The following is a 288358-nucleotide window of genomic DNA, read 5'->3' on the forward strand; positions in this document are numbered from 1 at the left end:
GGATCAATTAATATGGGGCCTGGGGCAGAGGAGCAACGCCCCCACGCTCCAATGAAGAAACCGCCGCTGGTCATTGGTTTACCTTTATTTTGAAGAAGGTGGCCGCCTCAGTGTTTAGAAGCTTTCTCCGGGTCCTGGTGAGGGGCAACAGCAAAATAAGCAAGACCAGCAACTTTTCATTTAAAAAAAAAAAAAAAAAAAGATTATTCTGCTGTTATTAGGTGTCCCGTTTTCTTTGTAACCATTGGCTCTGTTAAACTCTCTGGTTTAAAATTAAAACCAGGGATTATTTGGCCTGACAGGTGCCATACTGAAACATGAAGGTGGGCGCATGCAGAAAAAGAAAGCATGGCACCAGTGTAAATAAAAGTTAGGCGCGCGGCCGCCATGGTGAAGCCTGAAGTGTGGCGGCCAAGAAGGGGTGCCGTGCTGAAAATAAAACATGTGCAGTACTAGGAACAGAACACAAGTAAAGGAGGCAACAAGCAACAGAGCAGGAGGTGTAGGAAGGATGTCAACAACAACAGGGGAAGAAGAGGGTGGAAGCGAAGGTGCAATAAAATGTGGGCCTCGAAGCTGAAAATTCACCCACAGTGTAACACGAGCAGGACATTTTTTTTTTAAAACTTTAATTCAGGACCTTTCTCTACAACTGTTTATGTGCCATTTTTCGCCTCTATTGCCAATTTAAATGCTTTCAGATTCAGTGTGGAGGTCCACAGGGGTCATTTCTGTTCCTCATGCTGTTGATTATGAATGAAAAACCTTTAGCACAGTGTTGAAATCAAAGATAATACTCAGCAGGCACTTAGGTTTTATCATGAAGTTTATTTGAAGAATAAAGTCTTAGTTACAGGTTACAAGGGTCATCCCAATTCTATATAAATGCCCCACAAGACGCAGTGTTATATTTCTTGGCATTATTAACAAGTAATCTTGTGAGGAAAATCGGCGTCAGAAGAGCGTTAAAATAAACACACCACACGCATTGTTATTCGGTGCCTAACTCCCGTTCTAGCGCGAGCACTAGAATCTTTATTACTGGCTCCCTGACGTCATAAAAACAAACAATCGAAACTGAACATTGAGAGGGGTTTCTACGCGACCGCATACCAGCGGCTCGTGTAGATTACCCCTCCCGAAATAAACTATCGGTAGTAAACATAACATTCCTCCTTCACTCAAAATAAAATAACAATTTAACAAAACAAAAAAAAAAGAAAAACACTGCAATGCATTTCAAAAATTCCTGAATACTCTAATCGCACACATAGTCTTTCATTTTAACAGGAGCTGATATTCGGGAACGCAAAGTATATCTATCCCTGCCTCTTCTCGGCACAGTGCCAATCGGGGAAGAACTGTCCAAAGACTTGCTCGTAGGCTTCTCTGTAACAACAACATCATCAGATGATTCAGTCTCATCCAGGGGCAAACACAGATCCGCAGCAGGGAGCCTGTCTTGTGCTGGAGAACCCAGAGTCATACATTCCTTCGGCAGGACAACAGGTGTACTCAAAACTGGCTCCCGAGAATCATGTATGGGCAAATAATAGGGTTTAAAGAAAGATATATTCCTAGTCACTATCTCCTTGTCTCGTTGGGCAGTGACCATTGTGCCTTTCACATTCACAACTGTCCAAGGGCTAGCTTCAAATGGGAGCTTGAACTTGCCTCCTACATGTCTATTTTTTTACTAACACCCAGTCTCCCACTCTCAAACGTCGCACCCAGGCTCTCCTCTTCTTAGACATCCGATCATTCAGCACCTGACGACTTCGCAAACGACTGGAAACTTGATCATGAAAACCACTCGAAGCATTCACTTGGGGCAACGTATCTCTCATACCCTGTACACGACACACTTCACTGGGAATAGCACCAGTGGTGCCATGGGGAGTCAGGCCTTACTCCCTTAGAAACTCAAACAGAGCACATTCTACATCCTTTTCCTGAGACACTGCAATTCTTAGCACCTTATTTAAAGTTCTCATAAATCGTTCAACTTCCCCATTAGCTTGAGGCCAGCGAGGGGTGATTTTTCGATGATGAATATCATGTGACACTAAATATTCTGAAAACTCATGGCTCGAAAACGGGGGTCCATTATCTGTTCTCAGCTCTTTGAATATGCCATGGGTGGCCATGATTTTTTCTAAACATGGCACAACTCGATCGGTAGTAGTAGAGGTCAAGACCTCCACCTCTGGGTATTTGGAGAAATCATCTATGGCAACTAGCATATGGCGCCCATCGGGAAGACTGCCTAAATCCACACTCACTCGATGCCATGGAGTGGGGGGAATTGGTTCTGTTATGATCGGAGCAGGCAAATCAGCAGGTCTGAGGATTTGACAGGTGAGGCAATGTTGGATCGTCTGTTCTACCCTAGCGTCCATGCCAGTAAACCATACTTTACTTCTCAGTCTTGCTTTGGTCTTTACAATCCCCTGATGGGAGATGTGAGCTAAATCAATCGTTCGTTACTGCAATGCTTCAGGAATCACCAAACGATGACCTCGCAGTAAGCACTCTTCCGGTGTCACCACCAACTCTTGGCGAATATTATGCAGGGAAGACAAAGTTACTTTGGCTTGTGTCGTTCTACGACCCATGTCTTGTTTTAGTAAATGCCACTTTCCATCACGAACACACGATATGGCCAACTGTAGCACTTCATCTACTCGGGTGGCCTCTTGAATTTCCTGGATTGAAATGGGACGTGGTCTTGACCGTTCCACCACCAATCTTACTTATTCTTCCACCTCCTCCGATTCCTTTTCCTCCTGAGTAGTGAGGGGTCTGGTGTGTCTAGACAGATAATCTGCCGGGTTTTGGGCTCCTGGTCGATACAGCACCACAAATTGATATTCCTGGAGCTGGAGGATCCATTTTTCTATCCTGGGTGGGGGTTGGGATGTTGACTTATTGAACAGGGGTATCAAAGGCTTGTGATCAGTATTTACTGTGAACGGATGGCCATAGATATACAAATGAAAATGACGACATCCCCAATGAACCGCCAACGCTTCTTTTTCTATGTGAGAGTAGCGTTGTTCCGTGGTCGTCAAAGCTCTACTCGCATAGGCTACCGGGGCCCATTCACCATCTGTTCCTTTTTGAGATAAAACTGCTCCCAATCCTACGGGACTGGCATCCACAGATATCTCGGTGTCTTTAGAAGAGTCAAAATACACCAACGTGGTGTCTGCCGACAACGCCCGTTTAGTCGCTTGAAAAGCATCGTCCTGGCGAGCCGTCCACTCCCACGGAGTGTGAGTTTTCGTGAGTTCTCTTAACGGCGCCGTGAGAGACGTCAGATTAGGAATAAATCTTCCGCAGTAGGTCACCATTCCTAGAAAACTGCGAACACCTGTGACGGAGGTAGGAGGACGTGCCACCTGTATGTCAGCCACTTTTCCTGGATCAGGCCTGACCCCTTGTGTCGAGAAATGATAGCCAAAGAATGCGATATCTTGTTTCAAAAATTCGCATTTCTCCCTGTGTAGTGTCAGTCCATTTTGTCTAAGTCTGTGGAAAGTAGCACGGAGTCTTTTGAGATGCCCTTCCACAGTAGGGGCATTCACAAGAATATCATCACTCACATTGATGACCCCTTCAAGCCCAGCTAACACACCACGAATCGTGTCCTGAAACACTTCTGCGGCACTAGCAATGCCAAAACTGAGACGCTTGTACCGCCTCAGCCCCACATGAGTTGAAAATGTTGTTATGGCCCTTGATTCAGGAGAAAGCAACAGTTGGTGATATCCGGCCCGAAGGTCCATTTTAGAGAACCACCGTGACCCACTTACCTCTGCCACAATGTCATCCACCGTTGGTTTGAGGTGCCGCTCTCTCCGAATGGCCACATTCGGCAACCTCATATCCACGCATATGCGCACCTCACCTGGTTGTTTTGGCTTTCGAGTGACAACTATGGGTGACACCCATGGTGTCGGCCCTTCAACTTTTTCAATAATGCCAGCTTTTTCCAATTTGGCCAATTCCTCTTCCACCTTTGGCCTCAGGTGAAATGCTATGCGTCGATGTTTCAGGCCTACAGGTTCAATCGTTTTGTCGATGTGCAGTTTCACTTGTCGCTCCTTCAAACAACCAATGCCTTGGAAGATATCTGCATATTCTTCTTCCAGACTTTCTACGGCACCCACATGAACACTGAAAGCAAAAGTGACTAGTTCCAGTTCCTCAGCCGTGCGACAGCTCAGTAACATCCCTGTTCCAGTTTTTGTGACATACACCTTTGCTCTGGTAGCAGTGTCCTCATGTACGATGTCTGTCGTGAACACACCTGCCAAAGGAATTGGGGTTGCCGACCCAAATGCATATACCTGCACAGTGGTGGGCCGAAGTTGGGGACGATTTGGAAGCTGCCGGAATACCGACTGTGCCAGTATATTTATCGAGGCCCCAGTGTCAATGAGAGCAGGCACTTGATGACTATCAATTTTCACTGTGCACCTTGGAATTCTCTTCGCCCTACCATTGCCTGGTTGTGTGGTGTGAATAATATACACTGTGCCTTCCGGTTCGTCATCATCATCCATGTCTAGAACCTCATTCTGTTGTTGGATGGTTTGAGCTTCATGTATCATTTTCCGTCCCCCTGGCTTAGGCTTCTTAGCTGACCTGCATACTTTCGCAAAATGGTTGAGACGTTGACAATTTGTACATTGCTTCCCCATTGCTGGACATTTTCCTTGGTGCGGATACACTCCTCCACACATGTAGCAGGTGCGACCCCCTCCCTCAGATTTATTCTTTTCTTTTTTCTTTATAGGTGTCGCCGCCACCACTGTGTTCACAGGTTCTGTCTTTATAGGTTTTACAAGTGCTGACTCCATATGGGCCGCCCTCACACGTGACAATTCCTTGGAGCGCCCCATTGTAAGTATGTCCACCATTGACATGCCTGGGACTTGTAAGATATGTTCCCTGAGCTTGGTAGAGTGACAGCCTTGAATAAACTGCGCACGAATCTCGTCAGCTGTATCAGGTAACGTACATGTGCTCGCTAACTCCCTGAGTCGAGCATAGAAGACATCTACAGACTCTTCCGGAAGTTGCCTGGCTTGCCTGAGAAGGAAACGCTCATAGTCTGGATTCGCCAATGGCTCGAAATATGCTGTAATTGCACGTTTCATAGTTTGATATGTGAATGGGGGACCATCTTCTACCACCGATTTGAAGATCTTGTGAATCGCAGGCCCTCCCAAATGTAAAAGCATCGGCCTTCTTCTTTCAGGGTGTATTGCTGCTGCCTCAAAATAGTTCTCCAAACGCTCCACCCATGTTCTCCATTTGGCAGTATGTGCTGATGGAGGACCATCAATTAGGAATGGTTCCAACGCCGGGAACGAATTCATGTTGCTGACAGTGTGTACTTGCCAAATAGGGACCACTTGCAACTGACGTTGACGTCCACTCAGTAATCTAAAGTGTCCCAAATACTCTGTGTTGTGTTCACAGGCACCTAGTTATTTTATTATTTATTTATTTATTTTTTTACCCATCAAATGTGCAGTCCTACTGCCACGCCATGAAAGCCTTGAATATAGGTTTATTTTTCCATTTCCTCACCTGCACTGCTTCAATGTTGTGTCTTCTCCCTGCTCCTGTCACTCATCAAGAGTCCAGTGGCTGCAGCCTCTGTCTGAATTTCTTGAATAGCGCTCCCCCACGTACTTTCCTCTAATCTCCTGATGGGGGCGTGGTTGTTTTCTTCTTCCTTTCTCTTTTCCTTTTTTTTTTTTTTTTTTTTTAACAACAATTCTCCTGATGAGTTGAACTCACGTCAGCTCCTTCTGCCACTGAGCGATTTAGAAACACGGCCGACTGCCCATGCTTCTACAGAGTCTACCACTTGAGAGACTCACCTCCTGAGTTTCTGCTCACCGAACACCTCAAAACGATGTCACATCAGCCACGCACCCGCCTGTTACACCAACACCACAGGCCACTTGAGGTGAGAAAACAAATCTAAACTGGCATTGATTGGGGTGCGAGGGTCGTATCCCGTCCTTTGTCGCCAATTTTGTTATATTTCTTGGCATTATTAACAAGTAATCTTGTGAGGAAAATCGGCGTCAGAAGAGCGTTAAAATAAACACACCACACGCATTGTTATTCGGTGCCTAACTCCCGTTCTAGCGCGAGCACTAGAATCTTTATTACTGGCTCCCTGACGTCATAAAAACAAACAATCGAAACTGAACATTGAGAGGGGTTTCTACGCGACCGCATACCAGCGGCTCGTGTAGATTACCCCTCCCGAAATAAACTATCGGTAGTAAACATAACAACGCAGCATCCTGCTGCTCAGCCCACTCTCCAACTGATCTCTACAGGCATACATAAACATTCTATGACATCACACACAACTGACTAAGCAGGAGGTATCATGGAAACTAGGGAGAATGAATACATTATGCCTAAATCAGAATGTACCACACAGTTTATAAGATTATTTGGCTGTCATCAAGTAACTTATACAGATGATGCTTAACTTGATTGTGTGCCTTGGCCATCTTCCCCCAAGTTTGACTTCAAGTCTGAGAGATCACCCCAGAGGCATTCAGAAAATGGACTAGTGGCATAGTTTTAAAGTTAAATAGCAACAAAGCAGAGCTTGTGCTGGTCAGTGGCCAAAAAGCACCATTGGAATGAGTCTCGCTGGCGCTCGGTAACTAAGGTGAAGCCCCTCGGAGTCAACTTGGATTTCAAAGCTCAAATTGAATCCGTTTCCTATTCCTACTTCTAAGCTCGGAAGGTTCTGGGCAGGATACTTTTTTGTATGTATGTATTATGTGATATTTGTGTGGCCCAAACCTTGGTACTTGGTGGTTATGTTATCTCCCAAATTGCAATAGTCTTTATTTGGGCCTTCCATTTGTAACACTTTATAACATGCAAAGGGTCTAGGCTGTGCAGTCCTGAAAAAATTTGATCATGTTACAGGACAGCATCCAGCATTTCACTGGTTGCCAGTGTACTGAAGGATTCTATTTAAGATTCTCTCCCTGATGCACAAAATATTCTATTGCTTTGATCACATCTATGCCTACAGAACAACTAGATTTCTGCACTCTGAACCCCTTTTCCTATTACAAATTCAGTGCTACCATCCAAACAGCCATTTCCTAACACCTACATTGTGGAATGCCCGTCGAGGGATGTCCATTCTCTTCATAATCATATACGTTTTAGGATATCATTGAAAATCTTGATTTGCTGATTTTATTTGCTGCTTCTTTTGATCTCTGGGTTTTGGTCGCTGCTTTGTATTTTCACTGTGTCTTGCTAGTCCAGAGAGCCCATTATGGTGAATATGCACCATATAAATACATTAATTCAATTTCATACTCCAAAGAAGTTCAGAAGCTATGTGTTTGAGCTGTATTGACAACTTGAGCTCATGCCAACCAAAAACATTTTAAAGCTCTATTGGAGTAGAATGACATACAGTGCTTCTGAATGGTTACTAGATAGTGGAGAACAGTTTAGAAAGTATTGTATCCATGGACAGTGATATTCAGTCTTGCTGCATAAATGTACCTGTGGTACATTAAAGTGGCCCATTGAAAGCCTCTGCTCATATTTCTCGAAGTCTTCCAAAATTTAGGAAATCTAAAAGAGTGCAAACAGGTATCATGACAGCATATAGTTGTGCGTATTCATTGCTGCTGAAAAGGGGTCCAGGCTGGCCTTCGACACTAACTTAAGCAACTGGTATTCTTCTTCAAGTGCACTTTATCCTAAAACACAAAAACTTAAACATGGCCATTAGTGGAGATGCCTGGCCTAATTTTCTAAGAGTACAACAAATACTGTTTCGTAAATGGGGTTTCTTGTAAATTATTACTGTAGAAATTACCATTATTGCAGTTTTGTTTTACCATTTTTAATTTTGCAACAAACATACGAGGGGGATGTTTCAATACAAGCCAGCAGCCCAAGAGGCGGGATGGATATTTTTTCGTTTGTGCTCATCACTTCAGCTATTCACAGAGTAAGCGTTCAATGAGAGATCACTTTAACCGATCAGCTAATTCTGACAAAGAACATCACAACAATAAATGTCAGAGTGTCCATCAAATGTGCTTCAAACAGTGTTCTATGTGTAGCTGAAACATACAAAATACAACTTATGTGTAATGCGTTTGTTCTTGTGCTACACATATGTGCCCAGGCATCGTCATACTTTGGCACATTTTGCACAGACCATACCTAATTGTCAAGTCGAGCAGATTTCCAAATACTTTTATCTCAGAAATACCACGCAATGAACATTTTTACAGTATATCAAGGCACATTTACACGATGCAGTCACTAATTTTAAGAATTCTAGTGCAAATTCTAGTTGACCTGCTACAAACGGTGTTTACTAAATCTAGTAGCAGCCTTTGTTTGCAAACTCTTCCTAATGCACAGCGTGCTAGTTTCTCGCTTTGAATAAAGCTTTATTCTCTGGACGTCCTAGTAGAAGCATGGTTTCGGTTATCTCATCGTGTTGCTAGGAAAACACTATAAAACCACAATATTTCAGATACTACTATACATGCCCAAATAAAAGGAAATGCCAAATAAATATACCAACTGATACAAAGTTGCAGAATTAGGCCTGAGGAAGCAGTAACAATATACAAATGGAATCAATGGGTAATTTCGCTGTAGTGACTCAGAAGATCTCCAAAAACTCGTATGTCACCAACTAGATCAAGTTCCTAGAGGAAATTGCACTAAAGGGTCAAATCAAATTGATCCACTGTGGGTTTATTCCTGAAAACCGGCCACTTCCGCTGGGGATGAAGAAGCCTGCTAAAATTCCATAAATGACCGGAAATATCCCTGTCAGGTGCCATTACGAGGGCGTCCTGTGTTGATCATGGCTAGGAAATGTTACAGGGTGCAATAGGCTAGGAGCATTGAAGAACACTGAATAACAGGTGTTACGCTATCTGCAACATAGACTCTTTGGAAAGTTTATCCTTGTACATACAAAGAAGTTGCAGACGTGCCTGCTGTTAAAGCAACTGGTTACTTATTCTGACAATGTTTCATTACGAAGAGGCAAAAACGACATTACTTGAAGTTTAGGAAGACGTAATTCACAATACTACCACACATGATTCTATGTCAGGACCGGAGGTGAGGATTATGCTTTACTTTCTTTCCTTTAATGAACAACAGCAGGAGTTAGAAGCAAACCACATTTCCCAGAAAAACCCTGGGATGAACAACAAAATGTCATCAGCCAATCAACAACAAGGCAGTCCATATCCTGGTGCCCCTCCTCAAGCACTCCCTCTTTCTTTCCTGCTAACGATTGAAGATAAGTGCCTTTCATGTTTTCTCCTATGGTTCTGTTCATTTGCTAAGTGTATTGCGCGCGTAGGCTACAGATTTATTGTTAACGTGGCAGCGCGTTTATTTTGTTTATATTTTCTCTTAACAGGGAGACGTGGGGGCGCTCATCGCTTCCCCAATCGCGGCTTGGTAGCCTGTGAGGCACTATGGTGTCCTAGCGCGCCTGAGAAGGGCATAGCAGTGCTTTTTTCCGACGCGCGTCTCACTGGTTCCCGCTGGGACCCGCTCTTAGCGAGCCTGCGGAATCGCATTTTGGAAGCCCCAATGCCCTTGCGGGTCTGTACTTAAAGTGCGCAACGCTGTTTTTCTCTTTTACTTCGGCAGCTTTGACGCTCAGAAGTCGGGATCGGTATCGCCTCTGGTTCTTATCTGAGTAGCGCTTTTAGTCATGCGCTTTCTACTTTCTGCTGCTGTGGGGCCGGGCCCGGATGTTTTTTTCTTGCTCCCATAGATCTAAGGGAGGTTGGCCTCAGGGTATTACCCCGAACAGCCTTTGTCAAGGCCTTTTAAAGTTTTCTGTAAGGGTTTTTGATTGTTTTTCCTTGCGAGCTGCAAGCTGTGCATATTATCTTTGGACTTGGTCCTATTTATATTCTTTGCTGCACGCTGTGCTTGACATTGCTGGGCTCTGTTCCCCGTTGTAATTTCCAGACCCTGTGGTGCCAAGGCCATTCTGGTCAATATGCAAGGAGAGGGTTATGTGGAGGAAGAGGCCTTATCGGTTCTTCCCACTGATGAGTTTGTGACGCAGTGAATGCGTCCATTCAGCAGGCGGTGATTGCCCCCTTTGAGCCGCTGGAGAGGAGGCGATTCCAACTGGCTCATTCTTTTCTGTCCTCGTTTAATATGTCTACTCAGGGTCTGTCAGACTGGGGCCGATCGGCACAACGACCCCATAAGTGCAATATGGACGGCAGCCTGGATATGGCACCCTTTGAAAAGGTGAAACAAGATTTTGCAGTGCCCTCCCCTCAGGATGACGATTCTCTCTCCCTGTTGCCATCGGCAGACCCGGAGGAGGAGGATGATTCGCACGACTCTACTAATGAGGCGGGCCGCTCTAGGCCTTGGCGGCCGGCTCAAACTCCCTCGGAGCTTCAGTTGCCTACGGGGTCGTCGGACATGTTGGACCCTGAAGACTTGGTCCAACCCCGCTCCTCCGAGTGGGTCCCCTCCAAAAAGATCACATCATATGCTGCTGCCAGGTTGCGCAAGCCTTTGGACAAGGAGGTTCAGGTGCGCTTGAGGGCGGAATGTCCTCGCCCTTCCCTTTCGGGTCAGGTTTCTTGCATGCTGGACATAAATCCCAGAATGGCCACCTTTTTGCAGAAATGTATTAAGGATCCCAAGAAAGGGATCAACAGGTCATGGAGGGCCTGTCAGGACAAACTACTTGATACTTCTGGCCCTCTTACAAAAATTTTGAAGTTAGCGGAGCAAGCCAAAGTGTCGGATATTCCTTTGTTCCCTGAGGTAATCTCTGGTTGGGCCCAGAGGGCTATAATATTTCTTGGGAACGCCAATTGTGGCCTCTCCGCGGAAAGGCGTAGGTCACTCCTGATTAAGGTGGATCTGAAGTTGGGGGACCTGGCTTCCGTGGAGACGGGGCCTGTGGCTCAGGGAAATCTCTTCAGAGACCCCTTCATTAAAGAGTTGTCCAAGTTTGTTGCTACATTTATATCGTTTGACAAGGCACAATCATCTGTAAAGAAGATTTTTCAACTGCACCTTTTTCTCTCGGCTGGTCGTGCTAGAGGGCGCTCGGCCGTCCGTTTCTACTTTCAAGGTCCCGCTAGAGGCCAAGCCCCACACAGAGCGGCCGAGCAGCCGATGTATGGTGAGTTCTTCCCCACTATGAGGGGGCAGCACAGCAGAGGAACCAAAGGACCCTTACGGGGGCAGTTGCAACATGCCAAATCCGGTAAGTGTTATGTAGGGGGTATTCCTTCCAAATGGGGGGAGGCTGGCTCTTTTGGCACAAGAATGGAAGTCCCTTACATTGGACCCTTGGGTTTGCCAGACAATCAGAGAGTTTCAACTGGAATTTTTCTGTTATCTGGTTCAGGTCTCCCGCCAGCGGCCCTTAGTGTTCACCCGTCGTCAGCAGCGCTTGGTGGACCGAGAGGTGAGAGTTGCGCCGGAAAACAGCTATAATTGCAACTTCCCTTCATCATCGGGGTTTCCTCAGCAACATCTTTTTGGTGGACAAGCGGGACAGGGGCCAGCGGCCCATAATCAACCTGAGGGAGCTCAACGGTTGGCTTCTGTACCGACACTTCAAGATGGAGGGCATCCATCTGTTGCTTGACCTTTTACGCCCTGACGATTGGATGGTACGCCTGGATCTACAGGACGTGTACCTTGCAGTGCCAATTTTTTCCCCCATCATCGTTTTCTTCAATTTCAATGGCAGGGGCAGATCTACGAGTTCATGACTTTACCGTTCGGTCTATCTTTGGCCCCCTGGTGCTTCACCAAGGTTCTGAGGCCGGTGATGGAACATCTCCGGGTGAGGGGAATGCATCACGATCATTTATTTAGACGATCTTTTGCTGATGAATCAGTGTCCCCGCACGTTGCGGGAGCAACTGCAGTACGCCATCTCTCTCTTCGAAGGTTTAGGTTTCTTGATAAATGCCAAGAAGTCAGCTCTGGTTCCCTCAAGGCAGACCACCTTTCTGGGGTTTGTCATTTACTCAGTGGACAAAAACCCTCAGCCTACCGTCTCGCAAAATCATGATGATCCGTTGGGAGTTAAGGAAGACAATCTTACGGCCCTCAACATCCCTGCGCCAGATTGCACGGATAGTGGGTCTTTTATCATCGTCCATATAAGCGATTTTTCCAGGACCCCTGCATTACATGGCACTGCAATGACTGAAGGCCTCTTACTTGCGGGAGGGCCTCTCTTACTCTGTTAAGGTGACTCGGACGGAAGGGGCAAGGTACGAGATGAGATGGTGGCTTTCAGAGGCCTGGAATAGCCAAGCGTATTTCGGTTTGGTTCCAGACATTGTTATAGAATCCGACGCCAGTGGCTCGGGTTGAGGAGCTCACTGCAGGGATTCTGTCACTGGGGAAGGTGGTCGTCCACCGAGCGAACTCTTCACATCAATTGCCTGGAGCGTCTCGCAGGTTCTTTTGCTATTCAATGCTGGACCAAGGACAAAGCAAACTGTGCAGTCTTGCTCAAAACGGACAGTCGTCCAGCTGTCCGCTATATCTACCACTGAGGTGGCCCCAGATCCAAAACTCTGGCAGACCTGGCCAAGGATCTTTGGGCGTATTGTCTCACATACAATATCTCAGTCACTGCGGAATATCTTCCAGGGTCCTTGAATCAGATAGCAGAGGGTGTTCAAGGGAGTGGCCAGAGGAGTTTGTGGCATTTAGATCCTGGGGTTTTTGCGAGCCTCAGTGCACGGTGGGGTCCATTCTCGATAGACCTCTTTACGTCCCCTGTTTTGTCAGCTGGAAACCGGATCCGTTGGCAGTGGCGAAGGATGCGTTTCTTCATGACTGGTCAAAGGAGAAGGGTTACGCCTTTCCCCCTTTTGCCATGATAACGTGCCTGGCTGCGCACGTACGCCGACAGGAACGCAGGTAGTGGTGATTACTCCGCTTTGGAGATTTTTCTGGTTCTTCTGGAACTTCCTTGGGATTTTACAATCCTTCTCCCCTAGGATCCGGATATTCTGAAGGATCCCCTGGGCCAGAGCCACTTATTGGTTCTCCAAGGCTGTCTTCCTCTCATGGCTTGGAGGATTTCAGGGAAAGATGGAGAGTTCCAGGCCTTTCATCGGAAGCTGAAAAATTGCTGGCCACAGCCTGGGCAGACAGCACTTCTAAGCGATACAAATCTGCATGGACAAAGTGGGTACGTTGGTGTCTTCAACGCGAAGAGGATTCCATGGGGTGCAACATTGTTCCAGTCTTGAATTTCTTGGCTTCCAGGGGCATGGCCTATCGTACTGTTAATGCGTATTGCTCTGCTATTTCGGCTGGTCATCTTCCGGTGCAGAGTTTACCTATAGCGGAACACCCTATGGTGTGTAAGCTGTTACGAGGCATTTGCTTAGCCCTCCCTCCTCAACCTAGATACTCGAGTTTACAGGATGTCAATTTGGTTCTTAATCTTTTCTAATCCTGGCAAGCGAATGAGTACCTTTCCAGGAAAGAAATATCGGCCAAGCTTGCAATGCTTTTGTGCCTCGTTTCCCGCAGAAGGGTCTCAGATGTCAGGACCCTGGATATTTCCAGTAAGGTTTTTACGCCTCAAGGAGTTACCTTTTATGTGTCCAGGAGGACTAAGACAGACACTAGACTGATTTCGTACCCTGCTTTTGATACGTCTCCTAAGTTGTGTGTGGTGCAGTGCCTCAAGGACTAGGAGATCGTGACTGAAGACATTCGTCCCCCAGGGGAAAGACAATTGCTTATTTCCATTCGAAAACCCTTTAAAAACTGTCCCTTCTCCAACCATAGCCAGATGGATAAAGTGGGTTATGCAGGAGGTAGGCATTAATGTGGCGAGTTTTGGGGGTGCATTCTATCAGGGGTGCCATGGCATCCACAGCGTTTTTTCTGGATGCTAGACTGGAGGATATTATCAATGCAGCAGACTGGTCATCTGATTCCATGTTCAAGAGGTTCTACTTCAAGCCGGTTGTTCGCCTCCGGTCCTGACATAGAATGAAAAATGTCCTAGATATCGCAGCGTAAAGTTTCAATTCTTTTAAGGACACGGAGGCGAGGATTATTCCCACCCGGATACGGATAGTCTACCCCCTCTGTGGGATGTGACCTTGTATGGAATACTCTCTTTAGAAGTAAGTTTCTTACGGACTACCTTATATGGTAACAGATGTTAAAGAAATGTAATGATGGGATGTTGTTTGTTTGATTCTCTTGCAGCTGATGTTAGAATAGTTGTACTCTGGTTTCTACTAAGACATGGTGGTTTTGCTTTCTCGTAGGTGGTGAGGCCAACAAAGGAGAGTGATTCTTCCGTCATCATCATCTTCTCGCATCAAAAAAAGAGGAAGTGCTTGACAGGGGCACCAGGATATGGACTGCCTTGTTGTGGATTGGCTGATGAAATTTTGTAGTTCATCCCAGGGTTTTTCCGGGAAGTGTGGTTTGCTTCTAACTTCTGCTGTTTTCATTAAAGGAAAGAAAGTAAAGCATACTCCTTGCCTCTGTGTCCTTAATAGAATTTAAACTTTCCGTTACGATAGCTAGGAAATTTTTCATTCTAATAAAGAAATCAGAGCGACATTTTAAGATATGTCAGTAAACATCTTGCACATTTTATGGCTTATTTAATACAGTATATATGATGGTTCTTTTTAAAAAAGAGTTTCTAATCAAATAGATTGCTAGTCTTAATTCCATCAAATTAAGGATACAAAGCTAGCCTATAAATATATCCTCTCTTGTATTCCAACAAATAAAATTCATTACACCCAGGACATCATTATATACAAGGACGTTATTATAAAATAAAGATCTCTGTTGATAAATAGTTCAAATGGTGAAAGTTGTAAGAATATTCATTAAAAAAATATGAGAATGTTGTTACTTCACAAAACACGCAATACGGGTGCCACTTGGCAGCTGATGGAACTTGATGTAAAGTACCACCCAATTCTGAAAGGGAGAAGCTGAGTGCTAGAAAAAGTTCCTGAGATTAAGTCTGAGTTTTGGATCTACTAAGCTTCAGCATTTATCCAGTTTCATCTTCACTATTCACTCTGATTGCAACTTTATACCTGAACCCTGGAGGTGGTTGCACATATTTCCCAAACTTCTTTCAATATAAACAGTGCTAGCTTCCTGCTGCGGACTGCCTGGTAGAAGCAGTTGCAAAGCTTGGAAAAACAGAGTAAACCATAATATTTCTCAGCTTGTATTCCATTCAACGTATGGTATTTCTGTTTACAGAGTCAATATCCCTATAAACATGATCATTATTGCTGCTTTGGATAAATACGGACCTTGAACACAAAATGTACCATTGTGGCTAGGCTACCAAAGTTGCCTTTAGATTGCAACCCCTTCAAACAAAATTGAACAGGTCTCGATCATACATTACACATTTTAAGATCTTATTAACAATCTGGCAAATTTGTCAAAGCTGCAAAAACAATAATTCCAAAAACATTTGCAAAGTAGTTGGTGTCTTCAAAGAATAATTCAGGATCTGATGAATAGAATTCTCTCATCTGGTCTGCATCCAATAGTGTAATCCTGTGGTATTTTGCCAATGTCATATTTAAGTGACAAATATTCTCAAAAGTGTGCGAATGACACACTTACATTTCTAGTGTTCAATTTTTCAGAGGCGATTTCCTGGTTTCCGCATTCTCAGTCCTTAAAAACTTCCTTAGTTCCTTTAGTTCTTGAGGTTGTAAACTCTGGTCCACTCCAGGGACTAGCTGATAATTTAGCGGAGATACAATGTAGCCATTTTTGTAGAGACAGACACGCTTACAAAATTCAAATGTGCTGAACATTAGAACGAAATAGGGAATAATCTGCAACAGAACAAATTATGAATATATTATATGAGTACACAACACATTGTATAACTATTGCTAATAAACAGCTGAAAGCTACATCGATGCACATATTGCATTCATTATCTAAAAGCGTGATACATTGATCTGGCTGTGTAATTTAGAAATATTACATTTAATTTTGTGAACTGGAAAGTTTGTTCTTTGGCTTCTAGGAGAGGAGTGCATATACTTTTATGAATAGGTACTGGAAATAAGGGTGCAGGGGTGCTGCAGCACCCACAAAATAACCAGACTGGAGTTTAGAAGGTGAATGAGCGATAAAGATGCGTTTGAATTTTGTCACATTTACTGAGAGTTGAAATACAGAGTTCAAATATCAGACTATGGCTCTCATTATGACCCTGGCGGTGGCAGTGGCAGTTAGACCGCCACATTATGACCGCTGCAGTATCGCAGCGGTCAGACCGCTAGCACCGCCACAAGACGGACTGACTGTCCTAATTCGTCAGGATTACGACTCCCCTCTCCACCAGCGGTCTCATGACGGTAGCACTGCCATGAAACGTCTGGCAGAGACGGGATGCAGGGGCCCCCTGCACTGCCCATGCACTTGGCATGGGCAGTATATGGGCCTCCCTGGCAAGCCCAGTCGCAGACAGTGAACTTTGCGACAGGTGCTGGTGCACCCTCCGCACTACAGCATTGCCGCTAGTGACAATGCTGTAGGCCTTTTCCCGCTGGACCAATGGGCGGAAACTCTGCTTCCGCCCACTGACCCTGCGGGAAACTCTGAATGGGTCCGACGGGGAGGCGGCCACACTGATGGCAACCTACCCGTCGGGACTTCGGCCAACTGTCTTTTCCGTCCGCCAAAGTCATAATCAACCCCTATGTCTCATGACAAATTGCTGCTTATTCTTTTAACAAGGAGATTAGTGTTTACTTTTTTAACTCTGACTGCAATGTTAGAGGATTTTGAAAAGTATCCAAAACTCTTGTTGGGGCACAGGCAGTGTGGAAGGAAAGACTGTTGTATGTCATTTTTTCCCCAAACACACAACATTTAAATACCTATAAATAACTTTACAAATATTTCAAAACATTCAGCAGTTGCGAAAGCACAAATGAGGCCAATTTTTTTGTAACTCTGAGGTGTGAGGAAAACTAAGATTTTATCAGGAACAAAGCAAATCAAGGCACTTTAATTGATGTCCAAATGAAAAACAATTCCTGAAAACTGATTTACAAACATCATTTGGGCACTATATAGATTTATCAATAAAAGTGCATGCCAGTACAAATTTTGATGCCATTTCAATGGAAATTGTGCTGTCTGCAAATAACAGTGTACTACCACACTAATGGTTTAGTAATATATTTGCAATAGTGAGCTCCAAGATGCACCACTGGCTACATACCACTCTCATGCTGGACTGGCGTGTCTCATTTGCTATACTTCTTTGCATGCTTGGATTTTTCACAGTTTATATGATTTCATCGACTTAACATCGAAGGCACCGCCACCACTCTGGAAATTGTTCCAGCACCACTGCTTTTATGTGAGAGCGGTAGGTGAAAATTTGGGGATTATGAACTTTAATGCACTCTATGGGGACTCTTTGATGTTAGTAAATGCTGTAACATACTTGTGCGAGAGAAAAAGGATGTGAGGCATAATTATATGTGTGTGTTTTAATGATTTTAGGTTGGGTATTATCATGTATACTGATTTTTTGTAGGCACTGCTCTTGTGTTTATTTGTGTGTGCTCGATGGAAGTACAAATCCAAATAAACACATTTGACTTCTAAAATAAGGAATGCCACTAACTAAATGAGTCTCTGCAGCCAACCAAGTTTTATTATGCGAATTGGCAATACAAGTTTACTCTTTAGACAATGTTGCAAACAGAAGGCATAGTAATATAGCGATTGAATTATCCTGTGCAAATAAACATTTGGGTCTTTAACTACAAATGTGAGATTGGGTCCTGTTAAACAATCTCTTAGATTCTCAGAATTGTCGCTGGATTATTTTGCTCTTTTCTCAGATATTATTGTTCATTTTTCCACACTGCTACCATTTGGATTTTGCTGTCAGCTGATTACAGTCAGGAAAGTAATGATAGTGGGTATACTTTGGGTATACTTTTGCTGAGCAGCAACATAAAGTCTCAACCAGTGGCTTTTGACTCCGAGAACTGCCAGGTGATGCTTGCGATTCCGCACTCAAGACCTCCAGGTACTGTACAAGGAACGCCTTGCCATCAACCATAATGTCAGGTCCAATAATCATGTAACCAAGTGGCCAACTGAAATGCCACCTGTTGTCCACCTTGCAACACAACTAACCCACAGTGTAATACTAAACGAAGCTGAAGGATAATACCAGCTAAAGCTGGTCAGGAGGGTACGCTGACTCCGTATTTTAAGAAAAGGAGTCTGCAAAACTGAAACATCAGCCATATGAAATATGCTTCCTAACAAACCATTCGTGGGCGGGGGTATTAAAAACACCGGTTACAAAGATCAGTGTTCTGCTGCTGAAACGTGAATTTATTATATTACCACAACAACACACCACACAAAAATATACTAAGAAAGCATAATCAGCAAACAGAGAGGGGCTGAGATCAGGACACGTGCTCGGATGTTTTGGGACCAGGGAAGAAAAGGAATGTGCAAGGCCTCTGTAATCTGCATACAAATTCAGAGCTGTTTGCATCTCAGCAGATGCCTCTGCTCCTGCTCTGTGCAGACCCCTCCTGGTTGCAGACCCTCTCTCTCAACCACCTAGAAGCACCTGTTAACTGTTCATAAAGGGCTGAAGGTGTTGCTTATCACAAGAGATGGTTAATACTGCCATGGAGCTAAACAGCAGGACAACAGTCATCCCAGGTACTTCTGTGTTGGGGTGTAGCGGATGCCTCGTATAACAGCAAGGGGAGGGGTCCCCACCCATGGGCCCAATTGCAAGATGCACTTTTCATGCTGTGCGATGGCTGTGTCGCACTGATGTGGGGCCCCCAGTTAGTGGGCTGAATGTGGGGCCCTGGGCAGTTGCTGCCCACATTGCCCATGTCCATAGCGCCGGCCCTGGCTGAGATGTCTGCAGACGAACAATAGAAGACCAAAGACCCAGAATCCTAACATTTAGAAACCAGGTTACTGGAGAAACAAAAACTTGGACAATAGGTATCGTTCCCACAACTCCCAAGGCAACAGCAAGAGAGTCGGGATTAAAAATGTAATGTAATAAGCATTGGAATTTCTTACTGACAACAGTGTCTGTCCCCAGCTTTCCCAGAGTATGTGTAAAACAGCACTCCCTACTGAGCTTCTGAAACAAAAATATAAAGTGTAAACAGTGAAAAACCTCCTTAGCGATGGTGCTATATCCCAAGGTGAAAGGTGTTCTTTTGTGAGTGTGAACTGAGACAACCCTTATCGAAGCTGCGTGTCACTTGGCCTCACCTTTTGGAGGGCAGCTGTAGTGATGACCAAAGGCAGGATAAGTGAGGCAGTGCGGAGAGCACATGTTAGCACCTTAGGCCTCAGGCAACGTGGGTTTGTGAGAAGGAGGCGTGTTGGCCATAGTCGCGGCTCGCAGCCATTACAGAGGGCGGGGCAGTGCTCGGTGGGGGCATGGGAATATTAATAAAATAAATGTTTAATTTTTTTTTTTTTTTTAAACCTGCACGCTTCTCCACCGCTCCTCCGTCTCCTCAGCAGCAGGCAGGCACCAGCTCCCTGCCTGCCCTGCAGCCAATCCAGACGCTGCTCTGAGCAATGTTAGGATTGGCCAGGAGCGCCCAGCCAGTGTGCTCCCAGGCAGACTGGGAGCTTGTGCTTGCCCTCTCCAGCCCGGTAACACAGTGCCAGGCTGGAGAAAGCACAGTGTGTATGTGTGTTTGGCCGGCCCAAGTTGGCCGGGCACACACACATGCGCACTGAGGGGAGTGCACAGTGCACTCCCCTCAATGCCCCACCCCTTTAACAACGAAAGGATAATAAACCTTGTTTATTATCCTTTCGTTGTTAAAGTATTTGTAGCGGTTGCTTCTGGCGGAGGCAACGCTCCTCCGCCATAGTGGAGGAGTCGCCACTGGTTGGCCACCTCTTGAGTACCGAGAACATAATATTTTAGAAGAACCATTAAATAAGTTGAAAATAAAATGAAACAACCATATTGATAAAACAACATCATGTCATGATCTCCTACGAGAGATTCTCAAAAACGTTTCTGAATATTAACTGAAGCAATCCCTTATTAACATATACACCGCCCTCCCTGATTGCACTCCCACCTCCCCATAATTTTCTTCTTAGACTTCACTTAGTATTTTATCAAACGCCACAATCGAGTTATCTATTTGCCTATTTATTATCTGTTAAGCAGGCCACGGGGTATCTGTTTCACCCTTAAGTCTGCAGGGAGTTTCCCTTCTCAGACAACTCTGTCCTCTGGAGCCAATCCAGGTGACTCATTATGGGTGGACGCTCTTCTTCACACAAATCCAAGTAGGGGGCTTGATTCCTTACCTCCCCTGGAGTTCTTCGCCTCTGTCTTCCAGAACAGACAGGTACTGAAATACTTCACATGGAGGCTCTTCTCTCATGATGCTGAGGATCAGTCTCTGTAATTTTGTTGTATATTGGCCTGTATCGAAAGGCTTCAACCAGAGCCTCGGAGAGTAATGTTGATGCCTTGGCCATGCCCCGAACAGCATTGCTTCAAATACCATTTAAATTGTTAACATTCTGCACAATGTTAACGTTTGCAAGGATTCTAGGTCTGGGCTGCCCGGAGGACACATAGTATGTGCAGCCATGTGCTGGCTGGCCTTGGCCTTGGGATCCCATTGTGAATTCCTGAATGAAGGTAGGCAGAGAATAGTGGGTTCAGAAGGCAGCAGGTGGGGTGACAGGAGAAATACTAATCCACCAACAGAAGTGATGACTACGCTGGGGAGTCAAAACGGGTCTGGTAAGTGCTCCACCAACAGACCACCTGGTGTGTGGAAATGCTGACTTTTATGTGGGGTGATTGTGCAACATCACTTGGTGCAAATGGCTCAATTCCATAACCGGTCCACTCAGGTTCATTTGTAAAACCTTAGCTCAGTCCTGGGTAGCTGTGGCTCAGAGCAGTCAGCCTTTGTCCAATGGGCAAGTGCAAAGCATATAATTACCAAAACAGTTGAATAAGAAAGACAAAACAATAAAAATTCAACACCAACTTATAAAAAAAATAGGTTGTATTTTTATTTTTCAAAGGACACCTCCATGACAAAAATCCATCAGAGGGTTTCAGAGATATGAATTTTAAAAGAGATAATAAATCACTGCTTTTCACTTAATGCAATACTTTTTTTAAAACCGCAATGATGGCTTAAATTTAACCAAAACAAGCAAGTTGAAAAACGCCGTATGGGGACTCATGATGGGGTGGCAACTCTGATAGGGAGACAGTCCCAGGGACCAGCGGGTCCGGGGGACTATTACTTTTTGGTCTTAGCAGTCTCCAGTCCAGGTCTGAATCCTATGGGTGAACCACCATTGAAGTCAATGCAGTGGTCAAGATGCCAGGGATACAGGATGCTGAAGATGCTAAAACATAAAAAGCTGAGGATGCAGAGCTGGTGTTGGGGGGTCTTCCTGTGGCCATGCCTTGGTGCTAGAGCTTGTAGGGAAGGGGAGGAAGGGTGCAGGCAACAGTGGCCGTAGGGTCAATCTCACTTGGGGTCTGGTTGAAGTCCAGCTCAAGATCCAGTTGCCACTGGTTTACGGTTACAACAAAACCAGTGTCTTCCTTTAGTTGGAGATGGTTTCTTTGTCGGATGACCAAACATCACTCTGATGTCTATCCCGGGTCTAGCAGACTTTGGGCAATCAGGCCTCTTGGTGCTGGGCAGGCTTCTCAGCTTTTATGGCCATGTGGATGTAACACAGTCGGCCTTCTGATTTTTCAAGACACCTTCTCTGTCTGAGGCTCGTTAGCAACTTTTCCAAAAGTGGGGCATCACAGGTACAGTCCTTTTTTTTTTTGCTAGTTCACAGGTGCAGGAGGTTCAGTCCAGACTTTGGTGCAGCCTCTTTTTGCTGGGTCCAGGGAGCAGCAGGACAGTCCTCCTTCAATTATCTACATATGTGATCTGAGGCCTGGGTGCCAGGGATGCCACTTTAATGCCCATTACAAGCCAAAGGGGATATGGCGACTAGCTAGCCAATGGGCTACCAGGTTCCCTCCCACCAGATGCCGACTTCCTGTGAACTGTGGCATCTAACTGGCCCAGAATGCACTCTTCTGCCTACTCCCAACATAGCAGCACCCTTCTCTCAGTGTGTGGAGCTCCCTTGCCCAACTCAGAGATGTAGCTACCGGGGGGCTACACTCCCCTTGAAAAAGCAGTTTGACAATGGCTTCTCCCTCTTTGCCCGAGATGCCAGCCTATCTGCCTAAACAAAACAGCAGCCCCTTCCTAGTGTGACTATCATTTGCCCTTCATAGATTGCTTCCTATTTGTAGCTCCTCGTTTTGGCCCATACCCACTCTGGCCATCCTGCCAGGAGAAAGGCACACGTTTCTCCTCAGTAGGTCCTTTCTTCTTTTTCCCAAGGGTCATTCTCATCTCTCAGGAGGACAGCAAGCCATCTCAAGGATAGCTGCTGTGTGAAACCGTAAACGGCTTACTGGAAACTTGGGGCAACAACGTGGCAACTTTCTAAAGTTACCATTTGTGAAATAGTTACATTAAATTCGACTTGAGTAACAAGTTGGGTAGGAAATTTCCCATTTCAGGCATGCCACCCCCACTTTTTGTCTGGTAATTGTTGTAGTTTTGACTGAACATGTACTGGGTTCCTGTTAACCAGGTCCCCAGTGCCAGATCTCTTTCCCTAAAACTGTACAATTGTACCCCATTGGCAAAGAGGGTCTCCAAGGACTGCAGCACGTATTGTGCCACCCTCAGGGACCCCTCACCTAGCACATGCAGACTGCCATTGCAGGCTGCATGTCTTGGTGCAGCTAAAAGTGAAAACACGACATAGAACTCCACCTGTGTGCAGTGGCGTAGCGTGGGTTGTCAGCACCCGGGGCAAGGCAAGTAATTTGCGCCCCCTAAGAGCTGCGAGCGCGCCCCCCCACCCCCAGATGTTGCGCCCGGTGCGGCCGCCCCCCCCTGCACCCCCTACGCTACGCCACTGCCTGTGTGCATATCTCCTAACACTGCGTCGAATATATGTAATTCACCCCTACAGTAAGCGTTACAGCCATAAGGCAGGGTGCATAATATTACGTGTGTGGGCATATCTGCATGAGCAGATCTGCCCCTATTATGTCTTTGTCGATTCAGAGATATAGTGAGTGAACAGGGAAGCTATATTAAGTGCATATGCTGGACACTGGTCACTACGAGTTTCCCAGTTACATGATGGCTTGACTGAAAATAGGGTTGTTTATTATCAAATATCTTGTATTAATAAATCCTCACTGATGCACCTTAGAGGTGCCCCCTGAAAACTTACCAACCTACGCGTGTGCCGACTGACCAGTTTAGCCAGCCTGCTGCCACCAGACACAAGTCTGACCTCCTAGGGTGAGAGCCTTTTCTCTTGGGTGATGAATCACAAAGCCTGTTCTGGGAGAGGTGTTGGCACAACCCACCCAACAGACTGACCTATGAATCTGAATTCCAAAGCAGGGGGGGCTTCGAAGAACCTCACCGCTGTTGGTATGCAGATCTGGCTTCACTCAAAGGAGGGAAGCTGACCCCTCGCCCCAGGGCCCATTTATCATCTAGACAGATGGGAAATTTAGCATTCAGGGAGGTGTGTCCACCCCTCAAGTCAGTCCCACCCCTTTAGTGATCTGCCTGATGTGGACACAACCTTTAGAAGTCTGCCATATTGGTGTTGGCAGATTTAGGAACTCTGGGAAAGGATTATGCTCACTTCGCACAGGAAGTAGTCATATAGGGGGTGTAGTGACCCCAGAGGTAAGTAGCCCTTTGGCTACTAACCTATGTTCCCCAAAACACCCCTAAATTCAATATTTAGGGGAGCCCCTGGCACCAGGAAATCAGATTCCTGCTGACCTACAAAGAAGGACATTCAAGAGCAAAGCCAGAAGAAGAAGCAGCACCTGACTTTGCCCTATACCTGCCGGCCTGTCTGCTGTTCCTGCCAATTTGCGCCAAAATTGAATCGTCCTGCAAGGTGGTATCTCTCCAAAAGCCTGGGAGGATTGTCTGCCTTCAACAAAGACCCAGGAACTCCCATGGAACAGCAGAACTGCTTCCCTGAATCTTGCAGGCACCTGAAGAGACCTGAGAGGACTCCAAACCTCAAAAACCTGACACCGAAAAGCCCCACTGCAACTGTGCTGCCTAGCTTGAGCTGAAGTGAGCCAACTGTGCCAACGTGGTTCCCCCAACCTCCAGAGACAGAGCCCACCTTGGACTTGCCCACTGTGGACTCCCCAACACCACTTGCAGCCTCTGCCCACAGGCCCCCTCAACTGCGAGTGCTCCAGTGGAAAAAAAAAAACAATGCCTCATGACACCTCTGCACCAGTCAATCCTACCCCGTGGAGAAGAGGACTGAAGGTGCCCTCACATCTTCAGACATCTCAAGATTGGAAGCCACTTGTTGGTTCCTCTCGACTGGATCCCCGTCCTCACCTGCAGCATCTTTCCCACCGGAATGATCCCCATTGACTAACATTGGGCACCCGATGCCACACACCACCTTGCACCCAGCCGCCCCAGTGCCGCCAGGTGTAACCTGTTGGTGTGGTACTGACCCTTGCCCAATACTTACCTTAAGTCCAAGAGATTGGTCCCGTAAGTTGCTGTACTGTACCTGAATGGAGTACTTGTTGCATAACACTGCAGCTTTTCAGAAATTACACTGTTGACTTTTCAAAACTGTAAAAAAAATTCTTGCACAACGAACTTACTTGATTGTATTGATTCTGATGCCAAAACATATAAAAAATTGTTATTTTTGTAAATTGGTGTGGATCTCCTTCTTGAGTCGTGTGTTTCATTTATTAACTGAGTGTGTATTTCCAGATGTCTAACACTCTTTTCTGATAAGCCTAAGGCTGCTTGATCACACTATCCCTTATAAGAGCACCATGAGACTGCTACAGCAAGCCCCTGCCCACTAGTAAGGAAACCCCTGGACTCTTTGCATGATATACCTCATTTTAATATATCATATAAAGATTCAGCTTCCTACAAGTTGGGTTTAATGCAACAATTGGTTTCATACTGTGAAGTACCATATTTGGTAGTCAAACATTTAAGTTAGCACTGCTGAGTTGTCGCTGTGTAACCCCAAACTCGGTACTGGGGCTACCAGACTTACTACAGTAAAAATGAAAACACGGGGTGACTTATAAACATTAATAAGGAAGGTCTCGCCTTTGCCATTGGTTTAAACGGCAGTCGAGTTAGCAGTTTAAAAACTGCCCTCCAGCCTGCGATGGTGGACTGGGAGTCATGCGTTGCTTTGTCACACTCGTGGTGGCACAGTAAATGCTGCAGTCCACATGGAACACTTAAGGTGCAGGCCGTAGGTATCCCTGGCACCATATGCTAGGGACTTATAAGTAAGTTAGCTTATGCAACCAGTGGATAAACCAATTAGGCATACACATTTTAAGGGTCATAGCACTTGCACTAAGGCCCAACTGGCAGGAATCAGAGCACTTTCAGAGTCGAAAAACCAAAAGCAGCACTCTAAAGGCTTAGGGGCGATGCAACAAGGAGCATTCCCTTACTCCAGATATATTGAAGAAACGCTGGAATGCAGAAGGCCACTATAACGTAGAGGTCGCACAATATAACAGCAGGGGAAATGGGGGCAGCAACTAGGCATTAAACAAAGCTGCAGACATTATCACAGACAGGGTGGGATAATGGGGAAGGTATGAATTTAGCTGTAGACATTAAATTGGATTTTGGGAAGGGGTCCAAACCCTGGAAGTAGATGTTGGTGGAATTACTGTAGCTCATACTGCTGAGACAGAGACCATAAAATGGTATAATCGGTCATTCCAGCCATTATGTGGTGTTTTTTTTATTTTTATTACAGGTGTGGCTTATTTTTGGGCAGAGTAAGCCGGTGAGATGGTGGAGAAGACTGCTGAGTGGGGCTAGAAACTTTCCAGGAGCCCAACACTAAATGGGCAGTGAAGCAGTCAGGCTTACTTGGTGCACAGTATTATGGAGGGAAAAAATATAATTGGTGGTTAAGCTACAGAAGTATTTTAAGGATTGCAGCAAATTGATAGAATAGCAATTTGGTTGAGTGATGGGTGAAGCCTTAATGAAGTGATGTTTGGGAGTCGCAAGCAAAGTAAATCATCTATGAGCTGAGCTACAATACACATGCAGCACTAGAATAGCCCGATGTTCCTTTTGGGAGCAATCCCTTAACAAGAGGGACATACACCGACCAAAAAAACAGGAGCTGCACAGGAGAAAGATCTGTGCTGGCAATTCAATGCATGACATTGTAGAATTGGGACAGACTGCACGTGGTAGCATTTGTGCAGCAGATGTGAAGGGCTGCGCTTGAGTAGTACATGCAAAAAGCATTTGTAGTTTGCAGGGGGATCTTAGTTTTGGGAGGCTGGAGATGAAGCAAAGATTGCCTTCAATATGGAATTGTTAATCCCACAGCCAGCAAAGATGGCTACAATTGAAGGGCAGAAAAGGAACAAAGTAGGAAGACATTTCGAATCCTATCAAGTTTGGGGGGCTAAACAAGCTCTGACTGAATTATAGGAAATGGAGGCGGCAAAGTTCTTGATTGGTGGTTTTGAAGGTTTCCTAGACTAGCATGAGTATTAAGAGCAGCCTATTGTATTGTTGCACAATATTGAGAATGAGAGACATTTGGAAGTAATTGCTGGTGATTCATGAACGTTAGCGTGTCTTCTTGGGTTGGTCTGGTCCCTAAGAAAGTGCAAGGTCAATCTCTCTATACATCATCTTTTGCATCGTCGGTGAAGTCGGCAAACCATCACCTGGAAAGGATGGACTGCTCTCTGGAGAACAAATCTTTCAAGGAAGTAAAAAAGATGATGTAAACAGAAGTGTTGCCAAAGAAGAACATTAATTCGGCCTACTCCAATCCTGCACTTGCAATCTGACAGCTATCATCTGTTTTGTAGATGAGATAAAGTTCTAATGCAATAAATGACTGCACATGGAGTGTACATTATCTTAGTCAATCTTTTCGCACTTCAGTACAGTTAGAAAGAAGGTATAGTACATCAAATGGATAATTCTTTATTTGTGGGAGCACATGGAAAGGAGGGTTGTGTTACAGCAATCATATGGATTAAGGGGGTGGCAGGCAGGGTGGGGCCGCTGTAGCTCCTGAAAAGTGCAAAGACGCCAAAACTTTCTAGGCACCAGAACTGACACAGTGCAGCAGGCATCAACGTATCCAACAGGCAAGATAGTGGCGTCCAGAGCTGCTGCCACTTGTTTGCTGGCCAAGCAGGCGACATTAATGCATCTACACTGCCTTCAGGTCAGCTAAACCTGTCACAAACGTGATATTGCTCACGGTGCCCTACTCTTGTATTTGTATTGAGTATTTATAAAGCGCCTTCCGGCCCAAGGGCATCGAAGCGCTAACTGGGTGAGGCGGGGGAACTAGACCGGAGAACTCCCGAACTTATTGGGGAAACAGCCAGGTCTTGACCAGTTTCCTAAATGTTAAATAATTATGTTCTTGCCTTATGTTCAGTGGCAGGGAGTTCCAGATTTTAGCAGCTGCAATAGTAAATGCTCTGTCTCCCCATTTTACTTTCTTAGTGCGGGCTGTTTGAATTTGGTAGGCACTAGTAGAGCGCAACAGCCGATTAGGTCTATGCCATTGCAACTTGGTGGTAAGTATTGCAGGCCCAATCCCATGGACAGCCTTGTGAGTGATGCAAAGAGCCTTAAACGAGAGCCGATGAATAACCGGAAGCCAGTGTAGGTCTTTAAGGCACCTCTTAATAGAGGCCCCACGAGGCAATTTTAGTAGCAGCCTGGCAGCAGAATTCTGCATCAACTGGAGTCTGCGCAAAGATTCTTTGTCCAAATTGAGTAAGAGCGCATTTCCATAATCCAATCTGGAAATGACTAGAGCCAAGATGACGGTAGCTCTGCAGGACTGTGGAATAAAAGGAAATATTTTTTTAAATTTCTTCATGGTCCACAAACAGGACTTGATTATCAAATTGACCTGAGGTTTGAAGGATAATTGCTCATCAAATACTACTCACAGATTTCTTGAGGTGGACCGTGGAACAGGAAGTGACCTAGTACACTAGTACTCTAGGTATTTAGCCACTGTAACATCACGACTGAAGTCACAAACACTCTCCGGCTACGGTATGAATTCATTAGATACTTCAATTGGATTTTAGTGTGAAGGATTAAAAGGAGGAGTTAACAGTGAGATGGAATTGCACATGGTTGCAAAAAGAAGCACGGGTATTGGAACTTTCTTGCAGAGGAGATGGCACACAATGAGAGTGGGCAGAGGGGTGAGAGGACAGCAAATTGAGCATCTGGTAACATTAACTTTCTAAAACTCTTCCCAATTCTAGCACCTCTGGAAATGTGAGGTTACTTCTTGGCAAATCAAGGCATTGTCTTTGATTGGGCAATTAAGTGCACAATAACTGTTAGCACATTCTGAGATTACAATGACATTACTGGCTAAGTGCCTAAATCTGAGCATAGCATTCAATGCTAAATTTGTGCAAGGCTGTAGAAAGAAACTGACTGATGTATTTTCTTGTGTTTGGTTCACTCTTTCAGAATGATGATACCAGAGGAACACGCAAGGATGTCCCGGTTCCTGCAAGACTTGGAATCTTTGGCTCCCTGATTGAATGAATTGGATATTGAATTCTTTTAACACCCAGTCCCTCAGTAAGTATGAAGTGGGCACAGAAAAGAAAACTGCTTGGTATGCTACGGAGAAGAGGAACAACCATTGGCCATACAAAGAGGCTGAGGAAAATTTCATAACACTGACTTTTCATGCTAACAAATACAGATCTTGCGCTGAAATCAGGCTAACAGCACCAGCTAAAAGCAGAAGAAAGGGTGAGATCATGATGGGCATCTGTTGTCAAGAAAATGTTGTTGAGCTGGGAAAGAGCCAGGGTGGTGTCACCAGACACAAGGGAGGGGATCTTGTTACCCATGCGAGAAAGCAGGAGGAATGCTCGTCTAGCTATGAGCAGAGGCTTTTATTTTGGGCAGCGTCCTTGGGTTTTTATGGAGCCTCAAGGGTGAGAGGGCCTGTAGCATCTAGGATGGGCAGTAACACCAGAAGAGTAATTGCCCAATAAAGGACAAGAGGAGGCAAAAAAAGGAAGCACATAATCCAATGGAGGATGGTGAAAGGAGGCCAAGAAGGGTTGTGGACTAATTGTGCTCATGGCTATGCCAGACACAGTGCTGGGGCTCCTTGAGAGGTGGATGCTTTTGGCACGGAAGGCTGGATGCTTTTTATACATGGATTTTCGAACTTCTGGGGTTTTGCCACATTTTTCTGAGCGCCTACTGTGGGCACACATCTATGGGATGTCAGAAGTTGGCACACATGGGGGTCCGACCGGAGTAGGAACACATGGAACAAAATGTTAGGACTTATATGGGCCTGTCATGGACGAATCATAAAAGGGTCGCCAACCTGGTAGGGCCAGTCACTGTTATTGGGTGCCAAGGAAATGTTACCCTTGTCTTTTTTCAAAGGCTTTCTTCGGGAAGGAAGAAGTACTGGCACGTTTGTTGGTATCAAAAGCTAGTTGTTACTGGTCTTTAGAAAACACGTTCCATATGGTTTTAAATTCTTGGGATTAAATCAATATGATAATTCTGTTCACGGTCGGGTGCCAATAAGTGAGCTTTATTGGAATCAAATATAGCAGTTCATTTAAAGTAAACGCAGGTAAACCTGAAACTGTGGAGTTATTTTTGTTGGAGTCCTCACAGACTGTTGGACGACACTGTAGGTTTGGAAAAGTAGCTATGGTAGTGAAATTAAATGACATGCTGTGCATCATTCGGCATGGAATGTTAGCATTGCACTTTATCAACTGACCAAGGAGGTGTGTTCACAAGGCCACGGCAGCATTGCATGAACTGATAGAGCATCTAGGACATCAAAGCCAACATACTCATGACAGCGATCTTCCAAGGATAGTCAGAGTCCTTGGGTATAGTGACACATGGGACTCAAAGTCAATTCTGAACCATACAGAGAATAGTTCTGTTCTGGGCTCTGTTGCTTAATTAGGTGACTACAACGCTGTTGGTTTCAACAGGTATCCACAAAATGTCCTGTTGTCCCACAGCTGAACAATGACTTGGCTTTTACAGGCTGTACTTAGGAATCAGTGGTATACGAAGTGACATCTGGGGTTCTTCCCTGAGAGGCAACGGAAAGTACCCACTTACCTGGTTCATTTATCCATATTTTTTAAACAAGGGGAAACAGTCTGATCTTTATTAATAATGCTGTCTTATGCACAGTTCGTGTTCCAGTTACAAAAATTTTTTATAAGGTATGTAATGTTTTCAGTGGATATTACCTAATTATTGATATGTTATTGATATAAACTAGATGTTTAAATGAATGAAAGTACACATCCATCATAAATTAATTCCATGTTGTTGGACTTGGCCCTTTCTGCAGGGAAGTTCTGAAACTTTTTGCCTCCTCTCCTCCTATTCTGGCTGAAAATGTTGCAGACTTCACAACTTCTATCCATTGCTAAAGTGCTTGTGCTCTCTCCTTAAAACATGACAGACTTGACTTATGTCCAATTGCAATATCCTAGTAAAGTGCCACTACCTGTGGCCAGGGTCTGTAAATTAAATGATACTAGTAGGCCTGCAGCACTAATTGTGCCACCCACGTAAGTAGTACTTTAAACTGCCATTGCAGTCTGTGTGTTTAGTTTTAAACTGCCATTTCGCTCTGGCACAATAAACCTTTTGCTAGGCCCAAACCTTCCTCTTTAATACATATAAATCATCCCTTGGCTAGGCCCCAGACAATCCAGAGGGCAAGGTGTAATGTATTGAAAAAGTTGGGCACAGATCTTTCAGGTTACATGACCTTGTAGTGAAAAACTCTTAAATTCGTTTTTTTCCCTACTTCAAGGCCTACCTCTCCCATAGGACAACACTGGAGTTACCTTATTACAAATAATAAGCCATAATTTCTAAATGGGCACAGGTACTCAGTTCCTGGTAGTGTCTTTAGAATTGTAATGAAAAATCCTAACCTATGGTAAAGTCAGATTTTAAATTACAATTTTGAAAATGCCACTTTTAGAAAGTTGACATTTTCCTGCATTAGCCCTTTGGTGCCTGCAGCCTGTCTCTGGATCACACGACTTGGTGTAATTGACAGTTGGGCTTTGTTTATTCCTCCTAGACAGCCACACATGATATGGAGCTTAGGTGTGCCAGGATGGGCCATCACTGGCAGGATGGGAGGGATGATCTGGACCTAGCCCAACACTTGAATAGATTGTGTCCTGCTTCCACGCAAATGGCTTCATACCCCCTGCGGTTTGGCTGGAGCCAGGAAGGCAGGGTGCCTGTGCACCTCAAATGTATGTCTATAGAAGCTTCTCCCCACTTCAAAGGCACAACTGGGTATAAGTGCATAAATATTGGACGTGAGATATCAGCTTTTCTGGACCTGTGGATACTCTGTCAAGGAGGATTCCTGTGGAGTTCAAAGACTGCCACTCTGCTGGTCTGCTGCTCTGAAGGACTGCTGACCTTGTGCCTGGGGAAGAAGGACTGAACCTGCATCTCTTCAACCCAGACAACCACCCAGAGTGACTCCAAGGACTAGCTGGTTGGTCTCCAGATCTGAAGCCTCGGAAAATTACTTCAGAAAATCTTCAAATGGCTCCCCATCAACACCTGTTGCACTGTCACTGAGGCCCTGGTCACCAGCTGTCTGGACTCCGGCAACGCACTCTACGCAGGAATCACATCTCACCTCCTGAAGAGATTCCAAACCATACAGGACTCTGTAGCCAGACTCATTGTTGACCTCCCCAAATGGACACACATCTCCCGTCATCTTAGTAAACTTCACTGATTCCCCCACACAAAAGGTACGTCAATTAAAGTAGCTGATCTACACCTAAAAGGCCGTGCACAACCAAGGACAAGCGTACATCTACCACCGCCTGAACTTCCACCAGCCCTCCAGACACCTGTGCTCTGCTTCCCTCTCCCTTGTTTACACCCCCCACATATGCTGAAGCAACAGTGGAGGACGTTCCTTCTCCTACCTCACAGCTAAATCCTGGAAGGAACTCCAGCTGCACCTCCCCCTCTCTTCTAAAGTTCCGGAAGGCACTCAAGACCTGGCTGTTCAACTGAACTCTCCTGAAGCTGCAAGACCATTAGTGCCTGGATAACCTCACGTGTAATTAGCCATGCTTTATAAATCCCGATTGGACTGGATATGAAGCCTCAGGGACAGCACAGGCTTCCAAGAACCCTGCACCTGGGCTGTGCCATCTTTGAGTAAACCCTGTAAAGTGGTGCCACCCCAGTCCTGGACCCTTGGCAGAGGGCCTAAGGTGCTTGCTAGCCTCTGGGGATCCAGCTGAACCAATGCAGCTCCTCAGCTGCGCAGCACAACCCTGAGTAGAACTGATGCATCGCAGATGCTGTGTGGATTGGACTCATTGCAAAGACCCACTGGCACTGCGCAATGCATCCTCAGCGCAGGGCCCTGCATCCTTCAGTGACAGCAACTTAGATGATGAGAACCGACTCTGCACCACAACTCCTTGGAAGCGATGCATAGCCTGACTGCACAATGAATCTTCAATGCCAGACTTCACATACCAAGCCCTTATCAATGGGCTCCTCAATGATGACGCAGGACCTCACACTGCAGCCTCCCCATCTCGGAATCGATGCATTGGTTTGGCTGTGTGATGCATCTTCCATGAGCATCCTCACAACACTCCGCAAACCAGGATTTAAGGTACTCTGTTCAGCAGGCCTAACTGGGTCTTGGTAGCCAGCCAGTGTGACCAGATATCCACAATTGGTGCTTTGTACCTTTTGCCACTATTTTCGCTGAAACTTTTAAAATTAAAAATCTCTGGTTCTACTGACTGGATTTTTGTAGTTTTGGTCTTGTTTTATTTATTAAAGAAACCTCTATTTTCCTAACCTGGTTGGCGAACCTTTTTGTAATGGTGTTTTTACTTGATTACTGTTCAAAGTGTTGCACAAATACTTTACACATTGCCTCTAAGTTAAGTCTGACTGCTCTGTGCCAAGCTACCAGAGAGTTGAGCACAGGTTAATTTAGGTTTGGCTGTGCCTCACCCCGACAAGGATTGTGGTTGCTGCTCAACCAGTGCTGATGTTACCATTTGTTACTGATGGCTACAAGTAACAAGGGCTGACCACTGATTTAAATTTAGTCATAAATGTATCATACTAACCCAGTAAGCTTGCCTTGTCTCAATCGATGGAGCTTGCCAGGTAAGGAGTTTGTCCACAAATTAATTACAAGTAAAGAAAACGTAGCTTATTTAAAAGGTAAAATGGATCGGAAGACCTGGGGACACTTCATAAAATGTATTACTAAATGGGTAAATTCATTAGGACGTTCCAGATATTTTGTAGGGAAGGGAGCAGAAGGTACTTGCATGCCTCCACTGGGACAAGAAGGTTTGGTTTATTAACACTCTGCCTTCGTGAGCTGCGGTTCTATATATCCTTTTCTTTTAAAAGAAATACCTTTCAATTCAAAAGGGTGTTTTCTAGACGAGATGCTGCCAAATCCACTTCTATGGCTTGGATTACTCTGGAGTCATTCCTTCTATGGCAGTGTGCATGCTTGCTCCAAAAGAAGGTGAGGTCTTAGCAAACTGTTGAACTGGGAGGCTGCTGAAACAGGTACTCTCAGGAACTGATAAACAGAATGAGCTCTATACCTCCCTGGGGGGCACTTTAGGTGCTCTCGCATGTACACTAAGGTCAAGCAGCCCTGGGCACACATAGTGCAGATCTCCTACAGGGGTAAGGTACCAGTGTAGTGTTGCCTTAATATCTTCTGCAAAAAGATTTTGTCCTATACATAATTTAAGAAATATCGCGCCACTGGCGCTCATAATAAAAAAATGCACTCTTAGTGGAGGGATAGTATTGTAAATGATGGTAAACAGTATTTATGCCATACAATGCTTTTGTTAAAGATATTTGACATACAGCACCTGTATGGGCAGATAAACAAAGACCACAGCAGGACAGGGAGCTAAAGCCAGATCAATGAACCGCCTATTTTGGAATTAAAAACGTGATACATGACAAAAAGGGAGTGATGTACACAGTGCAACAACAGTGGTGCCGGAACCCCTAATGGAAGCCATGAGTGTTGGCCCCTCTTCCCTCTGTGGGTGAAAAAAATACTTCACTGATGTGCAAGGGCCCCTATTACTCCGCTCGGCTATAGGGGAGAAATGGCTGATTTCTGTAACCCGAAAAGACTTAGATTCTCACATTCAGGGAAACTACTTGTGGTTGGGGAATGGCAGCTTGGAGGTCAACCTCTCACAAATTTGTAAACACAGCAGCTTGCAGCCTTAATATCTAATTGTAGCTTCTTTGGGCTCAGATTATATTTTATATACAAGCTTCTGCGTTTGCCGGACTGTGACACCTGTGTATTTCATGCCAAGCGGAACAATGCCGATAAATGACATGCTTCACCTCGGCCTCAACCCCCATCCACCCTTTAGGGAGGCCATGATAGACGCTGGTTACTGTTTTAAGGTGAAAGTTGGAAAACACTATGTTTAAACCAAAACTGAGAAAGCAACCTTGAGTAGTATGATAACGTTAATTTTCACAGGCCGTCTTAAAGCACCAGTGCAGTGGGTGTGTAAGCAAGCACACAGAAGATACAATACAGTCAACACAGCAAGCCACAGCAGACATCTCTGCGTACACGGAATACTTGAGGTGGGCACAAAGAAAGGAGAAGACAGAGAAAGACAGAGACAGGTCTGCATTGTCTTCAGTAATCACCTTGAGTAGGTTGGCTGTTAATCCACTCCACAGTCCTTGTACCCCTTGTGTCTTCACAATTTGCTTGAAGCAGTCAATCACCCCGGTGAAGTGGACATCTACCCCTCCACAATGGGGCAGGATGGGGCTCTGGGCCTGGGAAGAGATCACACAAGTTAGTACAGCCTGGCACCATAGGGGGCTTGGGAGAGACTGCAAACTGCACAGTGGGTATGTTTTTTTCTTTCTTATTCAATGCAAGGTGCTGGCATAGACATATCAATAACAGAGCAGACTGCAAAGGGTGGTGGAACCTACAGGTGCTGTCACCTGTAATGCCCGTGAGACAGACTTATGTACTCCACCTTGAACCTGTTCTTCTTGTTTGAAGGTAGCCTGGAGGATTAAAGCAAGCTTGGGTACAGACACATATTAATCAGCTTTCATCTTACATTAAAGACATACTAACAAGCAGTCAACGCAAGGTCTACATTGTGCGATATCAAAGGACGTTCAACTTTCCAACAATTACAAGAATCTGATCACTTTGCCCTGACTCGCTTTGTTGCACTTGCTGCTGGTTTGTGACATCTCAGGGTTGGGCTAACCAACCGAGCAACAGACTGCTGTGTGCAGGCACCTGACACCCTAATATCTGACGCTCCTTGTAAACCAGCACGCCTAGTTTGTAAACAAATCAAACTAGATGACACGAACATCGGACATTTTCGCATCTGAAGGGTGATTTATTTCAGCAAATCGGACTCAGTCGACGTGTTTACATTATCTATAGACTTAGTGTGATTTAAATCAAATCAATTATATTAGGGTCTGAAGGGCCACTTGTATTTTTTGAGAGAAAAGATAATAGTTTCAGTGTTTTCGTGAAAAACAGGCAAAAAGAAACAATATTCCTGGGTTCTGCAACGGGGGCTTATTTTCGGAAAGTTAATGTATCGCATAGTTTGGAATACGCTTTATTCCAGATGACTTATTCCACCCCACCCACAAGACAGAAAGCTAACAATCCTGTCCCCCTCCACGTTTGAGGGCTCAGTGCACCAAAAATTGCCATTTGGAGTTGGTGGTAGTGGAATAAAACCCGGTGCATCTGTTTTAGCACTGGCTCTTGTTTTTCAGCGAGCACTAGGTGTTCTCACCCGTGCTCCGTGATCACACTTACCAGCAACTTTCAGCTAGTGGTAGGTCGAAGCCCACATGGATGAAAATGAAGAAATAAAACATACAAATAGTACCTGGACCTGGTGTAGATGGAAAAACTCAACTGAACTTCACATACTTAATTTGGGCTGCTGGACTGTTGCACCTGACTTTGCGTACAAAATATAAGTGACCCCCACGCCCTACAAACGCCTGCGGTAGCGCACACCGTGCCAACTGTACGTCCTATGTGGCAACAGACCCACAGTCACGTGATTTTATAGCACTGGAAGCTTGAGTGGCACCCTTATTAATGCCCACTGGCTGGCGGTGTAAGTGCATTAAAAAACAAGCATTTGCAATGCAACGGGTCTCGCGTTTGCTCATGTTAGAGCTGATCGCGTTGTAAACTCCTAACCCCACTTTTCACCTATCGGCAAAAGTGCATTTATGTACGTAACCGAAAAAGTGCAATTAACTGTGTAAAGCGCTCGACTTCTGCCAAGCGAATTCGCGCTAGGAAAATAGAGAAAAAAAGTAGTCCACGAGCCGGACAGAAAACAGCGAGCCTCGCATGTTTTCTGTACTTGGTCGATGCCCTCGAGGAGGGCTAGCCACCGGAAAAGGCATGACGTATGCATGCCTTCGACTAATGAAAGCAAGCAGATTTTAATAGGCAAGCCCACGAACCAATGAAAAACACTGACGTGACACCGACAGGGCTCTGAGCCCTTTTCCAATACCTAAAGCGTCTCGCTGCGATATGCATGCACTAGCGCATGCAATGCAGGCTCAACCCTAAAAAGTATGGGACCGTGATGTTGCGCGCAATGGGACGGGTTAAGTGAGTGTGGGGGCGGGGCAGAGGCATGGCTACAAAAAAAAAAACTAAAATATTCTGTAACTTCTTAGGTCTTTTAACTTCAGGTAACTACAGATTAAATAATATGCAGCTTAAATTAAAAAAAAAATGAATGCAAGTTAAGTTAATCGGTGGGAAAAGAATCCTGTTTGGTGCAGGTTAGAACAGTGACTTGTGTATGTTTAGTGCTACGAGGTCACAGTCTGTGACAGAAAGCAATGAATATGTAAGTCATTATTTTAGGGTGACCAGATTTTCAGAATGAGAAAACTGAAACAGCCATAGAAAAAGACATAGGTCTATGTTTCAGTCAGTGCTGGATCACCATGGTCAAAATAATATGTATAGTATGTATGTGTGTATATATATATTATATAAACGTATATATATATATATATATATATATATATATATATATATATATATACACTGAAAAAAACAAAGGTTAAAGGGACGTTATAGTTAGGTTCTGAATTTACTCACACAAAACCACAGCAATTCAGCAGTTATAGTTATTTCAAGTAACTGTAACTCGTGCCCTTAGGTAATTAGAATTCGCGCCCCTGCCATGCACAGTTTTTTCTTCAATAATTTGACGGCTAATTTTTCATTTATATTTTTAATGATGCTATAGTGCTGTAATATCTGTGGTAATTAGCAGAGCATGGCGAAGGCGCGTGTTATAGTTACTTGAAATGTCTCTAAGTAGAATGCAGAATTTCTATGGCTTGGTACGAGTAAATTCAGAACCTGCCCACAACAACCCTGTAACTTTTGTTTTTTTCTAGTGAATTTCTATGTTTTTTTTAAACGTAAAGTAATTTTAATTACTGTATGTTAATACAACCTCTGTTATGCACAGCCTTTGGCCGTACACGATGGGGGTTGGCCACCCCCCATAACCACCTAACTGCGCACCATGCACAGCTGAATGATCTGTCTCCCTTAGTGTGAGAATAGGTGGGAGATAGTGTCTCTGGGTGTGAAAGTGTCGGTCTGGGTGTGAGAGTGGGTGTGTGAAGGTCTTAGTGGTTCTGTGAGTGGATGTGCGATGTTCTAAGTGGGTCTGTGAGTGGGTGTGTCAGTGTCTCAGTGGGTCTGTGAGTGGATGCATGACTGATTGGGTCTTTGAGTGGGTGTGTGAGTGTCCGACTAGGTTGGTGAATGAGTGCATGAGTGTGTGGGTGAGTCTCTGAGTGGGTGCATGAGTGTCTGAGTGGGTCTGTGAGTGGGCTTGTGACTGACTGATTGGGTCTGTTAGTGACTGCATGAGTGGGTCTTTGAGTAGGTGTACCCGTGTCTGTGTGGGTTTGTGAGTGGGTATGTGACTGAGTGGGGTATGTGAGTGGGTGCATGAGTGTGTCAGTGTGTGTGTGAAAGCATATATTATTTTATTTCTTTATCAGCAGGTTTCGCAACTCTGTTGCAATGTGACACAGGGGGCTTGGTGCGCTGAGCACCGCGATGGAGTCATAACTCCATGTCTGTGGCCAGAAAAAAGCATTTTTATCTTTTTTTAAGTAATAAGGGATCCCTCGGGCACCCATTAATAATGTCCATTGGGGTCAGAGTACCTCTACCCTGACCCTTTTTATTGTTTTCAGCCCCTATATTCATCCCCTGGGACTGTGCACCAGTTCATAAAATGGCAGCCGCAACATTCTGCACAGGTTGGGGCCAGCCAATCACAGTACTGCTTCTGTAGCATGAAGCCGCAGCAATCTGCTCAGGAGTCGCAACTGAACAGCGTCTCTACATATACAAATTTGTTTTCCACTTAATTGTAAGAAAACCACTGATTGGATTTACACCATGTTGGAACTGGCCCTTTTTGCAGGGTTATCACAAATGTTTTGCCTTCTTCCTCCTATTTTTTCTGACATGTTTTTGTTGGCTTTAGGACTCTGGGCATTTTACCACTGTAAAACAGTGCTAAAGTGTATGTGCTCTCTGTCTAAATTGTAATGGTGACTGGTTTATCCATGACTGGCATATTTGATTTACTGGTAAGACCCTAGTACAGTGCACAGGGTGTGTCCAGGGCCTGTGAATTAAATGCTACAAGTAGGCCTGTGGCACTGACTATGCCACCCACATGAGTGGTCTTATAAACATGTCTCAGACCTGTCATTGCAGTGTATGTGTGGGCAGTTTTAACTGCCAGTTCAACCTGGCAAGTGCCCCACTTGCCAGGACCAAACCACCCCTTTTACTACATGTAAGTCACTTCTAAGGTAGGCCCAATGCAGCCCCTGGGCAGGGTGCAGTGTATTTAGAAGGTAGGACATATACTGGTGTTTTACATGTTCTGATAGTGAAATACTGTTACATCTGGTTTTCACTATTGCAAGGCCTATCTCTCCCATAGGTTAACATGGGGATTGCCTGGAAATATCTTTTAAGTGAAATTTCCCATTGGGAGCAGATTGAGATTTGTAGTTTGGGGTCTCTGATCTCACAATTTAAAAATATATCTTTTGGTGAAGTTGTTTTTTAGATTGTAAGTTTTAAAATGCTACTTTCAGAAAGTGGGCGTTTTCTTGCTTAGCCATTCTGTGCCTCTGCCTGCCTGTAGAATACATGTCTGGGTCGGGATGATAGTTGGGCTGTTTGTGAAATAATTCTAGACAGTCACACAAAGGAAGCGGATGTGTGCCCTGCATATCCTGATGGGGCTTCCTGGGCTAGAGTTGTGGGAGGAGCTGACACCTGAATAGGGCTATGCCTATCCTCACACAAAGCGGTCTCCAACGCCCTGGAGGTGCAGTGGCACTTTACTAACTTCACATTTCTGTACTCTATGACAATACCATATTAAGTAAGGTACAAATTGTGAGTTTGGAACTCTGGGATATTAATTCAACATACATCACAACATAAACAACTATTGACGTTTACCAAATTTAAAACAAACATTATTATAACTTTTTTCTAATATTTATAATCCAGTTAGTAAGATAGAATGCAAAAGAAAAAAAAGGTGAAACCTATTGGCTTTGCCAATGCTTGTTATTGTTCATTTCCCTGATATTAAAACCAACATTGCCAGGAGCAACCTCAAACCCCTGCAGTCTTACATAAGTTACAAGTTCAAGGCTGGCCCAGTTTGTGAGCAAGTGCCATTTTATGAGCTTTCCGCATTTGGGGACCCCTCTATTTATGGATCACCCTGAAACTTTCCATACAGCAGCTGACATGAGCGTCATATTTTTGGGGGAAAATTTTGTGAAGATAAATCAAATGGCGCCAAAGTCATCAGCAAAACTAAAAATGCTTTTTCTATAGAAACTAGGTCCTAATTATAACTACCTAATGGCGACCGCTAATATATATATATATATATATATATATATATATATATATATATATATATATATATATATATATTCATTTATTTATTTTCTTTCACTGAAAAACCCAACGGTTACATGGACGTTATAGTTAAGGTCATGTTTTACCCATACAAAACCATAGAAATTCAGCAGTTATAGTTATGATATAAAACTATAACTCGTGGCCTAAAGTTACTTAACGGCACAAGTTATAGTTTCTTGAGATAGGTATAACTATAAGTATATCTATAACTGCTGAATTTCTATGTTTTTGTGTAGGTAAAAAGTGAACCTAACTATAAAGTCCCTGTAATATTAGTTTTTTGTGTGAATTTCTATGATTTTTTTTAATAACAAAGTCATTTATAGTTATTGTATATTAATACAACCATGGGCACGCATGGCCTTAGGCCGGGAGCGGTGGGGTTGGGTGTGTGAGTGCTTGTTTATTTTGTTTTCATTGTGCTCAGATCTGCAGATCCATCGCGAAATTATATTGGGGGCTGCACTGAGCCATGCGGTGGTTCCGCGGATGGACCCCTCAAAAAAATATATGGACAATTTCTGCCAATGTGAGGTCCCTTAGATACCCTTCCATATGGCCTATGGGATCAGGATACTTCTATCCTGACCCCTTATGTCATTTTTCATTTTAGTCCCCACACCCCCGCTCCCTAATATATATATTTATATATCCTTTCCTCCCCATGTGTGATGAGACCCAGGAGAAGGCTGCTAATGATCCTGGCTTGGGGTGTTCGGACACAGATTCTCTTCTCATTAAATTCTGCTGTATCAATCAGGACTGTCCCAAATTTAGGAAAGAGTTGAAGATGCACCTCTTGAAAGAGCACAGCATCACAATCCATAAAAGGGCCGTAGACCAGCTACCTCTGCTGTCACTCGTTGACTGCATGCTTGTCTTTGACCCTGTACAGCGCTTTAATGCCTGTTGGTTAGGTCTGCACTACAGAAACACCAATACACACTACGTACATACATTCAATGGACTCTGTGTTCAGTTTCCAGCATTGCCCACAGCGATATTGCATCACCATGCTGCATAGTCACAGTTCTACATAATGCAGCACAACAGCATGCAAATAGGTAGTATAACCATAAAATTACTGAAACAAACTCTCAGCCCTACAAATAATACCACTGTATAGTGCGTCATGGAAATTTACACTATTAACATGTGACGGACACCCATGGTGTTAGGCCTAAATCATAGCAATCCTGCACTATTATGTGCTAAAACTGGCCATATCACAACCATATCTACTGGGTGCCAGAATACCAATTAATTATCTTAGGGCTACTGTAATATACCGAGACAAACGCCGAGCATCAACAAATGGAAAATGCATTATTGTGTCCAAGCCACAGCTTACCACAACAGTGATGCACCACTACGTGCAAAATCCCAGTACTATTCTGGGCGTACCGCTTTCTTCTGCACCCAACCTAGACATGCAAATATTTTCCGGCATCGCCTGACTCCAACCTGGTCTAGATAATACATTCCATTCAGACAGAAGACAATAGCCACAAATTGTTTCCCCGAGTGGTCAGCTAACCCATAATATAATCAACGTCCTGATCATACTGGATAAACATCACGTTTGCAATGAGGGCCTCGGGCATGCCCAGCCTAAAGCACCGAGCGATCTGGTAAAACTAAAATAAAATTAAAAATTGAGAGATAAATATCACACAATGTTTGGCTACCTCTAAATGTTAAAAGTCAATGGCAAGCACAGACTCACAAATCAAACCTGTAAGTACTATTTGTTTCACCCTCGCGGCCCCAATCAGGCAAACACAATATAACCCCTAGTTTGTATCGGACAAGCCCTCCCTGATACTGCACTACGAAAATACTAACGTTTGACGCGCTACTGTTGCACATTCCGAAATGGACCCTATTAGAGGGGAAGATGCACCCAGAAAATGACCAGCCTGGCCTTTAGCTCAAAATGGCAGGAAAACTGTCGAGGGATGGGGCAAGAAGGGAATAATGAATATTCACCTCGAGTGATAATGATGCAGCAAAAACAACACGATGCTTGTAAATCAGGAATTGGATTAAAGAAAATGAGGACATCGCCTGCAAGCTTTAAAACCCATGAACTGTGATAACAGTTTCTGGAGTTCAAAACATTTATATTACCTGCCCGAGGCCATCTCCTTTAAGGGAGCCTTATAGGATAAAATTCGATTTTCAAGGCATGCAACATGTTGACAGTAACTAATGTATTTCCCCATAATATTATTTTCACTGGACAATGTATTATTGCAACTCCTGTCCTGAAATATTTGAGTATAAATGCTTGTTGTGACTTTTACGCAAGATAAGTGGGCATTCTTTGCGCATGCTCACAGCGGAAGCCAAAAGTGACTTAAACTGGTGACACACTGGTGTTTAAAGCCACTGTCAACCCAGACGAAGCAGAGGGCCGACGCAGCACCGGAAGTGCTCTAGTGTGAGCGTTACTTCTGCGTGGCAGTCGCCCACCGTGCCTGGGTTCAACATGCTGCTCTCAGGACAGATGTGTGCCTACAATTCCTTCAAAGCTCCTCTTCAACAACCAGAGAAGACAGCCCTACAAATGAGGCTTACTAGGACCTTCACTGCTAAACAGTTATCATTCCAAGTACTTTTGAAAACAACAGGCCGAGTATTTATTTATTCACAGTTCAACGCGCTGTAACTATTTGTTCCCTTCTTCAATGCTGTTTTTTTTAAGTATTATTTTTTTATTTACAAATTACTATTTTGGACTCGTTTGTTTTTACTCCATTTATTTATCTACTGATACTTGACTGTCTAAAGAGATACCGTATCGCTGAGCCCTGCACGTCTGACCCTAATCTTTGCATAGGTTCGTGGCTTGTTGAACTGTCATTAAGGGCCACTCACTTCTAAGCCCAATGTCTGTGGACAAGTAGAAAGCTCCACATCCCCGTTCCTCACAGCAAAGCGCTTCCTCCTGAAGTGGCACAGGATGGCCGATTGCACTGTGGTGTATGAGTTTTGTTACCGTGTGTGGGTGCTCACAGAGTAGATGATACAGGGTTTACGATGTGGATGCAAGGCATGTACTGGTGTGAGTAGCAAGGGGAATACATATGTATATTTTTAGCTTGGAGCTTTTGCTACAAGACAGATTTAGTTGCTCTGCAGTAAAGTGCCTGCGAGTCACTTTAGTTGGCTAGGAGAAAGGGACAGAGATTCACTTCTTAAAGGCTCTTTAAAGAGTCATTTAAGGACGAGCAAAGTTCCTTAGTCATGTCAATAATGAGAAAAAAAGTTTATCTTGTCATCCCTATCTTATAAATTAATGAACATACCCTTAAAACTGCCACGGTTTACAGAAATATATCAAACCACACTTCCTATGGGATGAAAAACCTGACAGAATACGAGAAAGGAGGAATGTGGAGATTTAAAACAACATTTTATGTTGGTACAGATACACCAATGTTTTCCACTTAAACTGAAATATAAAATGAGTAATGCTGGATATCCTTGGATGGTGGCAATATAACAAAATAATATGAGAAATGCTCAACTTGCTCCTGGTTCTAGACACCTTAACATACCTTCTCCTGTCATGGACTTTCCTTTTACAAGTGGTCGTATTTCTGTGACTGTCCTATGCTTTGAACTATAGTAAAACAGAACTACATAACCCAGAATGCACGGATGTGCAAAACATAACATGCTGGGCCTAAGTCCACTTACAATCTTGCTCTGATTCCCGTACAACATACCTCTTAATATGATTTATTGCTCAAATTAAACAAATATTCAATCCTGACGGGTTCCTCAGGCCCTTGTCTGATGTGCTGGTCCAGTCCAAGGTTTTTCTTTGAATATTGGGACTCACATCATAAACCAGTACTACAGGTCACAGAATTCAAAGAAAACAAGCATTTGCAATGCAGTAGCTCTTGCATTTGCTTGAGTTACAGCTGTTGGCACTGTAAATTCATAACTGGACTTTTCTTGCCACATAAATTGGTCAACCCGCCTCATAATTTTTTTTTCCTGCCATATAATTCCAGTACCCCTGCATCCAACTAAAGCACTTCCATTTACCTACTTCTTCTATCTGCAGCAAAAAAAATAAAATGTTGCCATTTAGCATCCTAATTGAAATCTGCCATGCTAATTTGATTAGAATACCACTTTCACCACTCCACCATCATAGTTGCTGGCTGGCTAAAACAATTCCCCCCACAAAGACAAAAGACAGTCACAGAGGAGAAATAAACTAGAAGGGCACCCAAACAGATCAGGTGTTCAAAAAGTCATTGTGTAATAAGGATGTTAAGTTGGCCTGAATCATGGCTATAATTGTAATAAGGCAAGATTATTAAAACATATAGAATCATCATATAAACCTTTATCAGAAATAAAGTTTTGGCATTAAACTGTAATGCTAAAAACAGCCCCCAGAGGGCACCATATCAAAAATATCATTTGTAAAAAACACATGTTCATATAACTGTATTGTTTGCTCTCCCTAGAGGGCATAACCCCATGAAAAAACAGGAGAAAGTAATGCAGTGTAACCACATACTTAGCTCCTAGATGGCACTTTTAGGGCTAGCAGGCCTACTGCAATTATATTACTAACAAGGCCTTTAAACAAAACTTCTCCCATCGGTAAAACAAAAGTTCTAGCCATGAGAATGCTTAAAAGACACTAAATGGTGGGAGAGGTTATTAATCTGGGGTCCCCACTAACCTAGTGTGAGGACCAAGAGATGATGTAGACAGAAAGAGCGTTTTGAAGGTGGTCTCAATGGTACTAGGACCACCACAGGCTGAGTTGTGAAAAAAAATGTTTTGTAAAAGTAAAGCCCTGCAAAGCATTATGTGGTGAAATTTTGTGCTGTGAATACTATAGTATGCTGACTGCAAAGCTCAGAACACCCCAGAGAGGACACCACAATAAAAATAGCATTTGGAAGAAACATGGTCATGTAACCATACAGTCAGCCCATAGAGAGCATAACCACATAAAAAAAAGAATGGGAGAAAGTAACGCAGTGTAACCATATATTTAGCCCCTAGAGGATGTAGTGCATGACACATTTTCAAGGGTAGCAGGCCCACTGTAATGATATGACAAACAGGGCCCACAAAACATAATTTCTCCCAATTGTAAAACAAAAGTTCCAGCCATGTGAGAGCTTAAAAAGCTAATGAATGGTGGTAGAGGTTATTATTTTGGAGTCCCTGCTGACATTATGTGGGGACCTAGATATGATGTAGACAAGAAGAGCACATTGTGGTCAAAGTTCTGAAGGTGGTCACATTGACATAGGATGACCAGAGGCTGAGTTATGAGCAAAAATGCTTTGTAAAAGTAATGCCCTGGAAAGCATTATGGGACAAGTTTCCATGCCACAAACATTGTAGTATGTTGATATGACTGTAATGCTTAGAACAGCCCTAAGAGGACACCACAATGAAAACAGCATTTGTAAGAAACATGGTCATGTAACTATATAGTTAGCCCGTAGAGGGCATAACCGAACAAACTGCATTAAATAATGCAATGTAACCATATATTTAACCCATAAAGGACATATTGCATTACAAATTTTCAGGGGTAGCAGGTCTATATCAAAGATATTACAAACAAGGCCTTTAAAATATAAGCTATTCCCAGCTGTAAAACAAAAGTTCTAACCGTGAAAGTGCTTTAAGAGACACTGACTGGTGGGAGGGGTTATTATTTTGGAGTCCCCAATAACCTAGTGTGGGTACCCAGAGATGATCAAGACAGAAATGGCGCATCGTGCTGAATGTTTTGGTGGTGGTCCCATTGACACAGGATCACCACAGCATCAGTTATGAGCAAAAATGTTTTGTGAAAGTAATGCCCTGCAAAGCATTATGGGGCAAGTTTCCAGAATGCAATGAATATTGTAGTATCGGCTCACCCGCTGTGCCGGGAGTGCCCCTTTCGCTTTAGAGGATTTCTGTTTTACTTAAAGCATTTACCGATTGTAAGTGTTTAAGGGGAGAGCCACAAGAAATGCCTCAGATTAGGTAACTAGGAACAATGTGACCAGCGCTCCAATACTGCTGATCGAGTTCATGCAGTTGTGCCTGTTCGCGTTATGGCCGCCATGCAGCATGCAGGGGAGAGACAAAAGAAAAAATAAATAGTTCCCCATGCTGAAGTATATCGGCAATTGTGAAATAATCCATGTAACAGGGACAGTCTGCAAAAACAGCCTTAAGGCGGGACAAACGTAAAGCATTTACCAATGACATCAAGTGATTTTTAAAAGGCAAGCCCAGCAATGAATGAAAGTGATGGGCATGAGATGTAGGTGTTTGAAAGCAATGGGTGTGGGCGCTGGACCTAAAAAACTGGATTGGAGCAGCACATCATCCATGGACCTGGGAAACATGGCAACTATTCGTATTCTGTCCGTACCAACTACACCCATTGAATATAAAACATACAGGACTTGCTTCCAACCAAAACGACCGCCATTTTGGCCTGTCGCACTCATGGACATTGTTTAGGGGTTGCAGCTGCGACCCCCTGGATTGCCCTCTGCTACACCTGGCACTGCCTTTGCGACCCCTGGCCTTAGAGGTGGCAAACTCAATGCCAGGAACACACTGGCAGCTCATCCTTATGGACATCAATCAGGGCTCCACTCTCTTGGTTTTCTATTTTTTGGCACACTAGTAGTGAATAATCGTTTATTATTCATTATTAGTGTAATAAAAATGAAGTACAGTTAGCTGGAATATGCCCTTCCACTGAAGCGGAGATAAGTAAACATGCTTTTAAATGTATGTTGTTTGCATGCTTGTGGGAGAGAGTGTGTTTCTTGGGTGTATGCTTAAGTATGTGTGTATGAGTTAAAGTGGAGGTCAACGGGTGTGATGTCACTTCCGCTACTCCTGGCATTTTGGTGACTACCTCTATAACATGACAGATTTTGTTGCTCTCTTCTCAGAGAGTATATTCAGACACTCAAACAATCGTTGTCCCGTCGGTCAAAAATATTTGTACACCCACCAGATTTTTTTTTCTTCACTCTGTAAAGGCTGACTCCTCAGTTTCAAGACGGGCGGGACGCCAAACGCCCTTTAGGAATGCTGCTGCTCAGGGCAAAAACTACATTCGTGCCAGACATCAACCGATGTGAGAAATCCGACCAAGTCCCGTGTATGTGATATGCGATACTACTTTTCAGCACACTATGTCAAAGCGTGGACTCGGGGGTGGCTACGCACAGCCATGAACAGGTAGCTCTTGATTTCCGCCATAGCAAATCTCTGCAGCCCACTGCAGCAAAGAATAACTGTGGCGTGAAAAATGTGTTTTTATGAAGCACTTTCGACCAGTCTTGCAGTTCAATCGATTTATTTATCCGACTATCTATATGGTTATTTTTTTAAAACAACGTATCTTCCACCGCACCCCCTCCCACCCCCCCCGAAAACATCTCCTGCCGCAGAAGAGAAACGACACTCAAAAGCAAGAACATTATTTTAAAATTAGGCAAGTCTTCACATTTCTTCTGTAGTGGATGAGTTTGAGGTATCTAACAGAAATGAGTTACAAAAACTGGCCCCTTAATAGTTTAGTGCACATCACTTTGGAAACTTTCAAAAGAAGATTAGCGTTAGCACAGAGAGCGAGGAGGAAGATATCAAACTTTGATTCAAGAAGTTTCTTGAATGGTAACACATGTAACTGTTTGATTAAACATGGTTAACTTTACTTAGACTAAAGATGATTTTGTTGTAATAGTGTGACTATATTGCACTTTGCACGCTTGTAGAGACAATGCACATCCAGAGGAAATGCAACAATAAAGAGCAGAAGACATTTGTTGGGGAGCAGGAGAGATTTGGAGTCACGGAGCTCATTTCCAGGGTTCAGTTGCATGATCCCCTCGTCTAAATCAGGCCCTTTTAAAGAGTAGGCGAGCTGGCTGAAGAGTTTATCAAGTCTGATTACTTTATCAAATTCCAACCCTTTGCCACCTCCTGGGAGAAGCTTTGAGTGATCGATTTATAACGGACTAACTCGAAAGACAAGTTTACAAAATGAATAGCTGTCATGAAAATGGAATAAGAGTCTTAAGAACTGGACGGCAATGGTGAACTAGAGTATCCACAGGGGTTACTCTCGGGTGCCACCTACTGCCTGACGACTTCATGGCCAGGTCTCAGTGTGTACTTCTGCCTTTTTCCCACCATATGTAAATATTGGTGGAAGAAGGCTTAGAAATGGGCACAAAACAAAAGCAAATGCTTTAGAAACTCCTTGGCAGGACCCCTACAACATGGGTGTTTCATTGGGGTCGGCAGACACAACCAGCAGACTTTATATCTAATCCTGGCTTTACCATTTTACCTAAATATGCTGGAAATAACAAATGAATTATAAACCTAGACAGGGCTAACAATACAGAGACATTTCCCTAAGAAAGTACCAGTCATTTCCACCAGACTCCTGGTCAGCTCAGTTGTAGTCTAGTTAGAAAATGTGGAACCAGGAGACAAGTTTTTTTATTCTGCTTCATCATTTAGGTAAATTGTGTGCTGTTGTGCAATCATCTTTTGAACTTATTCCCCTGTTCACATTTTCTGTCCAAGAATTATAGTATTTTGAATAAACCTAAGAGTTGTTAATTTTGTGGTTCACAAAACTGGACTGGATATTACATTGAGAGAGGGTGGCTAGAGAGTGTCCATATAGAGTGCCCATAGACAGTCCTTGCTCCCAATGTCTATTCACCAAAATGTAATGTGGTGATCAAGTAGCTGACTTTGGAACAAACAGTACTGCATTGCAATCTCGGGTTTCCAACTTTACTAAAGTGTTTGATATTAGGCACATCATACTCTTACTTTGCCTCTGTCCCCTGATCTGACAATGTGTGTGTGTACCTTGACTGAGGTTCAATAGAAGCAAAGAGCAAAGGCAGGTTCCCAGCATAGGCCCTCAGCACGGTTTTCATTCACACATTTCAAGGTTGTTGAAATCCAGATCTCCACATTCTTAGCTGGACTTTCTAATGGTAACAATATCCCTGAAGCTGCCATGTATGGGTCCCCTCCTGTGCTGCGGCTCCTCTATCCCAGCCACAGGCAGTGGCCTAACGAAACCCGAGGGGGCCCGCCTCTGGACTCACTCAGGTGCTCTCAAGCCAGGGTGCTTTGTTCAGGGGGGGCCCTGGAGCTCGGGGGCCTTTGTTACACCACTGGCATCTCTTTCTCAGCTCGTGTAGGGCTGAAATAGTGAGATGTGGATACTCTTCAGGCTGGTGGAAGAATCCTACCAGGTAGCTATGTGTAAGTAGCAAAAAGCGGGACACTTGGTGTCACACCAGCTGAGTGCGGGCAATGAGGCAGACAACCAAAACACAGGACATACCTGCAAAAAAGCAGGAAGGTTAGCCACTTTAAGAGGCACAAAAAAATCAACTGAGGATGAATAAAAGGATTAATGAACAGCAAAAAGACACTGAATTCAGACATGATAAAAACAAAGTCGGGTGACAATTACAATATAGGATATCAAAAGTAATTCAGAGTTGACATAAACTCCTACATGCCTAACCGTGTTGGCCAGTGTAGTTCAACAGCCTTTTTAGGAAGGCCAAAGGCTCGGATCACAAGAAATAGCGGTTTGGCTTCTTACCTGGACGGGTTACTTTCAGACAGTTGGCATTCATCCCCTAATGCACCATGTTGAGAGCCTCAGAGACTGAACAGGGTCCAGTTGGCCTCTTGTCTTTGATGTTGAAAAACCCCGAGTATCATCTCATACATGTTAAAGGCAAAGCCAAGTTCATGCAGCAGATGAGCCAGAGGAAGTACAGAGATATTAAACAACTAATGGGAAATTTAAGAACCTGGTGGAGCACCAAATGGCTTGGGCATTGCTGCGGATGAGTGAGAACACAACTGAACAGTCTGAACACTGATAGGCAAAAGGGAAGAGGTCCAATTTGAATCAGATTCTTGTATACGGAGAATCCCACAGTCTCTGTGCAGAAGGATTAACAATCATGGCACCAACGTCATCAACAATCCCACACAAATCATTCACTATGGAGACAGCAACAAGTTCTGTGCCCCAGCCCCACTGGGAGCCTGCTAGCTAGGAATGGATCAAAGAATGACTTTCCACAAAGTCTTGGCGATTAGAGTAATTTGGCTGCAGAAAAGAACCTCATAAGGGCTGAAAACCGACTGGTTCTTTCAGGCCCAAAGTTGCTTTCCTCAGTTATGGATGAACTGGGGCGGATTTCAGTTGCGAAGCTGCAAACCCACAACTAAAGGATGAATCAACCACAGAACACAGTAAAAGGGTTCCAATCACACTTTTCACAGAGCAAGATTTTGGCTGACCAAGGTTTTTGTAGGGGATCCTCAGGCCTTACCTTGAGTTAGGCAAGTTATTAGTCTTTAGAGCAAGAGGTAAAAATGAAGTAAGGATTGGAAGAGAAAATGGCACAGGCTAACAAAAGGAGCTTTAACTATTGAGGGCAAAGTAACAGATTTAGCAGCAAATACCTCGTGAAAAGCTCGCATTTTATCATGAAAGACAAGTGCAACAGCCAGCTACTGTGACGGCTCCGCCTGGGCTGCAGTGGCCAAAGGACTGGCTAAGTGACTCGAACAATTCTTTAGGTACACTTGGAGCAAAAGACACTTTTAGTGAAAAGGGATGCTTTTCTTTTAATATTGCTGATAATATCAGGTGTTATTTCAGGTTAAGCAGCTTTTTGGAGCAGGTGCATTAGCATTAAACCAAAATCTTACAACCTGGATTTGCATATTTTCCGAAATACGAACATTACACACCACAACTGGGCTTTCTGGTCATTTTATGGCTCTCCATTGGGTACACACAGATAGAAGTTAGGGTGAGCAGTTTTTTCACTTTTTAGAGCCATCTTTCACCATGTGCAGAAAGTATAAGCTTGCTGATGCCACCAGAATGGAAATGTGCAATGAAAGGGGGGCAAAGAGGCACCTAAAACTCTTTTCAAGAAGCAGGTTGCCGATGACCAGCTCCACAGTTTGCCCGCTACTTTTTCAGTAGTTGTGCCATACTCAGTGACATCAGTAACAATGTAGGCTCTCACACAGTACCCAGTACTATCTTTCACGTGTAGGTACTTCAAGAAGATTTTAACACAAATATTGCCATCTAGCAGGCGAGGCAGACATTCAGCCCACCTCACCTGAACACAAAGTATAGAGGCTCTCATCTGAAGTGCATCTTGTGGCACGTAGGGTATCCCCAGACCTCAGAGATTACAGGCACAATAACCCATTTACCAATCTAACCACTTTTTAACACCGCATGTGCAATACTTCCTGTTGGTTACTCCACAGTACTCTCCTTCGACTCCGCCACCTTCCCAGACAGCTGGAAACACGCAGAAATCCAACCCCTCCTCAAGAAACCCAAGGCTGACCCCAACGACCTCAACGACCTCAAAAACTTCCGACCGATCTCTCTCCTCCCTTTTCCAGCAAAAGTCATCGAGAAGATCGTCAACACACAGCTCGCCCACTTCCTCGAAGACAACTCCATCCTAGACCCCTCTCAATCCGGTTTCAGACGAAACCACAGCACCGAGACTGCTCTCCTCGCCGCCACAGATGACATCAGAACCCAAATGGACAACGGCGAAACCTCGGCCCTCATCCTCCTCGACCTATCAGCCGCTTTTGACACAGTCTGCCACCGCACCCTACTGACCCGCCTCCATGGAGCCGGCATCCAGGATAAAGCCCTCAACTGGATCTCATCCTTCCTCACCGACAGAACCCAGAGAGTCCGACTCTCCTCTTTCCGCTCCAAAGCCACCAACCTCATCTGCGGCGTCCCCCAAGGATCCTCCCTCAGCCCTACGTTGTTCAACGTCTACATGACCCCCCTCGCCAAACTGGCCCACCAACATCACCTCAGCATCATCTCCTACGCCGACGACACCCAGCTCGTCCTCTCCCTGACCAAAGACCCACTCACCGCCAAAACCAACCTCCACGAGGGACTAAAAGCCATTGCTGAGTGGATGAACGACAGCCGCCTGAAGCTCAACTCCGACAAGACGGAAGTCCTCATCCTCGGGCGCACCCCTTCGGCCTGGAACGACTCCTGGTGGCCCACCGGTTTCGGACCCCCACCCACCCCAGCCAGCCACGCAAGAAACCTCGGCTTCATCCTGGACTCAGCCCTCACCATGTCCAAACAGGTCAGCGCCGTCTCCTCTTCCTGCTTTAACACCCTTCGAATGCTCCGCAGAATTTTCAAGTGGATCCCAACAGGAACCAGAAAGACGGTGACCCAAGCCCTCGTCAGTAGCAGACTTGACTACGGCAACGCACTCTACACAAGCATCCCAACAAAAGACATCAAACGACTCCAGCGTATCCAAAATGCATCTGCCCGCCTGATCCTTGACATACCCCGCCGATGCCACATCTCCCCTCACCTGAAGGACCTCCACTGGCTCCCCGTGGACAAGAGGATCACCTTTAAACTCCTCACACACGCTCACAAGGCTCTACACAACACCGGACCTACCTACCTCAACTCCAGACTCAACTTTTACACCCCCACTTGTCAACTCCGCTCTGCCAATCTCGCCCTCGCCATCGTCCCCAGGATCCAGCGCAAGACCGCCGGCGGCAGATCCTTCTCCTTCCTCGCCGCCAAGACCTGGAACTCTCTCCCCACCTCACTGCGCCAGACCCAGGACCTCCTCGCCTTCAGGAGACTCCTCAAGACCTGGCTCTTCGACCGCTAACAGCTCACCCTCCCTCCCCCCACCAGCGCCTCGAAACCCTGACGGGTACATAGTGCGCTTTACAAATGTTATGATTGATTGAGTACTTCGTGATAAACAGCGGGGTGCCACATGTTGTGTCGATTATTTTTTCGTTTAACAACATTTTCCAAAAGAGCAGTCACGGTATAGATCTTAATATGTGGGATTGGATTAATATTTCTTTAAGAGTTCCCGCCTTTTTTCTAGATAGAAAGGGAACAGAGGCACAGAACTATAAACTGATTTTCACAGGCTTACACAATGAGGCGAAGTGGGGGAAAGTCTAGATTGGAAGTTATTTACTAGAAGTCACTTTGCCTGACGCAGAGACAGACACACACACACACACAGTCTCTCTCTTATAATTCTACATAAATACTTTACCAGAGCAAAGCATATTATCAGTGCTGTCATTAGGAATACAATCCCATCATTTTATACAAGGCCAGCACGAGACCTTGGGACACGACAAGGAGTTAGAGAAGCAGCACAGAACGAGAGCAAAGGTAGGTACAGTCCATCCGAGGCCAAGGCGGGATGCCCCATATAGTATTCCACTATTGCATAGGTGGTCGGGTTCTACTCTGCTCTTAGAACGCAGGTCGAGGAGTTCCATGGGCCTGGGGACCTGCACTTGTCATGTACAGCTACGTTGGTTGACAAGGATGCATGTTCGCTGAACGAAGGCGCCTTAGTGGCGAGCCAGGTTTTGTATATGTCCTGGCCAAAGTTCCACCCCGCCGGGCATGCTGAGCAAGGGACTTTGACTCTTGGCTCTACCAGGTGCCGAGGCCAGTTTGGCATGGCTGTGTTTCGAGGAATGAAGCAGAGACCAGATGCCGGCTTTTGTAGTCTACGGAGCTGATAAATAGTCGGACTGTATGATTATATTCAGTGTGAATTAGGACGATTCCAAAATACAGTTTCTTTCCCTAAGGAGGAACATTCTCCTCTGTCATCATCCGTGGCCACTCCCCTCTGGCCCTCCTTTCTTTTTCCGTCTTTGGTCATAGTTTTGCTCAAATACTGCACCCCAATATTGACTTACACATGAACATTCAACTAACTATACACAGTGCTTTAAATGGGCAGGTACGTTTTTTTTTATCTTGAGAAGGAGAAAACCAACACGTCTCAAGACAAACATAATACTTTTATTTGGGGAGTACCTGCACTTCTCAGATCCAAGCAGGTACCTGCAGTTTTGTTTTTCCATTCAAGCACTGACTGTACATATGTGTAGGTCCAACATATGTACTACAGACCAATGTTACATGGATACTCTGTCATACACGGGAACCCCGAGGATGCGGCCCTGATCTCAGGATGTCAGGGCAAAGTGCCATTTTCTCCGGACAGTATCCTCTATATTTCTTCACGCTGAATGGCAAAGTACTGCATATCAGTCTTAGATTCACCTTTGCTAATCTGTAAGTATTTACGTGTTCACTACCTAAGTGTTTTACAAGAAGCTGCGCGTTTTGTCTGGTCTAGATTGACATTTTTGTATAACCTAGTGAGCCACAACCACCGAGTATTATTGTATTATTTCCACCATTAGCAAACCCCCTGGGTGGTTCAAATTCAGACCACTGCAGGTAAAACGCTGAAGACGCACTAATGCACCGTGCACACGCTGGCCAGACTCGCCTCGCTGGCAGCCCCCTTTCATGTCCTTCCTTTCAGCAGGAGTCCGCCGCCGGTCACGCGCTACGGCCACGCACGCAAGGCACGCAGAGCACGAGGCAACCAGAACTTGATGCCAATACTGGAGGAGGGGCTGAGAGGAGAGGACGAGGGGCTATTTGCGGAAGGACACTTGTTTTATTTCTTATTTTGAAGTTAAATTTAGTAGTCAGGGTGAGACTGGGGCACAAAATAGGCCCAGGCATCAAAATAAAAGAGGTCCCCTTTAATGAAGAAGAAAGCTAATAAAATGGCACCTGCTCACAAACTGGGGCAGCCTTGAACTTGTAACTTATGGAAGACTGCAGGAATTTGAGGTTGCTGCTGGCAATGTAGGTTTTAATATCAGGGAAATGAACAATAGTGAGCATTGGCAAAGCCAATAGGTTTCACCTTTGTTTTTTTCTTTTGCATTCTATCTTACTAACTAGATTATAAATATAAGAAAAAAGTTATAATAATGTTTCTTTTAAATAAATTTGGTAAACGTCAATAGTTGTTTATGTTGTGATGTATGTTGAATTAATATCCCAGAGTTCCAAACTCGCAACTTGTACCTTACTTAATATGGTATTGTAATAGAGTACAGAAATGTGTAGTTAGTAAAGTGCCACTGCACCTTCTGAACCATTCAAATCATTCCATTTTTAACTGCAAGCAACTACAATTGTGACTGCGTGTTTAGTAGTAAAACATAGCAATATTTGGTGTATAGAGGAGCTAGGACAACTTATGGCCCTGGTGCCACTGCACCTGCTGCACCATTCAAATCATGATCTCAAACGCCTGCTTGATAACTGTGCTTGTGACTGCCTGTTTAGTAGTAAAATACAGCAATATGTGGTGTTTAGAGGGGTTCCTAGAGCTTTTGGCCCCAGTGTCACTGTCATGCAGGGCCTGCTTTAGGGCGTGAGAGCGGTACAGCCGCACCGGGTGCTGACCTGGCTTGGGGAGCGCTGACCTCAGGGGGGCGCTGTGTTTAGCAATGACTTATGAAACTTGCAATTTAAAAGCACCTACTAAAAAGTTCCTTGTGCGTCCCAGCCTTCAGGATCAATTAAAATGTCAAGATACCTCTTGTGATTAATGTTCCTGCTAGGGGGAGGGATGGGAGTTTTGTCTAGTGGCAGCTTTGTCTCGCCATAAAGTAGCGCAGATAGTTAATGTACCTGCTTCAAAGAACAGAAATACATTTTTATGTAGATAGCTTAGTGATTTAGTAAAGCCAGCCTTTATAAGCGCTTTAAAACAATTCAATATATGTGAAAGGGGGGCTATGGAGAGATGAAGGGCACATTTGCCGGGTGGTAATGAGTGAATCCCAGAAGGTGGTTTTATGGTGCGGGGGTGCCAAAAAAGACTGCTACAAAGGGCTCCACAGGTGCTAAAGCTGGGCCTGCTGTCATGTCAGTGTCAGCTTTATTGTTCAGTTAGTTAAAAACATTACAATAATAAGAAAACTAAAAACAAACAAAAAAAATATAATTTTTTTTTTTTAATTATCTTAAGTTAAAAAAGTGTAGACACATAAATTACCATTGAGTATATTTTGCTGATCTTACCACTTGTGCAGTTGCCTACAATATACAACTTAGTGAATTATATTACTCCACCAGTTGAGTTATCTACTGTCAATCCTTTATACATTACGGGCTAAAAAAGCTTGTGCAAGTGACCTTCGGCTATGAGAGTGTCTGTGACCCAGGTTTCTCAGAGAGTTCTTATTCTTCTCTCAAGCCTCCCTGCTCCATGCTAGCCACCCCCACTGACTGGGAGGACAGCCAGTTTAATACTGCAACATTATTTTCACATCTGGCCCAGGCCCAGACCACTCGGTGTGAGGGGCAGATACTAAATGGCTCCATACAAGTGCACACCCCCAAGGTCAAAGCTACTGGTTTGATTAACTGCCTCCTCTAGGAGGTTAGAGTGAGGCAGCAGCGTAAAAAATGTATGCAGAGGGGGCGCAAGTGCATGTGCAAGTGACATTCAGCTACGAGACTATCTGTGACCCAGGATTCTCAGAGATTCTTGTCCTACTCTTAACCTATCGTGCTCCATGCAAGCCACCCCCTCTGACTGGGTGAACTGCCGCCTTAATGCTGTAGCGTATTTTGCAACATCTGGACAAGGCCCAGACCGCTGAGAGTGAGAAGCAGATGTTAGATGCCTCCAAACAAGCGCATGCCCCCAAGGCCAGAGCTAATGGTTTAAATAACTGTCACCTCTGAGAGGCTAAGGAGGGGGCAGCAGCATAAAAGATGTAACCGTCTTTCACACTGATAGGAGCAAAGTCTGCAGACTTTTTCGTCCTTATGTGCGGGCCAAGAGGGGTTAAAGTCCTTGATTGGTAAGGCTAGTGTTCGCATTCCGTCTGGTTTCCACTTTTTTGACTTTAAAAGATATGGATGAGGGGCCCCAATCAAGTAGGAATCATTTAGGTCTGGCACCACTGAAGGGGAGTGGATGGTCAATAAGTCTTGCCCTCTTGAGATTTCCCTTGATCTTCTGTTAATTGTTGTTTTCCATGTTGTAAAGGAAAAGGTTTCTGCCATCTGAATGGCGTCTCCCATTTCGAAAGTTCTAAATGCATCATTTACATGCGAACACCAGGGATTTCCAGGAGTTTTAAAAATAAGTCTCAAGTAGCTTTTTAAAGACTGCTGGTTTGCCTTCCTGAGCCTGATGTAATACTTCAAGATGGAGGCTTGGCAGTCTACCTTCTACGACACGACTACCAGCTCTAATCTTTGCTGGGAGTGCTGAACATATTTATGTTTTTGTAGGATTTTTTGCACGCTCTGCAGTGTGCTTGTTCGATGGTAGCTTCTATGGATACAGGAGATGCCAGATTTCCATACTGCAGAGTCAGCAGTAGAGTTGCCTTTGTTACCCTCAGTATTGGGGCTGCTGAAGCTCTTCTTAATTAGTTATTCAGTTAGGCTATCCCTTATGTGATTACGGCCAATTTGTTTCTAATAGCGCTTTTCTGTTTCCCTGGCAGGTTATTTTCGGTAAACCACAAGCCAATGTAGTTGTACTTCCTGGCTGTGCCGATGATTTAACTTCCGAGTTGTCAGGAACTTCAGAAAATGAGGACCTTTGTTTTTTCCTGATTTACTTGTAATTGATTGGCTATGTTAAATGTGTTCACAGCATTTAGTGCTTGTGGTAAGCTGATTTTTGCACAGTCTATTATCACAATGTCGTCTGCATATTCAATGATTTGAAGCTTTGTGGGACCAGTCTTCAGTGGGACCAAACGGCTAGCCTCCAAGTGTTTCTCTAGATCTGCTGTATACACATTAAACAGCGGCGGGGCCAGGAAGCAGCCTGCTTCAGGCCTCTATTTGTTTCTGTTTTCCAAGTCATTGTGTCAGGACCAGTCGTTACTCGAACACGTGTGTGTGTTCAGTGAGATGACAGCACTTAGGAGCTGTGTGGGAATGCCCCATGCTGTCAACTTCTTCCATAGGGTGTCACTATCAACCCTAGCGAAAGCCGCGCTGTAATCTACAAAGCAGCAGACTAACAGAAGATGGTTGTTTTTAACCGCTTGTTGCTGCAGGTATGAGAGAGCCACAACGTTATCCACTATTAAGGCCCCGGGTCTGAAGTCAGACTGAAAAAACAGCAGAATTTGACACTCCTGGACCCAAGCCTCCAGGTGGTCCAGCAATATGCGGGCACAGATTTTCGCTTCCACATCCAAGAGAGATATTAACCAATAGTTTGAAGCGACTGTGCGATCTCCCTTTTTGTGAATTGGACAGAGTACGGACCCTCTCTAGGAGACTGGGACTGCAGCCGACTGATATGCTATATCAAAGAGCAGAAACAACCCCTTTGCACAGTCCGTTGGGGAGCATTTGAACATGGAAGCTGGCTGACTATTGGGACCTGCTGCACCGTCCTTCCTTATATTCTATGACATTTTCTATCTCTCTGGCAGAGATGTGATCTAATTCTGCCCTTTTATCTTCATCAGTTGCAACTGCCTGCTCTGCCCCGGGGTCCTCTCTGGAACTTCCTCTGCCTCCAAAGAGGGTGCTTCATGGTGGGGGAAAATGTGTACTGGGGTGGCTCAGACCTGTTGCCAGTCATGCCAAAATCTGACTGGGTGGCCGTGTACAGGTTTGTGACATGAATGACCCATGCAGCCTCCGAGCCACCATTCTCCCTTGAAACATTGCTGCTCTTTAACTTGTTTACGTGCTCCCAGAATTGGGCGTGGTTTGAGTCCTTTAATAGATGAAATAAGGTTTTTCATTCCTTTCGATCTTTTGACACCTTGCTTTCTCCCTCATTTTTTTCATAAGAGATCTTCTATTGCTTACTATCTGTGCCGCTGTGTTACTTGTGGGCTTTTGATTGTCCACATGCTGAGCTCTACAGAGCACCCGTCTTGCCCTAAGGATGGCTTTGTCTTGTTTTCATGCAGCGCTTCTCAATGAGTCGGGTCGGGTTAGGTGAGCACTGGGAGGTTTCCCTTGGAGCAAAGATTTAAGATCAACCACTAACTTCTCCCACCATGCGAAATCCGAGTGAGGTTTCAGGGGCTGGGCTTTTAGCCAGGAGTTAATGCGAGTTGAGTATTCTGGTCTCCATTTAATTGTTCTTACTTGATGCAAATTCTCTATGCCCGTTGATGCCCCTATCATGGTGATTTTTCCTGGTGGGTGACCTTGAAAATCTATAATGCATTTTAGCGGGTTATGATCACTCTCCCTCCTTTCAGTTACTTCAAAGTGAGTGAGCCTCGGACAAGGACACGTAGTCAATAACTGAGCCTCCCTTGAAAGTCTAGGGAAAGAAAACTAGCCTTCTGTTTTGCCAAGAACTCATGGCGAGATGAATTTAGCTCAAAGGAAGTCAAGAAATTATGTATAAATTGTCGCCCTCTGTCTTGGGGTGGAGGGGTTTCTTCTGGCAGATCACCTAGTCCACTCACGTTGAAGTCTCCCAACAGGACTATTTAGTGTCCAGGGTAGTCAAAGATGACTGATTCCAAGTTATCCAGGAGTTCATGAATTGCCGCTTAATTTAATTTTCTTAAAGTGTTTATATAGCAGTTGATCAGTATAAGGTCTGGTTTTTCCTGGTCGATGTCCAGGTCGCTAATGGAGGCTACTTGGGCTATTTTACTGTTTCTTAGAAGTTTAGTGGCCCCCAAATTGGCTGAATGAAAATGGATAAACCACCAGACGGATGGCCAAAAATACGTAGGTGAGTTGCTGGCAAAAAGATTTCATAATAGCCTGATAAATGAGATGGAGCAAGTTCCCAGGTTTCCTGCATTCAGATAATGTTGTTTGAGTTTAAGTAAGCTCATGCGCCCCTGCACCTAGCAATTTTTCTAAGGTTTGCCACATTCCACAATATTAACAAAGATTTTGTTAATTGCGGGAAGTAATGCAATGCACTTCCCCACAATGCTAGGGCCTATGGCTCAGACCGTCCAGTGCGTGGGACTCCTGCTCCTTCTGCAAACCTTGTGAAGCTGAGTGTATAACCAGGAGCACCTCTTTTCTGTTGTGTGTACAAACTATAGTTAAGGCATGCAAGGCTGCTGTCATGGAGGGCAAACCATTCTCCCCCCCACTTGATCCTCTTAAGACTGTTTTCGGCATTTCCCTGGGGCCGGTGTTTAGCAGAACAAAACGGGCATTTGACAGGCAGGGGGATATATAAGTCGATGCCCCGTTCTGTGATCAACTCTTTTGGCCCATCCCGCGGCTCTCTGAGCAGCCCTTTTCCAGATTGTTTTTGTGACATCTCCGGTAGCATTTAGGAGGGGTGTCTCAAACCTAACCCAATCAATGTCCTCTGAGGAAAAACGCTTAAGTGCTGGAACATGACTAAAGAGCCATAGTAAGTTTCCACTGTTTAAGGTGCCTATTGGTCATTTTAGAGTATAGCGTGGAAGGAAAATTAGTTCCAGAGAGTCCTGTTCTACTAATTCCGTTGAAGCCTGCCTGATGGATAACAAGGCCTGTCAAGCCCCTAGCAGGCTACCGGGGGCTCTACACTGTAGGGGGGCAGCCGTGCAGGGAGAAACGTTATTAGTTGTAACTTCCACTGAACAGTTGGCCGGCACACTGCGGTTCGTGTCGGTGGATAGTCCTGCAGGCTCTGTGGACTGTGAAGTTTGCTCATATCTAGCAACAGCTTGCGGTATGTGCTGGTGTGCCTGTGCACCATTTGGACTAAAGTGCTCCCTTGTGCCCCATTCCATGAGTGGTACTGTAACAATCATTGCTGGATTTACTTTTGAGTAATTCCCAGGAGCTTGAGTGGCGTGATCCAGGGAAATTCTTCTGTCACCTAGGCACCCAGGTGTTGTTGGTGCTCCTCTGGTACCGGTTTCGGTTGATGAAGTATATCCAGTAGATTCAATTGCCTCTGACCCCCTCGGAAAGGCTGACTGCGTCTCTATTGCATGTTCCTGAAACTGGCCTTTTTTGGGATTGGGAACAACTTCACTGACCTGCTGTCTTCCTGGGCTTCGGGTGCCTTGCTTGCTTTATGTCTACTGGTCCATTCTGCTTTGGCATCTTTGCTTCCTGGCTTGCTTTTTCACCCTTTTCTTTGCTCTCCTTGAGAGGCCCATGGCCAGATCTTGTAGGGCTTAACAGGCTAGTTGCTGGCGTTTGCTAGATGTCCTTGGTTCTCAAGAAATTCTTCAATTTTTAGTTCCAGGTTTACCCTCTTGAGAGCCTCTGTTTCTCTGCTTCGCATTATGACTAGCGAGTCTCTATCTCCTTCTTAGACTGAGGGGAGACCTTGCTCAGCCCCGTTTTTTTGTAGTGGTTGCTCTGTACTACAGGAAGATTCTATGGGCGTTAGACCCTTAGCCTCAGAAAGTAGCTGAGGGAGGTTACCTGGTTTTACCGCTGAAACTGCGGTGCTTGAGCCTTGACCTGCACTGCACATTTGGCGAGGGGGAGAGGGTGGCTCTGCTGAGATCTCATCTCTCTTGCCTTGACCACTCCAACTAGTTCACTCAATATCTTGGGTAAAGTACTTTTCTTGTCAATTACTGGGAAGGATTGACACTAGGGACCCTTTGTTGTCGCGATGAAGTGACTTTCCAGTAACATTACCTTTGCTCCGATATCGGGTAAATGCTGCGCCTGAGACTGAATCAGGTCAAGTTGTAACTCCATCTTATTTGACTGCCAAAGGAGGGCCCTTGCCATAGTGTCCTGCGAGGCTCTAATCACTGCCAGCTGTTGTATTTCAGGTATGTTCCTAGAAGTTTGAGAGGTTCCCTTCCCATCTGAAGGCTTCCTCGCTATTGAGGTATGTCTGAGTGTTTTATCCATCTGTGCCTCTATGTTGCTGAGGAAGTGTTCCAATAGCACCTCAAGTTCCTGGTCTGTGAAACTCACCTTTCTCAGGCTGATGGGTAATGTTTTTGCTACCGGCGCAGGGCTGTCTGGAGTGTCCAAGTGGGTTTTTCCCAGCACTGAGTGCCCTTGCTCAGGTGTCCACTCAAGCTCACAAACAACTTGGGCGGTGGTTGCCATCTGATGTATTCGGTTTTCGAACCCTAGTATAGGGGAGCAAGCCACAAGTGAATTTAATTGCTGGGTGGCTTCGGCTTCGGTTATACTGTCGTTACTATCCAGGAGTACAGGTGTAGCAGAGCATACTTGAGTTATGGACTCAGTAGTGATGTAAGGATCATGAAGGACTGTTATAAAGGCGGGCATGAAGAAGATAGAGCTCCCCGGAGGAGCCTCTACGAATGCAGCACTAGTCAGTGTAGATGACACCAAATTTTCAAGTTGATTGTCTGGGGCCTCCACTTCATGTGAGCCCTCTGGGTTGCACTCTGATCCCGCTCTGCAGTTTTGCAGAGAAATCGGATTATAGAGTTCTTTGCTTCTGGGCAGCCCTGAGGGGCTAGATGGACTGATGGACTCCACTGCCTACTAGGCGGCCTCCACTGCAGTCTTCAAGTACCCTGGCTTCCTGAGATAATGGGGCGCTTGCCCCCTTGTGTGTAGGTTGCGGGGTCGAGCTGTATCCCTGCCCTTGCCTTCGCGTGTTGCATTTCCTCTTTATCATTCCTTACTAAAAGGAGCTTCAGGGAGGCTGAGTTCCACACTATTTGGTTCACGTTGCACCTTGACTCCGTTGTTTTTCTTTTTTTTTGGCGATTCAATAGCTCTGCGCTTCATGCTCTGTGCTCTGTACAACTGGTCCTGGACCTAAATCTGATCCTGGGCCCGGTGATTAGCTGCGCCGCCATGCCTCCGGACCTGTAGACCTGCAGCTCGCGCTGTGTGGAGGGGCACGAGCACGGGGCCTGGCGCATCAACAAAAGCGTAGTGCGTGCTCTGGTTCGTGGCCGCGGCTGGCCCATGACTTAAGCGCAGTTTATAGTCCAGTTCGTGTTCCCCTGCGCCGAGACACCGCCCTGGTTTGCCCCCCAAGTGATGGGGATGTGGAGGGGCACGAGAACGCAATTGCAGTTGTAAAAGCTTGAGGATTATTGGCTAATGTCCAACTCAATGTCCAAATGCCCAATGTCCAAAGAGACTGAACTGCTCAGATGTAATAAACGGCAGCGTGTTAGGAGCTGATGGGGGCACTTGAAAAACTGATGGAGCGGTTGCGGTAGAGCAGGTAAAGCAGGTGTTTGGTATAATATGATAATAAAAATGTAGGCCGAAGGAAACTTGCCCAAGAGCGGGCTCTTTAGTGGCCACCAGCATCCATTACTGCTCTGCCCAGGCTTGCCGCACTCACTGTCGTGGTCTCCGAAGCTGCGCCTGCGAGGCCGTCTGCCGCTGGTCGCCTTGCGCCTCCACAGCCTGCCCTGGGGCCGGAGCCTGGTGGAGCGAGGATGAAGGAGCTTTCGCTCTGTGGAAATTAGGCCCCACTTGGTGCTGGTGCTAGCGCTGCGGACCGATCCCTATGCAGCTCTGCGGGTCAGCAGATCATTGGAACCGGCTCGGCGTGGCCTGAATTTGGTTCCGAGCTACACCATGGGCCTGGTAGTGGCGAGAGGCGGCGGCAGCAGCTGGCAGCAAGCTCCTCCTCCTTCTTTGCGTCCCTGGCGTCAGTTGCCCTCCAGATAACAGGATTAGTTCCGCCTTCACGCCGGCTGTGACAACTGCACATGGTGTCACTGCACCTGCTGCACCACTAAAATCATTACCCTACTGCTTGCAAGGTAACTGCACTTGCGATTGCCTGATCAGTAGAACAATTTAGCAATAATCTGTGTTTAGAGGGGTTTTGACACCCTGTGGCCCCGGCGCCGTGCACCATTCAAATCATGACCCTAGTACCTGCAAAGTAACTGCACTTGTGACTGCCTGTTTAGTAGTAAAATATAGCAATATCTGGTGTTTAGAGGAGTTCTGACAACTTTTGGCCCTGGTGCCACTGCACCTGCTGCACCTTTCAAATGATGACTCTAGTGTCTGCAACATAAGTACACTTGTGACTGTCTGCTAAAAAGTCACTGCAAGAATAACAATTCCAAATAAAGACGGGGCGGAGCCAAGATGGCGCCGGGAACGGACGCTCCTTGAAGAGCTCCGTACCGGCCTCCGCGAGAAATCCTGCAATTTCATATTTATACTCCCCAGTCTGGCCCAGGGCAAAGGAGAGTTCACCGGGCAGTCCGCTTGAGAGAATGTGGCAGAAAGCGGCTTAGTAGCGGCCACGGGAAGAAAAAGGAGTGTTCCCCGGCGGCCGCAAGGCCTATGCAGCTGCCGGCCTGGGGCACCAGGAAAGTCAGTCTCGGGCTGGAAGCAGGCCTGTCGGTCAGAAAAGAGCCTTACATACAGCTCTTTTGACAGCTCTGACGGTGGCAGAGGCAGCTGGAAATGCCTGGAAGACACAGAATGGGTCTCCGGGAACACCGGTGAGAATTACGCTGTACTCCGACCCTGAGAAGGACCTCATACAGTGAGGGTCATAGCGGAGTAGGCTGGCTGCCACCCCCCCCCCCCCCCCACTTTTTGGAGAGACCCCCCCCATTCCACCTTATTGGTTGGGCGACTGGAGCGGGCACAGGAGGCTGACTGGTGAAGAAGGTGCTCCACACAAGGAAGGAGTGGAGGGCAGACCGGGGGGACCCCGAGTGCACCGGCGAGTTCGCGACGGAAGAGTGGAGCTGAGGTGGTAGTATAGTACCGGAGCGAGGTGCTTGGCAGGACTCCTGGGACCTCATTTCTAGATGGCAAGAGATAAGGAGCCCAGACCGCCCCGGCAGGTCAAAATAGATCGTTACCCAAAAGTGATGAACCCCCATCGTCGGCCTCGGATCCGCCGGTGGCCCCGGACAATGCTGCTCCTCTATTGGCAATACAGGCCTCTAGGGAGGACATGGAGGGGCGAGTGGGGGAGGTGTGCTCGGAGGTCTCTCTTCTGCGACAGGACCTGCGAAATGTGGCAGAACGAGTAACGATAGCGGAAACAAGGATTTCAGATCTCAAGGACACTGTCCGAGACCTGCGAAAGGAGATGTCCGAGACCAGGGTGCTCAATAAAGTTATCATATGGCGGCTGGAGGACGCAGAAAATCGGGCTTGGAGAAATAATCTGCAATTTGTAGGATTTGCGGAAGGAATTAAAGGGACAGATATGATCCAGTTCTTAGATACATGGCTCTGAAGAGTCCTCTCGTCTGAGAAGCTCTCCCAATGTTCTGTGAGTGAGCGGGTTCATAGATAGCTGGGGGGGAGCCCCATCCTGGGGCACCCCCTGACCAGTGATTACCCTCTTTCTAAATTACCAGGACCATGACATGATTTTAACAGAGGTACGCAGAATGGGAGAGGTCCGATATGACAAAGCTAAGATCCTGATATTTCCGAACTATACTAGGGAAGTCCAGAGACAACGCTGCACCTTTGACTCAGCGAAGGCCAAGCTACGCAGTCTTCAAATGCAGTACATGCTCCTCTTTCTTCCCGGCTCTCCGGGAGGGGGAGCGGAGGAGCTGATGGAGCCCAGGAACAAGGAGGGAGCGAGAGAGACTGCCGGAATGGTCTCTACCCAGACGTAGGAGACAAAGAAGACAGAGAGGCGGAGGGGACACGCTGTGGCGGATTCCCCGGCGGACCAGATTCATCGGACTCTGAGAGAAACCGTAGTGCGAGCATCGAAAAAAGAGACAGAAAGGAGGACATTGATTCTGCTACACCGGGGAGCTGCTTGGGACCAGATAAGGAGTCTCCGCATCTGTAGATAGAGGCCATTAATAGTCTAGATGCTGACAGAGAGACCAGAGAAGCAGCACTATGAGCGGAGGCAGGAAAAGTATGTACTGGCTTTCTTCCGTCTCTCTCCCCCCCCCCCCCCCCCCCCCCCCCCCCCAGTTGGATAGAGAGCTCCCATATGGATGTTGGGAGTACTGTAAGGGGGTAACAAACTTCTGCCTGCTGTGTACTGAACTGAGGGGTACTTGCCTCAACAGCGAGGGATCCCCTTAAACCTTGTTCTTAGTTTAACAGTTGGGAGGGAGGGGGGCTACAGACCTCTTCACCCCTGTGGAGTTGGAGTATGGGGGTTGATACTCACAGGGGCCTGTGGGAGGTGGGGAGGGGGTGGGAAGACGTTTTATTCAGGGGGGTTCTCTTTTTCTTTGGTTTCGGGTTCATCCACAGACACAAGAAGATGATAGGTCTACCCATTATACAGTCAATTATCAAGCCACCACTTCATGCTCCTGGGGACCTAAGTTGGTGAGGAGCTACTCCGTTCCTGTCCTTTTTCTTAGTGGCTCCAAATGGTCCCCATGAGTGGTGAGACAGGGCCTCCTTTGGTGGACACACAGGGCCTCACGGTCCTCTCTTGGAACGTAAATGGACTAGGTGATAGGGATATAAAGAGGCTGCGACCGGATGTAGTATTACTCCAGGAGACACACCTTTGGGGCACAAAGTGTACTTTTGTGGGCAGAGGGCCTTATGTCATGCTGGCACATGCAGGCTATACAACTGGGTCCAGAGGGGTGGCAATCTTGATTCGCAGGTCCTCTCCCTTTTGCATCACCCATCAATGGGTAGACCCAGAAGGCAGATATGTGGGAGTGAAAGGGTTCTGGGGGCGGAGAGATATACTGCTGTTGAGTGCATGAACCCTGCCTAGGCTCCAGGCCCCCCCATTGGAGAAACTGGCGAAGATCTTGTTAGGAGTAAATACCCCGCTTCATGTTTTGGGAGGAGATTTCAATAATGTGATGGTGGTGGATATGGATAGATGGATAGATCTGGGAGACGGGGAACTCCAAGCCCCCCTACCCCACTTTGAGTTTGCCACAGCCCTGGAGTTGTCGGACCTGTGGAGACGGGCCCATCACGGGAATAGGAGGTATTCTTACTATTCTGGGGCCCATAGGGTGTTCTCTAGATTGGACTATATATTTACTCCTGCAGGTGAAGTGGGCACAATTATATTTTAGAGAAAATGTGGGCTCAGTCGGGGCTGCAGTGGTGATATGAGATGTATGTAAGATGGTGCTACGTGACTGTGCACAAAACTTAGTAGCTCAGAAGCGGAGGAGAACTTAGTAGCTCAGAAGCGGAGGAGAGAGAGGGAAACCCTGAGAAAGCTGGAACATCAGCTGACAACACTTGAAGAGGCCCTGGGGCAGGAGCCGTCTGTGCACTTCGCCAACTGGAGCTGGTGAGAGCTGAATACTGGAAAACTGCAGAGAGAGAGAGGCTACAGGACAGTTATGTGCTGCCCGGTATAGGCTTTGTGAGGCTGGGGACAAGGCCGGGAGGTTCCTCGCTTGGCTCGGAGAAGAGAGACGGAAGTGAGATGGGTTCAGGAGGTGGAGACCCAGGAAGGGGTTAGAGTGTCCTCAGATAGAGACATTGCAGAGACATTCGCCTGCTATTATAGTGATTTTTATAGAGCAAGGCCACTGGAAGAGGTTGGTCGGATTGCTGAATATTTAAAAGACTATAGTTGTGCCCGTCCTGGATGCAGAGTCCCAAGCAGAACTGGAAGGAGAAATTACCCTTGAGGAGATCACAGCTGCTTTGACACGGCTCCGACTGGCTAAAGTCCCTGGCCCTAACGGATTCCTGGCTGAGCTATTCAAGAGTCTGTGTGGCATCCCTGCCCCTCATCTGTTGAATATGTTTCTGGGGGCCCGGGGACAAGGAGTTCTCCCTCCTGATTTATGGAGGGCTGAAAAAGTTGTCATACACAAGGAAGGGAGGCCTAGACGGTTGTGTGCATCTTACAGACAAATCTCCCTCCGTAATGCGGAGGTGAAAGTTTTGGCCACAGTATTAGCAACTCGCCTTCATGGCGTTATTTCACCCCTAATTCACATGGGCCAATCGGGCTTTATGCCGGGGCGCTCTACAAGGCACAATTTGAGGAGAGAACCAGACCCACATTTATTTTTAGCTGAGAAAGCATTTGATGCGGTGCACTGGCCCTTCCTGGAAGCCACATCAGAGCGATTTGGATTTGGCCCTCGATACAGGGGATGGGTGAGGCTGCTCTACTGTAATCCAGTGGCGGCAGTGAGAGTGAATGGTGTCCTTTCTTCTTAATTCCTCATTGCGCAGGGTACTAGACAGGGATGTCCCCCTTGTTATTTGCCCTCACTCTCGAGTCCCTGGCGTGTAGGATCTAGGCACTGCCTGGACTTCATGACTTCAGGTTAAAAGAAAAGGACGACGAAGAGAAATGCAGTTCCCTGTATGTGGAGGATATACTCTTATACGTTGCGCGCCCCAAGATATCCTTACCAAAACCTTTTCATTTGTTTGAGAAATATGGGAGGTACTCCAGGTATCGCATTAACTGGGACAAATCAATATTATATGCTCCGCAGGGTGCACCTGCAAAGCTCCATTGAGGGATTCAAATATCTTGGTATTTATATGACACATAGGATAGAACTCTGCCAAGCCAACAATCTGGGGAAGGTAATGAGAGAGTGCCGGGAAGACCTGGAGAGGTGGAGAAGTCTTCCTCTCACGTTGATGGGACGTGTGGCTATGGTTAAGATGATGCCTCTTCCGAAACTCCTCTATCCTCCGGGACTCTTTAGGACCATAGAATGGGACATGCAGCTCTTTTTATGGGATGGGAAGCACCAGAGAATAGCCTTAAAGCGCTAATTTGCAATCACTATGCGGGGGGATTATCTCTCCCAGATCTGGAGGCGTATTATTGGGCAGCGCATTTGATCAATGAAAATGACTGTCTGTTCTCACCCGGAGACCATCCCACTTCTCGCTTGGAGAGACTACAGTGGGAAGGGGAATCCTGTAAATATTACTTGCATGAGGGAAGGAGGGGTCGCCATCTCTTGCCGGCCACTCGGGTGGCCTTGGGGCTTGGACTAGGGCCAACAAGATACTGGGATGGCACAGCCGCCCCACAAGAGAGACCCCTCTATGGGAGGGAGATTGGTTACCGAAAATTAAAAAATTGACAGGCTTTGAGAGTTGGGACCACATTGGTATCTCCAAGGTGAGAGATATGATGGAAGGGGGAGAACTTATGCCTTTTGCATCCCTCCGGGTCGAATACAAGCTTAGCAGGACACAATTCTTCCACTATACACGACTGCATCACGTATGGAGGGTGCAGGGTCTCCCGGGAGAAGGAATACCGGCTTACACCCCATTAGAAGGTCGACTAATGATGGAGTGCTTGGTCACCAAAGCGACGTCGTCAGCATGTCAGACCATAAATAATAACATGCCAAACCCACTTCTATAACTGCATAGGCGATGAGAGGCTGAACTGGGGGAACTCGAAGACATAGATTGGGAGGCGACACTGATGTTTCCAAGTGAGGTGGCTATCCGGTCGAGACTCAGACTAATTCAATTTAAAATCCTTCACAGTATATATTATGACAGACAACGATTACATATGATGGGAAGGGCACAGCAACCAAATTGTCTTAGATGTCGAGGAACTGTTGGAACCTTCCTACATACACTGTGGGATTTCCCTGTGATCCAAGATTACTGGGGAGAGATAGTGGGGGAAATGAGAGGGGTGCTATCAGCGCAGATCCCCCATGACCCTAAATTTATATTAGGAACACCTAATGATATTGATCTGCCCGAAGGAAGCTTCTGCTCCATGGACTTGGGCTGGTGGTGGCCAAGAGTGATATTGCCTACCCTTGGGGATCTTAAAATTCTCCCAATGTGGAAATATGGAGTAAGGGAATGGATGGGTTCATGATGGGAGAGAAGGTGACTTATACGAATAGAGGATGCCCAATGGAATTTCAGAAGGTGTGGGAGGATTGGATGACATGCTACTCCCTTGATGTGTAGTAGCCTGCTGAGCAATGACTGGTGGGACAACAGGAGGGCCATATACTATCACATTCTAAATGGCCTTGGGAGCATGATGTGGGTAGAGGAGAAATGGAACTTGGAACTGCTCAAATTTATAGCAAGTGTATGTGTCTGGGGTTGGTTTGAAGAGGAGGGGAGGGGATTGTTCGCAATGTGCCCATTACTCTGGTGCTTGGCGATATACTACAATGGAATGCTTAATTGGATATGGCATGCACCTGCTGAAAACCAAATAAAAAGACTTAAAAAACACATTCCAAATAAAACGTGGCCAAATTATACAAAAGACTTTTCTTTAAAATTTAAGAAACAAACACACATATAATTTTAATATTTACAACTGTTATTCAGCTGAAATGTAATGATTAAGTAATGAAAAACACAACATAATGATCCTACTTGCTGCTTGCTTTATATCTGAAATTGATACTCTAGTGCAAGACGGCCAACGTGTTCACCCATTTCAACGCGAATTGATTTGCATTCAGTTCATCTTTTTGCGTACAAACACTAACAAGTAACCAATCACCAAAAAACGGAAGGCGTACTTGAGCCATGCTCCACGCGGCAGCAAAGACAGAACAGAAGAGCAGAAGAGCTAGCCAATGAAATGCAAGTAAAATTAAGCGACGTTTGGGTGAAATATGTCCCTGTTCTAAGTCCCTTTAAATATTTGTTTTTAGTAAAATAAGACTTTGCAAGCACAGCACAAGCGCTGTGCGGGTGACATCTAAAAACTGGGCAAGCAGAGCATAAAACTGGCACACAAGCAGCCTAAACTCCTTCCCCCCCACACTGACCTGTTTGATACTGTTAGTAGCCCAGACAGGAAATCAACATTTTGAATCACCACAATTATAATGCATGGTTAAAAATCAAAACCTGCTGTACACATCAAAGTATGTTGATATATGTATAACAATATAGTATGATAAATATAATGCAGACCCAATATGTAGTAATAAATGTGAAAACAAATGTTGAGTCTGGCAATCGCTGTAAATGCAACTGGAAACCCAGAGTATGATATTTGACAGCCGGTTAACTTACTTAGTTTCTCATAATACCTGCCTCCATCACACCACTTAGGTGCTGTGACCCAAAACATGATGGCCACTCACACACAATATCAAAACACTTTCATTTAAGCACTCCCTCTTCTTTAGTGTGTTATCTGGCAAAAACACGGGATACTCTGCCCCCATAACATGGTATGAAGAACTGAGCAAACTAAACTCTAATACAATACGTTTGCAGTCAGGGACACCTAGGCTGGAAAGAAGAAGAATGAAGAAATGGTGGTGAAGGCAGTGGCTGAGGGCGTGTGTAAGTCATCTATGAGCAGTAGGTCTATGCCACGTGTCTGGGATTTGTGGGCATGGGGTGTTTGACGTGTGTATGAGGGCGAGTGGGCAAGTCTGGCACGTATGAAAGGTAAATGGAGTGAAAGTTTGTGTCACGTTTGTTGGGGTTGAGGTGTCTGTTGCGTTTGTGGTCGTTGAGATGTTTGTGGTGTGTGTTTGGTATAGCTTGAGGTAGTGTGTTGGAGTAAAGTGTAATGTGTGTGTGGGTTGCATGAACATAGTGGAAGAACAGGTGGTCTGCACAGGTGTTTTTATCTAGTGTGAGAAAGCTGCACGAGTTGAGTATATGTGCACAATTTCACTCTCTCTGGGATGTTCTCTTCATGCACTCTTAGAATGCAGTCTGTCCTTCCCTTCCCAAGTTTTTTCCTTCTCTTTACGAGGGCAAGTGATAGGGTGAGCACGCACCTCATTCCATGTCATCACAGGCAACACTTCCAGTCGTTAGCTTTCATGAGACAACACAGTTTATTCTAGGAGTTAGTGTCTTGATTTGTTTCAACTGAAGTAAACAGACTAAGGCACCAGACAGCAATGATTCATGAGTGAAAAGTTATCAACAGTAAACCGTGTCTGCCTTGACAAAGTAAGGAGGTCACCTTTGCGTGTGGCCTTTCATTTGGGTCCTCAGTACAAATCCTACATCTGTACAATCAGGGTCACAAAGCATGAACTGAAGTCTCCTCCTAGTGCTCCACAGGCTCTGCAGCACTTTCACTTAACTGTTGAACACTTTTGTGTAAGGACAGAAGCTAAACCCATCTTTGGTAGCTTTTTATTCAAACCCAAATGAAGCCCGTGGTGAGTACTTCCTTTCTGAGAGCCAGGAAGAGGTAGAGTGTTCTACCCACTTTAGTCAAAGAATGTACACATGAGCAAGGTTAGCTACACTAGGATTGATCCCTGGGGCTGGACTCTAATCCATGGGACTGAGGTTATCTATCTGTTTGCAGAGTCAGGTTACATTTGCACCAGAACTGTGTGATGCTGGATCCAACACTCTCGGTGTTTGGGTGTTCTGTTCACACCCATAAACTATCAGATTTTCTGTCAATAGACAGTCTGCTGGGTCAGTGTTTAGGCCTGGGCATTTCTGTGAATGCCACAAAACCATAACTTTACAGAAGTCAAGGTGTGAGCATGTGATTGTAAGGTTACTCTTTTCTTTGTGAATTGGTCCTTAGTCGTGTATGTTTTCTTTTGACTGCACTGGCCTATGCTTACTAGTGTCCTTAATGTGTCTTTGAATGTAGCTATCCTCAGCCTCTACTGTGTATTACGGGTGCTACACTTCAAGCATTCGCACAGAGTGTACTAAGATATAGAAGGACACTGTCCTAGACCCTCTGTCATCAGTTTGACCATGAACTCGTAAGAACCAACAGTAATGAATCCTGACTGTGTATCTACGGGGCCAGTCTTTGTGCCTACTCACAGAGTGTTCTTAGTTGTACTAGACCCTTAGTCACCATATCCACTCTCAGCTCCCAAAAACCACCAAGCCTTAAATCGTAGTGTACTGGGACCATTTGATAGACTCTGTCATCAGATCCAATCTGCGCTTGCATGACCCATTAGTAATGGCTCCTCCATTTGTACTGAGGACACCATGCTTCAAGCATTAATTCAACAGTGTGCCAACATACGACCACTGTGCTAAACCCTCTGTCAACAAATTTGCTCTATGCTTTAAGTGCCATCTAAAGTGAATGCGGTCTCTACCCAGGCCATCAGGCTTTAAACGTTCAGAGAGTATTAATATTTACCCAGGCCCCCTTAGGATTTTAAGGACCATTAGCCACATGTGTAGCAAGGGTGCCAGATTTCAAGCTTTAACTCCTAGCATACTAAGACCCTGTGTTAGACACCCTGCTGTAAGATTCATTAGTTAGGAGTGAGGGCTTTAAGTCCTCACACATTGGGCCTGATTAAGACCTCGGCAGATGGGATACTCCACCACAAATGTGATGGATATCCCATCTGCCGTGTTATATCCTATGGAACTTGTAAAACAGAAGGCGGGATACCCGTCATGTTTGTCATGCAGTATCCCATCCGCCAAGGTCGTAATCAGGCCCATAGTGTTTTGATATGTGATGGGGACCCTGTGTTGGATCAGTACCATGCTATGATCTTAAGAGTTCGTAGCAGTAAATTCTCATCCATGGTCGATTTTCAGATGTACACAGGAGAAGAATCCCCATTACTGGAAATCTTAGAAAGGATGTTGGACAATCACAGGGAACAATAAAACCAGTCAGCCTTATGTGAATAGAGAGTGTACCAGTTATTTCTCACTTGTTAAGCCATGAAATGGTCAACTCTGGCCTCAATTATTTGCAACACAACAAGAAGGCTTTTATTTGCAGGGGACTCTGAAGTTCTGAATCATTAAGCCACCTGCACACCAATTTTTAGGTGTGCCAATGGCCTGATTTAGGACTAACACTTGGTATTCACAGAGTGTGAATTTACACGTACAAATTGATTTACTCACAAATAAAATGACACCAATAAGGGGTAATTTCTTAAGCGTCAGCAAATATCCTCACACAGGAGCGTAGTGAGTGCTGCAGATCAGAGGTGCAATAAATATTGAAGGTGGTTTTGAGTATTAAACCTTTTTTAAGACACATTCCTACCCTGCATATGGTTAGAGGGGTGGAGTAAGCAGTCAATGTCAAAGGTCGAGAAAGTGTAGTGTATATCACAAATTTGGTGGTATTGTGGCAGATGGGGTTTCTCCATGAGGAAAGACACTTTCCACAAGGAGAAATGTTTAAAGTGCACATTAACTTTTTGTAGGTAGTTACACAAGCATAAATTTACACCTGTTACATTTACTCATGCATGAATCCTTAGATTTGTAAGTACTGCCAGCAAGCTGGAATGTTGGAGCTTACCATGAGTACCCCTGAACTTTAAGAATTCTCCAAAATGTATTAGTTTATTCCAAACAAAAGTATACCCTAAAGAATTATACAGAATCCTTGATTTGTGCCAGTATTCATCACCAGTGGTTGTATGACTGAATATCATGAACAATATCATGACAGCACAAAAATGTGTCAAAAATGTAAACTACAAAAATATTGAGCAACATACTCCGTATGTAAACTACCAAAATGATGTGTCAAAATATTGTGAAATACAATATCAAAAATATTGAAAGTTTAATATATAATGTATTTAAAATAATAAAAGTAGAAAATAATGCTATAATCAAAATAGTTTTAACGGATGTAAACAAAATACATAAATATACTTTGAAAATATTAAAAATCAAAATTTTAAAATATTGAATTAAATATATTGAATTAGATATAACAATATCTTAAAAACAATAATTAACATATACCTATCCAAAACATGAAAGTAACCTATTTTAATAATTAAAAATAATTTTAATTAATATCATGAACTCAATGAATATATTTTTTAAACAAAAATGTTTAAACAATTTTTAAAAAGTATGCCAACATTAAAAATAACATACAAAAGAAAATTACCAAACGATGTGTCACAGTGAAAAAAAATAAAATGATTCAAATTATTAAAAGTTAAATGAAAAGTTTCGTATTTGTGTTAAAATGATATAGAAATCAAAGACAAAATACACATTATTAACAAAATATCAAAAATAAACACTGCAAAAGTGTTGGACTTCAAATGCGTAAGATTAACCAATTTAACTACAATTTAAGCAAATGTAGGTAAACTGGTGGGCTTTAGAGATGTTAAATTTACCTGTCATACATAACCAAAAGAAGCTAAAGTGTTGTATTTTGGAGGGACTAGATTTACTATTCCTACTCAAACATACAAAAACAGAGAAAAAGGTGGACTTTGGAGGAGTCATGTTCCCTATTCCCACTTCAATCTAAGCAAAAGGAGAGAAAGTGATTGACCTCGGAGGGGTTAAATTCATTATTCCCACTCTAATGTAAGCAAAAATATGGAACATTTTTAGGCTTAGGAAGGGTTACATATCAAATTCCAAATCATTTATAAAAAAGCATTTAAATACCTAACAACATAACATTATTAAAACACATTCAAATAAAAAAAAAATATGACATAAATAAAACTGATTGTAAAGAAAAATATTAATACAACAATGTGACAAATAAAAAACACACTTCCCTCGCTGCTACACCAAACAAAAGCCCACAAACATTTTGAAATAAGACAAGCGCATTGAGATATTAATTGAATGATACAAATACAATTAAAAAAGTAATACATCAAAAATACACTTTACACATTTTATTACTGAATACACTAAATCAATTAACTAAACAAATGCATATAACACAAACAAAATATTAACATAATTTTCAATTAAATATAATTTAAATAGCTTACCTCCCTATTCCCCTACAAACCCAACAGTCTACAACTAAATCATAATTACTAATTTAACTACACTAAAATAAAATATACATTAAAAATCACAAAATACACTTAAATAATTGAAATAATCAAATCATCAATTTACATAACTAATAACCAATTAAATATGTAATTAACACTAAATTGAGAGTAAAAACGAATTAATAATTTACCTTTCAACCCTATACCCCTACAAACACAACCCACTACTAAATTATACATCACTAATTAAATGTAAAACAAAAAATTACACATACAAATTTACAAACTATTCTAAACTTTAAAAACAATTACATTAATAGTAACACTTTTAATTAATATCATAACATAATAAAAACTACATTTTAATACACGTTTATTAAAACGATTTTATATGCATAAAAACGATGTTATTATTTTCTACATTTTGATAAGTCTGTAGTCACAATATGGTACGGCACAATATTGACGTCAGGTGATATTTTTAATTCAATATTTTTGTCATTAACCATATCAGTAGTACTTCTTGGAAGCCAGGGCATTTTGCTGGAAGTGGGTTGTGTTTTGTACCCAGGCAGGGGAGACAATTATCAATCACTGCAATCATATTCATTTCAAAGCACACTGCAGTGATGACTGTGAGGCTCAGAGTGGCTGGGCAGCAGCTGTCACTTAATAACAGCAGTATTATCTTGTGACTAGTAATGTGAACCAAGGTAAGGTGGCAGAAAGTCAATCACATCACCGTCAGATACAAATTGCATGTCACGCAGATTCATAACCCAGCCAGCACTGAAGAAGAGGAGAGTTCCACAATCATAGCACGCTGGCTTGCCAACAGCCACTTCCCACTGGCTAATAATGAATTCTGCTGAATGGGCTTATTCAGGCGGGCCATGTACGCAGACATCTTTCCCCCTGTAATACCCAAGTGTCTACTGCCATATCCACTGCAAGGCGCAACCATAGCTTATTGGCCTGTCCAGACCCGGTTTGGCCGGACCGTATATTTCCCCTATCTTGGACCACAGCATTGGCAGCTGACCCTTGTTGCAGGTATGGAGCGGCTCCATCCTTTCACAGTTCTAAAACAAAGGCCTGCATTTCATGGCAGCATGAGCCAAGGGGCGGTCACCAGGGCACAAAACTAGACACATGGCCCTACTGATGCCTATACACCAGCAACACTTCATGGACAAATTAACCTGGTCTGTTCAGTCAGTGCTCAAGCACAGCCACTGGAGGTAACTAGTGAGCAACTGACTGAAAAAGTGGCCACTAGTAACCTCTGCCAGTCCCATTGATGCACACTATCAGAACCGGAGTGAGCCTATGTTGATAGCCTGGGTTAAAAAAAGCAACAAAAGTTATGGAATACTGCATGCGTGTTGCATGTTTTTGTGTGTGTGCGTGCCTGGACGTGTGTGTGCGTGCCTGGACATGGTGTGTGTGTGCCTGGACACGTGTGTGTGTGTGTGTGTGTGTGTGTGTTGGACTTGGGCAGATATTCTGGTGATAGGTCTTACCATATTGGGGGCATCCATGTTGTAATGGTGTTCACACTTCGCAAAATGCGTTCCATTTGCATATTGGTGGTGTGGCATACTGGAGGCACACTTGACTTGTTAATGCTGACCCCTGACAAAATGTCCCCAGGAATGTTTGTATTAATTCTGGCACATTATGAGCAGCCATGATACGATGGAACACACCACTGGTAGTGCTGGCCTAATAATGTAATTAATACTTTCAAAACATGGCCATCCATATGTACTATCCCGCTGCAGTATCATTCTGGCCCTGGCATAATGGTGATAATTCCTGTCCTTTTTTGGGGCATTCATGGCATGACTGTACCTAACACTGGTGTGATGATGCCCCTTGCATGCTGGTAATAATTACTGGTCTATTGTGGGCAACCATTGCATAATGGTGCCCACGCCGGTCTACTACCAGCCCTGGCAAAATGGTAACTTCCGGCCTACTGAGGCATCGATGGCATGATGGTGGGCAATGTTGGTACAATGCTGGCCTGACATATTGTTTGTAAGTCCTGGCCTATGGAGGACATAAATGGCGCAATGATGCCCATCCTATGTACACTGTTGGCCATAGCATAATGGTGGTAATTAATGACATACTGTATGAATCCATTAGATGAGCAAGGGGATACATAGGGATTCAAGGCAAAATCTATCCATGTGTGGCAGTAGTATACGTGAGTACGTGATGAAAGTGATGCATTGGTAGTTGGGCAACAAATATGTTTCCCATACATGAAAAGTTGGTACTTGAATGAGAGTTTTTAATGGATTTGGGGAAATGAGTTTCTTTAAAACTGAAAGTGTATATTTGTTAGCAAAAATTGCTTGTTTTGAGGTAATTGAAACTGAAACTTAGGGTAAAATGAATGTATTTACAAATAGTTAAAGCAGATATTTAAGGAATAATCTCAACTTCTATCTGCAAGCGTAATCTATAAAATTAGTGTAACCTTTCTGCTGTCCGCATCTAAAAGACGTTGAAAACGAAGCAAAAGTGCTGCTGTATGAGCCTGCAAATCTGCCCAAGTGTGAAACATATGCTTAGGTTTGGCTTGCGAGAGTTGCCACCGACTGACCTTACGTGCGTAGCAGAAAACAAGCTTTATGACGCCTTACTGCGAGAAGGGCTTTGACTCCACCCACACATTGATTTTCCTCCTCCCAGCATTTGATTGGGTAGAAGTTGTGTGTGTCTTATGACAAACAGTGCTTGTATTGCACTTTACACCTTGTTGTAAAGTTTATTTTCAGCAAAACTGGCACGTGTTGCTTATGATGACAAACCAATGATGTGACATGCAACATGCCATAGTTCATACTTGTTTAAGATGAAAAGTTATGACAAATGCAGTAGACGACTTATTTATTGTTAATAGCTTAAGTTAAAGCCAATTAGGCTTTAATAAAAAAAAAACATGGATTGGTATTACATTGTGGCAAAGGCTGTGCCACCTCTGGTAATGTCTGCGGGTAGAAGATTTGCACTTTAAGAATCCTTGTTAGGCCCTCTTAGGAGAAATTATTTGTTTTTACAATCCAGTTTTGTACATATTTATAATTTTATGCCTGCTAGTTGCCCATGGGAAAACTCATGCTCAATACCATAGGCATGAATTGGTTATGTGACAAGAGGCTGGTAAAGGATATTCACCTGATTGGTGCATTGGGAAAATGTATTTAAGATGCAACGGGAATGACAGGTTTATAAGGAAAAGTTACAACAAGGGCCGGAATTATTGATTGTACACACTGTTAAAACCAAGTTTTTAGGGTTGGAATTTTATAACACTGCAATAAAACCTGTAAGCAGGTATTTGGTTACATGGAATCTCACAGATTACTGTAGTAGACAAGGTGTTTGGTATTGGTTACACCATCCAAGTTAGGTCAACTTAAGAGGGATTAAATATTGTTTTTCAAATGTAATAATTTTGACTGTATGCCTGACTGTTACGTTCTGTGAAAGCTTATTCTCAATACATCAGGCCTAAGTTGTTTAAGGTAAAAATCACTCATAAAGGCTACGGGCCTAACTAATTAATTGAGAAAGTTTCCGATCTGTTTTTATTATCAAAACTTGTGCAGAGGCAGCAGGCCTGCCGTACTGGTTGTGAAGCGCATATGTAAAAGGAAACAGACTCAAGCATGTATTTTTACAATACTGTGTTAAAGGCTATAGACAGAATCTCACAGTTTACTGTATAGGCAAGGAATTTCATGTTCTTTGCCCCTTGCACAACAAACCACGGCGGTATAAGTTTTTCTCTGTTATAATCTTTGCTCGAACCTCTTAGGAGGAGTTCTATAACGTTTTACCAAGTGTAATTTTGTGCATATATATATTTGCAATTCTATGCAAATTATTTCGGTCAGTCTGTATTAAAGCAGTTGATAAACCTGTAGCTGTCTGCTAGACTTGTGTAATTAATCAATTTATAAACACATTCATTCTCCAACATGCTAAGATGGAGTAGCTTGGAACAGTCATTGGTCATGTCCTGTTTCAGCCCATGACCATATATAGCAGTGGCTAATGGGTAAGGCTATTTCCTCTAGTGCACTGTGAGAGAAGGCATTTTATATTATTACATTGCACATCTAGGAAGGGAATGTGCTTCACTGCAAAGACTGCTGAACTAGTCCTTCAAACTTTTTTTTTTTTTTTTTTTTTTAATAGATCGTTCTTGATTCTCTTTTTAGTGCACATCAGCTCTCCATACAATGCTTGCAGGGCGCTCGCTTGCAGTTTAGCTGGTCTTCAGTGCACAACATCCTGTGTACAGCCCCTACTTCTAAATCGGACAGTAATCTTGAAATAGGATTGTCCAAAATGCATCATTTCACGGTTGCAAGATGAGAGTTGCTTATAAACATGGTATTCGAGTTGTAACTTTAAAACAATGATAAACTATGCACGATAAAATTCCAAGACAGACGACCACTGCTATATTTGACTGATGTACTTATTTTTTTTCGAAAGAATGCAGCCGTCACATTTATTCTGTAGCACCTTTTCTTATTCGACTTGAATTCATTTAATTTAGCCCGTATATATATATTTTTAATTTGTGTCTGTGTTCTTTTGTGAGTGGGTGAATGTAAGTCAGTGGGTGGGTGAATGGATGCACAAATGCAACGATGAGACAGAGTGCATGTATCATGAGCTATGGAGTGCTTAAAGGCACTGGTAATAGCCGTTGTAAACAACTGTCCTTAACAAGGCTGATGTATGCGGATTTATTTTTCCATCCTCCCATGCCACACACAACAAAAACTGCGCCATAGCCATGCTGTTCACTATTTTTCTCTTTCCTTTGTTTATGGGCCCACAGCAGGTGGCACAAGCTGTAGTGTCAAAGGTATGGGCAAGTACAGTGGGAAAGTAAACCAGCACTGTTAAAAGTGGCTTACAGCTGTTGTACTTACCAAATGGTATTTTGAATGTGGCAGTCGGTGCAAGGCATGGCATGTGTTGTGCGCGGGTAAGCATAACTAGTAAACATCAAATGTTTGTCAGAACCACAACACAGTTTGTAGCAGCATTTTTCAGTGAATTTCAGAGTTTTTTTTTTTTTTTAACAAAGTGCTGTATTTTGAACTCTCGCTGTGCCCGACCTTAGGTCTGCGGCTAGACCAAGCATCCAATATGCTGGGAGAAGTCAACCCCTGCAGCTCCTGAACCTCAGCTGGAAACCAGCCTGTGCTTTGGAAAAGTCCTCCGTCCAACTCCGTGCCATCAGCGAACCCCTGCTGGACATTTCCTTTGGCCGTGATCAGAGGGGGTTTGCCACAGGTCTAGCCTGCTGCCATGTCCTGTGCCCTACCTCCTTGCTGCCAGACGCTTCCCATTAGGTGCAGGATCTGGTCTGCTGCAAAGCCCCCACACACCCAACACTCAACCATCGCCCAACCATCAGCCGAACCAAAGCTGCACACACCTTTGGCTGGCAGTCAGGTCCGTGCCTACCTTCTGTGTAGTACCCACTGCAGTGAGCCTACTCACACAGTGCACAGCCTTTACGCGTGCACAGGGGGGTTGGGCACAATTTCTTGGTCTTAGCTTGTTGTCCGATACTGTTAAAGTTGTTCCTTTTTTGAACAGCATGAAACTCTTGATTTAGAGGTGATCCGACAACCAGCCACAAAGTGGAGGTCGAGTCTAGCATCTAAAACGGTTGCTCATGTAACTGTCAAATCTTTTCTCTCAAATCTTTTGTGACACTCGATTTTTTTAAACTCAAGAATCATGCACGGATTTTAGTATTTTTTTTCCTGGTGTGGGGCTTGAGTTTTCGACAGCTCTGGGTACCCCTCAGCATTCCTGTCGGCCAGGCTCCTCCAATGCTCCATCACTGCTGTACAAAATGTTGTTTCCACTATGCAGCCAGACACATTTCTTAATTTGTTTTAAAAAATGTGATAGACAGGAATCAAGAGTTATGACTCTTAAGTTACATTGGCAGAGATATCCAAAAGTGATAGCCCTTTAATGACTGCTCAGCAACTTTTTTAAATGATAATGTCTTCAAAGCTATTAAATGGATTTACACCAAAGCAAAAAAGCATGCTTTATGAGGAAAGTTCTATTTTCTTGTCAGGTTTGATGTAAATTGTTTCTGAGATTTGGACTGTAGGTGTGAGCAAAGTTTTCTATGGCAGCTAAATGGTAAATCATTTATTTGTAACCCCTGCCTTTCCCCACTGCATGTAAATTGACATGCTGGACCTTAGCTGACTATGCTAGTGAACTGCAAATCCATCCATGGGGTCAAAAGTTTCAGGCAAATCAGTAAATTACTTTTTACTGGAAGTGTGTTCGAATCCTAACCACATGGTGGCAATCGGCAATATGCAACATATTAAGAATACATAATGTTTAACTGTATAAAATAGGCCTATATTTACATTGAGGCGTTCTGGTGACATTTATAAACCATGAGGCCGAAAGTCAAGTGAATTATAAATGTCACCTGAACTTTAAGATCAAACCATACTATCCCAGTTACTCTAAGTATTTTTTATATTACAAGATTTATTAATTGATTTTAGTACTCTTTGGAGGAACACTTCAGCATCTTTCATTTAGTATTCTTTCTTTGCATGGGATTGCAAATATGTCTGTCAAAGTTTGAGAAATGTGTGTTGTTGGGGATAATGTATTAATACATAAAATGGGTTATAAGCAAAAACATGTATTTATTATAGGTAAAAGTTTAAATTCAAAGCACATTGTAAAAAAAGTCAAAAACATATTAAAAAATGTCTTTTTTGTAGTACGTGGATACCTTAAAGTATGGTTAACACAATATAGACAAAGAAATAAAATAAAGGGATGCAGTGTAACTTTGTGCTGACATGTTCTGCATTTACAATGTTTATTTTCATATATTGAGAGCTCACTGATTGATCCTTGCATTAAAAATGGGCCTAACAAGGGTGACATAGCTTGTGATGTGTGCTGATTAATGTCCTAAAAGCAGCAATGCCATTATTAAAGCATTTTTATCAGCACTGAAAGAAATACAAATGCTGTGTTTCCTATTGTATATGTTTTTTTGCAAATTAAGTCAGTACTGGGAAATACAGGATATCGTTTACAGTTAAGGCCTTTATTTCTTTGAAGAAAGTGCTTTGAAACCTCTGGTAAACACTCAATAAGATGACTTAACCATATTTTAAATTTAATATAGATCTATAAGTATTTATATACATTAGAAAGAGAGAGACAGAGAGGTAGGTCTTTCCCATACTGCATACAGTATACATTTTTGTTGCCTTTGTAGCCCTTTTTTTTAATCTATTTAAATGTACCCTGATAACTTTTGGTTTACAGTAAAATGCAATAAAGTATTTAAATTATTTAGTTGGTGGTATTAATAAAGACAAGACGCGAGCCCAGAGGGCAGGAGAGCACATTACATTACAGTAGGATACACAGCCAACATGTGGCAATACTGATGTTTACAAAGTGAACAAGTGCCCGATACGTGCACTAATACATAAGGGGTCCCCAGGAGATGGGGCTTTCTACTTCAGGAAAGATGGGTGTCTTCTTGGCCCTGAGAATGTTAAAGACGACTGCTGGAAGCATCATTTGATGAAGAAAAACACGTTTTAAGATATCCTTGAATGTTAAACAGTCACCTGAGTAGTTTAAAGCAACACAAAGGGCTAGAAAGACAGGTCCAGAACTCATCTTCTGGACACAATAGCCTACGTGGAATGCATGTCTATATTGGGATAAAAAGCTGATAATAAATATAAAAACAGACCAATAAATATGTATATATCTCCTTATTCGATCTCAACAGTAATCATAAAAGAACATTAAAGATGTAAATAACTAATATCATTAAGCAATCAATACACCCAACTCATTATGCAGTATGATTTTACTAATCCATGCTTTTAAAAATTAGAATAATTGAACTCAATGATTATAAATTATGTAGATTAATTTAGAAGTGTTTAGATCATAGATCCAAACCCTAATTTCAGAACATATGTGATTGGCGAAATCAGACAGCAGATTTAAAAAAAAAAAAAAAGGCTTACACTTAAACAGACCTCAGCACAATCTAATAATCGCAAAAAGATCAAAGCCGGTCTACACATGTTAAACTGGAGCATCCTAAGAACTGGAAACAGGAATGTTCATGAGATTGGCTGATACAACTTACAAAAAAATAGAACATTTAATAAAGTCTGAGAAGATACTTTGCCACAGGGACGATTACAAATACTAGCCATCTCAAACTGCCCCACGGGAAAAATAAGGGCCAGATTATGAGTTTGACAGATGGGAACACCCGCCCACCAAACTCCCGAAGGTTACCTCCCCGCCAGCCCCATTAAGACATTCCCACTGGGCTGACCGACAGAAACAAAGGTTTCCACCAGTCAGCCCAGTGGGAAAGTGGTGGCAGCATTGTCACCGGCTCGTAATCGAACTGGTGGAAATTCGCCCACCTGCAGGGGGCACCAGCACCCTCGTAATGCACCCTCCACTGGATCTCATCCTTCCTCTCCGACAGAACGCAGAGAGTCCGTCTCTCCCCTTTCCGCTCCAAAGCCACCAACCTCATCTGCGGCGTCCCCCAAGGATCCTCCCTCAGCCCTACGTTGTTCAACGTCTACATGGCCCCCCTCGCTCAACTGGCCCGCCAACATCATCTCAGCATCATCTCCTACGCCGACGACACCCAGCTCGTCCTCTCCCTGACCAAAGACCCGCTCACCGCCAAAACAAACCTCCACGAGGGACTAAAATCCATCGCCGATTGGATGAACAACAGTCGCCTGAAACTCAACTCCGACAAGACGGAAGTCCTCATCCTCGGGCGCACTCCCTCGGCCTGAAACGACTCATGGTGGCCCTCCGTCCTCGGACCCCCGCCCACCCCTGCCAGCCACGCAAGAAACCTCGGCTTCATCCTGGACTCCGCCATCACCATGTCCAAACAGGTCAGCGCCGTCTCCTCCTCCTGTTTCAACACCCTTCGAATGCTCCGCAGAATCTTCAAGTGGATCCCAACAGAAACCAGAAAGACGGTGACCCAGGCCCTCGTCAGCAGCAGACTTGACTACGGCAACGCACTCTACACAGGCATCCCAACCAAAGACATCAAACGACTCCAACGCATCCAAAATGCCTCCGCCCGACTGATCCTCGACATACCCCGCCGAAGTCACATCTCCCCTCACCTAAAGGAACTCCACTGGCTCCCGGTAGACAAGAGGATCACCTTTAAACTCCTGACCCACGCTCACAAGGCACTTCACAACACCGGACCCTCCTACCTCAACACCAGACTTAACTTCCACACTCCAACACGTCAACTCCGATCCGCCAACCTCGCCCTCGCCATCGTACCCCGAATCCAGCGCAAGACATCCGGCGGCAGATCCTTCTCCTTCCTCGCCGCCAAGACCTGGAACTCTCTCCCCACATCTCTTCGCCAGACCCAGGACCTCCTCGCATTCAGAAGGCTCCTCAAGACCTGGCTCTTCGACCGCTAAATCAGCAGCGCTCCCCCCCCCCCCCCCCTCTCAGCGCCTCGAAACCCTGACGGGTACATAGCGCGCTTTATAAATACTATGATTGATTGATTGATTGACTACCTGCTGTGCACAGCAGACAGTGCAAATTATGCAGGTGCTGGGCAGTGCAGGAGCCCCCGTGGCTCCCTGCACCTGTTCTCTGCCAGCCTTTTCATGGCAGTAAAACCACCATGAAAAGGCTGGCAGAGAACCAGGTTGTAATCAGCAGGGCGGTGCTGGCTTCAGTGCCGCCCTGGCTGATTCCAACTTGCACCGCCATGAGCCCATCGGGATCACCAATCCCGGCGGAGACAGCGGTAGGTTGGCGGGGCTGCCCACCAACCTCGTAATGTGGTAGTCGGTCCGCCACAATCGCAGCAGTCCGACAGCCACCGCAATTCATCTAATAGAGCCCAGTTTGAACCTGTTTAAAAATATCCATTCCCAAGAATGGGGAACCAGATTCAGATAGACCACTATGCCTGTTGTGGTTTGAATCAAGAAGTATTCCTGTACAGGTGATTTTATTAGTTACATTTCCCCCATAACTCATTCAGATATATTACAAGTAAGGGACTGATGTGCTTTTTCCCCTGCTGACGCAGATATGTTAAAATAGAAACATTAATGAATGTTTATGCGTTTTGATTAACAAGAAAGTGTTAGAAGAATACCAGAGAAATAACGCACACGTTTGAATAATGTGCCCACGGAGATTGGCCATCAGAATGCACGAGTTATATTAAAATGATGAAAAATGTGTGAAATATTGAAAATGTGTAGTAATAATGTAGTAACATGTCATAATCAAATGAATAACGTATGTTTTGCATTATATTGTAGAGCCAATTTAGCCGAAGTTGTGGCCTAGTTTTGCCAGGCCTCATGCAGAAGCTGAATTACTAGCACTGTAGAAGAAGATGATGTACTGAACTGTCCCTGAATTTCTCATGTTAAAAAGTCTGCTTAGCTAGAATTTTCTGCAATGTACCGACGGACAGGAGATGAGTGAATCAAATCGCAATATATGTTGTGTAGAGCAGACAAGATGTACTTTTTCAGGACTCGAACAATAGAGACAATGACTGAAGAAGAAGATGCAACATTTTCGATACCTGATGAGCCGGATGATGAGGACATCGTACAGTGAACCAATCAACAAACTGAGAACGGCGTAATTTTAGAACTTATTTATTCATAAAATAAGCATTATTGGTTAGGGTAATAACTGGTGATTGACTGACCAATTAGGAATTAGGGGGATATACTGGGTAACCTTAATAAAAAGTCATGACAAAGGGCAAAATCTTCAGATGGGAGGGGAGAACTGATGCAGATATTAGATTTCGGAAGACGCGATTCGAGATTCTGTCATTGGGCTCATGCTCTTGAGAGCCTGATGCATTGCTGATCATTGATGACCTGAAGACGAAGACTGACTTTGTTGCTGATCCATTCTATGGATAGGTAGCAATGACAATGTGACTTAACTTTTGTGCCTTTCTTTCTAAGTACCAACTGCGCCGATTGAACAGTTTTTCTTTTAGCTAGATGTTTTCTAAATTTGTGTTCTAAATTGTTTTTGCATGAAGTCCCACATGCTAATGCTAGTCTGGGTTAGGTAAGGTTCCTTTGGGTGATGCGGACAGTGACAAATGATTGACGAACTGATTGCTGAACTCTGCTATTAATGCTTTTATAATCATCTTTGTTGGCTCATACTGAAGCATTTGAGCATATGTTTTCTGATGTTCTGATTAGATTATGTTATTGGTGGTCATTAATGAACTAATTCTGAGTGGATTGAATAAAGTTTTAATTAATCTTATGATTTAGTATTGTAACAAATAGGGAAATAGGGAAATAAAATTGATAAAATGTATAATAGAGTTGTGGTTATTCATGAAATTTTGACGCTATTCACTAATGATTAATGTTTTTGCTTATTGATTGTGTATTGAATATTAATAACATTGGTCACTACATGGCTAGGATACTCCATGCGATCCAAAAGGTTCATCGGCCTATATGCGTCCCCTTGTAAGTTTACTTACTAAGGATCAGGTGCGCTAGCACCCCATTGGAAGCAAGATAAAAAAAGGTGTTTTTTGCCAGCAGTTGGACCTATTTTTAGTTAGAAATTCAGGACGCCATGAGCAGAACAGAGCAAACGTAACTCCCAAATAGGAAAACTGGCAAACTCTTATTAAAAGCCTATTCTTGATTCTCAGGCAGCGGGTCTTCACATTTTTTGGGCCACATGCCATAATATAAGTTTCAGAATAATTATTTTCCAGATTCAAATTCTTCATGAAAACAATGAGAGTTTTGGCCAGTAGTTTCAGCGAACAAGGCTGCATTGTCAGCATACAAGAGCACAGGAACAGGATTATTGTTCACGGTTGGCATATCCTGCCCCTTCTTAGATAAAACATTTTCCAAGCCATTAACATGAAGCCAGGACTCATCCCTGTAGGACCTCTCACTAAAGAAGTAGAGTAAGTACATTCTCGACCCTCCCATATCTCAGTGTGAAGAGCACGTAAAAAGTCTGCCAACACCTCATCAAGGCCCTTCGTAATTAAGAGTTCCCATATCTTTGATCTATTTACCCTATCAAAAGTGCAGGAAAGGCCATGACTACTAAATAAGGCGAACCACACTTAGCGACCTTATATCTGCTAAAAACAAAACAAATGGAAGTTAAGTCATTGCTCGAGTTTTCCCAAACCTTTCCTAAATCCGAACTGCACCTCCGATAAAATATTGCTCTCCCATGTCCAAAGCAGCAACCTATCCATAATGATCCTTCCAATTATTTTCACTGTGGAATCTAAAAGAAATAAAGTGATAACATTTGGATCCAGATGATTCCCTTTTTAAAAAAGTGGGGCAGTAATTACTGTGGCCAGGAGCAACGGAGGTCAGTTTTACAGGCTACACTGATGTTATTAGTGAGGAGAGGTGCCCTGCACTCTAGATTATCAGTATAGAGACCTATAGGGCCCCTCTCTGGTCCCGGGACCATTTTTGGATGGCCTATTATTTTAGGGAATCCGTAATCTCTTCTAAGTAAATGATATATTTAATGCTAAACGAGAAACCTCCCCACCAACAGTATCTTGCTCACGACCTAAAGGGCAATAAATGGAATAAAGGTGGCCTACCCATTAATAAGGAGCAATGTTCAAACTCAGAGTCTTCCTCGGCGCTCTGGAAAGTATATTTGAATGCACTAACTTCCAGAAAACCTGAGAATCTTTTAATTTACACGAGAAAGCAACTTTTCCCCATGTTTTGAACTGCAGTCCCACCTTCCTGTTTTTTCAATGCAAGGTTGTACTCCAGTGTACCTGGGGCTACTGCATCTCTATTTCTTGGATTGGATTTCAGCTCTTTGCGAAAGAGTTTTCTGCACTATGGAACCCAACAAACCATGACATGTTGCTTTCGCTTGTTTTCCCCACTGGTCTTAAGAACAGATCCCTTATGTTGACATTCATTTGTGGAGGGCTCTCAAAAATATTAGAAGGGTTGGTAGCAAGTAAGACAGGCACAAATCAGTTCCTTATTGCATGCAGCGATCTTGCGCAATATTTTATTCATATTTGCAAACTTCCAGACCTACCTGCGCCCTGTAGCTTTAGCTGACAGAAGCAGCAAGGCCAACTGTTGTCTTAACCTCCCTCTTGAGGACAGCAACTGAGACAGACTATTCGCCTGTCCTTTCCCTCTTGTTCTCATTATAAACTGAATGTATGTAGATGAATGCATTCTGCAGAATGCAACATTACATATATTTCACACATTTTTGAATTCCTGGCAAAGAATATTATGAATAGTATACACTCAATGTGTATAGTTTTCTTTACATCTGGGTGATTTACATTTCATAATCGCTAGGTAATGCCACAGACCAAGCAACATACACTGATTTTAATCACTACTACACTCCATATGTACTTCTTTATACATAGTAATGTAAACCCAAAGATATATTTTGATCCACAAATGCCACATTCTAGGTCTACAAGATTTTCCAAAGTGTGGTCAGAATGGCTGCACTGAGAAGATGGAGTACCAACACTTAACGTACAAGTTAATATTCTCACCACAGCTTCCTAATCCATGAAATAACAGTCGGCATAAGGCAATGACTAACCTCTGCTTGGTGTAAACTTTCAAAACTAATTAGTTCTTTGTGAGTAAAATTGGTTTTGTTCAAGGAGTTATGGTCTAGCCGTCGGCTATACTGATTGGACAGTCACTCCTGATCTTGGACAGCTTAGAGCCTATCTTCCCACTTATCAACCTCCAGATCTGACCCTGCATGAAATAGACGAAAGATGACTTGGATGGCCTGTCCTCAGGTCTCATAATGAAGGCCTGTTAAACACTTACATCACTGGTAGTCACAGCGCTACTATGAACATTCCCTTAACTGATATACTGTGAAGATTAGGAACTACACAATGCAAAACTTCTTATTAATTGCTGGGTAACAGACAATCAAAATGGAGTCTTAAAATAACATTGGGGCCAAAGTTGAATTTACCATCCCCAGTGTGATCTAAATGAGTACAAATACATATAAAAAAAAAAAGTATGGATTTGTTTAGGTGGGGTGAAACTATGGAATACCCTGCAGGCAGACGTTCTCACTGCATTAGTACGGACACTCCACTTTGTACAGATGCAGCATGATAAGGATATGCTTTTCATGATTCGGTCGTATAGCACCCGATCCCTGTGATCGGCACAGGCCTCCTACAAGATTCTGTAACCAGCTTGACTTGTGTGCTTTGACCAAAAAAAATATTATTTAGGTCCAATATTTTTCTAAATTGGAAAACTCGCAGTAAGTTTTCATAAGTCTTGAAGTCACCAGTTCATGAAAGGGCGAGATGAGGACCTCTCTCTCGGGCCCTGGCTGCTTAAGCAGGCAAAGTAATATCTAACAAACATACTTAGAATTCACATTCCATCACAGTGAGATTTCTTCTGTGCAGTATTAATGTTTTGGAAGTCAGACCTAATAACTAGGGTCTCAGATATATTTTGAGGACCACAACATCTTGTAAACCTTATTTCACCACTTTGCTGATTTTTTAAGAAGCTACTGGTAAACTGGTCTTCTCTAAAAACAGAACTGATTGCTAATAGTGACCCTTGCTAAGGAACTAGGGGCCAGATGTAGCAAAGGTTTTGCCCATTCTGTGTCTATGGGAAAAAGTGTTCGTACATATCGTCTCAGGGGCCTGATTTAGAGTTTGCACAAAGGTGACGGATATGCTGTCTACCTTACTACAGGTGCAATAGGATACAAAGCACTCGCGATAAGGCAGATGAAGTATCCATCGTATGTGAAGGTCTACCAACTCACAAAACTCTAAACCAGGCCCCAAGCATGACATTCTCAGACTGGGAAGTGACCACCGCCTTTTTGTAAATTCCCACAATTCAGGCGACTAAAGAAAGCAACACTGTTTGCTAGTGTTGAAAACTCGAACCTTGGATTAGATGAAACAGTGTGGGCCAGGGTCTGGACTGGGGTAATCGTGCAGATGACCCTGTTCCTTCGGGGGCCGTGATGGTCAGGCCAATGTCTTATGTAAATCAATGCTAAGTGCAGAAAAGTTTTAGGACTTGAAGTTAATTATGATAAACAACAATATACTCACTACAAGCGGCAAGCGGGGATGGGGAGTTGGATCCAGCAGTTAACAGGCAGGGCCACTTGTAGTTGTCTAAGATAGCTTTAATTATTTGTGGCTCGACACTGCAAGATAACGCCAGAGATTGTCGGAACTCAGCATGGCACCTCGGTTACACAACCTGCTTAGGGATAGGTCTGGATGAAATGCACTCATGATTCCTGTTCTTGGCAGAGTCGCTCTGTACAAAATGACATCCCTGCCCCACCTGCTACACGTTCTCCAGAATTAACCTTTTTTGTGGGTCCTAGTCAATCCTGTAAGAGGATCTGGGATAATGCTAGTTTCTTCCTCTGGATAAGTGGTGTGCCCAAGATTTCATTTAAGAAATGCACTCAATGCACATACAAAGGGGGTCCGGCTTGGGCAAACATAAGGCTGTATAACTAGGCATCTCAACTCACTACAGTTAATAATAAGTGGATGTTTGAACAGTGTGAAGAGCTTGCTGTCCGACTAGAATTGAATTACATTGCGAGACTCGCTTCTACTGTTTGGGGGATTGTCCGACACCTTCTCTACCTGCTGTTATTACGATGGTGCTAAAATGCTGGAAAGATGGTCTGAAATGGCTGCGTTGGGACCACAGATTAATCCAGAAGACACCTTTTAGAAAATCAGTTGGCAAACCACAGTGAGCTTTGAATACTTTACTCAGTGGAACCAAATTGGCATATTTAGATCAAGTGACATTTGGACCCATGAACACATGAATTCCTTTCCAATTGTGTAGCGAGGAATTCCGGCTGCACTAGTCCCTATTTTATAAATATATCCCACTGTGATATGCCTTAGGGGCCCACAAACCAGAGGTCAGGGTTCACTGAGTGTAGTCCTCCTGTATCAAAAATGGCGATTGACCAATTTGAGATTAAGTGGAATTCTCAAGTGTACTGCATGCTCGCCCTAAACGGTGCAGATAGATTTACACTTTCTACGCTAAGTGGGAGGAAGACTTAGGGTCAGTATCTGGGGATGAGTGGTATGAGCCAAAAATGCTTACCTATGAGCAGGCCAGGTTGACTAGATTATGGTTGATTACATTTAAGCACTTTACATAGGCTATGCTGCTTCCTGGCATGACGGTGGTGAATGGGTAGAACTTCAGCTGTGCACTGTGTTGAAGGATCGATACAGAATGGGGGATTTTTTTCTATGTTGCCTGGGGATGTTGGACCATACAAGAATAGTGGACTTGATATCACCTACGTGCTCTCAAGAGTGCTTGGCTGGCAGGAGAATGTGTCCCCTAAACTGTAACTCTTAAGCATTATGGATAATGAAGGTTACACACAAGCCACAGACATGCTTTCTTGCAAACATGGTTAAGAGGAATAGGTAGGTGCTCACTGTTTGAGAAGGCTAAATAAATCACTTAAGACTACTCCAAGAAACCTTAAGATCTGGGGTCAATGATGGGAACACTTTTAGAGTTCTGTGGGACTTAATGCATGAAGATACGTATAAATGTATGCATTTTACCTCCAAAACCTAGTCATTCATATATCGAGGGATAAAGCCAGGCCTCTGTGGTAGAGGTGTAATTTAAACCAGGGTTGTTTTTTGGCAATACCAAGAAGCACGCAAATTAGGCAACTCCACATCTTTTTATCCAGATCAGTCTCAGTTTCTTACGTCGGTCTACAGATCATGGCTCATGTAAAGAACAAGCGCTGGCAATGCCAATAGGTCTGGCTTGAAAGGAATGTTGAATGGTAATATGAAGCCCTACAAGTAAATAGCACAGAAAGAGATATGCTTGTGTGTAAGCAAATACATGTGGAATAATATTTGTGTAGCTTAAAAGGATGGGGTGACAGTTGCATTGCCAAACCAGACCTAAAAATCCATGTAAGTTAATGCCTGCTCTTCTTCCATCTGTGCTGCTGCCAGGGAAAAAGCACCATAAATGATCTAGTTACCTAAGACAGCTGAATAGCATTGCAATGGCATGTGTGCACCACTGAAAGCTCAAGCTTAGTTAGCTGGGTAAATAAATAAAATGATAGCTGCGTGGAAGGCGAGCACTTTTTTTGTGGAAAGCACACAACTTCTACCCAATCAGAACATGTACTGCAAAGTTCCAACATGTGGGCGGAACCAAAGCCTCGTTCTAGCGATGCTCACATGAATGTCTGGAGACAGCTGCACTGTCAAGCCAAACCATAAAGAAATGTGATGTAACTGAGTTTTCAGGTGGACATGTCACACTGAATGAAATTCAGATCATATAATCCAACATGCAGGACTGACAATGCATCTACGCACTGCTGTAGATAGGTAACCTGTCACAAGTAAAGTGATAAGTACAAGTCGTAGCAGTTTCAGATGAGTGTTTATTTCACTTTCTCTATTGTTTACTTCATGCTTCAAGTAGTTCAAAGGTTTGTTTTACCAGAGTACTAGCCCGGCCTGCTTTTCCTTTCTGTAGAGCAAATTCGACTTGCAACAGGAGCTCCCTAAATGATATCTGAGCCACCATCATGACTGGGAACTGAGTGCCCAGCTTTGCTTGGCCTGTATCCAGGGGAATTATCACATTTGCAGCAGTTGACATTGCTGAAATGGCAGACAGTCCTGGCATAAGCGTACTTGTAGCAGGCTTTCCTTGAACTGGGCAGTGTTCACTGGGCTCACAGTGACTGCCAAAAGACCCCAAGATGTCACAGGAGAGTTCAAGAATTGCATATTTGTAACTGATTAACATGTGTACTTGCCCAGAGGCTATGTACAGGGCCAGCTTTAGCGCTGATGGCGCCCTGTGCGACAGTCTTTTTTGGTGCCCCCGCCATCCCAGGACCACCTCCTCGGATTCCCACACTACCACTCAGCAAATGTGCCCCTCATCTCTCCATAGCCCCCCATTCTCATACATTAATTTGTTTTAAAGAGATTATAAAGACTAACCCACTCAGCTGTCCACATAAAATATAGTTCTGTTCTTTTCAGGAGGCATATTCACCCTCTACACTACTTTATGGCGAGTCAAAGTTGGCACTAGACAAAACTACCATCTCTCTCCCAAGCAGGAACATTAATCGCAAGAGGCATCTTGACATTTTAATTGCCTCCCGAAGGCTGAATGCACAAGGAGCTCTTCAGCAGGTGAATTTAAATCGCAAGTTTCATAAGTCTATTGCTAAACACATCACCCCCCCTTAAGGTCAGCACCCCTGAATCCAGGTCGACACCCTGTGCGGCTGCACCGCTCTAAAGCCGGCCCTGGCTATGTAACACGCAATTCTATCAATGAGCATGTTATTAAGACCCCTCGTTTATTTCAGTGAAAGCGCGGCACGCCGCACACATCCACTTATACTACTCCCTCCTCTCCCATCCCACCACCTATGCCTTTCTCCTGATCCTAGAACCAAATGCACTGCAAAATATTAATATTCAAAATCAGGGATGGAAGCAACTCTGATACCGGATATGCCAAACTGCACAGGCCTGGCAGGCACAGACCTCCTGAAACTGTATCACACCCAGTGCGGATTTGTGGATTTCTCCTGCCTGCCCATATGAGGTCAATGGCTGTTTCCGTAGTCTGCAGTACAGCCCTTGGGACTGGCGCAGGCAGCATGCCCAGCAGATAGTTCTTCCTTAGTGCTATCACTATGTTAACATCCTATATTCGGCCCTATAGGACTATTGCAACAATGACGACCTGGCAAAGTAATGTACTGTTTTTGCAATAAAAGACTGGAAATTATCAGATACCATGCCAACCATTTTATTATGGAGTAAGACACCCACGCGTCTCACATTCATTGGCAGCAGTTTAAATCCAGTTCCTTCTAGTGCCGGGCTTATGCTTCCTGTGGAAAGAGGAAGGAACGCACCCTCACACCAGTTGATCTTATAACTTGAAAATAAGAAGAAATCGCCAATCAGTGAAATCAAGTTAGGAATCAAGGTCGTGGCTTCTCCAAGGGCGAGAAAGGTGTAATTTGCATACAGTATAAGTTTGGAACAGCCTGCAGTGGTGTCTATCCCCTGCATGCTCCCTCTATGTCTTATAATGGCCATTAGTGGTTGCAGCACTTGTTTGTAGAACCAGAGGGCCAGGCTGCCCCTTCTGTTCTCAGTGCCAGAGTGTGAGCGTCCGAAGTCTGGGGTGATATTACCACACATAACCACGTCACTGGAAGTGCTTTACTATGCGGTAGGTCAGATATTACCTTTGGTATGCCCACTACGGCAATTTCCTCTTGTAATAGGCTTGTGCCCTCCTCAGATAACACAGGAAGAGGCACAGAGGACAGAAACTCTGTTTCAACCAGTCATGTGTTGCCCATCTTAAACTCATTGCTGGCAAGGGGGGCACTTTTTAGGGCTGTAGAGTTTGGGGCATGAATCTATGGCCAAGTTAGAACTGCTTGTAGTTTTCATTTATTATTGCCAAGGCCAAGCACTGGGCACAGGCAATGTCCAGTTTACAGACTGCAGTGATTATGATGTAGTGTACCCAGAGAGGAAACCGGCAAGATGAAGGGGAGAAGGGGAGAAAAATCACACCAATTGGGCTGCGGAGCTGCGGGTAGCCATCAGACGTCTTGGTACTGGTGAGAAGCGGATTGGTGGCATCGGAGACTGAGCAGACCTCGCCAGGATAAGCTGATCACGACGTTAATGGGGAGCAAAGGAACTTTTGGACGCTCACAAAAGGCCAATCACAATAACACAACCAGACGACAAATGCAGGAATGGCTAAGCAAGTTAAGTGCATGCTAGTGACAACTGTGTGAGACCTGCAGATCAAGAGTCTGGGGTCCTGGTAAGACCAACTCATTCTTCGTCTTTCCAAGGGTTACAAATATAGTAACATTAACTGGCTACTAACAATGACATTTATTTAGATCTCTTAGAAACAGCAAAAGTGCAGTATTGTAAACCGTCTCGAGCTCTCTCATCCACCTTGAGGTAGACCTGGGTTTCTCTAGCCTAAAAGTGATGTCTGATGTCATAGGATTTCAAAGAGCCATTTGGAGAGGTGGGTGCTATCTATATAGAGATGTTTGGCAAAAGGGTGATCCCCAAAGGACACCAAAGATGATGGTGATGGCAGAAAAGAATGGGCTCACTATGACCCGCTGTGTCTGACTAGTTAAAAAAAAAGATGTGACCCAGACATGGACTGTCTCTCCCACTCATGCAATCAATCATCACCCGGCGGCGCAGTAGCACCCTATTTTCTTGATATAACACTTGAGCATTCTACCAATATCAAAGCACTTGCACAGCCTCTATCATAGCACATAGCAGCACTCTCTGAAATTTTGAAGTTCACATATAATCGCTCATTCTGAGAAGAGCTGTGAATGAAAGTTGCTCTGTCAGGTGCTGGCTTTGGGGTATCTGGAATACGGACCAGTTACCCAATGCTTAATATGAGCCGGTGGTTGCAGGTGAAGCCAACTGGAAATCAATCTTTTTTTTTTACCCATAGAAAGAGAGTAAAAAACATACAAAGAGCAAAGAAGGAAGAGAAAGACTGAAAAACTGTGGCAAAGGGAGAAAGCAAGAAACTGGAAGAGTGAGATAAGCGGAAAGGGATTATCTGGTGGTGGATTAAAGAGGCCAGAGATGGAATTAGGACTATGCAGCCTTCATACTAGGCACGCCGACAATCAAAACTTTGTGCCTTGTCAATTATTCTTTTATAAATTAAGCACTACAGTTACCGAAGTTTCCAAACCCTTCATTGTAAGGGATGTCGGACACTCGTCTAACTGGACAAGGTGCTGGGATCTGCATTAAGTTTCTTCAAGACTGACATGCCCATTGTGCTGTTGAGTTCAGGGTCTACTCTGGAGCATGCAAGGCAATGAAGAGTCTACTGATTTTGGGGGTTCACATGGGCACGCCCAGGTTAGTGACCTTCGTTTTGCAGATATTGGAGAGGTGGTGATTTCTTAACGACAATCAAGATCTTTATGACACCTAGGGCTTAGGCTATGATAAATGTCAGTGCCAAAGATTGCCGTTTGTGCTTCAATAACATTAGAAGAGCCTAGCCCTAAAACCCTATTAGAAAGTTAGCTCTATTTTTATCCTGGTTAGGAAAATATTGTTTTGATGAATAGTAGTTTCTAGTCAGTAACTTCCTAGATCTTTCAGCGTCTATGTTGCTTCCTGCATCCCAGGTCAGCTCTTGAGGGATTTAGCCTTCAGCCCAGCTAAATCCTACGCAGAATGCAAGCACCCGCCCCCTGGTACATAGACGTATCGACATGGATGGACTGACTATTCTGCCACTCTGGCTTTTCCTCTGTGGGCTGCAGGCTAGGGGGCTGCTGTAGGAAAGTACCATCTTGCCTGGCATGTTACCCCCATATTTCACTGTATATATGTTGTTTTAGTTGTATGTTTCACTGGGACCCTGACAGCCAGGGCCCCAGTGCTCATAAGTGTGCCCTGTATGTGTTACCTGTGTTATGACCAACTGTCTCACTGAGGCTCTGCTAATCAGAACCTCAGTGGTTATGCTCTCTCAATTCTTTCCAAATTGTCACTAACAGGCTAGTGACCAATTTTACCAATTTACATTGACATACTGGAACACCCTTATAATTCCCTAGTATATAATACTGAGGTACCCAGGGTATTGGGGTTCCAGGAGATCCCTATGGGCTGCAGCATTTCTTTTGCCACCCATAGGGAGCTCTGACAATTCTTACACAGGCCTGCCACTGCAGCCTGAGTGAAATAACGTCCACGTTATTTCACAGACATTTTACACTGCACTTAAGTAACTTCTAAGTCACCTATATGTCTAACCTTTACCTGGTAAAGGTTGGGTGCTAAGTTAATTCCCCGGACTTTGTGAGTGCGGGGACACCATTACACGCGTGCACTACCTATGTGTAGCTTCACAATGGTAACTCCGAATATGGCCATGTAACATGTCTAAGATCATGGAATTGCCCCACCAATGCCATCCTGGTATTGGGGAGACAATCCCATGATTCCCCGGGTCTCTAGCACAGACCCGGGTACTGCCAATCTGCCTTTCCCGGGGTTTCACTGCAGCTGCTGCCAACCCCTCAGACAGGTTTCTGCCCTCCTGGGGTCCAGCCAGGCTTGGCCCAGGAAGGCAGAACAAAGGACTTCCTCAGAGAGAGGGTGTTACACCCTCTCCCTTTGGAATAAGGTGTCAGGGCTGGGGAGGAGTAGCCTCCCCCAGCCTCTGGAAATGCTTTGATGGGCACAGATGGTCCCCATCTCTGCATAAGCCAGCCTACACTGGTTCAGGGATCCCCCAGCCCTGCTCTGGCGTGAAACTGGACAAAGGAAAGGGGAGTGACCACTCCCCTGACCTGCACCTCCCCTGGGAGGTGCCCAGAGCTCCTCCAGTGTGCTCCAGACCTCTGCCATCTTGGAAACAGAGGTGCTGCTGGCACACTGGACTGCTCTGAGTGGCCAGGGCCAGCAGGTGACGTCAGAGAATCCTTCTGATAGGCTCCTTCAGGTGTTGCTAGCCTATCCTCTCTCCTAAGTAGCCAAACCCTCTTTTCTGGCTATTTAGGGTCTCTGCTTTGGGGAATTCCTTAGATAACGAATGCAAGAGCTCATCAGAGTTCCTCTGCATCTCTCTCTTCACCTTCTGCCAAGGAATCGACTGCTGACCGCGCTGGAAGCCTGCAAAACTGCAACAAAGTAGCAACGACGACTACTGCGACCTTGTAACGCTGATCCAGCCGCCTTCTCGACTCTTTTCCTGGTGGTGCATGCTGTGGGAGTAGTCTGCCTCCTCTCTGCACTAGAAGCTCCGAAGAAATCTCCCGTGGGTCGACGGAATCTTCCCCCTGCAACCGCAGGCACCAAAGAACTGCATCACCGGTCCTCTGGATCTCCTCTCAGCACGACGAGCGAGGTCCCTTGAACCCAGCAACTCTGTCCAAGTGACTCCCACAGTCCAGTGACTCTTCAGTCCAAGTTTGGTGGAGGTAAGTCCTTGCCTCCCCACGCCAAACTGCATTGCTGGGAACCGCGTGTTTTGCAGCTACTCCGGCTCCTGTGCACTCCACGAAGATTTCCTTTGTGCACAGCCAAGCCTGCGTCCACGGCACTCTAACCTGCATTGCACGACCTCCTGACTTGTGCTCCGGCGGCGTGGGACTCTCTTGTGCAACTTCGGGTGAGCACTGTTTCACTCCACTTCGTAGTGCCTGTTCCGGCACTTCTGCGGGTGCTGCCTGCTTCTGAGAGGGCTCCTTGTCTTGCTGGGCACCCTCTCTGTCCCCTGATGCAATTGGTGACATCCTGGTCCCTCCTGGGCCACAGCAGCATCCAAAAACCCTAACAGCGAGCTTTGCAGCTAGCAAGGCTTGTTTGCGGTCTTTCTGCGGGAAAACACTTCTGCACGACTCTTCACGACGTGGGACATCCATCCTCCAAAGGGGAAGTTTCTAGCCCTTGTCGTTCGTGCAGAATCCTCAGCTTCTACCATCCGGTGGCAGCTTCTTTGCATCCACAGCTGGCATTTCCTGGGCATCTGCCCACTCCCGACTTGATCGTGAGTTTTGGACTTGGTCCCCTTGTTCCACAGGTACTCTCGTCTGGAAATCCATCGTTGTTGCATTGCTGGTGTTGGTCTTTCCTGCAGAATTCCCCTATCACGACTTCTGTGCTCTTTGGGGAACTTAGGTGCACTTGGCACCCACTTTTCAGGGTCTTGGGGTGGGCTATTTTTCTAACCCTCACTGTTTTCTTACAGTCCCAGCGACCCTCTACGAGGTCACATAGGTTTGGGGTCCATTCGTGGGTCGCATTCCACTTCTAGAGTATATGGTTTGTGTTGCCCCTATCCCTATGTGCCCCCATTGCATTCTATTGTGACTATACATTGTTTGCACTGTTTTCTATTGCTATTACTGCATATTTTGGTATTGTGTACATATATCTTGTGTATATTTGCTATCCTCATACTGAGGGTACTCACTGAGATACTTTTGGCATATTGTCATAAAAATAAAGTACCTTTATTTTTAGTATATCTGTGTATTGTGTTTTCTTATGATATTGTGCATATGACACTAGTGGTACTGTAGGAACTTCACTCGTCTCCTAGTTCAGCCTAGGCTGCTCTGCTAAGCTACCTTTTCTATCAGCCTAAGCTGCTAGACACCCCTATACACTAATAAGGGATACCTGGGCCTGGTGCAAGGTGTAAGTACCCCTTGGTACTCACTACAAGCCAGTCCAGCCTCCTACAGCTGCTGCTTTCACAAAAGGAGTGGCCTCCATAAACCAACCATGTCCCAGCTGCCCCATTCTAGCTGTGGCCTCTCACAGCGTGGGGATGGTTTGCACATTTCTGCCAGTACTGATTTTAGTGTCCAATCCTGCCCTGTCTATTGGGCATAAGACTTGTACAAATACTAATCTACGCACACACTTTCACAAGAAGCATTAAAATGTGCTGGTCCTACGCGCAAAACACTACGAATACACACTACAAAACGCACCAGCCTACAGGGGACAAATAGTGCATAGGTACGGTAACATTATGATGGCAACTGCACAGATCAGCCAATGGACCCTTGCAGATGTCCAGAGCTTAAACGCTGGTTTACGATCCACAGCCATAAGCACAGCAATTTAATGACTTTGCTGCAACAGCAAACTTTGCAGGACTTACTACATTTGGCATTTTTTTATGCATCATCGCACCAACATCCTTGTCCAAAGTTCCCCTGTTGATGGCTGTATTGACTTTTAAGAGGCAAGACTCTCTCCGTAGTTTAATCCAACAGATATTTATTTCCAGGGCTTGTCAATGTCCATAGCTGAGCTACAGATAATCTAGCACAGTAGTTCCCAACGTTTTGACTTCTGTGGATCCCCTCTTTTTCATTACTGGAACCCGGGGACCCCCTCTGAGTTATTATTGGAATCCGGGGACCCCTCCACTGAGTCATTATTTGAAGCCGGGGACCCACACCTAACCCGCAAAACAATACACAAAAAATATAGCAACAAGCATTCCATGAAACACAACAAATAACACATTTTATTTCATTTGTACGCAAAATTAATAGGAAGGTTGGAGCTTTTCTAAATTCAATTGAAGCCACCTGCCATCCATACTACATTCTATTTGATGCATCTGCACTGCTCCCAAGAATCAATCTGAGGACACCTATTTAATTTTTACCCTCCGATTTCAAAATAATTGATATTTGCAGTATGTTTTAAAATTGTCAATTGTACAACTGGCCACTTTATGTACACTTTATTAATATGTTAATATTAGTTAATTTTCTAAGCAGTCACGGGCTCCCTGAGGAGAACGCTTGCGCCCCAGGGGTCCCCGGACTCCAGGTTGGGGAACCACTGATCTAGCGCCAACAAGAAAGGTGTTATGAGCTTGACCATTACAGATGTGAGTAGGTAAGAGGAAATTCCTCTTCAGTCTTTTATTGCCTCCATCATTATTGCCCAATATTGCTGAATTACTGGTCATGTCCACCACAAGTACGACAGTTTCCTTACCAAAAATCTGTCCGTTCATCTATATATAAATTGGAAAGGGGAACACGTGACATTCTGTAACAAGAAATTTTATCAAACCTTTTAGCATGGTGTCCATGCAATGACCAAAGAAGAGAAGGACAAAAAACATCAGATGTGTAAAGAAAGTTCTGTTCAGAAATATACTGCAATCACTGGACTGATGCAGAACTTATGTTTTGTTTATAATGTGTTTTTATTAAGCTTTTAATATGTTTATTTCATTGATAAAGGGCATTACCACTTACATGGCAAAATTCTGAACCTGCATCCTTTTTCCAAGAGAGAGGTCATGATGTAGAAGCAGGCCAAACATTCTATGTCTCTTTTTATGGTCCAAAGTACTTCAATTGTGAAGTGCTACTTAGTGAGACTCACAAAAAAACGACTCTGATCAGATATACTGTGCCGCAAGACATTTTTTAGTTGTTGCACGTCCAGCAGCTCCACAGTGTGAACACAAATGAACAACACTGCCCTATGGCAGAAACACTTATTAATGAATAACTTGTACTATGCAACCTGCTGAATATGTATTTGAGTCAATGTAGGACAGCACCAATGTCACAGAATGCAATACATAAACAGTTTATCACATAATCATCTATTTATACTGCAGAATTAAGCCAACTCTCCCACATTTTGCTACCTGAAGTCAGGTTTTAAAAAAAATTTTGGACTCAGAGTTGGCTTCTTTTAAGCCAACTCTGGCTGAAATTTTGCTACCTGACTTCAGGTAGCCCAGGGCCAATAAGGCCTATAATTTCCGAGACCGTCTGCTTGCGCCACTCTGTACATTTAATGTGAATGGCTATATCCTGATAGGGTCACGTTCTGTGCTACAGAAACTGCAGATTAGTGCGAGGCTCTAGGCTCTAGGAGCCAAAAAAGGCGAAAGAAATAGGGGAGGGCCATCTCTGTGCACCAGGCAAATTATAAGGTGACACCTTGGTACCAACTGTGCTCGGAGGCCGATTTTGGTCTCGGCTAAAGAGAGTTCAGATACAGAATTCCCAGATACCTATAATCCTCAGGGATTAGACCGTTAGTTAAGGTCAGTCCCAAATGTGTCAATGAAATAACTAGAGTAGAGTAAGAGACAATAACAGGGATTTCAGGGGTGCAACTACATTAGAACTTCAGTGGAAACACTTGAAGCAATGGGGTAGAGTCAATACTAGAAAACCGAGTGATAAATTGAGCACTGTTAGACCTGACAGCCTTAGGGTGGTCATCCCCCAACTTTTTGCCTGCCTCCTTCCAATTTTCTGACACTGTTTTTGCTGGTTGTAGAACTCTGTACACTTTACCAGTGCTAAAGGGCATATGCTCTCTCCCTTAAACATAGTAACATTGGCTCATTCCCATTTGGAATATTTGATTTACTTGTAAGCCCCTAGTAAAGTGCACTACATGTGCCCAGGGCCTGTAAATTCAATGCTACTAGTGGGCCTACAGCACTGATTGTACCACCCCCATAAGTAGCCCCTTCCCCATGTCTCAGGCCTGCCATTGCAAGGCCTGTGTGTGCAGTTTCACTGCCACTTCGACTTGGAATTTAAAAATACTTGCCAAGCCTTAAACCCCCCTTTTCCTACATATAAGTCACTCCTAAGGTAGGCCCTAGGTAGCCCATAGGGTAGGGTGCTAAGTAGGTATAAGGAAAAGGGTGTATACCTCTGCCAACTAGAGACCCAATTTCTAACAAGCATTTTAAATATACTGGTCAAACCCAAAACTATTACAAAAAACATGTTTTAGAGGATTTCACAACGTTTTCAGGCTACTTACAGAGATCTTTTAAAATGGAAATTAGTGATTTGACAACTAAAAAGCAGCGTTTACAGATTCCAATAGTATTCTAGAACCTGTTTTCCTAATGTTATTTCAAGACAAGGACATTCTTTGCCAATCCACTGAAAATTTCTTCTGTGAAATGACGATGAGCTCATGAAATACTTTCAATTCCATCTTTAGAAAGATACTCCAAGTCCCACTGCTGACCAAAGGTACTTTTTTAGTCTGCTCATATGGATATTGCAACACATGTTTGAGACTGCACACATGTGCGTCTCAGAATATTGAGATTAACGGGTTAAAGCATTTGATTTCGGGATGTATGATTGGCAAGTCTCAGGTTTGATTCGTAATCTATCTTGCATTTCTCCGGAGACTGAATAAGTGAGAGACAAGCAACTGGCAATATTATGCCTGGAACTTACTCTGGCAGTAATCTGACCTATACTTAATCAAAATAAAATTGTTGTTATAACCCACTTTGAGCAGTCCTCACATGCAATGACTGAGCTACATCCAGATCAGGCCTAGAAAACTGTCAAAAACGTAGCTGTCGTGAAATACCTTAGAACAAATGGAGCTCTAGCAAGCAAAGGATGCAAATGTTCCTTCAAGATCCAGGAGACGTAGAATATGTTGCAGAAGAGCAATGTCCTGCAAAGAGGTCACTACCACAGAACCACAAATTGTGCCTCTTAATAGAACATGATATAATAAAAAAACATTCTTTCAATTCTGTTCTAAAGCCCCTTGGGCAATAAAGTGTCAAATGTACTAAAATGTCAAAGTTGCTTTCAACTCTTGCAGTGCAACATGCATGATAAAATGTAACATTTGTTACAGATTTCTCTAAACTTCCTTTGAGAAAAATGGCCATATTCCCAAAAAGGGTGTCCCTAAATGCCAATACTGAATACAGCAATTAACCTGGCCTTGTTGGAGACAGGAGCAACCCGGAATAGTGCACAAGACAGACACCAGGCTATCAACAGGGTTACCAGTTTGCACTTGTAACAATGCAACAAGTAGTGCACAAAGTAGTGTTTTCACAGTACAATACTTTTGCATTGGTTAGCTATCATACACAATATTAGAGTTATGCTGCTTCTGATAGACCTGGGCTTAACTTGACAGCACAGGAAGGTTTCATAAACATTTTGTTGCTGAACTACAGAACTACACTATACTGAAGAGGGAGGACACAGCGATGCAATACATACATAATGAAAATGCAGTTGTACTGCCTTTGTACAGACACAATCCAGGAGGAATACCACAGAAAGCACATGTTAAAACAAATCCTACAATTGTCTTACTGCTTTACGCTGCAGAGGTATGTCTATGATTACACAAATTATACGATCAGGCTTCACATGGCTGATCTATCTCTCAAGCTACTCGCACGTCAGGTGTCAGACACCTCAGCAATGCCACAGGTGACAATGCTCTATCACCAAAGGATAAAAGTCATAATCCATCATTTATGATTGATTTCCACTAAAATTGCCTCCAGTCCTGCATTTAGTGCCTGAGGTCACCCACTAAATATATTGAAAACCTTTACATTCAGGATATAAGTTGAGTTGAGTTGTTACTTATAAAGTGCAACAAACTTCCATGAGGCATTATGGGACTGCACTAATAACATCAGGAAAGATAAGAAGATAATAGCATAGGTGTTGTCACAGCTTTCCTAAATATACAATGCCTCTATCTTGCAAAGTTCAAGATGAAGTGCTTTCCAAATAGAGGAATCAACAAAAGAGAAGGCACGTCCCTCCCTACCCGCACCACAGCACTGAGTGTTTCTAGATCAAGGGACTGACAGCAAGAGGGAAGAACCAAGATGAAAGGGGTCGCTTGGACTTGGAAGCAAACATAAAAGCAGCACAGGCCTGTTTCATAATATGCTCTGTGGGCATTGCAGAGTGCCTTATAACGAGTCCTTCCAGAAACTGACAACCAATGCAGCTTAGAAGACTCTGAGAACTATCAAATTTCCTGAAATTCATGACAAGGCATTCTGCCACATGCTGAACACCTTGAAGCTTGTAAATAACTGATTCGGGAAGACCAAGGTAGCAAACATTGGTGTAGTTCAATCTAGAAATGATGGTAACTATTAATACAAGCTTTCAGGTGGCACTGAATAAAAAGAAGGTTTTTTGTTCGAGATACTTATTTGGAGGTAACAAGGTAACACAACAGCAGGAAGAGGTAGATTATTACTGGGTGTTTTTCAAGATGAGGGACCTGGCACTATTTTTTTGGGGGACAAATTTACAAATTGAGTGAAAATATTTGTATAGTCCAGAGCCATGGGCCAAAAATCTCTGCATTCTGTACTGTGCTCCTCAGCTGGAGTGAAAGAGTCCATGGTGCTAGAGAAACAGGAAGCATGTAAGAGATCATTTTAATATGAATTTATGAGAAGGCTATTTATTTTACATTTGCACCCCTTAAAAATTATAACCCTCGTTTTCTTGGCTGTAGTTGGGTTTTCCATTAATTCTAGATTACTTTGTGGGGCTGCATAAAAACAACTGTATTACAGCCTCCTCAGACTTGCATGCTACATTTAAATTCAAAATGCATGATTCAAAGCAACATACTGATTTTGCCCTAGTTTTGTAAGGGATAACATGTTGCTACCTACTCCATGTAAGACCCCCCATAATCTAAAAGCAGCTACCCACTGTGGTCAGTCTGAGAAGCATACATTCAAATTAAAATGCTTAAAATGTAAAAAAAAAAAAAAAAAAAAAATTGAGCACCGGAAAACACCGGCTCAAATAAAGCACTGTTTTCTCTCACAAATGATGAGCAGTGACAATATTGAAATGTAAAAAATTAAAGGCGTACCAATGTTAACAGGTCAATAGTTTTTTAAGCAAGGTTTGCGTAAATCTGCAGGGTGTGACACCTGACTGTCAGTTAGACATCAGACCCAGTCTGACACCACCTGGTTAAATCTCAAGAAAGAACAGCTCAACTCCCAGAACCTGCGTTACAGTTGCACCTTGATCCTATTAGCCATTTCAGCGACCCTTGACACCATCAGCAGTAGGTGGTAACAGATAACTTCTCGCCATCGGCTGCGCTGTCGTGATTTGTTTCCTTTCTGAAGAATTACACCCATTGAATGAAACTGGACCCACACTGCTGCTGCAAAGCCAACGGCAAGCGTGGTGCACTACATGGCTGAGCTGTTATAAAGGCTATGTAGCGCTTTCATGCTCCCCCTCCCTCTGTAGCCACCTTAGACTCTACCAAGACTGGCCATCACAGGGGGCATGCGTGTGATGCAATTACTGCCCTCGAGTAAGGGTCCTCCGATCCTTCCATCTACTCTGAAAAGCGAAGAGTCTGCACCTACCACAGTGTGGTTCCTCGTGTTCACTGCACTGACGCACCCAGAGGGCATGTTCTAGGCTACATTTACTTTTTTCGGATGGGGCTAGATACCCCAAAATACCTCCTTTCTGCCTTTGTGTACTTCAGTGCACACAAAGAGAGATAACAAGCATTGGTAATGCCAAAAGATCTTTGTTTAAAGGAATGTATGGTAATATGATGAATTACAATTAAATAGCATGGGAACAGATATATGTTTGCCTGGAAGTAAAGACCTGTAGAATTATATTAGTGCAGTTTAGGTGACAGTTGAACTATCAAGCCAGACTTAAAACCCCTTGTACGTTAACTAGTGCCCTCCTCCCATCCGTGCCTTTTTTTGAGGAAGCATGCAACTTTTGTGTCCAATCAAAACATAATCCTGGGTCCCAGCATGAGGGCGGGGCCACCGCCCCTCTCTAGTGATGCTCATATAATTGTCAGGCGACAGCGGCGCTATCAAGCCAGACCATTAAAATGGATGAAGTGAGTATATATCAGTAACAATGTGCTCTATAGAGCTAGGTTAGGTGAAATAAATAAATATCAGAATACACGTTTCGCCGCAGAGCATGCCAAAGAACAGCCTCCACCCTATATCTTTGAAGTAGAAAATCGCCCCATAAACTAAAAGGCAGCATGTACCCTCAATAAAACGAAATAATTATAACCCTTAATTTATAACAGCTAGGCGTTTAGGTTGTAAAATGTAATAAGCACTGTACTGGCAAGCAAACTGTGACGGCTGACCTTACATACAGCCTTTAACACTTACCTGCGTGCTTAAATTATAGCCCAGAATTCCTATATTTATACATTAATCACGAAAGTAATTTAACATAAGTACTTATAAAAAGAAAATCATTCGGGCTGTGCTGCGCTCGGCTTTGATCAATGTGAGCCAAATAACATGGAAGGGCTTAATATATGCTGTTATAGCCCCACCTGGTGGCCAATGAATAGATTTACTGCAAACTAAGGATGTATTTACCTACAAGGTAAACTGCACACGATAGCTCATAGCATACTTGTTCTTTTATTTTATTTTTGCTGCCTTACATAGCGCGAACTCGACCCAGGTGCACTGGAACTCTTTACATTGCATTGCACCGGGTCATCGTAGCGGGGCCTGCTGACTCAAGACTACAGGAGGAAACTTCAGAATTGTTCCCCTCGTCTATGAAAGCGTAGGGCAGGATTGTAACGTTCATCAAAACTGCGGTGACTTTCCCACGAGTGAATTGAAAACAAATGTCCTTTTTGGTACTGTGGTGATAAGGAACCATGTTAAAGTACGCTCGTTCAAAGCCAGCAGGTCTAGCCTCATGCTGGTGGAAGTAACAATTTGCAGAATTTGTTTATCAGCTGTACTAGAGAATTACACGAAAGCTATGGCCAAACGGGGTCTACAGAAAAACTTAATTTCACTCTGAAGAACTAATTTCCAAAAAGCCACAGCAGTCTGTACACAGACCGAAAACGTCCCGGATCATCTCATCTTGCACGTGATGCTGCTGCTGGGATGGGTCTTCTTATTTTGCAGCAGTGAAAAAATTAATGATCCTATTTTCTTCCTCTTATTGTCTATGAAGGCGCACAGCGGTACGTACAGTATAAAGCAGCAGGACACTATCGGTTGTTCTTTCACTTTCTGCACGATGAAATTCTGCTGGTTGCGCTGATGCAGGACAAGGCACTTCTCTGCCACCGGGTCTCACCTCTACCCTGTGTTCTCCTCCTCCGATGACACCTTCATCTTCTCCGTCCTCTACAATCTCCTCAGATATGCCTGCTAGTTTGAAACACAATATGTTTCTCGTCACTTGTCTTTCTCCTCTCCGAGCTGTCACCATGGTCCCTGTGACCATTACCAGCTCCCACACCTCAGGTCCGAAGTTGGTCTGGAACTTCCCTCCGGGTCGCCGGTACTTTACAACTGCTTGATTGCCAACCTGGATATTGTGGCATCGGGTCTTTCTCTGGGCAGTTGCTTTCTGGTTGGTGTGCATACGCGTTGTTGAGCAGCTTTGGCATCCAACTCAGAGGGCTCCGACAGGGCCAGCTTGGATACAATCACGCGGAGCGACCTTGAACATCAGAGCTGCTGGTGCACAACCAGTGGTACTGTGAGGTGTCTGTCGATAGGCTCTAAAGAACTGATGCAAACAGTTTTCGATAACCACCTCCCTCCACACCGATCCTCAGGGCTCTGTTGAGTGTCCACATATATCTTTCAACATCACCATTGGCCTGTAGCCAAAATGGCATGATCTTGAGGTGATGGATGGCAAGCCCCCTCAAATAGTTCTTAAACTGTTGCCCCTGGAATGGGGGGCCGGTGTCTGTTCAGACTTCATTGGGGAGACCAAATATCACAAATACCTTCTCTAACACCGGTCTCATGTTCTCAAAAGCAGTTGATGCCACTACTTCCACCACTGGAAACTTCGTGTGAGAGTCAATCAGGACTGGCATCAGCCTCCCATCCGGAAAAAACCTGAAATCCATACTCAGTTTTGACCACGGTTTCCGACTGGCGGGTTCAGTGACTACTGGATGGGTGGGCTGTGATTATACAGGAGTGACAGCTCCCAACCAGGGCGTCTACCTTGGAGTCCATGCCAGGAAAACAAACTTTGGCTCTGAGATGCGCTTTCGTCTTGGCCGCCCCTTGGTGTCCCTGGTGAGCCAGTTCCACCACCTTATTCCAGAGGCACTGCAGGAGTACAATTTTCTGACCACGTAATAGGAGACCATCGCCTCATACTGACAGCTCGTTCCTCACTCTCCACATTCCTTGCATGGCTGCCCTCTCCTCTAGGTCACAGGTTTTGACACCGTCCAGAAACCGTTTTCACTGTTGTCTGCTTTCGGCCTCTTTGGCACGGTTGAGGACATAATCACTATCCACTGCTTCTGCTATGTCAGCCACCGTCAAGGATACGGGGCAAGCTGCCTGCACCACCATGTTCACAAAAATCTCCATTCTTTCCTCTTAGTCTTCCTGCGACGCATCCAGTGGCGTTGTCTGGGGATGCCTTGACAAGTAATCAGCGGGGTTGTTCACTCCCAGCCGGTAAATGACTTTGAACTGATACGATTGGGCAGGACAGCCCAGCGCTCAATCCTTGGGGGAGCTAAGCGCATGGATCCTGCAAACAGTGACACCAGCGGCTTGTGGTCCGAGACCACCTGAAATTCATGGCTGTATAGGTGGAAATGTTTGCACGCCCACCAAATTGCCAGCGCTTCTCTCTCTACCTGTGCATTCCGTGCCTCCACAGCGGACAGCTCCCTGCTGGCATATGCAACAGGGGCCCATTCTTGGTGACGTTGGTCCTATAGCAGAACCGCAATGAAAAGAACCGGGTGCAAATTGAGGAAATATGGCGCTCAGGGTGCCGAATCCACCCAAGTAAATAATGGGGAACCCGACTAGGGAAACACCCAACCCTAGAGGTAAAAAAACCTCATAACTCAGACAATACACAACGAGGTGCCCCTAACGTATACAGTAAACAAAAAATGAAGAATTCACATATTATTACGAAAATCAGTCCATAATGCCACCAGTGAGTCTTGGAGTAGATCAGTACAGGTAATAAATCAGTCCAAAATTTATTGAGAGTATGATTTCATATTGAACAGTCCACAATCCAAAGCAAAATGTACTTCCAACTTCCAGCCAACACGTGTTTCGTCTTTGGGAATAATTAACATCCCTTACGACTTCTTCAGGGCTAGAAATTATAAACAACACACGTAAGTTAGGACCAATATGCTCAATCGTCAAAATTCACAATAAATATGTAACTGAACCCAAAGGGAGGTGAAATGAAAGTTGAAGATACACCCAATCATGGTGAAAAGAAAATTTATCACACATTCAGAAGAACTCAGGGACCATACACAAATATCCACAAACAATGGACAAATAGATGCAAACTCTATGCCACACCCACGTGAACAAATACTTAAGAAATTCCACAATAACCAAATTTACGCCACCCATAGTGCTAAAAGAACCTCAAAAAGAAATAAATAATTTAATGCTACACAGTAATACCTTGAACATCCAATGACACTATTAGTACTAGTCAGTGATGTCAGGTCATCCGTAATTGATATCTCGCAATATCAAAATCCACCACACATAAGTTTCAATTCACTGCCAAAAAAGAACATATAATTCTCAATGCAATGCAGTTAACATACATGTGTCCACCATTTAGCGACCCATAGTAGCCAATATCCTATAGAGAAACTAGTCAAACAACCAAGATCGGTGTCTAGTGACTGCATTGATATTTACACTTATATAGTTGCTAAACAATAGTTATGGTAGTGCCAAAAACAGCAGTCGTAAAAGTAAAGTGATTAGAGGACAATGTTTAAATCTGACTAACCTAATTAAATCTGCCTCTCCACTCACCCCAATATTCCCAGATTGAAGATTCCAAAACGCGAAAATTGGCGCCTCCGTCCCAGAACGCCAAGTAATTCAATTAATATCTCCGAAATCCAAATGCCGGCGCCTCCAAGTTAGGACGCCCAGCGAGTGCGCTGACTCCGCGCACACGAACTCGGAAGTATAAATATACTTCCGGGTTCTTCGCCCATTCAGTCTTGGGGATAACAACATCAAGAACGGACTAAGATTCAGCCGATAAGTACACCAACATGAAAAATTACCTCGTCAGATGAACTAAACGCTGACTGTGCCACCCGCTGATGATAATATACATAGCAAAATACATGCTCTGCTATATCCAGTAAGTCAGCCTAATGAACCACCACAGTTCAAATAATTCCAACTGTAATTCACATGTTCTCCATATCTTAATGTATTGGGGAGAGAAACACCAACTATAATTGTCACCAATTCATAAAATAAGCTCAGTTCCGCATTTGATCAACACATTCATAACTTAAATACGCTACAGTTACACAACCTATAATCACATTATCAGTCACCACATGGAAAAGGGATAAGAACAGAGACTATACAAGAATAGAAAGTCGATTCAATAGAAGAAAGACCCCCTCATTGCTAGAATTTGTGACGTATTTGAGAATCTTGGTACACAATTTATGAATACAGACAAGTCATATGGTAATTATATGATGATGCACACAATGCCCCACCCTTAGACACTTGTGCAGTGTTAACATATTCAATATGATTAATGAAACATATTAACATCTATTGACAAAATTAATCACCCAAGAAAAATTCCAATTCTCTATCGGAATTCAAGCCTAATTCTACTGCTCTTAATCTCATAATCCACAAGGCTTCTTGCCTGCGTAAGCGTAATTCTCTGTTGCCACCCCTGGGGTCACGAGGGATATGTTCAAATCCCAAAAATTCAAAGCTTCTATGATTTGATTGTGAATTACAGGACATTATATGTGCCACCAAGGGGTATCTCTCATCCATATTCTTAAGTGCCCTCATGTGTTCTCCTATTCCGATTTTAAGTGGTCGTATCGTACTTCCAACATAAATTTTAGAGCATTTGCAGCGTATTACATATACAACAAAATTGGAATTACAGTTGATAGTAGAGCAGATTAAGTATGATAAACCCTCATGAGAGATTTCCTTTATCTTATGACACGCCCACCGACAAACTCCACAAGAACCACATTTAGAAAAACCCACTTCTCTTTGGGATAGCCAAGTTTTATTTGGGGAGACTGTGGTGAAGCTTGGACTTAATAAAGTTTTGAGGGTTTTACCTCTACGGAATGATGTAACTACTGTTCCAGGCACCACATCCTTGAGTGATACATCCTGCAATAATATTTTCCAATGTTTCATAATAAATTTTTTCAAAATCAAGGATGCATCATTATGATCAGTTATAAACCTTACCACATTGGATTCCACATTAATCTCCTTCTTTTCTTTAGGTTTCAAAGTGACATTTCTATCCAGATACCTTGCTCTATGTCGAGCTTTCTTAAGGATCTTTTTTGAGTAGCCACGGGTTATGAATCTCCTCTCCATATCAACCATTTGGTCAGCAAATTCATCATCTATGCTGCAATTACGTCGTGCCCTCAAGAATTCACCATAAGGAATCGCTATCACCTGATATCTGGGATGAGCACTTTTGGCATGTAAAATAGAATTACATGCAGTTTTTTTCCGAAAAAGTCTACTATGGATTTTGTCATCAATGGGAAAGAGTTCAACATCTAAAAACTCAATCTTGACAGCACTGTATTGATATGTAAATCTCACATTCATATGGTTAGAGTTTAAGAAATTACAAAATTCCACAAGTTTATCTACGCCACCTGTCCAGATCATTAAGCAATCGTCTATGTAGCGACCCCAGAATAAAATATATGTTTGCCAGGCATCAGTGCCAGGGCCCCAGACCCATATGTGTTCAAACCACCCCATGAATAAGTTCGCATAGGATGGAGAGAACTTAGAGCCCATAGCTACACCTTGTTTTTGTCGAAACCATATGTTGTTGAATAGAAAAAAATTATTATTCGTAATCATATTGATCATATCTAATATCATTTTAGTATGATCCCACAAGCTTGCAGATCTTTTGTTTAGGAAAAACTTTAGGGCTTCTAAGCCTAAATCATGTTTGATACAAGTGTAGAGTGACACAACATCTAAAGTCACCAAAAGCATATTACTATCCCAATCAATATCACTCAAAATACTCAGAATATGTGTGGTATCTCGAATAAAAGAAGGAAGGTTATGTACCAGTGGTTGCAGGAAACAGTCTACAAATTCTGAGAGTCTTTCCGTGGGACCAAGTATACCCGAGACAATGGGTCACCCTGGTGGGAAGGGTAACCCCTTGTGTATTTTAGGTAGAGTGTATATACATGGAAACCGGGGATGATGTACCTTTAAGTATAAGTATTCATCTTTATTCAGTAATCCCTGCTGTTGCCAGACCAATAAGTTCTTATTAATCATGAGTGTAAGGTGAGGAATTGGATTATATGCAATTCTCTCATAGCAGGACAAATCATTAAGTTGTGACAGAATTTCATTATCATAATCCACTTTATTCATTATGACCACGTTTCCGCCTTTATCTGCTTGTCTAATGATAATGTCTTTATTAAGTTTTAATTCATGTAAAGCAGCTAGTTCCTCCGTATCTAGGTTCATTGGTACATGTCGATATTTATTCTTAGCTAGATAGTTATCATAATCTTGACATACCACATCAAAAAACTTGTCTAAACAATTGGAGACTAAAGATCTTGGAGTCCATCTGGATTTCATTCTTAAACCACTCGAAACACTCATGTTTGAGACAACATCTAAATCATGTAAAATTCTCGATGTGATGTCAGGATCTTCATCTCGTTCAGCTAAAGATACCAGAACTGCTGTATCATGTACATCCTCTATAGATAAAACACTGGAAGAAGACACTATAGCAGAACCGCCCCTAGCCCCACGGGGCTTGCGTCCACCAACCACTTCTGTTCTCTTCTCCGGGTGGAAACACACCATGGTCACCTTATCCAAAAGCGCCTCTTTCACATCTTGGAAAGCTTTGTCCACTTCAGGTCTCCACTTCCACTTGTGGGCCACCTTTGTGAGTTGTCTGAGCGGATCTGCCATCGTGGCTAGCTGGGGAATGAACCGGCCACAATATGTTGCCATCCCCAGGCTGCAAATGAACCGAGCAGGCCTCCTTAAAACTGGCCCATTACACCATTGTAGAGAGCCACCCCAGGAAGCTCCGGACTTCAGTTGCATTCTGTAAGATGGGAGCCTGGCGAATGGCTTCTACCTTTCTTGGGTCTACTCTTAGCCCCTCTCTGGAGAAGATGTACCCAAAGAAATTGTTAAATGTTTCTAAGGTCAACACATGCTCTGAAGCCTCTGTGTAACTTCGTGAGAGGACATCATGTGGGTAATTAGTGGCCCGGTGTTCTACAAGAAGGCAGCCTGTACTGAAAATGATCTGCCTGCCATTCTGGTTGCTTTTGTTGCAAGAATAATCATTGCTTTTTTAGATGAAGATCAGTGTCTTGTCACAGAACATTTACGGCTGGATTACAAAACAAAATGTCTTCAAGAGTAGGCAGGGGCCTTGATTTTTACACTTCCGCCATGACTCCCTGCATGGACGCCAATGCAGGTGCACCCTGAAGCCTCAGTTTGTGATTCAAAGGGATTAAGTGCAAAGCATTTCACATTATCTGCAGGCAGTTTTACAGTGGAGAAAAGTGTTGTGAAAGACAGATTACAGACCCTTACCTTTCCTACCTGGAAAGGCACTTACTCCACTTTGCAGGAGCAACTTTACAGGGCAAGAAGCTACTTGCAAATGTTGTGTGTGGGTACTGTTACAGAGCTTTACAGAAGCGTTTTGAGTGAACCCAAGCAGTTAAACGCAAACACTATTAGAATGGGTGTCCAAGATACCATTGACATTTGATTTACTTTGATGGGAAACCTTGCATTGATTTGAAAGTTCAGAGCTATGGTGGTAAAAATAAAGGAAGCAATTTATATGCATTTGTATGGCAACACATACTGCTGCAGTGGGTGGGTTGGGCATGTGCGGTTGTCACTACTGATTAACTTATCTGCATTTATGGGAGTTTGCCGTAAGAGAGCTTGTGTCAGGATTTTTTCCATGGCGAATGTGAAGCCAGATGGTAAACTCACTTTCTGTATCATGTTTTGTTAGGGAAATGTAGCAGAATGTGAAGGGTTCAACTGGTTATGCTGTCTTATAGCAATAATCAGAGGACTATTTAGATTGTCTGGTTTTTAAGTGGAGCTTGTTTGTGCTGAATTAGCCTCCTTTTCCTTGAGAAGGTGAGTGTCTCAGGTACTCGGATGTCTTACGTTTCAGGCTTTTAAAGATTGTGCACACTGATCTGAATTGGCGGTGGCCTTAAAGAGGGAGACGTGAGTTTCATTAGCACACACATGTTCAATTTGTTTAGCTGCTAAGTTGAAGAGAACTTTCAGGGGGCTGTAGAAACCAGGAAGGCCAATAAGCATTGATATCTCATCTTCAACTAATGCTTGAATGGTTTTAAATCACCTGAGAGGATCACATTTTTTTGCCAGACTTAATGACTACTGGTTCATAAAGCAAACCTTTTGCAGCAGAATTAATGTGAATTTCGAGGGTAGTTGTCGGCAAGCAAAAGCAACGCAACTTTGTATTCTTAATTATTTTAGAGCCGACACAGCATATTTAAGGTTGTTTGCCATTTATTTGCAATTTTAGTGTTTTTGTCATGACTAAATATAATATAATCTGCTTCATTTTATTTAGCTTTAGATGTCGGGTATTAATCCATGTTTTATTTCAAACAAACGGACCCCGATGTGCTCAGTTGATAGATTCCTATTCATTTTTACATAGATTTCCATGTCACCCGTATAATACTGGCAACACACTATTCGAAGAGATCTTTAGGAAATCGTCTAGTGGGTCAACATTAAAGGTGAAGAGGATGGGAGCAAGTAAGGGCCCTTGTGGGATGCCAAAAGAAGTAGTAACTGGATGAGAGGAAAACGTTGATCTTCTTCCCTGTTCATCAAGGTATGATAATGAACCATTCTAGTACCATCCCTGATACCTCATCAACTGGATGATCTTGGAGTGGACTAGAAGGTGGTGGTCAAGCATTGCAAAGCTGCTGAAAGGTTGAGTAAGGTCAGTAAGCATGCATCACCCTCACCCATCACTGGAAAGATGTTGCTAACAAGGCTAAGTACCACGGTTTCTGTGCTGTGAACCTAGAATGAGTCATTAAGCAGTTGCTTTTAAGTGATGCATTGGGTTGGTTGTTTCGCCACACAGGTTTCCATCATTCTGATAAAGAGGTGAAGAGAGGTGACAGGACAGTGGTTTTAATCACAAGTTAGGTCAGACTTCTGCTTTTTCAAGGATTGATTTGATAACATTCTTTCAAAGAATAGAGTGAACAGTGCTGTGTGAAAGAAAATATCTTTGACATTTTTCCAAAAAGGACTGATGGAAGAGCTGGTGGATTTTACTACTTTTGGTGGTAGAATGTTGAAACCGATAGTCTAAGGGTTGTTTAGATGAGATTATATCCTTTAGTGACTCAGAAGAAACAAAAGAAAATGACGCTCAACTATCTGCAGTCACTTTGCTTTTTTTCATTAGGAATATCAATTTTAGAGTTTGCAGCTTGTGGGGTAATCTCTTCATAAGTGGTGTGTATTCTGTTGATGGAATAGATTGCCTATTGCTTACAATTAACTTTCGGGATCTGGTTGACTCTTGAGATATCAGCAGTTTCCAACCTTATCCTGATGAACATTTTTTGTTGGGATGATTTCTTGCTACACTCCAGTATTCAGATGTAGACTGTAGGATCCTGTTTTTTGGGGGGAGTGTGGGGTGGAGGGAGGGAGTTGATGGTTAGGGTATGCGGGTGCACCTGGGCCTCAACAATGAATCTCAACTCAGGTGAGGCAGCTGTTCTATGTCCTCCAAGAACTGGGGTGATTCTTCAAAGGCAGTGATGAATGTGTCGGAAAACTTTGGATCATACACAGGCTGGGTAAGCAGGTGCTCCAAGGCCAGTGTAACCCCACTACGGCGATCGAGTCCGGAATGATGCAGTCATACACAGGCTGGTCTCTGAATGGTATAACCACAAGCGTGGTGGCCTCGGTCAGATGGAAGGGCCAACATAGGTCTCATTCTCTAGTGAATGCAGCTCAGGTCATACCATCGTTTTTTTCCATGGGTGCAGTGGCTCAAGTCACACTGACTTCTCTGCAGTTACAAAAGCAAGATTATTACAGTGATTTGGGCCTGCACTGCTCTTTGAGGTCAGTCACCTTTCTAAACTCCTCCCTAGTGTTAGACTTTTCATCCTTAGCATGGTCTCCCTTAACTTTTTGCCTCTGTTCCCCAGGTTGTTGATGTGTGCTGGACTCTGACTTTACTGTTTTTGTTACTCTGGGCACTTTACCACTGCTAACCAGTGCTAAAGTGCAAGTGCTCCTTTACAAAATGTGTATGTAATTGGTTTATTCATGATTGGCATATTTGGATTACTAGTAAGTCCCCAGTAAAGTGCACTAGAGGTGCCAGGGCCTGTAAATCAAATGCCACTAGTGGGCCTGCAGCACTGGTTGTGCCACCCACATAAGTAGCTCTGTATTCATGTCTCAGACCTGCCACTGCAGTGTCTGTGTGTGCAGTTTTAACTGTAAATTCGACTTGGTAAGTGTACCCACTTGTCAGGCCTCAACCTTCCCTTTTCTTACATATCAGACAACCCCAAGGTATGCTCTAGGTAGCCCCAAGGGCAGGGTGCAGTGTATGGTTAAAGTAGGACATATAGTAATGTGTTTTATATGTCCTGACAGTGAAATATTGCTGAATTAGTTTTTCACTGTTGCAAGGCCTGTCCCTCTCATAGGTTAACATGGGGGCTACCTTTAAATCTGATTAAAGTGTAGATTCCATTTGGGAGTGGATGGACATGTGGAGTTTGGGGTCTCTGAGCTCACAATTTAAAAATACATCTTTTAGTAAAGTTGATTTTAAGATTGTGTGTTTGAAAATGCCACTTTTAAAAAGTGGGTATTTTCTTGCTTATACCATTTCTGTGACTCTGCCTGTTTGTGGATTCCCTGTCTGGGTCAGTTTGACAGTTGGGCTGGTTGCACCTCACACTAGAGAGTGACACAAAGAGAGCTGGGGTGTAGCCTGCATATCCCGATGAGCCACCTGTGCTAGGAGGGAGGGGAGGTGCGGTCACTCACACCTGAAAGGGCTGTGCCTGCCCTCACACAATGCAGTCTCCAACCCCCTGGTGAGTGCCTGGGGACTGGCCTGGGCAAGACAGGATTTCACATTCCAAAGAGATTTTACTTTGAAGTAGGCCTACTTCAAAGGAGAAATTGGGTATAAGAAGGGCACCCAAAACCACAGACTTTGGAAACCCTTCTGGAAACAAGAGGAACCTCTGCCTGGAGAAGAGCTGAGGAAAAAGAGCTGCCCTGGCTGTGACTGTGCTTTGTGGAGCTAGCCTGCAGTTGCTGCTTCTGCCAGAGTAAGAGGGCAAAGACTGGACATTGTGTGCCTTTTATCTTGAGACGAAATCTCCAAGGGCTTGATCTAGAGCTTGCCTCCTTTTGTTTGAAGTCTCAGGGACAGAAAAGACTTCTCTCTGCCAGCACCTGGAGTCTCTGGAGAGACTCCTACTCTGCCCTGTGGTTCCCATGCAGTTCCTGGGACCCTGAAAGGAGAAGCTGGCAGCCTAAAGACAAGGAAATCCACACACAGAACGTTGTGCGGGGAAAAGATCTACGCAACTCCGATCTGCGGCTGAGAAACTACGCTCGCCGGAAACGCGACCGAAGAATCGACGCACGGAGCAGGAGAAAACGCGCAGCATCGCTGACGGAGGCTGGGAGATCACAACCTGCGCTGCAGGGTTTTCTGATCGTGCGGCTGCATTTCCGACTGAAGTACCGCCGTGCGTGGAAAAACAACGCCAGGCCTGCCTGGACCTGAGAGTGCTGACCGGATCGACGCACCGCTCTCCTGCAAAGAGAAGAAACTACGTGCCCCGACCCGGTGAAAGGAGAAACGACGCACGGTCCCACTCGTAAGTGGAATCAACGCATCGCAAGCCCTTTTTGACGCACACTTGCCTGTGCAGGGTTATTTTCGACACACCAGGTACATTTTCTCGGTAGTAGCGCTAGTGTGTGTTTAAAACTACTTAAAGACTCTTTTTTGCATTTATATTGATAACTGGACTTGTGTATTGTGGATTTATGTCATTTTGGTCTTGTTTTGTTTAGATAAATATTTCCTATTTTTCTAAACTGGTGTTGTGTCATTTTGTAGTGTTTTCGTTAAGTTACTGTGTGTGTTGGTACAAATACTTAACACCTAGCACTCTGAAGTTAAGCCTTCTGCTCTGCCAAGCTACCAAGGGGGTATGCAGGGGTTAGCTGAGGGCGATTCTCTTTTACCCTGACTAGAGTGAGGGTCCTTGCTTGAACAGGGCATAACCTGACTGTCAACCAAAGACCCCATATCTAACACCTAGTAATATATTAAAAAAGGGGAGTGATCAATTCCTCAAAATAAAAAATAAAAATAGGCTCACCTTACATTTAAGATACAATAACCACATTCTGATAACAGACTTTAGTGATGTGTATTCATTTATTGAATTTACACATAAATATAAAAACATCTCAGCCTAAACATGACTTGTCATGCGTTCTTGCATCCCCCCTGTACTATCAATATCAAACAGCAAAGTATCTCCAAATCTGGTTTATAAATAACTCATTATATCTTTGAGCCAAAGTGCACATTTGTTATTAAATCAACAATGGATTCAAACACCAAAATCTCTCCAAATCGTGTTCAGAATAAGTCATTATATATTGGAGCCAGAGCTGCACTTTTTTGTCGGCATGGCAACCCGCATCTTCTCTTCTGGACTAGCAGCTCAGTTCACTCTGCCACTTTTATACGGGCACAGAGGCTTAGGTCACACCACTGAAGATAATGGCCCCAATTGGGCTCCAGCAATCTCCAGTTGTGCTGTGCGGCACTCACCAAGGACATCAGAGGGGGCAAGTGCTTCCTGCGGACATTCAGGCTCGCAAATCAGTCTCTATCTTCTGGTTGACCCTACAATGCCAGGATCACAGTGCACCTTTTTCTTCCTGGACAGTCGTTATTCCTGCAAGGTTGGCAGGCTCCTTCCCTCTCTCAGCTGGCAGGCTGGCTTCTATGTACTACAGGACAGGCAACCAGCTCTTACACCAAGGGGTACACCCTTGCAATGTCCCCTCAACTCTGCAAAAAAAAAAAAAAAGGGGGGAAGTGGCCAACCAAGACGTCTGACAGGACAGGCTTCCCCTTATAAAAATACTACCTCTTCCTGCCGCTTAACCCCACCAGGGGCGCCTGGAGCTGCGGTGCACGGAGGCAGAACCTCCCTGACACAGCGACAGCCGGCGGGCAACAGATATCGCGTGAGCCCTGGTAGCAGCCTGGATCGCATTGGGCGTCTTGGAGAGCGCTGGGTACTCACCTTGCGAAGGTGCCCGTGGCTGAGTTTCAATCCCGCACCTCCTCCGGCCTAGCTGCTTTCCTGCTTTTGGGTCCCTGACTTTCAGAGGCCCATCTGCTAGGGGGTTGGGAGCGCCACTCACTGGCCTGGTACAGCGTACCTGGAGGAGGGTGAGCCTTTGAAAGGTTCCTCCGGTTCTGGAGATCGTGAACTGGTGTGCCCGGAGTACGGTCGTCCCAGCACCCTTACATGACTGGAGGTCGCTGCCCCTATCTGCCTTGACTGAGTCTGGCACCGGGGTGATGGTGGGAACGATGGCCACATCCTGTGAACACTAATGACCTGTGAAACTTTCCATTGGAGTAACAGGAGCAGGGGTGCCCAGGGACATATTGGCAGCTGCGCCATTCCTACGCTTTGAATGATTGGCTGGGACTTCTTGACCCACATGGGAACAGCGACAGTCCTTGGGCCTATACAGTCTTCATGGTGCTTGGTCCTGCAGCGACAAGGGGCCCTGCCTGGGGGTAGAATCCACCTAATTCTTGTACTGATACTGCATGGTAGCCACGGGATCCGCGGCGTGGACAATGGCGATTCACTGCTACTAGGTGCTCGGTGTCCCCACTGTGCGGGATTTCATATTTCTTGCTTTCCCCCACAGTGTGTGGATTGTCCTGTGCTATCTCCTTGTGATCCCTCCTTCCCATGAAAGGGGGTACTGTGGGTCATTGCAATTCTGATCAGTGCTCTGGAGGCGACGATGGGGACAGGGCTTTCCTAGCCACTACCATGGGGAGGGGCAGGCCCCAGAGACAATAACCGGGGTGCACCATTTCTCTGTATACAACACCTCAGTAGTCCACTCAAACGTACCCATCAGGAGCCGTCAAACACCCCAAAGTGCTCACTGGAGCAGCAAGAGGAACATTCTCGGGCTGCACTGTTGGAGGTGATTCAGGGCTCAAGAGTTGCACTGCAGGAACAAATCATGAGGTTGCTTATCGAAGTGAACCTTCTGCGGGCAGATCTCCATAAGCAGATCAAGTGACTGCAGAATCCAATACCTCTACCGTGCAGTCCGAGGTGCAGCAGCTCAAGCAAAAGGTCTCCCCAGTCATATCCAGTACCCTAGAGGGCAAAGTCACGGACGCGGAGGGCAGGTTCCAGGTGCAACAATGTGCGCCTGTTAGGGTTTCCTGAACGACGGGTCGAGAGGGCAGTTGGCAGAACACTTCCTGGAGCACTGGGTGAGACCCTCTGTCTCCCAAGGACCTGTCTGTCTTCTTTGTTATCGAAAGGGCTCACAGGGCAATGGCGCCCTTTTCTCCTTCAGGTGCGCCACCTAGAGCCCTCATTGACAGGGTGTTGAATTATAGGGACAGGGACGCAATCCTGTGGGCTGCTAGAGGCACCTGTCCCGAAATTTGACAACTGTTCTATTGCAGTGTACCCGGATTACACCCGGAGAGTTCAGGAGCGGTGCAAGTCTTTCTTAGGGGTGAAGAGGAAATTGCGTGCCATAGGTATCCGTTATATGCCCTTATACCCGGCTAAGCTTTGTGTCATTTCAGCAGGTAAATCTCACTTCTTCGAGTGGCTTGAGGATGTTTGTTCCTGGCTGGAGATGTCCCATGCTCTCCTTTAGTGCGCCCCCTGAGTGAAGTGGATCCATTCCTACATTTGGGGGGAGGCGTGGCTGCAGGCGCCTCTGGTCAGAGGGTGGCCCCGGATTAGCAGAGGGGGGCACTGGTCTCACTGTGGTGTGGGATGACTTACTATGGATACTCTTGAATCGGAAACCCAACAGGTGCCTGAGACACTGCAGACTGAGATCACGCCAACTGAAGGGCCATCAAAGGCTCCTTACAAGCTCAGTGGAGTTGTTCCAGCTACTGTACCTCCATGAAGGACTGCTGTCCACCCGGTGCCCACTGGGTGGGTAAGCGGAGGGACTACCAGTCTGAACATTGAAAACTGGGGGATATTCACTGTTCCTTCTGGGCTATTGGGGTGGGGAAGGAAGGGATTTGAAGGAGGGGATCTCAAGGACTCCTCTGAGATATGCAAGTAAAGGAAGCCACCTTACTGCACGTGATTACCACTGTTAGAAGATGATTATACTGTTGAGGAGTATGGCGCTTTATGTGGCCAACTGCAGCCTCGGGATGTCCGTGGCCTGTGTGGAATATTGATTATGGTGGAGTGGTGTGCTTGCAGGTGTGCAGACTAACACGGTAGGGTGGTGGCGGAGCATTATCATTTCAGGGAAGGATGGCTCGCAATGGTGTATGTCCTGACACATTGAAATTTGTGGGTTTGTACGAAGTGGTGGTTTGCTTTTACTCGGCCAGGGCAGGAGGGGTTTGTTTGTCTGGAATAAAAAATAAATAAATGTTATTATTGCCATCAAGTCTTTGGGGGGGAGGTGGGGGAGATAGTTCTCAGTTGACTGGCACCGGGGGTACCTTTTGCCCTCTCCTACGTTGAAGAGGATGTGGAAAGTCTTTCTGGAGAAGTATTCTGGACATTGTTAACACATACAGTCCCAATCTAGAGAAGTAAACTTTATTTGCAAGACATTATCTTCCAGTTCTGTACCACCGGGTTATATGGGCAGGGGACTTACTACTGTATACTGAATGGCACACTTGATAGGCATGCCTCAGACTGAACACCAAATCGAGGATGACCACAGCACTCCAGGAGTTTATTGATCAAATGAGCCTGGGCGACATCTGGAGAGCCCTACACTCGACACATGAATATACATGTTATTCTGAGACACACAGCACTCATAGTAGACTAGACTATAGCCTCCTAACTGCCTCACTGGATCCTAACGTCTCAGAGGTGTCCCACCTATTGTGTTACTTTTCTGATCACACTCCAGTTTACTGCAAGAATGAATGGGGCGTTAGTCCCCGCTCTGTGTCAACTTGGAGGCTATCCGCGAAGGTCCTCTAGGACCCCAAGGGTAGGGAGATTTTGGGACAAGCTTTAATGGATTTCTTTGACATTAACTGGTCAATCAATCAATCAGGGAATTTGTAAAGCGCACTACTCATCCGTGAGGGTCTCAAGGCGCTAACTGGTGCACAATGGACTCGAGATCAACTGAATGGGAGGCTATGAAAGTAGTGATTCGGGGGCATTGCTTGGGCCTTTCTTGCGGGGTCAAGCGCATGCTACAAGCTGAACTTCTTTGGCAGGGGAAGACAAACTGGCATGTGTCCAACACAGGACGCCAGTGAGGGGTGGATGGGCAACAGGAGAAGTATTCAGGTCGCATCTTGAACACCTGTACCAGATGGGACCTGAATACTTCTAGTATGTAACCCAGCGTATAACCTCCTTGCCCTGAGGGGACCGAAGACGAAGGATAGGCGAGCAAGGTGCCACTCCTCAAAGTATAGTATCCCTGCTAACAGCCTACCAGAGATATCTCCCTCTCTATGAAGTAATTGACAATATGATTTCAGAGTATACTTCTCTAGTCTGCCCCATACCTCCGCAACACTTCTTCTAGCCTGCATGTCCTCTGGTTTCCCATCCACCCCTCTCCAGCCTCCCTTGTTGAACACACACCAGTTCGTCCCCCCCCCCACCAGTTACCAACCCCCCCCACCCCCTTGAAGGAGTTCAGCTTGAACACAGCACTGGAACCTTTAGCTGTCCAGATCAGGCAGGTCATGTCAGAGTGGGTTATCAAAGTAGGAAATGTCACTCATCTGGGATCCCTGTACGCTGATACTTAAACTTATGACTGCGGCAATGGTCTCATGGACAAGAGACGACCCTGACATGAGGCATGGACTGCTCATGAAGGGGTCCCAGAGGGGGCAATCTACGACAGAGAGGGGCAGGCCCTGAGCCTTGAACCAAAGACTATGACTGTCCACAAATCCAAATGAAGGGGCTGCCCCAAGAGGGAGGCAAACTGTTGTTAGTCATGAGCCAGAGTCAGGTGCAAACTTCCTGGGCAGCCCAGATATGCCCCCTCTCCCCACCCCTTATCTAGCTGAAAGTCGGGAGTGAGTGACTGAGGTGCGTGACAGAGTAGCAGGTCTGAACTACTGCAACCGGCATAGGCAAGATTGGTGTACGTGGCGTGTTAGTGGCGACCTTCTGCAGTTTAAGTGTAGCTGGAGTGTGCGAGTGAGACGGCGACTAGAGTAGGAGACAACGGCTCAGCGCCTTGACACAGCGGGACCAATGAGTGACCCCCCCCCAGCGCTAGACTTATTTGACGTAGTGAGTGTGGGAATACATGGGGCGAGACTGTAGTGTGTGAACTAGTATTGGCTGGTAGAGAGCGGTATAGGCTTATCTGTGCTTTGATTTTGTGTTTGTTAGAGCGTTGATATTGGTGGTTTTAGCTAATTGTGGGATGGGGCGGGGTTTGGCCGATGTTTGGGGGTATACAAGTTGGCGTTTTGTGTCTAATTGTAGGTGGGTGGGGGTTATCTCTGTAGTTGCATTAAACACGTGGCAGCAATATTGGCAGTGGCACCGTCTGACAGAAGGGTGAGTGGTGGAGGGGGTGATGCAACACAGGTTTGGGGCTACCTATAAGATCCTGACATGGATGGTCCACGGACTGACCTATGTAAAACGATACAGTGTGCAGACCTACCTTCGCAGACATGGAGTGCAGGAGGCCCTGCTCCAGGAGACACGTCTATCAGAAGATGTGGTCCACAAATTACACAAAAAATGGAGGGGCCAGTTGTACTCCGCCAAGTATTCCGCATGCACCAGAGGGGTTATTATCTGGGTTGCCAGCAGGTCCCATTCCAGGTAGATATAAATGGCCGGAACCTACTGCTGCACAGACTTTTAGACGGCACAGAGATGTGTCTATTGAATGTCTATGCCCCAAATGTAGATGACAGACTTTTTCCTCAAGCTCGAGAAAGAGTTAATTACCTACATAGGAGTGCCCCTGCTGTGAGCTGGGGATTTTAATTGCGTTCTAGATGGTGAACTTGACAGGCACGTCTGCAGCCCGAACCAAACCACACATGACTGACGCCCTAAAAGCAGTCATGCATCGTCTACAAAGTATAGATGTGTGAAGGGCAACGCACCCTAGGGAGCGAGAATACACCCGCTATACTACGGCCTGCGAGGCCTATAGCCGCCTTGATAGGTTCCTTATATCAGACGACATGGCGCCGTCTGTGACGTGTGTCCAAACCACGGACCAGTTCCTCTCACACCATGCCCCAGTGTTACTGGGGTGGGAGAAGACATCCCTGGGTCTCCCTGTGGCATCTGCGACCTGAGACATGAAAGGACACATCATTCAGAGGGGAGCTATGAGACATGACAAAGAGGTGCCTTGACACGAACTGGCTGTCCACGGGGGAGATAGGGTTGGAGTGAAAGTACTGACTCGTGGGGAATGCCTCTCCAGGTATGTGGAATGAGACGGCGACTATAAAAAACTTGAAGCAGAGGGGTCCCTAGCGAACTTTCAATGTTTCCGCTCTGACACAGGGGAAAACAGTGCAACCATACTGCGGGTGAAGCGGTGTACTGCCAAGTCGTGGGACAGACTAGACTGCCTGATCAACGAAAATAACTGTAGATGCTGCACCGAGACGTGGATAGGTCAGGACAGTTGCTGGTGTGGTTGTTGCGCCTGGAGCATGCACCCCCCCCTTATCCTTTCCTTGTGACGACCTGACGGATCAAGAGTGATGACGCAAGACAGTATAAATGAGTTGCAGAGAGACCACTTGGCGGATGTCTCTGATGTGGACCACATGCAACCCTACTGGTACTCCGGGATTATCTGACAAACCTGGACATCTGACACCTCAAGGAGGAAGCCCAGGTGCAGAGCCCTTTTTTGGTTATTTGGGGTAGTTCACGCTTAGGCTTTCATGACGTTTTGTCCACATAAGCTATCCACGCCAAATTTGCGTCCTTTTTTCCCAACATCCTAGGGATTCTAAATGTACCCAGATTTTGTGGGTTCCCCTGGAGGAGCCCAAGAAATTAGCCAAAATACAGCTAAAATTTTGTACTGTTTTTCAGAAAAATGGGAAAAAAGGGCTGCAGAAGACAGCATGTTTTTTTCCCTCTGAAAATGGCATCAACAAAGGGTTTGCGTTGCTAAAATCACCATCTTCCCAGCTTTTAGGAAAAGGCAGACTTGAATCAGAAAACCACTTTTTTCAACACAATTTTGGCATTTTACTGGGACATACCCCATTTTTATGATTTTTTGTGCTTTTAGTCTTCTTCCAGTTAGTGACAGAAATGGGTGTGAAGACAATGCTGGATCCCGGAAAGCTAAACATGTCTGAAAAGTAGACAACATTCTGAATTCAGAAAGGGGTCATTTGTGTATATCCTACAAGGTTTTCCTACAGAAAATAACAGCTGAAATAAAATATTGAAATTGAGGTAAAAAAAACTGCAAATTTTATCCACATTTCACTCTAACGTTTTCCTGCAATGTCATATTTTCAAAAGTAACATACTGTTACGTCTGCTGGACTCTTCTGGTTGCTGGTGATATATAGGGCTTGTAGGTTCATCAAGAACCCTAGGTACCCAGAGCCAATAAAGGAGCTGTACCTTTTCATTATATACCGGGTGTTCAGCAATTCATTTGATGAAATATAAAGAGTGTCAAATAGGTATCAAGGAAACCTTTGTATTTCCAAAATGGACACAAAATAAGGTCTTGAGAAGCAGTGGTTATTTGCATATCTCTGAATTTCGGGGTGCCCATACTAGCATGTGAATTACAGGGCATTTCTCAAATAGACATCTTTTTTTACACACTGTCTTACATTTGGAAGGTAAAAATATAGAAAAAGACAAGGGGCAATAAGACTTGTTCTGCCATTCTGTGTTCCCCCAAGTCTCCCGATACAAATGGTACCAAAATTGCATGGGTAGACCTAATGCCCGCGATCGGAAATGCAACATGGACACATCATATTTTTACATTGAAATCTGATGTGTTTTTGGAAAGTGCCTAGCTGTGGATTTTGGCCTCAAGGTCAGCCGGCACGTAGGGAAACCTACCAAACTGTGCATGTTTGAAAACTAGACACCTAGGGGAATTCAGAATGAGGTGACTTGTGGGGCTCTCACCAGGTTCTGTTACTCAGAATCCTTTGCAAAAGTCAAAATTTGACAAAAAAACACATTTCCCTCAGATTTCAGTGCTGCAAAGTTCTGGAATCTGAGAGGAGCCACAAACTTCCTTTCACCCAGCATTCCCCTAAGTCTCCAGATAAAAATGGTACCTCACTTGTGTGGGTAGGCCTAGTGCCCGCCACAGGAAATGCCCCAAAACACAACATGGACACATCACATTTTCACAAAGAAAACTAATCTGTTTTTTGCAAAGTGGCTAGCTGTGGTCTTTGGACTCTAGCTCAGCCAGCACCTAGGGAAACCTATACATTTTTTATAACTAGACATCTAGGGGAATTCAGAACGGGGTGACTTGAGGGGCTCTCACCAGGGTTTGTTACCCAGAATCCTTTGCAAACCCTAAAATTTGGTTAACAAAAAGAAATATATATATATATATATATATATATATACATACATACATACATACATACATACATACATACACACACTTTTTCCCTCACATTTCGGTGATGGAAAGATCTAGAATCTGAGATGAGCCACAAATTTCCTTCCACCCAGCATTCCCCCAAGTCTCTAGATAAACATGGTACCTCACTTGTGTGGGTCGGCCTTGCGCCCGCGACAGGAATAGATCACACAACGGTCAATGTTGGTCCTTACATGAGGGCATCTGTTGACCCTGGGATGAACCATTTCTGACGCAGGCACTAGGTACAGGCACTGAAGTGGGGAAGCGTTTTTATCAGGACTGGTGGGGAAACGATGAGTGGTCAGATTTTTGTGGATCCCAACATATTCCTGTAGTTTGTGAGACAGAAATGCAAGAAAAATTGTGTTTTTATTCAACATTTCACCTTTGCACGGTATTCTGGGTAAGAAAACTTTGGGGAATCCACACAAGTCAGACCTTTATGGACTCCCCTGGATGGCTGGTTTCCAGAAATGTCTCGGTTTGGTAGGTTTCCCTATATGGCCGCCGAGCCCAGGAACAAAAACGCAGGTGCCTGCCTTACAAAACCAGGTAATTTTTATGTGTCTACAATACGATTTGGGCTGTGGAATTTGGGGTTGAACTAAATTGGGGAGCTCCCAAGAGAGCACTCTCTGTGCTTACCATGACTTGCACCTGTTCTCTGGGCTGGGCTAACCCGCTATTGTCCCGCTGCACAGACTGTGCTTGCCAAGGCACAGCAGGACTGTCCTCATCACCTCCCTCATAATCAATGGAAGAAGAGTTATCAAATGGGACTCCGACTGAAAAATAACTCCCAGTGTCTGTGCCATTGTCCAATCCCTCAGATGCTATCTCAGTATCTGCTGTCTCAGTCTCTGATCCTATGTCAGAGCTGTCCTCTATAACCAGAGTGAGGGCTTGAGCAGCAGTCATCCAACGAGATGCCATTTCTGCTACTGGCTAAACTGTTGCTCTAAAACACTAGCCTACGTAGACAGTCACAAAATTGCTGGTGGGTGGGTGTGTGTGTGTGTGATACGTGCAACAGTAGAGGTCACCTTAACTTCGCTTCTTCCCTCAATCAGCGCGTTCTTTCAAGACACTCAAAAAAAGACACACTATTACTTTACCTTGTCACATACCAATCGTCACAGTCTTTGGCACCTCTAGCGCCTAGTCCAACAATCATTATCAGTGCTCCCACTCCCATGAGCTCCTCCTCGGATTCCCAAACTACCACCCAAAAAAAGTGCCCTTCATCTCTCCAGAGCCCCCCTCGCACATACATTTCATTTGTATTTTAGTGCAAGTAATGGCTGGCTTTACTACTCTATTCAGCTATTTACATAAAGTACAGATTTGGTCTCTGCAGTAGGCAAACAAACCTTCCGTGCTACTTTATGGCATCAAAACTGCCACTAGACAAATTCAGATCCTTTTGTAGCAGAAACATAATCACAAGACTTACTTGACTTTTTTGTTGCTGCCTAAAAGCTACAATTGAAACGCATCAGTTGAAGTACGTGCATTGCTTTGAAGACTCAAGCTGCAAGAGAACTGGTAGCAATGTGTGTATATATATATATATTCCTCCAGGGAAACCACACAACCATTAAAAAAAAAAAAGTATTGCTCCCACAGGGGGTCGCCGGTGAGCAGGGCGACCCCCTTTCAATTTCCTGGGGGCCAATCGCAACCCCCAGGAAAACCATATATATATATATTTTTTTTTAAATAGCTGAATGCTTTCCCTGGGGACCATAGTGGCCTCCAGGGAAACCACACAACCATTAAAAAAAAAAGTATTGCTCCCACAGGGGGTCGCCGGTGAGCAGGGCGACCCCCTTTCAATTTCATTTTTGTTTTTATAAATTTATTTATTTGTACATTTTTAAACCCCTGGGGTGGCGCGAACAGGCGTGGTCGTGCCCCCCAGGGGTAAACATACTTTTTTTTTTTTTTTAAAGAAATATGACGGGGTGAGGGGGGCACCGTTTTCAGAGGAGGCAGACCCCGCCAAATAAAATCCCTGGTGTCTAGTGGGGTTTCCTGAGCGAGGGCTAGGGAACCAGTTCCGGAAGGCCTTGTTTGAAAGGGGAGAATCTCCCGTTTCAAACCAGGCCTTCCCGAACATCTGGGAGGCCGTTTGGGCCCGTTTTCCCCACCGGAGCAGGAAGCAGCCGCAAGATAGATGGAGAAAACAGATAGTGACGTCACAAAGGAACGGGGGGGAGACACAGAAGATCTTCCGTGTCTCCTTTTTTATTTTTTTAACCCCTTCCCTGGTGTCGGCCACTGGTCATGACCCACACCAGGGAAGCTGTTAAATAAAATAAAAAAAAATGATCACTTACCTTGCTCGCCGTCGCCTTCACTGCATTGCTCCATCCACTTCTCCTCACAGGCACAGGCTCCCAGCCTGCCCTGCGGCCAGTCCGGACGCTGCTCAGAGCAGTGTTAGGATTGGCTGGGAGCTTCTGCAAGCTCTCTCCAGCCCGGCAACTGTGGTGCTGGGATGGAGAGAGCTTACTGCACATGTATGTTAGGCCAGCCCGAGATGGACGTCCAAACACACATGAGCTCACTGCTCGTCAACCCGTGGCCCCACCCCTTTACAAGGAAACAATAACAAACACTGTTTATTATCGTTTCACAAGGAAACTATCATTATCAGTGTTTATTGTAAAGGTTTTGGAGCTGCAGCTGCTGGCAGGGACGACAACGCTCCTCCGCCCTAATGGAGAAACCGCCCCTGCCAGTAGACCTCTTATTCCATTGACTCAGATAAAAAGGCCTGGTCACACCTATGGATTCCCAAAACAAGGTACCCTGCCACCATCACTCTATGTGCTAAACCCATGAATAGGACAGTAGTCCACAGTCGATTCAATGAAGGCATGTTTGGTGCATCCCTTCAGGTCACAAGAGAAGCCTCCGACCTCACTCATGTTAAGGGCAGGCCTAGGCCTCAGCGCACACACTAGGTTAGTTTGAGGGTACAGCCAAATTAAAGACTAGGATACCAGATACACACAGTCAGGCATTGAGGCAGATGAACACAACTGTACATCATGCACAGCAATTTCCTGTCCCACCACCTATCCATAAGTGCATTACCTTCAGCACACAATACAGTGAAAAGTTTGGGGAGGGTATACACCACAACTACAACATTTACTAACATTTGAACTACTCCACCAACAGCACTTAAAGGAAACAAACTGCCGGAACTAAAAGATGAGGACAAGCCGGTAAAACTAATTTTCCTAGTCCAATAGGAAGCTTTTGGCACAGTGACGAACAATTGCCATTAGGAAGTTTATGCTCTGTAACAAGGATGCCAGGGTTTAATTAGCAATATTTATTTTAAATGCAGGCATCATGATGGAGTTCTTGACATTTGTCACCCTTTGTCCCAACTTGCTAGGTGCCAAATCTGGTTTGTGCAGTGTAAAATGGCTCAAAGGGGGCAGAAAGAACCAGGTGTTGTCCAGCTAAGAATAAAGTCAAAGGTTAAAGACATCTTTGAGTGATGAAACACCTATTAAACGCCAGTCTTTTGCAAATCGATGAATCCGCCATAAGAAATTGCGAAAGCTTCATGGGGAAACATTTTTAAACACTGAATCAAACTCTAACAAAAAGCAAATAAACGAGGATTAAGAACAAGGGAAAACTCAGTAACAAAAGTAAACAAAAAAAACACCATTCCCAGTGTCCCATTATGATTTATAAAAACGGTTTATTATTTTCCTTTTAACACACCACTAATTACAGCAGTTTCTGCAATATCAAAGCAAAGTTAATAAGAAATAAACTATTACCTAGTTTAATGGTACTCCGTGTACCACCTTTGGAAGGATGAAAGCCTTAAGGTGCAACCCGTAGGTCACAGAAGGTCTGTGGCAAGTGCTATGACACCACTACAAAAAAACACAACTAGAAATGCTGACAGCCCTGAACCACAGAGCACTTGGAGAGAGTGCAATGTGTGCAAACCATTGGAACCAGAGACTTTCATAGCTGGTCTTCCAAAGGGAGATTCTTTGTTAATGCCCCATGATTGCATAGTTATGGTTGTTTGTAAACAGGAAAGCATTGTAGGGCTCAATGTACAAGAGATGACAAAGGGAGACCCACCCCTAAACACAATGAGAAGGACACTCTTGCATTTCCAAGCATGGCAGACATGTGGATGTACACTGAAGGCATGCCAGAGAAGGTTTGTACAATTTCACTGCATAACATTGAGCAGTCTACGCTAAACTTTTTCCTAACAATGAATAATGAACTAATGAATAAAAAAATAAAATATTGGTGTGGGTGGAACAATAAAATACATATTATTAGTACTTTGGAGGCAGAGTAGTTGTTTCTGGGGACAGGGAAGGGAGAGAGATGGTTGACGGAGGATGCGCGTTTCTTCTCTTTGTGCCGTGGTAGACGTGGGTGCACTATAGGTTTCAGATGCACAGATGTTAGTATGCAAATGCTCCTTAGCAGCGGTTACAGATGAGCTGCCTGCCCCTTTGAACGGGGTTTACCTTTACTTGTAACAACTCTTCAATTGCCGATAACATACGGCCTGATTCTCAACTATTACTCAGCAACCAGTGCAGCTGGTAGACCACGGTGTAGAACCAGCAGCAACCCATCGACGAGGACCAGGGCTGTCCTTGTTTTGTGAGCCCCTGCTTGCAAATCAGAGTAGCCCCAGGGCCTCACCAATTCTGCATGGGTTTGTCTCAGTCATTAGTGCACATTTCCCCCACCGCGCACGCCAATCAGAGTGCAAACGTGTACTTGGGGACCCTGGATGAGCAGCTGATGGACAAGGTCCAAGGCAAACTGCATCATCACCAGACTATTCTGCAGAACAATGTATAATGTTATAAGTTTATAAGGAATACAAAATAAACAAAGGTGTATATATGAAGAGCAGACGCCATCCACAACTCCACATGAGCTTCTTGGCCACTCAAGTACGCAACTCAATCCTCCTCATCAGATCTTTCAGAATCACAGTGCTTAATTTGTGCTTGTTGTTTCCGGTGCGGAGCACCAGCACTTATTTTTGAGGGCCAGCACTTACTTTTCTGCCTCAAGTATTTACTGCGAGCAAAAGACACATATGGGAAAGACAGAGGAAGAGGAAAAGCGTCAACGGGAGAAAGCAGCAAAAGTGAGCTGAAGGGGCAGGGAGTGGCTGTAAATTGATTAAAGAGGCCCGAGATGGCTTCAGGATTGCGCTGCCTCAGTATTCGGTGTTCGCACATTTAAGTGCAGCAGCCGCGTGTTTAAGAGGAGAGCTTTCAGCACTGGCACATTTTTATTTACAAATTAAGCACCGCAGAATCGTGTGCACCCGTACCATGAAATCCTTCGACTGTGCACATGGGTGTATGCACAGGTGTTTGACGGTGCAAATGTGTGCCATGAACCGTGCAAATCTCAGTGCACCACTTCTGCAATGCCAAGAGAGGCAGAGCTGGGCTGCTAACAAAGGTAGGAGAGGTCCAAGGATTTGTTCCATGTCATAAGAAGAGACAAAGTCTACATGGTGGAAGGTCTGAGGAAAGCAGAGTCTGCAAACGTCTGTCCCGGATGACTATACACAACAGTGAATGGGAATTAGATGGCTACTCATCTGCACACCAGATAAAACACTCGGAAAAAAGTAGAGTTGCAAAGGTCTGATACTCTGTCCCAAATGGTAGAGCTCCCTCAGGGAGTCTGTAGCTCGATTTAGCTGCAATATCGCATTAGAGGTTGTTCCAGAATTAAAATGAGATGTGATTAAACGATCGTGAAGAAAAGTAGTAGGGAAAAGCATTAAAACAAACAGAAGGTGGAAAAAACATAATTGCTGTCTCCAGTGTTGGGGGCACGTGGTGGAACTGACAGAGGGAACAACATGCAAACAGGATAATGTTGACAATGCACGGATTGTGAAGGATGGAAATTCACAATATTAACAAGAGTGAGAAGGGTAAGTACACGTTCCGAGACATGAACAGAGAGAAGAGAGCACACACGCCTGTTGTTAAAGGAAGCATGAATTAATGAATGAGGTAAGTTAATATAGCGCAGCAGTGACCTCACTGAGGTATCTCAGGGCAGAAGGTGACTGTAACAAGTACCATGGAGTGGGAGAGGTGAATATCTATGTTTTAATAACCTTTCTATAAGTAGGATGATAAGTGCTCGAACGTCCAAGCATAAACTGAGGTTGGATGTGGTGGAGGAATGTCAAGAAATGCCCAGCAATACACAAACAGGCCTCAGATTAAGGAAAAATAGGCTTTTACCTAGGGTATTTAAGAATCCGAGAGTCAACATCAAGTGGGCGAGGGCACTGTGGAAGTCAGGGAAAAACCAAAAGTGTAAATGAGGATGAATGTTTCACTTGTCTGCTCAACTGTAGGATCTCACTTGGTTGCATGAGACTGATAGCTGATTCGCGATTCCTGTGTAAGTCAGCTGGAGCATACAATACAACTAGATATCCAAGCGCAACAATAAAGAAGAAATTGACAAAGATCATGTCAAATGGTTGATAAATTAGTGAATGTCCTAGGACATTCTGAAGCTGAATCAGTGTCTGATAAATCAAAGTTAATAGTAAGGTGCAAGGGCAGATCAATAGGAGTTAAACATCAAGCTTGATCCTAATCATCGTATAAGGGAATCAATCAATCAAAGAAATTTGTAGAGCGCGCTACTCACCCGTGAGGGTTTCAAGGCGCTGGGGGGGGCGGGCCAGGGAGGGTCACTGGTCGAACAGCCAAGTCTTGAGGTTCTTTCTGAAGACCAGTAGGTCTTTGGTTTTGCGAAGGTCGGTGGGGAGGGAGTTCCAGGTTTTGGGGGCGAGGTAGGAGAAAGACCTGCCTCCTGTGGTGGTGTGCTGGATGCAGGGGACTGTGGCTAGGGCGAGGTCGGCTGATCGGAGGTTGCGTGTGGTAGTTTACTCTTTCATTGAGGTAGGTTGGGCCGGTGTTGTGGAGGGATTTGTGTGCGTGGATGAGGATCTTGAATGTGATTCTCTTGTCTATGGGGAGCCAGTGTAGGGATTTGAGGTGTGGTGAGATTTGTTCGTGTCGGGGGAGGCGCGCAGCTGTGTTCTGGATTCTTTGGAGTTTGAGTTTGAGTGTGGTGTCGGCGTAGAGGACGTTGCCGTAGTCCAGTCTGCTGCTGATGAGTGCGTGGGTGACTGTCTTTCTGGACTCTGGGGGGATCCATTTGAAGGATTTTTTTAGGGTGCAGAGTGTGGGGAAGAGAAGGAAGAAGACGCAAACGATTGAACAGAAGTATATAAGGGATTTAACTTTCTTCATCACACGCAAGTGTACAACTTACTTCTAGATTGTCAATAAGATCGAGGAAATAATTTTCCAGAATATCAAAGTAAATTTGCAAAACAAAAAAATGTGGAAAGATGCTGCACTGCTTGAGAATGGCAAGAATCAGATAAAAGCATTGATGCACTCTGGCAAGCATGTCAAAATGAACAATTACAGGTTCTCTCAAACCATGGATGGGGAAGGCAATAATGATGGGAGGTGATGTAAGGGAAATCCAGAAACATAAAGCAACGTTGGTGAGGCAGTTTGCCAAGAGTGAACAATACACAATCCTGGACAGTTAAAGGACTTTGGTAACTTTTTCATTTTTGCGTATTTGTGATCTTTCTAGTTGTTCCTTGCTCATGTTTATCTGGGGACTCCTTGTATGTTTTGTGTGTGCATGGTTCCTGCTTTTGCATATGTCTGGGTCTGTGTGGGAGTGGACATGTGCTCACAGATGTCCATTAGCTTGCGAGAGCATGTGTGAAAGTGAGAGACCGCTAGAGGGAGGTTGTGTCTCTCTCACTCCTCATACCATGGACCAGTAAATGTGATGCATTGTGGTCTCACGGTTTACTACCTGTGTGTTGTAAATGGATTGCCCCAGGAGATCTTTCATCCTAGAACAGCCCTCCCCATCATGCTCTATAAACTGAAACTGAAATGACCAACAGTGTGGAGACGCCTGCCAAGTCTGTCATTAGCAACAACATCATGAACAGGGTGCGTTACCTGCATCTTTCGCTTCACCGTTTCGAAAGGGAAGGACAGAGTCTGTGCAACGCCTGCAGCCAGGCAACCAGTGACGAAGTTCTGCAGAAGTGTAAAGCGGGTGCCTGGATCCATCCAGATTTTATCCACACTGATGTAGGTCGCAAACGAGCCGACAGAAAAAGGAATGGCACCTGACAAGATAAATAAAACAGAACCGGTTAAGTCCAAGAACAGACGGAATGGAAAGCTAAAAACAGCAACTATTCACGTTACGGAATACCTCTAAATTAAGGGGCCTGCATTAGGGCTAAAGCAAAGGATTGTTTTCCAGCCTTGTTGAAGTGCCATTTTGCAATTTCTGTGTCAACGTTTGCTGGTTCTAAGAGCAATCAAGTGTCCTATCTGATGTTGGCCAAAATCATGTTCTGCCGAATGGCCCCACCCACCTGGAACCAGTAATGCAAAACCAAATATCAGGTCGTTTTCATGTAGATGTTCTCTGATTTTAGAAACTACTACAACAGGGCACTTAGGCCAAGAGGCTGCTAACCCTCTTGTGGTGCAAATCATAATCCCCATGAGTCTTGACACCTGACGGTTACAATAGACCATACGCTGACAGCATTGACAAAGATGAAGGTGCCGCAATACGGCATCTTCTTCTTTGCAAATCAGCTACCACCTCTGATGCTGTGCCAGTAACGAATCAATGATTTGTGAACACAACTGCATCTGTAACCATTGGTACATAACACTACAACTCACAATTAGAAGGGACATCCTTTTTACACCCTTCCTACCCAACTGCAATCTGGAATGGAATGCAAAACCCATCCTGCGAAGCAGTAAATAGAAAAAAGCCATTTGTGGTTGCAAACCCTGGGATTTTGTCAATGACGGGGATTACAATCACAACATTGCTTTGTTTAACTCGCCCTTTATTATCATTGCATTGGATATGTACAACCACATTTAAATTCCTAACATCTCCAAGGATCAAAATTTCCAATCTTCATGCATTTCAGGTAAAATTACTTCTTTTTTTAATTATCGGGGTAAATAATGAAGTAGACGTAACACCCCAAGTATACATGACGCTTCTCCCTTACAACCTAAGCACATATTAGATACCAAATATTAGATACCAAATATATGTACGTTATAGGTCTGAAAATGACTACTATTTTGCTGTTTCTTGTAAGTACAATACTCATTACATTACTGCAAATGTCCATGAATTCACAGAGTATCCTTCATATTGTACGTAGATTAATTTCTTCCAACAGTGGACACATCTGGTGAGGCACTTGGAGATGTAAGGATTTCTCCAGAAAATAAAAGCTTGCCTGGGTCAGGATAAAGGCATTAAGGTAACCGTGGCATAGAATGAAGGCTCAGGCATGACAACAGCTCATAAGGCCTACATCCACTGCCCTGGGGCATGAAAGTCTGCAACAAGAGAGAGAAGCAGCAGCTGTTCCAGAAGGCTCCCCAGGAGAAGTGAACTGCAGCAGTGAGGTGAGGCACCCTTAAGATCCCAACAGGTCTTCCTATATAAACTATCCCAATGGAGGAGTTCCATCCCGTGACTGGGACCTCAATCTGGAGCAGAGTGGGGAAACAGGTGCAATTGGATGAATTAAAACTGCAATAGATCTGGGCACAGGTCCTACCCGCTACATTATGAGGCCCCCTCACCTTTGGGCGTGAGCACGATTATACAGAAAGTTTAACACTGGATTACAAGATACATGAGGTGCTGGTGATATAAATGTCTAAATCAAAGAAAACTGTTGAATATGAACTCCTACAAACAATGAAAGGCTTGTAATTTCAGGCATGCTCCAAACTACTATCCGCTACGGCAAATCACCATAATCAGGCTATCGTACCCAGCTGCCACCTACAGGCACACTGACAAGGGACCGAAGCGCCCATCAATAAACATGAGGAAAAACTGCAGTCTCTAAAGAGCAAGACACCGTTCAGGAACCTCGCCTAAGGCTACAGTTACAGATAATGTGTCAACTAGAGAAACAATTTGTGCAATGCGAAATCCACTGACCCTTAAGACAAACTAGATAAAGATACTTGAAGCCATCACATCCACGAAGGAAGCATTGGAAACCAAAATGGACATGGTGGGGGTTGACCCAAGTATCGAAGAATCAGATAGGTGCTCCTGATGCAACAGCATACATGTAATAGCTCTATCCGAACACAAAAACTGATTGTTGCAGACTGTTGTACCACGGGTCCTCTCAAAACTCGACTTTGTGGTAGGAGCCCGGGGAGTGCTGATGCATCCCCCTAACTGGGCGCACTCCCAAGATCAGTAGTGGCATGGCTTCTAAATTATAGAAACAGAGATGTGATTCTACAGAAGGCAAGGAATGCAGGTCAGTATTACCGAAAAGACCAGGATCATGATATTTCCAGAATGCACACTAGCAAGCAGTCGAAATGCTCCAACTTCTGTGAGGTCAAACCAAAAACTGAAATATATGAATGGAAGATATATGCTATTTTTAACAGCACACCCCAAGGTACTACCTAATGACGTAACATTATTTTTGATGACCCTAAAGCAGTGCATGGCTTGGTAGAGGAACAGAAAACCACTGTTTTACAGCTCAGCCAGGAGAACAGTGCCCCAGGAGCAGACGAAGATGAAAGAGACATAGGCCTAGAAAGAGTGGAAGACCAACAGCAACCCCAAGCACATAATACCAGAAAAGCCCAGTGACTCAGACTAACTCCACTAAATTGGAGGAAGGAAAGGTCTTAAAAGATGACAAACCTGTCCAAGGTCACCCCTGGTTTTGCAGACAATTTGATTTAATCTCACTGTAGCTCACACTGCCCTGATGGAGGTAGGTACAAGGCTGCCTCTATGGTAGACCCCTTGCAAAACACTGATCTATAATTAAAGCGCCTGTATAATTTGCAATTGAGTGTGGACAGCTGGGGGGGCTTCCCCTACGGTCACCTCCACTTCCAATTTCCTCAGCTTGGAGACTGAGAGTGCCATGACCAAGTATAATAAGGGCTGGTTATGATATTGTGAAGATTTTTTACATTTCAACTGGACCAGTTCTTTGTCCTCTCCTAAGGAGGGGGGGATTTGCAGTGTAGCACTGAAGTAATTTATATATCACACTGACCAGAAGTATCATACACGCAAATTACATCTTGTATCCGGAACTCTATTCCGGACATTATTGTTTTAGCCTCATGACATATGTAGTGCAAGACAGGCTCACAAACAGATCCGCTTTACTTAATAAGTACGCAACAGCTGATACACCTAAACCAAATTAGCCATTTAACTCGGTGAACATTCTTTACATGGAATGCCACGGAGATGGGGAATCCTTTAAAGTGTTTTCAAACATGCAGCTACTTATGATGTCTGGTGTTGATATGGCTCAAATTCATGAAACCTGCTTTATAAAAGTAGAAGGGTCCAAACTCAGGAAATGTTACAGAGGTCACCGAACACATAAACCGTTCTCTTCATATGGCAGCTGCTCACTAATATGGATCAGACTGGGATTCCATATGTGATCACTAGGGAACCAATTTATCCACACGGAAGATGTAAATTGGTGGTAGGTAATGTAAATGGGAAAATACTGGCGATATAAGCATCGACGCTTGTAATGCTTCATAGACAGAATTTATAAAGATCTTTAAACACCAACTCACAGATTTGATACAATCTCCTATAACATTCAGAGAGGATTCTCACAGTGTACCGGCCCCAAACCTATACTGATCTTTCCTCCCCATCCCTTAAACAGCAGCAGAAATAACAACTATTTGACTGGGTGCATGGATTAAAAACAGGAATCTCAGACATCTAGAAATCATTGCACCCTTTAGATAGGAGACAATTATTTTACTCTCCAGTGTACGACCTCCATTCAGGCTTAGTTTTATTCTTCTGTACTACACACTTCAGAGGAGATAGAAATTAGGCTGAACATCTGGAAAGAACTATATCGGACCATAGCCCATTGATCCTAAACAGGTAATGGGGTGGATGCATTACATGCATTCCCTCGTGGAGAAGCAGACACTCATTCAGGGGTGATATGACAGAAGTTATCACTAACTTCTACCTGTATAAAGAGGGAACCACAGGTTTAAGGACACTTAAATAGTAAAAGTGGTTGCAAGAGAACACACATTAATCTACCCATTATATTAAAACAGTCCTTAATAGAGAGATTGCTGCCCTGGAAAACATAATAAAAAGGTGGGGGAGACTAAACAAAGACACTGTAAAAGAACTAACCCAAACATGAGCAATATACTTGGAGAAAACTGTCCGAACGACTAAGACTTCAATGACCAAGAACAGGTGGAGAGACAACCAAGAGGGTGCAGGGCTGGCGGCTTCTGGTCAGTCAAAAAAGAATCCTTTCATCCCCACCATACAATGCCTTTTTACAGCAAAGGGGAATATGGTATAATCTCAATCACACATAAATGACACATGTCTACAATACTATAAACAACTTTATACCCACTCCTGTTTAGGTCCTCACCCTAAACTAAACAAGTTTCTCCAACACTCATGGCAATGTTTACTTCAAGAAGAAGCTCCACTAGGTAGAGTAAAACTTGGGCAAAAATGAGAGCAGCTGACTTCAGTCTTTAAGGTAAGGCTTTTAACATTGTGGGAACAAAACCGTACCCCAAAAATGTAAACACCCGAAAACGTAACTCATTTAGTTCTCCCACAGTTTAATGGATCAGAGATGGTGTTAAACCTCAATTTCATGAGGCAATGTGTCCCCGCATTGAGGTTCCTCGCAGAAGATCAAATTAGCAGAGTAATACAGCTCATCAAGTAAATGGATCCTGCTCAATAACCAGTGAAACAGATTAAATGCTATGAAGGATCTCAGTTGCAGAGTATTTAAAAAACAGAACATATTCTAAAAGTCCCACTTGGCAGCAAAAAAATAAATAAATACAAAAAAATCGGCTAGCATCCCTAGCAGCATAGGAAAGCTCAGCAAAATCTCTCCTCCATCCCCAAAATTAAGGGGTTTGCACACAATTCTTGCACAGAAAATTAGCAAAAGTGGACTGTGGTGTATGGTGTGGAAGGGGAATTTCCTTTACGGACTAGGTGGTCTCACACACTCTATGGTGTCATGCTTCATCATATGACCACCTAGCCCCACCCAGGTAGGACAATGCCACCTGGGCGGACTCAACCTCACTGTTAAAGGAACAGGAGGGAGTGTGTAAATCAATTCTGGTTCTGGAAAAGGGATCCAGCTAGACTAAGAAATAAAAACACCTAAATAGATACCCATGTAAGTATTTTAATAGGAGGTTCCGTTTGATGTGATTAAAAAGAAGACTGGGACACCAAAGTGAGAGCAATGACTCACTGGGTCTCCTATCTAAAAGGAAGAAGCCGACATGGTTCTGCCCTCAAAATAGAGCTTTGGAAGGTCTCGGGGCATTCATCAGGGCGAAGGATCCCTGCTATACATGCTTAGTGAGCGTTAAATAATTAATAGCAAAAAGGTTAAAATAGTAAGTGACACACGGATGGGCGAGGGGCCCTACCTTGCTGAGGAAATACCTGGGGAGGACCCTATCACAAGAGGCTACTAGCCTCCGATGTCCAGGAGAGGGAGTGTCCCCTTACAGTCAGACTTGCATCAAAGGCGGGCGCTCTCTATGCGCCTAGACCGACCTCTCTCAGGACCGCTTGGAATCCAATAACCAATATTTAACACTCACTAAGCATGTATAGCAGGGATCCTTCGCCCTGATGAATGCCCTGAGACCTTCCAAAGCTCTATTTTGAGGGCAGAAACATGTCGGCTTCTTCCTTTTAGATAGGAGACCCAGTGAGTCATTGCTCTCACTTTGGTGTCCCAGCCTTCTTTTTAATCACATCAAACGGAACCTCCTATTAAAATACTTACATGGGTATATGTTTAGGTGTTTTTATTTCTTAGTCTAGCTGGATCCCTTTTCCAGAACCAGAATTGATTTACGCACTCTCCTGTTCCTTTAACAGTGAGGTTGAGTCCGCCCAGGTGGCATTGTCCTACCTGGGTGGGGCTAGGTGGTCATATGATGAAGCATGACACCATAGAGTGTGTGAGGCCACCTAGTCCGTAAAGGAAATTCCCCTTCCACACCATACACCATAGTCCACTTTTGTCTCGCCTCTAGTTGAGGATTACAAGGGGCATAGTGTTACAAGTGATACACTACTGACCTGCCCCCGTTACAAGAACCCCGTACTCCCAGTTGTGTTTTGGTATTGGTTTTTGGGAGTTGAGTACGGTTGAGTTCTTCGTTTACCCCCCACTCCCATAATTTCTCTCTTTGTGTGTTCAGAAAATTAGCAATACAGCAAATTCATTGTGTTACAAGCAAAATTATAATTTATTTAGCAAATCAGAACACAATAATAATAAATGCCATTTGCTTAACACATAAACACCATCCCAATTCTATGCTAATGACATCAGGAGATGTTTGGACAAATAAGAAACATTTAATAATAAAACTGCCTTTGAGTGAATAAGACCAGTGAAGGAACCAAAAACATGGATTCTTGCTGCAAAATTACATCTGCACCATAGAAAGTTCATCGTAGGCAAAACAATACAGATATGAAGATGAACTAATATGACTAATTTTACAGTGTGCTGGCCAGCCTGCAGAGAGGGGATGTACACGGGGGAAGCGAGATTGAGTAACAGCAATGACATCCATCTTGTCTAAGGTGTCGTTATACACAGAAATGTGGCATAACTAAAACACATTTTCAAACACACTTGAACATATCATAGGAAATGTGTTTGAGAGTCAATTATACTTTATCACGCTGTAGCTGTATGCCTGAAAGGGCATATTAAACATTGTTAATGATGCACAAAAATATAAACTTTTAAAATATGTATCCACAGGTAGGAATGACTTGCTGCAGTGAAACTGCAGACATTTCTGAAGACCACACAAGAACATACTGCTGAAGTCTACATCTTGCAGGTCTGCTGAGCACATAGACTCCCCCGCCTCCAGGAGGTAAATGATGGATGGAAAGCAAAAATGTGTGATCTCACAAAACCGGCTGGCGTTCCGTTCCTAAAATCCATGATGGGATGGAAAACATTTGGGTACTATCATCATTAGCAGGAAACAAAATGGAAAATAAACCTGACCTTTCCTCTGATAGTTTAATGGTCATCTCTGATCCTCTATCAGTGGGTGAATGAAGCAAGGCCGGAGCCTGGCATAATCTATCTGTCGATGGACCAGCCCTGTCCCAGGGGACTTGCAAACCATAATATAACCGAGTTCAGGCGCATTGTTTTCATTCATAATGTTTTACAAGTAGGGGGAGGGGCAACCCCCCCTTGACTAATGAAAAAATGCATCTTCCAGATGGGTAAAGGATTGCTGGGTACTTGGGTATACCCAAGTATAAATAAAATGCAAACCAGTTATTTTCTGCTTAAACGTTTACGAGTGAAACTGTAGCTGTCCACAGAACTTCTGAAGTACGTCTACAGTCTGCAGCCGTGTCTTCGCCTGCATCTCATGGAGGCCTTGGAAAGTGATGATATTTATATATTTATTTTATTCATAGGGCACCCTGACACCACAAGTGCTTCGTAGCACTTGGGGGGAGGGGGCTGCTGAGGAAGCCAAGAACAGCAAAAATTACCATAATAAAAAAAAGCTTTCTGTGCATGTCTAAAGGCCAAATCAGCGGATGTTACTCTGGTATCCATGACATCTCAGGGCAGTGCTTAATTTGTGCTCGTTGTTTCCAGTGCTAAGTATCGGCACTTATTTTGGAGGGCCGGCGCTTATTCTTCTGCCTCAAGCATTTGCTGCGAGCAAAAGACACATATGTTGAAGACGGAGGAAGAGAAAAACGAAAAATCATCACAATGGGAGAAAGCTGAAAGAGTGAGCTGAAGGGGCAGGGAGTGGCTTTAAATGTATTGAAAAGCCCCGAGATGGCTTCAGAATTGCGCTGCCTCAGTGTTCCGTGTTCCCACATTTAACTGCAGCAGCCACGTGTTTAACAGGAGGGCTTTGAGCCCCGGCACATTTTTACTTACAAATTAAGCACTGCCTCAGGGGCTCCGCAACTGTTTAGAAAATTAAGTAATATTAGCAGACTAATATATATTTGCATATTAATTAACTACATATACCGAATGTAAAAGTGGAAATGATAAAACGCCCTGTAAATGTGAAAGAATTTGGAACTAGAGGCTCCAAGTTAAGTTGGTATTCTTAGCCTGACTCCTGGGAGCAGCACCAGTACAGCACAGAGTTTACTGTGGGTGGCTGCTGGCCTCCTCCGATTCACTGAATGTGCAAACAAAAAGAGCATGCAAAGGAGCAGAAAAGACAGTTATCTACCAGTGTCCAGCATTTTGCTTCGCCGCTTACCAAAGTTTGATAAAGCCTTACCTTCACATAACAATTTGAATTTTGAGCTTTGTATTTTTTTTGTTTGTGAATTATATACAATATTTCCTACTTTGTGTATTTGTTTCATGAATACTTGTTTTTGTATTTGTGTGTATTGTTTTGAAGCTCAATTACTTGAAAATGCTTAGGGCAGGGTCCCCAGCTTTAAATAGTTATTCAGTGGGGGTCCAGTAAATGCAAAATGTAAGACTCGCTGGGCTAAATGAGGAATGAAAAATCTGATCCTTTATGGAAGAGCATTCCAAAGGATCTTCATCATGTCAAAAAAGATTATGGGAAACATCTGTGTCAAAACGGAAGGTGTCTCCATCCTCCTTAGCTTTTTGTCCAAGTCAATCCCATTCAGCTTTTCACCAACCAGTGGAGCGCAAACAATGGAGGCTTCTGGGATGATTCAAATTTCAGAACACTAGGCACACAAATCGTCTTGCAGTCATCATAGTCAATGAAGTAAAAACAGAGCCTTACAGGGTATGGAAAACAAGGTCGGACAAGATTTGGACCTGCTTCTCGATAAAGGTAACTCTCGACCAACATGACTCAAAGTCTTGAAACAGCAATAGGAGGAATAAGAGGTGTATGTGCCAGCTTCAATTAAATGAGGTTCATGTTCTCTTCTGCAGGACCTCCAAGTTGTCAAGCAGTGCACCACTTTACGCGCAAGGGCATAACCTCAAAGAATTAATATTCAAAAGTGCTTTTGAATTTATAAAAAAAAAAAAAAAAAAAAAACATATTGTAAAATGTTGCAAGCAAGAGTGACATTTCATGATGGATAGAAGAAGTGACATTTTAAAAATAAAAAAAATCTTTATTTTGTGTTTTGGCCTACAGTTAACCCGGGATGTGAAATAAAAAGGTATGAAATGCAAGGAAGCGAGGGTTTTCAAAGGACTTTAGGGGTGGAAGGTTTGCACTGTGCAAAAATGTTCAGAATGGTTCAAGTTCATCTATTCATTTTCATCTATCCAGAGACACCTCTGAGGGGCTGAAGAAATGTAATTAAGATTTTTGTCCAGCCTCGCACCCGTGCATATGCTGTCACGCCACCCACAGAGCGTCCACTCCAAAGTTTTAAAACCATTGCTCTAGGATGTACTTTATCCACAGCTGGTGGATGAAATGTATTACAAAAATTAAAAAGCTCTTAGCCGGAAAGGGTAAGCTGCCCTGCTTTTCACCAGCTCCCACATGTACTTTAACCTTGAGCGTAGTTTTCAGAAGGTGCGTGTATTAAGGTAGTTTCCAACACACTGGGGATGCACCAATAACTTGAATTAATATAATTGCTGTATACATGTGGTTGTCTGATTCACTTTAGGGGTAAGTGGAATTTAGGATCTTTATGTGTCAAGGTAGAATGTTGTGATTAAGTATTTATTGGGGGACATGGAATGTTGTGTTTCTTACATTAGAGTTTCTGCTGGGGAATGTGGCTGCATTTTAAACATCTTATGGACAATGTAATCTTTATAAAGCAAACTTCAAGAAGACATCAATTTGGCTCCTGTTCTTCTATCACTGACACAACAATATTGGTGACGTGTTCAAGACAAAGGAACAGAAGTTCAGGCCCACCAAGATTTTTTCAGAGTTTGAGGATCACATCCAGCTCGGGAGAATAAGACTGTGCAGCCTGCGAACACCGATTTGGACGTGGAGAGAACTTCAATTTGAAAGAACATGTATGACTATCAAGGTGTACTGGCGTGAACTAATGCGGTTAGCACAGGACAGCGCTGTTAACCACCAGGGCATATCTGAAATTCGCTCACCGTTTGGATGACACACACTTCAGAATTCTCTCCACATGTGTACAGTGCGTGGGCGTGTTCTCTTGTACGTGGGCGGAGGAGAGCTCTACACTGCTGTCACGTTTGGTATCCAGAACTCTTACCTTCTCATGGGGACGTTGACATCAGTGTGTTCTTCATGCTAACTGGAACACCTTCTTCTTTGTGCACGTACTTGGAGACTAGAAATTCACCTCCACGGGGTGACATTCACGTTTACTGCGCATTGATCGGATTTTCCTTAGCCCATTCCACTCTATGGTAGCTTTGGGATTTGAGACTTGCATAAAGTGTTTCTTCAGCGTATGAATATTCTTCATGTTTTGGCATAAAATACTTTGGAAATTTAAGGTGAGACTAGCCATTCACTACTTTATACACTACTTAAAATGGCAAATTCATCTGTTATTAGTCAGCCTGCTCTCTTCATACAAAATCCAGAGAAACCTGTAATGAAATTGAGACACTGGCATATTTTTTTAATTTGCCATAGATGGCAAAAGGTTTGAGCTTGAGCAGAAAAAGTCTTTAATGTTTGGACTTTTGGGCATTGCGGGTCAGGAGGTATTTGATAATCTGCCCGAAGTGGAACCTTCCAAAGGTCAATTTGTATAATTAAATGAGTATGAGGAAGTTGTTACAAGAATGGTAAGCCAATTTACAGAGTAGCAGAGCAAAATGGTGGAAAGGCATAGTATCTTTAATGTGAAAACAACCTGAATATGAAACCGATAAGGAGTATATTGCTACAAGACGCATTCTGGCAGCTTCATGAGAATCTGGAATAATAACTGACACATATCCAAGGGATCAATTTGTATTCAATTCCCATTAAAAGAAAACAGGCTTATAGGAATCCTATATAAAGGGAAGTGATTGATATTGTAAAAAGGATTGAGCAATCGGTTGTATCTGTTAAAATGTGGTCACAGAGTTCAAATACCTCTTTGACACACGAAAGGAGCTAGATTTTTCATCTCTTTCCTCTCACGCCAAAACTAAAACCAGATCTCTCTTTAAGAGGAATACTATTTGTTACAGGTGTAGATCCAAATTGCAATCAGGATGTCCTATGATTGAGAAGAAATGCTTAAAAGGTCAGAGGAGTAGTCATTTTGGGACAGTGTGTAAAAGTAGTAAAGTGACCAGTAATGTGAAGGTCAATTATTTTGAAGAGTGATGAGTTTGCTGAAACTGTACCTACTGTTGACACAAACACAAGAAAAATTCAAGGAATCCTAGGGTCTGGTTCATATTGGTAGCGTTAAGCTGAACACTATGGCACATTCTGGGTCACCAATAACTGTTTTGGCTGATCACACATTCTACTGATTGTGGAAGAATGGTAAATTGTTAGAATCGGACGTTAATCCCAAAGCTTTCGGCGAGTTGGACAACACCATTCTAGGATATTTTAATGTGCCATAAGAATGAAAATGTATTTGGCTGACAAAGTAATAGATATTGTAGGGTGGCAGGACCTAGGGAACCTTGGGATTATACTAAAAGCAGGCTCTCAGACTCTACTATTTTTGGTGACATGCCTGTTTTAAATGTGGTTAGCAGAGACAATAATATGGATGTTGAAAAAGTCTTAGATAAAAACAAAAAGGCATTTTCAGAACATACTGGGTGTGTTAAAGGTTTTGAGCTTTCAGGGGAGTAACTTTGGGGGGGGGGAGAGGTTTGGAGTGTAACACCCCACTAATAAACGTATAATGTAGTAAATAGTTGGGAACAGATGCTTCAAGTCTGGTATGGTGAGGTGTCTCATCTAGAATTTTTACAAACACACACACTCACCCCCCCACACACACTCCTCCTCCTCCTTGATTTGAAGTTCTTAAAAATGTTGGTTATTTTACAAAATATTTTGTACCACTAACACTCTGCAAGCACTCTGTTTCTACTGCCCCCCCTCATGTCCTACTTCTCAGATGATGTATATTAAGAATATATGCCAGAATGATTGTTGGGAAATCGGAAGCTCACACCCCCTCAACCTTACTGACAAAGCTATGCCCCTGTGAGCATCACATTCAATTAAAAGAACTGTCAGACCTGTTGTTCCACCTGTACCTTTATCAATTAGAATGGAATTGAAAGAGTTACTCACTACTTTATGTAAGGATAGCATTATTGAACCAACATTCTTATTAGTAGGTATCAGCTGTTACCATCACTAAAAAGAAACCTGATGATATTAGATAGAGTGTAGATGTAAGATCACTAAATAAGAACACAGTAACAGATTGTCAGCCTCTTCCTAGAATCGAGGCAATATTGGCTGCTGTGAGCAGGTCCTAATATTTCTCAATCACTGATTTGAAATCTACATATCACCAAGTCAAATTATCTGATTCCTCTAAAGATTTCACTACTTTTGTGACACCGTTTGGAGCTTACAGGTACGTAAGTTTACCATTTGGACTAGCGTCAGCTACTAGCGTATTCCAAAAGTGTATGTGTTATCTTGATAGCATTCACAGTGTCCGGACATTTTAAGATGATAAATTAATTCATGCTAAAAGTGATGATGAGCACAATGAAAATGTAAATGGAGTTCTGGAGATACTGGGAAGCAGCAATATGACAGTAAGTAAATCTAAGTGCAAGTTCCCACAAACTAAAGTGGAGTATTTAGGGGATACAGTGTCTTCTGATGATAGCAAACCTAAGGATGATCTGGTTAAAGCTATGAAATAGGTACCTATTCCAGCAAACAAAGATATGTTAAGATAATTTCTAGGTATGAGCGAATATTATGCCAGGTTTATTTATGGGTATGCCATTCTTGTCGAACTAGTGAGATTTCTTTTTTTTTTTTAAATGCATGAAATTTGAGTGGGGTATGGATCAAGACTCTGCCTTTGAGGAGATCAAAAATGCCAATTTAATTTCACCAGCACTCAGACCATATGTTCCAAATGGTATGAACTTCATTTAAGGGGATGCCCGTGCAATAGATTTAGGGGCAGAGATTAGTCAAGCGGTGGATGAAAAGGGGTATACTATAGCCTTTACTTCACTTGCTTTGAAGGACACTTAAAGACATTACAGCACTATTGCGAGAGAAGTACTGGCATGTGTAGGGGCAGAGGAGAAACAGAAGAGCTATGTATGGGGAAAAATGTTTGCGCTAGTGACTGATCATAAGCCCTTGTTGTTTTTGATGGATGGTTTTGGGCATGGAACTGCAAAGGCATCTTCTAAGACTGCAAGAGTATATTTTCATTGTGAGATGCTGGAGTGAATAGGAGTGCTCACTGTCTAGATTACCCATTATGGAAGTCGAAGAAGATAAATAGGTTGATGATCAAGAATGTGTGGTCATCACTGTTGATGATCCTAGATATAATAAAGGATCTGTTTCCGAGAGCGAGGGGATGGATGAATCTGAAAATGATGAAATTTTGAAAGTGAAGTACAACGTAGTCAATGGTTAGCCACCAATTAGGGAGTTAGATAAATCATTAATGATTTATTTTCAAGTTGCTAATGAGTTGAGCATTGAAGGACGATTGCTCATGATGTGTTTGTACCACCAGTTATGTTGAGAAATAAATTATTGAAGTTAGCACATTAAGGTCATTCTGGAGCGACTGCCACAAGACAATTGCTGAGAATTGACAGGTATTTATTCAGACATCCAGAGGTTCATGTACTCATTGACAAGTGTGTTGAATGCGTTAGATCGGACAAGCTTTGGAAAGTTTCTAATGAAGACATGCACTAGGTTCAATTTCCCAATGTGCCTTGGTTGATGTTTGCCATTGATTTTGCTGGTCCATCTTATTCTTTAGAAGAAGACGTGCTATTTATTGGTTCTTACTAGTCACTGTTCAAAATGAAAATATTAGGAGTTTATAACCAATATCACCACTGATACTGTCACACTTTCTAGAAAGATTGAAGGATTACCACAAATTTTATTTTAAGACAATGGTACTCAAATAATTTCAAAGAAGATGTCCATCTATTTGGATAAATGTGGTGCAACACAGTAAAAACACCTTTATATGGCCCCTCTTCAAATGGGGTGGTGAAGAGTGTCAACTGATTTTTAAATGAAAGAATCCAAATGGCCTTGTCTTCCAAACTGTCAGTAACTAAATGACCGAGGGAAAAAGTCCACAATTACAATAATAATCCTCATTCAGTTACAGGTTTCACTCCAGTTTATTTAAGGAGGGCAAGGTGTGGTCGCACTCTGACACATAGAACTGGCAAATGTAGTACCATTAAGATGGTAGAATTGGGGGAGGGCTACATCGGGTGGACAAAGTGGTTGTACACAGCCCCGAAAGAGAGGATCAGAACGGGGACAATCAGCTCGGAGCAGTACTCGTCGGCAGGGGCACTAGACAGGGCTGTCCCCTTTCGCCATTGCTATTTGCCTTGGCTGGCCCAGCTAGGGCCGCCACCTCGTATCAGGGTTTGGTGCAAGGCGATCGGCATCATGCGACAGCACTATATGCAGACGACTTACTCCTGTTCCTATGGAACACTGGCTCAGAGAGGGAGGGCGCCCAGGCTCTGTTAGCGATGTTTGGCCGGCTGACAGGCTTGAAGGTAAACTGGCAGAAGTCATTCTTTTCCCATTGATGGCGGGCTGCGATCCACCGATAGAACTGGGCGCTGTGAAGTGGGAGCCCCGATGTATTTCATATCTGAGTGTTCGTGTATATCACTCTCACTCAGACATATTAGAAGGCAATATCAAAGGAGCTGTTAGGGCTCTGAGATCAAGCATCGGCTTCTGGGGCTCGCTTCCGCTTTCAGTGGCTGGGAGGATTGCACTTATTAAGATGGTGGCACTGCCCCGGCTATTGTAGTATTTTGCGGTTCTGCCACTGTGGGTGCCGCTCGTGGTGTTCAGAGAGCTGGATACGGGGATCATATGGGGGGTGGGCATATGCAGGGTGGCGCTAACTACCTTGAAGAGACCTTGGGCGGAGGGGGACTGGCGGTTCCTGACTTCGAGGCCTCTTACCTTGCCTCCCAGCTGCAATGGCTGGTACCTTGGGTGGCGGATCGTGGTTCTGGGATGGGGTTGTCACTGAGAGCTCGGTGGTTCCCCCTGCATCGGTACTCGTGAGAATCTTAACCCCACAGGCGCGGGTCCTGCCCTGTCTCCTGAGGTCTCTGTTCTCCGACGGTGCTGGGTCGCTGCCTTCGGAGGGCGGGGCTGTCCACGCCATACACCCCTGAAATACCAATGGCCTGGCTTTGTTGGCTGTCCTGGGCGGGAGTTTGCAGAAGGCTGATGACCTGGGTAAATGCGGGGGCTACACGGATGGGAGACCTATACAAAGAGGGCAGCTTATTGCCCTTCAAGGACTACCGGCAGGAATATGATCTCCCACGGGGCCACTTCTTGTTGCACCGCGCGCTCACTCGCACCATTGGGAAGATCTGGAGGACGGGTGCTGCTGAACCCCCTTCTCACAGTCTCAGCACCTGCCTAACTAACTTCAGAGGGTAATCACAAAGTGGTCACTGGGCTATACAGGGCCATTCGAGAAGGGCACTGAACCCCCTAGACGACCTGAGGCGGAAGTGGGAGACGGACCTGGGGACCCAGATAACAGAAGGTGACTGGGATCGCATACTGGAGTGAAAAAATATACAGAAATGCCAGATTTCAGCTTATTCAGTTCTATGTGCTGCATAGGGCCTATCTCACTCCACGGAGACTGCGAGATCACTTTCTTGTGCTGGACGCGAGATGTCTCCGGTGCGGAACAGAGGCGGCGGACTTCCTCCACATGCTGTGGTCCTACCCCCGGCTGGGGACTTACTGGGACACAGTGGTGGCGGAGGTGGCGAACATCATAGAGATCAATATTACACGTACACCTGCTCGATGCCTGCTGCATTGGTTCCCACACACCCCCAAAAATACAGCAACTAGCAGGTTTCAAGACCTTGCATATATCTTAGCTAAAAGAGAGTTGACGAAGAACTGGAAAAGCCCGAATGGCCCCAACCCTCGAGACTGGAGGAGAGAGCTCAAGAGGTGGGAGGAAAGTGAAGGATCAGTGCTGCACACGGAGCTGAGGCGGGGTAGAGGCTCTCCCGAGATAAAGGAGGCCTGGGAGAAGATCACTTGGCTCCTCGCGTGGGCGGGCATGGACCAACCACTGCACCTATCAACTGACACCACATATCTGTAGAAGGGCTGTTGGAACAGACAGAGTAGAGACCCGAAGCACAAGACTCTGATACCATGCATGGCTCCTAAAACCACATGAACACAGACACTACACAATACTCCTATGAAGTAAGTACACTGGCTCTTCTTGTTCTTTCCTTAAAAGTTTATTTCCAGTTATAAAGTACAGACAGAGATACATGAGCTTGCCATCCCCAAACCAGCACAACTCTGACCTTTCATATGAAAACATTCCAATCCCCAGTCACAGCCTGCCCCAACATTCCACTGCCCCAACATTCCACTGCCCCTGATGTCATAGCATTCTTCTTTTACATACAAACCAATACATCACTACACATCCCCTTCCCTTAAAAAAAAAACCAAAAAACAAGAAAAAAATAAAATAATAATATGTATATAAATAAATATATATATTTTTATTTAATCACACACAAAATTTTCTAATACCTTAGGTTTTCTCAAAACCCTGCTGAAACAACTTTTCTTCACTTCACCACAAACTACATTTTTATTCTGTTCACGCTCATTCACATTACATTCAAATTCTCCCATATTAATACGAGTCTGGACACCTTCCTGACAGCCCCTAGCTCCCAATTCCCCAATAACTCTAGAATCTTTGTTACCATCAATATCACACTCCAACCACCAATATTTGTTATTATTACCTTCCAGCAAATCATACTGCACAAATTGTTGTTTGCAAGGCTTAGCAATAGCAACGCGACTCATGTGACATACACTGCCATCATCCAAAATGACAGTATTTCTCATCACTTTCTTAATTCTTATAGGCTCGCCAAACTTGCTCTCACCTTTAGCCACTTTCCTTACGGATTTCACTCTCACCCAATCTCCCACATTCAAATGTGCTTCTTTAGTGCCATATTTATTATTAAAATATTCCTTGTTCTTTTCTTGTGAATTCTTTATGCACTTTCTTACATGTTCCTTGCTCCAAAGTACTTGTCTGCTTCTTTGCATCCAACCAGGGTTAATCTTCGAAAATGGAATTCTACCTCGCATTATATCAAACGGACTTTGACCTATTGTCTCATGAGGTGTCACTCTATAAGCCCATAACATTTTCCTTAACTCAGAATCTATATTACTTTTGTTTCCATGCTTTGCAATTTGAATGATGCCCTTGAAAATCCTATTTATACGTTCCACTACAGCATTCCCCCTGGGATGATATAAAGCTGTAAACCTTTGTTCAATACCAGTCATTTTAGCAAAAGTTTTCATTTCCTCAGATTTAAATTGAACACCATTGTCCGTCAATAAAATTCTGGGAAATCCTTCCCTCAAAAATATTTCCTCCACAAAATTAATCACTGCCTTGGTATCAATTTTTTGTAACACAGAAAATTCAATCCACCTTGAAAACAAATCAACTAAAACCACAATAAACTTTGAAGTCCCATCATGCCACGTAATAGGACCCATAATGTCTAAAGCAACTTCTTCCCATGGTATATTAGGACAACTTGAAGAAGAAATTGGCGGGTTAAGTGTCTTTTGAGATTTGTCACTATTCTCACACTCCATGCAGTCAGGTACATATCTCTCAATTTCTACATCAATTTTTGGCCACCAATAAAGTACTTTAATTCCTCTTTTGGTGCGAGATATTCCTGAATGACCTTCATGTCCAATAGCAATAAGTTTATTTCTAATACCACAGGGGGGAATAATCTTCCCACCTCTACACACAAAATCACCTTCAATGCTCAATTCATCTCTCACTTCCCAAAAAGCTCTTAACATATCACTGCTTTTGACTTTCTTGTCATTATACCAGCCGAACATCACTTTGTTTTTAACTTCTTTCAACACTTCGTCTTTCTCATACTCCATGATCCATTCTTCTTTTTGCAATGAGCTTAAAGTATTCTCATCAAACACACCAGCTACACACCAGTCATTCCATGGATGTTGATCCAACTCTCTTAAAGGTAAGGACATTCTACTTAAAAAATCTGCAGTAACATTTTTTACCCCAGGAACATACTGCACTTCATATAAGAAATCTTGTAGTCTCATAGATAGTCTAGCTATTCTCGCAGATGCTCTACATAAACCTTCTGTAGTTAACAATTTAGTAAGAGGCTTATGGTCAGTCCGTATGATGCATTTTTGCCCCCAAACAAATTTCCGAAAGTGTTCTAATGCCCATACACATGCCAAAGTTTCTCTCTCTATTACAGAGTATTTTTCCTCTGTGGGAGACAAAGAACGGGATGCAAATGCAACCACATATTCTTTACCCCCATTGTCACTTTGTGTTAATACACTACCAAGGCCCTTACCACTCGCATCCGTAGTGATAATAGAACAAGCTTTTGGATCGTACCCATGCAACATTGGAGCACTCACAATTGCATTCTTAATTTCCTGAAAAGCCTTCTGACAACTTACATTCCATTCAAATTTCACTTTGTTTTTTAGTAACAGTCTCATTTGGTAGGTTTTAGCTGAAAAATGTTCTACAAATTTCGAATAAAACTCGGCTAGACCTAAAAAGGATCTCAAATCATCTTTAGATGTGGGGCATGTGGCATTCTTAATAGCTTCCACCAACTTTTTTTTAGGTCTTATGCCTTCATGATCAATCTCATGTCCTAAATACGTTACTTTTCTCTGTGCAAATCTACATTTACTGATCTCTGCGGTCAAACCTTTTTCTTGTAAGATGTTCAAAACATTCCTCAATTCCTTATCATGATGTTTCTTGCTACTTCCCATAACTAAAATATCATCCTGAAAGAATGTAACATTAGGCAAATGTCCAAATAACTGCGCCATCAACCTTTGAAAGACGGCAGCCGCCGACGCCAAACCAAATGGCATACGTTTGAAACGAAAACAACCCCATGGTGTACAAAAAGTTGTAAGATGTCTGCTATGATAGTCCAACCTAACCTGGTGGTAAGCAGACGACAAGTCCAAAGTGGAAAACCATTTAGCATCTCTCATGGCAGACAACATCTCATCAATACGAGGCAAAGGAAACTGATCTACTATGATATTATTGTTCAAACTTCTCAAATCCACACACAAACGCACTTTGCCATTAGCTTTACGCGCAACAACCAAAGGTGAAACCCACTCAGAAGCTTCAACTGGTTCTATAATCTGTGAATTTTGTAACCTGTCCAACTCTTTTTTTACCTCTTCCCTGACAATAAACGGAATATTCCGTACCTTATGAATTTTTGGTTTGGCATCCTTTTTGAGTCTAATCTGATGTATAAAGCCTTTCAGTTGACCTACTTGCCCATTGAACACTCCTGGAAACTCTTGTGTGACCCATTTCTTTGTGTCTTCTTCATCACACATTACTAAGACTTGCTCTACACTGTTAGGATCAAGCACAATATGCAGTTTCTTTTGGTCTTTCCAGCCTAATACCGACGGACCATCCTTAGCCACATATAATTTACATACGGCTTGCCTTTGCTTAAATTTGAATACCAGCAATCTAAAACCAATAATATCTATTCTATCACCAGTGTAACTTTCAGGCGAAATGTCAGAGGTTTCTAAATGTTCCCCTAAACTATGTACAAAATGCTTTTGCCATGTGCATTCTGAAACAATACTGTATGGGGAACCAGAGTCTGCTGCCACCTGCAACATAACTCCCCCAAATGATATCCAACACAAGGGTTTGTTTGACGTTTGTCCTGAAATGTTCAAAACCTCAGTTTTGTGACCCCTCAGTTTATAATTTACGTCTTCATCACTGTCATCAGAACAGTCTTCCACCACTTCCTTAATGCAGGCCACTTTACTGTTCACCTTCTTCAGTTGTTTCTTCCTGCACACCCTAGCAAAATGGCCTACAATTCCACATTCCAAACACTTAGCATTTTTAGCTGGACACCCATCAAATTTTGCAGAATGAAAGGAACTCCCGCAACGGAAACACTCATTTCTGGATCGATCAGGCATGTTAGATTTTTGATTTTTTGCAAAAGTTTGATTTTTCTCTTTTTTAAAGTCATTATCCCGCTTATCCATGGACCATTTGTTGTGCTTGCGATCACTAACTTTGGCAACGACTTCTTCAAAGTTCTTATCCTGTGCCAAAGTGATTTTCGCACATCTTTCGGATAATTCTGCTTTCTTTACTAAAGCAATAATATCCTTTAGACTGGATTCGCCTCCAATCCACAACCTCTCTTGAATAGATTTGTTTTTAGTATACATTACAATCTGGTCCCGTACCAGTTCATCATGTAGACCAGCAAACCTACATGAGCTAGCTAAATGTTTTAAAGCAGAAACGTAGCTCTCTATGTCCTCGTGTTTCTCTTGTTTCCTGTGGAAAAATGCGTGACGAGCAACCGCAATGCAAACAGCAGGAGAAAAATGATCATTTAAATCCAAAATAGCACTTTGAAACACATCTTCATCGCCTCTATCGTGTTTTTGTAGTTGATTGTAAATACGAAGACCTTCAGGGCCTAAACAGTGCATTAAGATCCTTTTTTTTTCTTTCAGCAGAGATTAAACCATTGCAATCTTCTAAGTTTGCGATGTAATTCAAAAAATATTCCTTCCACTCCTTCCATTGTACAGCTGGTTCACCAGGAGACGCTAAAAATTCCTTTGGTGTACTCAACTGCAAAGAAAGCGACGTCCCTGTACCAGAAGAATCTCCACTCGAAGACATGGTGTACTAAAAATTATAGCTGAAAAATATAACTCTTTAGCTTACTTCTTCAGCAAGACATGTATCTCTGTTATAATAATTTCTGTTAGTATTCCTTTGTGCCGGATAAACTTCAGCAATGAAGTTGCTAAAAAAATTAAGAATAGTAAAAATAACACCATGTACTTGGTACTAATTAACATTAAAAGGGCGCTGTTCCTGCTCCCATGTAACTTCCAGCGCAAGAACCAGCACGTTCACAAGACATTGTTATTAAGCATTATGTTGTCCAGGCAACCAGTAACCAAACGGGGGTGCACGCGAGGACCGAGGTGATGAAAAATCTAACGTTTGAGCAGTACACACGCGCCTCAAACAAAGTAAACAAACGGCAACTGTATTAGAGAAAGAGAAAAATAAATAAATAATAATAAAAAATAAAAAAAAACTTCCCTCACTTGCTTAAAATAAGTTGCCTTTAACAAAGCAGGTCCGAAAATAGCTGCTCTCCAATCCTCAGTCTGATGTCTGTAGCGTTGCCTTCCAATAATTGCAGTTTTCTCAGTCCAATGCTTGCTGCTTTACGATCCTGCTCGTCGCCATGTGAAGTAAGTACACTGGCTCTTCTTGTTCTTTCCTTAAAAGTTTATTTCCAGTTATAAAGTACAGACAGAGATACATGAGCTTGCCATCCCCAAACCGGCACAACTCTGACCTTTCATATGAAAACATTCCAATCCCCAGTCACAGCCTGCCCCAACATTCCACTGCCCCAACATTCCACTACCCCTGATGTCATAGCATTCTTCTTTTACATACAAACCAATACATCACTACATCCTACTTAAGGCAAGTTCGAGCGGGGCAGTAGAAGTTAGTTATAAGTTGAGTTAGATGATCCTTTATTTGTTACAGCACTTCAGCCATGAATAACCATGCCTATCTTTTCCCCTCTTATCTCATGTATACAGAGCCTACCACCCCTAAGAGAGAAGAGACATGTTTAAAATGTGTAACTACTGATGGGTCTTTAACACTGTCAGGAACGCACAATAGCAAATAAGATAAGGCTGTGTGAATTACAATACTGTTGATCCTCACCTTATGTAGCATGGAACCCTTGGCGTTTCTTTTTTCCATCCTTGTATACTTGTAAAGGTTTAACTCAAATGTCAATAAAGTTTGTTTACAAAAAACAACAACATTAAGATGGCAGAAATTGATGATTACAAATTACAGGTCAGGAATAAAATTATACAGAAACGGGTCAAGGATAAAGTTTACCATGACAACTTTCATAGAATTAAGCATAAACAGTTTTGTAAATATATAAGGATTCAAAAAGGAAAATCTGTGCATTTGTCACCAATACAAATAATGGGAGTTCATGACAGTGCTGTGCTTTGGAGGGACAACGGGTGGTGGAATAAAAGTGTGGTTATTCCACTCAAAACAGGACAGGGAATTTTGTTGAACAATAAAATAGTGTATGTTTGGACAAATATACTTTTCTTGATTTCAGGGGGGGTAACAGTACCAGTGTATTGCATTAAGTACAAGTAAACAATGGAAACGAAATATAGCATTGCAAATGTTTCTGATGAAGGTGGTGACAATGTTCCTTTTGCCGTTCAACCTGGATTTGGCAATGTTACAGAGCAACAAACAAAGTACTGATGACAATTTTCAAAATGTAAATAGTGACACTCTTGTGAGTAGGAAAAGGAAAGCGGTTATTCTGGCAGGTTTAATGATTATGTTTTGTGTTCTTTTAGTTTTTTTGTCTTCTTTGCAAAAAGGGAAGTGTTGTATAGACATGAATGGCTGATTCACTTTAGGAATAAGTGGAATCTGACTATTTATGAATCATAGTAGAATACTGTGATTAAATATCTATTGGGGACCATGGAATAGTTACAATAGAGACTTTTTTTTTTATAAATAATGAACAGATTGTAATTTTCCTTTCCTCATTGGTGCAAAGCTAAGGGTTTTATTTTGTAGCCTGGATGAACAATAAAAATAGGAAGTAACAAGGAGGTTTTCGTTCCAATCTATATTTCATGTTCAAGGAAATTCCCAAAGGACTTACCTAGTATGGTTAGTGAAACTCCTCGATAAAGTGAACGAAATCCTTCTTGATAATACATTGAACATAAAGCATGTACAATGCCTCTATACGAGGGGTCCCGTCTGTTCTGTACGATGAGTCGTGTTTTTATGACGTCTGTAGGGTATGTCACAATGGTGGCCACAATGCCTGCCAGCCCTCCTGCTGCAATTGCTTTCCACTGGGAAATTTGACCCACGTCATCTATTAAAAGTAAAACAAACCTGGGTGTAAATAAAAAAAAAACAATCTTTAAGTAGATGTTTTTGCAGATGTTTTATGGTTTCAGAAGGACACAATATGTTCGACAAAGATTGTCATAAAGTATTAACCTGGATCATCAATACAAATGAAAGGAAACTTTTCATTTGAGTCAACAGCAACAAGATTTGCACCTATTCCTTCCTAATGATGGGAAAAATGGTTGAAGAGCCCAAGATGGGAGATGGCACTGGAGAGGATAACTGCACTACTTAAAACCAAAGTATTAAGACAGGTGATGTAGGTTAAATAATTTGACCGCACAGTTCAGTGTTGAAAAGTTTAAAACAAAATGAATGGAGCAGAAGGAAATTTTGAAGCAATCACCCAACCTCAAAGAACAGCCCCTTGACAACAATAAACATCAATCATACAATATATATATATATATATATATATATATATATATATATATATATATATATATATATAGGGTCTTGAGATTATAGTTTAACACTGTAAATCAGTATGATGTATTCATAGAAACTCCATAAACAGTCTCACACCTCCTATATGTCCTCCCTATTCGAGTTCTCTTCTCCCACTACTTCCAGATACTACGCAAACCCACACATCGCACAACACGTGATTCCACCTGAAAATGTCACTCTAAAAGTGGAAACTACTTCAGGAAGAAAATTGCAACACATCCCACCCCCTTCTTCACTAACTTCACCCCTCTAACACAAAATACACAAGACACAGGAGAACAAAAGCACTGTAAAAGGCTATATATAAAGTGTTTGCAATAATGAGGAACAGGAAATAATAGGTCAAGTACATATATATTCACCTAATTCCCATTTTTATATTTCTGATGCTAAACCTACTCACTCTATTTTGAGCCTTCCAGCTCTCCATGTGACTTACATCAGAAGATGTAACAGGTGATTGTGTTGCATCAAACATTGCCGGGATTATTTATTGGAGAGCTCTGCCATATTCATATTCTGCTCTCAAGTAAGGTCTTATTGTCTCTTTGGTATTAGATGCAATCACCTCACCTCCTTTTCTACATTGCTCTACCAATACCACTTGTTCTTCTACATCATCTGCTCTTGGTTCATTATCCAACCACCAATAACATCAACAATAATTTATCACACCTACTCTCACCCCTTGCGTGAAAAATCCCTTCATTCCCTACTGAGGCGAAACAGCTGATATGCCACACTGTGCCATCGTTCACCTTGACAGAATTCTTCATGTCTGTAACCACTCTCTCGAGTTCCGTAACCAGCTCATCCCCTTGCCACAAAATGTCCATACTTTATATTCACCCATTGCCTTAGGTAAATTTATTCCGTGTTTAGTATCATAGTAGGTCTTAACCTCATCTTGGGCTTTTCCAAATCTTTCTCTCACTGGTAAGGATGCAGCTTCATTCACCCAGAGGCGGTGTATCCGTGTGGATTTCTGTACCTTGTATGAGCACATCATGAAGTGCTCGAAGTGTTTAATTAATTGGTAGTTTTTCCGGTGCAGATGCCTTAAAGTCTTAAGTTTTGCCTTTCTCTCTATTAGGGCGGAATTATGTGAACCTAGCTGTTGCAACAGATACTGTAGGAGAAAAAAAGCTCTTCCAAACCAGCCGGGGAGCTTGTAAATACATCACTATCAACTGCAACTCTTACATGTTCTTGTATTTGGTTATAAACACATAAACCTTCAGTCCCTAAAGAATGAAATAATATTTTCCTTTCCTTATTAGGACATATACTTTCATCCTCAACAATATATATATATATATAAATAATAAATAATGAAGTATTCTTTCCACTCATGCCAGCTCACAGGCAGTTCGCTGGGCATAAGTAAAAAGATTTGAGGAGTCAAAGCAAATAAATAAGTTGCTCTCATTCTAGACAGATATTGAAATTGGATAGTAATTGTTTGGAACGATTATATACATAGTACCTCACTTGAAAAAATAATAATGACTAGCTGGAGTTTGTCGAGTTAGATGTGAATTCACATGTTACTAACGGCAGAAAAAAAAGTATAATCAAAGTTAAAATCAAGTCTGAAATGTTGGGACTACAAAGTACGACGATCGTCAACGGGTAAATACACAATGTTTAATTTATAGTTTATCCCACTTTGACTTCTTGGGTAACCAGAAGTTGAAGAGCGATTCTACTGTTAACTATGGAGTTCAACTCGCACAGTGGACACCAACTCGAAAAGTGCATATAGTCAAAATGGCCGCTATGCACAATATAACCTATAACCTGTGACTCGCTCACTACTCGATGCACAAGCATAGTGAGGACTGTCTCACAGGGAGGCTCAGACGTCCTGTTACTCAGGTGGATGACGTGTGGAAGACATAAGCAAGGGAGCATGTGATGGACCCACACACTGAAGGCACTTGAGAAAGTAAGATTAAAACACAGCAAACTTGGGAATGCTTTAGAGACAAAAAAAAGTCTCGACTCATCGGAAATTGGCAGTACAACTATGGATTTTGTTTCTTCTAACTCTTCATAAATCCAGATGCAGATCCATATGCCAGGGCCTAGATAAGCTTCCTCTATATCCATGATGCGCCGGTGGTGTCTAAGGTTGCACTCACCACTACTTTGTAATGCTGGACATACTCTTCAACCGACTGAAGATGTTTTGTGTGTAGAAACTCTCCGTAAACAACCTCAAACCTCCAGCAGGTCTCCGAATCTCTTGTTGCCCCACCTCCCCAATTCAAATTCATGCATTCCGTAATCCTGCCTGCAATTTGACATTATGCTCTAAAGGTGGAAACCACGTAAGCAGAAATATCCCCACTTGTCTTTATCTATGGAAAACAGTATTTATAACAGGCACTACCTTCATCACAGATTTTAATCCATTCCCCTTCACAGCTATCCTTCTCTACGCCTACACACCTTAAATAACGCATTCTAGTAGATCTTTTGCTCAAGCTCCTCCATCAACAACATTACAATTCTACCCCATGCCCACAACACATTATGCCTAGCATGAACTCCCTCAAAACTATGATATACGCTCAACTCTTTAGGTGAGGGAGGTTTTGTACTCCCAATCAATTATAAATATACAAACCAACAGACCCACTGAATCATCGCAAAGCCCACTTGTTGAAACACTGCTCCAACAAAATCAGCTTAATACCATGACCTCAAAACTTCACTTCCACTGCACGTATGTGGTTCATTTACAGTACCAAATTCTCTTCTTTTGCCCCCTTCCATCACACCAACCCAGCCTAACCTATCTGTTAAACATTTTCTGTCGTACTTCTCAAACGTCTTCTCAATAATAAATCTAATCTGCACTCCCTCCTCACCCGCCTAGTCTCCCTACTTTCCTCACTCCCAAATGCACACCTGACCCACCAAACAACTTTCCACTCCACATAGTCAGTCCCCAAACATGTCTGCCAGCCCCATCTTTTTGCCACTAAAAGTGCTTTATCCCACCTACTAGGTTCTGCCTTCCTTCAGGCTCTCTGATGTTTTGCCTGGGATGTATCCAGCATTACCCTACTGAGGACATCTGTTTAATGCTTCTGTACATTATTATGCTGCCCTTGTGCGGATCCTGTTATATATGCATTCACCATACTCTATCCCGGTTCCATATAGTTGATATTACTAAAAGTTAATACACAACAATCATTTAGCCAACTACTAGTTGTGCACCACTAAGTAGAGGACTGGTGAAAGTCAAGAAAGCTCACCTCCACCTGTCAAACCCTTAGTTTCAAGTAGGTCCAATTCAAAAGGAAATTTACTGACAAAGGGGCCCCTTCCCAGTACAAATAGGGAAAAGTCGGTAGCAGAGCTGATTTTTGCATGGTGCTACTTCTGATTAAAAAAAAGGCAGACAAGGGCAAACTGTCATTATCAGAGGAAGAGCGGTCAGGTGGGGTAGCCAACCATCCAAACGTGGAAGTGTCCCCTGCCAAGGCCAACCGCACACAACCTTTACTAACTACTCTGGGAAATATCAATTTGTGGAAATTGAGAGAGAGATGGAGAGGGCAAAGATAGTAGAAAGAAGCATGCATTTGCCTCCTTTAACATTTCGAAGAAATGCCTCTAAGGAACAGTGCAAAACGCCAGAAAGAGACGGCCCACACAGTCGCCCAGATGCTGCGCTAGAACCGGATTTAGAAACTGCTTCTATGATAAATATTGCAGCTCGAAACAGAAAGATTGAACGCTCACAGAGTAGGACCCCAGAGAATTACCTGTCTGACAGAGGATGCCATCTCAGGGAAGGGAGTTTGTACTGCGTCTCATTCTCACCCAGAGGGCCATTCCCATGGATTCTCCTGAAGTGACTTATTGATGCTGACTGCTGCCCGAGAAGATATAATAACTAAACTGGAAAAAGCTTAAAATTCAGAGTGTACAGCCACAGGCATGTGCCCAAAATGATTTCAGCCATCTGCTCATCTTAGATAATGTTGACACTCTACATCTATGAGAATTGGAAAATGTCCACAAGAATGAAGGTCAGTAAGACCTACCTCTCAATCACCTACTAAGTGCCTCAATGCCTGAACATGAAAGAAGCCAATCTTTTTCACCAGGCAGAGGTTGACGTATTTGTAAAGAGATTAAAACAAATATGGGCAGTCAACCCACCCCGACAATGCCGAATCTGATCATATAAAGAGAAAACACTCAAAGACGAGAGAGCCAAACCTTATTTAATCACTTGGAAACACTCTAAAAACCAAAAGGGTGATAAGGATACTTGCTGAAACTAAAATGATAAAATTAACATTTACAATCACAAGAGTTTCTAAGGCTTCAAAGCATAAACTTGAGAAAACTTCAGGAATAACTTGGCTTTATTAGTGACTTACTGGCTAGCCCGCTGACCATGGTTCATAACTTCTTTCTGAAGACTGTCAAACATGATGATGCCATCTGCCACGAAGACTTAACCTTGGAAGGACCTAAACAAATGCTGCCCTTCTTAGAAGCAAATGGAACTATGGAAATATCACAGTTTTGCTCCCGATTTGTTTCGCCGGGCCAAATGCATATCATCAGAAACAGGCAAACCAAGGTCAAAATCAAGAACACAATTAAATGATACACAGTACATCCAATGAAAAACATACCTTTCCAAGTACATTCACTGGATACCAAAAAAAGCTAACTAGCTTTTCACCTTCTTGGATCTGCACAAATTTTGATTTAGCCCAAACATCTTAATATAACCGGACCTCATGGTAAACTGTACGAACATGATATTTCAATTTTATGCAAAACTCTATGTAAAGAACTACAGAGATGGTGTAATTTACAAGTACTTTGGGATTCCGAGACAAGATCAACTGGATAAAGATGAACCTGCTTTTTGTGTACGACTGAATCCCTGGTGATAAAGATTAACCCTGCCACTCTAAACCAAATTCAGTTTGATCCATTAAATGTATTGGGACTCCCAGGAAGTTTAGGAAAGATCCTGTGTAGTATAAACATGAACAGCGGACTGTGTCACCCAGACTTAGGTCTAAATGTTTTAGCCACTCAAGTAAAAAGGATCACATGTCCCTCAAAAGAGAGAGCAAGGTCTCCGGGAGAGATCCTGAATCAAGATGGAGCAAGAACACAATAGAAATCTAGTTTACATATTTCTATTGCTAACTAAAAGGCACAGGCTCAAGACAAAACTTTTTTTGATGTGTTGACATACGGTACTGGGATACATTGTTGAGTGCATTTAAAACCTCAAATTTCATCTTGCCAAACTAAAAACTCTTCTGTAACCATGACTTCACTTCAACACTGAAGAACACTATATTTTGCAACTGAGAGGACGGCTTTCAAACTCCTAGCTAATTTTACAGATAAGCATTTTCAAAGACAATGTGTGTGATCTAACCAAGATTTAAAAAAAGCAGTATAAACAGGAGTAAAAGATGATGTCAGTGCATACTTTTCATCATTGTTTCACAGGAATTAGTCTCATGTTTCAGATTCATAGCTGCACACAGAATCGAACCAGAGCTAGGCTTGTATCGATTTCTCTTCAGTTGGACTAAACGCACTGCAGCTTGAGCCCTGTTATAATCCTGTTGCAGACACTGTGCCAGAACAAATGTGTTTCACGTTCCAAAAAGGAGCATAGAGCACCCCGCAAAAAAACTAAAATTGGTACAATCTCAGAAAGGTTCAATTTTTGTCTGCACCCTCTACCTCTCCGAAGGAAATCTTCACACAGGTCCCACTGAAATGGCATTTTCACTTTTTCTGCCACCCGAGAAAGCTTGTAAATCTACAGGCAGTGAACATGTCAACAGCGAGCTGTTAAGTGGTAAAAATCAATGCAAACTTCACTTATCACTCTTACTGGGGAGGAGGGTTACTGTTACAGCTCTTTGTAGACGGCATTGCTGTCACAACTGAATGCAGGGCTGCATGATATCATGGTGCCTCGGATCCCTCCTGACTTCCCCTTTCAGCACTGTTTTTTGTATTCAGCCCATGCATGGATTTCCTTACTCACTTCCTAGTGGATTTATTCAGCTCATGGATATCTGACATTTAGGTAGTATAAGAGATGGGTCTCGTCCCACTAATGGCCTTGGATCCCAGGAGGAGGCCTAATGAGCACACTACTACGATGGGGTCTTCAGGAGGTCTCTATCTGTGACACGTCAGATGAACAATACCACCATTTCCCAGAAAGTATCTAACGATTAACAGCTCCCCACCATATGAAAGAAATCAGTCCCATTTTCACCACCTCTGAGGCACCTAGCAAAAGCATGAGCAACATTTGATAATTTCTTCGGGGCTAATTTACTCGCTATGCAAATAGTATTGCCTTAATTTATACCTGGTCATCCTGGATATTTTAGGGGTGAATTTCAGTACGCTGTGATTATCAGGCCATTTGTAGTGCAATGTGGTCAATTCTTTCTATCACTGCGTGGCTCGCAATTTCTAGAGACGAGTTAATGCTTTAACAGAGGGCTAGAAAAATCTACTCCACCACTAGAATTATGTTTTATGAGGTCGAGCTGTTTTTAGATTCCATTCAACCCTTCTGGCAAGTGGACAAAGAACAGGTGTTCTGTTCAGTCAAAAACTGAATTAGCATTTAAGATGCCTTTAAATCTTATTCTTGTCACATTTGGTCTGAGTTCAAAGACAGAGGTCAAAAGTCAGTTTGTCTTCTTGCAGTGCAAATACTTTTCCTTGTGGCTGCAGAGTTCTGGGATTTTGTAAGGTGACCTGTTCGACCTATGTGAAATGAAAGGCTTTTGGAATCAAGTTTTTCCTAACACACAACATTTATGTAACTAACTCAACTTTACAAACATTTCAAAATATATTTCAGTAGCTGTGAGAGACCATTTGTTCTACTTCTGTGTGATGAAAAACGTATTTTAATAGAAAGGAAAAGAGTCAGAACACTTTACTTGGTGATGTGCAAATGATAAATGTTTTCTGAACCCCAATTTTCACAGATTATTGATAATACACTATATAGTTTTAATCAGCAAAGCTGCAAGTTAGTGGGATGGTTTTTGGACATTTCTTGGAAATTTACTGTATGTAAATGACCACATCATGCTTTAGTAATATATTTATTAAAAGTGAGTGTTTAAACATAAACTGAGAAACACTCCTGCCCTGATGGCAAAGCTATTAGTCAACTAAGAGGCAACTCATGCATGGATCATTGTGCCAGAACAAATACCCTATATGTGGACTATATTTATTATACACGGAGCAAATGTTTAGTGTATTTAACTAAACAAAAGAGGATTTTTCTTTTTTTAATTATTTTTGGTTTTTTTACAGCAGAAATGGTGAACTCACATATTTGAAGGTGCACTCATATATGAGAATGAAGAAAAAGGAGACTGTAAAATACAATATTTGCCTGGGATCACAAGTACATTATAGTCAGGTCGAGTACATTATTCAAGCTTCTCGACCTGCAGGTCTAGTAATATTTTTGTGATGTTTCAAGGCCTGTTTATCACTGTCATTTAGGGTGTAGCTATTTCTTAGGCCAGCATGTTCAAGTGGCTCCTATGTACCCATTTTCATACTATCGCTGTTATTGACCCATACAGTAAGAAGTGCCTTCCTCAGATCCCCTAATCCCTCTGGAGGTCCTGCAACTCTCCCAGCATATAAGCTGCCCAATACATTAAGGCTGCCCCCACCTCAGCCACACAATCCACTCCAATTTCCCTGGTGTGGTAAAGGCATCATAGACAACAAAGGGATCTCCCGTGTATAGGGTTTTTTCGAGGTGTGTCCTTGCAGAGGTAATGATGTTCTTACCAGGATACTTTGATTCTAACGTGGTTTTACTTAAGAGGGTTAGGTAGTAGCAATGGGAGATGGCCTGCAAAGATTATTGGCCTTTCCAATGAGCAGCTTGCCACCTACTGCCACTGTGCAGCCATATAGAGCTCTAGGTCCCGGCAGCCCCCCACTATCCCCCGGGAGTCGCAATTTGGTCAATGCAACCCTTCCTACTGTTTCCCACACCAAGTCCATCAGCATCTGTAGCATGCAAACATGACATTTATTAAAAAACATAAATCACAAAATTGACACATTTTTGTGGATTTTGCCTTCATTAAAACTAGTGTAACCCCGTTTTTCCTTCTTAAATACGAAATCGACGCCACACGTTTTTTTTCAACCACTATGTAAAATAAATATTGCAACACAAGCAAGAAACCCATACAGAAAATACAAATAAAGCCGAACTCTTGGCATTGGTTTCTCTTTGCATGGGCGCTGTGACAGAAGTTGGTCGCTCGCCACAAGGGACGAGCCTCGGGTATAGACTGCAAAATTCATACCGGTGTGTGCTTTATCTTAGCTCTCCGGCTTCTTTCCTTCTCTTTTCAACTGTCCCAACACGTCATGTCTAATAATTCTGAATCCCACTAATGGTTGTGATAATTCTTTTCCATGCAAACTTACCTTTTGCATAACATTCATTATTGTACAGGCAGGAGTTAACTTTTGATTCATGGATCTACAAAGTTTAACTACATGCAATTACAAAGTTTGGGCACAAACATCTGATGTAGAGAAAACAAACAATGCAACGACTGATTAATCCAATGGTTATACAAAAAAACAAAATGCATATTACTGCTGAAGGAAACGGTCCCCCTCTAAAGCACAAGAGGGCAGCAAGTCCCAAGTTCAGTTCCCAGCATTGCCTAATTGGCGCTTCCACCTCAGAGTTAGTAAATTAAATACCTTTTTAAGGGTGAACAGTAAAACAGTCAGCTGTGTTATTTACAGCATGACCAAGGATCTTTAAAGATTGGAGGTGAGCAGCCCCATAAGCAGCGAATTAAAAAAAAAAAAAAAAAAGTTGTTTAGGTTTAATGAAACAGGAGACGGACATGTTCTGTGTAATATGAATGGAAACAGCAGAAAGACACGGGTAAACAGCTGCTGGATCCAAAGTCCTGGGAGATTGCAGTGGCTACATCAGGCTGTGTCAATCTGACAACAGACACATCAACAAGATGGCTCCCATTTGGGTGCTGCAAAAACAAAATAACAAATGCCTTTTGCAGGAAAAACCAAAATGATGACTTTAATTACAGCATGAATGCACAAGATAAATAACTGATTGTGCAATGAAGGAGTCTTCCCATTCCATGTTAAATAGTTTCTCATGCACTGCTAACCAGTGGATGGATACAACTCGTCCTACTAGAAAACTGAGACCGTAATGCTTCTCTTCAGGGACAACCAAATAGGGAGGAAAGCCAATGAATCAAGAGCAGAGGTGTGAAATGTACAATAAAGCCATCCACTTGCGAGCCCCAGGATGATCACAAACCCTCTTCAAATGTATGTTATGTACTGGAAACAATAGGTCTAAGAACAGACAGCAAAGGCTGATTGAAGTCAAGAAATAACAACAAACACTGGCAAAGTGAAAAAGGTTTCACCTATGCAAAATCTATTTGTCAATGTTTTTAAATGTTGCACAGCAGTTGAGCTGCTGTGCAACATGGCGTAAGTAAGATAAAGGAAAATAAAATAAAAAAAAGCACGACAACATGGTCAATGCCACTCGTGTCACAGCACTTTTTTTTTTTTTTTTAACTTGTAGCGGGGTGAAGGAAAGGGACTGTTGAGACTGAACAGAGCACAGCACAGACCATCAACGTGCAGCAGTGTCCTCTCTCTTCTGCCTCTGCTGGAAGTAAAATAGTATCCAAGCGGATGCACTGTGCATAACAAAAAAGAAAACCATCTTCAGCGGCCCCACAAACCTGGATGACCTGGAAGCCCTTTTTCCTCTATCAGTACAATGTATGTAAATGTGGTAGAAGCGCAAGCCTGTATATTTGCCTGCCACAGTATCTAGCTGGTCCAATAACAACTGTAAGCATATTTCCCTGATGACGAAGAAGCACCGTATGAAGACCAGGCAGACAGCTCAGAGAATGGGAAAGGTGTAAATATGTGAGCAGAACTGAAAGACTTATCTGCGGGGTGTTTACCTGCCATCTGTGCCACCTATGTATACACCACGGATCGGATGGATTCCACCTGAGATAAGCAGGTGTCTATAAGAACTAAACACTGAACAGAAAACAATGCATTCCTGCAGCTCTCCCAAACCACAGATCCCACCAGATTGTCCATGCCAAGCTTCTTCACCCCTCTTTGCGCATATCAACATAAATCCATGTCCGAAGTTGGCTTTAGAGTGGCGAGAAAGGTGGCTGGGCCAGGGATGGATTTGTGTGAAATGCACAGCAACATGTTTGGGAGCACAGTCTCTGCAGGTACTGGATGTATGGAAGGAAAATGCTGGTTAAATCCAGGCAACATGGCGTGATTATGTAGAGTATGATATTGAGATGAGAAGTTATGGGCCACTGATTGGGGGATTACTTCTATCACCTGTAAGTTGTATGTGGTAATAAAAGAAAGTGCCCCTCGAATGAGTACCAGCTTTAATGCAACCTAAGGTTACACAGACCAGAATGAACCTAGTCTTTGTACTTTCAGGAGAATGCTTCAGAAGTCCCCCTTAAAGTATGGTTTTGCCTGCTGGTGGGAATCATTTTGTGTCAAACGCCTGTTCTGTAGAGGAATGGATTCCATCACAGGAAGAGATGGCCACCAATGCAAAGTTAACGCTAGTCTCATGTAAAGCTGGCTGGTGGTCTCACGTAATGATCTCAAAGCTGGCCTGAAACAAAAAAGATGATGTTACTCAATGGGCATGGCTAATGGGTTGGTTAAATAGTGGGAAAACGTTCACTCCAAACAGGCCCAAGTGGTGTGTTTAGTAATGTGATTAATTCCATTAAAATAGTGTCATGGAATATAGCAGGATGTTGGAATAAATTGGGGAAAATCCAGAATTTGGATGCTATAAATCAAGAGGTAGTCTGCTTGCAAGAAACATGGGCCACTTCCGCTTTTCATGTTGAGAATAACTACGTAATTAGCTGCCCTGCTAATAAGTCAAAACTAGGTCGTGCTAGGGGTGGGTTACCAACATTGGGCCTAATTTAGTTCTTGCGGGCAGGTGACGCCGTCACAACAGCGACGGATATCCTTTCCACCGAAATCCATCACATGGTGACAGAGTAAAACTGTCCACCAAGAACTAAATCGGGCCCATCATTGTCCACAAAGTTTACTTGGAAGTACCAGGTGTGTTGCCATCAATTTAATTTATTACAGTGTATTGCTTTTCGAGAACAGAATTCAAGTCATTGCTCCATCTTTCCTTTTATATTGGCTAATCTTTATATTCCACAGGACCGTGAAAGCAATCAGCTGCTATGCAAGCTTTTTCTTTATATAGATAAGATCATGCAGAAAGTAGGTATTTTAAAAGTACTGATAGTAGGGAATTTTAATGCTACAGTGTGTAACCATTTACAAGGTTTATTGTGGATAATGAACAGGAGGAGGCTGTTAATATCCCAGTCATCCCATTTCCTTCCCACACAAAGGCTAATAAAAGAGGATCGCTTCTTTTAGAGGCATGCAGAGAACATGATTTCATTATTCTTAATGGGAGAGTATAGGGTGATACTCCAGCGCATCCCACCCATGTGACAGTAACATCTCCTACGATAACTGATTACGCTATTAACTCATGTTAGTCTTTCCCTGTCTTTTGGATCTAAAACTAGTAAATAATGTATGGAGTGATCATAACCTTCTAATACTTACCATTAATGGAACAGCTGATCATGTACAGTCATGGCAGAAACCTGATAGTGATGATGTGTTACTTAATTCTGTGAATGGGAGGGTTCTTTGGACTGAGAAAGATAAGCTGTCACTTAAAATTAAGGAAAAATGTTGAATCCTTACCTACTTACACCAAAGGCAAGCCCGTCTGCCCCCGTCCGCGCCCTGAACTGCCCAGAGCCCAGAGCCCAGAGATGCTGCTCCTACCATTACCAATAAGTTGGCCTACTCTCCTTCGCAATTACTGGAACTCAGAAGCACTGGGCCATGTCTGGCCCCGGTAAGTACTTTTGGGCCCCATGTTCCCTCTCCATGCCCTAGTTGCTCTTGGATGCCCACTGCTGCCTTATCATCTAACACCCCCTTTCACCAATTGGGTAGAATGTTGCTGCTCAACTGCCGTTCCTTACCAGCCCACTCCCTACATATCTATACTCTCCTAGAAGACCTCCTACCGGACGCCCTGTTTCTTACGGAAACATGGTTGGGTGAAGAATCTTCAGTTGAGATCTGTAAATCTCTGCCTTCTACTTACTCTATAGTGCATATAGATAGACCTCTTATGAGAGGTGGCGGCATAGCCATTATTTATAAAAGTACCATCAAGTGTGTCACACCGTTTCTTGACATTCCAGACTGTGAAAGTATGACCTTCTCTCTATATTTGTCGCCCACTTTTACTTTCTCTGGGATCCTTCTCTGTCGGCCTCTGGGCCCCTGTGCCAGCTTCTTAGAAGCCCTACCCGATGTTGTGGCTAGCCTCATCTATAAATTCTCTAACCTAACCATCCTTGGGGATTTTAATATCCACCTCGATAATGCAGACTGTCCTTCGGCTAAATCATTGTTAACCTCTCTTATTGCACTTGACCTAACTCAACATGTAACTGAACCCACCCACTTTAAGGACCATACCTTGGACCTCATATTTAGTAATATTTCTGATCTTACCTCTCTATCTCCTCTGCCTCTATTCTGGACAGATCATTCTCTTTTATCATTTGCTCTCCCTTATAATGCCCCTGGGGATTTTCAACCCAGTTCTATAATCTTTGGGCTTATCTTGTCGAAGTTGGTCTCTAGTGAATGGCACAATGCACTTCGTGCTTCCTTCATAACTAACAACTTTTCCGCTTCGACTGCTGCAGATTCTTTCAATGAGTGGATCTCTTCTTCCCTGGATTCTATTCTGCCTATTAAATCAAGAATAAAAAAAATCATCTCATAAGGCCAAACCTTGGTTTTCCCCTCTTTTACTAGATCTGAGAAAGAACTGTAAAAAGCTAGAGAGAATCCTGAGAAAGAATTATAGTCCCTCTGCCAAAGAAACCTATAGGCAATCTATTAGACTATCATCAAAATATTAAAGCAGCTCAGTCTGCTTACTATGGCGGCAAAATAGAAAAGTCCTCCAGATCACAGAAATAAATCTTTCAGATCTTTAAAGAACTCACCATACTCCCCATGCCCGCCTCTTCTTTAGAGGCATCCACTAAACATAGTAACCGATTGGCAGCTCATTTTCAGGACAAGATCATCTAGATATACTCTGGGTTTCCTTCCTCTACCCCTCAGGAACCCTCAGATGATCAGGCCACTGATCCCTCTCATTCAGGGATTTTATTAACTGCTTTTTTACCCCTTACAGATGCTCTAACATCCAATCTACTTCTTAACATTAAATCCGGTTCCCCCCGGACCCTGCTCCTCCATCCATTCTCCCGCGGGCTTCAGACATCATTGTCCCACCTCTCACAAGAATACTAAACTATTCCCTTTCCTCAGGTTCTCTTCCTCAATCTTTAAAGCATGCCATTATTAAGCCCCTCCTAAAAAAGCCTAAGTTGGACCCCTCTTCTCTGGAAAACTACAGACCTATTGCTCTTCTCCCCATCTTAGCTAAGATCCTGGAGAAACATGTGAATCATCAATTAGCCAGCTATCTCGAGAGCCACAAGATGTTACATCATACCCAAATGGGTTTCAGAGCTCAACACAGTACTGAGTAGGCTCTCCTTACAGTGACCGAGTCTGCCCGTCAACTTCTGGATCAAGGGGGCTACACGGCCATTATCCTACTTGATCTTAGCGCAGCATTCGACACTGTGGATCATAACCTTTTCTGCTGCAGACTTTCTAAGACGGGGATAGGAGGCACGGCTCTCCCTTGGCTCTCCTCCTTCCTCATAGGAAGATCTTTTCAAGTTATGGACCGTTCCTTCCTATCTGATATTTTCCCACTGACGTGTGGAGTCCCTCAGGGCTCCTCCCCGATTCCGACTCTTTTTAATATTTATCACCGCTGGCTAAAGTGATTGCTCCCCATAACCTTTTTATGGTTACCTATGCTGATGATACCCAGCTAGTAGTAGCCCTCTCCAGCACTGGGGACTCGTCCACTGCGAATCTTTCCCGCTATATGAAGGATATTGGTGATTGGATGATTCAATACAAACTCAAATTCAACGACGGAAAATCAGAGGTAATGATTGTAGGTAATGCTCTTCCTGCTCTTCCTCTGGCGTCGTACTCAGAGGTTTTTCATAATCTCCCTCCTCCCAAGGCGCATGTTAAAAGCCTTGGTTTCTGGCTTGACCCTCGCTTAACCATGGAACTTCAGGCCAATAAAGTGTCTTCCTTGTGTTTTGGTCTCCTAAGAACTCTTAGGAAGATCTTCAATCTCTTACCTTTTACGGCCAGAAGAATCCTCATTCAAGCCTTGATTCTATCCCGCCTGGACTATGGGAACTCTTTGTTTCTTAGCTCCCCTGACTATGTGATAAAGAAGCTGCAAATAGTACAGAATGCAGCAGCCAGGCTCCTTACGAATTCACCTAGACACCTCTTGCAGTACTTCACTAGCTTGCCATTAAGCAGCGTATTCATTTCAAAGCTCTGTGCATTACTCACAGGGCCTTACATGATAAGGGTCCGCTTTTCTTCAGAAAAAGGATCTCTATCTATGCCCCTACCGGAAGTTTGAGATCATCCTACACCTGGCATGATTACATACCTCGGTTCAAGAGAGCCGGGGGAGGCAACTCTTTCTCCATCAAGGCTGCCCGCCTTTGGAATGCCCTCCCCTCCGAGCTCAGTCATGAACCTTCGGAGCGTCTTTTTAGGAAGAAGCTAAAAACCGTCCTTTATTGTAGTTAACTTTTTTTCTTATCCTTTTCTTTGTTTTCAGGAGTCGTTTAATACCTTTAGCGCTGGGACGCCTTAGGGTAGCTACGCGCTTTATAAATTCATAAAACTAAACTAAACTAAACTAAACTAAACTACTTCAAGATCATTGCCAGTTGATCTATATGAAGAGCATATGCTAAACCATGTAAGAGTTACCCTATCTTTGGCAAGTAGCCATCCTTAAAAAAAAAAAAAAAAAAAAAAAAAAAAAAAAAACACTATAAAGCAGTCTTCTAATTTTAATAGACTTTATTTTCAATAAGCTTATTAATCAGCTTCAGAAAAAGCTGTAAGAGATCGAAAAAAGTAGATTTCACACTTGAAAAGAAGATCTAAGTGGGAGAGAATTCAAAAGAGATCAATCTCTGATGATTTTTGGGTATAAATGACAGAAGCAGTAAAGTGTAATAATCATAAAGCTTTCTAGAAAATTATAGGGGGGAATAGGGGTTCTTTCTTTAAGCCTAAGATCAATACTATCACAAGTATGAAATGGCAAAAATATATAACTGCTCTTGTTGTGTAGCAATTTTAGTTATAGCTCATGCACGTTGTTTTAACACACTAGGCCACTGTGCGCTTTAACCTAGATATATTTTATTCAGCTTGCTTTATTATTAATACAATAACCATTTTTACAGTCTTCTTTTATTTTCATTTATCTGTTTTTGCCTAGGCCAGCACTCTGTTCTCAAACAAGACATTCTTGATCACTCTGTGTTTCCTTCAAGGCTACAGTTCGGTACATTGCCAGTGAACATGGTAGAAGTTTAGTCTCTGACATTCGTAGAGAATACACATCCTTACCTAGGGACATTTTCTCAGAACATCAGATGTGTTATTATATAAACACTTCCTTGTCCCTTACACGTTAGAGGGAGATTCCAGCCAGGGAACCACAACTGTATGCTGATTGCTGAATGCTTCGCTACAGATGCTAACGCAGACCACAGGGGAACCTGAAAGGCAGAATTAGAGCTTAAAATGCTGTGCTCAAATTACAACCTAGATAGGAAATAGTCCATTGATCATAGTGACAATATGATAGCGTTGTTTTTGTGCTTCACTCTTCTCGTCACAATCTTAATACTGTCATATTGTGTCGTCCTGGTTATCGCAGCTCACGCTTTGCTATCTAAGATGCAGTTGTTTTATTAAACTCATTATTGAAACATATACTCCTTCTGTTTGTCATTTATATGAGAGTGAATTGTAAGTGAGAGAACCGGATGAGACCTGAGTAACCACGACTTCCCTGAGAAGCTAAGTATGTCATGCGCTCGGCTGTCCAGTCATCACTATCCTTGGGTAGAGATGAGGCACTGCTAGTTAGCCAGAGCAAAACCCGGATTGGAGCGACAGGTGTCACCCACAGTGGATTAGACTTGGTCTCCCACACCGCAGGCGATTCTGCCGCTCAAAATGCAGTAGTCTCATTAGAATAATGATAGCCTACGCAACACTCTCTACGCATCAAATAATCAGAAGGGTTAAGAAAATGATACGGGGTTTCTAGGTCGTATTTCAGATGGGAGATGTTCCCCCTTTTCTCTTCCGTCTAAACAGGAGTTGTTACAGTATATTAAAGCTGTCAAGGGCTGCAAGAGGCCCAGATCAATTACCTATTTCAGTTATAAAATTAGATCTGGACTTGTGGGCCTCGTATTTGGTGGTACTCTTTCGTTTTTGCTACAACACCAGTGATTCCTAGCTCCCGGAGGGGTAGTGCTATCCTCCCGTTACATAAAATAGGTCCTTTAAATTCTCCTAGCAATCATTGGCAGATTACTCTGTTGGATGCTACAGGAACGATTTTCTCTAAATGTGTATTAGTTAACGTTCTAGAATAGGCGGAGGAAAATAATATCATACCACTAGAGCAGACAGGGTTTAGAGCAGGCCATTCGACCTTAGATAAAATGAAATGCAATACATCTTATACTGGAGAAGTATGTGAAGCGTAAGGGGATGCCTGTGTATAGGAAAGTACCCTCTTTTTGGCATGTTACCCCCAATTTCTGCCTGATGTCAGTGTGTTTTGACTGTGTCACTGGGATCCTGCTAATCAGGACCCCAGTGCTTATGGTTTTTGGCCTGCTTGTCAGTAGGTTTCACTGTTTTTGAAAGTATGCTTGACTGTATCACTGGAGTTCTGATAATCAGGTCCCCAGTGCTTATGCTCTCTCTGTTTCTAAATTGATCACTACATACTGGTGGCCCAGTATTTCACTCCAAATTGGCATACTGGTCCCCACTTATAAGTCCCTAGTATATAGTACCTAGATATCCAGGGCACTGGGGATCCAGGGGATCCCTACGGGCTGCAGCATTACGTTTGCCTCCAATAGGGAGGCTTCTGCAGGACTGCCACTGCAGCCTGCGTGAAAGGGTGCATGCACCCTTTCACAGCCATTTTCACTGCACCAGGTCACTTATAAGTCACCTATGTCAGGCCTCCCAACCCTGAAGGCTGGGTGCAAAGTAACTGTGTGTGAGGGCACCCCCGCCCTAGCAGAGGTGCCCCCACGTAGTCCAAGGCCATTTTCCCAGACTTCGTGAGTGCGGGGACGCCATTTTACGCGTGCACTGGACATAGTTCAATACCTATGTCCAGTTTCACAAAGGTAATCCCCAATATGGCCATGTAAGGTGTTTAACAACTGGGAATTGTACCCCAATACTGATTCCAGTATTGGCTGCACAAACCCATGCACTCTGGGGGCTCCACAGTGGACCCCCAGTACTGCCATACCAGCCTTCTGAGATTTTCCAGGCAGCCCCAACTGCTGCCACCTCACAGACAGGTTTCTGCCATCCTGTTGCTTGAGCAGCTCAAGCCCAGGAAGGCAGAACAAATGATTTCCTTTGGGATAGGGGTGTTACAGGCATTGGGGTGAGGGGGGTAGCCTCCCAGAGCCTCTGGAAATGCTTTGAAGGGCACAGATGGTGCTCTCCTTGCATAATCCAGTCTACATCGGTTCAGGGACCCCCAGTCCCTGCTCTGGTGGGAAACTGGACAAAGGAAAGGGGAGTGGTCACTCCCCTGTCCATCACCACCCCAGGGGTGGTGCCCAGAGCTCCTCCAGAGTGTCCCTGGGTTTTGCCATCTTGGATTCCAAGGTGGTGGGGCACTCTGGAAGCATCTGAGTGGCCAGTGCCAGCAGGTGACATCAGAACCCTCCCCTGATAGGTGCTTACCTGATTAGGTGACCAATCGCCCTTTCAGGTCTATTTAGGGTTTCTCTTGTGGGTGGTTCTTCAGATTCGGATTGCAAGACTCCAGCAGGACTCCTCTGCATTCTTTACTTCATCTTCTACCGATGTAACAGCTGCTGACAACTCTAGGAATACTACAACTTGCAACAAAGAAGCAAAGACAACTTCTGCAACTTTGTAACTTCAGCTCCTGCCAGCAACTGCAACAGTTTCCAGGTCGTGCATTCTCTGAGGACTGCCTGTCTTCAGACTGCACCAGGAAAACCGAAGAAATCTCCAGGAGTGACTGAGTCATTTCCCTGCTTCAGCAGGCACCTCTTTGCAGCGATGACTGGTAGCGTGGGTCCCCTCTCCATTTGACAAGCGTGGATCCAGCAACACGGGTGGTGAACTAAAGTGACCCCGACAGTCCCAAGGTCCAGCTGTCCAACTTTGGTGGGGGTAAGAGCTTGTCTTACCACACAAGACGGTACCCCCGTGCACCACGTGACTTGCAGTTGCCCAGGCTTGTGTGCGACCTTCCACGAAGTTCTTCATGCACAGCACAGCTTAGGCCCCCAGCACTCAATCTTGCGACGCACAGCTTCCTGAGTGGTTCTCCGGCGGCGTGAGATCTCTTTATGTCGTGCCTCCATTTGAACCTTCTTTGTCCCCGTGCTGTGGGACTCCTGGGCGCTGCCTTGTCTTCCGAGGGCTCTCCGATTTGCTGAGAGCCCCCTCTGTCGCCCCCTCCTGGGTAAAGGCCACCAGGTCCCTCCTGGTCCCGGGCAGCGCCATTTTCCGCTAACAGCGAGCTTTGAGTGTGCCAAGGCTTGTTGGCGGAATCCAGCAATGCAAACCAGACTGCAATCATCCATCTGGCATGGGACATCTTCTGCACCAACCAGGAACCCGCATCTGTCTTCTTGGGTGCATAACTGACTGTCTTCTCACCGGTGATTCTTCTTTTGCACCTGCATCTGGTTTAGCAGGGGCTCCTGTTCTCCCTGGACTCTTCAGTGCTTCATGGACTTGGTCCCCTTCTTCCACAGGTCTTCAGGTCCAGGAATCCATTGTTGGTGTCTTGCAGTCTCTTTTGGTTCTTGCATAATATTCTATCATGACTTCTTGTGTGTTCCAGGAAACTTACTCTGATTTACTCCTGTTTTCCTGGGCTCTGGGGTGGGGTCTATTACTTACCTTTGGTGTTTTCTTACACTCCCAGCGCCCCTCTACACACTACACTTAGGTAGGTGGGAAAAAGACTTTCGCATTCCACTATTTTAGTATATGGTTTGTGTTCCCCCTGGGACCATTGCAACCTATTGTGATTTTCACTATTTGCACTGTATTCGGACTGTGTACTTACCTGTTTTTGGTTACTAGTGTATATATTGTGTATATTATTTACCTCCTAAGGGGGGTTAGTCTCTAAGGTATTTTTGGTATTGTGTCACTAAAATAAAGTACCTTTATTTTTGTAACACAGAGTATTTTCTTTCATGTGTATGAGTACTGTGTGACTACAGTGGTATTGCAAGAGCTTTGCATGTCTCCTAGTTCAGCTTTGGCTGCTCTGCTACAGCTACTTCTAGACAGCCTGCCTTCTAGACACTGACTACATTTCACAGATAAGGGATAACTGGACCTGGTATAAGGTGTAAGTACCTTTGGTACCCACTACAAACCAGGCCAGCCTCCTACACTGTTTATGTAGCTTATATTGACTACTCAACTGCGTTCGATACGGTTGATAGGTAGACACTTTGGGGAAAGCTGAGTGCAACAGGAATACCTGAGAACCTTATCTCCCTTCATACCGAAACTTGGTGTCATGTTATGCTCATAGGTAGGCAGTGTTTGACCCTGCAAACTCATACCAAAAATAGCTTGAAACAGGGTTTCCTGTTGGCCTTACTCCTCTTTTCACTTTATATGGCAGATCTGCCTGATGTGCTGAGTAAGGTATTTGGTGACGCTCCAAAATTAGTTTTGTATCTCCTAGGTACACTTCTCATTGTTTTGTTAGATCTGACCCCTAAAGGTCTTCAGGGACTTCTTGACGCTTTATCTTCGTACTCAGACCCTCACTTCCTCAAGGTTAATATGCAAAAAAATCAAGGTCATGAGGCTGCGGCCAAAGGGGGGTCTGTTAAATATTAACTATAATTGGGTATTTGATGACTACCTTAGAAGCTGTAAAAACCTACCTGTATCTTGGAAAAATATGTCGGCAAATTTGATAGCAACTGAGCATATTGTACATGTATCAAACAAGGCACTGGCCCACAGGAACGCACTCAGGGCACTTTATGGAGCCACAGGCAATAGCCACTTTAACCATCTTTTAGCACTATATAAAATGAAGATCCCTTAGTCACTCTTCTTTGCTATAGAGACAATAACTACTGACCAATGAAGTTGTATGCATAAGGTGGAGGGGAAAAATCCAGAGCAATATTTGCGGGACAATGCTGCCAGACGTAAGCCTCAGTCTAGAGCTACTCAGTGGGTTCCTACATATCTGGAAGAGATGAAAAAGTTTTTAGGTTTGTCTTTTTTGATGGGGTTGATCAGGAAGCCGTCACTGGCTTCTTATTGGTCTACTAGTCCCTTGATGGCAACTGCTATATTTCCTGCAACATTGACACGTAATCGGTATTTGCTTCTTCTTCGTATGCTGCATTTTGTAGACAATGCTTTAGCCTTGCCACGAGATCACCCCGATTGTGACTGTCTTTTTAAGATTAGGCCTGTCCTTGATCATTTTGTGGATCGGTTTTCAGAGGTCTATGTTCCAGTCAAAAAGAGATAAGTGTGGACGAGTCTTTGGTCCTTTTCAAGGGGCGTTTAGTTTTTAAGCAGTACATTCCTAGTAAGAGGGCACGGTATGGGATTAAATTGTATCTGCTGTCTGAAAGCAGTACAGGATATGTGTATAATTTCCGGGTCTACACTGGTAGTGATTCCAGTATTGACCCTCCTGGTTGTCCGGCCACTTTTGGAGTTAGCGAAAAAATTGTGTGGGAACTTCCTAGACGGCTGTTTAACAAAGGTCACCATTTGTACGTAGATAATTTCTACACTGGAGTGCAGTTGTTCAAGGAGTTGTTTAGGGTGGACACTGTTGCTTGTGGCACAATCCGTTCTAACCGGAAAGGCTATCCAAGGGAGCTTGTCTGTAAAAAACTTGAGAGGGGACAGTGCAGTGCCTTACGGAATAATGAGCTGCTAGCTCTGAAATTTTCAGACAGGAGGGATGTGTGCATGCTATCGACCATCCATGATGAGAGTACTTCACCTGTGGCTGTTTGGGGTCAGGTTGCGGAAGTGCGCAAACCTGCGTGCATTTTGGACTACAATAGGCACATGGGTGGTGTTGATAGAGTAGATCAGAGGTTGGAACCTTACACTGCTCTTCGTAAGTCTTATGTGTGTTATAAAAAGTTGGCCCTACATTTATTTCATTTGGCAACTTTTAATGCCTTTATTGTATACAAGGATTGTTCACCTGAGTCAAGGATGACATTTGTTAAATTTCAGGAGTCGGTGATAGAAAGCCTTATTGTGGTGGAACCGGCAAGAGTTCCTAGAGTAGAAGTGGTGGAGGATGTGGCTAGATTGAAAGATCGGCACTTTCCAGATCACATTCCTCCCACTCCCAAAAAAGACTTGCCCACAAAGAAATGTAGAGTATGTGCCCGGAGATTAATCCGGAGGGAGAGCCGGATGTACTGCCCCGAATGCCCTTCAAAGCCTGGGCTGTGTGTGCCCGGCTGTTACAGAAGTTACCATACCAAAAATAAATCTGGGAAATACCGTGAGCGTAAGCTGTCTGTTTTATATTTTCATATGTTTCACGGTTGGCATCTCTGTCACGTATTTAGTTAGAGCTTTTGTGTTTGTAGTTTTGTGCTTATTTTACAATTAGTGGTTTCTTTGTTGTTTATAAACAAAAAAAGTGATGGCGGTGTGCTTGGGGTGGCGCTTGGCTGGCGGTGTGCTTGGGGTGGCGCTTGGCTGGCGGTGTGCGTGGGGTGGCGCTTGGCTGGCGGTGTGCGTGGGGTGGCGCTTGGCTGGCGGTGTCCGTGGGGTGGCGCTAGGCTGGCGGTGTGCGTGGGGTGGCGCTTGGCTGGCGGTGCCAGCCAAACGGCAGTCCACACTCCCATCAGCTGGTGTGATTCTTGTATCAGGCATGTCGGCGTATGTAAGTGATGGGCCCTTGAGTGGCGCGGTCTGTCGATGTGAGTGTTGTAATGTGCTGGGCCCGTGGCTGGCGGTGTGAATGGTCTTGTGCGTGTCATGTATGAAAGGTGTGTGAATGGACTGTAAAGCGGTTGGTGCCTTGTCGCGGCTTTACAGCTCACGAGCTGTGAGTCATTGGTTCAGTTTTTTGCCTTTCAGTTATTAGCAGTGCATTTCATTTTTGTGAAATCTCTTGTTAATAAAATTTGATCCACTGAACCATCACTCACCCTTGTGCCAAATCCAACCAGTATGTGTGGTAAAAATGACAAAACCTGCTCCGCTGTAATCAGGCATCGCAGCACACCTGTGACACGCTAGGTGCATCGGGTGGGACCCCGATGATGAAGCATGCCACCAACTTGGTTGGTGGGTGAGGGGTCTTCTTCACATAACCTAAGTGTGTTTCTTTTCACAATTTTAGTGTTTGGCACATCACGGACGTATGTGCACACATCAATATGATATATTACAAAAATACCTGTTTTTGGGGGGGGAGGGCCCACCTATGTTTTTGGTCCTGGGTGCGGCCTTCATCTAGGGAAACCTACAAAACCCAGACATTTTTTAAAACTAGACACCCCAAGGAGTCCAGGGAGGTATGGCTTGCGTGGCTACCCCAACATTTTCTTACCCAGACTCCTCTGTAAACCTCAAAATTTGCATTAAAAAGCATATTTTCCTGACTTTTCTTAGTAGGATCACCGCTCCAGCACAAAATTCCTAATCCCCAGTTTTCCCCTCAGTCTCCCAAGTAAAATGACACCTCACTTATGTGGGTCCCCAAAGCAGAGTCTGTCTAAAGATGTATAAAAGAATATGCCCTTATAAACTCGCTGTGCTATCCCTTCTATCTCTCCAAGTTTTGGGCCTTATTCTGTTGCAGGCACCTGGCCCACCCACACAAGTGAGGTATCATTTTTATCAGGAGACTTGGGGGAACGCTGGGTGGAAGGAAATGAGAAATGAGAGGAAAGGGTGTTTTTTTAGCCAAACTTTGAGGTTTGCAAAGGATTCTGGGTGACAGAACCTGGTCCGAGCCCCACAAGTCACCCCATCTTGGATTCCCCTAGGTCTCTAGTTTTCAAAAATGCACAGGTTTGTTAGGTTTCCCTAGGTGCCGGCTGAGCTACAGGCCAAAAATCCACAGGTAGGCACTGTTTTCTTTCAAAAAAATTGGATGTGTCCACGTTGCGCTTTGGGGCGTTTCCTGTCACGGGCGCTAGGCCTACCCACACAAGTGAGGTATCATTTTTATCGGGAGACTTGGGGGAACGCTGGGTGGAAGGAAATTTGTGGCTCCTCTCAGATTCCAGAACTTTCTGCCACAAAAATGTGAGGAACATGTGTTTTTTTAGCCAAATTTTGAGGTTTGCAAAGGATCCTGGGTAACAGAACCTGGTCCGAGCCCCGCAAGTCACCCCTCCTTGGATTCCCCTAGGTCTCTAGTTTTCAGAAATGCACAGGTTTGGTAGGTTTCCCTAGGTGCCGGCTGAGCTAGAGGCCAAAATCTACAGGTAGGCACTTCGCAAAAAACACCTCTGTTTTCTTTCAAAAAATTGGATGTGTCCACGTTGCGCTTTGGGGCGTTTCCTGTCGCGGGCGCTAGGCCTACCCACACAAGTGAGGTATCATTTTTATCGGGAGACTTTGGGGAACATAGATTAGCAAAACAAGTGTTATTGCCCCTTGTCTTTCTCTACATTTTTTCCTTCCAAATATAGGAGAGTGTGTAAAAAAGACATCTATTTGAGAAATGCCCTGTAATTCACATGCTAGTATGGTCACCCCGGAATTCAGAGATGTGCAAATAACCACTGCTCCTCAACACCTTATCTTGTGCCCTTTTTGGAAATACAAAGGTTTTCTTGATAGCAATTTTTTACTCTTTATATTTCAGCAAATGAATTGCTGTATACCCGGTATAGAATGAAAACGCACTGCAGGGTGCAGCTCATTTATTGGCTCTGGGTTCCTTGGGTTCTTGATGAACCTACAAGCCCTATATATCCCCGCAACCAGAGGATTCCAGCAGACGTAACGGTATATTGCTTTCGATAATCTGACATTGCAGGGAAAAGTTACAGAGTAAAACGCAGAGAAACATTTATGTTTTTTTCACCTCAATTTCAATATTTTTCTTTTTCAGTTGTTATTTTCTGTAGGAAACCCTTGTAGGATCTACACAAATGACCCCTTGCTGAATTCAGAATTTTGTCTACTTTTCAGAAATGTTTAGGTTTCTGGGATCCAGCATTGGTTTCATGCCCATTTCCGTCACTGACTGGAAGGAGACTGAAAGCACAAAAAATTGCAAAAATGGGGTATGTCCCAGTAAAATGCCCACATTGTGTTGAAAAATTGGATTTTCTGATTCAAGTCTGCCTGTTCATGAAAGCTGGGAAGCTGCTGAGTTTAGCACCGCAAACCCTTTGTTGATGCCATTTTCAGGGGAAAAACCACAAGCCTTCTTCTGCAGCCACTTTTTCCAATTTTTTTGAAAAAAAATAAATTTTCCCTGTATTTTGGCCAATTTCTTGGCCTCCTTCAGGGGAACCCACAAAGTCTGGGTACCTCTAGAATCCCTAGGATGTTGGAAAAAAAGGACGCAAATTTGGCTTGGTTAGCTTATGTGGACAAAAAGTTATGAGGGCCTAAGTGCAAACTGCCCCAAATAGGCAAAAAAAGGCCTGGCACAGGAGGGGGAAAAGGCCTGGCAGCAAAGGGGTTAAAAGAAGCGGCGAGTAGTGAGGAGAGCGACGCTGTTTATACGACGTCTGTTTTGTGGGGCGTGTCAAAGTTACATCTGTGCCCTTAAAGGGATTGTTGCTTCTACAACTTAAAGGGAAATGCCTTAAAGGGATTGTTGATTCTACAGTTTAAAGGGAAATTTTACGCTTCAACTCTTGTTAGGTTATAATAGACAACAGCATTGGAACGGTGACAGGCACACTTTATACAATAGAGCAATCTTGGTTGCCTGTCGTATGCAACATGGTGACAGGCACACCTTGACAAAACGGGGAAGCAAGAAACACAATTATTAAACGAAGGAAGTCACAGTGACAGGGACACATTTAAGGAATAGAAGATCTGATATTTTGTACACTGCAGAAGGAGTGAATATTCTATGTATCAATCACACATTGGTGCATTTGAGGACTAGAATTCAGAGTGTTGTTCTGTTTTTATGTAATTTAGGACAATTGTTAGTTTAACAGAATAATGTAGAACGTAACAACCCCTCCATTTTTTTAAGCAGTCCAGGTGATCCGACATATCCCTGGAGCAAATGGAAAAAGATATTTGTCCACTATGCTAAAGTGTGTGGACCGACACTGAGCGCGGAAAGGAAACACGCATTATTGCTACACTGTCTGGGGGGTGAGGGACAAGAGGGGGTAGAGAATTTACCTGATTTATGTATTGAAGAAAGGAGGAATTTAAATGAATATGAAGCGTGTATTATGAAGTTAGACAAACATTACTTACCAAGGGTGAGCACGATAATGGAACGATATTATTTTGGAAAAAGGGAACAAGGAAAGGAGGAGTCAGTGCAGGGATATAGAACTAGTTTGAGAAAGTTGCGGCGTCATGTAAATTTGGAGCATTGGTGGATGAGAGAATTAGAGATCAGTTCGTATTAAAGTGCAGTAGTGATAAAATTAGGGAAGAGCTGTGGTTGAAAGATGAACCACCTTTGGAAGAAGTGATTTTGGTGGCAAAAAGAGTTGAACACATGCTGAGGTGTGTTAAGGAATTAAGTGGAAATAAAATAATGAGTGGAGAATGTGCAAAGGTGGAGGAGATAGTATGCGAAGTGAAGAGCAAAGAAAGTGGAGGTGAAAAAGGAAGATATAGTAAAATTCAAAGGGGAATGCTATTGTTGTGATAAAAGTGGCCATAAAGCGAATGCGAGCAATTGTCCAGCATTGAAGGTAGTGTGTACTGGGTGCGGGAAGAGAGGTCACTTCTACAAATGTTGCCGTAGTAGGAAAACAAAAAATGATAATATGATGAAAGAGGTCAAGGAAGTATCTCAGGAAGTAGTGTTCCAAGTTGATGCTCAGGCTAAGTGTGGAGATGATCCAAGTGAAGTGGTGAGAGTAGATGGAGTAGATCTACTCATGCGATTTGATTCGTGTTCACAATTGACGATAATTTCAAAAACAAGTTTTGACAGTTTAACTCAGAAGGTTAGGAAGTTAAAGAGAATGGATGTATCTCCTGGAGGTTATGGTGGACAGCCTGTAAAAATGTTGGGGTATTTTGAGGGTCATATTGAGTTGAAAGGTAGACATCTGTTAGGGAAAGTTTATGTGTCCAAACAAGGTGACAATCTTTTAAGTTGGACACACCAAAAGCTTTTAGGTGTCATTTTGAATCCTAATGCTCAACCGCAGGTATAAATTCAGAGTGTGGAAGGTGTTGACAGTGAGTTAATTCATGAATTTCCTGAAGTATTTTCAGACAATTTGGGATGTCTAAAAGGCTATAAACATAGAATTAGGTTAAAGAAAGGTGCCATTCCGATAGTAGCGAAAATGAGAAGAATACCTTTGGCTTTACAAGAACCTGTAGAAAATGAACTTAAAAGGTTGCAGGTTAAGGGCATAATTGAGGAAGTGGAGGCAACTGAATGGTTAGCCCCCATAGTTGTGGCAAAGAAAGGGGATGGAGATACCAGGCTTTGTGTTGTCCTTAGGGCTCTAAATAGAGAAGTAGTGGTGGATAAATTTCCCCTTCCAAATATCGAAGAGATAGTATCTATGGTTGGCGGAGCAAAGTACTTCTCCACTTTAGATCTGAAATCGGCGTATCATCAGGTAGAGTTGGAAGAGAGTTCACAAGAATTGACTGCATTCATAACACCTTTTGGTGCGTTTAAATTCAAGAGAATGCCTTTTGGGCTTGTGTCTGCATCCTCTGTGTTTCAACATATCATTTATAAAATTTTGAAAGAGGTCAATGGTGTGAAATGCTACCAAGATGATGTGTTAATTTACGCTGACACAGCGGTAGAACATTGGGAACGAGTAAGGTTGGTTTTGGAGATGTCTAAGTAGTGCTGGTCTTACCTTGAAGAAAAAGAAATGTCGTTTTGGTTTGACAGGAGTTGAGTATCTGGGACATTTGATTACAGGGTTTGGAGTAATACCCAAACCAGATTTGGTTTTGACTATTAAGAAATTAGTCTCTCCTCAAACTAAGGAAGAAGTGAGTTCGTTTTTAGGAATGGTAGAATACTATGGGAGGTACATTAGGAATTTGGCGGAGAAAACTGTGAAAATGCGAGATTTACTAAAGAAAGGAAAAGAGTTCAAGTGGGATTCCATGTGCGAAGAAGAGTTTGTAAAAATTAAGGAAGAACTAGAAAATGCTCCCTGTTAACAAGCTTTTAAACCGGGTAGGTCAACTGTCATTGTCACAGATGCCAGTGCAAAAGGTTTGGGCGCGGTTCTGATGCAAATGGATGGAGGTGAGAGGAGGATGATTGCTTGCGCGTCCAAATCTTTGAATGGGGCTGAGAAAAATTACTCTGTAATTGAAAGAGAGTCGCTGGCTATATATATTGGGCACTGAATAAATTTCGACATTTTGTGTGGGGCACGGAGTTTGTGGTTTTGTCTGATCACAAACCTTTAGTAGAAGTGTTTGGCAGTAAAGGTCTTAATTGCATTTCTGCAAGAATAAGAAGGTGGATCATTGGGCTACAAGATTTTAAATTTAAGGTAGAGTATTTACCAGGCGCATTGAATGTTACTGCGGATTGCCTTTCAAGATTAGTGGAAGAAAACAGGAAGGATGAGGAACAAAAAGATTTACATTTTCAGGAGGAAATTGTGTGTGAAGCTTGTTGTGATGTGTCTGAAGTTACATGTGGAGTAATAACTGAAAAGGAATGGAAAGAGGCGTTGAAAGAAGATGTAGAGTTGAGTGGAGTGGAGTGTGTGAAGCTTTAGAAACTGTTAAATTTGAGCTTCTAGGAAAAGTTTGGAGATTGATGAAAGATGAATTGGCGGTGGATAAATGTATATTGTTGAGGGGAACAAGGTTAATTCCACCAAAAGTGTTGAGATGTAGGATAATGAATCAAGCTCATGAAGGTCATCTTGGGATGGTCAAAAGAAAATCTAAGAGTGAATTTTTGGTGGCCAGGTATGGATGTAGAAGTGGAGCGTGTGGTCAGAGAGTGTATACAATGTGCACGTAGTGACAAGATTCTAAAAACTCGCAATGCACCTATGTATTGTAGGAATCTACCATGCAAACCCTGGGATGAAGTAGCAATAGATATTGTTGGTCCTTTACCAGGTGAAAATTCTACCCCACATCTAATTGTGTTAATAGATTTGTATTCCAGGTGGGTGGAAGTCAAAAATGTGCATGAAGTTTCCTCTTCTAGTGTAATGACTTTTTTAGAAGACATTTTTAGGAAAGAAGGTTTTCCAAAGTCATTATTGTCAGATAATGGTCCACAATTTTGTTCGACAGTCTTTGAAAGATTTATGAATAGTTGTGGCATATCTCATAAAAGGTCGTTGGTATATCATCCAGAATCTAATGGTGCAGTTGAAAGATTCAACAAGTACATAAAAGAAAGCATTCAACTTGCAAAGGTGAACGCTTTGAATTAGCGAGCAGAACTTTTGAAAAGGATCACAGCTTATCGGTTCTCTCCACATTCAACTACAGGTAAATCTCCTTTTGAACTTTTCAGGAAAAGGATACCCAATACCAATTTGTCTCCTGGATGGGTGGAGTGGATAAAAAATGGATATAATTTAGTCCACACGGAGTGGAGGGATAGAGAAGAAAAGCTCATACATAAAAGAAAGCAAGAATTTGATACAAGAAAAAAAGTATGTAAAATTAATATAGCTGTGGGAGATGTGTTGAAGGTGAAGGCACCCGTTGGACGTTTAGACGGGTCAAAGTTCACTAGACCTCTTCATGTGATTAAACTATTCAAGAATGCTATCAAAACTTCAGATGGCAAGATTTGGAACATGAACAGAGCGGTTCGGCTGAGAGGGGCGGTGGAAATGAATGTAAGCACTGAAAAGTTCAGAGGTATCAGAGACAATGTTTGGTCAAAAACATATAATGATCGACATGACACTGATGAGTTTGATGGCATAAGGAGAAGTAGTAGAAAGAAAATAAGTCCTGGACATTTTAAAGACTATGTTCTCATTTGACAAAGGTGGTGTTTATGATCACATGTTTGGGATGTACTTAGTTTTCTGTATCTACTCATTTGATTGATCTCACGGTTATGTAGGTACATTGTTTCTGTATTGTACATTACTTCTGTATTAATTTTGTTCATTATATAAAAGGAGATGTGTGATGTATAGGGCACGCGATCACCTTGATTCGAGTGATAGAATGAAGGTGACGCGGGGAGACGGTTGAGATCGGTGGACGGATGGCTGGGGCGACATGTATTAAACCTGACGACTGTATTTAAACAATGTGTTCTTTGTGGATTTATACTTCACATACCATAATAAAAGAAAGGGGACATTTTGAAAGGTTATACTATTAGGAAACCTAGGCACTAAAGACAAGTGATAAGACTTTGTCTGGCACAAGAAACCTTGTTTAGGATTAAAAATAGCCAAGGCAGTATATACACAAATGAAGAAGGCTTGCTATCACTAGAATAGAGATGACTATCAGATAGTTCCAAACAATAAGCAGACAGTGCAACCATATAAAATAGGCAGGATCTGTGAATGAGCTATTGGCAGTAGTTCTCTGCACGCTGTACAATCCCTCTAGCAACAGCTCATGTGTACCCCTTTCGATGTGACTTCGGGGTACAGAAGAAGTAAAACACCTCCTCCTCTCTTACTGTAGTGCCAGTCTTCAAGCTGCGACTAGCAGTCCTTCAGTCAATGCTTTGGGGTAGATCAATAATTCATTTAGGGAACACCTCTGGGACTCCGGTCTGACAACTGCATCCAGAGGGGTGTGGGTCCAGTGTTCCTGCATTGGGCAAAAGTCTAAGACCTGCAGGTATACTCAATGTCAGGAGCTTGATAGCAAGATTGAGAAATACAGGTCAAGCACGGATCCATTAGCTTCACTAAATACAACCACTCCCTTCTGAACTCTGCACCAAGTACTCCATGCAAAAGTGCGCCAAATAATCCATGCCAAAGTGCACCACCCTCTAGTGAAATGCTTCACTCAGTACGGATTTTAAGAGTCAAATCCAGCCTTCCTTAATCCAAGGCTGGCCTGAAAGCCGGAATGTGGAGAATTGACTGTGCATTTCCTTCTTGCCTGCGACTCCTCTTCCCCACTTACACTGGCATCACACAGACCCTAGAATGACATCCGCAGTACTAGAAGAGGTCAACAAACATGTTCTGAGTACATGGCCGCCACCCAAAAGACAGAAAATAGGAGAGTGTCGGCTATCGGGGTAAAAAGAGCTCTCACCTGTGAGAAAAGAGACAGGGAGTTCACTATTTCCGTTTGAAGGTTGATGCAAAATAAACAGTGACTACCTGCATAACATGGCAGCCACTGAGAAAGCAGGGATTGGACAAAAGCAGAGACATGGAAAAAGGCAGGACAAGAGAGAACACACTGTACAATGTGATTTTTGCAAACTGTGACGCTGCCTACTACTGCATGTTTTAGAATAGGAGTGTGCAGTACAAAGACATACGATCATAGCTCAGTTACCGGTTTCTTTCTTCTCGCGTTAATCAAAATTTCCACCTTCTCAGTTCCATATAACCTACAGAAACACATAGCAATCTTGGTGCTAGAAGTTCAAGTTCAAAAATATGTTTATTTGAAAAAACATGTGCTTAAAACCACTTAATTTATAGATTAAAACTGATAAATTCATTTAGTTCTCTTCTGTCACTTTAATGTTTTATCTTATTTATAGCAAGATTCATAAATGTTCTTAATTTTCACAGGTGGGGAAAAAAAAGAAAATCGCACTTTAACCATTAAGTTTATACAATGACTTATACCTCAAAGTACAATGTTTAAAAAACACATGATTTAAAACATTTGCCATTATTCTTCTGAATCAGGCAAATGAATTCAGGCACCAGCAATACTGGATTATAGCCTATTTTAAAATCACTAAACCTAAACTATGATCCATTAGTTCATACAAGTATGGGAAACCTTATTCATCTAGTGCTAGCTCCAGTGATTATTTTTTCTTCATATATTCATGATCCTTCTTTTTTGATATTATTGAAGCTGATTTTTTCATGACTTTTTTTTTTTTTTTTTAACTAGGGAAGTGACTCCCAAGGTCAGATAGTCCACAGTAGTACATGCTTTTGTTTATCTATGTCAATCTTTTAAACTAGACTGACCGCCAATACCTGTCTCAAGTAGGCTCTTCTTGCCAGCATAGATAATATACTTTATTTTATTAAGTATGTTTAGCAAGCCGATTCTTACGAGCTATGTCCATGAAGTAAAGGGAAGTTATCACCTAATAGCCTTAATTATTGCACAATTGGGTTAATTTAATACCGTCTTTAGGGTAGTACTTTCTATTTGCTCCCATGGAGATTTCCCACTCAACAATGCAATTTCATCACAATGCAATACCACTGGAGGGATTTTAGCTAAAAGTACAGTCATGAGTGGACAATGAATACCCACCATATATACAGTTAAATCTTACCAGAGCACTTGAAGATATTGTTGCTCGGATTTTTTGCGCCAGAAATGATCTGACCAATTTAGTTTATTTGTGAATGACATTCCAAGATATTTGTAACTATTTATTCTATTGCTTCCTTATAGAGAAACCATTTGAAATTAGGTTTTTTTTCCCTTTCATTTTTTTAATCAAAGATCATTATCTTTATTTTTTAAATATTTGTGAGGGAGTGGAGTATTAGTTGACATGAATAGTATCCCTCATCAAATAATAATGGCACTCTTCCATATGAGCTCAATCATTTAAATCTGAGCTCAACCATTGGTAGTGGTAGCACAGAACAGGCACGCTTAACTTCTCAGAAATGTGTAAAGGCATTAATCAGGACCAAAACAGTTAAAAAGTAGAAAACATTTCACTATAAAATCTCACTCCAATTCATAAACATAGAGACAATTTTAATTAGGAGATAGACACAAAAATTGGATTTAGGGAACCAGACTGAAATTAAGGGCCTGATTTAGATCTTGGCGGATGGAATACTATATCACAAACGTGACGGATATCCCATCTGCCGTATTACAATCCCATTATATCCTACGGGGATCGTAATACAGCGGACTGCATATCTGTCACGTTTGTGACTGAGTATTCCATCCGCTGAAATCTAAATCAGGCCCTAAGTCTTTCTAGCACCTGAAAGCGAAATATACCAACCACGGGTATCGGTCACACTAGTCTGGATCAAAGATAAAGCCAACCGAAGAGCGGGAGAGATGCAGGGTCCAGGTTCGGTTTGACAGAAAGTTTACCTTCTGATTTAGTCTCTTTCTTGGAAAAAATACTTGTCGACATGGCCGTCAGAGGGTCTGGGGCCTGCTGGTTCAGAAGAAGATCCCATCTATGTCGGCCTGCTCAAGTGCAGTACCTCGGAGGAAGCCTTGGGGGGGGAGGGGAAGAGAAAGAAAAAGAGAGAGAAAAAGAGAAAGAAAGAAAGAAAGAGTGTGTGTGTGTTTTTGAGACTCAACTTCAAAGGCAGAAATGCTCTGAGCAGCCAAAGGTCAAAGGTCAGGCCAAGGAAGGTGTCAGCTGCAGTGAGGTGCTACTCAACATTGGTCCCGGTGAAGTCCTCTACGTTTGGACTTAGAAACATTTTTGGAAGTCAGGATTCTTTCAGCAGGCAAACCAGCTTGAGTCCAACTAGCATTTAGATGTCAGTGGCAGTCTGGTGATAGCCTATGGTTCCATTGACAAAAATCCTTGAAAAAGGTTCTCAGTACCAGCTTTTAGGGTGTGGCAGGAGTACACCCTGACACTAATCCAAGGGCCCTACTACCGTAGGGACCCCACTTCAGGGGGTCAGGACTCACACTGGAAGAAGTCACAAACAGGTTCCCAGGAAGGTCCAGTTGGAATGGAACTTATCAGCTGGGCTCTTCAGGAAGGTGAGCTTCTTGCACACTTTGTCCCTGTAGCTTAAAAGGAGGTCAGCCAACTGACCCTGGGAGTCCACTTCTCAGTACTGGGTACAAGTCCAGCCCTTTGGGTCTCGCTCCACAGGTACAACAGCAAGTGCACTCCTTCTTCTGTATTCCACAAGTCCAGAGGCATTCTGAAGAAGATACCCTAGGGTGTCACTTTTATGCCTGCCTGGCACTAGCTTGGGGGGGGGGGGGGGGGGGGGGGGAGGTCCATGTGCATAGGGTAAAGTTCCAGGGGCAACCCTACCAACGTGGACATTTCCTGGAGGTTTGGTCCTAAACATCCCCAAAGTGCCCTGCTCTGCCAAGACTCCACATGGCAGAATCTTTCTTCCCCTGGTCAGAACTCTGGGCACACCCCTGGAGGGTGTTTAAGAAAATGAAGAACACTCCCCTGCGGACCAGTTCTAGAACAGTTTTGACCCCACTGGGATTGGTGCCACTATGGCTACTTGGACAATGGTGGGGGGGAGCCCAGGTCTGAGTTACATCTACCTGTGACAGGGGATGCCTCTTTTGAAGCTTATGCATTCAGTGGACACATCTCTCATGCAATCCTGTCAGTAGGAGTTCACTCCTCCTACCAGCCAAGGCCCTTTTGTTCTCTTTCCGTGAAGCCATTCTATTACGCCGTCCCTGAAAAAGGTCTTCTCCATGCTGCCTCTCCGCATACCTGTACATATACTGCACGACCTTACCAAGGCAATGGACTCACTTATGTTGATAGGGAGAAAAACATGTTTAACATAGCTAACTGGCATTCTGCTACTAGCTAGGTTTCCATGCAACAGGTTATATTGGACATAGCTACTTAGACACTCCAATCTGGGTCTTACTTGGAAAAAAGGCTATATGATCCTGGACAAATACCACACTCTACAAAAAGGGGGCCCATTATGGGAAAACAGACAAATACTCATAGCCTGTACAGAACCATGCTGCAAACATTTCCTAGACAAAGGCAATAGAAGACTTGACAATCTACTTAAAGGTGATAGACTAAAAACCTTTGCTGAAGCCAGGAAGGCAGTCCACCTAGACACCAAGCATTTCTGGGACTTCAAAAGACTCAGTCATTGCCTCACTGCCTTACATGGAAGCACACTGGCAACATTACCAGACTCAACCATGCTCCAATACTTGCGGAACTGGGGGACATATAGGAGGACGGTGTAAGGCATTTACAGGACACTCACTGATTATTCTTTCTTCTACTCCACATCACAGCATCTTAAGAGTGGTGGTCACAGTGACTTCAACAAGACTACACTGATGAACACTGAAGAGACCTCATATTGGGAAATGATAAGGTGTTAAGGGATGCTAGACTAAAGTTGAGCTACTATAAAAGAATGCACTGTTGGCACTGGACCCCACAACAGCTCCATGCAACTGGAGTCTTGCTGGGAGTCACATGCTGGAGATGCTCCTCTGTGGAGAGGGACGTAGTACACATATTTTAGGAATGCCCCTCCTTGACTCACAAAATCTGAAAGGAAATGCATAGGACACTGGATATCAGAGGTCAACTAATGGGCCACAAAGCCCTTCTACACGACAGCAGAGATTACCTGGAAGTCAACCACCAAAAGAAGAGATGGTTTGCAACAGCACTAGCGATAGCAAAACTCTGCAAACTACAACTATGGAAAAGCCCAGTCATCCCAACCCCGAATACATGGCTTCAAGAAATGTATCAAACAGCCTATTGTGAAAAGGTGATTTATTGGCTATGGGATCAGATGGAAAATGTTAAAACGGTCTGGGGAAATTTCATGACTATAAACGATAATCCCAATGGTGATACACAGTCTCTGCACAACCTGGACTGTTACCTACCTTGATGCGATCTTAACCCCCAGTTTGTACAGTCTGTTCACTGTCACCATTCACAGCACTGACAAGACCATCTATGAAACCCTACTGAGAAGATGAGGTAGTTCAGCTTTCAGTTTTGAGCAACACAGGGGGCCAAGGACTTGGCTGATATCCAGCAAAATGCAGCCAGTGACTTCTGAGAGAGATCCTACGAAGATGTCCATTGATTAGACCCCTGATGTATGGGAGGGAGCAGGTCCCAGAAATATAAAAGCCATGTCAATTCAGTCTGGGTGATGCAATGATGTGTGAACTGTACTGGCCACACTTCTCTCAGTTCTCCCACTATTTCATTGTTTATCATAACTCTAGGCCCTGGGAATAGATTTGTGTTTAGTAATAGGTCATGTATATAACTTGAAATGTACCTCCCATCCTTGTTTATATGTTTTCCTACTAAACATTTTTAGGAGAAATGTTGAACATTGGACTTAGGTTGTATGAATCATTTATGGTTTAATTTCTGCAAAATGGGGTATCAAAATCTGCATGCCTAATAACATTTTAATACAAAGAAGTCCAAAGCACTTCATCCCTTCAGCAAGTCCATCCTCTATTGGTCCTGAAAGAGTCAGGGAACTAGTGCCACAGATGTCCCAGGAGCAGGCGGCCAGATAAGTTCCTCACTTTTCAGACAAGGTGTTGATCCTTTCTTCTCGGACTTTATTCCTAGCTCAGCGTGGGGGGCATTCTGTTAATCACAATGCCCCCCCCACGCTGAGCTAGGAATAAAGTGGGAGGGTCCAGGAAGTTTACTAACTTGAGAGGGACAAGGGGAGACAGGTACTTTTATATTTTAGTGATAACAGAACCCAGGAGAAGTTTGGTATTTTGATCCCAGGGATACACTTTGTTGTTCCTAGCTTTACTTTTAGTGGAGGTAGGAGCTGGCCCCAGAACCAGTCTGGAAATGTTGAGTGAGTAGGCACCCCTCATTACCTTAGAAATACCCCTGTGAGAGGAGTCACAGGGGTGTACTTTAGGCTAGTTTGCAGAAAAACAAACTTGATGTGCTATAAAAGGTTGGAAGGTTTGCCTTTGGGAACTTTGTACTCTTTGGACAGGAATGACCAGGAGTCACCCCGACCCAACAGCTAGTGATCTGAACAGAAGTGTCACCTCATCCCCAGCTCCTCAGAACACTTTCTGAACCTGAGGCTGAACAGAAGACAACTGCTTTGGGACTTGTTTGTAAACCTGAAGGGCTGGACCTGCTCCCACTTGTACCCAGGACTGAGAAGAGGTTCACAAGGGTCAGTTGCCTGACTTCCAGTGTGAAACCAGGTACAGAAAAAGCTGCATAAGGCATTATCCTGGAGAGACCAGTGGTAAATGGATCCTGACTGTACTGCGATGACAGTCTCTGCTGAAGTGGTTCATAGACTCTAAGTCTTATTCCTGAAGTCCTGGGATCCTGAGAAAAGTCCAAGAGAAGCTGCTCCAAAAAAACTGGAAAAGTTGGGACTTAGAACACTTTTTATCCTTGGAGGACCAAGACTAGCCACCCAAGGCCCGACCTTAGTGGGCAACAATATCAGGATGTCCCACTTGGAACATTTTGCAACACGAAGAACAAGACTTCAGCTGACCCTCACAGCTAAGGTATCTGGCATCTGTGAGACCTGCCCAACTACAGGCTTGTCCCCCTGGAAGATTTCGAGCTCCAAAAAAGTAAACTTAGGGCCTTACTGAGAATTTGGCAGATGGGTTACTCTATCACAAACATGACAGATATTCCATCTGCCTTATTTTAAGTGCATAATATACTATGGCACTTGTAATAAGGCAAATGGGATATTCACCATTTTGTGATGGGCCACCAAACTCCAAATTAGGTCCCAAGTCAAAAGGTAGAATACTTGAATGGGCAAAGGTGTGAAAAGTATCTCACTACCTAAGCCCTTTTTGTTGTAGTTTACAGCCCAAGAACCTAAAGTATCATGGCCAACAGAGGTGCACACTTTTGAAATACTCTACGGAAGCTCCATTTTGCGATCTTTATTGGGAACTGCTACAAACCTCTGTCGTGCTGCCAGAACTGAGACTTCTCCTCAAATGTTACTCAGAACTTTTGAGGAAACTACCTTAAAATTACCCACTAATTTCATTCCTTAATCAATGCAGGTGCAGCTCCATTCTCATTCTACATTTGTTTTTAACACCTCCAGTAACTCCGCTAATGAGGGTATGCTTTGCGTAATAGTATAAATATTTTCAAATATTGTTCCACAAGCAATACAGTCTTCTACTGGTGGTTACATCCAAGTGGAACACGCCAAGCTAACATCCTATACCTATCCTAGTGCTTTCCATGAGGATACACTACTTCTAGCTGGTTAGCCAAACTGGACACATTACTTTTAGCTGAGTGATCCAAACTGGAATCTCATTTTGTTTTGTGGGTGCTTTGCCCATAATGCCTAACTGAACTGAAGGAGGTATCCAGTATTACAATAGACATCTCCGTTAATGGTAATAACTGGTTTTCTTCGGTGCATCATCCATAATCACTTAAAAGGTCTAGAAGAACATGCCACATGCAGGGTGTGAAATTTGTATTTTCCTTCTCAGGTCTGTTCCTGTCAACCCCAACGACTTTGGTGTAACCTTGTGCAAATGCTATCCATCTTTGAAAGGTCTATGTTAGATATAGCCTTCAAACTTACCATTCTGGAAGATTTCAACTTCCATAAGAAAAGACTAAGGCGGTCATTCTGACCGCGGCGGGCGGTGGTCGCCGCCCGCCATGCGGTCACCGCCGAATGACCGCACCGCGGTCAAAAGACCGCGGGCGGCCATTCTGGCTTTCCCGCTGGGCCGGCAGGCGACCGCCAAAAGGCCGCCCGCCGGCCCACCGGGAAAGCCCCTGCAACGAGGAAGCCGGCTTCGAATGGAGCCGGCGGAGTTGCAGGGGTGCGACGGGTGCAGTGGCACCCGTCGCGATTTTCAGTGTCTGCAAAGCAGACACTGAAAATCTTTATGGGGCCCTGTTAGGGGGCCCCTGCACTGCCCATGCCAGTGGCTTGGGCAGTGCAGGGGCCCCCAGGGGCCCCATGACATCCGTTCCCGCCATCCTGTTCCTGGTGGTAAAAACCGCCAGGAACAGGATGGCGGGAAGGGGGTCGGAATCCCCATGGTGGCGCTGCTGGGTAAACCGGCGGGAAACCGCCGGTTCCCCTTTTCTGACCGCGGCTTTACTGCCGCGGTCAGAATGGCCATGGAAGCACCGCCAGCCTGTTGGCGGTGCTTCCGTGGTCCCCGGCCCTGGCGGTCATGGACCGGCAGGGTCGGAATGACCCCCTAAGGGCCAGATTATGATCTTGCTAGATGGGATACTCTGTCAGAAATGTGACAGATATCCCATCCGCCGTATAGGACACAATGGAACTTGTCGTACGGCAGACAGGATATCCGTCACTTTTCTTTAGAAGTATCACATCTGCCAAGTTCGTATCAGGCACTAAGTCTGAAGATAACCACTAATACTGGGATGAACCGCTTGGTGTATCCGACCTGTGCTCGAGGTCGCAATCAATCATGAACAGTAACTTCTCAATGGCACTTTACTTTTTCTTGGTTCTTTTTGTCTTAAAAGTTCAAAAATGTATACCTACAGTTCCCTTGATTTGATTTTAGTTGTTTTGGTGTCATTTGTATACTTCTTTCTTGATTTTTATGAACGGGTTGTGGGATTTTTATTGTGCTGCATTCGGACTTTGTCTCATTTTAGTTTTGCTAAACATTTCACACGTTTCTAGATTAATGGTCTGTTCTGTGCCATGCTACCAAGGGTTGAGTCCAGGTTCAAATTATTTAAATTAAGTTTCACCTGACCTGATTTTGAGACATAAAACTTTTGGAGGACGCCCATCCCCTAACTATTAACCTATTTTCTTACAAGGATTATTTTTGATCCCTTTCCAAGATCAAGCCACACAAGTCTTCCTTGTCTATTGCCCATGTTTAAGCTCAGTATTCTCTTCACAAGAGCAAGACAGGTTTATGGGTGTTGCCACCAAAATGTTATGTTTTATTGTTTGAAATAATACCCACTCCATACAGAAGAGATGGAAATAGACTTATTAAAGGCTGTACTTTCCCCAATAATTCTTTCAATGGGTGCCAATGTAAATAGATCAATCGCAGTACTTGTACAGGACCAGGTTCTGTTCCTGGAACAGATATGTCACCATGCACTTTTTAAAACCTTGTACTGCTATAATCGCTATATATTTGCTCTTTCGTGATTTTGCAATCTATTTAATTTTACATTTGTATTTTGTTCTGGGTTTGTTGATCAACTAGATATATATGTACTGTTTTAACATTAGGATGACAAATGTTATAGAGGTCCTAGCCTTTACAGTTGAGTTGCACATATGATGAGATAGTGTCTGTAATAAATCAGATATTGGAGATGGCCATTTGTTTGAGACATTTTTTACGTACCGTATGGTCCTGTTTCTTTGGACCTTTCAATATTTGTTTTTATGTAAAGTGATTGGGCGGTACAATGACTTGCCACCTGTTAAATTTTTATAACTTTCAATGTATTTATATAGTGTGTGTTTCTTAGTGTGATTATGTAGTACTATGGATATTGAAAGTTTTGATGGTTATGGCAACGGAATAAAGTGCAATTGATTGATTGACAGATGCCCTAATAAAAGCTAAGAGACGTCTCGTTGGGACAGGAAAGTCTCCCGGAGTTCACACATTTGATACTTTGCCAGTGGAATGCAAGGTGAGACTGCAGTCTTTGTTGTTCAGAGTGTGAAGTGTCCTTTGGGAAAGGTCAGACATTCATCTCCCCTTGATCACCACTAGGTGTGACTATTGATAGTCAAATGCAGATACTTACACCTCTTTGTGCCTCTCATGTGGATGCTCCAACATAGAGACAACAATGCTGTGAAAATCATCACTTTACACAAAGGTGAAGTCTGGAAAACAGCCTGTGAGGGACACTTCATAACTTGTTTTGCTCAGTCATCCTTTGAACAGACAGATCACAATACCCAGCCCAAGTCTGCAAGTGGAAGCTGCTGACTCACTTGCTCTTCCAGTTCCTTGTACTCTTAAACCGAGGGGGGAGGGGTAATCCGCAGAGTACCCTACGGACTGCTGTGCAACAAGCGCTGGTGTCTGCCTGACAGCCAACTTCCCAGATGTGAGGGAACATCACCTGCAATCTGACCTGGAAGGAAGGGCTGTATCCCAACACTGTAGGACCTAGAGTTGACTAGCCTGAAGAAAAGAGGAAGGAAAGTGCAAATCCAGTTAGAGGTGCTGGCTACCAAGACAAACGGAACAGCGGACCTGAGGATGGATCAATCCACCATAGAGTCTTAAAGGAGAGCAACTGAGATGCTCCCAGTTTCTAATGCTGCATCTATTGCATTCAGTGGCCAAAGTTGTGGAGCTATCATGACGTGGATAACACTGCTGCAGACTCGAAATGCAGCTAAAGCTGTGGCACTGTTCTGAAGTGTGCATGGAGCAGAAGATGTCACTGTGCACCCATTGTGTGGCTGTTGCAGAGGCGAAGTCCTCAAGTGTGGCTAAGTGGGCCAGGCCACTCGATAATGAACAATTATACCTACCAAGAGACCTCCCAAGTCATCTTTCATCATGCAGAGTGGTGTCAGAGAGGAGCACCATCTTGAAGACAGACAATAGCACCAGTGGTTTGTGACTCCTACCACACTCGCTCTGGAGTCCATTGGTGACACTGGTGACGCTAGAGCCTGCTGAAACCAGATCTGCAGAGTGGTCCTCACAGGAGCTACACTACGGGACTGAACTAGAGTGCCTCCACACTCACAGCAGATGTGCCTCCATCCCTGAGCAGAGAGAAAATACTGGATGCATGCTGTGTGCCCGACCACAGCCAAAGAAAGATTAAAGGGGACACGCCTGTGATGACAGAACTCTTGGGACACAAACTGTGAGACTGAGCGCACAACTCTGAATATGAGGGGGGTGGGGCAGCACTACACCTGTGTCTCAAACCTGTCATATTAGAACTTTTCTTACGTCTTATATTAAAGGAAGCGAAGGAGAAGGGGCACCTTACACTAGGATTCAGTGGCCCTATGCCAGTGAAATAGAACCTCCATTTTGTAGCATCTTGTATTTTGTTTTAATTGTATTAAAGTATGGTGTTGGACATCAGTTATGGTGTTACTAGGTGGTTGACGACTTCTAAGCATGTTGCACCCTCACCTACTCCACTGTGAAGCCTCCGACTCCTTGCTGTGTCTACCCTTAAACGTCAAGTGCTGAAGGAGTTGTACTTAGTCCAGTTTGCACAGCCAGAGTACCTACTTGAAAACAAAAGAGACAAATGACTTCAGAACACATGAGTGAGACGTGTAGCCCCTACGTTCTCTGTGGCCCCCAAACAGGGTCTTACATTCCTTCAGAGAATGTCTCAAGCAAGGAATTCTCCTCCCCCTGAGCCACCTAATTTCGCTGGTGACTATGCCCCATTTAATTCATACGTTTTGATCAACACTAGATTGTGCTTCAGGCTGTAAAAGTACTGTACCTTCAGAACAAAGATACCCAATGTCCCAGTTTAAGCAGAATGATCACTCAGTTCTCATCTGTATTTCAAAGGAAGTGCAATGATTTAGGAAAGCAACAAATGTGTCATTGAGGACTGTGCTGCAACGGACACAAAAGTATGTGTAGTTAATTAGAACACCAGTACTAATGTTCCCATTTTTTGCACATGGGTTCCGCTCAAGTAAGGCATTTTATAACAATTCCGTTCGTATCAGTCATTTGGCTGGGCACAGGGACTGGACAAGGGGCATATTAGTTATTCTTCGGTGTTTCCAGTAAAATTGGATTTAAAGTGCTCAGTTAATTATGCTTAGTGCCACCTACTAAGAATAGGCAACCAGATGCACTGGGCAAGATAAAAACGAAAAAGAAACGCATAAAATTACTTGTGGCGCTTTAGACTACTGCATGGAATTCACAAACCTTTAACTTTACACCTTCAAGGCTGTACTATTCGCATAATTCTTGGATAGCTTTGTGAATGCAGTATTGGTGTAGATGGTGAAATTTAATAATAAGGACTTGAATGCATGGTGTGGTTGCGTTATGTAGAAGAGCAGCACTTTCGTGCAATGACACATTTCCTCTTTTTTAGGTCTCGCCTGAGATAGTGCATGCTCTGTCACTTTAAAGCCATTTTATAAACTAAAAAGGGCCTGGAGCCCACCCATTGCTAACCATTTGCTTCCTTCATAGTCACTGTTGTTTGTTTCCACTTTATCTTCTTTCGTTTCTCTCTTCCACGGAGCATCGCTCAAGTACAGATTGAATCTTTTTGATTAGTGTCTTCCACTGTTCGGACTGGGATAGGGGTACTTCTTTTTTTCCTTCTTCACAGGCGTCCATTTTGTTGCTTTTTCCCCAATCTCTCCTCCTGCATCAGTATATGTAGGACCATACAACCACCACCCAGCCACCACAACCTTTCCACCACCACACACCACCCAACAACCACCAAGCACTACCCTAACCATACAACTACCCTCACCCTACCCCAGCTGCAACCATGCTACGAATCACTATTACCACCATAGCCACCGTCCTACTCTAATCATTAACCTATTAGCCACCACCAACCTACCCTAATCACCACCTTAACACTAACCACAAACCGAACCAACGCCAATACTAGCACCACCCTACCCACCCCTACCACCACTAACCTATCTGACCACCACCCTACCCACCACCACCACCACACCCTAACCAGCACCACTATAACAAACATCACCCTAACCAACACCACCTCATCCTAACTACCACCACCCTAAACATTACCCTACCACACCACCACCATCCTACCATTACTACCCTACCCCTACCTCCACCTCCTAACCAGTACAACCCTAACCACCAGCACCCTACCCTTACTACCACTTTCACCATCCTCGCCACCCTAACTAGCACCAGCATCCTCACAACCACCACCCTCACCACCGCCATGCCCCTAACGTCAACCACCCTCAACACCACCAACCTAGGATCACCACACCCATTATGACTGCCATCCTAACTTCCCTATGCTAACCCTTTCACTCAACATGGCTCTCAAATCCTGTAAAAGCTGTTTATTTTTAACAACTATTTTCAACTCATTCCTTGATTGGAAGATTGTGGCCTGTGTTTGCATTTGTTTACTCTTGAATAACTTGTCTTTTGGAACTATGCATCTAGCTATCTAGTAAAGCTACGTCTTATCAAAGATTGGGAACATTTACACATCCCATATACAGGTATCTGTCAACCTCTATACCTTACTTATGGAAATCAATACACAAACGTTGAAAAGGGACTTTAAGGTAGGATGTTGCTGTGAGCCCTCAGGCAAGGGCTCAGTGGGCAGATTCACATTTGCATAAACTTCATATTTGGTTGCCTTGTGCTTTTATAATTGCTATGCAGCAGGAATAAGAAAACAGTGTTCACAGCCTTATGTGGCATGCTTTTAATAAAGCAAGCTATAAACACCGTCAATCCTCCTCAGAGACTGGTTGTGTAGGCTTACCTTCCTCTTCTTGTGTTTGTCCCTCCCCTGGGTCATGGCCTTCATGGTTGTGTCCTGCTTTATTTTCAAACACTCCTTTTTTCTTTTTGATTAAGCACCTCATGAGAGCGGTCTCCCTCATGCATATCTCTTCGCTCTTCCACTGTGCTCCAAGTTGTTCTTGCCTGTGTGCTTCCCCCACACTCCTCTGTGTTGAGCGTGCCCTTGTGTGCTTTTCCACCTCGCACTCCTTTCTTGCCCAAGTGCTTCTTTCTGTTCCATGTTGTGCTCTTTCTCTGCTGTGCGCTTTTATTCCCCCGTGCTCCACATTGGTCTCCCTCATCCATGTTTTGTACCTCTTCCGCTGCCCTGTGTATTGCTTACAACCCTGTCCTTTGTGATCCTTGCACTACACTTACACCCTCTGTGTTTCTTCCCCTCTTGCTCTCCTTCTTGCTTCCTCCCACCAAATAAAAAAAAACAAATATAAAAATAAAAAAAAAACTTTGGTAGTAACTTTTTTGTATTTATTTACGTACCAATACAAGCTGGATAAGTAACCAGACAAAATAAAAAGCACGATTTGTAAGCGTGTGCATGCGCGGTGTACGTGCCTACAAAACGACACTGCTGTGTCATAATACTCTTATTTTGTTTCAACTGTAGTCAGGCTGAATAGCTTGACTAAAAGTAATTGGCAAAGCCAATTGCTTCCAAAGGAAAAATACCGTTTTCTCCAGGGGTCGTGGCTTCGCTGCAAAAACCCCTTCTTCAACACCAGCACGAAATGAAATGTTCCATTCCCCTTCCCACATGGAAGCTCTTGGGTGGAGCAACTCTCCAACTATTTGCAAGATGGCAAAGAACCACAAACTGGACCTTCATAAGTGTTCAAGACTAAACATGTCTTGAAACACCCAATCCACACCACTTGCACAGAATTCACGCCTGTGGAATATTACACAAGCCTAGAGTAATAGTCAAAATGAGTTATCATTTAGTGTAAGTATCTTGCCATTCCTGCTAAAAAAAACTAGGCTTGGTGAATCGGGCCCAAGATGTTGCAAAATCCATCGGTGGTAAACGTAAGCATATGCGATTTACCGCTGTAAATATGTGTATGCTAGAGAGAATGAATAAGCTGGATAATCAGAAATAAAGAGATGCATTTGCACGTTACTGAGTTGCATTATTCGTGGTGGGTTTCAATTTCAATTTACTTTTAGATTACGAATACTATTATTTGTAATAGCTGACGGGCGCACAATGATGAGTGTTGCACTTACATGTTTAGTGACACAGTTATGTTCATTTGCTATAATCAGAAAGCATCACTTTGGACATGCAGGGGCAATGGAAGAGCAGTGCTCGTTTATTTTCTTTATAATGAGCAAAGCTTTTCTGTCTCTCCGTTAGAGTATTAGTGACAGGCAGACAAGTGGAACTCGAGAAAACCTTAGTAACGCTTGCTTGTGATATGCTGAGCTGAACTTTCTTTGCATATACACTAAAGCACTTGCGAATGTCACAAACAGCTTGTGTAAATGACATTGGGCTCTCATTCCTTGAGAGCAAGAGGGATGGGCACTTACATAAGCCAGACTGTGAGAGCATAGGTTAGGAAGAAGCTCGCTTTTACTTGTGTCAAAGCTGCACTTACGTGTTATGGGTGAACATCAGCAAAAGCGTGTGTTGAGCAATAGGAGAGCTTAGTGGTGATGGGCTATAGACAATGGCACATGTATTTGTGAAAGGCAGGGAGCTACGCTTGTGAAAGGGAGATACAATTACTTGTGAAAGGCAGGCAGCTTGATTTGCTTGTGATGGGCAGAAAGCGGTGCTTGCGATAAGAATTTCAGTTGCATTCACTTGAGAAAGGTAGTGTGCTGCACTTCGAATAGGCAATGAGTTCAATTTACATGTAACAGGCAAGGGGCTGTACTTGTGATAAGGCGCAAAGCTTCTTCACTTGTGATAGGTGAGATGATGCTAGACGTGTGAAATATGCGGGAAACTGCACTTAGTTACTTTAGGAAGGAAGTTTCTGTACCATTTTCTTACTTGTATGTTGTAATACCTCACAAACAGAGGGAAGATAGGTGTAAAAATATCTTTAAACAAAGAAAGATGAAAGATGTAGGTATATAAAGCATGAGGAGCTGCATCCTTACAAAAACAAATGCTTACCAGTTACAGTCAACCATTGTGTTGCAAGTAACTGTATCAAGTTATGACAGAACACGGGTAGGGGACGAAAGAAGAGAAGGAGGTCGGAAACAAGTAAGAAAACAAAGAACTATATATAACATCTCTTTCCCCATAATGGAAATTGCACAAAGCAATAAAAAGATAAGGAAAATATCACTCCTGGAGGATCCTTCATGACTGAGCTCAGATTCTAGCACAGGGGCCTCCAACCTACAGCCCACGGGCCACATCCCGCCCCCTACAAGATTTTATCCATCCCCCTGTTGTTTTCCAAAGCCTTGGCTTTCACTGATCAAAGGGAAATATATATTCAATTCCTTTAGCAGACTGTAGGTGGCAGCAGAGCCTCTTGAATCTTCTCTACTGTGAATTTTGGACCAGCAATGTCGTGTATGTCAGATCTCTGAAAAACGCAAGGTCCTACTGCAGATAATCCATACTGCAGAAAACTCCAGTTGCCTGAAACGTGTACAAGAGAGGTGCAGGCTTAATTTATTTTTTGTTCAACCTTTAATAATGGCTCACGTTTCTTTTGAATTTCTTTGCTTTACCTAAGCTCTTTCTTGGACTGCGTTTATTTTTCTTATTGTGTGCTACAAATTTGGACACATTCTCATTTCAAGTAAATGTGTACATTTTAGTATTTAAAATTAATTACAAAAACGAATAGCCTGCTCTTCTTATATAAAGTTAAGTAACTGATTATTTTGTCAGAGCATTCGCTATTTTGACTCATGGTATATCATTTCTCCGTTTAAGCACAGCATTGTTTTTGTTAATTGCCACATTTCTCTTTTGTTCTGAATCATATCATGCGGATTACAAAAAATATCCAAGTAAACCTTATTCATTCACTTACATTTTATTCATTCATTTATAAAACTGATTTTTTTCAGCCCATTAATATTGTGGCCGTTAAACTGAAAAGTTTGGAGACCCCTGTTCAAGCAGATGATTTAGCACAATGAGAAACAAACTTTGGAAGAACTGTCATTAATATGAGTTTCACAAACAAGCAGAGATTCTTCTAGGGCAGTGACAACATTCCTTGCAGGTTGGGTTGAAGGAACATTGCTCCTTACCTCACATATGGAATCATCAAGACCATCATATAAGGCACGCCTCTCTAAATCTTTCCCACAGTTTCACTATTCCCTACAACTCGAGTTCTTAACCAGAGGTCCGTGGACTCCTAGGGATTTGCAACGGCTAGTCAGGGGGTCCGTGACAGCACAGAAAATGAAATAATATTTTCTGAGTAATTCGGTGTGAATAAATAAGGACGCCAAATGTAAAAATGAAAATTGTAAAACCTTCTGTAAAAGTGAAGGACTGAGAATGGAGGTCTAAAGATTAAGTTGGTATCCTCAGATTGATTCACAGGAGCCATGAAAGCACATCAAATAGAATATAGCATAGATGATGGGTAGCATAAACTGAATTTAGGAAAGTACAAAACCATCCAATTAAATTTGTAATTTTTTAATATTTCTTTGCAAATGAAATAACATTTTATCATTTAAATTTGTGTATTTGTTTGATGAATGCTTGTCTCTGTAGTTTTAAGTATTGTTTTGTGGTTCAAATCATCAAAATTGCATAGGCTGGCGTACCCACATTACAATAATGAAGCCATGGATTTCAATAATGATTTAGTGAGGTTCCCCAGATTCCAGTAACAATTTAGTGGGGGTCCACAGAAGTCAAAGGTTTAAGAGCTACTGTTCTGCACCATTTCCATGTCAGTCACATTTAGCTAGATGCATAACATTCCAACACATCTCATCTTGAGTAATCACACTTCCCTTGTTGACTCTTAACAATTTCGACATGTTTAAAAAATATTTGAACATCCTTTTTTTTATTTTATTTTTATTTTTTTAACAAACCCTGGTATCTTGATCCTAGTTAGTTCTCCCACATGGAAGTCACTCAGCTGGCTGGACTAAAAACGTTATATTGTAAATACGATTTACACAACAGGGCATTAACTGCCCTTATTTCATGGGAATCTATTGATGATTCCCCACCAGCTATAAGCAGAAGGTTATTCCTTTGCCACCACAGGCATAGATCAGAAACCTGACATCTTCCCTCAAGTAAAATGAAAGGGCACACTTCTGTTACTGAGTTCAGTTTAAAGTGATAAGACTGTGGTAGAAACAATGGGCTTGTCTGAGGTTAAGGTAAGTTGAACACTCCCTTTAAGACAGTGGTCCAAACACTCCACTGGCCATTACATTGTGGACCATAAAGGCAGTGGTTACATGGCTGATATTGTGCGCTATTACAAACGGTGTCATTTCACATGACTGACAGTATCCTCAAGTCAGTGACTACTGTTTCGAGGCAGGCTTCCTTACTAAAGCCTTCCATGAGTAACTCAATAACTACAGAAGTGGTAATATTATCCACAAACTTGACTTCGGGCCACTCAGAATGGTAATCAGTCAACACCATAGCAAATTTCGATTAAGGCTGAAGCTTCTTAAATAGGCCCACAATATCTAACCCAAGCTTTTGCTAAGCATTTTCAGGCCATGTGACAGCCAGCAACAGAGGAGTGGAACATTTGAAACAATTGTTTGCAACTGGAACAGTCTTGACGATTCCTAACGCAAAAGTTCTGTCTCTACGTCCTTCCCTGGCCACCACAAATGGCTCCCCACAACGTTTTTTTTTTTTTTTGTTTTTTTTAAACGGCTGACATACCAATGTGCCTTTGATGACTAGCCCCGAGGATAATAGCATACAAAAAACATATTTATTATTACAGAAGACTAGTCCATTCACCGCATTCAACTCATCTGAAAATTGTGTAAAGGAATGCAAGGGACCCTTTAGGAATTTGGCCGCAGACCATCCCATCAGAATGCACTGTTTGACTTTCTTAAGGATATCATCCTTAAAATCTTCAGATTCTCATTCCTTTTCTGTTAAGGAAACGCTAGGTAAGGCATAGACAGTCTCTAAACAGGCTACCACATCCAACTACTCTTCATCGTGCAACTCACTCTCTTTATCACTGCATGGTAAAAGATTTGTCTTCCCAGGAACATAGACTACATCAAAACTGTATTCTTGCATTTAAGAACATAAACTTGCAACACATTCAGTGGCTGCCAGACCACCTCCCGGTGATTGTATACGAACAAGAGGGTTATGATCAGTTTGTAGTATGAAGCTGCTGCATCAAATAAAGAGCCTGAAGTAGTTGATGGCCCATGCACAAGCTCTCAATTGCTGCATATCATTTTTCCCTCTCACTGCGAGTTCTAGAAGCAGAGGCCACAACCCAAATGTTACCATTCGTTTGAGACAGCACTGCTCCAAGTCCATAGGCACTAGCGTCAACTATGATGACAAATTGTTTGCCCACAGAAAACGGCCACAATGTGAGTGCAGAAAATATATGAAAACAAAGTACAAAATAGAATAGTATGTCAAGCAGGGAGTTGTATTTGCTTCTGGCTCAAGTTCTGCACAGAGAGGTACTTTTCAAAAGCAGCTGCTTGCAACAAGCAAAACTCCCCACTCCTTAGAAATCTGTGTATAGGCTCCCTGCATATACCAAACCGTAAACGTAACACACTTTTGAACTGAACATTAATCTTCCTCCGTGTCCCTGAAGGTCCTATACATTGCTTTTAGAACACTGTAAACAGGGCACAAGTCGGGGGTACACGTGGGCAGACGGTGTCCACCCACAATTTTTAGATGGTGGATGCTGTCCACCCTGCCAAGAAGTTGGGCCTCACTTTAAAATATGCTGCATTTGTTCTTAATTTTAAAACATCGGGACACCTTCAGCAGCACCTGCACGTTGTCTGCTATCGATCCGATCCAAGCAACAACGTGCAGGCAAGGAGGGGCCCTCCTTGTTTGAAACTCCAGCTGTGCCCATAACAAAGACTGAATTTAAGGGGCCATCAGGCCTCCTTTGGTTCAAGTATCCTGCCCTGGAGCTATCTGGGGCCTAACATCTAGAGGTAAATGTAGTGGAAAGGAAACAAAAGCAAACAGCTTGTTAGCACTTCGCACTTACTTAGGAGTGGCAGGATTTTGACTTTGTTCAGTCCTTGTATATGCATGCACTGTACAAATTTCAGATATGTTGCTCTGTCCCAGTGTTTGCACAAAATAACAATTTAAATATGACTATTTTTTATTTTATTTATAGCGCTATTCATCCCAATGCAAGGTGTCAGAACCAGGTGTGGTTATGTGCTTTAAGATAGTTTGATTATTTGTGGATTGGTGTACTGTATAGGGACTATGCTTTTAGCAATGTGTATTTTTAAAAATGTTTCTGGTATGTGTTTACTAAATGACTGTAGTGACAAATTTTAGTTTTTTTTTATTGTGTTTTATATGTTTTTCATCAGCCCTGAAGAAGCCCCATTGTCTGTGTAGAAACACGTTGGCTGTGTTTGTCACTCACATTGTGGTCATGATTGCCATCTGTATTACAAGAAAGAAATTAAGCATATCACTTTGACTATGAATGAGTACCTGTCTATCTGATGCATTTATGAATTGGTTTGGACTTAACATATGGAACATTTAACTTCTTCTTGGACAATTTAATAGTTGTGCTATTTTTTAAGGAGTGCCTCTCCCTTATCTTTGTATATTATTCCTGGTATGTTTTATTTTTTCCGAATGGTTAACTCGGGCAGTGAGGCACCCGAGTTGTAGAATGAGTTGGAGTGTGGGTATATATTCCACATCGGTTATAAGCTTTTGAGATTCTCATTAACTTTTGCCAATTTGTTGCCCTGCTGGGGTACGGGTGGTCTTCTTTTTTGCCCTTCTCACACCTACCTACTGAAGCAATGCTGCAAAGTTTGTGATGTACTGCATTATAACACAATAACAGAGAGTAGCTTTATTGTTTTTATGGTCTTAGGACTGGGAGAATGTTGTAATTCAGAGTTATGCTATTTATGAAATGAAAGATCCTGTGAGCTTACGTAGGGCTGGCTCCTTCAGTTACAGTGAATAGGCAAGCCCACAGGTCAGTGTTACTATAAACAAGTAAGTCGTCTACAGTGCACCATTTTAGCAGTGTAAAATGTCTAGGATATGCATATTTCTTATTAGTGAGAATAATCAAGTGTAGATTCTGATTACTGGCCATAGTTTGTGGTGTCTCTCACTGTTCCTACGTCTCCCCACTTGGGTAATTTTTCTATGCAAACTAGCAATATTTCCTTCAGAATGCCAATATCTTCTTGAAAGTGCTAACTGGGACTGAAATTGCATGTGCCTTTTTCTTGTGAGTTAACTTTGTCACTATTTCCTTCTCATTTTTTAATACAAGGTGGCTTATACTTATTTTAATGTGAACTGCGGACACCTCTTACTTTGAAATTTGTAGTCCATTCTTTGTATGGGTGTTCTGTTTGTACTGATTTCAGGGTGAGCTGTCAGGATGCACTGGTGAATGTGAGGGTGGCTAAGATAAAGTTACGCTATCTACAAGTACATGACAGATGTCTGTTGCTAAATGTGGATGAGACTTTTTGGGTGGCAGCTTGTAATTTGTAAAGACATAAATGCACAGCCCCAAACTTTTTCTTAGGGTCCCATTGGTGAATGCCAAAGTTGCCATACACTTTTTCTTTTAGTAGTCTACACTTGCTTATTCCTGCAGGTTCTTTATTCGTCCCTTTTCTGCCTTCATCATTGTTTTCCTATCTTCCTTTCTTTCCTTTCTGTCTTTCCATCTTCCTTTGTGTCATGGTCTGCTGGTGAAAAATGAGCTCTACACTCCTAAAATGAGTGCAGGTGCCCACCACAGACACATTAAGTAGTGGGGAGGGCTGAGTAAGCATACGTTGCATAGGAAAGTGGTCTCACCTCTGGAGAGCACAGGCAGCCAAATCAATCACATCTACATGGCAATATGCTGCATATGGAATATTATGCCAGGTGGAGTAAGCTGTCGGGGGAGTTCGTTTGTTAAATCCTTGGGTAAAGTAAGCTTTATGCTGACAAAAAGTAACATTGTCTTATGTGTAGCTTCCAAAAGTGGGAGTCTGCCACCTAAATCAGAAGTGTTTGCATGTATACTTATGATGCGCTCAAAAGAACTCATGATAGACGTGCTAATCTTATGTGTGAGATCTTAAGATCTGATGTCCCTTTTTGTTGATGTCACTTCCTTTAAAGTCCTTGATTGTGATGTCACTTCCTGGGGTGTCATGTACGGTGTCACGTGTTGTGATGTCACTGCCTGACTTGGTTAGTCCCCCCCACTTTTTTTAGGACTTGTGACTGTAAATCACATCTATAGTTTCTACGCAAACCATTCTAAAATCCTCTTTTCTGCACAACACAGAAATCAAACTAATATCAATACTTGTGCCAGGCAGGGTGCTGTACGTATTTAATGTAAAATATATGGTCCCAATGATTTATTAGTCAATGCTGATAGAATTATGGATTTAGACAGTAAAATTCCCCGAGTTTGCCACTGTTTCTGCCTAAATAGCATCTCTCAAAAATACTTCTAGCTCAAACAGATAAAAATTTATTAAAACGTGCAAAAAAGTTAAACTTGTGGAGCTGCTAAGTGGCAGCCTTTGTGCAACGTTTACCCGGTTTCAGTAGGACGGCGATTGCTCTAGTCAGGTGTTGAAACTGGTACTAATGAAGTGAAACTTTTGCCCAGCCTGTATTAATGTCATACAAGTCTTGCAATCAGGAGCTGTGCTCATTTTTCATTGGGAAGGGGGGGGGGGGCATGTGCGCCGAGGACCGCAACATCATATGATACGGACTTCCACTTACTGTTACTTGCGGAGCTAGGCTTCCTTCAGAGGGATATCGCTTACTGACACGGAGCTGTAAATACACTGTAATAGACGGGACGCAGTGCTTGTGACAAGCAAAGATGTAAGTTTGAGAATGTATTTATTTGCGATGTTCATTAAAAGCTGTTTTTCTAACGGAGATAATCGTATATGCATGCAAACTGGCTTTATACCGGGCTGACTTGCAGCAGGCTAGTTTAGCGCGCTTTATTCGAATTAGCTTTCAATTTGCACTGGTGACAGTGAAAGAGCTGCACTTACTTGTGATAAGCAGCGAGCTGAACAGACCTGTAAGGAAACAAGCGGATACAGGCGGTGAAGTTCCCCTTCCAAAAAGCTTTGATCCCCTCTGCCTGGTAGAGCAGTGGGAAAGTCCGCAAGAAGCCCTCCTTGCTGTGGAAAGTGCCCACCTGGGTTAGTACTTTCACCACATCGAGGGGGGCGGTGACAGTCCGGCTGAGCACCCCCGCCAATCCTGCACACATGGAGGTCTGCAGGGAGGTTAGCCTGGTATCCCTCTTCAGGGTTGCCATGCTTCCGGAGGGCGGGGCTGACTTCAACCCTTTGACAGCAGCGCGGGAGCGGGGCTCTGTGCACGGGCACCCGAGCCCTGCGATAGTTGACAGAAGTTACCGCCCAATGAACATCACGACAGCGCGCATGCGCTACTCCCCTGCCACTTTGTGATTACAGTACTCGACGTAAAAATAATAGCTTCACAATCACCAGATCTGATAAACACTGAAGAAGGACGAGGGCGATTAGCGTCCTGTAAGCCCGTTTGTCAGCCATATTGAAAGATTAACTTCCTACTGGGTAATAGACCCCCACGCCGTGGAACTAACTTTCTTTTCACCTGAAACGCGCGAAAAGTATTTGTAAAGTATTTTTTGCCCTCACCAGCGATAAGCGATAGCTCCAGAATTTTGGGCACTCACTAATTAGTGCATGTAAGAGAATGGCCAGGCTGGTAATCAATTATACATCTTAGAAAGAGTACACGCTTAAGTTAATGGTAAATAAGGCATTTGTTCAGAAATCAGTAAAGTTTTTTTATGAATGAGGAGTGCAAGAGTGCAAATTTTTAATGATTTCTTTTTTTTAATCAATAATGTACTAATCGTTGATGAATTAAGAAGTGAAAACGGGTGACTTTTGTAAATGGTCACCATAATTCATTTTGTTCTCTGTTTAAGCAAAACTTCAGTTAAAATCATAGTTATTTTCCCTTGCTCAATGCTTACATAAAAGAGTGTGATTAATAGCTTATAAGTATGTAAACAGCTACCCCTAGCGGGTTGCTACATTATGTCTTACAAGGTCAGATTTATTAAGTCATTACACGAGTTTGAATGTTCTATTGTTTGAAATTGTCACTAATACGTGGTTTCTTCCTCGAGGATGGAAGTAGGCGATACAAGGTTTGAGGCGTTTCTTCCTGAGAAGAGAAGTTTAGACGAGATGGAACAATGGAGTCACAGACGAGACGGAAGAGGAAAAGTTACTGTTATAATTGTATCTTAGTGAATACTGTTGTCAGCCTACTTTTGATTATCTAATAAGTAGTTCATTGGCTGAATTGTAAACCACCCCATGTACTGACCAATCATGGACTTTTCAAGATTTGATATAACATTCTGTCATCTGTTCTGGGGGAGGAGAACACGATTTTGCTATTGCCTTTTTCAATTAAGATGATCCTTTAATGGTTCGACTCATATTAGCGATGTGGGTTTAGCTGTTGCTGTAGGCCCGATTCTCTGAAGACTTACCTGATGGTGTCCCTGTGCTGAAGTAGACTGCATGTTTTTGTTCTATGGGTAATGTATGAAATTGCATTGATATATGTGTCTCTTTTGCTTTGCAGGTACCAACTGCAACTTATAGTTTGATTGCTGCATAATAACTAGTGTTTTTTTTTCATAATAACCCGAGCTAGTGTGATTTTTCTAAATTTGTGTTTCTAAATCTTTGTACATGAAGTCCAACATGTTAATGCTAATTTGTGGTTTGTGGGGGAATTTATCTTCACATGCTCATGATTTATATTGACATTCTTTGACCTTTTGCCCTGATGTATACTTTATCTTTGTTGCCAATCTTAGCGTTATTAATCACTGTTAAGATACTTGAAATAATTTGTATGATTGCTTTGATTAAACTCAGATATATAAGACGTTCTAATCAGCCATTATTGATTCTATATGCTTATCGTTTATGCTTGAGAGTTATTTTCGTGACATTAGCATTGTTAATATAGGGAAATAAATTCACAATCCTTCTTAGTAAACTGGTGTGGTTATTTGTTTGAGGTTCAGATCTTTAAATATATTGACTATTGTTGATGACTATAGCGTCCATTATTGGCATCCCCTCAAGCCTATGTCGCGTCGATCCATTGGCCTATGGTGTCACGGGCTACTCGTCGTTTATGTCTCTGGCCAACTGGAACTGCAGAGTGGTCTTGATCCTTGCAGGTTCTGTCTTGACCAAGGTAGGGGTGGCCCTTTCTTGTAGCGACGGTGCTGCTGATGATGGAACACCAAAAGGCAGTCCGTGCCCTCCAGAAGGAGTCCCAGAGGAAAAAACCCCAAAGGGAAAAACCTCTATAGCCCTGGAACAAAAATACGCAAAAAGGTAAGTCTTCCAACAAAAAAACAATACTGGAAGAAACTGGAACAGGCAATGGAAAAAACTGGAGAAAAAACAACAGGAGTGAAGATCACCACCAAAGGAAGTGTTGCAGCGCAAGGAGAACAAGAATCACACTCCTTATATATCCTAAGACAGGAAATGACCAACAGGAAGAAAAAAAGACACCATGTTGGATTGTGAAAGAATCATAGGAGACTATAGAGAAAGGCGTCATTTTGGAAAAGCGTCCTAAGGCATGCAGGGAAAAAGAAGGGCATGGTGGGATAAAGAAGAACATGGCTGTTAAGTGTAAAAATAAGGAAAAAAGAAAAGGAGAAAGAAGAGAAAAAGAAGAAAGGAACAGGCTGAACCAGGTAAGTGAGGGGTCGGGGGTGCCCAGGCCTAATATCGAGGGAGCACTGCTCCCATAACTCGCCGAGGGCCCTTTCCCATTTTGGAGCCTCGTGCAAGGAAATTTAGAACTGAAGGGGTGCAGCACGCCCGGCCGCCTGAAACAGGAACCACGGCGCGCCCCAAGCTGAATGCTCAGCTCGTGCCGCGACATGCTGCAGCACAACATATGGCGCAAAATCTACTATTCAGTTTGAAGTAATAGTTACGATTTCTTGGCGCTGGAGCAGGAGGCATCTGTCAAATATTAAAGCTACATTTTATACTCATTTATAAATTGTAATGATGTAGATATTCCTAGTAATTTATAAAGGAAAGTCTTAATTTTATTAAAAACATGTTGAGTATTATGCACCTCTAATATTGCCTTTATTTATATAGCAGCAGTCAAGAACAGTGGAACTACAAATCCCAAAAGGCTCAGCAACAGAGTACCTAATGGGATAGAAAAACCTAATCATAGTAACCACCATTAGGATACCAGTAATATGTATAACCACATACTTGACTGTGGACAGCCTTCTTTTCTTGTGCGAGAAGTTAAATAGATCCAGAAAACAAAGGAAAAATAGATAACATAATAGGAAATGCTAGAGTAAACATAAAAAAGTCTTGGTAAAAGTTCATGAAAACGAAACTCCTAGGAGAATCCAATGGAAAAGGAGGAAGCACACCATGGAGATCGGCCGAAGCAGCAGTGGAAGTTGAGAATCCTGCTGATACTGTGATATCCTTAAGAGGAAGCTGCGGTCAGGGAGGAACAAACACCAAATACCAAGTGTTGCGGTGGGATAATACTCGCCTCTATGTCTTTAATAAAATTAAGACTTTCCTCCATAAATTACTAGAAAAGTCTACATTTTATGTCAAGACCGGAGGCTCCTATTATGCTTGTTTAAAGTATGTTAATTACAACAGAAGCTGCAGTATGAACGGGTTGCCCTAAAGACAGTATCGTTAGATCAGTCTGCTGATCTCAGAATGTCCTCTAGTCTGGAACCCGCCCAAAAAGCTTTAGAAGCAAAGGCACCCCTGGAAGAAAGAGCCCGAAAACAGAGATATCAATGCCTGCTGGCGGAAGAAACTGGATTATGGGGTTTCCGAAAGGAAATAAGGAGCTGGGAATGAGTGTATGCTCAAAGATCAAAAGTCCATACACTTTAAGGCATTGTCCAACACAAAGTTTAGGTTGATCCAGGAAATAAGGGCAAAACACTGGGTTTAAATTAGTCTTTGTGTGTTTGTTAACTGTGAACATCACCTCATTGGACTGTATTGGAGAGAGGAAACATCCAAAGTCTTAACATCCGACAAACGTTTAATAGAGATAAGGCATAACAACATAGTACGTTTTGCAGAAAGCATTTTTAGAGAAAGACCCTCATTGTCAGTGCAGGAAATAAACAAATTCAAACCACATTTACAACACACAATTTGTTATACTTTGGAAGAGGAGGATTAAAAAATGTTACTCCCTTTAATAGGTGACAGATGAGCGCATGCTCTCCCACTGCTTTGCCTTTGATGTAGGGATGATTAATGGAAATTGCCAATCTGTACAAGTTGATGGTCCTGTAAGACTTACCTCCACTAGCTTCAGCTACCAGGAAATTAACAATATAAATTATATTGGCTGAAAAGGGATCGAGACATTTCCCCAAACACCAGCTTGACCAATCAGATTCGTAAGCTTTGGTGGTTCCTGGAGGCCAGGACTTTGCTAATAAATTCTGAAGCTTCTGGCAAAATGAAGTTGATCGATTGGGCGGACCTGCTATTTTTCAAGCAGAGAGAATGAGGGTGTTGTTGAGAACTAGGTTGTGAGGATGGCCCAAAGCATCCAGAAGATTGGGAAAGGATGGGAGGAGGACAGGGAAGTTGATTGCCAGTTCAAGAAGTGACAGAAACCATACCTGTGATTGCCAGAACGGGACCACTATTACCAGTGTAGCATATTAAAGCCTGACCTGAGCGAGAACTCTGCTGATCATGAGAAAAGGAGGAAAAGCGTAGATGACTAAATGGGACCAGTCCTGAAAGAAAGTTTCTGCATCTTCAAAAACAAGGTAATTGGGAATTGAGGCAGGTAGCAAAAAGATAGATACTGAAAGGACCCACTTGTGAAACAGAGACGGGAACACTAAGGGATGAAGTATTCAATCGCTGTAGTCCTACGGATGACAGGAGTGCCAGTCTGCTATGGAATCGAGATTGCCCGGTAGGTATTCTGCTCGGACTGAGATCTTGTTGAGAAGGCAGAATTTCCCAAAACGTTTTGCCAGTTCCACCAAAGGCTTGGATCTGGTGCCACCAAGATGATTGATATAACAGACCACAGAAACGTTGTCCATGTGGAAAGGAATGGAACATCACACCCTGTCTTTTGCAAGACTCCTGATTGCAAAGGTGCCTGCCAGCATCTCCAAATAGTTGATAGGCAATTTGGACTCCCCAAGAGACTATGGGGGTTATTACAACTTTGGAGGAGGTGTTAATCCATCCCAAAAGTGACGGTAAAGTGACGGATATACCACCAGCCGTATTACGAGTCCATTATATCCTATGGAACTCGTAATACGGCTGGTGGTATATCCGTCACTTTACTGTCACGTTTGGGACGGATTAACACCTCCTCCAAAGTTGTAATAACCCCCTATGTAACCCCAGTCAAGATTGGACCACACTAGTGCCCCAGCCTGTCAGGCTTGCATTGGATTATAAAACAAGATCGGCGGGCTGACACAAATATAGTCTTGCTGTTCCGGGTGTCTAAATGGTTTATCCACCATTGAAGCTTTAAACAGGACTCTGGATCGATGCTGATAGAATCAGAATAGGCAAGACCTTTGCGCAGGTGATGAATCTTTAGGCATTGAAGGGCCTGGTAATGAAGTGGACCCGCAAAGATGGCCTGAATGTAAGTAGACAGAGGCCTACCACCCTTGCCAGGGATCTGAGGGAAATTGCGGAACAGCAAAGCGTCTGAAGGATTTCTCTTTTGATTGCTTTTACATTTGGTTGAGGAAGGTGAAGAGTAGTGCTTGATGAATTTACCAGAAAACCTAGAAACTCTATCTGCTGAGTGGGAATCAAAATTGATTTCTCTGTATTTACCAGGAAGCCCAACTCTGAAAGAAGAGAACACGTGAGGTGAAGATTGGAACAGAGAATTTGTATATTTTGAATCATAAGCAGAATGTCGTCCAGGCAAATTATTAGTCTGATACTCAGAGACCTGAGGTACCTAACTACTGGTTTCATTACTTTTGTAAAGCACCATGGTGCCAAAGAGAGTGCGAGGGAAGGGATGAAAACTGGTAGGTTTGTCCCTGCCAATGAAATTGAATAAATGCTCTGTGAGAAGGATGAATGGGGTTTGTGAGGTAAGTGACTTGCAAGTCTAACCTTACCATCAAGTCATGTTGAAGCAAAGAGTCTCTGAGGTGTATGATAGTTTTCATTTCTAAGTGACAGTAAACCACAAACTGGTTGAAGAGTCTGAGGTTGATAACCGGCCTCATCTATTTGTTTTTTTTCTGGACTTAAAACAGAGAACTAAAAAATCCCAAGGGATCTGGGACGGAAAACTGAATTGCCTGCTTTTGCAATAGCGACTGAATTTCTAGGGAAATTATATTGAGCATGTCTGATGAAAACCTTTAAGGAGGAGGGAACACACTTTGGAAAGGTGTTGCATAAAACTGTAAAGGATACCCTTGTATTGTATTTAAAATTGAAGGCTCTGCAGTTATTGTTTGCCACTTTGTGAGGAAATACTGAAGGTGGCCTCCTCTATGAGGAGGTCCAGAAGAAAGACTCATCTTGTTGACTGTTGGTTCTGAAATTCTTTTGTCCACGACCTCGATATTCTCTACCTCTCTGGGGGTAGAATTGAGGCTTGTAGTCTTGGTATCCGTAGCTTGAATTGAATGAGCATCTGGTTTTCTGGTTACGGTAGGGACAGCTGGTAAAGCGGGTCCTGCCTCTATCGGCCAGTGCAAAAACACGCTGGGAAAAACTTTTTTCAGAGACTGTTTGGCTTTGTCAATGGATGAACAAGTGGTAACATAATGACTACGGTCTTTGATAAACGAGTCCCCAAACAGAAGACCATGAGCCGTTGATGCCTGGGTCAAGAGTAGCCAGATTTGCGAGTTTTAAAAGAAGACCTCTTTAAAACTTTAAAAGAAGACCTTTCCTCTGCTCATGTGTTATTGCAGAGTTGGCGTTGCCAAGCAAGCAAAAAGCTCTCTGAATCCACATAGAAAGATCTAGAGGATCAATATCAAGATTGTCCTATCTGGCTGTCTCCACCATATCAAAAATGCGAGCCAAAGGACCCAATAAATCAAGTAATTTGTCCTGACAAGTCGACCAGGCCTTATCAACTCCCTTACTGGGATCGTTAACAAATTTTAAAAAGAAAGTAAGTAACGACGGATCGATCGTTGGAGTAGAAGTCATGTTGGAGGAAAGATAAGGCCAGGGACATCCTAATTTTAATTTCACTATTGTTTTCTTGCCCAGGGGAAGACATACCCTAGAAGATATATAATCCCCTACATAGGCATTGGGAAACCATTCCGTTGAGTTTGGATGGCGAATTAGAGTTGGATTGAACATAGGAATTCCTTCTATGTCGAGAACTGTTTTGGGCAGATACTAATCAGATGTGGAAGGAAACAGTTTTGACTTTTTTAGGGGAGGAGGAGAAGAAGTATTATTGACCCCAAGGATATCGGTATTGTCACCTGGATCCCTCATGTCATTATCAGTATCCATAATATTGGAAATGACTATTTGTTGGGGAGCGTCTTGAATACTCTTAGACTTACTTTTGCACTTAGAATGAGTTTTGGTATTTCCCTCTTTAGTAGGAGACGTCGGAGGAATGACATCATCAGTCAGGTGTGAGGAAATCTCACTGTTCAAAAGTGCAAATTCAGGATTAAGGATCGTTACTTGTTTCTTTTTAACAGGTAAAGACAGTGTCTTCCGTTTTCTGCGTTCCCCCACAGAATGGGCCAAAAGGGTCTTGGACATCATGCTCATTAAAGAAGTTTCAATATTCTTTGATATCTTATCAGTGGAGGTCGCAATGGATGGTTCGACTGAAGAATGAATAAAGTAATTTAAATCATTCTTAAAGGCTTCCCCATCATCATTGTCATCATTAATAAAATGAGAGCTGTCTAATTACATGTTATAAACCACAAGCAACAAAGTTCAGTCAGAAATAGGGTTAAAAGGAGAAAAACCTAAGGAGGCAGAGACAAGGGTCCAAAACACTCCCCTGAAGCGTGTACACACTGAGCAAGCTCAGTTATAACTGAGGGAAGGCAGAACTGGAAGCTGCTCATATTTAATGACGCAGCATGTTTAGCTAGAGTCAGAGAGATAGCATAAGGTAGGAGGAGGGCACAACGAGTTGTCCAGCTGTCGATCAAACTACCAGGAAAGCCATGATTGGACTACATTTTCCCAATTGTGTAATTAAATATTGATCAACTTTTGGGCTAAATTTTTCCTGGTTGTGCGATTAGATATTGATTTGTGCAGATTGCTAAATATCTGGCTATTTTAAAAATGACTTTGTGCTATTTTTAGCATATTGGGCTAGAAATTTGTGTTGATAAAAGATTACAACATTGGTAGTAAATGCCGCCAACAGCCACGGCAACGGCCACCAACATACTGTCGCCGTGGCTACCAGCCGCCAACCGCATTATGACCGTAGACGGAATACCGCCAGAAGGCTGCCGGTATTCCATCGACAGGCATGGCGGCGGACGGAGGTAAGGTGGCGCTGCTGCCAGCAGCAGTGCCACACCAGAAAAACACTGCCAACCGTATCATGAGCCATGATACAGCCTGGCAGTGTTTTGCTGGAGTACTCCCTGCAAGCAGGTAAATTGGGTTCTCCAACAGGAAAGAGTGGTGGGGTGTTGTGTGCGTGTGTGGGGGTGTTGTGTGTGGGGTGGGTGTCTGTTTTTGTATGCGTGCATGCGGTTGTGAATGAATGAATGTGAGTGTACGTGTATGTTGTGCATGTGTGTGTGCTACAATGTATGTTAGTGTGTGTTGCGGGGTGTGTGTATGTATGTGTGCGTGCGTGGGTGGATGTGGGTATGCGTGTGTGTATGAGTGTGTATGTGTGCGCATGTGGGTGTGTGGATGTCAGGGGGTCGGGAGGAGGAGAGGGAGGGCAGGAGAGGTTTCTGGGGAGGGGGAGGGGATCGGGGGAGACCCCTATCAGTGCCAGGGAAGGAATTCTCTGGCACTGATAGTGCCTACTGCCATGGCGGTAGGTGGGGTCATAATCCTGAGGGTGGGATTGTGACAGCTGCCGGGCTGGAGATTGGTGTCTCCAGCCCGGCGGCTGTTACCACCCTGGCGGATGGAGTGGTACATGGGCGGTTTGGCTTGAGCCAAACCGCCAATGTCATCATTTGGGAAAAGGTATAGCCAGCCTGTTGGCAGTACCTTTAACCAAATTACCACCGTCCGCCAGAGTCATAATGAGGGCCTCAGTCTTTGCTGCTTTATCCACTATGCCTGCACTAACCAAGAGCTGAGAGTGCCTCCTAAGTGTGACTGGCGCACTTAGAACAGCAGCTTTGTCACTCAAGTTTCCGAAGGCATCTCTCAACCCGCCTGCCTTGTTCATCTTCATTTGCAGACGTTTCTATGAATAATCTTAATATAATTGTGTTAATCCATTAGTACAGAGCACTGGACCCCATGACTTGTCATGCATGAAAGTGCCACTTGCTCATGGGCCATGAATAATTCAGTTTGTTAAAGAGTTTCACAGGTGGGAGAAGGGTGCCAGCAGACTGAGCCCTTGTAATTACATATCTCCATTTCCATTGGTATTTGTCCAGTTTGCTTAAAATACACATAGAAGTACAATGCTTTACTCAGGTTAGAAATTTGGAGTCTCCCTCAAGGCTACCAGAAAATGTTGCGAGATGGGCATTTAGCAAGAAGCAAATCTACGTGCCATTACTGGTGCCTCCAAATGCTAGTGTTACTCACACTTCTTGCAAGTCTTAAAACTGAAGGAGAAGTACAATTGTCGTGAATGAGTGATTGCCTGTTGCCCACCTGATCGTGATTAAGCCGGGGTGGATAAGAAAGGAAGTACTTCCTGGGGCGTACCTACTGTTGGTGCAGCAGGTGCAGTGGCACTAGGACCCAATGATCTTTAGGGCCCATTGATGCCTGATAATTGCTGTATTGTACCACCTCAACAGTCAAAGGGGCCATTTTCCTTGCTTGCACCATGACCTATGTCATCCTTGGTATGCTACTCTGTTGTGCGCCACTCCCTGGCCCTCTCTGCGACATAGCTCCCATGTTACCCAGTTTCATTTGTAATGTGCTGGTCTATCTCAGGTTTTTTCTTTGAATTCTGGGACTTGCAGTCATATTTTATGATGGACTAAACAGGACTACATGTTCCAGGATTCAAAGATAAAAAACAGACAGGAACAGCACATCACACATGAAACTGGAAACTTGACAGGGCTGCTGCAATCACTCACTAGTGACAAAAGAGGCAGTCATTCAGCACACACCATCTCTGCAACATGCTCCAGCTACAAATCATTATGTCCTGCCTGCATAATAGTGCCCACACAATTCTTTCTAGAGAGTAGCACCACTGGGCTATATTTGGACTGTTTTTGGTTGGCTTTTGGCTATAGAGTGTTCTAAAAATCTGGCAACACTCTATATGATAGGCTATGTCAGGTCCAGTCCTCTTCTGTTCTTCCATAGGTCCAGGAAGTGTTCTAAGAATCTGGCAACACTATAGATTATATTAATGTTCGGTTACTGGGATAGGGTTTTTAAAGAGGAGAGGTTGCGATCTCTGAAATGAGGTACCGTAGCTGCCAAGTCTTGAGGTTGCTTATGTGTGACATATCGACATTTTCAGTCTGCTTATGTGTGACACTTTGAGTGATTCAGAATAGAGAACTGATATCCGAGTAGGGAACAAGTTATGCTTATGTAGAGAGATAGATTTTGCAAATTTGCCTGTGTTGTATAAAAACTGCCTGATGCTCCTAAAGTGCCTATGCAAGATCACTAATTTACGTTCCTTTACTGCCAGGATCCCCTCGCAGACCTATTTATGAACTTATCAACCAATAAATACATGTTTTAGAGCCATTACTATATTTTAGTAAACTTCTGTGTAATACAGGCACATCACATATTTCAGTTAAATTAAATGGACTGTTAAGCCATAATAGTCCGTCTATTACTGTACCACTTTTCAAAGAAGTGGCATCTGGACCAGCACCACTTTGATAAACTGCATGAGATTACAGTTTAAAAATAAATAAATAAAATAATTAACAAGGAACACAAATGGAAATGGAATAGGCCCGATCACTGGTTGTCTGCCAATTCGGATTCAGGTAGTATTTCTCCCTTTCTTTGCTTTATGACATACTGTACAGTGCTTAATTTGTGCTTGTTGTTTCCGGTGCAGAGCACCGGCACTCATTTTTGAGGGGTGGCGCTTAGTCTTCTGCCTCAAGCATTTGCTGCGAGCAAAAGACACGTTTGGGAAAGACGGAGGAAGAGAAAAATGAAAAAGCGTCACAATGAGAGAAAGCAGAAAGCTGCAGGTGTGAGCTGAAGGGGCAGGGAGTGGCTTTAAATGGATTGAAGTGGTCCGAGATGGCTTCGGGATTACACTGCCTCAGTATTCCGTGTTTGCACATTTAATTGCAGCTGCCGCGTGTTTAAGAGGAGGGCTTTGAGCACCGGCACCTTCTTATTTATAAATTAAGCACTGATACTGTAGCTCCTCTATCTAATCAGAAGGTCATAGGACTGCTCCAGGCACCAGTATTTGATATTCAGGACTGAAAAGTGTAATAAAGTGAGAGCTGTTCTTGAGGAAACCTCACCTTTCCTCTGCTCTGGTGTTAGAAATGAGGTCTCCAGTTGGCAAAGGTATACATCGTTCTCGAAGTAGGTACCACAATCCTTGTCAGGGCAAGTCACATGCAATCCAAACTGTCCTGTGCCCAGCCTCTAGTAGCTTGGCACTGAGAAGTCAGGCTAAACTTAGAAGGCAATGTGTAAAGTATTTGTGCAATAAATCATACAGTAACACAGTGAAAACACCACAAAAATACACCACACAGGTTTAGAAAATAGATAATATTTATCTGAATAAGATGAGGTAAAAACAACAAATATCCAATAAACACAAGTTGAAATGTCACTTTAAAAAAGTTTAATAGAGTCTCAATCCTTAGAAATAAACAGTTGTCTCTTTGTTACACACAGTACCTGGTAGGCGTCAAAACTAACGATGCACGGAGACTGCAGAAGAGGAGATGCGTGGAAAAATAAGGTGTTGCGTTGGGTTTTCCGACGCGGCACAGGCAATGTGTCACTTCTTTCCAAGCTGCAAGGGGATTGCATAGTTTTCTGGTGCACAGTCTTGGCTCCTCACTGCGATGCGAGGATATTTTGATGCCCAGAGATGATGCATGAAAATCCTTGACGCGCTGGAAGAAGGCACAGGCACTGCGTCGATCCAGTAGGTGATGTGCCAAATTGTTCTGTTCTAACACAGGCACTGCGTTGAATTTTTACTCGGGAAGTCCGGCTGCGCCTTTCCGGTCGGTTGTTTGGTGATTTCTCGCCCGCAATGCAGGCTTCGTGTTGATTTCTGCCTGGCGTTGCATCGATTTTCGACACACAAGGAATTTCCTGAAGAGATGAAGTCTTTGTTGGCCCTGAGACTTCAGAAACAGGAGGCTAGCTCAATCCAGGTCCTTGGAGAGCACCTTTGGGGAAAGGTAGAGTCCTTCCAGCAAAGTCAGAGGCCAGCAGGTCAGCAGGGCAACAGCAGGGCAGCAGTCCTTCTCAGCAAAGCAGTCCAGATGAGTCCTTTGAGCAGCCAGGCAGTTCCTCTTGACAGGATGCAGTTGTAGGTCCAGAAGTGTCTGAATTGGTGGGGTCAGAGACCCTGTTTATATACCTAAAAATGCCTTTGAAGTGAGGGAGACTTCAAAGAGTGATTTTGAAGTGCACAAGTTCCCCTTTCAGTCCAGATCTGTCTGCCAGGGTCCTAGTGGGGGGTTGATCAGTCTATTGTGTGAGGGCAGACCACTGGTGTTTGAAATGTAAATGTCAGGCCCTCCACTCTCCAAGCCCGAGAAGACCCATTCAATATGCAGATGAATGAAGATGACACCAAGTGTCCTGTGTTTCTGGTTGTCTGGGTGAAATGCACAAGGCAGCTGTCAACCAGCACAGACCAGAAATTGATTGGAGACAGGCTGTAAGGCACAGATGTTTTTAAGTGTAGAGAAATGCTCACTTTCTAGAAGTGGCATTTCTAAAATAGTAATATAAAATCCAACCTCACCAATAAGCAGGATTTTCTATTACCATTCTGGCCATCCTAATATGACCTGGTTACCCCTTTCAGATCAGAATCTACCGCTCAAAAGTATATGAGGGCAGCCTTAAAGCTAGTCTCCGAAAGGAGCAGGCCTCACAGTAGTGGAAAACGAATTTAGGAGTTTTCCACTACCAGCACATACAAAACACATATGTACATGTCCTGCTTTTTACCTACATAGCACCCTGCCCTATGGGTTACCTAGGGCCTACCTTAGGGGTGACTTATATGTAGAAAAAGGGGAGCTTAAGGCTTGGCAAGTACTTGTAAATGCCAAGTTGAAGTGGCAGTGAAACTGCACACACAGGCCTTGCAATGGCAGGCCTGAGACATGGTTAAGGGGATACTTATGTGGATTGAACAATCAATGCTGCTGGCCCACTAGTAGCATTTAATTTACAGGCCCTGGGCACATGTAGTGCACTTTACTGGGGACTTACAAGTAAATTAAATATGCCAATTGGGTATGAGCCAATATTACCATGTTTTTAGAGAGAGAGCACATGCACTTTAGCACTGGTTAGCAGTGGTAAAGTGTCCAGAGTCCTAAAGCCAGAAAGAATGAGGTCAGAAAAAGAAGAGGAGGAAAGCAAAACGTTTTGGGGTGACCCTTCAGAGAGGCCATTTCCAACATCTGGCATTTGCTTTGAGCTCTCACGAGTAGGATAAAAGTCGTATTTTTTTTCTAGCCGCCATACTGAAAGCACCTTGAGCAATTCAAGAGGAGCTTTAATTGGCGTGACATTTAATCTTTAGTGCAGTATTGGGAGGCCAAGCATTAAAATGCATTAGGCTAACCCGCGGTGTGTGACATTTGGCAGGACTGAAGTATGACTCAGTTGCAGAATTACATTAAGAGAGATTAAGGCAGACAGGCATGGGTCTGAGAGGAGACTATACTCAGAAGGTATACAAAGGACAGAAGGTAAGAAGAGGGTCACTGACAAATGAAAGAGAGGAATTAGACAGAAGTAAGTCAAAATCAAATGTTCATACTTCCCTGGCACTGATAGGGGTCTCCCCTGCCCCCTCACCAAAGTCCTTCCCCACCTTCCCCTCCTTTTCTCGACCCCCCCCCGACATCCACACACCCACACGCGCACACATACACACTCATAAACACACGCATACCCACATCCACCCACGCACGCACGCATACATACATACCCACACCCCGCAACACACACTAACATACATCGTAGCACACACGCATGCACAACACACAACATACACGTACACTTACATTCATTCATTCACACCCGCATGCACGCATACAAAAACAGACACACACACACCCCCACACAGACAACACCCCACACATGCACACAATGCCCCCCACCCCCTCTCCTGTCAGAGAACCCAACTTACCTGCTTGCAGGGGATGCTTGCAGGGGGTCCTCCTGCAGGAGACGGGACACAGCGCTGTTGCCAGCAGCAGCGTCCGCCAGCAAAACACCGCTAGGCCGTATCGTGGCTAATGATACAGTTGGTGTGTTTTTCTGGCGTGGCTCTGCTGCTGGCAGCAGTGCCACCTTACCGCCGTCCGTCACCATGACATTATAAAATAAGGCACAGAAAAAAAATTTGATACACAAGACAAAGATGTGAAGGGTATGTATTCACACATCAAACACAGGATTGGAGCTGACTGAATTCCATGACAGACAGTATTGTTTTGAGCCCCACATTGACCTGGATACAGATGATGAACCCCAGATTTTTCCCCTGTCTAACCTGACAATGTGTTGACCTTGCTTAATTGCCTTGTTTGGCATCCACATGCCCATATTACTAGGCTGTTCTGTTAGCATGCTGTTCCTAGTGGGATCATCCAAGGAGTGGCCTCTACTACTTTCCTAATGATTTTAGTTGCTGATAAGTTGTTCAAGCCCCCGTGTGAAAATGCAGCAAGACCCTGGTGGCAGTTGGGAGGCATCTCTGCCAGATGAGGACGCATGGAGGACTAGTCTGGGGCTGCATACCCTCAAATCCTCCATCATGTGGAGTCAGCAGTTGGTGCTCGTTAGGAGGAGCCCATTGAGGGGGGTGGGCAAGGTCTCACAAGCTCATGAAGCCAGCTGAAGGGAGCTATAAGTTGAGATGATGTGTCCCAGTGAATAGTTCTAAGCCTAAGGACAATGCTAGTGAGACAGCCTTATAAGGGCAGTGCTATTGGGACAGTGCTGTATAGACAGTTGGCAGAGGCAGAAAATCTTTACAGTAAGCATAACCCTGGAACAAACTATGGAACTTCAAGTGGTAATATATTGAACAGTGACACAAGGAGATGCCTCCTTGGTGAGTGTGCAGCATGATGTCTCAATTAAATTAACTGTGGCACAGACTAGTCAATGCCTTTATGTATTCTGCATATTTTATGGTGCTCAACACCATACAGAAACCATGTTGGACCCAGTTAGATGTTTTACCTTCAGACATAGGGCCTGGTTTAGATAGTGACAGAACAAGTTACTCCGTCACAACGGTGACGGATATCCCGTTCGCAGAAATCTATATTCCATTATATCCAAAAGATTTAGATTTCGGCGGACAGGATATCCGTCACCGTTGTGACAGAGTAACTTGTCCACCAAAATCTAAATCAGGCCATGAAACGGAAGCTTAAAAATTGTCACTGGGGCAAGGCACCAGACTGTGGCAAAAAAGGGCTCCCTGGCATCAGATAGTAGCTGCGTGAAGTCTCAGTGAAACTGTTGACTTTGGCTGGAAAGCGAGCTGGAGAAGTTCAAAATTTGTGCCCAGAGAAGGCCCCTCGCTAGCCAGATACTTTTGTGCCTTTACCCAGTAAAGATTTCTACCTTCTGACTTAGTCACTTTTTTGGAGGTCAGATTCTTGCAGAGGGGCAACGCTGCAGGCTGTAGAAGAAGAGAACTTCTCAGGTAGGCTGGATAAAATCTCTGCAAGGCCTTAGTGAATTGGATTTGCTGCTGCAGAGAAGTTCCAGGTGGGAAAAACCTGAATCTTTGGCCCTGTGGCAGCCTACCTTTGTCGGATTGGCTTGGCAGTTCTCTCGAGGTCCCTTGGAGCCAAAAAGTTTCTAATTCCCATGTTTAAGGAAAGGTCAGAAGGAGTATACTTTGCCGGTCAGTTCTTGGGAGTTAAGACTCTTTCCAGTGGAGGCCAGCAGCAGTGTTCCAAGCAAGTCCAGTTGGAACTGGGCAGCTGGAAAATTTCAGAAAAGGCCTCTTTTAGCTTGTTGTGTCCCTGTGGCTTGAACAGAAGGTTAGCCTTATGACTCTTGGAGTCCACTTCTTTGTCATGGGTACAAATGGGAGAACAGGTCTAGTCTAGGACATTTCTCAGGTCACAGACAGCAGGTCCAGTCTTAGAACACTGTTTTTAGAACACATTTATGACTAGTATCAGCCTGTGGGTGAGGCATCCCTCTGGCCCCTTCCGTGTCAGTGGGGTAATTGCTCCTAAGGGTAATTCTACACACTTTTGCAGCATTTCCTTTGTGCCCTACTGCAAACAATTCCACAGTGCCTCCTCTCTACCTAAAACCAATATGGCAAAATGTTTCTTCCCTGGTTTGCAGCGCTCTCATCCTAGAGGTATGGCCATTGAAATGAGCAACTCCTCCTCTACTGTTGCTCAAAACTGGCTCAGGAGGCAGCTGCACTCCCACTGGGATTGTTTTGCCTGGCTTACTAGAGGAACAAGTGAGTGGGAGGCCCAGGTGTTTATTACATCTGCCTTTGGCAGGGTAGCCCTATTTGAAGTTAATTAGGTCATGAGCACATCCTGGAGGTTCAGCCTGCCAGAGGAACAGAACACCCCCCCACATCCAAGACCATTGTCTCAGTTCTGGGAGCAAATTCATACCTCATCAAGGGAGCCATTCAGCTTCTGTGTAAAAGTTGTAACTCAAGTAAATGGGCCTCCAGAGGCTTTAGGCCAAGCAAAGGAAATTTACTAAAAGTACCTTTGTCAAATATTTTTTACAAATCAGACTTCATCTGGGAATTGGGCATATAATAAGAATTTCATAAAGTCAAAAAAAAGAACTTTGTAGCTGTGTTTCCTAGCTTTAGATAACAATATTAAATGTAATATTGTATTCCACTGTCTTCCCATGGAACAGTTAACCTTGCTACACTGAAAGTAGCTTTTGGGGACTTTTCACTGAAAGGACATGTTTAACATGAAATTTCTACATGCCCTAATTTTAAATATCATGCACCCTGCCTTAAGAGTCACTTATGCCCCTTTAAAAAGGTTTAGGCCTGTCAAAAGGGGTTATTTCTGTAGGTCAAATTTGCAGTATAAACCTGTACAGTTGTGCTGCATATGGCAGGCCTGCAGTCATGTTTACATAATCACTGAACTGGGTGGCACACTTATGCTGCTGCCCAAAGTAGATAACTGTCTCGTTTCTTCTTCTACAGGAACTGCTTGTATGGTGGTTAATCTGTGAAGGCGCTGCAAGTTTGGTGCATAATCCACAACTTTCAGGCGGCCATGAACCAAACATTTTTGTACATACTCCAAAAGCTGGAGTTTGTTCTTGAAAAAAATACAACTAAAGACTCCCACAACCATTGTGGGTGGGTCTTTTTTTTCTAATTGAGACTGCCATGATTTACTGGCAGTGATGGACTGAACAAAATACATAAGATATTTAGCTCTAAGAATGGAGGGCAATCTGATGTCCTTATTGCAACAGCCTCTACTCCAGCGGTCTGTCGCAATAAGCTTACTGATGACAGAGTTGGGGGTCATTCCATCTGAAAGATGACTGTCCCCGGACTCATGCGACTGGGTGGACTCAGGGTTGATGGGCAGGGTACTCTGCCACATTTGTGGTGGAGTACTCTTTCTGCCAAACTCAAAATTGAGCCCCAAATATTGTTTGGTTGGGCTGCAAGCAGGCGCAATCCCAAGTGTGCCACAGAACATGAACAATTCTAGTATATAGTGCTCAAATATTATTTGCCCTGTCTAAGCCATCTCTCGCTTTAAGAAATTTGCCTTGAACTAGTTAATGAATTTATCATCATTTGTGAGCCATGTCCTTGTGTTGATTTTCAATGTAGTACTCTATGCCATAGCTTCTTTGGTAAGATATGATACAACGGAAGTAACATTTGTGTGTCACTGGCACAATACAGTGGTTGAGATATGAAATGCAACTGACACTGTGCAAGGAAAGATTGAAAAGTGGAAGGGTTGCCTGAATATTTTTCAGGTGGACCTAGTGAATATAGGGGTTCGACGGGCACCCCTTCCTCGTTGGGAGGTCATCCCCAGCTGGGCCTCCGTCGTCTTCCGTGCCCAGCGTCTCAGGTCCTCCCACCGTTTGCGAAAGTGGGTGACCCGCCTACCATAGAACCCCAGGGTCCGCACCTCCCTGGCGATGGCACGCCATATACCCTTCGTTTGATGGGCATTGGCCTGCAGAGGCATTGCACACAGGAAAATTGAATTACACAAACAGTCCTACCTGTTACACATATGGCCCACCATACCCGTTTCCATCACCATTGGCACACACATGGCCCAGTACACAACCTATACGCCGTCCAGAGGACATTCACCCACCCCCCTTACACGAGGCCTTCACACACACCACTCCATGCATTCATGCCACATGCATCCTGCCCACAGTGTACTCACCTGTTGGTCTGGAGGCCCATACAACAGTCCATACTGGGGTAGGACCCCATCCACCAGTCTCTCCAACTCCTCCGAAGTGAAGGCTGGGTCCCTATCCCCAGTCACACGAGCCATGGTAGGTTCCAGACACAGGTCACAGCAGCACATGCAGTGTAGGTCCTCTACTGTGGAAGATCAGGTAGCAAGTGAGGAACATGATAGAAAATGGTGGTCACGTCCGCAGCGGTGCATACCATCACCGCCGGGCGTAGATCACCATTGGCCACTGTAACCCAGAGGGCCCAATTATAACCAATGAGGAGTTGAACAGCGGTTCCTGACCGCCTCCCGCAACAGCGCCCAACGTCAGCAGAATTACCTCACTTCCACCTGTCCCTCCACACAGGACAGGCGGACGCCATTTCAGGGGGCGGGGGTGGCAGGCCCTGGACAATTGCTGCCTCACTGGTGAAATTAGGACATACTGGACAAATCACACTGACCCATTACAAGTTAACAGCATGCAAAGTTCTATTGTAGCTCCATTGTTCAGTTTGTGACCGGCTCCTCACTCTTTTGGCCCATAGATTCCTACCGCTGGGGATGAATAGGAGATGGAGACATACCCCCATGTACAGACCCCTGGTGGACTTGGCAACACTGGAGGACAGGCACATTATCCTCACCTATAGACTTGACAGGGCCACAATCACTGAGCTGTGTACCCAATTGGAGCCTGACCTGATATCTGTTATCCGTCACCCCACTGGGATCCTCCCCTTGTGCAAGTGCTATCAATGTTCCATTTCCTGGCAACTGGCTCCTTCCAAGTGACAGTGGGCGTGACAGCAGGAATTTCACAGCCAATGTTCTCAATAATGCTGACAAGAGTGTTGTCTGCCCTGATTAAACACAAGTGCAGCTACTCTGTTTTCCCCCAGGTTGAAGATTTGGCCACAGTGAAGGCCAAGTTCTATGCAATGGGACATTGATGGAACACATATTGCATTTGTCCCCCCCCACCAGAATGAACAGGTGTTCAGAAATAGGAAGAGTTTCCACTCTATGAATGTACAGATGGTGTGCTTGGCGGACCAGTACATCTCCCACATCAATGCTTAGTATCCTGGGTCGGTGCATGAAGCCTTTGTCCTGAGGACTAGCAGCATCACAAATGTGATGGGCCAACTACAGAGGCACAGGGTGTGGCTAATAGGTGAGCCCTGGTTCCCACTCAGTAGATGTTAGTGTATGGTGTGGGCCGTATGGGATAGTGTGTGGCTAAATGTTGTCCCTCAATATTTCAGGTGACTCTAGTTACCCCAACCTCTCATGGGTGCTGACCCCTGTGAGGAATGCCAGGACAAGGGCAGAAGAATGTTATAATGAGGCACATGGGCGAACCAGAAGGATAATTGAAAGGACCTTTGGCCTCCTGAAGGCAAAGGTTCTGGTGCCTCCATCTGACAGGTGGATCCCTGTGCTACTCACCCAAGAAGGTCTGTCAGATAGTGGTGGCATGCTGCATGTTGCATAACATGGCCCTCAGATGCCACGTCCCGTTCCTGCAGGAGGAGGACCCTCTGGACAGTGAGGATGAGGAGGCAGAGGATGAGGAAGAGGACAACAGAACATCAGTGATCAGACAATACCTCCAATGACACACAGGTAGGCAAGTGTTACTTCACATTTCAATGACATTTGTTTGAATTTCTGTGGCACTGGAATGCTGATATTTCCCACCTTTTTGCCCACTTACTGTTCCCTCTGGCAATTCATTTTGCAGATGTTGGTGACCTCACATATACTCCTGGTGTGATCACTGCAGCCAGCTACAGGCCATTAATCTATGCTCATTTTCTGTACAGTTGAATTGCAATGTTTGTTCCTGCTTCAATTAATCCATAATTGATATACATGACGTACTCCAAAGTTCTTTTTTTTCCAAGGATGTTTATTGAAATGTTAAAATATATAGAGAGGCAAGTGCAATGGGATGGGGTGATGATGGAGGAAAGTCCAGGGTATTGTTCCATTCTGTTTGTAGCACAGGTGCTTTGTCCAAGGGGACATAGGAAGGCGAGCAATGGCAGTTCAAGGTGGACAGGGTGACAGAGTGGGACACAAGGGTGACAATCAGGAGAGTCTCACTTCCTGATGGGGGTCTTGGCAAGTGTCTCTGGCTTCTGTCTGGATCGCAGGGAATGTCCCATAGTACTGTTCTACCGCAACTTATGCTGCATGTCTGCTTCCACTGACTACAGCTCTTGGACCCATCTTCAACCAGCTCCTGACCCCCTAGTGGCACCTCTCCAGTTCTGTGCCCTTTTTGGTTCATGAGATCAAGCTTTGGGCTATTCGCGACCCCAAACAGGCCTGCTTGCACTGGAACTGCGCCGCTCGTACTAAGAATCAGTACGAGCCGCCACAAGTTTGTCTCTTCACACAGCAAGCATCACCGGTCATGATCTCAAGGCTCCAGTCCGCCCATCTGCAACACATGGCCGACTCTTCGTGCTCATGGACCACTGCCAGCGATGCTGTCCATTCTCCTGGGGATTTTCGTCACTGCGAACAGGAATCTTGACTCAATTTTGAGAAGGGTAAACTTCAGTGGGAATGACCTGTGACTGTATCTGACCCATGCTTCATCGAGGCCGGCCTCAACGTTTAGATTTAACCCGGTCCAGCATGATCAGAAAGCCCTGGTTGGCACTTTATGCTTTGAAATACTACATTTCAGTTTAATCTTTAACAAATCATATCTCAACTTATTAAATTTTTGTCATTTTGGTCTTGTTTCTCTATTTTTCTAACCAGGTGTGGTGTCTTTTTATGTGGTGTTATCACTGTTTTACTGTTTCAAGTGTCAAACAAATACTTTACACATTGTCTCTTAAATTAAGACTGTATGCTCTGTGCCAAGCCACCAGAGGGTGAGCACAGGTTAATTTATTGTGTGTATCTGACCTACCCTGACTATGATTGTGGTTCTGTCACGACTTACGTGCTGCTTTACCCTGGAGGCCGCAGAACGAGTGGCGTGGATCCTGTTCTTGAAGGTTCGGCCTTGGCCCAAGTAGGGGCGACTCTTTCTGGTAGCCACAGTGCTGCAGGCAATGGGTACGCCAAGAGCAGGCCGTGCCCCTCAGAAGTAGCGCTAGAGGGAAAAAAACCCTGAAAGGGGAAAAAACCTCCACAAAGAATGTTCCTAAAGCAGGAACAAAAATGAAGAGTATATCAGCAAGAGCAAATACAGGAAAAAGTATTCTGAACTGACGAGAATCAGCACAGGAATACGAGGAAGCAGGAGCGAAGACACCATCCAAACAGAAAGTGTTGCAGCGCAAGGAGAGAAAGAATCACAGCCCTTAAATACCAACAAACAGGAAACGACCAACAGGAAGTAAAAGGACACCATCTTAGATAGGGAAAAGCACATAGAACAGAATGGACTAGGAACCATAGAGAATAGGGAACAAGGAATGCTGGGAAGAGAAAGGAAACATGGGAAGGAGTAAAAAACATAAAGGAAGGCACAACCAGATGTCCAAGAAAAGAAGAAAAGAAGAAAAGAAAAGGTGAGTGGGGGGGTCAGACATACCTGACAATGCGGTGCACAGCAAAAGAACGAGGCCCCATGCCCAATTTGGGGCCTCTGTAAGCACACAGCAGACTGGGGGCGCGTTGCGTCAGATAAACTCGTGCTGCGGCCCGAGCCGAAGGATCGGCTCGTGCCGCGCGCAGCTGTGCGACAGTAGGTCCCCCCCCCCAAAGGCCCAGGTTTGTGCGGAAACAAGCAGTGAAAACGACGAATCAGAAGAGGTGCGTGAACAGAAGATGCATCTTCCCAAGAGCATTCACTGAGAGGGTAACCCTTCCAATGAATCAAGTACTGAAGACGTTTGTGAAAGATACGAGAATCACAAATCTTCTGTACCTCATATTCAGGTACATCATCCACTAACACAGGAGGAGGACAGGGAAACTGACGAGAGTAAGGATCAGGCACATAGGGTTTTAGCTGAGAAACATGAAAGACCGGGTGAATCCTCCAGGTACGAAGCAAGTGAAGACGGACAGTGACGGGATTGATCAGCTGAAGGATTCGGAAAGGACACTAGTAACAAGGTGTGAACTTATTCTGAGAAAGGCATAAAGGTAGAAATTTTGATGAAAGCCAGACTTTATCCTAAAGGTGATATTCTGGAGCATCTCTCAGTTTCTTGTCTGCTGTTCTCTTCATGTATCTCTTGGTGTTCAACAAGTTAGAGCGAATCAATCTATGAATCTGTAAAAGTAATCTGGAGAATGAAGTAACAGCAGGAAGAGAGGAGGTAGACTGAGGAATAGTAGGAAAAAAGGTAGGATGATAGCCATATGAACAGAAAAAAGGAGTGACCTTGGAGGCACTATGGACAGAGTTCTTGTAGGAGAATTCAGCGATAGGGAGGTAAGTGTTCCAGTTGCTTTGAGTAGAATTACAAAAGCAGCAAAGTTACTGTTCCAATCCTTGGTTGAGACGCTCAGTCTGTCCATTGGTTTGAGGATGGAAACCCGATGAGAGTGCTATGTTGATATTCAGTGTCCTGCAAAAATGTTTCCAAAACCGGGAGATGTACTGAGGTCCCCTGTCAGATATAATGTTGTGTGGAAGTCCACGGAGACGGAAAATATGATGGATAAATATCTGACTTAGTTCTTGGGAATTAGGTAGTTTTTTAGAGCAGTGAAGTGAGCCATCTTAGTAAAGGAGTCTATGGTGACCATGATAACCCGGTTTCCTGCTGATGGAGGTAATGAACACATAAAATCAGTAGAAATGGTGTGCCAGGGAGCAGGTGGAACAGGTAATGGTTGAAGTAATCCTGCAGTTCTGGTACGGGGAATCTTTACTTGAGCACATATGGGACAAGCCTGAACGTATCTTTCGACATCTGATTTCCAGGTAGGCCACCAGAAAGATCGCAAGAGTAATTCTTGTGTGGCTTTAATGCCTCTATGACCAGCAACTGGTGAATCATGGCACATTTGTAGTGCCTTTTCTCTAACTCCATTAGTAGGGAGAAACAACAAGTTCTTATAATAATAATATCATTGCATCTTACATATGTTCAGTTTCTTTATTTCTTGATCAGTCAGATTGGAGTATTCCAGTTGTACCTCATCCAGGAAAGACTGAGCTACTCCAATGATTTTACCGGGCTCAAGAAGATACTGTGATGGGTTAGAAGTACAATCTGGATAACGGCGAGATAGGGCATCAGCCAGAATGTTTTGGGATCCAGGAATATAAGTGACATAAAAGTCATACTGACTGAAGAAGAAGGCCCAACGAGCCTGACGACTGTTCTGGCATAAAAAGTTACGCAAACATTGTAGATTGCGATGGTCTGTTCGTACCTCGAAGGGCTCTTTGGAACCCATAAGAAACTGTCTCCACTCAAGGCAGGCTGTTTTTAGGGCTAACAACTCCCTTTCAAGTACTCAGTAATGTTGTTCTGACGCAGAGAGTACATGGGACAAATAGAACACAGGATGTTCAAGACCGTCATCTTCTTGCTGTTGGAGTAAGGCAGCTCCGATGGCTCTTTCAGAAGCATTTGTAACAACAATAAATTGTTTATTGTGGCCTGAGTGAAGACCTTTTTTAGACTCTGAAAAGCTTGTTCAGCCGCCTTGGTCCAGACGAAGCCTTTCTTTAGATTTTCCTTTTTTAATGTTTGAGTTATGTGGCTGGTTTATTCTGCAAAGTCCAAGATAAACTGCTGATAAAAATTAGCCAATACTAAAAAAACATTGTGTTTCCTTAATAGAGGAAGGAGAAGGCCAATCTAGAATGGCTTGTACCTTTTCTTGGTCCATAGCTATGCCAGTGGGACTCAGGTGATATCCCAAATATTTGACTTCGGTCTTATCAAACCTACACTTTTCGGGTTTACAGGACAGTTGATGTTCCCGGAGTCTTTGGAGGACCTGTTTAACATGAGAGGAATGAAGTTTAGGATGTTTAGAATAAATAAGGATATCGTCTAAATAGATGACAACCATATGGTTCAAGAGATCAGAGAATACTGAATCCATAAATCTCTGGAAAATGGAGGGGGCATTAGTAAGACCAAAAGGCATAACTCTGTACTCATAATGACCAAATGGGGTCAGGAAAGCAGTCTTCCACTCGTCTCCTTCTTTAATACGTAAAAGGTGGTAGGCTCCATGAAGATCCAGTTTGGTAAATCGTTGAGCCCTCTGACTGCCTCTAGGATATCCTTAATGAGAGGCAAAGGATAACGGTCCTTTATAGTTATTTTATTTAGTCCGTGAAAATCCAGGCAGGGACTAAGATCCTTCGTTTTCTTGGGTACAAAAAAGAGAGGTACCCCAGCTGGAGAGGAGGATGGTACAATAAGACCGCTATGTAAGTTTTCTTGCAGATATTCTTTTAGCACTTCTCTTTCAGGTTCAGTGAGTGAATACATCCTTCCAAAGGGAACGATAGCTCCGGGTTCCAAGGGAATAGCACAATCGTAATCTCGATGTGTGGGTAAAACAGGTCTGATTGGTTTTTGGAATACATCTTGAAATTCTAGATAGTGAACAGGAACTTCTTGAACAATATTGATGGAACATCCAGTAATACTTTCAGTAGGCATCAACCTCTTGGGTGACCAATAAGTGTCAGAAGCAAAGCAGTTCTCATGACAAAACTGGGAGGACAGGGAAATAGTCCGGGTTTCCCAATTTACATAAGGGTTATGTCTTATGAACCACAGAATTCCCAAAATGATAGTATGACTGGGGGATGATATTAGATCAAAAGAGATGTTTTCTTGATGGTTCCCAAATTGTAAACTCAGTGTCATGGTGGTGGTATCGACTGGACCAGAGGATATTAAAGACCCATCCACTGTGTGAACTTGTTCTGGGGTTTCTTTGGGTCGTGTTGGTATTTGTTGAGTTGTGGCCCAAGTCTTATCCATATATATGCCACTGGCACCACAATCAAGTAAAGCCAGTGTTCTCTCTTGACGGCCGTCCGGTAAATGTAACGTCACAGGTAACATAAACAAAGTAGTGGCATTGTCCTTGAAAGAACTGATGGAAGGTATAGCTGATGATCCCGTCCCCTCCCTTCTTACAGAGGACGGGAAGTGGCGTTTCCCGATGGCCTTTGAGGACGAACAGGGCAGGTCCGGAGCATGTGGCCGGCAGCACCACAATACAGGCATAATCCCCTCCTACGTCTGTCTTCCCGCTCGCTAAGGGAAAGTGGTCCTCAAGTGGTACCCACCTGCATAGGTTCGCCTTCGGTGTCTCTGGCGGGAGGACGAGGTTCCTCGGAACGATGCATAAAGACACAAGAAGTTCTTGGCTGAGATGGTCCTCTACTCTTTCTCTTCTCCATACGTCGCTCTTGGAGACGGTATTCGATGGAAAGAGGCTGATCCATCAGACCACGAAGGTCTTCAACTCGGGTGGAGTGTACCAACTCGTCTTTGATTTCTTCTTTAAGTCCTCTACGGACTAAAAAGTCACCAGAGTTCGTTCCACCCAAGTGGTCTCAGCCGCTAGCTGTCGAAAGCGGGTAATATATTGGAAGACATCTTGTGAGCCTTGTTGGATGCACCATAAGGCTTCTTCCGCAGAGGCCTCCAATCCTGGACGACTGAACATCTGTTTAAACTGACTCACAAAGGCAGGATAGTCAGATAATACTGGGTCATTGGAGGATACCATCGGGGTTGCCCAGGCCAAGGCTGGACCGGATAAGGCACTGATAAGATATCCCACCTTTGTCTTGTCATGGGAGAATTGGGTGGGTCGGAAGGCGAAATACACAGTTAATGCATCGAGAAACTCTCGCAGCTTAGTTGGTTCACCGGAGAAACGAGGAGTAGAGGTGGAGACGGGCGGAACATCCGCACTGCGAAAGGCCAAAGCTTGTCGTAAAGCAGCATTCTCGTTGCGTAATTGTTGCAGTTCCTGAGCCTGTTGCTGAATGGTTGCCAAAAGAGATTGATCAGGATCTGCAGCAGCCGCCACTGTATCATCCATGATGTTAGACGATGTCGGGAGTATTTGGCGCTGCAATCTGTCACGACTTACGTGCTGCTTTACCCTGGAGGCCGCAGAGTGAGTGGCGTGGATCCTGTTCTTGAAGGTTCGGCCTTGGCCCAAGTAGGGGCGACTCTTTCTGGTAGCCACGATGCTGTAGTCAATGGGTACACCAAGAGCAGGCCGTGCCCCTCAGAAGTAGCGCCAGGGGGAAAAAAACCCTGAAAGGGGAAAAAACCTCCACAAAGAATGTTCCTAAAACAGGAACAAAAATGAAGAGTATATCAGCAAGAGCAAATACAGGAAAAAGTATTCTGAACTGACGAGAACCAGCACAGGAATACGAGGAAGCAGGAGGGAAGACACCATCCAAACAGAAAGTGTTGCAGCGCAAGGAGAGAAAGAATCACAGCCCTTAAATACCAACAAACAGGAAACGACCAACAGGAAGTAAAAGGACACCATCTTAGATAGGGAAAAGCACATAGAACAGAATGGACTAGGAACCATACAGAATAGGGAACAAGGAATGCTGGGAAGAGAAAGGAAACATGGGAAGGAGTAAAAAACATAAAGGAAGGCACAACCAGATGTCCAAGAAAAGAAGAAAAGAACAGGTGAGTGGGGGGGTCAGACATACCTGACAACGCGGTGCACAGCAAAAGAACAAGGCCCCATGCCCAGTTTGGGGCCTCTGTAAGCACACAGCAGACTGGGGGCGAGTCGCGTCAGATAAACGTGTGCTGCGGCCTGAGCCGAAGGTTCGGCTCGTGCCGCTCGCAGCGGCGCGACAGTTTCCTGCTTGGACAGGGTGCAAACCTCTGCCAACCAGAAACCCAATTTCTAACAAAAAGTTATCTCTTCAAAATTTGGAATTACAATTACAAATGTAATAAAGTAATCCCAATGAGATTCTATTGGAGAACTAGGCCTTGCAGTAGTGAAAAATGAATTTAAAAGTTTTTCACTATCAGGACATGTAAACCCGGTTTTTAAATATGTTGCACCCGGACCTCGGGCTGTAAAGGGCCTTCCCTAGGGGTGACTTATATGTATTAAAAAGGAAGGTTTAGGCCTGACAAAAGGGTTGCTTGACCAGGTCTAAATGGCAGTTCAAAACAGCACACACAGTTTTTAATGGCAGACCTGAGGTATGTTTAAAAGGCTACTTAAGTTGGTGACGCAATCTATGTTGCAGGCCCACAAGTAGCATTTAAATTACAGGCCCTGGGCACATGTAGTACACTTTACTAGGGACATATAAGTAAATTAAATATGTCCATTGGGGATAGGCCAATATTATCATATTTAGAGCAGATAGCACGAGGTACTTTAGCACTGGTTAGCAGTGGTAAAGTGCAAAAAGGCCAACAAAAATGAATTAAGCAAAAATAGGAGGAGGAAGGCAAAATGCTTTGTGGATGACCCTGCACAAAGGGCCATTTTCCAACAGGTGCTTCTCGTGTCCAGAGCAGCCTCTCATCCCTCTGCCATTGCTCGGCATTTAACAGGTCTGGAAGTAGGGCACTGCCCTAAAGAGACAGCTTAGTGCTACACACCAGGGCTTCTTCATTATCTCCCAGGGCAATGTGCTGAATTGGCTCTGCATATAACCAGCCTTCGTCCCTAATATCTGCGATCTCCAATTTTAATTCTTTTCCTCAAGCCCGGAAGAAGTACTGGACCCTTCCACTTGGCTCCAATACTACTGGATACTGCGTTTCTGCTGTTCTCTTTGCCTCTTACCCCAATCTCTTCTTTAGAGACCTGGGCCTGCCTGCTCCCTTGAATGACTATTTACTTACAAACAATGCTCAACCTACACCCGAAAGAACTTTCTCAATTCGAGGATGGCATAGTGTGCAGTCAAAGTGGCGAGCAAGTGCAGCTCGTTGCACTCTGGGCGCTGTGAAGTGCAGTGCTGTGCAGTGGCCACTGCATCATCACACCCGTGCATTTGTCCTTCCCCAGTGCTCCCCTGGCAGCTTCCTCCCATTCACCTGGCACCCGGGCTCCATCAGCGAGATGTAAAAGTTCACTTATTTGAGATCACGATGAGCTCACACTGAGCAAACCTATGGCCTTGCTGCATAGGATATCATGCCTTAGCAATGATTTAATAGTGACTGTCCTTTCTCCACCCCTAAACAATCCACACCTTTAAAGATACCCCCTTCCTCCTTAATATTCAGAAACGCCTTAGCTTCTTGCCTTCGAGCCGACACACCCTCCCACCTGCTCCAGTACTTCTTCATGTTGACCTGGCTGCCCACTCCAGGACCAGGTCTACCTCCCAGCTCATTTCTTCTTCTATCTCTCCCCCACAGTTTCTGCTGTTATTTTTGTTACCCGAATCTCTTCCTTGGAGCCCTCATGCGCTAGCAGAAAAACACTCCCATGAGGTGTCATTCTGTTCCCCATTCAGGCGTTCACTCTTCTCTTGACCACCATCCTTCCAACACTTCAGCCATCTTCTTCAGACAGAACCTGCACACCTCATCACGGTGAAACAATATTGCCTGTCTAGCTCCTCTATCCCCTGTTCCTTGCAAAACTCAGACACCTCTGTATTGACTCCATCCTCATCCTATTAATCGCCAGTTGGGTCAAAAGTAACAAAACCTTGTCCTATCTATCTATCTATCTATCTATCTATCTATCTATCTATCTATCTATCTATCTATCTATCTATCTATGTTCCAAGTCCTTTTTTATTGTTTTATTCAATTCTTAGTTACAGGCCCCTCACCTTCAGCAAATAATTTGCCCCAAGGAATCAGGACTGCATCTAGGTGTGGCCATCTGTTGCACAATGATGGCATTAACGGCCCCCAGCACATGCCTCCCAGGCCATACCATTGCTCTGCCACTTTGTCAAACTCCAGACCTAGTTGTTCCCTGTAGCTCTTCCTCCCCACCTGGGCGCCAGCCTATTTTACAAAGGAGTGGCTACAAGTCCATATCTCTTTCTTCCTACCGCTACTGGACCGGGAGATCAGAGCAGCAACGTCAACCCTACATTCCAACCCCCTAGCTTTGTGGCTGCACATACCCCCATTCACAGCCAGGCTTTTCAAATCTCTTTCCTTCATTTCCAGACTAAACTCTTCGGTGGACAGATCCTCAAGAATTCCAGTAATTCTCTCATCATCAGTACTTCCCATTTGAATGAACAAATAAGGAGTCCCTTTGCCACTTTCTTTGCCTTAGCACTGTTTCTGTGGCTCTCACTAGATATGCCGCTCTCATTCCAGATACTTTCACCCTCACTTCCCTGCCAGCTGCCCATTTGATCCATCTTGCATTTCCTTACCTAGATCCACTTTTCTTCTCTTTTCACAGCACATATTCTGTCTGCACCGCCCTGTACTCCTTTGCTGTCTCTGCCTCTGACACCCTGAATTCGCCAAAAACATCAACACAAATATTGTCCAAAGCAGCTGAAACTCCCAGTTGGAAGTACATGCAACTCCCGTCTGCTTCAGCATACCCCGCACAATATCCACTGTAAACAGTCTTTTCACACCGCCTGACTCCCCTGTCTCCCAGGTCCATCCGTCCACTATTCTCCTCACTAAATCACCTCCTCCTGGCTCATAGCCTAGGAAGCACTTCTCACAGAAAGCAATCTCGCACATTTTCCCATTATTGTTACTGGTGCCATTCCTTTTTGACCCATCAGAAATGTAACCATGTCTTCCCTTCTACTCGTCAGTCCCCTCTCAGTCCAGTCCCTCCTATGGTCACCTTAGTCCTGGAACTCTACGCGCATGGTGGTACAAAGTCCTTGTCATTGATTCGCAGTCAGTTGCCATGTCCTCACCATCTCTTGTGACACTGCCATAACTATTAAGTATACTTCTGGCATCAGACCAAGGAATCTCGTGTATGTTAGCCACTTCATTGTCCAGTCTTGGGATGTGTCTTCCTTGAAAGAAAATATCCTGCTGCAAGCACAGCAACACTAGTTACTTCTCCAAACCTCTCTCCAGTTCCCTCAATTTGTGGACAGCCTATTCACCACCTGAACTTCCTCCCCACCCAAAGTACTACTGGAAAAATGCCAAAAAAGCAATGCTGTGTTGCATTCTCTTCCACTCTTCTGGCCATCACTCTGCACACCAGTATCCTTTCCAGTAGGGCCCAACCCACCAGCACTAGAAGCAACAAAAACATTAATACCACTCAGGTCACAGGGTCGACCTGCAGCTTCAAGGCCACTTCATTGAATCGGACCACACATCTCTGCTATTCCATTAAATCCTTGCTCACTCTGGTATTCTGATCCTGTGATAGAGCTTAAATGCCCCTCTCATCACAAGGGTCATTTGCCCGCAGAACGCCCTTCCTAGCACCACTACCCTAGAAGCACCGTTGAGATGGCCCAAGACCTCTGCCATGTACCTCCAGTCACATATTTTCCTGTTCATAGTCTGTTTCAAGAGTTCTCTCAGTCTCGCCAGTTAGTCTACTTGTAGGCGTGAAACCATCACAACTGAAGTCAACTCAGTACCTAAGAATGTCATGCATGTGCCCTAAGTCTTCTCCGCCAACAGCTTCCCAAAGAACTTTACCACTTCTTTAAATTCCATCCTCAGTCTTGCACATTCTTTCAACATTCCTGTCCTGCCGACCATCAGGAAATTGTTCTGGTACTGCAGTACTTGCTCAGAAGTTGCACCCTTCTTCACCCCTCATTCTACAAACTAATTGAACTGCTTGAACGCTGAGTATGGCACGCCACAGCTCATGGGCACGGCCTTCTCAATTTAATATTTGGCATTGTAACTGTATGCCTAAGAGATGATGATCTTGCACGTGTATGAGTAGCAGTCGGAGGGCGGCATTTATGTTGTCTTTTCCCATCTTGCTCCTTCTCCACACTTATGCCCAGTATCAGTAGCTTCGCAAATGCTGCTGTATGACAGTAAGCATTGCTGCATTCCCTGGGCATTTTACATTTTTCTAATTCAAATGACCTAACCCTTCTGACAATATACTACTGGTGTATCTTTACTTTGCCTATCACCCAGTGACGCCTGCTGCCAATGTAAAGTGGCTTAGGGGAATAAGAATTAAAAAATAAAAACGTACCTGCCGCTCCGGTCCCGGAGCCGGATGCCTCGGTGCTCCTCGTCCTCCCGGCAGTCACTGGGGCACAAAGCACAGGCTCCAAATCCAGACGTTGCTTTCATGCTATACCAAGCATGAGAACAGTGCTGTGATTGGCCTGAGTGGGCTGGTCTTGTCACGGTTTTCACTGGGCTTACCGTCGAAGTTGATGAGAGTTGGGGAACGACCCCGATTCCGGCAGGTTCTGCTCTGGCCGAGGTAGGGGCGACCCCTTCCGGTAGCCACGGTGCTGTTTGACAATAGCAAGCCACTACAGTCCGTGCCCTCCAGAAGGAGTCCCACAGGAAAAACCCCAAAAGGGTAAAAAACCTCCAACAGGAACTCCCTGAAACAGAAGGAGGACACAAGGACGTTAGAACTGAAGATCCGAGAGTACAGGAAAACTGGAGACGAAGACAGGTCAGGAATAACTGGATCCACAAGAGGAAACCAGCCGGAGCGTGACTACCACCGAAGGAGTGTTGCAACGCAATGAGCAAGAAGCTGAATTCCCCTTATACACCCCTAGACAGGAAGTAGAAAACAGGAAGTAGAAACACCACCATCTTGGATTGGGGAAGAGATTATAACAATGAATAAAGAACATGCGTCCAAACAAAGAGAAACAATGCATGCTGGGAAGAGAGGAAGTGAGCAGCATGCTAGGAAAGAGAAGGACATGTATAAAAGAGAATCATGTGCAAATATCCAGCTTTTGCTTGTATGGCCGGTAAGTGGTGGAAAAAGAGGGTTTCCTAATAAGCCTAATGTGCCAGAATGTTAAGCGCACTAAATGCGCTATGCGCTGCAGGTTCGAGACCCAACTCGGGGTCTCATCTCCTGCCGCGTCTGCCCTTGCAGCAGAAACGAAAGAAGGGGGCGCGGCGCGACAGGTCTGATGCTCACTCAGGCACAGGGAGCCTGTGCCACTTCCCCACTCAGCTGTGTAACACAGCTGGGTCGAAGAAATGTAAGTGCGCATGTCGGTTTGACCATCCTCAGACGGCCGGCCAAACCAACATGCACACTTTTCAGTGCCCACCTCTCCTCCTCTCTATGGCCCCACCCCGCCCCACCCTAGATTCCATGGCTGTCAGAGAGACAGGGACAAATAAAATGATAATAAAAATGTAATTACCTGACTCTGAGCAGGGGGTGACACTCCTCTGCTATTACGGAGGAGTCCCCCCTGCTCTCACCCCTATTCCTCCCTATGGTTAATTTTTTGAGGTTTTCAGGAAGGGATTCACCTGGGATTTCACTCCTCTATGCATGGCTTGGCCTATTTATTGCGAGGTGCTATGTTTCTCATGTCCTCCGTTATCTCATCTTTTGCAGAATTTCCATTAATGTCCCTCCATAGTGCATAGCTTGGCCCACTGATTGTGTGACGCTATGTTTTACTGCTTGCAGATTCCCAGTGAAGCACACTACTTTTTCGTGTCCTCTGTTATTTGATCATTTGTAGAATCTCCATTAATGTTTTGTACTAATTCATTCCACTTGGGTATTTTCCCTCTATACTGGTAGGTTTTCCTCAGTATAACATCCTACTTTTATTAGTACTTTTGCACCCACTATTTGTAGGGTCACGCTAATTCCTTTTGGGTTTTATTTTTCCTTTCATGCTGCTACCAATTTTTTGTTGTCCTGATCATGACCCACCAATTATTATTATTATATTTGTTTTAAACCATATTTTATTGTGATTTTAAGTTTTCATTTGCAAACAGACAATCGAAAATTATTCATTATTTCTCACATTTACAATTATGTGACTATTGTGAATATCAACTCAAATGTTCATACACAATGAGATTTTAACTTAACACTAAGCATTAACTCCCCCCCCTTGTCCCACCCCTATTCCCTCCCTTAGTGAGCTCTGTGGTGTGCTTAAGGTCTCTTTGTGGCGCTGTGCATAGTATGACACTTTAAGGACAGAATCCTGAGGTGAAAAGTGAACCACAGCGGGGGTAATCAAATCTGGGTTTTCGGCTTTAAGGGTCTCAAGTAAAATCTCCCATCCCTCAGCAACTTTTAGAGGTCTGATTTCTCGCTTGGCTTCTCGGTGAAGAATAGTCCCTTCGCTACTTGCCCACTTAGACAACTCATTTTTCCATTGGGACGTTCTGGGTCACCTTGGGTTTTTCCAAGATGCCGTGATCTCTCGTCTAGCCAGTGAGAGGGCCAGGTCTTGAAACCTGTCGGAGACTTTATTCTTAGCAGAGTGCGGAAACCAGTGCAAGAGGCAGTGACCCATAGTACGGGGTATTTCTCTTTCTATAAGTCGCAACAGGGTGAGGAGTACCTCCGTCCAGTAGTGGTCCAGGCTGGGACAGTCCCAGAACATGTGCTTGAATTCGGCCCCCAACAAGCTGCATCGGGGGCAACACTCGGTCACTGTTAGAAATGGGGTTTCTAGTTGGCTAGGGTATGCACCTTAGCCAGGCAGAACTTACCCACTCTAGTCAGGGCAAGGGAGTTACACGTCCAAGATAACCCCTGCTCACCCCCTTGGTAGCTTGGCACGAGCAGTCAGGCTTAACCCAGAGGCAATGTGTAAAGCGTTTGCACAACACACACAACACACGTGACACAATATCCCCACCACAAAGGAAACACAACACCAGATTATATGAAAATATACTGTATTGTACACAAGGCAATTATCAGACCAAACATCACATATTAGTACTATCCTGCCACCTTAGCAGTTGTCAGATTGTTACACATTAGTTACTCTGCAAACTAGCAGTAGTCACATATACACACAGGTTACTCAGTATTCTGCAACATAAGCAGTGGTCAGGAAACACGTTATTACACTAAAGCACTTGTCATAGGAATATCATAAAACGCCCATAGTAGGAACATTAGAAAACATATGGCAAGTTAGAAAAACATATTAGCATGTCATGCCCATAACAGGAACATTTGCATACACATATGTAAAAACATCAAACACAGGTAGGCAATATATAAATGCGCAAAGTCTATAGTAAGAACTTAGGTTCTATATACTGGTCCTTTAGCAGTACCTGGCTTGATGAAGGCACCTCCAGTGCCTAGAGGATGAAAAAATGGGGCCCCCGGCGTTCCTATGCGCAAAACGGGGGCCTCCCTTATACTCTGGGGTCAGAAGAGGGCGACATGCACCTCCTCTCTTTTATAGACAGACTCCTCTGGGGACCGTGATTACTGGGGGCCCCCCAGGGCCTCAACTGGCCCTCACAAGGGGGGCCAAAGCCAGCAAAAACAACTTATGGCAGGAGGGGGGCACCACGCACCCCCTCCGGTTTAATGACAGGCCACTCCTGGGGCCCTGCGATCTCTGGGGGCCCCCCCGGGCCTCCACTGGCCCTTCCACCAAGGGGGGGGGGCCACAATAATGCCCGTTTTACCTAACAGCAGAAAAGAAGCGTCCTGCTCCTAACGCAGAGGCCAGGGGGAAGGGGGCACTCCCCGCGCCTTCCCCTAGTCCTGCCGTGAAGCCACAAGAAGATCGGAACCCTCCTGGGGCCCGAGCAGACACTCACCTGCACCCGATGCGTTGCGCGAGTGTTCTTCCAGCTTCCCGGGCCGCTGCGGTGATCTTATTTAAAGGGGCACAATGCAGCAAGGAGCCTACAAGCTCCCAAGGCTCCATTAGCGCGCTGCAATCAGCGCTATGGCAGCCGCAACCACGGAGAAGCACCCCTCGTGAAGAAATGGATGCAGGGGTCAGGGGCCACAGCACCCTGCCCCTGGGGATCAGAATCTTAAGACAAGGTCCTCAGGTGGAGGGCCCAGCTACAGGCCAGCACAAGGGAAAGGCAGCAAGTGGCAAGTCCTTCACAGTGACCAGGCAGGTCACAGGTCAGCACAGCAGCAGCAGTCCATGGCGGTTCCTGGTGAGTCCTTTCAGCCTTTGGTGTCCAGTTCCAAGATGATTCCAAGAGTCTCCAAATTGTGGGGAAAATTCCCCTGTACTTATAGTCAGTTCTTACAGTGTTTTACAATGGTAGGGAGAGGAGGTTCCAGCCAGTTACAACTGGTTCTGGAGTGCCCCCTCTCTCCTTTCAGCACAGGCTCCAAACATCAGTGGGGGGTTAACAACCCTATTGTGTGAGGCCAGGGCACAGTCTTTACAAATGCAGGTGTGCCCCGCCTCTCCCTTCTCTCAGCCCAGGAAGACTATTCAGTATGCAGATGCACCTCTGTGACACCTCCACCCTCCCTGTGTACAGGCTGTCTGAAAAGTATGCACAAAGCCCCAACTGTCACTCTGCCCAGACGTGGATTGGAGTCAAGCTGCAAAACACCAGAGTCATAAGTACAGATAAATGCGCACTTTCTAGAAGTGGCATTTCTGTGATAGTAATAAAAAATACACCCACACCAGTAAGCAGTATTTATTATCACCATCACAACCACACCAAACACGCCTACGCTACCCCTCATAAATCAGACAATACCCCTTACACATAAGGCAGGGCATTTCTAATGCAATCCTATGAGAAGGCAGCACTCACAGCAGTGAGACACCAAGTTAGGCTGTTTGTCACTACTAGAACAGGCCATGCAATATGGCACATGTCCTGCCTTTCTACATACATGGCACCCTGCCCATAGGGCTACCTAGGGCGTACCTTAGGGGTGACTTACATGTAGTAAAAGGGGAGTTCTGGGTCTAGCAAGTGAATTTAGATGCCAGGTCCCTGTGGCAGAAAACTGCGCACACAGGCCCTGCGCTAGCAGGCCTGAGACAGGTTAAAAAGTCTACTTCAGTGGGTGGCGCAAGCAGCGCTGCAGGCCCACTAGTAGTATTTAATTTACAGGCCCTGGGTATAGAGATACCACTGTACAAGGGACTTATAGGTAAATTAAATATGCCAATTGGGTATAAGCCAATCATACCAACTTTAGATGGGAGAGCACCTGCACTTTAGCACTGGTCAGCAGTGATAAAGTGCTCAGAGTCCTAGAGCCAACAGCGAGAGCTCAGAAAAACCAGGAGGAAGGAGGCAAAAAGACTGGGGATGACCCTGCGTAAGGCAAAGAGTCCAACAGTCACCTTCCCAAAATATTTGTTAATACGTGCTGGTGTCAAGTATGCTTGGTGGAGCACATAAAAATTTATGAATTTGAATCTAGCATTTCGTGTTGCTTTAGGAAGCCCCTTCAGGATACGCGCCCATTCCTCTTCGGGAATATCTTGGTTTAGGTCTTTCTCCCATGTTTGTCTAAGTAGGGTCAGGGGGGCCGTTCTGTCTGCCCGTAATAGGCCGTAGAGAGTCAAAACTGCCTTGTGTTTGCCAGTTGCGGAAGCCAGATAAGTGCATGCAGCTTGTGTTGGGGGTTCCCCCCCCTCTTTCCCGCCAGTGTCTACGGATGCAGGCTACTAATGCCCCATGCAGTAAAAAGTGCCCCCCTGGTAGCCCAAATTCCGCCCTAAGGGCCTCGAAGGGCATCAACACCCCGTCTTTAAATAGTTCACCTACCGTAAGGATCCCGGCCTCCACCCAGTATTTAAGGTCATTCCACGAGCCCCGCTGCGGTAGGGCCCGTAGTGACAAAAGGGGCAGTTCTGGAGAGTAGGGGAATTCCACCCCAATTTTTCGCAGAAAAGTCCTCCAGCACCGAATCAGGATTTTTAATTTAGGAGGCTCCTGTTTACCATCCCCAGGGATTCTTAATAACACCTCAAATAATCTGGGTTCTGGGGGTGTAAACGCCTTCACAGCTGATCTCGCTTCCGCTCTACTTGACCTCCATTGCACTAACCATTGAAGTTGAGCCGCCAAGTAATAAGATTCTAAATCTGGTACCGCCAGGCCGCCGTCTGAGGATTGTCTCTGAAGTTTAATCAGAGCTACTCTCCTCCTTCCTTCTCCCCATATAAATGATATTATAATTGTTTCTAGGTCTTTAAAGATTGCTCTGGGAATCCAAATTGGCAACACCGTGAAGTGGAATAGCAGTCTTGGGAGTACAATCATTTTGAGAACTGCTATTCTCCCTGCCACTGATAATGGTAAGGTCTGCCAAAAGGATATACAGGTCTTTATAGAATGTGTGGAGCCACCAATGTTGCCCTCCAGGATGTCTTGCGAATCGTGGTAAATTTTTACTCCCAGATAAGGGGGCCCATTCGGGATCCATCTGACCAAATCTAAGTCCAGGGGGGAGGGCCGGGGTCCCCCCAGCAGTTACAGACCAGTTTTGTCCCAGTTTACCTTCAGTCCAGAGCATCCCTCAAACCGAGATAACAGACATTGTGCCCAGGGCAGATCTCTCCGGACGTCTTCTAGAAATATTAAAAGGTCATCTGCATAAAGGGCAATACGATGTCTCTCGCCTCCTGCCAATTTTCCCGGACCCGTCCCACTCTAGCTGCAGCTGCCAAAGGTTCCACTGCCAAGGCAAATAGAAGCGGAGACAAGGGGCAGCCCTGCCTGGTACCTCATTCAACTATGTAGCTTCTGGATATTGTCTGTCCCGTGCACACTCTGGCCGTGGGCTTAGTATATAAGAGTTTCACCCAGGAGATGTAATCAGGCCCTATTTTAAGGCGGGCCATCACTGCATAGAGGAACTCCCAGTCCAAACTGTCAAAAGCTTTCTCTGTGTCTACTACCAGGACTCCGGAGGGAGAGGTCCTGGCCGACTGGTCTCTCATGATGGCTAGCAGTCTGCGGATGTTGCTGGCAGTGCTTCGCCCTGGGATGAAGCCTGCCTGATCCGGATGTATAAATGTGGTCATATATGGGAGCAGTCTGGTTGCTAAAATTTTACTGAGAATTTTATAATCAAGGTTTAACATGGACAACGGTCTATAGGCCCCTACCTCTGTAGAGTTTTTACCGGGTTTGAGGAGGGGAATTATAATCGCCTCCCGGGCCGTTGTTGGTAGTTCGTCCCGTTCTTTGGCAGTTTTGTATAGGCTTTCTAGCGGCGGCGAGAGTATGTCTATGTAAGTGGCGTAAAATTCGATAGGGAGACTATGGCCCTCATTACGAGCCTGGCGGTCTGTGACCGCCAGGCTCGCGGTTGGCGGGAGCACCGCCGACAGCCTGGCGGTGCCCCTTAGGGCATTCTGACCGCGGCGCTTTGGCCGCGGTCAGTGCAGGAAAACCGGCGGTCTCCCGCCGGTTTTCCGCTGCCCGTCAGAATCCTCCAAGGCGGCGCAGCATGCTGCGCCGCCTTGGGGATTCTGACACCCCCTACCGCCATCCTGTTCCTGGCGGTTCGCCCGCCAGGAACAGGATGGCGGTAGGGGGTGTCGCGGGGCCCCTGGGGGCCCCTGCAGTGCCCATGCCAATGGCATGGGCACTGCAGGGGCCCCCGTAAGAGGGCCCCGCTTGTATTTCACTGTCTGCATAGCAGACAGTGAAATACGCGACGGGTGCAGTAGCACCCGTCGCACCTTCCCACTCCGCCGGCTCGATTCCGAGCCGGCGTCCTCGTGGGAAGGTTGTTTCCCGCTGGGCTGGCGGGCGGCCTTAAGGCGGCCGCCCGCCTGCCCAGCGGGAAACTCAGAATGCCGGCCGCGGTCTTCAGACCGCGGTGCGGTATTCCTGCGGCGCAACTTTGTCGGGCGGCCTCCGCCGCCCGTCAAAGTTGTAATGAGGGCCTATATGTCCCTGGAGTTTTCCCTTTAGCCAGACTTTTTATGGCCTCTCTGATTTCTGTTTGTGTGATGGGCCCTTCTAGTTGTCCTGGGACATCAGGCAGTAATGAGCCCAACTGCAGCCCTGCTAGGTAACCCATTGTGGTCCCCGTGGAGTGATCGACTCTACTCTTATATAGGTGTTCGTAAAAGGATGTGAAACGTGAGTTGATTTGCTCTTGTCCGTATATGGGAACCCCCTGTTCCGTGGTTAAGTCCATTATGACTGGGGACCTGAGGGATTGTGATACTACCCATGCAAGTAGACGGCCTGCTTTGTCTCTCGCTCCATGCACACGTGCAAGGTAACTTCTATAATCGAAGCACCGGAGGCGTTCTGTACAATCTGCTACTTCCGCCCTAAGTTCCAAAATGGATTTCTGTAGGTGTGGGTTCCCAGGTCTGTTTCTCTCAACCTCCCGCAATTTGTCCACAGCACGTTCTGTGTCCCCTAATAGAGTCCTACGTACCCCCACCGTCCCCGCTATACACCTCGCCCTTGTCACCACCTTAACAGCATCCCATTTGTTCAAGGGGTTAACAGCAGATGCGTCATTATCTTTAAAAAACTGAGTGATATTTTGCTGCAACTCTTCTCGGAAGAGCGGGTCCTCAAGAGTTTCGGGTTTTAGCCTCCAAATGGGAATGCTGGGGACCCCCATCTCATTGATAATAAAAGGGGGTTGTGATCAGAAAGTGTGCGGGTTGAGTATGCCGCATTGTGTACCTGGGGGTATACGTCTGAGGCGCAGAGGAATGCATCTAATCTAACATGCAACTCAAGTAGCTGAGAAAAGAAAGAGTAATCCCTTTCGTCTGGATGTAATCTGCGCCAGGCGTCAATCAGCCCCCAGTTCCTTTGCCAGGTCGTGAAATGACGGGCCACACCTTATTAGTGGTGAATCATGCAGTGGCAGGTGCCATCTGTCCAGAATAGGGTCTCCTACACAATTGAAATCCCCCCCCAGTATTACTGAGGATTGTAAGTAAGGGGCCAATAGGCCAGATATGCTTGTAAAGAACTCTCCCTGATCTGTGTTGGGCACATATACATTAATCAACGCCAGGTCCCTACCCTCCAACCTGCCCCGAACTGCCACAAATCTGCCCTCAGGGTCTACGAGGCTATCCAGCATCTGGAAGGGGACCCCCGCTCGGATCCAAATTAGAGTTCCCCTCGCAAACGCAGAGTAAAAGGTAAAGTATGCCTGATCTCTCCATTGCTTTTGTAATGCCTTTCCCTCTGCCTGGGTCAGATGCATTTCTTGGAGCATTGCTATCTGAATTCCCCTTTGTTGTAGGTATGAAAAAATCTTATATCTTTTGGCCATCGAATGCATGCCCCTTATATTCCATGTGAGGTATTTATATGAGTTTAGCATTATCATTTTGGAGACTTCTCCCCCCTCCTTGGTTAAATATCACTTCATCTGTATTAACATTCACTCCGCCCATTTTAATAGACTCACATGTCAGCTCCATTTTCTTAATAAATTATTTCAGAAGCTCAGTTATCCCCGCCCTTAAATCCCTACAACTAACAACCCAACTCCCCATCCCCAGGACAAAAGTAGAAACGTCTCTCGCCCAAACCAAAAAAGATGTAACCAGAATGTCAAAGTATGGGGGTGCTCTTATCTTGAATCAAAAGTGCACTGTGACACCGTCTCCCCGTCTCAGGGTAAATGATATACGGGGCTGTCATTGTTCCTGTTCTCCTGCAGACTTAGCCGCTGTTGTGCCGCAGGGCTAAGAGACAATCCCGGTTTAGTTCTTTGTCATCACTATAGCTGCGGCATTTTCCCATTCCTGGGCATTGTTGTTCCCCACGAACGGGCCCGGAAGGGGTCCCCTCAGATGATACAGTCTGAAGTGCCAGGTGTCACGTCAGGGCCGATCCTGTCTGACGAATGCGACAGCTCCGATTCCTGCTCCGATTCTGATTGCTCAGGTTCTGCTTGAGTCTGCCTATAGGAGCCCGGGTCAGGATTCCCCAGGGAAGCAGCTGCCTCCATCGCTTTTTGTCTCTCTTTCAGTATTTCCATCAGAGATGGGCTACTCACCCTGCTGGTTCTACTGTGACTGTTTTTCCTCTGTCGTTCTGGTTGGGAGGTCTCAGGTCTGTGCGGACCCTCTTCCTGGGGCTGCATGTCGATCCATTGCCAGGTCTCTTCTGCTGTATTGAAGAATTGTATGCCAGTTTTCTGTCACCACTCTCAGTCTGGCAGGGAACATCATTCCATATTGGATCTGCATTTTGCGGAATCTTTGTTTGGCGTCCTTAAAGGAAGCTCTCTGTTTCTGTACCTCCTTGGAGAAGTCTGGGAAGATGCGGACCACTTGGTTATCTAGCGTGCTATCTCCTGTCCTCCTGCTCTGGCTAAGCAAGTAGTCTCGGTCCCTGTAATGAAGTATGTAGGAAGTTGGCTCTGTACGCACTATTTCAAAGTAAGGAATAGTATGCACAGAGTCCAAGGGTTCCCCTTAGAGGTAAGATAGTGGCAAAAAGAGATAATTCTAATGCTCTATTTTGTGGTAGTGTGGTCGAGCAGTAGGCTTATCAAAGGGGTAGTGTTAAGCATTTGTTGTACACACACAGACAATAAATGAGGAACACACACTCAGAGACAATTCCAGGCCAATAGGTTTTTGTATAGAAAAATATATTTTCTTAGTTTATTTTAAGAACCACAGGTTCAAGATTTACATGTAATACTTTAAATGAAAGGTATTGTAGGTAGGTACTTTAGGAACTTTGAATTAGCAAAATAGCATATACAGTGTTCACATAAATCACATATAGCTATTTTAAAACTAGACACACTGCAATTTTCAACAGTTCCTGGGGGGAGTAAGAGTTTGTTAGTTTTTGCAGGTAAGTAAACCACCTACGGGGTTCAAGTTTGGGTCCAAGGTAGCCCACCGTTGGGGGTTCAGAGCAACCCCAAAGTTACCAAACCAGTAGCTCAGGGCCCATCAGGTGCAGAGGTCAAAGTGGTGCCCAAAACGCATAGGCTTCAATGGAGAAGGGGGTGCCCCGGTTCCAGTCTGCCAGCAGGTAAGTACCTGCGTCTTCGGAGGGCAGACCAGGGGGGTTTTGTAGGGCACCGGGGGGGGACACAAGTCCACACAGAAAGTACACCCTCAGCAGCACGGGGGCGGCCGGGTGCAGTGTGCAAACACGCGTCAGGTTTTCAATAGGTTTCAATGGGAGACCAAGGGGTCTCTCCAGCGATGGAGGCAGGCAAGGGGGGGGCTCCTCGGGGTAGCCACCACCTGGGCAAGGGAGAGGGCCTCCTGGGGGTCACTCCTGCACTGGAGTTCGGATCCTTCAGGTCCCGGGGGCTGCGGGTGCAGAGTCTTTTCCAGGCATCGGGATCTGAGAAGCAGGCAGTCGCGGTCAGGGGGAGCCTCGGGATTCCCTCTGCAGGCGTCGCTGTGGGGGCTCAGGGGGGGCAACTCTGGCTACTCACGGTCTCGCAGTCGCCGGGGAGTCCTTCCTGAAGTGATTGTTCTCCACAAGTCGAGCCGGGGGCGTCGGGTGCAGAGTGTCAAGTCTCACGCTTCCAGCGGTAAACGCAAGTTGTTTCAAAGTTGCTTCTTTGTTTCAAAGTTGCAGTCTTGGGTGAACAGAGCCGCTGTCCTCGGGAGTTCTTGGTCCTTCTAGATGCCGGGCAGTCCTCTGGGGATTGAGAGGTCGCTGGTCCCTGGGGAAATCGTCGCTGGAGCAGTGTCTTAAGAAGTGGGGAGACAGGCCGGTAGAGCTGGGGCCAAAGCAGTTGGTGTCTCCGTCTTCTCTGCAGGGTTTTTCAGCTTAGCAGTCCTCTTCTTCTTAGGTTGCAGGAATCTGAGTTCCTAGGTTCTGGGGAGCCCTTAAATACTAAATTTAAGGGCGTGTTTAGGTCTGGGGGGTTAGTAGCCAATGGCTACTTGCCCGGAGGGTGGGTACACCCTCTTTGTGCCTCCTCCCGAGGGGAGGGGGGCACATTCCTATCCCTATTGGGGGAATCCTCCATCTGCAAGATGGAGGATTTCTAAAAGTCAGAGTCACCTCAGCTCAGGACACCTTAGGGGCTGTACTGACTGGCCAGTGACTCCTCCTTGTTTTTCTCATTATCTCCTCCGGCCTTGCCGCCAAAAGAGGAGCCGTGGCCGGAGGGGGCGGGCAACTCCACTAGCTGGAGTGCCCTGTGGTGCTGTAACAAAGGGGGTGAGCCTTTGAGGCTCACCGCCAGGTGTTACAGTTCCTGCAGGGAGAGGTGTGAAGCACCTCCACCCAGTACAGGCTTTGTTACTAGCCACAGAGTGACAAAGGCACTCTCCCCATGTGGCCAGCAACATGTCTGGTGTGTGGCAGGCTGCTAGAACTAGTCAGCCTACACGGCTAGTCGGTTAAGGTTTCAGGGGGCACCTCTAAGGTGCCCTCTGGGGTGTATGTTACAATAAAATGTACACTGGCATCAGTGTGCATTTATTGTGCTGAGAAGTTTGATACCAAACTTCACAGTTTTCAGTGTAGCCATTATGGTGCTGTGGAGTTCGTGCATGACAGACTCTCAGACCATATGCTCTTATGGCTACCCTGCACTTACAATGTCTAAGGTTTTGCTTAGACACTGTAGGGGCATAGTGCTCATGCACTTATGCCCTCACCTATGGTATAGTGCACCCTGCCTTAGGGCTGTAAGGCCTGCTAGAGGGGTGACTTATCTATACTGCATAGGCAGTGTGAGGTTGGCATGGCACCCTGAGGGGAGTGCCATGTCGACTTACTCGTTTTGTCCTCACTAGCACACACAAGCTGGCAAGCAGTGTATCTGTGCTGAGTGAGCGGTCCCCAGGGTGGCATAAGACATGCTGCATCCCTTAGAGACCTTCCCTGGCATCAGGGCCCTTGGTACCAGGGGTACCAGTTACAAGGGACTTACCTGGATGCCAGGGTGTGCCAATTGTGGAAACAAAAGTACAGGTTAGGGAAAGAACACTGGTGCTGTGGCCTGGTTAGCAGGCCTCAGCACAATTTCAAATCAAAACTTAGCATCAGCAAAGGCAAAAGTCAGGGGGTAACCATGCCAAGGAGGCATTTCCTTACAAAGTAGTTTAGCTATTACTGGTCTCGGGGGAGCCCACGGGGGAGGGGGACGAGCCGGGACCCGGTGCGCTCTTTCAATTGAGGAGAAGGGAGACAAACCATCCTCGGCCACTTCCTCCCTCAGCTAGCACTCAAGAAACTCCACCAGATTAGATTTTTCAGTTCGTTCAGGTAGTCCAATCACTCGGATATTATTTCGTCGAGGTCGATTTTCCGCGTCTTCTGCACGTAGTTCTAGCGCCCGGATCTGTTTTTCCATTTGTTGTGTCATTTTGGTATTGTCTTTAATCTCCGGACGTAGTTCCTCAAGCTGTTTGTCCATGGCAGTCACTTTCTCGGCCAGGCAACGGTGGTCATCCCTGAGCACCGTGAAGTCCGAGGCCAGCGCGTTGATTTTTCCCTCCAGCGCCACTCGGGAAGCAGAGATAGCTAAAAGGACATCCTAAAGGGTAGAGTCCCCTCTCCCCCCCCGGGGATGGGGTCCATGGGATCTCCCAAGTCAGTCATCTCTCTCAAGGAAGGTCCATTTTTAGTTTCAGTATCTCTTCTCCGGCCCGTTTTACCCATCTTGTGTATCCTTCAGTGTGTTCACCGTGGGTAGTTCTGCCTCTGTTCCGTGGGACCCCATTCATGCAAAGGATCAGGTTGTGCTGCATATGGGTCTATCCCTCTCCGCTCAGCAAGTCTTTCCCTTCCGAGTCTCTAGGAGGGTTCCCTATCGGTTCCCCGGTCAACTCACCGCCCAGGGTGTCTGTGTTCCACCCCTAGCGTCGATCCACTCCAACAGGGCCTCCAGAGAGCACAGCTCGGCCTCTCCCTCTATCGCCAGGGGGGTAGCCTCATTAGCTGGAAGACGGAGCGAGGGAGGCCCCCCGCTCCCACATGCACAGAACAGAGGGTGTGATCTGCACGGTGAAGAGATCCACCTTGTGGCCCCCGGGGGTCGAGGACCAGCGGGGTCCCCCAACTCGCCGTGAAGGTATGGTCTCTGCTTGGCTATCAGAAGGACCAGGGCTCCATACTGCTTCCCAAATTCAGCTCCCGGCCCTCGACAACTCTAGAGCCCCTCACCTCGTAGCAGGAAAGGCGAAGGGCTCTCGCGCATCTCCAGGCAGCAATTAGAACGGTTTCAGGGCGGCGGCCGCTGTTCTGCATTTCCGGCGGCACAGAGCCGCTCAGTTACAGCGTTTCCGACCCAGACGTCAGACCGCGATGTCAACTGCGGTCCAGTCGCTCTTCCCGGCCTGAATCACCCCAGGTCTCCGCTGCGGTTGGAATTGGTCGAGAGCTCCCCCAACCCGAAGTCTCTCGTCAGACAAGGTTTCACCGGGGCCCCAGGTGCTCCACGGCCCCCGCGAAGCTCTCCCGGGCTGGCCCCCCCACCTCTGGCGGGTCTAGGACTCACCGCCTCAGAGTCGGGCTGTCGGGGTGCTCCCGGTTGCTTTCAGGAGACGTCCATGAGGCATTTAAGATGGCGGCCGCCGTCTTGGATCTCTCGCGGCTCCGAGCCGCCCGAATTAAACGTCCTGGGAGCAGGTCGTCAGGTCAAAAAAAACTCCGACAATGAGGTTGCTGGACTCCACGTATCTTTAGCCCCACTGATAGCTGGGTTGTAGGGCCTACGCAGGTCAGAATCCCCCGAGATGGGGAGAGAAGGACGGGAGCCTCACGGAGAGGCTACTACCGTCATGGCGTCCAGCCACGCCCCCACCATGATGACCTGCCAATTATGCTATAGGGTTGAAACATCTACAAAAGAAACTAGTAGACCTCTTAGGATTTGTCAGGATACACAACTCTACTTCTATTTTGAGTTGTGTTGAGGATCAGCATTCCCTCAGTCCCTAGTTAAATGTATGTATATATATATATATATATATATATATATATATATATATATATATATATATATATATATATATATATATATAAAATCTAATGTGTTGTAGATAATGTTTTGTTCAGCACCAATTTACTACTTTTACAATTGTCACTACTCACTTCCAATGTGTCGTTTTTAGAGCACTTGATATGTTATACAGTACAATGTGTTGAATTAAACGTACTATATGATTTTATCCAATTGGTTTGGATGTAAATATATTTAGCCTAGGAGTTTAGGCTTATGTGCCCACCCCTTCTGGGGACCATTGTAATTTGTTGCATTCAGTTGCCCAAGTTCCCACGGTTATGGGGCTGCCCCGTAATAGTTTAGTATGCTCTGAACAGAGAGGGCAGTTCCCTTTTCTCCACCTGTGATTTGGTCTGTTTTTGATGAGTCGGGAGTCAGGGGAAGCTAGCTAAATTATCATAAAATAAAGCAAACTGGATTTCGTTACAATCAATATTATGCTTTCCCAGGAATACTTTTGTTAATTACAATTTTAGTGTCAAATTGTTTGAACGTGATACTCATATTTATTGAACCTAGTATACTTGTAGCACGTTATAGAATTGAACACAAAACATTAAAGTATGTTGTTAAATGGGAGTCTGAAGGAGATATCCATCCAGAGGTTAAACTGCACAATCTATTACAAGGAAATCTGGTCTCAAAGCTCAGCCTTCTGACTTGGCTAAACTGTGTGATCCTACATAAATCTGTTACTTCACAGTGTATTGTTTTCCTTGAGTGACCAATTTGAGAGCTCCTTGAAGAAATTCAATTCGGGAACTGCACTAAGCAAAAATGTCACTTAAATGTGGTTTAATTGGCAACAGTGTTTGTTACTCTTAGTCTAAATCGTCCTCATCCTAGTCATGACTCCACGTGGTTTGTACCCATTCTCAGAGACAGGAAACTAAACAGGATAACACATATTATGGAACTGTACTACAATGCAACAGTAACCACAAGGGAACAAATTAAGGAGAAGAGCAGTTCTGTTGATATAAAGGAAAAGATGATGTCTGAGCACAGCAAACCAGTCACGATTCACTGAAACTACACCTCTAAAAAGACTTCCCTACATGCTAATAAAAACAGTTTAGGACCTTTAGATGTGGCCTCGTTCTTCTTTATTCACCGTGTGTTTAGAACTGGAAATGATACTGGATTCTTGAAGAGAGCTAATTTTACATTCAATTCACAAGAAGGGAAATACAGATAATCTAAAAAATTACAGAACCGTCGCTCAACTGGATTATGAGGCTAAACTAATTGCTAAAATTCTCCTGGAGGAACCAGAGGAATGGGTGAGTCAGGTAAATGTTTTCACAAGTTTTCAAACAGGGTTTGGAAGAAGAGTAGAGGCTATGGAGACCATCATGACAATAAATATGTAGGCCCAGATTGTGGCTATACGCTTGCTATTTGGACTACAGCACAGCATTTGATCGAATTTACAAAGAATTCGAAACTGAGAACTGAGAAACTGAGAATTGAGAAACTGGGAATCCCAGTCAAAACTGAGAATGTGGGGAATTTCTCCTTTGCATTTAACCCCTTTGCTGCCAGGCCTTTTCCCCCTCAGGTGCCAGGCCTTTTGATTGGCTATTTGGAGCGGTTTGCGCTTAGGCCATCCTAACCTTTTGTCCACATAAACTACCCACGCTAAATTTGCGTCCTTTTTTTCCAACATCCTAGGGATTATAGAGGTACCCAGAGTTTGTGGGTTCCTCTGGAGGAGACCAAGAAATTAGCAAAAATACAGCGAAAATGTCAGTTTTTTTAAATAAATGGGAAAAAGGGCTGTAGAAGAAAGCTTGTGTTTTTTCCCCTGAAAATGGCATCAACAAATGGTTTGTGGTGCTAAAATCACCAGCTTCCCAGCTTTCAGAAACAGGAAGATTTGAATCAGAAAACCACATTTTTCAACACAACTGTGGCACTTTACTGGGACATACCCCATTTAAAAAAAAAATTGTGTTTTTAGACTCCTTCCAGTTAGTGACAGAAAGGGTGTGAAACCAATGCTGGATCCCAGAAAGGTAAACATTTCTGAAAAGTAGACATAGTTCTGAATTCAGCAAGAGGTCATTTGTGTAGATCCTTTGCAAACCTCAAAATTTGGCAAAAAACACTTTTTCCACACATTTCGGTGAAGGAAAGCCACAAACTTCCCTCTACCCAGTGTTCCTCCAGGTTTCCCGATAAAAATGATACTTCACTTGTGTGGGTGGCCCAGGTGCCTGCAACAGGAAAAGGCCAAAAACGTGTAGAGATTGAGGGGATAGCACAGCGAGTTGATAAACACATTTTTTTCTTTTATACATTTTTAGACTGACTCTGCTTTTGGGACCCACACAAGTGAGGTATCATTTTACTTGGGAGACTGAGGGGAACGCTTGGTGGTAGAAAATGTGCGCCGGCGCTGTGATCCTACAAAGAAAAGTGAGGAGAATTTGCTTTTTTAAGCAAATTTTGAGGTTTGCAAAGGAGTCTGGGTGAGAAAATGTTGGGGGATCCAAGCAAGCCACACCTCCCTGGACTAATCTGGGTGTCTAGATTTCAAAAATGTCTGCGTTTGGTAGGTTTCCCTAGATGACTGCCGCACCCGGGTCCAAAAGTGCAGGTGACCCCCCCTAGAAAAACAGGTAGTGTTGTAATAAATCATTATGATGTGTCTACCTATTTCTCTGATGTTCCAAACACTAAAATTGTGAAAAGAAACACATCACTTCATCGGGGTCCCACCCGAGACACCTAGCATGTCATGGGTGTGCTCCGACACCTGATTACAGCAGAGCAGGTATTGTAATTTTTACCACGCAGTGTTTTTTTAACACATATACTGGTTGGATTTGGCACAAGTGTGAGTGATGGTTCAGCAGATCAAATTTTATTAACAAGAGATTTCACAAAAATGAAATTCACTGTTAATAACTGAAAGGCCAAAAAACTGAACCAGTAACTCACAGCTCGTGAGCTGTAAAGCCGCATCAAGGCACCAACTGCTTTACAGTCCATTCACACACCTTTCATATATAACATGCACAAGACAATTCACGCCACCAGCCATGGGCCCAGCACATTACAACACTCGCATCAGCAGACAGTGCCATTCAAGGGCCCATCACTTTCATACACCCACATTCCTGATACAGCAATCACACCAGCTGATGGGAGTGTGTGTACTAGTGTTTGGCTGGCAGTGTGTTGCAATGGTCAACAGCAAGTCACTATTTACACTGCCAGCCAAGCGCCACTCCACACACACCGCCATCACTTGTTTTTAAACACAAAAGAGACCACTAACTAATTACAAATAAGTACAAAACTACAAACTCAAAAGCTCTAACTAAATGCATGACAGTAATGCCAACCGTGAAACTGAACAAAAAATATAAAACAATACAGAACAGGCAGTTTTCACTCATGGTAGCTCCCAATAATTATTTTGGGTGTGGTAACTTCTAAAACAGCCGGCCAAACACAGCCCAGGCTTAGAAGGACAATCAGGACAGTAGAACAGAGTCTCCCTCCGGATACCTCGTCGGGCACAGACTCTACATTTCTTAGTGGGAAAGTCTTTTTGGGAGTGGGAGGAATGTGATCAGCAAAGTTATGATCTTTCATTCTAGCCACATCCTCCACCACTGCTACTTTAGGAACTCTTGGCTGTTCCACCACAATAAGGCTTTCTATTACCAACTCCTAAAATATAACAAATGTCATCCTTGACTCAGGGAAACAATCCTTGAACACAATAAAAGCATTAAAAGTTGCTAAATGAAACAAATGGATGGCCAACTTTTTATACCAAACGTAAGACTTACGAATAGTAGTGTAAGGTTCCAACCTCTGGTCTACTCCATCAACAACACCCATGTGCTTACTGTAGTCTAAAATGCACACAGGTTTTTGCACTTCAGCAACTTGACCCCAAACAGCCACAGGTGAAGTATTCTTATCATGTATGGTAGTTAACATGTAGACATCCCTTCTGTCTGCAAATTTCAGAGCTAGTAGCCCATCATTCCACAAGGCAATGCACTGTCCCCTCTCAAGGTTTTTACAGACATGTGCCATTGGATAGCCTTTCCGGTTAGAGCGGACTGTGCCACATGCAACAGTCTCCACTCTGAACAATTCCTTGAACAACTGCACTCCAGTGTAGAAGTTATCTAAATAAAAATAGTGACCTATGTTAAACAGTCGTCTACCAAGTTCCCACACAATTTCCTCACTAACTCCAAAAGTGGGAGGACAACCAGGGGGGTCAATACTGGAATCCCTACCAGTGCAGATCCAGAAATTATACACATATCCTGTACTACTTTCAGACAGCATATACATCTTCATTGCATACTGTGCCCTCTTGCTAGGAATGTATTGCTTAAAAAACAAACGCCCCTTGAACAGGACCAAAGACTCATCTACAGATATTTCTTTTCCTGGAACATAAATTTCTGAAAACTGATCTACAAAATGATCAAGGACAGGCCTAATCTTAAAAAGACGGTCACAATCAGGGTGATCTCATTGCAAGGCTAAAGCATTGTCAACATAATGCAGCATTAGAAGAAGAAGCAAATACGGATTACAAGTCATAGTTGCAGGAAATATAGCCGTTGCCATCAAGGAAGTATAGTAGACCAATAAGAAGCCAGCGACGGCTTCCTTATCAACCCCATCAAAAAAGTCAAACCCATGAACTTTTTCAACTCTTCCAGGTTTGCGGGAGTCCACTGGGTAACTCTAGACTGAGGCCCATGTCTGGCAGCGTTGACCCTCAAATACTGCTCCGCATACAAACTAGTCTATTCAACAATCTCTTCCAAAAATACATTGTCCATAAACAACTGAAAGAAATTAACAGGCAAAAAGTTTTCCCTATTGACTCTACACCCTGGGAGACCAGTAAATGCAGGCAACTGCGGCTGCTCCATGTTTGGGGCAATCCAGGTGTCAGGTTTTCCAACGGGAAACCTTTCAGCCCCAAGCTGCTGCACTATTGGCACATCAATGTCCTACTCTAAAACAGGTCCTTCATATGCACAGAGAGTAGTTTCCTCATCAGAAGATTCCTCTCGGAGAAAACTCATTGCCAGAGTCTCTCACTTCCTCCTCTGCCTCAGATGCCGAGTCAGTCTCATAATCATGGTCAGAAGACGACTCAAAAAGCATGCCAACAACCTGCTGAGCGTCACTCTGTGGCTAGCCATGATCCATTATAACAACAAATGGATTGCCAACAACAACCAGCATTGTCTAAAATAAGTAATAAACAAAGTGTGGCTTTATCACAAAGAATGATGTACTAAAAAAACTACTATACCAATCACTTGCCTGAAAAAGCTACTCACCAGCAACTACTCTGCACAGACACATCAATCACCAATGATATCCCACTAAAAAAAAGAAAAGCAAATTAGATGTAAGACAACACAAATATAATTGTGCACAAATCTAAGGAGAATTTCACACTCAATCCTGCATTTAGTACACCACCTACAAACATGTCAGTCATGCATGTCAACAATACTCCTTTGGAGTAAATTACTTTTACTTACCTAATACATGCAACTACGCAAACATCAAGTCAACTACTGCCAAAACCACAAGGATCCACAGCAAAGGAAGCAAAAGCTTTGAACTAGAACAAAAAGGAGAAATAAACTGTTATAATCAAAAATGCAAATACTTCGTCCGTTGACAAACACCCTGCCACCAAGCACTTAAAAATTTTCCTTGGTGCCTAAGTGGATTCTGCCCCCATTGGGGGCAGATGGGCCTGAATGGGCATCAGTAATGTGCCCCCTTTGGGGGGGAACCTTGCGAAAGGGGCCGCCCACACTAAACACACACACAAGATCCCTGGTACCTAAGTGGATAAAAAATAGGCCGATCTGCCACCAAGGGGGGCAGAAATGCCCAACAGTACTGTGCTCCCTTTGCGGGGGCGACCCTTGCCAAAGGGGGCGCCACCAGCACACAAAAAAACAAAGGGGAACAAAAAACAAAATCCCTGGTGTCTTGGTGGCTTTTGCCCCGTTGGGGCAGATGGGCCTAAAAAGAATAGGCCAATCTGCCCCCCAGGGGGGCAGAAATGGTCATCAGTAATGTGGTCCCTTTGGGGGGGTGACCCTTGCCAAAGGGGCCGCCCTCTCACACAAAACACACACACACAAGATCCCTGGTACCTAAGTGTATTCTGCCCCCCTTAAAACAGAAGCCGATCTGCCTCCAAGGGGGGCAGAAATGGGCAACAGTTCTGTGACCCCTTTGGGGGCCGACCCTTGCCAAAGGGGGTCCCCCCAGCACACAAAAAAACAAAGGGGAACAAAAAACTAAATCCCTGGCGTCTTGGTGGGTTTTGTCCCCTTGGGGCAGATGGGCCTAAAAAGAATAGGCCGATCTGCCCCAAGGGGGGGAGAAATGGCCTTCACTAATGTGCTCCCTTTGGGGGGGTGATCCTTGCCAAAGGGGCCACCCCCCCACACAAAACACACACACACAAGATCCCTGGTGCCTACGTGTATCCTGCCCCCTTTAAAAAATAAGCCGATCTGCCCCCAATGGGGGCAGAAATGGCCAACAGTTCTGTGCCCTCTTTGGTGACTGACCCTTGCTAAAGGAGGCGCCCCCAGCACAAAAATAAACAAAGGGGAACAAAAAAAGAATTCCCTGGCGTCTTGGCGGCTTCTGCCCGATCTGCCACCAAGGGGGGCAGAAATGGCCATCAGTAATGTGCTCCCTTTGGGGGGGTGACCCTTGCCCAAGGGGTGCCCCCAAGACACAGAAAACACATACACACACACAACACAATCCCTCGGGCCTAGTGGCTGAAAACATGGCAAATCTAGCCTAAGGGGCCTAAACATATAAACAAATATTGCTCCCAGGGCAGCAACCCTTGCCTAAGGGGGTCACTGCCCTAAAACATACAGTAAAAAACATCCCTGGTGTCTAGTGGGTTCACCCCCCAGGCTAAATTCAGCCAGAAAAACGGGCAATCTAGCCCCCAGAGGGGGCTGAAACACAGATAGAATAATGCCCCCAGGGGAACGACTCTTGCCTAAGGGGTCTCTCCCCAAAATACACATACAACACTCCCTGGTGTCTAGTGGGTGGATTCCTGATCCACAATCGCAGGCCTTGCCCGCGATTGTTGAGCAGGAATCCACTCAAAACAGGCACAGGGGGCAAGGAAAAACTCTTTCCTTTCTCCCAGTGTCTGTTTTCCCCTCTCCAAAACCCCCAAGGAGAAAGAATCATCTTTAGGATGTTCTCTCTCCAATCGCGCTGGAAGCAAATGGCTTTCAGCTCTTCCCTGGCAGCATTTGATGACGTTGGGGCGCTGTGAGCTTGCTGATGTCATCAGATTGCCGGGGGGGCTCGGTGTGGAAGGGGAAGCGTTTCCCCTTCCATCCCTAACTGGGGGTGTCAGGAATCCCCCAAGGTGCCTCCTGTGTTACCTATCAGTATCCCCAGGGATTAGGGTTAAATCATATCTCTGTTCTTGGATAAACCTTCATGTTTCTAAGTAAACATAATGTGCTGTGTTACACAATTGGTTTTATCAATGCGTGTTTGCTAATGTGAGCAGGTGTAGACATTTGCTTCTAATTGGGTGTGGTGTAGGCATGTGCTTCTAATTGGGTGTGGTGACTCATCGACATGTGGAAACTCAACTGCTTTCCTGATTGGCTATAATAGTGAAGCATGCCTCCCTGCTTGGCTTTGTTTTGTTTCCTGATCTCAGCATCTGATTTGGCAGTCCAGCCCCTGCTGTCATCCTCGTATTCAGGACTTTTGAGGCAATTGTTTTCTTCATTCCTGTACCAGCTGACACCAGGCATTCCTCCAGCACTCCGGAAAAGACTGCAGCTAAGTGACTAATATTCTCCAGGGAGTTTGTTCTTTGAGCACCGCGCTTTCCTAGAACAGCTGATGTATTCCAGACCTCGTATTTTGGCAGAGTGCTTATCTTAAAGAAACAAATGCATTTCTGAACATTCTACATTATTATTGTAGTTACTTGCCTAAATGTGCTTCAGGAAATCTGCTTGAGCTCAAGTACAACAAAAAGTGACAGTGCAATTTTAAGAGAGCATTTACGTGATTTTTATTTCTCTAATAGCAAAACTCTTGGATTTAAATTGTGTCATTCATGCCTGTGTTTCAGGTTTGAGGAATTTGCTTTTGAAGGGTTTTTCACACACACAGTGAAACCAAACCAAACTGTGCCACCCTAACTGTTTAAACCCAAAGTGGACATTTGTATTTCTTGGATTGTTTTTTTTCCTTTTAGAGTAACCCTATGCATGCAGGAAAGTTATATGTGATTAATTAATGCCCTTGTTTGTCTTTCTTGTGCATTATAAGTGCAACCACAGTTCTAATTGTAGTGTGCAACAGTGAATCTCTGTGAAGCCAGCCATAGTGTTGCAGTACTTATTGTTATGGTACTCAGTTTGGGTTTTTGGTAATGCAGTGTTAGTAATTGTGCCAACAGTTATTATTATCCAAGAGAATTGCTGGAGCATCCCGGTGTTCTTCTACCGCTCCATTGCCCATATCAGAAAGAGAGATTCAGTTTCAAGGAAGTTGAGTGCACTAACTCTACTATCACTCTGTCAACAAAGACCTGCACCCCTGAAGATGCAGGGTGCCTGGCTGGACCGGCAAGACGTGGCAGTGTTTTGTCTCTTTCTCTTCCACTCCCCATTTCCTTTTGGACACCTGCCAGGGTTTCTGTGTCCACCAGGAAGTGCCGAGATGTGTTCCAGGAGGTCGGGGGCATACCATCGCCATTGCAGACATCCTGCTTTTCAGGTGAGTGGGCCCATCTCGACAGGGGGTGTGGGTGGGAGGCCCACGGTGGAGCGCTAGCATTCCCCCCATGGGCCGGGTGCAGGTCCAAGGCACCCAAGGGGTTAAAGACCACTCAGCCCCGTATAGTGAAACCTGGGTGAGGATCAAAGTTGTCAACAAAACAAGAGTTACTCAAAACAATTCCAACAAATAGAAGTCTCAAAGAAGGGTGTGTTCTGGCACCTATCTATCTTAATCTGTACATAACACATATAAAGACAGGTATGAATACAGCAAGGAGCTTCCCACCTAAATTAGTTCAGCTGCACATCCAGTTGTTACAACACACAGATGAAAACACACTACTGGATTGCACTCAAATACATCTCCATGACTTTCTTGTGGCCCTCCATGAATATAACTGTAAAAACTCTTAGGCCCTCATTATGACCCTGGCGGTATTCTGACCGCCAGGGCTACGATGGCCGCCAACGGGCTGGTGCTGAAGACCGCCACATTATGAGTGTGGCGGGTTGGCCTCTGGTAATCCGCCACATCCCCGCTCAGACTGCCAGGGCGGTTGGACCCGCCGGGCTGGAGATGAGCATCTCCGACCCAGCGGTCCAATGAAGACCTCCGGCGGTATTATGAGCCGGCTTTCCACCAGGGTTTCCGCGGCTGTGTCACCGCCACAAAAACCCTGGCGGAAAGGCTACCAGTGACAGGGAATTTCTTCCCTGTCACCCACAGATGACTCCGTCCCTCCAGCAAGCATAATACCCCCTCACCCCCATACCAGAAAAGCACCCCTCACCCCCATTCTAGTACAGCCACCCACATACAGGCACACGCACAGAGACACCCAAACGCACCCCACATACACTCATTCACGCACTTTGCATACACTCATTCATGCACCTCGCATGCACTCATTCACGCACCTTGCATACACTCATACACCAGCACTGAGATACAAGCATTCACTCACCAGCACCCATACACGCATACACTCACAAGCCTTCATACAAGCACTCACTTTAACATTCATACATGCACTCACTTCAACATTCATACACGAATTCGACCACACATACACAGATACAATCACACATGCATACACACATACAAACACCCATACACACACGCATACACACATACATGCACACACACAGACAATACCCACTAACACATGCACACACAACACCCCACAGAGGAGGTCGTCCGGCAGGGAACGGGAACAGGAGCTTCCACCACTGGCAGCGCCCCACCATCAGGACACCGCCAGGCTGTATTACAGTTCATACTACAGCTGGTGGTGTCCTTTTAGCGGGGCGGGCCAGTGGTGGAATCGCCTGGGCGCCTCCACCCGCCAGCACAACTGTTGAATGATTTCCGCCAAATATGTAGCGGAAATCCTACAGTACTCGGAATGTGGTGGGCGGAAGACTGCCAGCACTGGCGGTCTTCTGTCATCCCTGGCTTTCATAATGAGGGCCTTAGTGCTGATTATTACCAAAACTAAAATAATGATTTTTAGTAAAACAAACAGCAAGCACAGCTAAAGTATTGGGGGAAAAGGATCAAGCAAGCCAAAACGTATCAGAATTTAGGAGTTTGGCAAAATAGTACAGCTGCACATCAGCCAGTTGAAAGCAGAGACACAAAACACAAAAACAGTTTTTGCAATATCATCTGTGGAGGATGTGCTTTGAGCTGCTCAAGCTAATGGCTAACTCAATCATTCGAATTGTTCTGGCAAAATTAATTCCTTCTGTGATTTATGCAGTAAGCCAAAAAAGATTGGTGTATGGGTTAGCAAATATGCCTTATGCACTTAGTCAGCATTATATAAATTACTGTCAGATTGTGCTGCTGCTGTGAAAGGGACTGTCTTTAATCAGTCATTTCGAATGAAATGAAACACCTAGATGCACTAAAAACTCCCTATGGATAAAAAAAACCTGAACATAATTTTTAAGAAATTGGAAATTACAAAAGATTTGGAAGACGGTGTAGAATATAAACAACTCAAATTGTTGGCAAGAGAAAAATGTAAGTTATTGCCTTTGGAGAAAACACAGAACATTTACTTATTTCAAGAAAGAGAAATGCCCTGAATACCATATATAAGTCTTTGTGCCCTCAGACTTGCCCTCAAAACCATAGCATAGCAAATATGAGTCATCCGCCTCGCTACTGTCCAGACCCTTGGCAGGAAACCTTAATACTGACAACAGATTCTTCTCTGCCCGCAACCCCAGCTTGTTTAGAGACCATGTGTTGGACTTGGCCGTTTTGGCAGGTTCATCCACTGACTTTTTGCCTCTTTCCTGCTGATCAGTGCTAATGCGCAGGTGCTCTCCCTTCTAAAGTGCAGGTCCACTCCCTTCTAAAGTGCAGGTCCACTCCCTTCTAAAGTTGGTATGATTGGCTTATACCGAATTGGCATATTTAATTTACCTGTAAGTCCCTTGTACAGTGGTATCTCTATACCCAGGGCCTATAAATTAAATGCTACTAGTGGGCCTTCAGCTCTGCTTGCACCACCCACTGAAGTAGCCTTTCAAACCTGTCTCAGGCCTGCTAGCGCAGGGCCTGCGTGTGCAGTTTTCTGCCATAAGGACCTGGCATCGAAATGTATTTGCCAGGCCCGAACTCCCCTTTTACTACATGTAAGGCACCCCTAAGGCAGGCCCTAGCTAGCCCAATGGGCAGGATGCTATGTATGTAGAAGGGAGGACATGTGCCAAATAGTGGGGCCTGTCCTGGTAGTGAGAAATAGCCTATTTGGTTTCTCACTGCTGTGAGTGCTGCCTTCTCATAGGATTGCATTGGGAAATGCCCTGCGTTATGTCTAGAGGGTATTGTCTGATTTATGAGGGGTAGCGTAGGCATGTTTGGTATGGTTGTAATGGTAGTGAGAAATGCTGCTTACTGTTGTAAGTGGATTTTTTATTACTATTACAGAAATGCCACTTCTAGAAAGTGAGCATTTCTCTGTGCTTATGACTGGTGTTTTGCAGCTTGACTCCAATCCACGTCTGGGCAGAGTGACAGTTGGGCTTCATGCATCTGGGATAGGCGTAACTGCTCGTGCCAAGCTACCAAGGGGGTGAGCAGGGGTTATCATGGGCGTGTAACTCCCTTGCCCTGACTAGAGTGGGTGGGTTCTGCCTGGCTTAGGAGCATACCCTAGCCCACCAGAACCCCCATTTTTAACACCATGAGTGAGTGCTACCTTATTTATTCATATAGGCTATTGCTTTTCAATGTTGCACCCCAGCCTACTGTACTGGCGTCTGTAGTTAGATCCTTCTGTGGATCTGGATGCATCAGTATCCCCTTACTTAGATTCTCCAGACCCATCCACCACTGTAATTGGTGATTTGATTTAAGACACTGGGAACATTTCCTCCATACTCTCAGATACTGGTGACCAGTGTCTGGGTAGTTGCCAAATGGCCAAAGATGCTATCTCACCCTCTGCACCATGAACACACGATACCACGTTTTCCTAGATTTCTAACTACCTGCAAGCCGAGGCTTTCTAAAGCTTGAACAGAGCGTTTAACAGACTCTTAAGATGCACTGCTCTGTCCATGGGAAGGAGGACTTTGCCAGGTCCATTCTGAACCTTGCTCCAATTAAGACTAGATGTATTGAAGGTATTAGTTGGCATTTCCGGTTGTTTACAAGGAATCTGTGGTGACAGAGTAATTATAAGCCTAGTTTTTCCTTTGATGGTGTATGTATCAACCAGTTTAAAAAGGGAAAGATAGAAATTCTTTGTAAATAAAAGGGAGCCACCAGGAGCCACCATCTTCATGCCTAGTATCGCAGGAGAGCGCAGCCTGGAGTAAAAGACTCTAAATTGCTGTAGACACTCCTAGATACAAAATCTCACATACTTCCGATGCTCCTCTGACATTGAAACATACTGCTACACATCCAGTAAGTCGAGGGTTTCACATATTTGTTCAGTCTCTTTAAGTCAATTGTAATCCTGAAACCTCCATTCAACTTGGCAACAAGAACAGAATTGATCAAACACTTTTTCCTTCTGCTCCTCTAGTCCTAGAATAATTGTTCTCTTTCTTAGTAGAGACTGTATCCCTTCTTCAAGGCTACCCTCTTCACTTGGCACTTTAGGTAGGATGTAGCTATGATCCCGGATTCAAACGTAAGGGAGATGAACTCCATCTGATATCCCATGCTTATTATGTTCAGTGCCCATAAATCCAAGATGGACTTTTCCCAGATAGCCAGGAAGTAACGGATCCCTCCACTGACCTGTAATCCCTGACTATCAAGTTCCTTGTAGTTGGCATTGTCAGGACCACTGGTCTCTGTTGCGAGCATTGCCCTGGAATTTTCTAGGTTTTTATTGGAATTCTGAGAACCCCTCAGAATTCTGTCTTCTACACATGGTTGTCTGAACACATTTTTCTGCCTGGAAGATCTTGACTATTTTGACTGCTGTTTCCCAAAGGATAAAGGGGGTCATTCTGACCCTGGTGGTCATTGACCACCAGGGTCAACGACCGCGGGAGCACCGCCAACAGGCTGGCGGTGCTCCCAAGGGCATTCTGACCGCGGCGGTATGGCCGCGGTCAGAAACGGAAAACTGGCGGTTTCCCGCCGGTTTTCCGCTGTCCTGAGGAATCCTCCATGGCGGCGCAGCTTGCTGCGCCGCCATGGGGATTCCGACCCCCTCACCGCCATCCTGTTCCTGGCGGTTTTGACCGCCAGGAACAGGATGGCGGTGAGGGGTGTCGTGGGGCCCCTGGGGGCCACTGCAGAACCCATGCCAATGGCATGGGCACTGCAGGGGCCCCCGTAAGAGGGCCCCTAAAAGATTTTAGCAGACACTGAAAATCGCGACGGGTGCTACTGCACCCGTCGCACCCTTCCCACTCCGCCGGCTCCATTCGGAGCCGGCTTCCTCGTGGGAAGGGGTTTCCCGCTGGGCTGGCGGGCGGCCTTCTGGCGGTCGCCCGCCAGCCCAGCGGGAAACACAGAATACCCACGGCGGTCTTCTGACCGCGTAGCGGTATTCTGTTGGGGGAACTTTGGCGGCCCGCCTCCGCTGCCCGCCAAAGTTGTAATCACCCCCAAAGACTGTTTCCTTTCTTTAAAAAGCCTGTGCAGCTTACCTTCTAGTACAGAACAAAACAGTCTTCTCAGAGGCGTAGCTTGGTCAGAAGTACTGAGGTGGGGGGTGATCATTAGATATTCCAACAATCAAGCTGGTTAAATACATTATACAAGAAGCAGGGCAGGAGGGGGAGTTAAGGAGTAGAAGGAAGGAAGAGGAGTAAGAATTGCAAGGGGTACTTCTATCTCAATATTTTGTAATATATTTTTAAGATCTTTAAAACAGAGATGTGTGTGTTTTGTCTGCATGTGTATGTAAAAATCCAAAGTGAAATCCAAAAAACACCACTCCATACCCCACTGAAAGCCCTTGTATTCAACTATTTCCTACAGAATACATTTATTGGTGGGGGGGTAACACCCCAAACACCCCCCCCCACTAATCTATGCCCCTACTTGTTCCTCTAAACAGCATTCTAAATGCTGCAGATCTTTGTGCAGAAACCGAGAAAGAGATTAAACATGCAGCCACTTGTACACCACAGGCTAAAGCAGAAGCTCGAATTGCATCAAAAAATACCTCAGAAATAAATTCAACTTGTTGTGTCTCATCTTCCAACAATTCTAAACATCCTTGACCATCTTGATTGGCTTTAAACAAAATGTAAAATTTTAAAGTCAGTTAACAGCAATTGCGAAGTACAAAATCCAGATAATTCTCAAAACTCCAAGTGAAACCCAGAATAAACCTTTTGAAGGACTGCATCCACTTTCTTTTCAGCTGGGTCTTTTAAAATATTTTCTTCTGCCATGGAAGATCTCCTTAAGAGGCTGGTCACCACAAAATCCACATGGATGACATTTGGCAAGTTTTCTTCCATTCTTTTAATGGACATAATTTAGACATAAACCTGGGCGGTTAATTTTATCAGGGTTGTTCCATTCATTCAGGTTACATCCACAACATACAGCTATTTGAGACCTCAACATTGGATTTTTTTTAATTGTCTGAACAACGTGCTCTTAGAAGACCCAGTTCCTCAACAGAAAAGCCCATATTCCCTTCAACATGATTCATCGGTGGTGGCAACAGTTCTCTTAAAATATATTTGCTCATCCGATCAGGAGAAAGGGGAGGAGCAGGAGGAGAAGAAGTAAATGGACCATCTGCACATTCAGAATTGGATAAATTGGAACACAAACTATCTTGATCAGCAATATCCTTTCCATGTCCCTATTTCTTCATAGAAGATGCCAAAGTATCCACAATTATTTTCCTGATCCTTTCTTTGTCTTATTTTTTCCCCTGCTTTTAGGAGAAGGGGAAGGAGATCTGGCAGAAAATAAGGAGGAGGGAGACATCTCTTTTTTGCAGCATGCTTGCCGATTACAGGTTGCAAGAAAATTAATGTCAAAGCGCTCACCTTAAATGTAGAAATAAAGGTCCCATTCCATCATGACGTAACCCCAACACATGATATGAAAAGGAAAGAATGGGCATGTGCACTGGTGATCAAGACATGCAGAGTCAAGCTGAACACACATGCGTGGAGTCCTACGTTCAGGGGAGCGCTATTCTTGGTCACCACTGCGTGAAGGCAAACATCATTCCCTTGCATGCAGAGTCAAAAAGTAGCACCCCAATTCGACTGATTTGATCTGCCACAAATATTTGAGTAAGCAAGTGTATCCCCATATGCTTAGCATGCTAGAATGTTTGGGAACCTTTACAAATATGCTTGCACTGCAGAGGCTCTAACATTAGAAGCAGGGCTCCCTCTAAGCCTGGCAGGAGAGGAATCCCTTAATGTAGGAGGGGTTGTAGATAAGCCAGAACCATAGCACTTTCTTGTTCTTGTCCCAGAAGACAGGACACAAAACAGGAAGTCCTAGGGCAGTGGTTCCCAACATTTTGACTTCTGTGGACCCCCACCTTATCAATACTAGAACCAGGGAGCCCCCACTGGGTCATTACTGAAAGCTGGGGACCTAATCTGTTAAAATTATTCAATTTTCTAAGCAGTTGCAGAACCTCTGAGGAGGCTTCGGGGACTCCAAGGGGTGCCCGGACCACAGGTTGGGAACCACTGTCCTAGGGAATGCTATCAGGGGCATAGCTTGGGCAGTAAGATTGGGGGGGTGCCACCTTCATATTTCCCAACAATCATGCTGCCATATCTTGTTAACATACATTATCTGAGAAGCGGGGCTTAAAAGGCAATTGTAAGGTAGAGCAGTACAGATTTTTAGTGGTACTTAAAACATATTTTGTAAAATAACCAACATTTTTAACTTCACAGCAGAAAGGAGAGAGGAAGAGAAACAAAATCCTAGGTGAAATCCGACAAACACCTCACCATACCTGACTGGAAGCACCTATTCCCAACTATTTATTACATAATACATTTATTAGGGGGTGTAACATCCTAAGCATCCCCTCATCCCCTGAATGCTAGGGTTGTTACAGTACCCAGCTGAGGGCAGGAGGGGTTGTGTGAAGCATTCCAGTTTTGGGTTGCATCTCTGAAAATGGGTACATGAAGAAATGATTGGAGGAGGACGGGAGACGTAGAGGTAATATTGCTTTACATATAACAACAGTGGTCCTATTAACAGTGCAGTATAAACGTTTCTTGGTTCACTCATCGAATCATTATGAGAGCGTGAGTGTATCCTTGTTTGTAGAAATTGACAAGTGTATAATGACAATACACACTGTAATGTAGTCAGGAGGAAAAGTTTATTCATGTCTTCATCTTAGGAGCACCAGGAATAACCGTTGTTTCTTCAAATGTAAACACTCCACCATGGAATGTAGAATCAACTCTGCACATTCCTAGGCATAATGAGCTGCCCTAGATCACCACACTATTACTTTTAGTTTTACATGATGATTGCTGTGACATTTACACACTAATACCCTGGTTACGGGTGGCCTGGTAATTTGTGTGATAGTTATTGCACGTGATAAAATCGAAGTCTGCAAAGTCTGAATTTATCAGGTGGGATAAATACCATTCACGAGTTACGAGTTTTTTGGGGAATAAACGTTACCACAGCAAAATCTGCAAATGCTGGTAAATACAGGGCTTTATGCCCAGGTAAGTATCAGCAGGGCTTGCGACTAAAGATATTTACAAAAAAAACTAATTATTGTGATATATATATTAATAGAGTTTTATAAAAATCTAATACCATAAAGGCAGCATGGGCACTTCCACTCAGTGGTACACAATAGGAGATCGCCTTAAAAGTCACTGTAGTGTTTGCCCGGGTTTGGGCAAACCATGATGTGGACTCTGGGAGAGGTCACCCCCCCCCCACTTCTACGGAAGAGGAATGGTTGGGCCGACATAGCGGCCAGAAACGTTTTATATGTTAAGGGAAAGCGCACGATGAGAGGATCACAATGCGGAGCAATAAAACAAGTTGCTGCATCCTGTCTGACTCCGTGTCGTTGCTGGGGCCCACACTACACTGGTGATGAGGGGAGCCACGCCACCATCCTCGTCCACCTCACATTCATCCGCTGTTTCATAGGAGTGGTCCCAGCGTGGTACCAACTGCCGCAGGACTGCCTCAGAGAGGCAGATATTCACAAAATGTCAAAGTCAGTGGCAGAAGCAACCCCCCCACATACACCACGTTGAAAAACACGATCCCGGCGCAGTTTGAACCCTACTCCAACCCAGACTATAAACAGTTCCTGCTACGCCAAGCACGCCAAAAACCTGACGATTTGGTGGATGTCTTGCTGGAAGAAGAGGATGAAGTCAGAGCTCAATTCATCCAAGGATGCACATTCTCTAAGCTCCATGAGCGCATCCTGCAGGAACCCAACATGAGCATGAGGGACATCCTCACCTGAGGTCCCTCAAAGGAACTGTCGAAAGCATGGGCCGCGCACATGGAACCGACACCTACTGTCCAGGTCAAGTAGCAACCTGTCAACGTCGTAATTGCAGAAACCACCAAGGCCAAGACAGAGCGCACCAGGTCCTAACCAAGAGACAAACTCTGCAGATGGTGCGGAGGACACCTGCCACACCCTACCGGCTGCCCAGCCCGGGGGAAAACCTGCAGCACATGTGGCAAACTAAACCACTTCTTTAAAGTCTGCCGCTCTGCAGCCAGGGTAGCACCGACCACGCCCAAGAAGGCAGTCAAAGCAGTAGTTGCACTGCACACACCTCATCGGACAGTGACATGGATGACGACCAAGAGATGGTTTACATATTGAGAGTGGTGGCCGGAGAAAACAACAACAGCTGGCGGCTACCTACATGTCAGGTGGTGGTGCGTGAACACCCCCATCCAGCTCTGATAGATACGGTGCCTCAACCAATCTTAAGGCCACAGAGGTGTACCGCAGCCTACCTGACCCTCCGCATATCAAGTCCACACGTGTACAGGTATTTGCCTTTGGATTTGTAAACACCCAACAACTACAGATGACTGGGGTCTTTACGGCTAACATTGCACATGAAACCAAAAAGCTTGTGTTAGACCTGACAGCCTTAGGGTGCTCACCCCTAACTTTTTGCCTGCCTCCCTCCACTTTTTAGATACTGTTTTTGCTGGTTTTAAGATTCTGCACACTTTACCACTGCTAATCAGTGCTAAAGTGCATATGCTCTCTCCCTTTAAACATGGTAACATTGGATCATACCCAACTGGACTATTTAATTTACTTATAAGTCCCTAGTAAAGTGCACTATATGTGCCCAGGGCCTGTAGATTAAATGCTACTAGTGGGCATGCAGCACTGATTGTGCTACCCACTTAAGTAGCTCCTTAACCTTGTCTCAGGCCTGCCATTGCAAGGCCTGTATGTGCAGTTTCACTGCCAATTCGACTTGCCATTTAAAAGTACTTACCAAGCCTAAAACTCCCCCTTTTCTTCATATATGTCACCCCTAACATATTCCCTAGGTAACCCATAAGGCAGGGTGCTGTGTCGGCAAAAGGCAGGACATGTACCTGTGTAGTTTACATGTCCTGGTAGTGTAAAACTCCTAAATTCATATTTACACTACTGTGAGGCCTTCATAGGCTAACATTGGGGCTACCCTCATATACTGTTTGAGAGGTAGCTGATGATCTGAAAGGAGTAGGAAGGTCATATTTAGTATGGCCAGAATGGTGATACAAAATCCTGCTGACTGGTGAAGTTGGATTTAATATTACTATTTTAGAAATGCCACTTTTAGAAAGTGAGCGTTTCTCTGCACTTAAAGCCTTCTGTGCCTTACAATCCATGTCTGGCTGGGTTCAGTTGACAGCTTCCTTTTGCATTCACTCGAACACACCCCAAACACAGGATACTCAGCCTCACTTGCATACATCGGCATTTTGAATGGGTCTTCCTGGGCTGGGAGGGAGGAGGGCCTGACACTTACATGTCAAAGGAGAGTAGTCTGCCCTCACACGAAAGACTGCAACACCCCCCACTGGGACCCTGGCAGACAGGATTGAACTGAAAGGGAACCTTGTGCACGTCTAAGCCACTCTTTGAAGTCTCCCCCACTTCAAAGACACATTTGGGTATTTAACCAGGGCCTCTGCCCCTACCAACTCAGACACTTCTGAACAAGACACTTCCTGAAGAAGAGAACCTGAACCAGAATCTGCAACCTGCCAAGAAGAACTGCCTGGCTGCCCAAAGGACTCACCTGGCTGCTTTCTGTGAAGGACTGCTGCCTTGCTGTTGCCCTGCTGCCTTGCTGTTCTCTGGCTGTGCCGAGAAGTGCTCTCCAAGGGCTTGGATAGAGCTTGCCTCCTGTTCCCTGAAGTCTCACGATCAAAAAGACTTTGGGGGTCATTCCGACCCCGCCGGGAGGGGACCGCCAGAAGACCGCACCGCGGTCAAATGACCGCGGCGGTCATTCTGACTTTCCCGCTGGGCGGGTGGGCGACCGCCAAAAGGCCGCCCGCCCGCCCAGCTGGAAAGCCCCAGCAACGATGAAGCCGGCTCAGAATGGAGCCGGCGGAGTTGCTGGTGTGCGACGGGTGCAGTGGCACCCGTCGCGACTTTCAGTGTCTGCTAGGCAGACACTGAAAATCATTATGGGGCCCTGTTAGGGGGCCCCTGCACTGCCCATGCCTGCGGCATGGGCAGTGCAGGGGCCCCACAACACCCGTTCCCGCCATCCTGTTCCTGGCGATTTTTACCGCCAGGACCAGGATGGCGGGAAGGGGGTCGGAATCCCCATGGCGGTGCTGCGAGCAGCGCCGCCATGGAGGATTCTTTGGGGCAGGGGTAAACCGGCGGGAAACCGCCGGTTGCCCTTTTCTGACCGCGGCTTTACCGCCGCAGTCAGAATTGCCCATGAAGCACCGCCAGCCTGTTGCGGTGCTTCCGCGGCACTCTGCCCTGGCGGTTTTCAACCGCCAGGGTCAGAATGACCGCCTTTATCTCTACAAGAAGGACTCCTTGTGCTGCGAAAATCGACACACAGCCTGCCAGAAACGACACACAGCCTGCATTGTGGAGAAAAATGTACTGCACTGCCGAACCGGAACGACGCAGCCTGACTTCGCAACGAGGAGATCGACGCAGCGCCAGCGTAGCGACCGGAAATTCAACGCACGGCCCACTGGATCGACGCACAGCCGAGCCGGAACGACGCAGCCCGACTTCCAGAGAGGAATCGATGCAGCGTCTGCCATGCGGTAGAAATTTCCACGCAACGCCCACCGGTGGTGTGTATTTGTGGTGCTATACTGTGTTATTGCATGATTTATTGCACAAACACTTTACACATTGCCTTCTAGGTTAAGCCTGATTGCTCAGTGCCAAGCTACCAGTGGGTGGGCACAGGATAATTTGGATTGTGTGTGACTTACCTTGACTAGAATGAGGGTTCTTGCTTGGACAGGGGGTAACCTGACTGCCATCCAAAGACCCCATTTCTAACAGCTCACAGCCAAGCTATTTGTGTCACAAAAAGGGGTCACGGTTCCTGCTCAGCTGCAAACTGCACAAAACCTGAATCTGGTCCAGTTTGCATTCGGCGTTCATGCCAGCAGCCTAGGAGACCTCACCACAGAGTTTGAAACGCTCTTCAATGGCATTGGATGCCTGAAAGGCCCACCTCTCAAGCTGCATATTGACAAGTCTGTAGCCCCAGTCGCCCTCAGGCACCGACAGGTGGCGTTCCATCTATGCCCAAAACTAGAGCGGGAGCTGCAGCTCCTGTAGCAAGCTGGAATCATGGAGGAGGTTTCTGGACCTACACCGTGGGTGTCCCCAATAGTTGTTGCAAAGAAACCAAAGCAGCCTGATGCAGGTTGCATCTGCATGGACATGTGGCTGCCTAACCAAGCCATCAAACAAGAGAGACACCTGACCTCAACTATAGATGACATCATCATGGACCTCCGGTCTGGCTACCACCAAATCATACCTCTGGCCCATAACCACTTTCTCCACCCACACAGGCCTCTGGAGGTACACCCGTTTGAATTCTGGCATAAGCAGCACTGCAGAGGTGTTCCAGCACACAATCAAAGAGGTCCTGCAAGGGCTGCCCGGAGTCCTAAATGTCAGTGATGACATTCTGGTGCATGCACCCATGCTGGAGAATCACCTAGCCTGTCTATGAGCAGTGTTCATGAGACTTAGGGAGCGTGGATTGCCCCTGCACTGCGAAAAGTGTAAGTTCTTGAAGATGGATATTGGCTTCTTTGGGTACAAGTTCTTAGAGAAGGGAATCGGCACAGACCCTGTCAAAGTGAAAGACATTCAGGAAGCCCCCGCCCGACCTCTGTTTCAGGGGTTCGAAGATTTTAGGCATGGTCACATATTGTGGGTGCTTTATGAAGAATTTATCTGACATCACCAGCCCACTGCAGCATTTGACTGAAGCCAACCACCCGTGGGTATGGGGCATTTTGAGAGCACAAAGGATGCCGTCTCTGCCAATACCACCCTGGCATATTTCGACCCACAACGAGAGTCTCCGCTCGTAGTTGATTCAAGCCCCACTGGTCTGGGTGCATTACCGGCCCAGAGGCAAGACTGTGGGGAGTGGGAGCCCATCGCTTATGCCAGCAGAACACTGACACCCACTGAACAGCAGTACTCCCAGATAGAGCGGGAAGCCATTGCCATCCACTGGGAGCGTTGGAACTCTCACCTCTACCTATATGGGAACACATTCACGGTTGTGATATCCACAAGCCGCTCCTCCCTCTCTTCAAAGGGTCATCATCCAAGCCGCCGCCAAGGACTGAGAAGTGTATTTTACAATTGCAACAATTCAACTTCAAAGTAGAGTACCAACCAGGCACATGAAACCCAGCTGATTTCTTGTCATAACACACCCACCTGGCCACCTCCCGGGAAGCCGAAGAAGCTCTCAAAACAGAGGAATATGTCAGACTGGTGGTGGACTGTGCACGACTGTTACCCGTACCTCTCGCAGAGGTAGTGGAAGTTATAAGTCAAGATGACTGTTTACAGTTAGCCATAGGAGCTGTTAGGTCTTGCGACTTGCTCTCTCTACAGCACTCTGCGACCTTCAGTTCCACTGATGCCAAAACCACGCTGCAAGCCCTTTATAACATACGCCATGAGCTCTAGGTGAGCGAAGAAGGGGGTCTGCTGCGAGGCCCAGGCCTTGTGCTGCCCACCTGCCTGAGATTTCGGGCTGTCCTGTTAGCACACAGGGCCCACCAGGGAATCGTGAAGCCAAAGAACAGTCTCCGGAGCACAGTCTGGTTCCCCGGTCTGGGCCAACTGGTAGACGACATGGTAAAGAGTGTCTTGTCTGTCAAGCAAGTGGGATGCCCGACCCGCCAGTGCCGGTCATCACTGAAGGTGACCCTATGGTCCCCTGGCGAGCAAGTGGAATGCCTGACACAGAGACGAAGGCCCTGAAAGAGCACCATCCATGAGGGCGACACTGTACTGGTTAAGGACCAACACCCAGGTGGAAAGTTCCGGCTACCTTTTGAGGCTGAACTGTGGACTGTGACTGCCATCAAAGGGACCATGGTGATGGCTGGGCTGAGATGAATGCTGAGAGTATCACATGGAATGTGTCCCAGTTCAAGCGGTTCTACTCGTCCTCACCCTCTAATGACAGAGGGGTTAGCTCCCCATGTGATGGGTTTCTGATCGATAAGGAAGACGCTGCCCTTCCACCTGAGTCTCCGATGCAAAGGGGATCCTCAGAAGGGAGTGGTGTGGAGTCAGAACAGCTGATACCACCTGGATTAACCTTTTCAACAGCTGGTGGTGCCCAGGTTCCAGCGGAGGTAGTGCCTTTGTCAAGTGGGACCCAAAAGCTACTGTCAGGAAAATCTGGGATGGAGGGGTACAATCTAAGGACCAATCTGGAACTTTCCAAGTGGTATGTTGACTTTATGACAGACTAGCAAGTTTTCCTGCTGTATTGCTCTTTTGAAACATCCCAGCTTTACCCTGGGCTTCCCATTTGTGTATCAATGTATTATGTGCTGTTTGTTTTGAACTGCGTTTGGGGTTTCTCGTTATCCTATGGGGAGGAATGGGAACCCATGGGAGAGGTCACCACCCTGCTCTCTACGGAAGAGGAATGGTTGGGCCGACGTAGCAGCCGGAAACGTTAAGATGTCAAGATTACGAAGCTGACTAACTAGTCAACGCGACAACTGGAACTAAAACAACTCCTTGCCCTACAAAGCGACTGCAGATCCCACCCATCATTTTAAAGAACTTGCCCACTCACAACGATCTTGTGGAACTCTTGGAGGAACACTGCACCTCCACTTTCACGATAAAGTCCCAGCAGGACCACGCCAAAATAATGCTAACAACTCCAGAAGATTATAGGAGTTTGACCAGTGAACTTACGGAGCCAAAGCTGGAATACCATACTTATTCCTTGACCATGGTAAAAACACAATGCTTTGTAACAAGGGGACTACCGGCAAATGCATCCCTTGGACACATCGCCCGCGATTTATCGGAACTAGGACTTCAAGTAAAAAACATAACACCAATTGCTTCGCCTATGGGCAAGAATAAAAAGTTTCCCTTGTTCATTGTCACCATGTCTGCAAGCCAAGACGAAAAACCTGCTGATCTCTGTCGTCACAAGACTCTGCAGCTGCACTGTTACTATAGAAGCACCTAACGGGAAACGGGCCCTACTCATGTGCTACAACTGCCAATGCTTGGGGCACACCTTTGCTTTCTGCCATCAGAAACCAAGGTGTGTACGCTGTGGAGGGGAACAAACCTCTAACCAATGCACCAGGAATAGAGAAACAGAATCTGCAATATGTGCAAACTGCACCGGAAACCACCCTGCAAGCTACCGCTGCTGCCCCTACATACAGAACGCAAAAAAGGACGAACCACGAAAGCGAATTCCTCTACCACAAAAGGTATCTCGCCCCTTTCTGACAGTGACACCAGATGAGGACCAGCGGAAAACATATGCCCGGAACACCACACAGGATCCCAAACCACACCTCAAGAAACAGCCATGGCAACACACATGTGGATTGAACGACTTATGCAGATGTTACAAGGTCCAAAGAGGCAACCCACCAGTAACAACCACCCCAGTTTTGTCCTGCGAATTAAGCACTGCTGTCAACTGGCAGGAACTCATCGTAAAGATTGCAAAAGTACTAGCAGATATGAATATCCACCCTGTGGTGACAATTATGGTGAACCTCATTGTCAGACTTTTCTATGGTGAAGAAATCAACCATCATAGCAGCCAAGACTAAGAAAAACTCTACCTTCTTGATGTGGAATGCCAACAGCATTCAAAAGAAAACTGATGAACTCCTGCACCTGATGGAATCTAAGGATGTGAGTGTAGCGCTTATCTCTGAGACCCATCTACAGATAAACCAGAAGCTCAACCTAGCAAATTATAGAGTATACCGAACTGCTGCTCGACTGGAGCCAAGGGCGGAGGAAAAGCTGTGATTGTCAGCACAAAAGTGAAGCATCACAAAATTGCACTACCACCAGTGGGGGGCATTGAAGCAACAGGCATATAGATTCAAACATCTGCAGGTCCCCTCCGACTGATTACCACCTACTCACCACCAGGTCAGCTTTGCCCAAGCGACATAGATGCTCTAATGGACTCCAGCATGCTAACTTTAATTGGAGAAGACCTTCATGCCAAGCACCAGTGCTGGAACTCTCGGACCACAAACATCAAAGGACATGCTCTTCTTGCCCACTCAAGAAAGAAGGACTTTGTAGTTGGTGGCCCAACTCATTCAACGCATTATCCAGGCGCCGCACGGCAGAAACTGGACATCTTGGACATTGTCGTCATGAAGAGCCTTTCCCAGTCTGCAAAACTAGAGACTTTAACAGCACTGACGTCTGACCACAACCCAAGTTTGATCACCGTTGGATACGAAATTGAATGCCAACAGCAGGGGGCAAAGTTCAATTACAAAAGGGCAGACTGGTACCTCTACGAGAGAAGCTTGGATGAAACCTTGACTTTTGATCCAACACGCTGTATCAGAGACATTGACCAAGCTGATGACTGCTTCACCGATGCAGTCCACACTGCCATCAAAGGCAGCATTCCTCAACAGACACCTCAACCCTGCTCCATCTACGACCTCCCAAGCAGCCTCAAGCATTCAATAGCCGAGAAGAATAGAGCACGAAGACAGTGGCAGAAGTATCGCACCCCAGGCCTGGTGAAGAAGTATAACAAGTGGACAAAACTGCTGAGGACACAAATAACCCGGCACAGAGGTGAAAAATGGGAAGCAGCAACAGCTCGTCTGAAGGTTTCGGACAATTCTCTCTGGAGAATGATACATCGCTTGACTGGAAGAAAGGAACCAAACCCACTGATACACGGAAAGACTCACCTGGAATGCAGCAACAGGGACAAGGCAGAGGTCCTGGCTGACACCATGGAGACATCCTTCAAGCCCAACCAGGCCAGCAAACTGAGAGTAGAAGTAGAGCAAGAAATCACCAAGCATTACCTGGAGCACCCTCCGGAAACAGAAGCTGCAACCATACAGAAATGCTCACGTGACGAAATACGAAGCCTGATAAAGAAGCTGAAAAGTGGCAAGGCCCTAGGAAAAGACAGAATAACCAACCAAGCCTTCAAGATGTTCCCAAATGCAGCAGTGGATCACCTTGCTGAAATTTTCAATGCATATCTCCAGCACCAACATATCCCTAAAGCCTGAAAAGAAGCAAGAGTCATTGTATTCCCTAAGTCTGGGAAGCCACTAAGAGATCCTACAAACTACCGCCCTATAAGTCTGCTATCTGGCCTATCAAAGCTTTTTGAAAAGGTAATACTTACACAACTCAGTACTTTTGCAACAAGCGAGAAGCTTCTTGTCAAAGAACAGTTTGGCTTCCGCAAAGAACACTCTACAAATCTTCAACTTCTTGGAGCTGCGGACATTATTAGCCATGAATTCAACATCAACAAATCAACTGGAGTTGTCTTCCTGGACGTAGCCAAAGCTTTAGACGGAGTATGGCAGAGAGGACTGATATACAAGATTATTAAGCTGAAGTTTTCCAGCTATCTGGTAAATCTGCTGACTAGCTAACTGGAAGGATGCACCTTCCACGTGGCAATTCATGAGGAATGCTCAACTGTATGCCCTATTCTGGCTGGAGTGCCTCAGGGATCAATCCTTGGACCGTTTATCTTTAATATATTTACAAATGATATTCCCAAGGACTTGAAGAAAACAGACCTCGCTCTCTATGCTGATTATGTTGCAGTCATTTCCCAATCTTTCAGCAAAAAGGAAGCAGCAAAGAACCCTGAAGCTTCACTCAGCAAAATCTCTGGATGGTACAGCTACTGGCGGATGAACCTCAACACATGCAAAACCACAGCAACACTGTTCACCAGAAAGCAGATCAAAAAGCATCCACTGATCCGCCTCAATGGAGAGGATGTAAAGTGGAAAAGCAGCATCTCATGCCTAGGGGAGACACTTGACTTCAAACTTAGCTGGAGAAACCATGGCGAGAAGACATGCCAGAAAGCAACAACCAAACTGGCTGCATTGTAACCACTTCTGAGAACGAAATCAATGCCTATGCGGAGCAAAGTGTGCGCAGTAAACACAACTATTCGACCCACAATGACATATGCTTCACCAGTGTGGAGTGGTTGCAAGCCGGAGTATCGGAAGCCTCTGCAGACACTACAGAACAAGGCCTCATGGATAGCTACAGGTGCTCCTTGCTTTGCAGGAACAGCAGACCACCTCAGAGATTTGGGCGTTGAGATGTTTGACGACCATCTCTGCAAACTCAACGTGAAATTGGATTGGATCAAAAAGGATTGGATCAAAAAGAAAACCCACTGATCAAGAAACTTGCTGACATTTCTGCAAACCCTTTTGACCACTATCCATAAGCCATCACAGCACTGACCATGTGAACCAACTTCAACTGTGACAAAGAGTCACAGATCAATAAGCAAACAAAACAGAGATTTAACAAGTCTGAAATGCATATGGAGTAATGAGGCTACGGCCTCGGTATCCAAAACACACGGCTGTCAGAAGGAATCTGACAGCCAGAGAAGAGAGGTGATGAGGGGATCACTAAAGCGAGTCGCTGCCACCCTGTCTGACTCAGTGTCGGTCCTGGGGCTCACATTACAGTCACTTTAAATATGTGATTGACCAAGTCAAATGCAACTTAGTAGCTGCGCGTTCTACTGCGGTGGTGTATTTTTAAGGACTAAAAATTTAAAACGACAGTGCATTGCATATTATCTTTCGGAGCTGTACCAAAGACACCTTTACAGGTGACTCCAAAACAAATATTTTTTAGTACCTCTACCCACATTGGCTCCCAGTCCCTAAAACAGGAACAGGCGAATGTGTGAACTTTACTCTCCTAGTACAGCCATTGGCAGATAAATGGCCTCTATGGAATGCATGGCCACAGAAAAGGGACTCCCAACTCATGAGCCGAGGCGCTACCTAGAGCCTAGCGACAGCAGTGAAGCTAAGCCCTTTAACGGTTGCTAAACA

General features: G+C 44.4%; 1 protein-coding gene and 1 long non-coding RNA gene across 2 annotated transcripts; one reads left to right on the forward strand and one right to left on the reverse strand.

The window, feature by feature from the left end:
• Positions 1 to 15473: 15473 nt before the first annotated feature.
• Positions 15474 to 214180, reverse strand: SLC25A43 (solute carrier family 25 member 43). Its single transcript, XM_069212320.1, has 5 exons — positions 213813 to 214180; positions 159844 to 160085; positions 136643 to 136815; positions 35019 to 35153; positions 15474 to 15923 (listed from the first exon to the last, which is right to left on the reverse strand). The coding sequence occupies exons 1-5, from the start codon at positions 214082 to 214084 to the stop codon at positions 15717 to 15719; spliced, it is 1029 nt and encodes a 342-aa protein (XP_069068421.1). The 5' UTR covers positions 214085 to 214180; the 3' UTR covers positions 15474 to 15716.
• LOC138262425 (uncharacterized) lies at positions 214169 to 215841 on the forward strand. The gene is made up of 2 exons (XR_011199223.1): positions 214169 to 214566; positions 214952 to 215841. It is a non-coding gene; the product is annotated as an uncharacterized lncRNA (long non-coding RNA).
• The last annotated feature ends 72517 nt before the right edge of the window (positions 215842 to 288358 follow it).

This window comes from Pleurodeles waltl, chromosome 2_1, assembly GCF_031143425.1.
Source record: "Pleurodeles waltl isolate 20211129_DDA chromosome 2_1, aPleWal1.hap1.20221129, whole genome shotgun sequence".
Classification (NCBI taxonomy): Eukaryota; Metazoa; Chordata; class Amphibia; order Caudata; family Salamandridae; genus Pleurodeles; species Pleurodeles waltl.

Coding starts and splice junctions, on each gene's coding strand:
- SLC25A43 (XM_069212320.1), bottom strand. CDS start 214,084: ATGGCAACCCTGAAGAGGGATACCAGGCTAACCTCCCTGCAGACCTCC. Junction 136,816..159,843: donor AGTTTCACTAACCATACTAG/GTAAGTCCTTTG, acceptor TTATCTTGTCAG/GTGCCATTCCTTTTTCTGTC. Junction 15,924..35,018: donor TAACAGCCAACCTACTCAAG/GTGATTACTGAA, acceptor GTTCTGTTGCAG/ATTATTCCCTATTTCGTTCT.